The following is a 263,874-nucleotide window of genomic DNA, read 5'->3' as shown; positions in this document are numbered from 1 at the left end:
AAAAAACAACCAAACAAAAATAAACCTGCAGCGCAGCTGGAGCGGCAAAGCAGAGAAAGAAAACAAAACAAAACAAAAAACCTGGGGCATGGCTGGAGCGGCAAAGCAGGAAAGGGAAAGAAACAAAACAAAAGAAAAACTTGTGGCGCGGCCGGAGCAGCAAATCGGGGGGGGGGGGGAAACCGGCGTGGCAGGAGCGGCAAAGCAGGGGGAAAAAAAAACAACCAAAAAAACCCTGCCAGAGCCAGGGTGCAGGGTGCGTCCCTGTGCTGCAGACGTGCAGCGGAGTGCGCACTCAGTCCAGCGGGGAGGGAGTGGGGGAGAGTGAGAAAGCGGGGGGGGGACGGCCCGGGCTTCAGCGGGGCACTTGTCCTGCGGTCCCGACCACTGTGCCGCCTGCCGGGAGGGCGCCGCGCCGCTCCAGTCGGCGGAGAGGGAAGAACAGGGGCTGCCCTGCCCAGTTTGCTGCAGGGCGCTCCCCTCCTCCGCACTGCCGCCCCCTACAGGGCGGCCGGAGCAGCAAACCAAAAAAAACACACGTCCGTGCTGCCCTAGGATTGGGCGGAATGCCACCCCATAGAATATGCCGCCCCAAGCGCCAGCTTGCTCAGCTGGTGCCTGGAGCCGGCTCTGACAGGGACACAGTGGGGATGGGGGTTCAGGGACACATGGGGAGGGGAGGAAGGCTGGCTGAATGGAGACACAGGGACACATGGGGGGGAGGGTAGATATGCCAGACTGAATCGGAGAGGCTAGTGGTCAGCCAGGGTGTGCCTGGGGGAGGCTCCACAACTCCCTAACAATCCCTTCACCCCCAGAAAAACCTATTCCATACTTCTCCCACCCACAGCTAAGAACCCTCCACGTTCAGGCTTCTGCCCAGCAATTACTTCCCTCTCCCTCAGTTCCTCTGTTACCCCTGACTCCCCCCAGCCTTCGCACTGCTTCTGAGGAGGGCAGGAAGTAAGTTTCTGTATTGTAGTTTAAATGAATTATTATTCAAAGTTCTGTATTAATATGCCTAGTATTTATCCAAAAACATTTCTTGGATCTTTTTTTGTGTCAATAGTTACAGACATACGTGCTGACCAGTATTTTGAAATAAGTTACCAAGCTAATTGAAACTGGCATTATTCTGACAAATAAAATATGCAGAATTTTGCAGAATGTTAAAATATCATGTGCAGCATTTTTAATCCTTTGGCACAGAATTCCCCCAGGAGTATACTGATAAAATATCTTCTCCTTCCAAGCCTGTGTATAGAATGAGGCGGAGCAAGATGAGGCAAAGCCAAAGACAAGGAGGTTGCAACAGTGATGGTGAAACCAGTATCAAGCAGTAGAAAAAGCCAAAATTACCTTTGTGCCTACATTTATATTTAGACATCTCAATAATAAGTGTCCTTCAAGTCCAATGAATTTTGAGTGTTCAATAGCTCAGAAAGGCAACTCTATTATTTAGGCAACCAAATACAGGTTTGGGTGCTTATGTATAGGCACTTGAGATTGAGTTTGGCCAAGAGGTTTTGAAGCTGAAACAAAACTGATATAATGTAGAGGTTTTACAAAGGCAATGATGGGCAGGGGGAGATTAGAAACAGCCTGGCTAACAAACCTTGGAGGTTGCAAAAGTGCATGAGAGGGCAGGTTGATGGAATGTGACACACCTGGAGAGAGTTTTGGAGGAAGAAAAGGGAGTGTGTTTTTTCAGGAGATTGGAATTGGCAGTTGGATGTAATGTCAAACCAGTGCAAGATGAAATGCATAACAGCAGTGGGTAGGACCAGGCTGGAGAGAGAGATTTGGCACTCTTTTGCATTAAAAAAAAAAGGGGCGGAACTGAAGCCATTATCATTAGGAAACACATAGGGTTGCCACGCCTCCAGGATTCTCCTGGAGTCTCCAGGAATTAAAGCTTAATCTTTAATTAAACTGATGTCATGTGATGAAACCTCCAGGAATATGTCCAACCAAAATTGGCAAGTCTAGAAACACCTAGGAGTAGTCTGGAACAGGAGACTGAAGAGAGCTGATTTGGGTCAGGGGAGAAGATGTAAAAGAGTAGTGATGGGGAGTGGCTGGAGAAGTCAGAGAGCACTTACACCAGCCTAACGAAGGGGATAATTGACAGTCAAAAGCAGCAGCTGCAGGCAGAAGGCGAAGAATAACGTTGCTATTAGACTCAACCAGGAGGAGCTCATGGAGTAGATTCTGTGTAATGAAGGGAATAGACATGAACCTGTGGGGGCCCTAAGAGTCAGGGGAGAGGACACAAGAAATTAAACTTCTTCAGGTGATTGTTCCTAGGTGTAGTGAACGCCATGCTCCCAGGACCAGAGATTTTTCCCTGTGTCCCTATGGGCCACACATGCCCCCCACGTGCTCCTTGTGCTCTGCACTGGGAATGAAGGGCCACCCCACCATCTTAGTTCCATTGCCCCTCACACAGTCTAGGATGCAGCTACAGCATTTGTGCTGATCTCTTCAGCTTCTCACTGTGAACATTGCTATACACACACCTCCTAGGGTTGTGGAAGCTTAGGCCAAGGGTGTCCACCTTCAAAAATTACAGTGAAAGTCACAATCTTTTCCCAGTTATGGACACCTGCCTGAGGGGAAGCTCAGGTCCCTGCCAGGTGCAGTATCTGCTAATTGTTCCCACATAGGAGGAAACAGGCCAGGGAGTTTTCACTCTGTAAAAGCCTCGGGGCGGGTACAACCTCTCACCAGAAGGCCCCCCACCCCATATGCTGACCTGAAGGAAGGTAGAGGTGGCTCTGCATCTTTGGTCCCAGGCAGTTCTAAAACCTCCACTCGCCCCTTGAGTCCAAAAGACTCTGGTGAACAGAGCCTGGGCAAATGGGGAAGAGAGACATAAGCACTTGTGCTAGAACAAAAGGGACGATTCCCTGTCCGAGGTCTCTAAAAAGAAGCAGCAGTCCTTGTCCCTTTCTGAGTCATGAGCTTTGCACTCCAAGCAGAACCAGACCAGGATTTCTCTGAAGGGCAAAACTTCATCATCCTCCAGTACCAGGACTGCTTCTTTGGCACCAAAACCCTCATTTATATTGCCTGCTCTGGCACTCTCATTTTCAGTGGCCGAAGCTGTGGAGAGAGTCACAGCAGCTCCAGCTTGCTTTCCTGCTGCTCCCAGAACTGGGGTTGCACGCCGCCCCACCTGACAGTGGGCCTCAGTTGGTATCACTGCACACCTCTCTGTCCCTAGAGTGTCAACCCTTCAGGTTTCACCAGGAGTCTCCTAGAATCGGGCTCTATCGCCCGGAGGCTACTGAAGCCAAACCAGGAGATTTTAGGCCACTAAAAGTCCAGTGGTGCAGCAGGGCTAAGACAGGCTCCCTGCCTGCCCTGGCCTCACGCTGCTCCTGGAAGCGGCAGGCACGTCCCTGCAGCCCCTGGGGTTTTGGGGGGAGTGGGGTGTCTCCACGCACTGCCCTTGACCCCACAGCTCTCATTGTCTGGGAACTGTGGCCAATGAGAGCTGTGGCGGTGTGGGGGGGTACCATTCAATTCTCCACGTGTAACACAAATGTGTACTCCCCCCCCAGGTTGGGGGGCACACAAGGAAGAATAGGTTCCCCAGAGAATGTCATCGCCCTCCCCAGAGTCTCTGCTTTACATTGGCAGTCTGATTAGTCTGTAAACAATTATTTTTTGCTGCTGTGGCTAGTCAAGCGAGGTGTTTTCAGACAACTGCCGGCAGTCTATTGTATCAACAAGTAGGGACCAGCACACTCTTCACAGAAGCCATCTCCATTTTGAACCGGTGCATATTACCCTAAACCACCACCACCCATCCACCTGCCAGGGATCCACAACACCCTGGCAGATTTTCTGAGGAGACAGCTCCCACTCATGTTCTGTGGAGAACTATGTGACCTGAGAATCCAGGAGGGATTTCGGGCTTCCCATCCACAGACCTCTTCATGTCCCATATGAACAAATACAAGGAGTTCTGCTTTAGAGGGGGTTGCAACCCAGGCTCTCTGGCTGATGAGTTTTTCATACAATGGTCAGGAGCCTTGCTGTACATGTGCCGTCCCCCAGTTTCCTTCTTACATCAAGTATTCAAAAAAAAATCCTTCTAGCACCAGGTTACACCTGACAATTCTGATCCCCAGTGCTTCTGCACCTATCCACCCATCCGCCTCTCTGCTTTGTTCCGCCACATCAGTTACAAACCCAGGGTACATCAGCCTGGTTTATCCTCCGCTAGATACCGGCTCTGCTTTTCCCCACACAATCACAGCCTGCTCCCTGAAGGGTGTGATTTACGCCTTCTCTTAAGTAGCAAAATCTGTACCAGCCTGGGACTTGAACCTTATTTGAAGCAACTCTTCGTAAGTCTCTGGGCAAGGCCCTGGCTTCTTGCTCTCTATTACATCTTTCTATGAAGGCACTATTTTTCCATCGTTTTCAAGTCAGTCAGAAGAGTTGGGGAGCTGAAGGTGCTTTTGGCTGACTGCCCTCCCCCATCCAGTTTTCTGTAAGTACAGGTATCACTGAGGCTGCAACCTAAGTTGTGCTCCTAAAGTGGTGTCAGACTTTCACATCAAACAGTGTATCCATCTACTTGTGTTTTACTCTAAACCTCATTAGAGCAGGGAAGAGGTGGTGTGGTACTCACTGAACTTGCCTTCTATTTTCAAAGAACAATATATTTCAAAAGTCCCCTATACTTTTTATCTGATTTGTGGAATGTATGAAAGGAGAGGCCCTAAGGCTATGAAAATCGATCTCAGGGTGCATCAAAAGTGGATGTTTTTCTAAAAGATATCCTCTAGGAATTATTTTGGTGAAGTTCTGTGGCCTATCTTAGACATGGAGTCTCACTAGATGATCACAATTGTCCCTTCTGGCTTTAGAATCTAAGAATCCTTCTCTGCTATGAGTTGAACGATAGGTCCCTTGAGGGCATTATAACCTACTCTGTCGCAAGAACTCACTCAATTGCAGCTGACATCTGCAGAGCAGCAACTTGGAGTTCTGTACACACTTTCACTAGACAATATGTACAGCTGCAAGCAACTGCTTCTGATGCCTCTGTAAGGAGGAGCGTTGTACCATAGGACTCCAGATAGCCATCTCCATATGGAAACACTACCTGTGAGTTTCCTGATGTGCATCACAGATGGAGGCAATCACTCAGTGGAGGCATGGTTGCTTGCCTTGTAATAACTTGAATTCTTCAAGATGTGTTGTTCCCAGATATGGTGCTCTGAATCCCCCTTCTTCCCCATTGCATGGCTTCCCGTACAGAGAGACTAGTGGTGGAGACGGAACTCAGATAGAAATAATCTGGCAGCCCTTTTCATTCCCTCAGTGTGGAGCATGAGGAGAGCCGAGGCTCCTGGGAAGACCACACAGACACTGCTAGGGAAACATCTCCAGTCCTGGGTGCATGTACAACCCAAAGTGCACTACACGTAGGGAGCAAACATCTCAAATAGCCCAAGGTGACCAGCAAAGACTTTCCATAACAACCGCCATGAATGCCTGTTCCAGGCACTCAAGCTCATTCAAGACCTTGGGTGCTGCTGCCAAGATGACATTTTTCATAGGTTTGGCTTGAGATCCTTTAGGCCAGTGGGTCTCAAACTTTTTTACTGGTGACCTTTTTCACATCGCAAGCCTCTGAGTGCGACCTCCCCTAATAAATTAAACACACTTTTAAATATATTTAACACCATTATAAATGCTGGAGGCAAGCAGGGTTTGGGGTGGAGGCTGACAGCTTGCGACCCGCCCCCCCCGCCGTGTAATGACCTCATGACCCCCCCCGAGGGGGTCCCGACCCCCAGTTTGAGAACCTCTGCTTTAGGCTTTTCCCAAACACAGGCAGTGGGATTTTTATTATTTCATTGCTGCCACATGACAGGGTGTGTCTGTCAATTTGTGCACAGCTCATCTGTGCTCAGATACCAAGCTGAGCCGTATCTCCACATATATCCACTTTGTGTGTAACGCCGTATGAAGCACAACCTGAATGTGCTTCAATAACAAATCTAGGGCCAAATATATATGGGGACCTTTATCATCAATGGAGATAGTACCCAGGACCTTTTACAGCAAACATATAAGCCAAACCCTCTCAATGAAAGGCATAAATCTGCCAGTAGAGCTGGTCCAAACAAATGGTTTTGATTTTTTTTCTTTTTTGTTGAAAATTGAATTATTTTTTCAAATCAGTTTTAGTGGTGGTGGTGGTGGGGAAAAAAACAGAAAGAAATTGTCTTCCATTGCTAAAAGGTATTATAATTGTTCTAGTTTCGATGCTGAAAGATTATATTCCTTCTCTTCGCTTCATGGAGCCATATAACCAGAGTAGGCTTGAAACTGCTGTTCTACTCTGTAATAAAGCGATTATTTAGAATTGGTCAAAAATATTTGAATTTTAAACTGGTCCAAGGGACAAATTTTTTATGAAACTGTTGGTGAAAATTTTCCCCATTTTCTTCAACCAGCTTTAGTGCCTGTATAGCAAGGATGCCGCCTTACTCAAGAGGTTTTTCTCCCGGCGTATCATTTCTTCTTACTTTACTCACTCAAATCAGCGTATAGCTTTACTGTGCTAGCAAAGTAACAACCTAGGGGAGAAGGAGCTGGACTCTGTTCCAGGTTGTTGCTACATCAGCTGTTCCAAATGCAGTAACTTTGTTAGTGATGAGTCCTGAGCCATCCAGCGATTCCGGTTCTAGCTTGAGTCTGCCAGGCTGGCCATTAGAACAAACATCATTACTAAAACTTAATTGATTTTTAGCTAGAATCATGGAAACAAGGTAAACATGGACCCAGTTGTGCCATTTTTCGAATTCTTGTTCCAGGTACATCTGCACCTCAGAAAGTCAGCCTCCTCTAAAAATTAACTAACCCCATATTTGGCTGTAGTGCTAAATGTGGATTCACTTTACCTCGAGGACAGCATTTTCCTCAGAGATCAGGGCCCTTAAAGAGCCTGTGTGCTATTAGCTGGTGTAGATACTTAGCCCTGGTCTACACTAGGGGGGGCGGGTCGAACTAAGGTACGCAAGTTCAGCTACGGAAATAGCGTAGCTGAACTCGAACTACCTTAGTTCGAACTACTCACCCGTCCAGACGCCGCGGGATCGAAGTCCACAGCTCCAAGGTCGACTCCGCCACTGCCGTTTGCAGTGGTGGAGTTCCGGAGTCGACCGGAGCGCGCGGGGAGTTCGAACTATTGCGTCTAGATTAGACGCGATAGTTCAAACTCCGAGAAGTCGAACTCACCGCGTCGACCCGCGCGGGAAGTGTAGACATACCCTTAGATGGCTCATCACCATAGCATCTGAGTGCCTTGCACTCCTCAGTATAGTTCTCCTCATACTATCCTTGGGAGGTAGAGCAGTACTATTGTCCCCATTGTAAAGGCAGGGAACTGAGGCCCACATCCTCAAAGGTATTTAGACACCTGACATCTATTGCAAAACCATTTGAAATTAATGGGAGTTAGGTACCTAAATACCAGTTAGAATCTGGGCCTAAGGAATTTGCCCAAAGTCAAACAGGAAGTCTGTGGCAGAGCAGGAAATTGAACTGACTAGATCTGCATTCTACGCTAGTGCCCTAACTTCTAGAACAGCCTTCCTCTGTTCATTTAAACGCATACGGACAGTGACTTAGTCTCATGCAACCTTCTCTTTTTCTTTGCTCTTTTTTCCTTGGGGGGGATGGGGAATAGAGGCAGGAGGAGAGAAACGCAAATCAACTTTGGATACTAAGGATTAAGCCCCTGCTAAACATCATTTCAGGACAAAGGTCTCTTAAACAAAGGCCCTTGGGCAATCTTCTTCTGCCCCTCATTCATGGCCTTGCAGAGAATAAATGTTCCTGGTGCTGAACAATGGTGCCGCTGAAGAAAAATCAAATGAGCTGAGCTGTGGCTTAGGGGTTTGCTAAATTCAGAGCAAAAAAAAAAAAAAAAAAAAAAGGTCAGAGCTACAAGAGGGTCACCATGTTACAGTTCCTGGGTCCAAGTCTGCAACTCTTACTCATAGACATAGTCCTTATGTAGACAAGTAGCCCAATTGAAAGCAATGGTGAGTGAGGGTTGCAGAACTGGGTCCAGTAACAGGCTTCAAGTAATAATGAGAACCACCCGGGTGTTTCATGATTACTGTCCCTAAACTGATTCTCAAACTGCGCAGAGACTATCATGGCGGCTTTTTTTTTGCTGTTTGAGGGTCACGCCAATATTGCCCTGGTGGGGCCTTGTCTAAAATAGCTTTGATAAAAGGCTTTGTGGCTCTTCAGGGATAGGCCACACTCACTCCACAATCATTCCTAAGTGCCACACAACTAGCTGCTTTCCAGCGTCTGACTGGAAGCTAGTCAAAACAGCCTCCGTCTCCAAGTACTGAAACACCTGCTTTGAGTTCAGCATTCCCTGCTGCTAGTTAGTCCGACTCCTGTTAGATTCAATGACTTCCACAGTTTGGCTTTTCAATCACTCACTGAGCTGGAGAACAAATTATGCTATTTTGAGTTTGTCTCTGTGTAAGCCCATGGATCTGAGTGTGTCAAATATTGGCCTCAATATCTTTCTTTTTAAAAGGCAACTATTTAAAGGACAAATGTTGGGTGAAAGTATGGACATGGTTTTGCCTCACCCGAATGATACATCTCCTCACCCGAATGATACATCTCCTCCTACTCATGACAGCAGGGACCAGACAATAAAATCAGGTGAGGAAACAGTGGCTTTGAACAAGCTGCTACCAAAGAGGATCATAATAAATGTATTGTCATTCTAAATCTGGTTTCTTAAACTTGGGCTCAGTACCTGGAATTCAGCCTGCAGGAGCCTTCTGCTAAAAAACAAACAAAACAAACAAACAAACCCAAAAGCGTCTTCCCCCTTCAGGTCTATGGCTCTAAGAAAGCTGTAGAAATATGGCTGTAGCACTACGACAGCTCTTCGCAAGCTCTAACTGCTGCTATATACGCACCCAGTGCTTCCAGAGCAATTATGGTTTGACAGTGTTGTAAAAGGAGACTGGGCACAAAGGGAATGAAGAAGCATTTGATCAGATTTCTCCTGCAATTAGTTTTTTTTTTTTTGTGGTGATGCATCACTGATGTCACTCTTCTGTTTGTAACAGTGAGAAGAACACTTGTGATTTCACTTCACAGTTGGGTTCAGTCCGCCCCTTCAGAAAGCAGCAGTTGTTCAGAGAGGGACTACATGCAACCTTAGCTAATTTTAATGAGGAAAATACAAATAGGGTTTGACCATTAATAAATGACAATCATTTGAACAATCCTGTTTCATAGCATCTGCACTCAATAAATTAATAGGAGTAAAATTCAAACTCTGCCTCTTTACCCTTTTCACTATAATACAGTTTTTCCACTGATGAGTTGAGATATATATATCTGGCTTTGTTCCATTCGTGCCTGGAAGGGGCAGCCAGCCTTCTACTACAAGATTATGCTGTGTTTGGGAGGAAGAATGTGATGCCAGCCATGGGCAGTGAGTGAGGGTCATAGGGACTGGGAATGTTGACAGTCTTTGCAGTATGGGTAAGTATTGCTTGTCAGCAAGACACCATCCCATGCAGAGATGCCCCCTTCTCCATCGGGCAGTCAGAGCCATGTGGAGGACACGGCTGGCATGTATACTCTGTGACAAGGAGCACTACGGGTTTTGTGTGGTGTGTTCATTGGTGGGGGTGGGAGTTACAGCGTTTAAGGCCGAGTTCCCCGATAGCTATTTAAAGCACAGAGCATTAAATGTTTGGAAAAGGAGGCTCTTACACAAACACAATCCCAAACTTAAAAGATGCATAGAAAAGGACAAGGAAATAACTACTCATGTGTGCATATATAGTGGCACAAACAATACCTTGGTACATTGTTGAGTGTGCCATAGCATCCCAATTCAGACCCTCTGACCGTGCACTCTCCATGCACAGCTTTTAGTTTACTCAGCGCTGAGCTTTTCCTGTCTGGCCTCCCCTCATAGCTCTCTTCTTATGCAGAACTTTCCCTGTTAGCTCGCTCCTACTGCAGAGCTTTCCCCACACAGGCATGCCTAGTTTTGCCTGACTAGGTACATGAATGTCCTGCACAGCTCTTGCAGTCTAGCTAAGGGTGTTCCCTATTTGCCTGCTATGCTAATGTTCTCTCAGTACAGAACTGTCAATTAGTTTCTCTGCTCAAGTTCCCATGATGTGTTTGTACTGTTTGCAGCCTCCCATGACCTGCCAGGTGCCTTCCATAAGTGAGGTGGCAAACAGCCACCTACGTAATCCCTCTCAGCTACACAGGCCAAGCCTCCTTCGTGACAAATCCCCCTGAAAGTAAAATTCTTTGAGGGGAAAAAATCCCCCAAAATTTTCAAGACTGGAGCAAAATGATGCTGTCAGACTTGGTGCACTCCTATTGTTTGCCATACAGATGGGTCAGGCAACTGCATATATTCAGTTTTGTTATGTCCCAACGAGTGTCAAGGCCCTTCAGCCACTACGTTGCCAAAGGTGTTACCCAGTTAGACTCTGTGGTAGGGGGCAACATCTGTAAAGCCTTGAATGTGCATGTTTCTTATTTAAAAGTGGGGAGTAGGGGTGGACAAATGTATTTCCTATTACTGAATCCTGTGCAGTTGTGTGTGCTTCCCTCTTAAGAACACGGCCCAGCTGTATGAAAAGACTTTAGAGCAAAAGGTTAACACCCTTTCTGAACGGGACCTGTGGGCATTAGTGAGACCAGAGCTGTACCGAGTCTGACGTTTGAGTATAAACGTTGTGGTAGTTCTTTGCCAAGTCACAAGGTGAGTGAAACTGTCATGCCGTTAGGTCAGATTTCCCCCTTGTTTCTTATGTATTGGCATAGAAGGATTTGCTTATTTAGTTCCCTGGCTGGTTGTGGCATTAGAGGTTGCTGGGGGCTAGTGCATAAGCAAGAAATATTTTTGTTGGTATCTTTCCTTGCTCCATAAAATGGTGGTAGTTTAACCTGTACGTAGCTGCACGTGCTCATCTGACTTGTGAAGCAATAGGAAGTGGCACTATCACTGCTGAACAGACTCAGAACTCCCTGCCTGGTTGTGCTATATGTCTCATGCTGCTGCTTATAGCAAAAAAAGATTGTATCCCCATAGCTGCTGCAAAGTCAGTGACTATGGTGTGCAGCACAGTAACAGCTGTGAAATCCTAGGCAGACAAAACTTTGTTATATTGGTACTACGGTGAGCTGTAAATTCTTGGGAACCCAGATGGCCAAGGATGAACTTGGCCTGTTTGAGCGTGTATAATGATCTGGTTACTGTAGATCAGACCTGCACAACATACGGCCTGCGGACCCTCACTGTGTGGCCCACGGGGGGGATTCTGAATCCCGCACACACAGCGCTCTGCGGGCAGCCCAGAGCCCTTTAAATCCCAGCCGCAGCGGGGAATCAAAGGGCTCTGAGCTGCCCGCAGCGGAGGGCAGCCCAGAGCCCTTTGAATCCCGGCCTGTGGCTGCTGATTGCCCCCTCCATGGACCCCTGCCCTAACTGCCTCCTAGGACCCCCACCCCCTATCTAACACAGCTGGTCCTTGTCTCCTGATATCCCTCTCCCAGGACCCCACCCCCTATCTAAATGCCGCTGCTCCTTGTCCCCCGATTGCCCCCTCCCGAGACCCCTGCCCCTAAACTGCCCCTTGGGACCCCAGCCCCTATCTAAGCCTCCCTTCTCCTTGTCCCAGCTGCCCCCTCCTGAGATCCCCCCAAATTCCCCTCAGGACCTCACCCCCACCTGTCCCCTGATGAACCCCTGAGACTCCCATGCCTATCCAACTGCTGCCTGTCCCCTGACTGCCCCCCCTGAACCTCCACCCCATCCAACCCCCCCTGCTCCCTGTCCCTTGACTGCCCCCCGGAGCTCCCTACCCCTTCTCCACCCCCCCAGCCCCCTTACCGTACCACTCAGACCAGTGTGTCTGGCTCCATGCAGCTCCAGACACGTTGCTGCCATGCTCCTCCGCGGAGCCCACAGCCCGCCCCGCCCCACCCAGCACCTGCCTTCCAGATTTGAACACTTTAAAATTCAGGAGTGCTCAAGCTCAGTTTGGGCAGCTGTTACTTCATTTCTCCCAAATCAAATATACTGATCCACTGTAACTTGCTGTAGAAAAAGTAGGATAAAATTGAGCAAGAAATGCTTATTAGGACTGGAATTGCTATTTTCAACAGCCATTGCCTTTTTGTTTGTTTAAAAGGAAGACAGTGATATTGCATTGGCAAATTCCCCATAGAAAGAAAGAGTGGAACAAAAGAATAATAAAGGCACCTCACCTTTTCCTCATTTATGGAGGACAGTCTTATAATATGCACCCAGATATCCTCCAATCACACAAGCTGAAAATTGTTCCACTTTACTGCAGCTCTGTAACCAGTGTAGATGCATACTGCTGCCCTCTGTTGGATGGTATCAGAATGGTTCTATCTGTCATACACCCTATACTGCTATGCTAACAGGTCTTTAGGTCAAGTAGCAGGAGCTTTTGGAGCAGGAGGATCTCAGTTCTATTGCCACTGCTGCTGTAGACTTCTGAGGGTCTGGCTATACTGCATATGGGTGTCAGCTGCTCAGCAGCTGGGAGTTAGCCTCCCTGCTCGGGTAAACAGACACACTGACGGGGCTTGAGCTAACACACTTGGGATTTGCCTACACTGCACACAGCTTACGGCAGCGTGTAGAGTACATACACTGCATGCCTACCTAGCATGGTATAAATAGCAGTGCAGATGGTGAGGCACTGATTAGTGAGGACAGACACGCCTGATCCCAAGGGTCTGTACCCTACACAGGTCTCTACATGCCCAAACAGCACGTCTCCCCATCCTGCTGCCTCTCCACTGCTGGGGTCTTTCTCCACAGCAAGGAATGTCTCCCAGCAGCAGAGAGAGGCTCTGGTAGGGGGCAGACCACAGAGAAAGGCTAGAGCTGCCCACGCCTTTTCCCAATGCCTCCCGCAGCCAGAGCCTATTGCTGACATGCGTGGCTACTGATTTTCACTGTGACGTGTAGCTACACCTACCCTCCATGCCACTGCCTGGTGTGCAGCGTAGATGTAGCTTACAAATAGCTGTGTGCAGATTGTGCCTCCAGCTCTCAACCCCAGGTGGTCTGGTGGGAGCCTGAGCGCCAGCCGAGCCGCAAGGGCCACACTAGCTAAAGCCCTCCTTGTTCAAATCTGTCCACCTGGGCTGAGAGGCTCGCTCCAAGCCGCAGTGTAGACACGTCTGAGAGGCTGTCATGTGCATCAGAGTGACTGCTGTTAAGCCTGATGTGGGTGTGCACTTGATACGGTATTGCTATGCTCAGCGCTTCTTAAATGTTTACTCCTAAGGCCTTACCTACATAAATATGGCAATGTAATGTGCGCCAAGGTAGCTAACCCATTAGACCTTCCTCTGTTTGTGTGTGTTCACACTGTGGAAGCTGCACCACTGTACGGCAGCACATATTTTTGCCTTTTGTCCACACTGTGCTGGGCCGCATCTATTGTGGCACATCACTATACTGGGCAGGCAACCCAGAGTTTCTGGCACTGCTCCCAGCATTCTGGCTGATGATCATGCTGGCTTGTGGGATATCTCCAGGAGGCCTGGGGAATTGTGGACGGAGTGGGTCAAGTTCCTATCAATTCCCAAGGTGTGCCCCACCACTCACCTGATGATAGTGCCCTTTCCACACTGATCTCTGAGCAACGTGGAGACTCATTTGGCAACAGCAAGTGTGGCAATGAGGAGAAGTGTCACATGACTACTAGAGGGAGCCAAAATTCTCAGCTGCATTATTTTTCAGGCTGCTGTAGCACCTGAACTGCAATCCCAGCTGTCAGACTGAGGCTGCACATGGTATAGAAACCCAGTTTGCATTGCCTTTTAATATCTCTTAATTAATAGCTTTACCTTTCTACCTGAAATTTACATGATCAGCTGTTTGTAAATGTTTACTCCTAAAGCCTTTCTACATTAGAAAAGTATGTCAAAAAGCCGAGGCTCTGTGCCATTAGCTTTGTTAATACACATATGCATTGCATTCTGCTGTAACAGACCTCCCCCAGGAACCAATAAAGCGGTTCATAGAAACAGCTTCCCATGGTGTCATCTGTATATGGAACTCTAGCTTATTTTTAGGAACATCTTTGGGGCAAATTCTGTTCTCCCAGCAGCTTTTCACTAATTTGACTTCAACACGGTTACTCCTGATTTGCACAAGTGGAAAGCAGAATCAGGCCCACATTTTTGTAAGTAAACATGCATCTGGACTGATGCCTCATCAAATCCTTGGCTGTAATGGGCAGGAACTGTTTTCAGTTGCTTCTATAGCATTAGTCTTTTTTTTTTAATATGAAAATTATCAGCAAAGCAGACTGTTTTTAATTCACTTTTGTTTGTAATTCCTTAAACATTCTTCACATATTTTGCCAACAACTTAAAGCAACCTTGGGGTTGCTGTAGTCCTGATGCATGCAAAACCTAGCAATAGCAGAAGAGTCCAAGTTAATTTCTTTTTCATCCAGTTTCTGTCTCTAATTTCAAGCACTTCACAGTCTGAGATTGTTAATGGAGAGTTAGAGCCTAAAACCATTCTTGAGCCTATAGTCTTCTGGAAATGGATTTGATTAGTCTAAAATGTAAGTATTTTTCAAGCTTTTAGTGGTTCAAGGTAGTTGGGTTTTTTAACAGCCACTTTAACCTTAACCTTCCTCCATGAAAAAACAGTGGAAACATTACACTCGTCACAGGACTGGTAGAACTTTTCCACTTATTACTGAACTTCCTTAATGGAAAACAACACAGCACGAGTGTTTCTGGGTTTTATACTCACCCCTTTTAATTTGATTTACTAAGGCAGTTGGAAAGCATGTGTATAGCTCACATATGTGCACTCACTCAATGGAGCTAAAATTGGCTGAGTAGCGCATAACTACCAGTAGCAAATCCCAAACATATTTCATATATTCCATCATCTAGGAAAAGCAAACAAGCCAAGAGCTTTGCATCTTACTCCACCTAAAGGAAGCAGGAGGCAAATATCTCAGCTCCTTCTCATTTTAAAGACAGTAATAATAATGAAGGGCTAGATCATGCCAAGGGCCCCTCAGCGTGTGGGGTTCTTTGTCACCATGTGGAAGTTAGGGGAATCAGTGCATGCCAAGAAGTATATTACACCCTTTGTTCATGAAGGCGATTTTTATAAATTTGGGACCTTGCACAGTCTGGGGTGGGAGGATGGGGGTCGTCCTTCTCCCCTACCCCATCCAGAACAAACAGCAGAGGAAAGAGCAGGGGTGGCTCCAGGCCCCAGCACACCAAGCGTGCTTGGGGCGGCAAGCCACGGGGGGTGCTCTGCCAGCGTTGCGAGGGCGGCAGGCAGGCTGCCTCCAAGGTTTACCTGTGGAGGGGCTGCTGGTCCCACAGCTTTGGAGGACTTCCCGCAGGCACGCCTTCGAGAGGTCCGCCGAAGCCGTGGGACCAGCGGCCCCTCCGCAGGCAAGCCGCGGAAGGCAGCCTGCCTGCCGTGCTTGGGGCGGCAAAATTCCTAGAGCTGCCCCTGGGAAAGAGGATGCAGCCAGAGGTGGTCTTCCCCTTCCTGTTATTAGTTGTATTACCATGCTGCCTAGGAGTCCCATGGTGTTAGGTGCTGTACAAGCACAGAACAAAAAGCTGGTCCTTGCCCCTAAGAGCTTACAATCTAAGTATGAGACCCGAGACAGACACAGAGGGGAAAGTAAAAGGAAAAAAAATGAGAATATTGGCTAAATAGCCAAGCCAGGCACAGGCTGGGGAAAAGGTAGAACACACAAGCAGTATGAACAAGGGGTGGGGACAAATGATCATTTTGGGGCAGAATGGGCGGCGGGTTGACTGATTTCGGAGGAGCTCAGCTAAATGGAAAAAGAAGGGGTGTGTGAGGTGGACAGGCCACGGAGGAGGCACAAGCGCAGAGTGAAGCAGAGGCGATGGGACTGTGAGGGAAGGAGAAGTTTAGAGCAAACAGCCAATCAGCCCAGGGCAGAGAACAGCAGGCAATAGTGTCACTGGAACATCCAGCGGTTCCTGGGGTGGCTGCGTCTGCTCTGAAGGCAAAACTCTGGCCGGCTCCTTTCTGCAGTTGGCCCCCCCAAGGCCACATGGCTGGGATGCCGGGGAAAACAGGACACACCACCTAGATCTTAGTGCCCTTCCGTGCTGGGGAAGCTCCTGAGAGTACTCCCGGGGTGAGCGCCCTTCCGTGCTGGGGAAGCTCCTGAGAGTACTCCCGGGGTGAGCTATGGTTTGGGAATCCCTGACAGCACAGCTCCCATGAGGAGACACCAGACAGGACGTAGGCGGCACAAAGCCTCAGTGTGGCTATTTTGTGTCCCTGGCAGGCCTCTGAGAATTCAAAGGCGCCAGCAGGGACTGGGTGTGGGGGCTCAAGCCTCACTTTCCTGACAGGCCCGTCTCTTCAATGGAGGAACGCAAAGTGTGAATGCCAGCAGGGACCCTCACAGCATTTCCTGGTGCAGGGGAAGGGAGGGAAGGAGGGTATTTCACCTTATAGCATGATCAGGTCCAGATCGGAGCATCCATATCAGTAAATCAATCTGCTGGGACAGGCTGCTCCCAGGTGTTAGCACCAATGACAGACTGGAGAGAAAGGAGGTCCTGGCCTGTCAGGAAAGCAGCTGCAGCAGCCCAGGCTTCTCTGTCTCTCCCACAGCAGCTGGGAATCTCCCCTCCTGTCAGCCCAACTAGGCACTGTGGCAGTGGCCAAAGGCGCCCCCACCCCCACCCCTGCCCCCAGTGCTCCTGGAAGTGACAGTTGCTCTCCCCACACCCCAGGAGCCTGTGCAGTTAGGCCTCCATCTCTAACAAGGGGAGTAGCAGGGGCAAAAAATCCCTACCTTGTTTCAGGCCTGAGCTTGTGAAGTTTGTGGAGGGGGTGGTATGAGAAGGTTGCTTATGGTGGTATATGGCCCATCTGTGACTGCTAACAACAAATATCTCCCACAGCTGGAGATGGGACACTAGATGAAGAGGGCACTGAATTATTACAGAGAATTTGTTCCCAGATGGGTCTCACTGATCACCGTATCAAGGATTGGGAAGGAATTTCCCACCATCTCAGGCTTGCAGAGCTTTGGGGTTTCTTTCCTCTTTCCTCTGCAGTCTGAGCATGGGGCACTTGCTGGTTTGAATAAAGTAAATGGTGAATTCTCTGTAACTTGAAGTCTTTAACTCAAATTTGGAGGACTTCTTCAGTAACTCAGCCAGAAGTTTAGGACGTACTTCAGGCAGGGGTGGGTGAGGTTCTGTTGTCCGTGGTGTGTGGCAGGTCAGCCAAGATGCTCATGATCGCCTCCCAAAAACACACGCACCAAAACAATCCAGGGATAGTGTGTAATGTACTGCACTAGGAGGGACCCACCTGTACGCTGGGGTGAGAGCCAACAAGCCAGACCGGGGAGCCCCCCAGGACAGGAGCCGCTGTGGATTGAGCTCACTCTCCAATACCTTCTCCTCATGGCCCCCTATCCCCAGGGCAGGACCCCTTCCCTGCCTGGGGTCTCCCTTATCTTGGGGTAGGGAAGTTGGGGATCCCCAATTGCTATTGTGCACTGGGCCCCACTGAGCTGATATAAAGGATTATGGGACTTTTAGAAACGTGTAAACCATTTTCTTCCTGGGCCAGACTGTTCCAAGTCGTAACTCCTTCATATAGCCTAGGATGCTGTAAAAGTTATATGGGTGGGTGCAAGTTTTGTCTTACTGCATTCAAATGTGTGTGAATCGCTCTTAGAGAGAAGGACACTGTCAGATCTTTATTTCATTTAGTTGCCTATGAGCCACTGTTCTGCAGAACGGTTTAGGAACCATGTACCTCTATTGTGTTAACAAGTAGTGTCTGTGCCTATATGAAATGGGACTACTTTAGCATGCAAACTTGTGTGTTTATTTTCCATGTGCATCAGAAAGTAAAACTTGACCCCCTGACAATGGCAATGACCATATAAGACATGTGAACACAGCCAAGGTGAACTGATTTTAAATTAAATTATCCCACCAATTTTCCCATTGTTCATCGGGCTTTGGTCATGGTCACTGGCAGGAACAAAATACTCACCTGATTCCTCTCAAGAGGTTAGCATGCCCTGATATTTCTTTGTAGTGTGCTCAATTGCCAAACCTCTTGTCTAACGTGCAGATGTTCACAAGCCCCAGATGCTCCTCACAGGAGGTTCATTAGCTCAACAGTTTGCTGCTAGACTTCTGCTAGTGTTAGTGGGTGGGTAACCACACCAACTTTAAGGAACAAATGAACAGATGGCAGCAGAGAGCACACATGTGGATGTGACTCAATGACAGGAAAAACTGAAGAGAAAGTTATAAGCCTGTGATTCCTGCCTACTCATAAGAACATAAGAACGGCCGTACCGGGTCAGACCAAAGGTCCATCTATCTGTCTACCGACATTGGCCAATGCCAGGTGCCCCAGAGAGAGTGAACCTAACAGGCAATGATCAAGTGATCACTCTCCTGCCATCCATCCCCATCCTCAGACAAACAGAGGCTAGGGACACCATTCTTACCCATCCTAATAGCCATTTATGGACTTAACCGCCATGAATTTATCCAGTTCTCTTTTAAACGCTGTTATAGTCCTAGCCTTCACAAACTCCTCAGGTAAGGAGTTCCACAAGTTGTCTGTGCGCTGCGTGAAGAAGAACTTCCTTTTATTTGTTTTAAACCTGCTGCCTATTAATTTCATTTGTTGACCCCTAGTTCTTGTATTATGGGAATAAGTAAAAAACTTTTCCTTATCCACTTTCTCCACACCACTCATGATTTTATATACCTCTATCATATCCCCCCTTAGTCTCCTCTTTTCCAAGCTGAAGAGCCCTAGCCTCTTTAATCTTTCCTCATATGGGATCCTCTCCAAACCCCTAATCGTTTTAGTTGCCCTTTTCTGAACCTTTTCTTTTTCTAAATTAAAAAAAAATTTTTTTACCGATGTCCAGTGTTAAATTATACTAGTAACATCTTTGCTCTAAATCAGTGGTTTTCAACCTGTGATCCGCGGACCCCTGGGGGGGCAGCAGACTATATCTAAGATTTCCAAAGAGGCCTACACCTTCGCTCAAAATTTTTTTAGGGGTCTGCAAATGAAAAAAGGTTGAAAACCACTTCTCTAAATAATTCCTGCTCGGTATTCATATGGCTGTTACTATTGGTCTGTAATCTCCCGGCACTTGCCTGTCATGGCTTGTCCAAGTCGCATGTGAAGATGTGTTTCAAGTTTGTGATTGAACAGTAGAAAAAGTGGTTAAGATATCTGAGAGATTGTTGAGGGGTAAAAAAGCAATACTTTCCCGGGGAAAAACTGTATCTGAGACAATCTTTTGAAATGAGCATGATGTGTATATATCTAGTAATGCCCAGAAAGAAGTGTGAGTTGTTTCTCAACAGTATATTCTGGTTTCTCATATTCATTTAGTTACCAAACAATGAGGTCATAGACTCCTGGACCTCGACAGTCTGGTTACTCTGACATAACACATAGGGTGGCAGGTAGACAAACCCACACTGATGACAGAAATGACTTTGATTCAGATACAGACTCTATCTTGCAACCTTAAACAGTGATTTTTCCACGCCTGGTACAGATACCAGACACTATTTCTATTGAATCTTAGAGTATTTTTTCATCCAAATGGAGGGATTTTCTTTGCTAATAGCACTTCTGAAAAATCACTATCATTATTAATCAGACCCCTGAAACCATGGTCATGGGTAGTTTCCCCATTAAATAAGCACAGCTACAGCTTACGTTACTATTAAACAAAAATAATTCAAAGGAGATTTTTTTTTAGTGGATAGGTGTTCTTAAAGCTATTCCTAAAAGTAAAATACTAGGTTAAAGTGTATATTTTCTGTAAGAGGCCAGAATTAACACGGACACTTTCATAGAGCAGTGAGGTTTTTTTTAAATACATTTATTAACCAATGTTAACACATTAAATGACTCTATATATTGCTAGTCAGAGCAGCTTACAAAATGCCAGAATGCATCATAGAACTGGACAGCCACAATGAATAATTACAATGTGCATAGTGGCTAAGCTCAACACTTTAATATAGCTTTATGATTTGCAGAAAAATTCATTTTTAAATCATGATTCCTAAAACAATCAATTGTAATTTTACCTAAAACTTATACAAAACCAGGCCACAATTTTTTCATTTTTTTTTTTAAACACACAGTTTTCACGCTGTAGTAACTTGGAAATGTGCAACCGTGTCAACAGAGACAAAAAAGCCAAAGTAACACGAATCTTACTTTCATGCAGCTATCAGTTAAATATTACATATTCTGGAATGATTTTACACCAAAAATATATCCACAATAACTTGCTTTCATAGGGGTGGATCGAAGTTTTGGAACTCGTAAAGTAATCGAACAAGATTAATTTTTAGTTGTGATGTGTTTTACCATCACAACACAGAGGCGACCAACATTAATTACACAGTTATCAGGCAATAACAGTTTGTGGTAATTCAAGTTACCAACTAGTTACTATTGTTTCCAATCAACATACCATGTAGTTTTTTTCAACATATTGGGCATTAATTGGCAGTATCAAATCAATTAACTTGTATCACCACTGTAAGTAAAAAAGATCAGGATTTCAATGGCAGTTCACAGAAGACTTAGTTATACTTTAATCTTTACACTGACCCTGACAAATCCTAAAGAAAACTTTTTTGAAAGGCTTTCCTCCTGATTCTTCCGCTTCCATCGTTCCATCATGTAATTGCTTTCAATAAATATCAAAGATCTAAATAAATATTTACAAATTATTCCTCTAACTTCTCAAAAAATAGCTAGGATGATTAATGGGCATTTGACTCAGTCTAAGACCAACCTTTAAAAGAAACTAAAATGGTGAGACATTTTAAAAGAAAAGCTGTTTAAGTAAGCTTTACACCTATTTAAAAAATTGTCTCTGAATATGGATGCAATTCATATAACTATATATAAAACAAAACAAAAAAAATCATTTTTCAACTATCGATCCATTCCTATTGGTAATGCTTCTTAATCCAGACATTCCGCAAAATACAGACTTTTTACAAATCACGGCATCTTTAGTACAAGAAAATTAACATGCATTATTCTTCATTCTGAGTACAGTGATGGAGCTCATTAATAGGCAATGACCCATTACTACAAACATAACGGCTTCTGTGAAACTTAAGTGCTATTTTTCCTTTTATTATTAAGTTGCAATGGACTAGGTGACACCGGATAATAGGCTGTCGAATGACCTTGGGTTGGGGGGCTTGGAGGGAGGGGGGAAGCATTAAAGATATTTTTATGCCTCATCTATAATTCCATGTATGAATAAAGGTAGTTTTTTTTTGGCTTTTCTTTTTCTTGTTACAAGCACTCATGTTAGGACAAGGATGAAATGTGCAAACTTTAAAATTTAAATATTCATTTTTCTCTAAGATCCAGCTCAGCAAAAATTACCCCAATCCCCTGTGATTTGAAACTACAAGATCAAAGCTAATATTTTGTTATAAAAGTTATATATTGAAAAGAAATAATGAAAAAAACACAATAGGGAAACATTTAAGAAAAAATAGGCAGGACTAGCACCTGCTGTGTCAACCCTGTTCCCTAAATTCAATCATATACCCACTGGTATAACCAATAGATAATGCCTTTAAACAGTAAAATTAAGCTGAACAAAACCAGCTCGCCAAGGTTAGGAAATAAATGTTACATCAAGGTAGTATGCTTTTTTTTCTGAAACAGTTCTATTGTTCTTACATTCAGATCTAACTTTTAAGTGTTCCTCTCATTAAGCTCATGTTGTTTTTTTTTTAAATCTGTTGCTTTTAAAGATTAAAATCTCTGTAAAACCTAAAAATGTTTTAAAATGCAACAAATTCTCTATTTAAAATTATTTAAAGTAACCTGCTCCCACTGACGTTAAATTCAGTAGACTGACAAAATTTTGGAGGAGCATTAAACAGAAGGTTGAAACTACTGTGCAAAATTTCTTTACGAAAATTGTTTAAAGGCTGGTGCAAAATGGGAAGCAAATTCTAAACAATTTTGGCTTCTTGGAAACAAAAACCGCTGTGTCTGAGAATAGCAATCATCGGGGTGGTTTTCTAGGGGAGGACTAAATCTTTCATCTTTTTCTGCGACAGGTACGTTTGTGTTCAGCATGCCAGTGTTCCTGCTGACACTTGATGGAACAGTAGGAAGTATTCCAGCAGCAGTGGTACATAGCCTCCTCTTCACAGTTGTAGCACTGCAGAGAGAACAAATGGTATGGGATTATCATCACCCGTAGGATCAACCCTGGCAAATACAAATTGTTTCTCACCTGCTCGTTTGTTTTCTGTCACTTGCTTGCCTCAGTACAGACTGTGGACTATTCCTCTTTTAGTTAGGCAGGTGGCAGCCAAATGCAGGGGGAATTTTTCACCCCTGCTAGGTAAGGACTGCTCTTTCTTTCAGCAGATCCCCTGAGGAAGACTTCCATAGCTGCAAAGTAACAGGGTTAGCCTACACTCACACCTCATCACCTCATTATAGTATCTGAGCACTTCAAAAGCATTAAATTTTATCCTCGCAGTATCCCTGTACAATAGGGAAGTACTATTACTAGGGGAGTTGCAGGTGCTCAGTAACTTTGAAAATCAGACCCTAGACGTCCCAAGTTGGGCACTCCCCCCAAATGCAAGGGAACATTTGAAAATCTAGACGGAGATGTCTATTGTATGACAGGGAGCGGGAGGAGGAATACGGTGCATTCTCTGCACATGCAGCCACCAAGTCAAAGAATCAGGATTTCACTTTTCATGGAACTTCCTATCTTCTTTTATGTCCCATGTAGTTACAATATTTTTTAATAAGATGAAAGATTACTCAGGAAACAAACCCAATTGTCTTGAAGAACTACAGCTTACTAAAAGACAGAAGAAAAAAATGTATATAGGCTAAGCCAAAAGCCAATAACCATCACCAATAAAGGGACTGCCCAAGCTGCAAGTGGAATCCCTTCCCTTTTCTTTTCATAACTCAGCTATAGAGTTTATCTGTAACAGCATTTTCAACTGAATATCCTCTGGAGATCCATATTCCTGGATTTCATAAAACTGGCTGTCCAGGAGTCTCTAGGAGCCATTAAGAACATCAGCTGAAAAGGAACATGGGACAGATGCATGTCTCTACATTACACAGAGCATGGGAGTCAGCCAAAGATCAGGTTCACATTTGCTTGCTAGGAGACATCAATAAAGCTAAAATGGAGGGGGACAACTCAGATCCATATATGGAGAACCTGCTGCTCCTCTTACATACGTCCTCCATAAGTCTCAGACATAAAGCTACTATATCATTCGACGTGCAGATACCCAGAACAGAGGGAGCAAATTGCCAGCTTTAGCTCTGAGTCTGACTCTTCTAGATTATCTCACCGCATAATCTTATGACTGTTAACCATGTCCTCCATCCCCTTGTTTCCTATTGTTACCCATATTTTGCATCTTGTATTAGAGCCAAATTCTCTAGTAGTATAAATGAGTGAAAGTCCACTGAATTGTGCTGATTTACACCACCAGAGAATTCAACCCATTAACCAGACTGTAAGCAACTTGGGGCTGGGACCACGTCTCCCTGTGTGTTTGTAGAGCACTTAGCACAATGAGCCCTGATCTTAATTGTGGTCTCTATGCGTAACTGAAATATAAATGTGTAATTAATAATAAAAGCTTTCCCTGGCTTCAGGCTATACATCACAAAAACATTAATAAGCAAAGCCACTAAAACTCATTTGGTATATGCTGATTATATGAGATTTGAGTAAGAAGGTATCATTACTATAACAGCAGCACGCAGCAGTAGTATTGCACTTAAGCGTCTGTTGTTATTATCACTGGAGAAAAAATCGTTTTGAGGGGTTGCATATTTGGACCATTTCCAACGGTTTGAGGCTGAACATTGGCAGTCAGATTTATCAGGGTATATAAACGTTTTTTCTAAATATGTGAGACAGGACTTGCCTGTAGGAATTATTCACTGAAGGTAGCATTTGACAGACCTACTCCCGGGTCCCTAGATTTGTGTGCGACTGTCAAGAGTACTCTCTGGCACCAGAAAGGATAACATGTAACTGCCTCACTTGGAGGTGGTGTGTGCACATGTCTGTGAGATGTGGAATCAATTAGCACTTCCTTTTGAATAAAGTTATCAAACATGACAAACAAACTAGAATGATTCCAAGTTTTAACAGGGACAGCCGAGTGCAAATGTGCATCTATCACAAATTCTACCTATGGGGGACACTTATACAGCTAAATAATTATTTGGGCTCTCAAGGGTACATCATCATTAGAGACCAAATCACACTCCATCAATAGATAAAAGCACTATACTGCTAGAACGATAGATAATTCTATGGGAGCTGTGTTGTTTGACACATTCGATTCCTCTTTAAAACCACCAACAATCTTTGATACTTAGGAAGGGATCTACTGTCCCTACTTGATGTTTTCCTTCTCTCTCCTAAGGGATATAGCTTTCTTTTTACAGACTATCTTCAAACTACAAGAACAATAGACAGAACTAGTGATTTTGAATATAAACAAACCACCATTGTCAGTGGAAAGAAAAAAATCATTGATACTGGCTTGACATAGAGCTGGACACTGTCAGAGGAGGAGGAAGGAAGTGATGGCTGAGTGCTGGCATCCATTAAGTCTCCAAGATGAGAGTGCCATCTTGTGGTGAGGCAGTGAAATGTCTCAGCTCTATATATTTGGCAAGATCTATGCAGGAGAGGTGTGTAGTAGATCTCAGGCCGAACATCCTTTATTTTATAGATTGCTATCAAAATCCTAATGCCACATTTTAAACATTACATCTAGTCCACCTTTTGTCTGATGTTTAGTTGCATGCTCTCTGTCTCTAAACAGTCCATGTGTTAGAGTAGACCTTCTGTTCCTAATGACAATAAAAAAATTTCCATCTATATCCTATTAGAAATCTGTAGCACTACATGTTATTAATTATTTGTAATGCATTAGTAGCCAAAATTTGCTGAGTGCTGTACTGACATATAGGAAGATGTACTTCCAACCCCAAGAAGTTTACAAACTAGAATGACAAAAGACAAAGCGTGGGGAAATGGGACACGTGGGTGAGCTAGATGCCCAGTTCCAGTTGATTTATTTAAGTGTAAATATATCCACTTTTTGTATATGCTGCTAGAGGTTCAAGTATTTAGGAGTGAAGGCGGGATGGGTGAAAGCTTGAGGAATATATTTTTGACAGTCATTCCATGTATTCAGGGAACCATAGAAGGAGGTGTTGAGACATTTGTGAGAGAAGGAAACAAAAATCTGCATCATTGGCAGATGAATACAAATGGAGACAAGTTAGGTATACTTACTTATACTTATAGCTATCCTATACAAGTGGCTGCTTCATGCAGGGCTTGGAAAGCAAGACAATAAGTCTGAATTTAATGCATACGTAGCATAATGGGGAGGTAGTGAAGTGGCTGAAAGGGACATGATTGTAGCCATAGGAAAAAAAGGATTATTTTGGCAGCAACATTTTGATGGGCTGGAGAGGGTGTGGTTAGTTTCACATAGGCCTAAGAGGAGGAGACGGCAGAACTCAGACAACCAGAGTATGGTGTAGAGGTTTGGCAGTTAGGGTGGCAAGGAAAAGTAGAGGGAGAATGTGAAGGAAGAGGACAGGAGAAGGGGAGACTAGGATGACCCCAATGTTGATAGAGTGGTTAACAGTAATGGAGAAAACACATTCATGCTCCCTGCCGCCTGTACAAAACATTTTCAGTTATTCACTGGTAATAAATCCTGACACTTACCCACTGCTTCTTCTTGGTCTGGGAAATCAGCTGCTTGTGTTGACCTGCTAGTTTCTTAATTTCTTCTACAAACTCTTCTTTGCACTTCTCCTTTACCTGCTTACATTTTCTGTCCATCTCTCCTTGCATGTTGGCTACAGCTTTATTTACAGCCTGCCTTTTGTCCTCCTCCATCTCGGTACGCAGCTGGCATAAGGGAAGCAAGTCAATAAAGAAAGTCAGTGCGTATTCGTATTATTTGGCTACCCCCAAATATCATTCCATAGTAGATGGAGGTCAAACAAAGTAGAATTTTCATTCTTGGAAAATGTAGACGCTTCCACTGCTTAAAAACAAATAAAAAACTGACCCCAGCAATTTAGCATACAATACATAGGTCACAACCAAAACTTTACAGTAGTTCTACACTGCAAGGCAACTCTGTAAAAGCAGCATCACAGAATTCCACGTGTATTGTTTCTAGATCCGATGTGCTCAGTTTACAAGGGAATTTTTTATTATTTTGTACAAATTTACAGTAAGAGCAGATTGGACAAAACCCATGCAGAGAAACGTCACCGAGTATGAACAAACCACAATAGGTGGAAGAGTTCAAAGGGTAACACTTAAAGATTCAATCTGACCCAAACTGTTTAATGCTCAAGATGGAATAACTGACAAGAGAATTATTTACTCTGTTTCACTTAAGGAGTCCCACTGCATGGATTTGCACAGGTGAAGACTGAAGGCATAATTTAGAGTCAAATGAGCTGGAAAAGTGTTACTGGGGTCAATGAATGAAGACAGCTTGATTTTCAGATAGCAGGTTGCATTTGCAGGGATAGAAGCTAGAAAAAAACAACTATACTGAATAAACGAAGGACATTTGATATGGACTCTCTGAAATACAATAACCGATGCTGTTTTTACACAGTGTCTTTTGAAAGTTGCACTTTAAAAAATGATTTTTCCTATTTTCTTAAGAACGGATGACAAAAGACAACAATCTCCTCCCTCCCCAAACCACGTGTGTACAGTTTGGGTTAGTTGTGGTGAGGGCTACCTTTTCCACTGCTTCTCGTACAACTCTCTCGGTCTCTCTCTTGTGATCAGCCTTCATCCTGTCTTTGAAGTCATTAAAGATTTTGGTGTATTTGTCATGGCACATGTTCTGACACACTCCATCATTATTGGTCTGGGTGCTCCGATGCAGCATTTTTGGAGAAGAGGCACTTAACTTCTTGGTCTGTGTTGAGACTGAAACCTTTTCAATGGGCTGAGGCATTGTGGGAATTTCCTGGCTTGAACTTACTGCTTCAGTTTCAGGCTCTGGCTCCTACAGAGAAAGAGCAAAATTTCTAACCCTTATGTCCAGGACAGAACATAACTCTTAGCATTCAGAAGGAAGGATTCAAATACACTGAAGCTGGCAAAGTTAGGCGTACGTTAACATCCCCCTGTACTAGCCAAGACCCTGTTCCTGGAGGGTGCTAGGTGTGATGGAGGGCTGGCAGCGTTAGTCCGAGGCCAAGGCTCCAAAGGACACGACGAATCTCAGTATGTCATCCTTGCCATGCTCCTTTCTCAGCCAGCACTGCCCATTTGGGGGTTACACTGCATCCACACAAGCACCTTAGTGAAAGGGTGGCTGCATCCTCTTTCTTCACTAACACTCTCTTGGAGGGATCCTAGATATGGCCCCTTAAACCTGGGTTTATCCTGGTGGACCTTGGGCTAAATTGGGCCCACCCAATAGGCTACTTTGCTATTTTATAAGATTTTGCTTACCTCACACGGCTGCTGAGAGGATTAACTAATTGTTTCAAAAGCACTTTGAAAATGAAATGCTAATCAGATGCCAAGTATTACTAATAATAACAGAACTAGACACAGATGACCATGAAAGCATTGTGCAGTTACATAATTATCCAGAGAAGAAATTGCCGTTACTGTAGAACTGAATGTAGCTCAGTTTGTAACAGAATAATACTAGTGGTCCATGCTTTTTAAAATAGATATAAGTAATATTATCATATTATCTCCTCACTCCCACCCCCCAACCCAGGAACTTGAAGTGTTTAAAATCACCAAAAAAATCCGTTTGTTTCCTCTAAGAAAAGATTTTTTTTTTAATGTTGATAACCACTTAATGAAGGATGGATAATTAACAAATTCTCTGCAATGTCAAACCATCACTTATCATAATGTCTACTGTTTGGGCTACGTTTTGTGGTTGTCTAAATGACAAGTACAGAAATTATACCCATTAAAAGGTAGATCATGTATTCCCTTTTGCTACCAAGTGCTATTTAATATGTCAGCCTGATTAATTTCTTAGGGCTGTCCTTCTCAGGTTGCCGATCCAGAGGCCTGCATTAGGTCAAAAGTGAATATTTACAGCAATTTACAGCATTCACTTGACAGAAAATACTGTAAAACTGCAGAACAGTCTATATTATAATCTCAGTGAGTAGGCACTGTTCTGATCCCGCTCTCAAAACATGCACTAGAGCCCTAACTCAACCCTTTTCTGGGGTTGCTTTTATTGACCTAAAAGGAACACTAATACAACATGAAGTTTGGCTCAAGTCTTCTCCCTAGACTAAAGGGAAGGATAAACAAAAATAGACCTGCAACTAGGGTTCTTGATTTCAAGAGGGCAAACTTAAAAAAATTAAGCGAATTAGTTAGCGAAGTAGACCAGACTGAAGAACTCAAGGATTCAAATGTGGAAGCGACTTGGAATTACTTTCAGCCAAAGTTGCAGAAATTATCTGAAGCCTGTATTTCAGCCAGGGGAAAAAATTCATAGAGAAGGTTGCAGACCAACCTGGATGAGCAAACATCTCAAACAAGTTATCGAGAGAAAACAGAAAGCCTACAAGGAACGGAAGATGGGATAGATCAGCAAGGAGAGCTACCTGTTGGGGTCCACAAAGTGTAGGGGGAAAGTAAGAACTACCAAAAGCCAAGCAGACTTTGACCTTGAAAAGGAAACTAATACCAATAGTGAAAGGTTCCACATCCACATACATAAAAAGAAAACAAGAAAAGAAGAAGTGGGACCGCTAAGCACTGAGGATGGGGTGGAGATTTAAGGTAATCTAGGCATGGCCCAACACCTAAACATACACTTTGCCTCAGTTTTTAATAAGGAGCTTAGGGACAGGAGCAGGGGTACTACTGGAAACGAAGATATGGTAGTAGAAATTACCACATCAGAGATGGATGGCAAAGTCAAACAGCTTAATGGGACTAAACTGGGGGGGCCCGGATAATCTCCATCCAAGAACATTAAAGGAACTGGCACATGAAATTGCAAGCTCAATAGCAAGGATTTTTAATGAATCTGTAGACTCAGGGGTCATACCCTACGGCTGGAGGAGTAAAAGTTGTTTTATCTGGCACTTCGCCAACTGGAAAGCTCTATATACCGGCATTTCTGATCTTCATTAAAATTCCAGTTTATAGTCAGAGAGTTGGGGCGTGAGAGGGAGTGCAGAGTGCAGGCTCTGGGAGGGAGTTTGGGTGCAGGAGGAGGCTTGGGGTGCAGGAGAGGGTACAGGGTGCTGGATCCAGGGGCCGCTCATGTTGGGAGGCTCCCCGTAAGTGGTGGACTTTCCCAGCTGCTCCGAGGTGGAGACACAGCAGGTGGCTCTGCGCGCTGCCTCCGCCCGCAGGCGCTGCCCCCACAACTCCCATTGGCTTTGGTTCCCAGCCATTGGGAGCTGCAGAGCCAGCACTTGGGGTGGGGCGGGGGCAGCGCACAGAGCTGCCTAGGAGCAGCCGGGACAGGTCACTGCTTGCAGGGAGTTGCCTGAGGTGAGTGGCCCCTGGATCCGGCACCCCACACATCTTCCTGCACCCCCTCCCACACCCACACTCCCTCCCAGAGCCCGCACTCTGCACCCCCTCCCGAGCCAGAACCCCTCCCACACACCTTAGTTAACTGGGATTTTTCACTTACCGGCACCCCCCCATTCCCTTAACATGCTGGATAAAATAGCTTGGCTTGTTTAGCCTAACCAAAATAAGGCTGAGGGGAGATATGATTGGTCTCTATAAATACATCAGAAGATAAATACCAGGGAGGGAGAGGAGTTATTTAAGTTAAGTGCCAATGTTGGCACAAGAACAAATGGATATAAACTGGCCATCAAGAAGTTTAGGCTTGAAATTAGATGAAGGTTTCTAACCATAAGGGGAGTGAAGTTCTGGACCAGCCTTCCAAGGAGAACGGTGGACGGGAAGGGTGGCTGCTCTTTAATCTGTGAATCAGTTTATATTTGGAAAATGCTTTGGGACCCTTTGGAGTGAAAATTTAAGATCTGATGTGAGTAGGGCACACATGGCAGTGGGCTGGGAGTCAGGGCTCCTGAGATCTCTTTCCAGCTCTGTACATTTTTTAACCTTAAAGTGCAAGGGTTTTGGCCTTCAAGGTGTAATTCTAAAAAGTAAATAGTAAAAATGGTACCTCTGTACTCAACAGATCTGCTCCCTTGGTGTATTCAGAGTCACCCCTTAATAGTCCAGTGAGAGAAATAAGATTTTATAAATTTTTACCCATCAGCTTTTGCAGAGCCAGCCTAGGTATGATTTAACTGCCTACCATGGCATGTAGCTGATCTGTGATTTCTAGTAGTAAATATCTCCAACGGCCGGTGATAGGACACTAGATGGGGAGGGCTCTGAGTTACTACAGAGAGTTTTGCAGGTGAGTCTTGCCCAAATGCTCAGGGTCCAACAGTTTGCCATATTTGGGGTCAGGAAGAAATTTCTCTCAGGTCAGACTGGCAGAGAGCCTGGTTTTTTTTTATTTATTTTTTTAACCTTCCTCTGCAGCCTGGGGCATGGGGCACTTGCAGGTTTAAACTAGTATAAACTAGTATAAATGGTGGATTCTCTGTAACTTGAAGTCTTTAAATCACGATTTGAGGACTTCAGTAACTCGGCCAGAGGTTATGGTTTTATTACAGGAGTAGGTGGGTGAGGTTCTGTGGCCTGCAATGCGCAGGAGGTCAGACTTGTTGATCATGATGGTCCCTTCTGGTCTTAAAGCCTATGAGTCTAAACCTGGTTGCTTCTAGCGTCCCTAAATGAGGATTACTCAGTTGCCATGCTGGCCCCTCTCTCTTTAGAGAGCCACTTCCACCTCCCCATATCTGGGTGGGGTAACAAGAATGTGTCTAAGTAAAGTTATTTGAACTTCCTTAAACCTTTACCAGTTGGATCAACACCTGCTAATAGGGTGGGGTGTTTCATGCAAACTATGCCAGGCTGTTAAAAACCTCTCCAAGTACAGCCATAATACTTCCTAGTTTACCCACCCCTGTGTAGGAGATCACTGGCCCCGTTTTGGGTTTGGATATTATTATGGATTATTATTGTATTACTGTAGTTCCTAGGAGAGATCTTTTTATGGAGGTTTCTTCTATTTGACATCTAATGTCCTCACATCAAGTATAGGACATACTTTGCCTCATATTTCAGCAATAATTCTACAAAGAATCGTACACTGTGATACTCATGCATGTTTTAGGACTTTTATAATTTTGCACTATGAATAAAACTTGAGGGCACTGGCCTAAACTTTGCCCTGTATTTTTCATATAGTTCTACAGTAACTCCTCACTCAACGTCGTCCTGGTTCACACTGTTTTGTTGTTACATTGCTGATCAATTAGGGAACATGCTTGTTTAAAGTTGTGCACTGCTCCCTTATAACATTGTTTGGCAGCCGCCAGCTTTGTCCTCTGCTTGCAGGAAGAACAGCCTGTTGGAGCTAGCTGGTGGGGACTTGGAACCAGGGTGGACCGACAGCTTGCCACCCCCCTATCAGCTCCTCGGTCCCCTAAGTTCCCTGTGCGGCAGCCACCCAGCAGGCTATCAACTGCCGGCAGTTCAGCTGTCCCTCCCCGCAGTGCCATGCGCGGCTCCTGCCCTCTGCCTTGGAGCTGCTCCTGGGAGCCTCCTGCTTGCTGGGGGGGGGGGGGGGGGAGAGAAGAGAAGAGGGGTGCTAAAGTCAGAGCAGGTGGGGTACATGACAAGGCTCAGGATGGCGGGAGCTTGCTAGCAGCAGCTGCTGTCTCAACTTGCTGATCTACTTAAAAAGGCAATGTACTTAGAGTGGGGTCAGCGTACTTAGAGGGGAAATGCGCATCTCTCTCACACACACTGTGCGTCTCCGTCTCTCTCTGCCATGCTGTCTCCCCTCCCTCCATTCGTGCTGCCTTGTGGAGTGTGAGGCTACATTAACAACAATGTGTTAACCCTTGAGGGCTCAGCCGAGTGCTAGTTCATCATTTAGCAGTTAGGCATTCCCTGGGAAATATCCTACCCTCTTCCACCCTCTGACTTCACCACCTCAACCAAGCTTCACAATCATAATTGCTGTATACAGTATTAAATTGTTTGTTTAAAACTTATACTGTGTATATGTGTGTGTGTGTATATATATAAATTATAGTCTTTTGTCTGGCGAAAAAAATTTCCGTGGAACCTAACCCCACCCCATTTACATTCATTCTTATGGGGAAATTGGATTCGCTTAACATTGTTTCGCTTAAAGTAGCATTTTTCAGGAACATAACTACAACGTTAAGTCAGGAGTTACTGTACATTATTTCCTTAAAATGTAGGTGGTCATGGTAATATCCTGCCTTGTTCATTCTAACATTACATTTTAAATATTGCATCAATACATATTTATACACAGTTTTTAAATATTATATAAATCACATACAAGAACATCTAACCTTTCTGCCAGTTATGACCAGGTTTTTTTTTAAACAATTCTGCAACACAAAAAGCACAACAAAAATGAGCAAGAACAAGTTTTCCATTTCCAAGTGCTGGGCCTGGGTCTCCTCTCACTTATACTGGTATAAATCAAGAGTAGTTTAATTTATGTGGTGTTACATCCATGTAGCGTCAGCATAAGTGAAAGGACAGCCAGGCCCATGAGTTCAAATGTCATAAGCACAAGATCTGGGCACATTCAAAGAAAGAAGTAAATCAGCATTGCCTAAGCTACAACCTGTGACTGCCCTCCTTTTTCATTTGGAGTTGAGGCCCACTGACACTACATGTCCCAGAATACAATGTTCCAACTGGTGCCACCTAAACCAGAATGAAGCATTGTATTCTGTAACCTGTAGTTTCTGTGATTCTTCTCCCCATATTGAAGCAAAGATGGGTTGCTCTCTGTTCAGTTATGCCCTTTAGATTCAACCTTCAAGCGGACAAAATGTGGTGACCCACACAATTTTAGGGAGAGATGGTAGTGACCTGTATTTTGAGGTTGCCTAACACCTTTCAATATAAAAATATCCTTGGAATCTTCCTTGAGAAACTCTAACACCTTCATTCACCCACGAAAGCTCATGCTCCAATACATCTGTTAGTTTTTAAGGTGCCACAGGGCTCTTTGTTGCTTTTTACAGATCCAGACTAACACGGCTACCCCTCTGATACTTAACATCTTCATTGTTTACAATGGACATTTGAAATTTGATTGGGAGACAGTCTCTAGGCTTGAGAAGTGTCTTCTCTTTGTCCCAAGAAATTCTGTTCAGTTTAGCTGAATTGTAGACTGTTAGAAATCACCATTTTCTTTTTCCCACTTGCATTTCCACAGGATTATTTTGGCAGGCTGCCAAAATAATAAGTGAATGCCCCAATATACTAATGAGCTGGATCCAGACTGCTGCCAAAGCCTTAGCAGCAGGAGCGACAGCACCATACACTGTCCTGGGAACCCTGGGACCTGTAGAAAAACAGAGGATGCCTCCACATACATACCTAGCACATGGCCCTAGTGATCCACCCCTCACCCTGGAGGCACCAAATGGGGCAGGAGCCTCTTCATCTCCCAAGGATGGAGAGATAGCCAGGCCAGGCTCCAGTGGACCATCCTCTGAACCCAGCAGCTCATCCCTATTCTGGGACAACAGCCCTATTCTGCCAACTAATGTAGTTAGTTCTGCAACTCAAGTACTCATAGCAGTCTGTGCTGAAGTGTCAGGGTTTGAACCCTGTTGATGAGGTAAGTTTGGGGTGTTTTTACAGTCATACGTAACAGATTTTTTAAATCTATTTCCTTCTTTCAAAAAAAGAACAACTATGAAGTCACATAAAAAAACTACATTAAAGGAACATTATTAAGAATTCAAATTAGGAAATGCCAAATTTATGGCTGCCAGTGCCACTGCCTTCTTGTGCATGTCTATTAGGATAATCTTTAACTACATGATCACATACTTTATTTTTTCTCTGCCTCCTTCAGTGCATGGTTTGGATGTACAAGCAGGTAGAATTAAGGTTCTAAGGTTAAGGGCAACCATAAAACTGGCATTTCCTAACTTTTGAGTCCTTGATTTGGCAACCAAAATAATGTTCTTCTAACAGTTTTAAAAAAATGTAATATATTAGTAAAATTAAACCTAGTTTGCCGTTCCTAAAGAAAGTGTTGTCAGTGGGATGTTGATTTACTAGTGATGGAGATTTTAAACTGCAATAATATATTCATCTGACTATTACTGTTGGCTAACCTTGTGGTGAGAAAAGATCTTACACAGATACCATGGTGATGAGTGCCAATACAAAACCTTAAGATAAACAGATCTCATTATAGTCTTCAGCAAAGAAGGTCGCGTTGCTGATGCTCAAACTTTTATAAGGGATGTCTAAGGGATGTCTATCATAATTCTGAAAGTGTTTTTCTTTTGGCTGTTTTGCTTAACTGACAGACATACCACGTGAGGCTACTTACTTCCTTTTTGGGTTCCACACTTTGATTACGTCGTCCTTTCTTTGCTCTGGGTTCCTGAGTAACCTTCAGCTGTCAACATTATTAAAAAGAATGTTGAATAATTCCAAATGCTGGGAAACACTAGTTCTCAGCTGCCAACATAAATAGCATTCTTTGTAAAATGCGTGAGACACCTGGAGTGTGAAAGGCAGCATACAAAGCCAAATACAATTCCAGAATGAGGAGTATGTACAGTCAGATCTATTTTCTGAATTAGTGATAATGACCTCATAACTAATGAGCTGTGGAGTGAGTAGAATCCGTGTGTGTGTGTTACTAATTCACTAATAAATAACATTTATTTCATTTACACTATTTATGCAATTTGTCATTGGTATGCTCAGGCAAATGGGTTCTACATTCTGGAACAACACTCTAATCCTGTATCAGGATTCACTGGAGTGATAGAAAGATTTTTGTTTTTCTATTTTTAGGAAAACAAACATTTTTCTGCTTGTTTTTGTACATTAGAAATTCAGGTCCTTTCTAGGCTGGAAAATGCTCTGATTTTGTACCATGTAATTATACTTTGGCATATAGGCCAAGAATTTAGCAAGATTCAAACAGGAACTGTACATTTATACCTATAACAAGACTAATCAGAGTTATAATTATTCTCTAATAATTACAGGCCAGGATGTAGGTAGTTTTTAGTATCACATTCTTTCACCTCCCTCTGGAGCATCTCATACTATCAATGTCAAGGACAGGACAGTGGAGAAGATGGACTTTGGATCTGCTACAGTATGGCAATGTCTATGTTCCTATGTCTGGAGAACTACTGAAAGTCAACAGAATGAAAGCTGAGTAGTTGTGGGGAGAAGAGATTTTCAGTAGGACAATTTAAACTCCTTGTTTTTATTAACACTTATTTAACTTTAAGAATCTTTGCTCCTTCAATCAAGGTGTTAAGAGTTCCCAATAAATATCCCTGAGACTTCCCAGACGTCATCCAGCAAAACCTGGGAAGATAATAACTTTATATTCCTGGTATTTCTAAAGTATTAAAAAAAAAAAAGGTAACCTGCCTTCTAGTCTCATTATAAAGAAGTAAACAGGGCACAACTTAAAACTAACTTTTAAAAATTCCATTTCAGGTCACCTTTCCGTCATTTAATAAATTATAGTAGTTGAGTACTCACCTGCTCATTGCTGGTGGAAGAGATACTGGATTCTGCCTCCTCCTCACCTTTATCTTCATTCTTAGACTTCCAGAATCTCCCATCACGAAGGAAACGCTGGTGCAGTTCCAGTTCATCACATGCTTTTTTCCAGCCCATGCTGCGCTTCACATGCAACCGATGGATATTAACTGTGATATCTTGAATGTTTTCTGAAGGGATCCAGGCCCTTTTAAGGACAATTTAAAGACACAATAAGAAAGCTGAAGGGGAAGAGTGTGTTAATATACATTTAAAAAGAGATTTAGGGTGATATATTCCAATGAATTTAGTGTTGGGCTAACTGTGCTTCTTTGCACAGGTAGCCCAATGCTCAGTTCTTCTGAAACTCCCCACCTTCAATTCCCATGGCGGTGCTGTATTGGCAGCCCTGGGGACAGAGTCTACACTTTAAATCTGTATTTAGACAACTAACTCAAAGTGGCCAGTTTTTCACAGAGGCTGAGCATCATTAGGACATGGAGAGACCACGACTATGTGTGCACTTTCTATTCCAATTCAGTCCTTAGCCTCTTTGTTGAAACGGTCAAGATGAGTGCCAAATTCATGCCTCTTGTGTTGATAGTTTTTGTGATCTATCTATCTATCTATCTGGAATTGAATCAAGAGCACCAGATCGTTTTGTATAAATCACTAAACAGCCATCAGACAGTAATTACTTTTTGTCAAACTGTCCCTCCAGTGACTTAGAGACCTGAAAGGTTCCTTAGTCTCTACAGTTGAGATTTTCAATGGGGACGCAGAGAATTAGATGCCCAGGTCCCAATCGAAGTCAATGGGAACTGGCTGCCTAGCTTCTTTAGGCCCCTTTGAAAGTCCCACCCTAAATCATGCCATCAAGGGTACATGGAAATGTAACAAATTATAACTCTTGACATTCTGAAGGATATAGAAAGGCGCATTAAAGAATATCAGTCATCGCAGTACCAATCTACATACTGACGTGAATATTGTGTAAGTTAAATACCCAGGGTTAGATCCTCAACTGGTGTAAATATGTATAACTCCACTGACGACAATGGTTATATTGATTTACACCAGCTGAGAATCTAGCTCTTCCTTTTTAAAATCCATGACTGTAACAAGAGGATGACATTACAGTAGATGGATTTTCCTCTTTACTTCAGTATATACTTATGTGTAGAGTTTCAGGTGTTTTTCATCGAACTTCTTAGTAAGAGAACACAACACTTGTGTGAAGCTGTGTAAGCCTAGTGCCAAAACTACAAATGAAATGATTCTCTACTTAGTATGAAGCTTCTACTAAGGTACTTATGATTTCAATATAAGTAATTCCATGATTTAAAGGCAAGTAAGAGATCTTACTCATTTATTTTTGCTAGAAAATCTCCTTGTTAAGAAGTCATATAATAAGCACTTGTGGAGAGGCTGGAGACAGTTGTTTTAACACATAGTCTATTCTATTATTTACTAGATAAATCAAGTGAAAATATACATAGTCCTTGTTCAATTAAAAAGCAACTTAAACAACTCAGCTATAAACGTCTCCAGTCTCCCTCATGATGCACTGAAATGCACTACTTTCTCAGAAACAATGAGCCAAAACGTAAATGTTGCCTCACCTCTACAATCATATACACGTTGATGCTGTAAAAGCAGCAAAAACTACATTAATAACCCTTGAAAAAAACTGGGGGTTGTACTATTCTCTTTTGTTATATAATCTTACAAAGTAGCCATAGCCAAATGTTACCTAAATGAACAACCCACCTCCCTGAAGCCCATAAGTGAAGGTTCTATGTGAAAGGGATTATTTCATTGAAGTTACAAACTTCTGAAAATTGGGGTCCACCTGGGACTGTTGGCAGAATGCTAACAATAACACCAAAACACTTCACAATGTGTTACATCCCTAAAATGTAAACTTGTGATGCATCTTGTTGGCTAACGTGTGCAAAGTTAGCAGTTCAGGCACCTAAAATACATCTCAGTTAATGTATGTCTAGTTTGTGTGCAATAACTTTATTACGGGCTGCTGTGGAGGTGAAGAGTCATGTGCATAGGAATTTATTTCCTTTTTTACTTTTAAACAGTAGAGAATATCCCTATGGCAATTCTGAAAATGGAATCTTCTATGAATTACTCGGCAACCTGTGATGTCTTACACTGGACTTTGAACTTTCTGAAATAATGATGGCAAAGTTAGGCTGGTGACTAGTTCAGCAATGATTTACAACATGATTGAATGGGGTAAACTTGTGTGAGGCATGTCTATAACAAGCAGCACACAGGGTTAATACATTACCTTTGGTGGTGATGCCCAAAAAAGCGAACATCGACCTGATTGTCCTCTTTCTGCATGACTTTGGCTGGCCAAAACCCAAACCCTTTCATTTTGGCCCAAACCAATTCATGATTAGGTATCTGGGGAAAAAAAGTGTTTTCTTTATTATTGGGTTTGAAGTATTATATTCAGTCATCCCACAAATATTAAGTTTAGTGTAACACAGTGCTAGTATCTTAAGAACACGTTTGTTTTTTGTGTCTTTTTCATTCTTATCTTCCTATAATACACAGTATTTCTATGCTAGCCACACTGCTTGGATCAAAGACACTAAGAAAGACAAATTCTGAAAAGTGTGTAACTAACTATCTATTGTACACAGAAATCCTAAGCACTTCAAAAGTTATATTAGTCTTCATAGCTTTATCCAGAAACAGAGCTTTAATTCCTGTAAACTCCTTATTTCTAATGCAACTGCCCAATAACCAAGTTTATTACCCATATTGTTATTGCTTTGGATTTCAGTTAATGTTTTTGTTTGTGTAAAATATCAGAGGTGCAGAGACTAAACAGTACATTTGAAAAAAGCTTATTCTGCTTATTTGAAGCAGAATAGTGAAGAAATGAGTAACTCCAGAACTAAAAGTATTTATTTTTTAAAAAGCAAGTAAATAAAAATCTGTGTCAGAAACATACACAAGGGTAGCAGAACCAATTGTCAGGACGTGCATTTGACAAATAGAAACAGTTCTTGCAAAGCTGCAGTTCATCCAGCTGAAAAACAAAAACAAGTAAATCAGCCCATGGGACACTCTCTTTGTGACAGTGCTATTAATTCTTAAGTAGTAAGATTTTTAAGGCCAAATGTTCAGCCCTGCCTGCTAATTTTGTGGAATCAATTCAATTTTGTGCAATTAGTTAGTTATATTCATAAAAATAGAGGCAAGTTGAGAGTGGCAGAAATTTTGGCCTTAACAAAGAAACATTTTTTCTTTTTTACAAAAATAATGCTAATGGAACTTTAATTTATTGTTAAAGATTATACACTGCATAAGGACAATTAGCATATTTAAAGCACACTCTGAAAGCACTGAAATTAGTTGACTATGAAGGCTGAGCAAACCGGCAGCTGACCCAAACACCACTTTCCTGTCCCCTTCAATTTTTCAATTGTCCATCTTGGAAATCAGTCAGAATTTGGCTTTGGGTTTGAATTAAATCAGATAAGACTGACCATTTCTGGTCTAAATATGTGTTTATATATTATCTGGAAACTAAAACTTTACTCCTGATTTCTCCTTTCCATTGACTAATCATGTCCTCCGAATTATGAAGAACTGTAGTTCAGTGAGCAAAGGAATATGATAATAAATTGCAATAAAGCTGTTCTGTGTGTGTGAGAGATATAAAACCCTTGCCATGCAGAACAAAAGGAAAAGGAAATAGGAATTCACTGTGAAAAAGTTTAATTTGGGAAAGTTAATAATAAATGTTCCCCATTATTTCCTTGCTTTTAGGGGCAACTTAGAAGAAGAAAGAAATCATCATTTTAGAAACTGATAGGACACTATTTTTAAACCAAATGGTTTCATCTGTGCCAAATCATCTCTTTCATCTCATTTAATAGATATTACTTACCTCATGGCATGTGTCTTTGTAAAGCATCCTAGCTATATCAGCTTGTTCACTGTCCGCTGTAAATTAAAAATAAATACCATCAATAACCACAATATGAGAACATTGCTCAAAGATTTGCAATCGCCGTCACAATGCCTTTCATGCTATAAATATACGCCTTAAAAAAAACCTCATTCAGTATCTTAGCTAACATTTCTCCTATTACATTTCCAACCATCAACTCTATTTCTCAGCCTCGCCATCCCCATCATGTCCATCTGTGTATATAAATATTACTGGGGACTTTTAAACTAGCTAACATGTTAAGTAAGCATCTTTAGAAGTGGACCGAGGGATGGGCCACCATTAACAATCTAGATGTCCCACTTTCTTTTTTAAACATGAATGCCCCAGCCCACATGCTGCAATTGTTCTAAACACCACTCTTTGCTACGACATCCTTATAGAAACACAACTGTCTCTTAGAGGATTACAGCATGCAGTTTATATGGGTCAATTCTAGAAGCTGCCCCTTGTGGTGCTTTTACTTCCAATTACGTTATCTCACTGCATCAAATATTCTCTCAACACATTTTGATTTTTCCATGACGACAAGCTAGATGCCTGTATTAAACACAATACTTAATTCCCAGAGAAATCTTAGGCCCAGATCCAAAAAGGTATTTAGGCTCCTAACTTCCTTTGAAATCAGTGGGAGTTAGGTGCCTTTGCAAACCTGGGACTTAACTCTTAGAACCCGATGGATCAGCAAATATATCCTCAGTAAATTGTACCAAGGACAAAGTATACTTGCCCTGACACTGCACCTGGCTTGTGACCTGTTCTGGAGCAATTCTTTCTTAACTTCTTCAAAAGAAGTCCGCCCATAGCTATGGCCATTTGAAGACTGTATCATTCTGTAAATGGCCAAAGACTAAACAGGTAGTCAGCACTGCTCTCCCTGGCGATATTTTTAGCAACTGGCCTGCTATTCAGCATGGAGCTGCTCTGGGGTCCCATCCTCAGACTCTACTGTTTCCCCTTACAGCTTCCTAGGTTGAAGCAGGAATAGATTGGTAAGGGAGTGGAGGTGCTCCCTTTGGGAAGGCCAGCTGCAGAGAAGGTGGTACTAGGTATAGGGGAAGTGAGGAAGGGGGGGCACCACTGTAGAAATGAGTACTAACACAGCCCGCGCTGCTAATATCCACAGACTCTCAAGGTGGCCTCACCCTCTCTTAATTAGCTGGTCCCCAAGTCTCATCCAAAGTGGTCAGTTTCCTAAGAGTAAAGACCCTGAGATCTATTTCCTGAATCAAATTAATGGGAAAAATATTAAATGTAATACTCTACCTCCATAGAAAATCACCGTGTTGTGTAGAAGCAGCTGAGCATCTGCTTTGAACTCCTCATAACTCCTATATTTTCCTTCATTTACTTTCTACACAAAGCAAAATATAGAACGATGAAAATTACTGGTGGAGTGACTTGTTCGTATTATGCACAGAAGCTCTTACAATAATATGTATTAGGCAGACAAGGTGAGTTATTGACATTGCTATGGCTCACAGACATACTTATAACACTTTCAGGATTAGTCTGTGGCACCTTACCTGTCCATACCTCAGTAGGTGCAGTACTTGTCCAGTTCTCAGGTACCGAGAGGTGCTTTAAAATTAACTTAATTAGAGAGGGGAATTTTTCTCAGTTATAACAAGTAAATCTCAAATTTGGAGTAATCCCATTCACTCCCATGGTGTCTAACAGAATAGACTATAGCCGACTGCATTTGCTCAGAGATTTGCTCCCTGTGGGACAGTGCTTTGCATCTTAGTTTCAATCCAACATTTCATCTTAGTTTCAATTCTGTGTTGAGCTCCCATATACATTTCTAAGGGCTTCATGTTGCACCATTTTAGCAAAGGATTAACTTTCAAAGCCCATAAAATAACAGAGGTTTGCACTGAGTCACACGGTGCATTTTTCTAGTCCTGCCCAAGCTGAGCATGCTATGGCCTTCTCCACACTAGTAAAACATTCTTCTCTGTGCTACTGTCAGTTGCACTGCCCTGGTAATAGCACCTATGAGAATTCTAGCGTAGACAACGTTCTGTCAATTTCTGGCATTTTTGCCAGCATCAACCAAACCTGCTCTGAGCAACTCTAGATCACATGGTGCTAAAATGCCCAAACTGTCTACTCTGGCAACTTCCACGTCTGGAGGAATGCAAGTGGTGGTAGTTTCACCAAAAAACGTTAGTGCAGACCTGGCTTGTGCATGTGTGACTTCATGTTTCAAGCAACACTAAATTCTATTTTATAATACTGAAAATCAAGAACCCCCAAATCTACAATTAAAAAAAAAATCAATAAATAGCACAAAATATCATATCAATTTAGATGCAATATTCAGTAAGATATTAATCTTTATAAGGGAAGCCCCAACTCCTTTGATTTAATAAGTCACAGACTGAATCACCTTAAGAGAAAGGATTATATATTAACCAGTAGTTTAATTTTTGAAGAAATTAACATAAAAGGTGGTTCAAGTCATTCTTGCTTTTTGTGATCACCCAAAATGTTTGGCATTTTATGAATCATCATGATGTTTGGAAAGCAGATGTCTATAACTGCTTTAACAAGAAAAAAATGGAATATTTGGTGAAACATATTCTTATGGCTTGTTTCATTAGCCATTTTACTTATTGGCCAGATTTTCAAACTTAGATGCCTAACCTTAGGCACCTAAACCCATCTTTAGGCAACTAAATAAATATGCCAAACACCCATATCTCCCATTAAAATCAATGGGAACTGAGGGTGCTCTGTGTCTCTGGAAATCAGGCACATATTTAGTCACCCAAGTTTGAAATGTTTGGCTATTATGCTTATGACAGAAGCCATAGCAAAAACGACCATGGAAAGAATTAAATAACAAGGATTAGTACTTTGGTCCATAAAATTTTGACTTCACTTTTAAAGACAGAACAAAACTTCACGTAGGAAATCAGAAAGTATGTGACTGTACCTCTTGTATAGTAGGAACATCGACAGCTGAGTGCACCAGCCTTCTATACATTGGGTGCTTGTTGTCCTTCCCCTTCTTGTTTAGATCGATAGCCTGAAAGGACCAAGAGACAGTATGTGAAAAAGAATTATTTCACTTGATATGAATGTAAGTACTTCATATAAGGAATAAGGAGCCATACAATTGAATGCCAGAGATGTAGAAATGGAAAGAAGTGTTTCACCTTGATTTTGTGTCTCTGTAAAATCTGAAGAGTCTCCATTCCACTGGAGGTGTGGGCACCTTGCATAGGCTATTCCAGCCAGAAATATGAATAATCTGTATACTGGGCCATGGGCTGTACATGTTGAAACACATAAACCATTCCATAGGAGGATGTGTAAAGAAATGGCTCTTTGTGTCCCCTGCTCCCTGCAAACTTATGCATAGGGTGACTATAATATGCCTCTAATTGAATACAACATATTTAAAAAGTGGACATTAGAAACATTTCCCAACTCTCTACTACCCTCTCTATGCAAACCACCGCCGTTCAGACTCACCCGCTCCTTCATACGTGAGACAATGAATCGCAGGTATGTGCTCATCTCTTGCTTGCTTGTGTTTTTCTTCTTAATACTCTGTTTAAAAAAAAAGAAACAGTCAACTATTTTTAAAAAATCTGACTTAAAAAAACCACACCAGCAACCCTCTGTATTACAAAGATTTTTTGAAGGGTACATTTGCCTCAGATTAAATCATACAATTAGTTAAGGAAAATCTCTTCTTCAAAATTGGCAATGCTAATGCACAAGAGTAACAGTCAAAGCATCATGGTGATAAATGAATTATGTACTTTGCTGAGGACCTCAGTTACAGAAGAATTATGTGCTTTATTTCCATTTAGTGCCTCGTCAAATGCTCTCACACAAAAGAGTGCAGAATTACTTTGTCTTAATAAAATGAAGTAATGAAGAAAGGCTAGGATCATTATAAAATTACAATGTATTATTTAATGGTCAACTTATCAGCAAGGTATTAGTATCTACCGCAGGGGTTCTCAAACTGGGGTTGGGACCCCTCAGGGGGTCATGAGGTTATTACATGGGGGGGAGGGGGAGCTGTCAGCCTCCACCCCAAACCCTGCTTTTCCTCCAGCATTTATAATCGTGTTAAATATATAAAAATGTGTTTGTAATTTATAAGGGTGGGGGGTCGCACTCAGAGGCTTGCTATGTGAAAAGGGTCACCAGTACAAAAGTTTGAGAACCACTGATCTACCGAAAGACAGGAAAAAAGTTAAAAAAAAAAAAAAAAAGCCCATACAAGCTGCAAATGATATGCTTTCTAGGCAAGCAGAAACTGTTTAGCATGAATTAAAGTAGAGTATTGCCACTACAGCTATGAGTAAAGTGATAGCTCGTCTTTGCGCTTTTCCCTGCCTCCTATAGGTCTTCCACATTTAAAGTAGAGTTCTGTGCTGTGGGGTTCCATGTTTATGATCACGATCACTCAGTGATTTCCATATGATCACTTCACAAGCAAAAAGGATTTTTTTGGTTTTGCTTTTCCCTACCTCCCAGCCTTGAATACCCAGCCTGGTGACTGTGTGTTGGGTTGAGTTCTTACCTTCTCATGCATTTCATTGTCACCACTATGAAGATTTTACAGACTAAATTAGGCTCAGAGTTACATCTCTGTAACCTATAGGTCTTCAAATTATGACTTCAGTGACACCTGTGCAAAGCACGGTCTTTAATAAGGTTTGCAAAGGTGCAACTGACTGGAACTTAGCAAATAATACTCTTTGTGATGCACAAAAAGGAACAGAATCCAATTCATGCCATCTTAGCTAGGCTGGCTCTGCAAAAGCTGATGGGTAAAAATGTATAAAATCTTACTGGACTATTAAGGGATGACTCTGAATACACCAAGGGAGCAGATCTGTTGAGCACAGGTACCATTTTTACTATTTACTTTTTAGAATTACACTTTGAAGGCCAAAACCCTTGCCCTTTAAGGTTAAAAAATGGATAGTATTTGATTGAGTCTCATTTTGCCTTTACGCCTTCTGAAATGTATTGTCAGCCAACTATAGGCTTTTCTGTTATGGCAAGTGCATAACCTGCTCTTCTCAGGACTTATACAATGCCCATTAATTCTTTCTTAAAACGAGGGGACCAAAGTTGGCTACAGTACTCCAGCATGCATACCATTGTCTAACCAAATGGATATCCTTGAAGAATTGGGCTCACATCTTTTAATACACCTCTACCCCAATATAACGCGACCCGATATAACACACATTCGGATATAATGCAGTAAAGCAGTGCTCGGGGGGGGAGGTGGGGGAGAAAGCTGGGCTGTGCACTCTGGCGGATCAAAGCAAGTTCGATATAACACCGTTTCACCTATAATGTGGTAAGATTTTTTGGCTCCCAAGGACAGCGTTATATCAGGATAGAAGTGTACATCTCAGCAGCCTAAATACGATAGTTTTAATTGCTACTACATACTAAACATACATCTTTATCGTGCTATCCATATCAACATTTAAGCCTTTTTCCTCACATAACGCTGCAAACATGGGATGAAATTCACCACTGTGCAGAGGGCCAGCCCAAGGCTAGTCTAGCACTCATGTCATACCTAAGCCCTATGTTCAGGGCTTAAGTGGTGAATAGGTCTTTTTCTAGCCTCTGTATGGAGGTGAATTTCATCTTTAGAGCTCAACTGCATTTATTTTGTCAATGTGCATTACCTTACATATCTCCATGTTCAATTTTACCTGCTATGAGACTACCCAATCTGTTTAAATCCATCTCAACTGCTGTCTTACATAAAACATAACAGTTCTACTCCATGGAAACCTAAATGAGCATTAAAAGATAACTGTGAACTAGCTGCTGTCATTTTAAGGTTTTAAATAAGCAATAGAGTGCAATGTGTGTGCTTCTAATGACACAGCATTTGAATAGACAAACTCATTAGGATACAATAAAATTCACTTGCCTAGCCCAGTCTCTCTCTCTATAGCCCTTCCTGACATAGTCTTGAATTCATCATCTGCAGAAAATATCCCCCAATTATTATGAATATTTTTTTGATGCATTGGTCTGCAGGACAGATTTGTAAAGAGAATATATAAGATAAATGGGTTATAGTCTGATACCTAAGGCTTTAATAAAAGACAGATATCTGGCTTTGCTGTTAATCACAAGTGGTGATGAAAACTACAGTACCATAATTAATTACCCAGTTTGGCCAGGATCTGTCCACTTCTCCCCAATTCCCTACACTGGTTTATTTTAGGAAAAATCTTATTTGCAGTTTTGACATCTAAAATTCATTACTTTGGAGATTTTAAGTAATGAAAGCCAAGGAGCCAGCAAAATGGCTTTTTACTGTTTGTTTAGTCTCCTGGCTGTACAATTTTTAATCACCTCTTTAATAAACTAAATTATTATCAAGACTTTTCTTTTACTTTTCTACAAAGATTTGCCTTTCATCAGACATTTCTTGCTCATGCTCAGCTTGGAAGTCATGTTGGGAAACTGTGTCACTGAAAGTCTTCCTATCATTTAAAAAAGCCATTACATATTCTTACGGTAACATGCAAGATTAGTACTTCTAAATACTCAAAATATTTTTAGAGTAGTCCAACTCAAGCTACTTAAAGCAAGAGGCTGGATAATGTTAGATCTGGGGCCTGATTCTCAGTCATACTGAAACTCAATTACATTGCTCTGGCAGTGCAAAGGAAGAGCAGTAAATTATAATCACATCCACTTTAAAGACCCTTTCACATAGACAGCACAGTATAAAGGGGTCTCAGTGTAAATGAGAATCAGACCGGTGTTCTTTTAATCTCTCATTTTTTGGGGTGAGAAAACAATATGAATCTGTGAACTTTTGAAGTTGTAAGGGCCAGGCAGAGTACAGTGAGGCAGTACACGCTATAAGGCTTCCCCCACCTCTGCTAGTGCAACCCTTTCCTGCCTAGCAACAGCCCTTCTGTTTAAGTACCAGGCTTCTCAAGAGCAGATTCTCATGGCTTGATCCAACTCCCCCCTGAAGTCCAGGGGGAATCCCTACACTGCCTTCATTTGGAGTTGGATCAGGCCCTCAGTCGTGCCAATTTATGAAGTTATTTTGCTGCCATACCACCTTGCCTTGAGATCCCATCAGACTGTAAAGAGTTGGCTTTGTTAGTGTGTATGTATATAGTGTATATATATGTAGGTGGGAAGACTCTAGTACAGGAGTTCTCATGCAGAAGATGCACATGCTTTGGGAGCTAAAGGACCAAGGTTCTAGCCTGGCTCCTTGCTTGTGTGTCCATGATTTATAAGTCACTTCTAAACATGGGACCTGAGTGTTTTGAAAATGCTGCTCTTTAATCTGTGAATCAGATTATATTTGGAAAATGCTTTGGGACCCTTTGGAGTAAAAATTTAAGATCTGATGTGAGTAGGCACACATGGCAGTGGGCTGGGAGTCAGGGATCCTGAGATCTCTTTCCAGCTCTGTCACTGATTTGGCAAGTCCCTTAACTCTGTATTATACTTAAGGCTCAGCGTTTGCCATGGAGGTCATGGATTCCGTGACTTTCCAGGACCTCTGTGACTTCTGCAGCAGCTGGCGTGGGCCACTGCCCTCCTCCCTGCCCCCAACAGCAGCAGCAGGAGTTTGGGTGTGTGTGGGAGGGGGCTCAGGGATAGGGCGCAGGAGGAGATAAGGGCTCTTACCTTGTGGGGGGCTCCCCGGAAGCAGCAACATGTCCCTCTTGCTCAGCTCCTAGCTGTGTATGCTGTCTCTGCCCGCAGGCACCGCCCCTGCAGCTCCCATTAGCAGTGGTTCCCAGCCAATGGGAGCTGCGGAGCCAGAGATTGGGGCGGGGGCAGTGCGTGGAACTAGGATCTGAGGGAGGGACATGTCACTGCTTCCAGGGAGCCATGAGGAACTGGATAGGGAGCCTGCCCCTACATAGAGAATGCCTTCCCTACCCTGTGAACCTTTTAAACTCATGAAAACTCTTCTCTTCCACAATGCCCACAATAAATGAAACAATAATATTCTCCATTTTGGCTCTTCATCTCTTTTTATTTTATATTAAACAAAATAATCTTGAGTGACCACCATAATCTGCACAAATCAAACCTGAGAAACTGAATCATTGTACTGCTGTAAACATCATCCTTCTGTGCCTCTAACCTTCTGCACTTTACTCCCTCCACTCAACATACTATGTCTATGGGTAGATTGTTAACAAGGAGGACACTATCTTTCTATATATTCCATGAACTGCTTCACACTACTGAGCACTAGAATATATAGACTATAGATCACCCTAGTATTTAGTATCTTAACCTCTCTGTGCTCATTACCCTGTATAAAGATGCTTACCTACCTCACTGAGCTGCTGCAAGTCATAATTGTTTGAAAGCCCTTGGATGAAAGATACAAATTATAATGATGAGCTGAACAAGAATGCACTAGGATCTAGATTAAGCCAAATCTAGGTGTGTGAGTGTGAAAATGGGACATGTTACTTACTGCCTTGAACCATCCTGTCTTTCCATCTTCTTTTTGTTTCTTAAGAAAATCTTAAAAAGGACATGGTCACAGTTGACCTGTTTTTATTTCTATTTATGAAGTCCATGTAAGTCTTTGCATGCATCAATTTTTCCAAACCAAATGATTCAGTATTTTTTCTGGTATTATTTTTTTTTTAGTTCCCCTAATAGGTGCCAAACTTACAGCAGTGGAAAATGAAATTCTTCCTTTTATCCACCCAACAGGAAGCAACACCACTGCAATCTTCCCATATCCCCCACTGACTCACCATTCTGTCTTTACCATGTCCTGGAGGGACCATTTTGATACAGGTGAAAGGCTATCTGATCTTCACATCCATTTGATAGGTAATAACAGAGAAACCAGCTATCTACCAGAAACTGGCCTGAGAGCACCAACATAAAGCAATGATTAGTCAGCAGTCCGTGACAATTGCCAGTCACTACCAACCTGGACTGTATTTGAACCTGACTCTGTATCCTCTTACCAATGCTGAAAGCTATGCAGTATTACCCCAAATATTCACATTGGTCCTTTAAAAACAAAGGGGCCAGAAGCTCAGCACTCAATGGAAAGAAAACAAATTTCAGAGCCAAGCTTCCAAGGAACTGTAGTAAACACCGTGGAGTGAAAAATATTTTAAAATTATGAAAAATCCTTCACAGTGTCCTTTGTAAAATGTTTCTGGAGCAAGCCGGTGGGCAAAATAAAGCTGCATTGGGCAACTGAAGTATCACACCCAGAAACTGTGTGATGAACAGTCCAAAGACACGGTGACCTGGACAACATTACATGGGAAACCTTTTAATAAGAATGAAGTGTTCTTAGATTATTTATCCAATATATTCTGTTTCAAAACACACTTTCCCTTCTCCTTTCTAAAGAGCTGTGAGAGCCTTGGATGTGAAAGATTCTGTGCAATGGCATTAGAGTGAAATATTATTAGACATGCATATTTTTTGACCCAGCTAATATTTTTCTTGAATTTACTGCTGACAATGCAAAGTAAATCCCTCTGCCCTTTCACAAGATAGTTAAGCTCTCTTATGCCCTTTTGACATCAGCCAGGGCACTTTAAACTATTATGATTTTGAGGATGTTCTCTCTCTGTGTCTCTTTTAAAGTAAAATTAGAATAGAGAGTCACCAGGTGTGAAGGACTGGACAGCAATTCAATCTCCCTCTTACCTTCAGAGTCTGGGGAGGACCCACTAGTCCCCTGCTGCAGAATTGAGGTGGGTGGGAAGCAAGTCTGGTTAAGCAGAAAGCAAGCAAGCAAGTAGTGCTGTTGAGGGGGGGAAGTGGTATTCGTACTACAAAATGGAAGTCTTTTGGGAAAGAGGTTGATAGTCACCTGTGGCCAGTGAATGAGCTGCAAGGTCTCAGGGTCAGAAAATGAATGAATCACAAAGGCCAATAAATGTGGTCTAAAGGAGATAAAAATGGACCAGTAGGCACAAGTGCACATCATTCATGGAAGAGGGGATGAGTTTCAAAATATTTTCTTCAAGATAAATGTTTGTTTAAAATCCTCAGCCTAAACTAATGGAATTCAGGATTCCAGGATGAAAGTAAAATGTATCTCAAAACTGACTGCCCCATCTATTTGTATACATTGGATAGTGAACCAGATCCTCTGATGCAATAGTGGCCATATCACAGCAGATTAGAGGGGGAAGAAAATGGCTGTAAGTCATCTTTGTACTCTCCTGGCAGAGGCGTAGCGAGCGCCCTCCATACCCTCCGACCGGAGGGGGCCCCGCAAGGAAGGGGGCCCCTAAAAGTGGCAAAAAAATGTTTCTGCATTGTAAGGGGCCCCGGACATATGTTCAGAGGGGGGGCCCTGCAAGGAAGGGGGCCCCGAAAAGTGGCAAAAAAAATGTTTCTGCATTGTAAGGGGCCCCAGACATATGTTCGGAGGGGGCCACGTTCTTTGTTGCTACGGCCCTGTCTCCTGGTCCCCAGTCATAACTTAAAACAACCTCAGTCTTGAGCGGAGTTTGGGATTTTGTCTAGTATATCTAAATTTAACTGCATCTGTGAGTCATGTGTGTGTTTGTGATGTGCATCAATAGTGATTTAAAAGATCTATTTGAAAATTCCAAGGATTGTAGAATTGCTCTGGGTAGCATTCCCCTGAGTGGTGAAATTAAATGCCAAGTAATGCAGAATATATTGTCCTCTACAGGCAAATGCCACACAAGTGCCATTTTTGGGATACACTCTGTATGTTCATATGGAAAGTATTAACATGCTTTTATTTTTTATTACTCTTACTCATCTTTCCCTCCTGCTTCCTTTCTTTCCATTTCACTCCCTTATTTGTGCTGACTTGGTTACCTTACACTTCCAGAAGCCCGCAGTTCTCAGTCTGCCCTGACTCAATGAATCAGAAAGTGTTGCTTTTTACAATTAGCATCCAGATGATCGTCGAGTCACAAGTAAGAGAAATGTGCTTGACTTTTAAAAGAAGCAACCCTAGTAACTATCTGGCTTCAACAGCTTCTCTGCAGCATAAAGAGAGTGGGCACCCACATCCCCGGCAGAAGAGACCATCTCAGGGTTGGCTCACTGTACAAGATCTGGTTCCAAACATACATCTAGGGAATCTAATCTTGCTTTCAGAATCCCAGTGCCACCGAGCAAGTAGTATTGTTAAATGCTTTCTGCACCAGTAGTTCCTCTTTTAAGAATTCAGATGTAGTTTTCCCTCCACTTAATTACGGCTCAGAATGTGCCCTTTGCCCCACTCCTTGAGCGTATGCAGGAATACTAACAGTAAAGGGATGCAGCTGGCTAATTCAAGGCCAGGTGCCAATGAACAATAGCATGGCTTGGCTGTTTAGGTTTGCCTAATGGCATGTAGACAACATCCCTGACCATTCCTGTAGTGCACATAAAAACTACTCTCCTCCCACCATGCTCAAAAGGACAAAACCGTGAAAAGAAAAGTAATATGTAGAGGCTATGAGTGAAATCCTGGCCCTACTGAAGCCAACGGGAACACTCTCTCTGACTTCAATAGGGCCAGGATTTCATCCCATATTTTTTAAAGCTGACCTAGTATGCCTCTGATTTTTATAATGTATAATTTTATTCCAATAAAGTAAAAGCCTTAATAACATGATCATTAAACTGCAAACATTCATTAAACTGAAACATTATGGTTCAGAAAAAATGCACTATATTTAAAATGACTATCAATAAAATAAATAGCATCTTGAACAGTATTTAATATGCTCATTTCCATAATAAACTGAATCACACCTTACACTCATACATACACACTTTTCTACATACACTCCAACATAGTATACTGTAGGCATTCGTATAAATAAATAAAGGTTAATGGGGAAAAATAGAATTATGAAATCTACCTAAATACCTACCTGACTATTTCATTTGGTCTTTCCCAAAAGATATAGTTTTCATTTCCATTCCCTCTTCCCACAGATCATTTATCAACAATAGCAGAAGCTACCTCAGGATCTGATAGAAGTGGACAGGGTGCAATTCAAAATATTTAATGGGCACAAAAGGGGTAGTATCGAAGATATAGAAGTTTTGTCTAAATACAGTGAAACCTTCTTATAAGGAGTTCCTAGGAAGTATATGGATTATATACTTCACAGCAAGATGCTTACACAGAATGAATTTACTTCTTAGGGCTGAAAACCACATTAACATTCAGAAATATAAGAAAAGCTTATAGTGAGGAAGCATTATATTTGTCTGTTTAAGCGTTATGCAAACTTCCTTCAAAGGATCTTCAAAAAAGTAGTCATCTATATGCACAGTATTTTGGAATGTTTGTACAGGTACACTATGTATGTTTCGATAGGCAATACTTAATCCATTAACCTGGCCAGACCCATCTGTGCCACCTTAATTAAACTATTAATGAATATCAACCCTCTAATCAGCACATTAAAGCTCATAGGTACTCACCCTGCAAACTGGGCACTGCCAGTGACTACTGCTGTCTCTAAGCCTGAACTCATCAGACAAACACTTGGAATGATACACACGAAAACACAGGTCACATATCAACACCTCTCCAGGCAAATGGCATTCAAAACAATACCAGTCATGATTTTCTGTTTCCCAGTCCTACAAAAAATACAAAATAATTTGGTATGATATTGTCATTATCTGCAGCAACTAAGAACAAAATTGATACTTCTTAAAGTCCAGCAGCAGTTAGACATTATAAACATTTAAAGAAGTGTACTGTACCTCATTTGTGTTTAAAAACCAGGAATAAAAACCTATACACTAAAATAACTTAATTAATGTAACACGCTATTCTTAAACATAATATGAATGCTAGCCTTTATTTCTTTTAATGTCTGGTTAGTAACACAAACCCAAATATGAGCTATGTCCCAAACTATACATTAAAAATCTCCACAATAAAATTTTTTTTGTTCTAGTCTTGTATGATATAACCTATTAACCTTTTATTTAAGATACTTAATTGTTAGACTACCCAAACAAACATTTGTGCTTAGCACTGAACCTTACAAATTGCAGATCAGTGTTCTCTTTTCCCTTTCCAAAGATGTGGTGTATTTTCTAACATAAATTACTGAAGTGTGGTGCCTAAAAGTCTTCTACACTATTAGAAATGACAAGTTTTCAGTTCTAAAGTGTGAATTACAAAGCATAAATAAAATGATGAACCTATTAGTTAAATAAAAATTTCTGACGAGCCATCCCCATACAATTCAGAAAGAAAAAAGTTTTATCTGCAGTGCTGGACATTACTAGGATTATTCCTGGAGTACTGCCTGGAAGACAAAAATGTGATTCTACTGATACACAGATTTGTTTTGATACATTCCTCCTTGAAAATGTAGCCTCAAGTGCCAAATTCTGACCTGTGATACATGTGTGTAATCCTCACTGACGTCAATGAGAGGAGCATACATGTGACACGAGCCAGAATTTATCCCCAGGAGCCTACAATACTAAAACAGACAGAATTTCTAGTGGTCCCCATTAAATGTTTACATTTGCCAATGTTATCCGAAATGCATAGTTTCCCCTATACTTAGAACAGAAAATAACTTCCAAAGCTCAGATATCACTCTGATTCCCTTCAATGGCAAACACTGCACTTTTCAATTGATTTTCATTTCTTTGAAAGAATTACTCTGATTAACTCCGACCAAATGATTTTTACCCTCATCTTGTGGATGTGGTGCTAGTATTGCCCATCAACTGTTGGAAAAGATGTTCTCACCACATCTAGTCCGACCAAGGCTGGTCCAGAGTCCTGAGAATCCTCACATCATTTCTCCATGCCTGGGAACTACTGTCACTTTATTCCTTGCATGTGAGTGACCTCCTCCAACACAGCATCTCCACTGTTGCTGAGTAGGAGATGTTTATACAGCAAGTGGCAGTAATCATTTCCTTGTCCCTGAAGAATTACTGTATTGTCTCCATGACCCACCTGAGTAGAAAACACCCTTGGACGCAATGGTGATCCCAAACTCAGGTCTCCTACACCCCAGAACACATAGTATTAATGCCAAAATAACAGGACAGTAGTTTTTTTAACCTTCATCAAATTCTCTTTGAACTCAGAACCTCGGGGATGAAAATATTGATATATTGTCCATATCTGTAGCTCAGGATGTAATAAGTCTTTTGTCTTTTTTTACTCACTGGATCTGATTTTCAAAATGTGTGGACGTCAGCTCTGATAAATTAGATTTTGTTATGATGTCTACACACAGTATACTCACTATACCAAGCCCCTCCCAGTAAAGCACAATAGCAATATACTTCAGAGTATTTGATTTGCTACTACACTAACAAAGAGATATCAAAATGAAACATCAATTTGGGTACATTTTCCATTCCCTATAATACTATTCCTCTTTATGTAACTTTACAAAACTTCATCCATAGCAAGAAGGCCAGCTAAGGAAGAGAGAGAATTAGCTTTTGATCAAAGATTTTCCTAAATAAAAATCAAGATGACTCAAGTCCATTTGCTGTGGCTACTGATGGGAAAGTACTTTACCACAGGATTAGGTAGTTCACAATATTGAAAGAACTAAATACTTTAGTATATTCCAGATGTGCCATTTATGTGGAAATATACTGCCAGTTGAATGCAAGGTTTTATGACCAGGGTCAAATACACTTGCTGGGAATAAAAAGGATATGGCCAAGCCAAAAATCATGTATGACCTTAAATAAAACAGTGGCAGACGGTAGAATTCCCACTACAGGATTTTAAAAACAAATCTCTCTGTACTTTTCGTCCTTTTTTAGAAGGTATTTTCAGTTAATTGAAGTACATAAGGTGCATGTATATATAAAATAAAACTCATTTTTATGCACAATATTCATTATTTTAAAAACAAATAAATAAAAGGCAAAATGTCCCTTGTGAAAAATACACTATTGGCTTCAACAGTCAAGTTACACAAATAAATTCTCCTCTAACAGCAGTGAAACCTCATTTTCTTCAGTTGGTTTGCATGGCAGTAAATGGAAGCAGATTCTGGCCCCCAACATATTTCCCTTGCAGGAAACTAGAGTTATTTAAATAAAGTCTGACGGCCAATGTTCTTGTCACAACAGGTACAAGTTCTTAAAATAGAGCCAAGAACAAACATAGCTTAGTCTGCATTTACAAAGTTTACCACCAGGTGTCATCACCCGCTATGAAAATGACTGATTAAAGGGCCACCATTGCAAGTATACATCTTGAAGTTTAACACGTGAGTAACCACTTCCAGTGCCACAGAGAAAAATAAATGAAACTATAAGTACACAGTGTTGGCTAAACTCAGATCTGGAAGTGATAAGGATGATGATGGTGTGATAAATAAAATAACTCTAAAAATAAGATGCAGTAATCTAAACTATCCTAATGAAAGAGAAATGTAGCAGAAAATAACAGAAAATAACAGAATTTAAGACCACATAGTGCAAAAGTTGTTCACCTTGTTTTTTGCTGTTGTCCGGGAGAAAGGCTGCATACTGTAGGCCTTTCAAAATAAAAAAACAAAACATCTTGGTATCTATACTGTAATCCATCTTATAATCAGGATATATACAGTCTAGAAGTAATTCAAACATGGTGATGGGGAAATCATATAGTCGCTTCTACCATCTGTTTGCATACATTTCCTCCTATAAATTTTGCATACTACCTTATCTACTAGCATTTTCATCACATTTTAGTGTGCTACCAAAAACTGTCTCATGCACTTACACTACTTTAGGGGGAAAAAACAAAATCAGAAAACAAAACAAAACATAAAACCCCCAAACCCAGCAGCATGTAACCTCTGACATCTCCAAAAATGTTAGAGGAACTAAAATGAGCACTCAGATATGAAAACCAAATGGGCATGGGGAAAAACATGGCTGTCACATCATATAATTTACTGTACTGGTGTAAATTCTTTGGCAAATTAGGGAAATGCCTTATTTACTGTGTATTATCAGCAGTTGTACTGTTGCTTTACAAATAACATTCATAGTCCTTTTGATCTGCTTATGAAATACAAGATGATACAAATTCATGGGGGCCACTTGGAATGAACCAGGACTCCAATTACAATTTGCCAATATATTTTTTTCTTATGAGTAGCAAGGGAAACCTCCTGGGTCATTGCACTAACAGAAAAAAGGAATCCCCATCCAGCAGCTGCCCCACTGCTCAAGTTCACTAGCTTACTGGCACCCAGTGACTGGCCACTGCTCCCAAGAGGGAGCTGATTTGGCAGCAAAGTTACATAGCTTAGATATAACATAACATATGCTCATTTTATTCAGCTGTTCCTAGATGCATGCAGGATAGCAAATGTATACATTGCAGGCTGTATTTAACAGGCACAGATCATATTATGCTATGCAGAACTGGATGGGATGGTGTGGTGTTCTGTTACTCTCTTGCATTGATATTTTATATTAAAATTAACTGACTTCTACATCATAAAGGTGACTTTGCATTGAAGTCAACAGGACTTGAGTGTGCTCAGCACCTTGAAGGGAGGCAATCCCAGCAACATGCAGAATTTGGCACAAGGGACAACCAACGAGTGAATTCACTTTCACGTGTTCTGTCTCACTTAGGCTTTGGTGTCTTTCTTAATGCAAATACCTAAATTTACACCTGAACCCCAGAAAAATAACATGGGACAAAAATGTCAGGCTATCCAGAACATTTGACATTTTAAATATAGATAAACTCAAGGGAACAGAGTGAGTCAGCATGCCTTAGTCTCTTCTATTGACTAAAGTATATATTTGTTGTCATGGTGAGAATAAATTTCAGTGTATGAAGAAAATGTTCATTATAAGGCAAATGTACACGGGCGAGAAATGCCTGTTCATTACTAAAGGAGATTTACTTAGTTATAACTGAAATAGGTAATCTGTAATTTGGATAATGTGTCAGTCTGCAGTATAATTAACATACCATTAAGTAGGAGATGTGTAGTATATATTGACAGTAAAAATAACAGTAACCAGGCATCACCATTGTAACTATTAGACCACTTCCATATATTAGTGAGCAAAGAGACACAGCAGTCATAATTAAAGCAAAAAGTGTATAAAACAAAACAGTGAATTAATACAAAAGGCACAGAACTAATATTTAGTCATAATCACTCTGGTGCTAAGCTTTTATATGAAGCTGTAATAAGAAAATAAATGTGTGGTTACCCCATTCTGTAGAGTTTTTGTCAAAAGGGGTCACCTCTCCTTTACATAACCAGTATATTTTATTAACATTGGTAATTTCTTACCTGTTAATTTGATTTCCCCAAGTCCTTTAATGTTAGCTCAGACAACAGGTACAAGTGATTCAATCAGCAAATGAAAGGGGGGAGGGGGAAAGCAAAGCTCTAATGATGAAACTTCCCTAGAAAGGGACCCTGCTGGTTGATCCTGCTCTGTTACAGACTTCCCAAGACTTACAAATTATTGCTACCCCTTTTGACCCAAGCCGTTAGTAAAACTGAGGGGTCTTGCTGACTGTTTCCATTATGAAGAGAAATTGATGATGGAGTCATGTATTTCTTTGATACACTCCTGTTTATTTAAAAAGGTCTGTTTCCCTAAACACAGTAGGAATCAAACAACAGGAGACAGTTTCTTTGCTTGAAGTTCCAAGCGTCTTTCCAGCCAGCACCCTACCCAAAAGCTCTCTCCCTTGGCTTTTCTTCGAGGTCATGCTACAAGTGCTTCTCCAGCTGTCTCTGGAGATTCCTTGCTGCCTTCTTTGTGTGCTTCAATGGTGTTTCTGCTGCTTTCCTCATACACACAGCTCCCTTGAACAACACCCATTCAGCCCCTACTCCATCCACATAGTTCAGATTCCTGACTGGCCTTGCATGTGACCTGAGTTTTGGGTGGTAGTTCCTATTGTTCAAGCTATCTATTTCATAAAGGAGTTTAATTGCTTTTTATTAGGGCTGCCAAGCAATTAAAAAAATAATCGTGATTAATCGCACTGTTGAACAATAATAGAATACCCATTTATTTAAATATTTTTGGATGTTTTCTACATTTTCAAATATATTGATTTCAGTTTCAACACAGAATACAAAGTGTACAGTGCTCACTTTGTATTTATTTTTTATTATAAATATTTGCACTGTAAAAATAAAAAAAGTATTTTTCAATTCACTTAATGCAAGTACTGTAGTGCAATCTCTTTACCATGAAAGTTTAACTTACAAATGTAGAATTATGCACAAAAAATAACTGCATTCAAGAATAAAACAATGTAAAACTTTAGAACTTACAAGTCCAATCAGTCTTCTTGTTCAGCCAATCGCTCAGACAAACAAGTTTGTTTACATGTGCAGGAGACAATGCTGTCTGCTTCTTGTTTACAATGTCACCTGAAAGTGAGAACAGTGTAGCCAGCGTTGCAAGATATTTATGCGCCAGATGTACTAAAGATTCATATGTCCCTTCATACTTCAACCACCATTCCAGGGGACATGCATCCATGCTGATGATGGATTCTGCTCGATAACGATCCAAAGCAGAGCAGACCGATGAATGTTCATTTTCATCATGTGAGTCAGATGCCACCAGGAGAAGGTTGATTTTCTTTTTTGGTGGTTTGGGTAGTTTCTGCATCGGAGTGTTGCTTTTTTAAGACTTCTGAAAGTATACTCCACACCTCGTCTCTCTCGGACTTTGGAAGGCACTTCAGATTCTTAAATCTTGGGTTGAGTGCTGTAGCTATCTTTAGAAATCTCACATTAGTACCTTCTTTGCATTTTGTCAAATCTGCAGTGAAAGTGTTGTTAAAATGAACAACATGCTGGGTCATCATCCGAGACTGCTATAACATGACATATATGGCAGAAAACGAGTAACACAGAGCAGGAGACATACAATTCTCCCCCAAGGAGTTCAGTCACAAATTTAATTAACACATTTATTTAATGCACGTCATCAGCATGGAAGCATGTCCTCCGGAATATTGGCCAAAGCATGAAGGGGCATACAAATGTTTAGCATATCTGGCATGTAAATACCTTGCAATGCCGGCTACAGAAGTGCCATGCGAATACCAGTTCTCACTTTCAGGTGACACTGTAAATAAGAAGCGGGCAGCATTCTCTCCCGTAAATGTAAACAATCTTATTTATCTTAGCGATTAGCTGAACAAGAAGTAGGACTGAGTGGACTTGTAGGCTCTAACGTTTTACATTGTTTTGTTTTTGAGTGCAGTTATGTAACAAAAAAAATATATACATTTGTAAGTTGCACTTTCACAATAAAGAGATTGTACTACAGTGCTTGTATGAGGTGAACTGAAAAACACTATCTTTTATAATTTTTACAGTGCAAATATTTGTAATAAAAATAATATAAAGTGAGCACTGTACACTTTTATTCTGTGTTGTAAGTGAAATTGATATATTTGAAAATGTAGAAAAACAACCAAAATATTTAATAAATTTCAATTGGTATTCTATTGTTTAACAGTGCGATTAAAGCTGTGATTAATTTTTTGAGTTAATTGCAAATGATCGACAGCCCTACTTTTTATATTTATCCTGAATCAAGGGTAGCTGTTACACCCACCAGCTTCAGTAAGGTTTCACCCAGCCTCTAGCATAATATTATATTAAGATACATCACTCCCAGAAATGTATGGTGTCACAGCTCCACAAACATAGTAAAAACAGAGTAAGGTGTCTGGACTGGCACAGAGGAAAAGGAAGAAACCAAGATGCTCATTTTCAGAACAAGTACATAAATGGCAGAGCCATGTAACAGTCATTAATGTCAACCAAAGTCACCTGGTTACACCCTTATGCACCAGTGTGAAAAATCTATTCTCAAATCAGCACATAACTATCATTTCCCAAAGTCCCTCAAACCAGCACAGACAACCCATGGGATATGAGAACTCCAACACCAGACTCCAACTCCAAGACAGACAGAATTTTCAATTTCCAATTTTCAAGAAGAAATGAGACACAAACAAATTACAACATGCAGGATTGACCTACTAAAAGCAGAGTTTCCAAAGCTAAGAAAAGCAGTAAAGATGCTCGAGGAGATGTCTTACACAGTTTTACAGAGAAAACACCTCCTCTGTTAGCTGAAGGGGTAGAGATGGATGTTCTAGAACGATTCATGATAGAAGGAAGAACTTCCCAGCAGTGTGTGCTTCCTTCACACAGTCTCAAGTCCAACATGGCACTGAAACTTTAGAGGCTGTTGTGATTGTGTGCAGGCACTTTCTTTCCTCTATTGTGGGAATGGACACTATAAGGAAATGAAACACTCTGGAACCAAATGGAAAGGGGAAATAATCTGGAAAGGAAATGGAGAATAGGCTTTCTTTTTACTGTACTATATTGTGATGAGGATCCCTGCACAGGAGGTCTCAATATTCCTCCACTTTACTGGAAGAATGGATGGCCGCTGGAAAGGCAGTTTTAATGTTGAAGGCTTTCCTTGAGACCCCTCTCATGGGTTCAGGAGGAGCACTTGTGTATGTGGTTAGCTCCATGCTAAGGTCCTGCATGCCTAAAAGGGAGTGGGTCTTGGCTTTAGTGTATCAGCAATTCTAAAATATCTCACCCATCAGGTAGGAATTCACAGAGTTCTACCGTGCTTCTTTAGGCCAAAATGACTGATGCTTGGATATTCTGGGAGCTGGTGTTCAAGCCTTTAACCAGCCCATCCTCAAAAGCATGTAGGTCAGGAATGTCACATCTAAAAGGATTTAACTTCCTGTCCTGACACAGGTCCATGAAAATGCTTTGGGTTCAGCATTTGCAACAGCATGGAAATCACCCACTTGGGAAATCTCTTTCTCTTCAGGTACACTAGACTTATGTGGTTGAGATCCCTCTAGTAAATTAATCCGGAAGGTCTTACATGATGGAAAGACAGAGAGTGATCTAGAGGGAGATTCAACAGTTCCAGAAGCCTAGACCTCTCGGCTTGAACTTCACTTGACACTTGGCCTGAACTTCATAGTTTTCCGAAAGGCTTCACCAAGCAGGAAAAGAAGGTGAAAGATACATGCTAAGTTGAGGTTCCAAGAGTGAGTGAGAGCATACACACTTCAAGTTACCAAGTCACCAAATATGAAGAACATCTCTACTTTCCCATTTAACTGGGAGGCCATATGGAAAGTTTCCACCACAAGCTGACTGCTGCAGATACCATTTCCATGACTAGATCTGGCTTCAGATCAGCCATTCCCACCCAAGACTTCAGATTCCAGAGAACAGAGATGGCTTAGAGAAACAGGAAATTCCTTTCAACCCACCAGATAGCAGCCACTTGACACACTGTACCCTAAGTGGGCTCTCCCCAGAAAAGATCCTGTCCTGTGTGGCCACCATCCAGTGAGACCAATGGCTAAGAAGCCAAAACGAGAATAAGAACATGCCTACAGCAATAGTTCTAGACATGTCAGTAAGGTAGTGAGGCACATGCAACTGAAAGCACACCCACGCTACAACCCAGGTTGCCTGAATCAAAGAGTTGGCTTATGCTTTCACTTTCTCTATTTAAGCTCCAAAAGGACCATTGTACTTAGCTGAGAACTAAACTTGGCCCCAAAGTGGAGGGAAGTCTAGTTACAATCTAGCATCAGGAAAGAGAGTCTAAAGAAGACTGCATCCCGCTGAACAACAGGCTCAATCCCATTCTGCCCCTTTCTGTAGAGAGCAGTAACGAGAATTACTTGCACATTAATGGAGCTTCAGGCTGCTACAGCCTGTCCAACAGGAAGGCTTGAACTGCCAGTGCTGGCTCACTGCGAAAACTTGAAGCAGTTCCTATAGGCTTGGCAAGTAGGATGGTCTCTGCTTCATCCAACGCCATTTAAAACAGGTCACAACTAGAGTCCTCTTTTCTCAGAAATTGATCCCTGCAAGTTTGACATAGCAAGAAATCGTACTACCTTAGCCTCATGCATTTGGCCTAATGATCAATCTTTTTGGGGTTACCTCAGACTCTCAGAATTGCCTTGAAAATCTCAGGGCTTTTGACAATGCTACAGCAATTAGTCATAGCAGCTGTGAAAGTGATGGTAAAGAAAGCAGAGGGAGATTAAAGAAATTGATTTCGTCCTGGCTTACTTGAGACTGAAAGTTATCTGAAGTCCCTTTGAATAAGTAACATTATTTTCCAGATACAAATATATGATTTCAATAATTATTTCAAATGTCAGAAAAGCCCAGAAGTGAGTTAGCAAGGCTGAATGCATGAGGAAAATCTCATGGTTTTCAGTTTCCTATTGTATGCTTGAAACACTGTGGCTAGCGAGCTGCCTCCCCTCCAAAAGCACTCTCCACTAAACTAACACACACTGACAAGAAGGAAAAGGTGCGAGAGGAAGTGGTCTGGAGGTGTGGCGGGAGGACTGAAAAGGACAAAATGATTTCTTGCCATGTCACTCTTGCAGGTATCAATTTCTGAGAAAAGAGGACCAGAAAAAACAGGCTTAGCCAGCCAAGAGAGCTGTCTCCATCTGCTGGAGGCAGCAATTAACTGAGCACAGTCAGCCAGCCAGTCCCCTGTATAAAAAAGAGTGACATTTCAAGAACATTGCCTTCTTCCTGCCTCCACTGTCTGCACACCAGAGAAATGGCACAAAGCACTACAATCCGTTGTGGGGCCTCCTCTAGTTACACCACCAGAGAATTTGGCCACTACACAACAACTTCAAACCCCTGCAGTGGTGTGAACTGAGCTGCAGTTGCCAGGCAAGTAAACAAACCAGACCTTTTCTAATAACACATCTCCATTTTAAGGTAAGAATAATATTATTTGGCTTTATCAAGAAATGTAAATTTATTTTTTAATAGAGAATCCCTCTCTATGGGCCAATTTGGTCTTACGGCTCGTTAACCCTGTAGAAAAGAGTTAAAATTTAAAGCATTAAAAATAGCCTCTATGAAAACCATTTGTAGAGAATTTACAAAATGTGTATGACTTTTATTAACTGCTTTAAATCTTCAGTAAAAGGAGTGTGGCACATCATTTTTAAGAACCGTATCTAGAATCACAGAGCAAAATGTATTTCTAGTGTAATTCCATTGACTTCAATGCGATACATCAGGGATGATCCAGACCACTATCTTTTCAGGATACGAACGAAGTATACTGCCTAAGTAAATTAACATTTGATAGTTAATTCTTTTTGGCCAAGAATTGTGTTTCCATATTGTGTTATCCATTGACAATAACCAAATCAGTGGAACTACTATCGTTAAGGATTTAAACTAATGTCAAAATGTTTCCTAAATCAACAAAACCAAGAAAACTCAGTCTTGTTAATAACAAATAAGGTGCTTACTTTGCATTTATATGGCACTTTTCATTTGGGGACTTCAGAGCATTTTAACTAAATAATCCTCAACACCACTGTGATGTAGGAAAGTATTATTATATGTATATTATGTGTTACTGCTACTCTTAACACTGCCTGTTGTGGCTAGCACTCAGAAGAGTACATGATATTACTTACCAGGCACTTGTGTTAAGAAGAGAAATAATGTTTTAGTGGTGAACTGTAAACTACTATTACCTGAGTTCAGAGTTCCACATTTCTTCTGCAAAAGGTGATGATAACACTGGAGCCTAAAACAAGGCAAGGTGCTACACTCAGTTAGGCATTAGTGCCATCAACTGTAGCAGTGGAAATCCAGAATTCTGAACTAAGATCCTGGCAAACAAGTAAATGAGGAAATGACTATCAACTATTTTGTTTACAACTGTATTTATGTGTAATATGAGGAGGCATTTTGAAAAAGCTGCTATGTTAGATCCACACCATTTGCATCGATGCCCAGCAAGCAAGCAAAATGGGTAATTGGACATACCAAAGCATTACAAGTGCAATTACCCCTTTCACATGATTAATTTGTTGTAGGTACCAACTTTTAGAAATGTTGTCCACTGAGTCATGCTTTGTTATTGATGTGGGATCTTAAATAAATTTATATATGTGAGAGAGAACATTTTTCATTGATGTTTAAATCTGAATTTCCTTGTTCTTGTCAGTTTTTCAGAACACTAGTGTCATTTTAATAAAAGTTATTTTTGTTTCTTTTTTTAAACATTACCACAAAAAGGTAACCTGTGAAGCAAGAGCCTCCCCATAACCACAACCCCTCCATGCATCTTGGCAGTTCTATTTCAGGTCTTTGCACAGTGTTTCTAAATGCACTGAAGTTTGCTTAAAGTGTCATATTAACACAGCTTCATAAAACTTCATAGAGTACTCTTGAAGTTGTGAACCACTGATCTATGATAGAACCTTCAAGCACTGTATGATAGAATTTAACTCTTTCACAGAATAACCCAATCACTGGCATAATATTATTAGGAAGAGTTTTACCAGAGTTTATGTCAGTCTACCCGATAAAGCAATTAGGTTGATACAGATAAGCAAACTAATACTATAGGTTATCAAACAAAACCTTTTGTCCATGCATAGTAGCTGTTACATAATCTGTATGATTTGTTTTCTTATTATTACTATTATTTTTAACTTGAAAAGTGATCAGTCCACATTATGCACTAAGGCCAACATGCTCTAACCTGGTTGCCTCAGGTTAGGCACATCTATCCATGGTTAGGCACCTATAGAAGAGGGAGGTGTGGGTGCTTAGCATCTCTGAAGCTCAGAACATTTATTTGTGCTTTCATATAGATTTAGGTGTCTAAATTTAGGCCTAAAGTTTGTAAAATGAAATGGCTAAAAGACATATAAAGCAATTTTTTATATCTGGGAGTGAGTTTTCTTTGTTAACCGCTTGAAACAATTTTTCTTTACTGACTGGGTGTGATGCATACTGACTTCAACAAGTTTTCCATCAGTTTCCAAGGATATGTTTAGACTGCAATAAAAAGCTCGTGGCACCAAGTCTCAGTGCCTGGGATAGCTGACTTATGCGCACAGGGCTTGGCCTGTGAAGCTATAAAATTGCCGTGTAGATGTTTGGACTCTGTCTGGAGTCTGGGATCTGCGAGTCCGCGAGGGGGAAGGGTATCAGAGCCTGGACTCCAGACCAAGCCCAAATGTCTGCCCTGCAATTTTAGCACCCCACAATCCAAGCCCCATGAGCCTGACTCAACTGACTGGGTCAGCTGCAGCTGTGCTGTGAGTCTATCGCAGTGCAGACATACTCTTACAGTCTGATACTGCAAGGACTGATTGCCCTCAGTTTCTAGTGAGGTCAGTGGAGTTTAGCATGTTAAGCCATTTACAGGATCTGCAGCTAAGACATTTCTGTTTGTCTGGAACAGAAATCAATATGGCTCTGTTTGTATATAATTGTTCCAACATATATACAGTAGCTCCATTTCATGCCAACATAGCTTCTACAAGCCCTGTGTAGGGCTTATCTTTACTGCTGAGTTAACTTGCTCGTTGCCCTTAATTCAAGTCCCATCCACACACAAAAGCCTTAACTCACGTTGGCTGACCTGTCAGGAGATATAAGCTACATTAGCACAACCCATCAGCTGTAAACACAAACACTCTGTGCTACTAATCCAATCACTTTGGCCAGTTCCAGTGTTATTTTGCAGGGTGGCCACTCTCATTTGACTAACTCAAGTGTAGATAACTTGCCTTAACTCTTCAGTGAAGATAGAGCATTTGTATGAAACTCCAATGACCTGTTATGAGTTTGCACAAGGGGGCTTGCATGACTGGGTCCAGTTTTTGTTAATTAGTTGTTGCTACTGAAGTAGCAGAAGTACCAGAATTGTTTGAATGAACCATGAAGACAGTGGCCATTGTGAGACTTTTGTTATTTTTTATAGCTACTTCATTTCTAAGAAATAAAAGAAAGGTATTCAGAATAACAGTTAACAACAGCATGTATCTCACATTTTTCACCTACATATTTACCATCCTCTCTTTAAAAACACAGCAATTGTTTAGGCAGGAATTTAGAAATATTATGAACAGCCAAGCTAGTCTTTCAACCTGATTAATTAGAGTTAGTCACTGTATACATTTCCTGAACCAATTTTTGGAGGCTTATAGCTAAAAAAGTATACCACGATAGATTTCCAGACTGTTTCCAGACATCTGGTATAACACAGATTTTGTTATTGTTGCATTATTTTGGGGGTTGGCTTGGGGGTACATAAATAAAATTTCTCCCTGAAAAGAGCTAATTTTTTCCCCTCAGATTCAAACACCCTCAAATCAACACTCTCCTTTTAAAATACAATCTTTTAACAAGATATATTCCTTTAAGGATCACTCTGGATCTCTGAAGATGTCAGAGGAGTCAAAGTGACACCAGTAAGGTTTGTGTTGAAAATCTTCACGTATGACCATAGGAGAGGTGAAGTTATGTCACAGAGGGAGTAAATGAGCAAACCTGTGTAAAGCCACAGACAGTGTTCTATGGCAGCAGATGCAGAGCCCTACAAGGCAGGATTTCTATGGAACAGGGAGGACTTAAAAAAAAAAATCTTTTCAGTGCAAGATTTAAACAGTAAAACTGTGCTTGTGAAACATTATTTCATTGTTCACAAGTGATATCAATAGATCATCTATAAATAACTGTTAATGGAAATTCAAATAGGCTCCATGTCAACATACCAGGAAACATGATTTAATTTCTTCTAGATATTATACTCACAATCTCATCTCCTGGCAACCAGTATCCTTCTTGTTCAATACCAGCTTTTGATCCCTTACATCCCACGGTCAGGGTTTCAACAATAAGACCATCCTTCACTGCTAAGCTCAACTGACGTGTGGTCTCTTTTGGATGCATACCATGGACTCGAGACATATACCTGCACACAAAGCACAAAAGAAGTCCTTAAGTAATAGTCTTTAAATCTAAATGTTACCAATCCCTTTTTTACAGTTGGGAGTAAAGAAATATACATTTTATTAACTGATTTAGAATCATAGCAATTGCCAAGTTTGTTTGCTTGTCTTTTTTAACTTGTGCAACGTTACACTTCCTTCCAAACTCAGGTTGTTTCCCTAGTAGGTTCTCCACTGTGTAAGTGCTTAGAGGAGTCTGAGTGTAGTGGTACTGCAGAGGGATTTTCCAAGAAGATTCTCAAAGCTGACCACTAACCAGCAACTGGTACTTTTGGATACAGGATGAACTCTCTACCTTCAGTCCCAATCTGAGAGAGCATAGTGCTTTACACACTTTGAAACTCAACAATTTTACTCATACAGACCATAGTACAGAGTGAGGCTAGGAATATAACATAGTGCATTAAGTAATCTGAAGGAGACAGGACAATCACGAACAATGAAATTCATGCACCGAATATGAAACCCAAGAGCTTCCCCCATTTATGGTAATAACTTGTCTCTTTCCTGTGCTTGATGTTGCCAACTTGGAACAGTCACTCTCAACTACACTGACAAGAGCAAAGACTGTACAATAGGGTATTAGGCAATTAAGTCATCTGCAGACAAAAGAAATGCTAGTTAGATTTGGTCTGGTATATGAAATGTTTGCCCAAGTGTAATTTGTTATTTCCAGGCAAAAAAATAGTTCACTTGTAATAAAGTAAATGATTCTCCATTCACAACAAATGCAGTGCAAGAACATTATTAGTTTTATGAAAAAAACCCACAAAGGTCCAAAATGATGTTGATGAGCCACTGCTGTTTCTGGTCTGTGTGTAGAATAAGAAGTGAGCAGCTGTTAAGTGAATGATTGAATTGTGCAGGGCCTGAGCTGTAATCAGAGGCAAATATCTGTTTTGTGTCTGTATTTTTCTAGATATGTATCTGTCACAGTTACAAGGTTAGCTAGCCTGTGGTGCAATTCCATAGTTCTCCCACTCTTAGACCAAACTCTGGGCTATAGTATCCAGTGTGTCAGTTGTGGTTACTGAGCGGGTCAGAGTGAGTTCTGGCACCTGCAGTTCTTCCCTTTAGGAATGTGTGACCAGTGCGAATTTGTGACAAAACAGTCCTCAACACAAAATTACTGTTTATTTTAAACTGTGGGAACAAAGCACTTAGAGAAAAAGAATGTTAAAATAGGTGACATGTATGTCTGCCTTACCTAAAGCCTTACCATCCCTGATGGTAATCTAGGCAGGCCTAACTTCTTCAGATATCCCAGTGTCCCTGTGACTCAGTCTCTTGGACCAATAAAAGATATTACTTCACTTACTTTGTCTCTAATATTCTTACAGTGACCATCCCAGTAACTAGGTCAATATACAGTATGCATAAATTATTACAGAGCAGCTCCAATTCTGTCACAGCATCTACAGTATTTGAGTTGACGAAGAACTGTGCACATCCAATTATTTTTGTTTCCCCAGCTGGCTTGTTCTTCTCACCCACCTTTTATGTCTATTTTGTTAGGCTGAAAGCTCTTAGGGGCAGAGATTGTTTGTACAGTGTCTAGCCCAGGGGTTCTCAAACTTCATTGCACTGCAACTCCCTTCTGACAACAAAAGTTACTACACAACCCCAGGATGGGTAACCAAAGCCTGAGCTTTGTGTGTGGGGTGTGTGTATGGGGGGGGGGGGGCAATACCGAAGCGCGAGCCCTGCTACCTCGGGTGGGGGCTTCGGCCTTGGAAAAGGAGGCTCAGGCTTTGGCTTCGACCCCAGGCGGTGGAGCTCAGGCTTTGGCTCCAGACCCCAGCAAGTCTTACACCAGCCCTGGCAACCCCATTAATACAGGGTTATGACCCACTTTATGGGCCTTACCCACAGTTTGAGAACCGCTGGTCTAGCACAATGGGGGTCCAAGCCTGTTTGGCCTTTAGGTGGTACTATTATATTAATATCAATGAATAATAATAAAGTTTTGGTCCATATTGAATCTATGGTCAAAGAGCCAGATCCTGTGCAGTTTTATGACCCCAGCCTGTTCTACCCTACACTACTTGACAACATAGGTCCAAGTTCCAGGGGGCATGGGGCTGGGGGGGGGAGTGAAGGAATGCAGGAGCCAGGCATGGCAGCCTTGCATCTTCAATACGCTAGGTGAATTCCTATATGGCCAAATGGGTCTGCTTTCTGGTTCCTCTGTGCTGTCACAGGGACAGGTACCCACAAGAGAATCTGGTTCAAGTATCTTATTCGTAATAACAAAACCCAGTCTTCTGCAAACTTAAGCTACAGGACCTCAGAACTTGTTCTGTCACTTTATACTGTTTTAATTTTATTTTTATTTGGTTAGAAGACAACAACTGGAAGAGTTATTAGAGCTGCCTGCATAATCCAAAAACTCAGGTGGGTGACCAAGTTACCAAATGCATTTGGACCACTGCTGTTGTGCTTTTTCCTTTTTCTCTGTGTGTCCATTTTTAATCTTCCTAAGTCTCATAGAGTCATAAAGTTTAAGGCAAGAAGATATCACCGACCTCCTGTAAAGTATAGTCTCTTCTCAGTCCGTCTCTTCTTTCTGTGTATTTATCTCTTTATTTCTGCTCTCTTCTTTGCAATTCACTCTGGTTCTTTTCTGTGCGCATCTTACCCTTTTGCTTCTTCAAAATTAAGGTATACAGTTCAAGAATAAGGGCTTGGCTACACTTACAAGTTGCAGCGCTGGGAGTTACAGCGCTGCTCATGCAGCTGTGTAAGGGCCAGCGCTGGAGTGTGGCACTGACCAGCGCAGCGCTGGTGCAGTGGTGCTTACACTGCACGCTGTGCCTGTAGTATTTGTGGGCATTGGGGGCAGCTATCCACAGAGCACATCATTTTTTTTGGCGCTATTGTGGGAAGGGAAGAGTGAGTGAAAGGAAGTGCGGGTTGCTGTTTTCCTTCGCCCGTGGGTGTTCGTGCATCGCATCACATCCCAGCATTTCCGCATTCCATGCAGCGAGTGTGAGTGTCTTTTCTGTGTGAACTGTGAATCGGGAATCGAAAATAGAAAAAATGAGCATGCACATTTGATTTTTTTTCATGATTTATGCAAAAAAAAAAAAAAATGTTAAAATGTTAACTTATCCTTCAACACAAATCCCAACAACAAAATGGGAAGGAGGAGGGATAATAGGAAAACACAGGGCACACAACACAGCAAAACCAAAATTCTAAGAATCTGGGCTGGATGGAGAAGCTGCACTCCAGCTCTGCTGCTTTTTTCTCTTCTGCCTCTTTTTAGCTAGCTTCGTAGCTTCCTCAGCAGCCCATGCACACCACAACCCATAGCATGATATGCTTTGCCCTGTGCAGCACAAGAGAGTCAGCACTACCTACGAGCAAAGTTGTCAATTCTTGCTAGTGGTGGATGCGATTGGATCTGCTGGAGCTCGATCTGTGATGAGACTGCTGCTGATGAGTGTGACAGCACAACACGCTTGCACAGCTCCAAAGTGACAGCTCCAAAGTGACAGTGAGAGTGTATGGATGAGGATGATATCAATATGGATTTGTTGCTTCGGTCTTGCAGCGCTTTTATGCTGCTCTTGCTTGCTGCTCGGCCGCTGCACAGCGCTGAGTGAAGAAATGGAAGGGCTCGTGGGAGATCTGGGATGCCATGGGATCACATCGATGATGAGCAGTGGCTGCATGAGCAGAAAGGCCAAGCCACTTTCATGGGACTGTGTGCTCAGCAGACTCTGTGCAGGCCAGCTGTGCTTTGTGGCGCGCCAGGTGCTGCTTGGAAGCTGAAGGCAAAGGGTAGACAGCTAATCCCGGTCGGGGAACCAGTCTTGGTGTGGGAAAAGAAAGACAGCGGAATGGGAAAGATGCAATGGGGCAGGAAATTAAGGAATCGCTGCAAAAGACCGCAATGCAGGGGACTTAAATGCAGGACGTGTGGTGGGCTTGGTGATGGGGGCAGGTGCAACTGTGGGTGGAGGGGCTAGAGGGGGCGGATATTCCTATTCTGGCCTGAGAAGGGACATCAGTGGTTAATCGTTCTGGGTATTTCTCATCATCAAGGTTTTCATGTCGCCAATGGCGGGCGTGTTGGCGGGCGGCAGGCAGGCTGGCCTGAAAGGTGATTGACGCATCTGATAACAGCATCAGTGGTTCAGGCATGAGGTCAAGACAGTGCAGGACATAGGAGGAAGACAGGCAGGACTTTTTGAATGATCACAGGAATCCATGCCTTGAATGCAGAAATGCCTGAGATACTTGGAAGCCTATGTGACCGAAGACCATACAGCTTAGGAGGAGAGCCTGAACAGGACAGGGCAGGCTGAGAGGAGAGGGGCGTGGCTTGGCTGGCTGGAGATGTTTGTATGCTGGAGAGGTTTGGCTGGAGAGCTAAGCGAAACTTGCGCTTGCTTGGTTTAAAGCTGTAGCCTGTGAAGGAAGGGTGAAACATTGAAGGGAAGGAAGCGCTGTGCAGGTCCATAATATGGAGGTTGAGGTGAAGGAGGGCTAATAAGGATAGGCAGAGAGGCTGAATAGGCACAGCCAGAGAGCAGGGGCTTCAAGGGAGAGGGGATGCAGGGAGGGAAGAGAGGCTGATGGAGGGCCAATGCCAGATGTGGGCCTTGAACTTGGGAGTGAAATTGCACTGCTGTTTGAATTACATTGCCCATACTATTATACTATCTTACACTGCTTCTTTACTTTCACTATTCTTTATATTTTTTATATGCTCTAATTCAAAAATTGTTTCAAAGAAGAAACAACTTATTTTCAAAGAAAAAAATTGTTTCACACAAAGAGAAACACAACATTTCATTAAACTAACACAAGACAGACAGACACACAACATGAAGTGCACACAAGAGTGCAGAACTGTACAGTCATGTGTTTGCATATGCTAGTTCTGGATTGATGGGTCAGGATTGCAGGGCAGGGTGGTGATGGGGCAGAGGGTATCAGTGGTGGGTGGGGTGGGGTGGGGGTGGTGGTGGTAGGGTGGTGGGGTGTTGGAGGGGTGAGGTGGGGGTGTGGTGGTGAGGCTGGGTTTGCTGGTGGGGGGTGGGGGGTGCTGACAAGGGGGAAAGGGGGTGACAAAGGGGGATGGGTGGTACTAGCGGGCACGGACTGCTTTTGCTCACTGGCATGCTCTCCGCTTGCAGCAGCTGCTCTCCCAAGCAGCTTTTTCTCCCAGCTGTCTTCTTCTTTGCTCTCTCTTCTTCTCTCGCTTTTTCTTCTGCTCTTTCTCTCTTTCTCCTTCTTTCTCTCTTCTTTTTCTTTTCTGAAGCTTTTTCTCTCTCTTTTTTCTCAAATTTTGAAGCTTTTTTGATGTCCTCATTTGTTCTTTCGATTTTTTCATTTCTGTGTAGAAGTATCACATTTACATAACAGCAGTCACTTAGTTCTTCCATCCACTATCTCCACATTAGAATTGTTACACTGAGGACTTCAACATTGTATCCACATTCTTACACTGAGTGGAAACAAAACAGAACACACGGAGTGGAAGAGAGAGGAGGTAGTGGTTTATATTGAAGAGGGAAGAGGGCTTTGAGGGGGGAGTGTGGAGCTGGTGAGGGGTATGATGCTTGAGTGAAGAGGCTTGTGTGAGAGAGGGGATCTTAGGAGGAGGGGGTTCACTAAAAGAACAATCTCTTTCTCTTAGAGGGAGAAGAGAATCTGTCTCCCTTCCCTAGGTCTTTTCACTCTCCGGGGATCTTCTGGAGCAGGTGTGGTGGGCCTGTGGACCTATGCGTGGTGGGAGGGTAATTAGACATGGTCCCCACCACTGGCAAGAAGCGCGGACGCCACCGTCACCGTCATGTGGGACAGAGGTCCAGAGGCTGGGCAAGTGACGGCCACGCTCTGCTCCAACGCCGACGCCTGGGATTTGGCCTTGCTAATTGATAACAGGCACGCTGCCACTTTGAGCCTGGCATTAGCTTGATATTCCACATCATTCCCAGATTCATGCCCACATACATCACCACCTACCGGCTTTCCAGCTACCCATCCATCCATCTGCAACCGCTGCAACATCTCCTTCCCCTCCTGCTTCTGACCTGGCTGCCCTGGCGCTTTACCTCCTGCCTCCCTTGCTCCTGCTTCCCCCTGCCTCTGGGCTTCCTCCTGCTGGCTTCGGCTGCCTGCCTGCTCCTCTGCCTCTGCTCCTCTCCCCAGCCCCTCCTCCCCCCCTCCCCCAGCCTGCTCCTCCTCCCCCCCCCCTCCCCTCCTGTCCTCCTCCTGTCCCCAGCCCCAGCCTGCCTCCTCCCTCGCCATCCCGGCCTGGATTCACCCCGGTCAGCTCCTCGCGGAGCCCCTGCTCTGGCAAACGGGGGTCGTGAGCAGCTCCCGACACTCTCCACCCTCTCCCTTTGTTTGCACCCTCACTCTCCCGCGATCCCTGCTCATCCCTGCATATCTGCTCACCCCTCCAGGCGACCCCTGCTGTATCTGCTCTCATGCCTCACCTCAAATACTGATGAGGTCCTGTGCAGCTGCAGCGCTGCATGCCACACCACCTGGTCTCAGACCTGATGACTACTGACAGTCTGCTGTACCTGAGCACTGAGCTGCTGATAGCACCCTAACTGCATGCCAGCACAGAATTTGGCATTGACACAAAGAGGCTGCAGGCAAATCACTGGAGGCAGAGCAGGAGTGCAATTTAGCAGGCAGGCTGGCTGAAGCTGAATTCTGAGAGGAGCTTTCCCTGTGCAGGAGGGCTGAACAGGAAGTGGAGTGGCAGTGTTGCTGCTGGCTGACAGGTAGCGCTGGTGCTGTGCCATTCCCTCTGGCAGCGCTGTGCTGAGCAGCGCTGCGCTGCAACACGCAGCCGCTGGGTGCGCTGGTTGGCTGCAGCGGTGGGTGTTAGGTGTTGCTGCAGCGCCCTGTGGAGCTGCAGCAGCGCTGCAACGTGTGCGCCGGGAGTAGTATTGTGTTTCTGCACCAAAGTCAATACCCACTTAAACACTGAGGGCAAGATCCTCACCTACCGTAAATCAGTGGCGCTCCACTGAGCCAATGGAGACGTCAATTTTCAGCAGCTGAAGATCTGTCCCAGATAGTTTAGGGATGACACTGGACAGTAATGTTAAATACTGCGATTCAGGTCTCCAGAACGCTATCACTAGCCCAGAATTACTTTATACAGAGGCATAAAGAACTAAATACCTTAAAACTGAGTTAAGGATAAATGTGATTCTTTAAATACTCATGTCCACACATGGATGTGCATGAGTGCACACATAGCTTATTTAAAATGTTATTTCAAATTTGTGAAATTTGTTGACACATATTTATATTTTTACCTGATTCTCTCACCTCCCCAATCAGACACCCAGCATGTTCAATTCTGACTTCTGTGACTCTCCGGCATTCTTAATAAAATAATAATATCATCATCTAGCTCTTATATATCACTATCTCAATTTTACAGATGGGGAAACTGAGGCCCAGAAAAGGAAGGTGATTTGTCCAACGTCACGCAGCAGGCCAACAGCAGAGCTGGGAATAGAACCCAAATCTCCTGAGTTGCCATCCTGTGTGCTATCCACTAGGCAATACTGCCTTTTAGATCTATACTTGTTGCTACACATCAAAGTGCTGAACATTACTTAACGAAATCCTCAAAATGTCTGTTTGAATTAGATTGGCCACCAATGTAAAGCAAGCCTTATTTTGGATGGGTGAGAAGATAGCATGGAGACAAAGTTAAATCCCTTAGACCAGCTATAATCAGTTAAGAGGCTCAATCAATGTATTTCAATGAAAGGCAATGTGTGCGGAAGAGAAATAAGCACAGGACTGGGTATCTTCGGCTATCCCTCGATGTGAGAATGATGTCTGCCAAGGGGGTTCATTGGTGGGTTATTAAGTGTCTGATTTGTGCCCTGTAGATTTTCCCACAGAAGTGATAGGTGTAATCTTGGAGGAGACAGTTGTTGGCTGGACTGTTGTGCCCTTTTTTTCCTTCTTTGTCTCTGTCTCATGAGCATGTCTGTTGTCCTCAAAGTGAGCTGTGGCTTGGTGTATTGTGTGGCGCAACTGTGTTCTGTTCTGCGCCGAGTCCTCCCAGTTTGTTGGGTTGATACCTTCCTTTTTAAGGTGTACTTTTGAAGCGCTTCCGCTGCCCTCCGCGAGCCCTTCTTCCCTTAACTGACAGAAGAGTACTTGCTTTGGGAGGCGAGTGTCAGGCATACATACACAGTGGCCAGCCCAGCAGAGTTGGTGTTTCATGACCTGCGCTTCTATACTGCTGATGTTGGCTGCAGAGAGAATGTTGATGTTAGTGTGTCGCTCTTCCCAGCTGATCCTGAGAACTCTCCTGAGGCAGCACTGTTGGAACCACTCCAGCCGCTTGAGATGTCATCTGTAGGTTACCCAGGTCTCACAGAGAAGGATGGGGGACAACTGCCTTGTAAACCAAGATCTTGGTGCCTGTTTGCAGATCCCTATCATTGAAGACTCGTTAAGTAGTCTTCCAAAGGACGTGCTGGCACAGCAGATCCTGTATTCAATTTCTGGGACAGCGTTGGCTGTTCGGGAGAGATGGCTGCCAAGGTATGGAAAATGGTCCACATTTTCCAGAGGTTCTTCAGTGATGATGATTTGTGGAGTACGAAGAGTAGTTTGTGCAGGGGAGGGCTGGTAGACTACCTTGGTTTTCCCGATGTTGAGAGAGAGACCCAAGCATGATAGGCATCTGCAAAAAGGTTTAGGGGGTAGTATGCAGGCTCTGCATGTGTGAGAATGACAGTCATTTGCATACGGAAGGTCACTGATGCTAATTCTTGTGATCTTAGATTTTGTTTGGAGACGTCAGAGATTGAGGAGTTGACCATCCATACGATACTCAATCCCGACTCCATTAGGAAGGTGGTCACGGATGAGAATCATGATCACAGCAAGGTAAATGGAGAAGAGTGTTGGAGCAATGACACAGCCTTGCTTGACACCAGTGTGAATGATGAATGGTTTGGTCTCAGAATGGTGGCAGTCATCCCATCATAGAGTAGTATGATGATGGAAATGAATTTATGTGGACAGCCAAACCTACACAGCACCTTCCATAGAACATCCCGATTGACAGAGTCAAGGGGCTTGGTTAGATTGATGAATGCCATGAATAGTTCCTGGTGTTGCTTTCTGCACTTCTCCTGAATCTGTCGTGCCATGAAGATCATGACAGTTGTGGTCCTCTCTGATGGACCACAACCTTGTTGTGGTGGTGAGCTTGCGTGTACTAAAGACCCTCGGAGCTACATCATCTGGAGCTTTCATATTCCTGATAGGGTCCCTCTTGGTGAGCAGCTCTGAGGTGAGGCTCCTGACTAACCGTGGTCCAAACTTCACAAGATCCCAATGGTGGATCAGGCACATATAGAGGACCTTTTAATACTCTGCAGCTGTGAAGGCGGATGAGGGCTGCAGCAGGAGGGAGACTCCTGGTTGTCCTGAATCTCCTTGCCGCTGGGTAAGGGTTTTCCTCCTGTCGAGTCGCGTGTGGTCACCACCAAAGCACCGGTCTCCCCACGTTAAAAGATTTCACATGCAGGCCTCTGTCAAAGGGCTCACACAAAGACCAATGGTGGGGAAGAAAGGAGTGGCAGTGAAGACAGGAGCAGAGATTTCTGGCAGTCTTTAGTCACAAATCTGCATGCAGGTGGCAGCTGTGTGACGGTCGTCTTGTGCTTCAATGAGAGAGAAGTGCATTTCAGGCAGCAGTGGCTGTGACTGAGCAGGTCTTTTTAGGATTCCCTCTTCTCACCCCAAATGGGAAGGGGGTTAGAAAAAGTGCCCCAAACATAGGCTGTCTCACACTTTTCCGACTGGATGGCCGCATCTAGTGGGATCATTCAACTCTATGGCCGAAACAAGAGTTATAAGACAATGAATTTCACCACCTGGAATGTCCGCACCCTTATGAACTCTCAGCACAGTGAATGCCCAGAAAGAAGAACTGCCATAACTGCCAGTGAACTGGCAAGACTCAACATTGACACTGCAACTCTTAGTGAGATGCCCCGGGCTGATGAAGGCCAATTACAAGAGGATAGAGGTGGCTGTACCTTCTTTTGGAAAGGAAAGCCACCTGAAGAGAGATGCATTCATGGGATTAGCTTTGCCATCAAAAATAAGATTGCCAGTCAGCTTTTGGAGCTTCCTGTGGGGATCAATGAGCATCTCGTGACTCTTTGGCTCAAGCTCAGCAACAACCAATATGTCACAGTCACCAGTGCGTACGTCCGAACACTTGATGATGAGGAAGACAACAAGGAGCAATTTTATAGTGCTCTCGATGGAGTCCTCATGGCTACACCTAAGGCAGACAAACTGAAATCTCCCAAGAGGATCAATGCCAGAGTCAGAGAGGACTCCTAACTCTGGAGTGGCACAATAGGCAAAGAAGGGGTGGGAAATGTAAACCTGCTCATCACAAATACCATCTTTAGGCAGAGTAACAAATTTAAGACCACCTGGAAACATCTTCGGTTCAAACACTGGCACCTCCTTGACTATGTTATAATCAGAGCCCGAGATTACTCCGATGTCCGTATAACACAAACCATGAGAGGTACAGATCACTGTTGGACAGATCATCCATGAGTAAGATCAATCATGTAGCCTCAGCTCGCTTCACCACACCGCAAACACCCAAAAACTAAGCAAAAGCGGTATAACATCAAAGCACTTCAAGATCAAGTCAGCTGCAAGACGTTCCAGCAATATCTGTCTGAGAAACTCTCTGATTTGCCTGATAACATAATTGACATTCAAGAACACTGGGATCACCTTAAAAATACCATTCACAGTGCATGTACTGAAACTATAGGATATTCCACTCATTGGTACTAAGACTGCTTTGATGAAAACAAGGAAATCCTAGCATTAATTCAACAGAAAAGAATTGCATTCTGTAACTGGCAAAATGATTCCACTAACCAACGAAAACATGAGACTTATCACGGCTCAAAGCCAAAGTCCAAAGGAGGCTATGTGACATCAAAAATAAGTTGTAGCAAGAGAAGGCTTCTGAGGTCCAGGGTTTCGTAGACCAGGGTGACATGAGAAGCTTCTTTCAACCATCTCCAAAGGCCCAACCCCTTCATGTTCCCAGGATGGCTCCATCTTCCTCAAGGACTATGCGGTCATTAAACACCGCTGGAAGGAGCACTTTGAGAGCCGACCAAACCGCGAATCCATGGTCTTTGAAGACACCATCGAGTCTATTCCACAATGCTCAGCAATGGAATACCTTGCTGATCCTCCATCTCCTGAGGAAGTTCTGGCGTGCCATTATCCAGACAAAAAAATCACAAGACACCAGGCCCAGATGGCATCATAGAATCACAGAATATCAGCGTTGGAAGGGACCTCAGGAGGTCATCTAGTCCAACCCCCTGCTCAAAGCAGGACCAATCCCCAATTAAATCATCCCAGCCAGGGCTTTGTCAAGTCTGACCTTAAAAACCTCTAAGGAAGGAGATTCCACCACCTCCCTAGGTAACCAGTTCCAGTGCTTCACCACTCTCCTAGTAGAAAAGTTTTTCCTAATATCCAACCTAAACCTCCCTCACTGCAACTTGAGACCATTACTCCTTGTTCTGTCATCCTAGCTGAGGTTTCTAAAGGCGGTAGAACAATGCTTCAGCACAAACTTTGCGAACTCCTCGACAAAAACTAGACCTGCGAAGAAATTCAACCTGACTTTAAGATAGCCAACATTGTTACAATATTCAAGAAAGGGGACAAATCTTTGTGCAGGAACTAGAGGTATTGTCCTCCTCTTCAGTGCAGGGAAGATCCTTGCCTGGATCTTATTAAACTGCCTTCTCCCCCTTGCCGAGGAACTCCTCCCCAAACCACAGTTTGACTTCAGGCCACTCCGAGGCACTGGGTACCACACATTCCTGAATACCAAGCCCTGCTCTATCATGGACTCCCTGCATGGCTAAGGGCAAGCCACTTCTCCCTCATTTTTCCAGCTGTAAAAGGGGGATAACAAATCCTACCTCACAGAGGATTTGATTAATTAACTAATATTCATATGGTGCTTTGAAGTTCTAAAGCGCTAGTAACTTCCAAGTTTTGTTGTTGTTTTTTTAAAGAGAGCACTATCAGCATTCATATAAGAGCATATGTGGCCATGGAAAATATTTTACTCAGAAATGTGGAAATATTAGTAGAAAAGTCTGGACCAAAAAAATCCTTATTTATATCAAGCATGTACAAATGTACATAAATCTAAATTTACAGAGATTATAAAGCAATACTGCAGGTTTGGGGGGAGGGGGAGGGAGAAGTCCAGTCCTCTCCACCTAGGACAGTGGCTAAAATATGCAGCCATCAGGAGTGGGAGCTGAACCAGAAAAGATGATAGCGCTTAAACAGTCAAACATGAGAGGCTGACAGATGATGAGAGGAACATTAGAAATGTGCAGAAGTGAAACACTACCCTTCACAAGCATGATGTTGGGAGTCTTAACTACTTCATCAAATCTATTACTGAGGCAAGGAGAAAAAACTGTTCAAATGCCTAATGCCCAAATGATATTAATAATCCTGGAAGTCAGATTCTTCTGCTGGCAATGGATGCCCAGAAACAGCTGGCACCAAGAAGTTAAGAGATAAAGAAGAGAGATGAAGCAATCCCTGATTGCTGTTTTCAACAAAGAGCTGATTAGCCTTACCTTGAAGACAGAGTTGAGTATACACTGGTTAGATATGTTCCCAGTTCTCCATCCATCAACAGGTTGGGAAGCATAATATATACCCCAAGGCTGTTATGAAGTCAGCCCAGAGAAGTAAAGCAAATACCCTTTCAGATAGGTCAGAATATGGCAGGGAGACAAAGTAAAATCCTCTAAGTCACCAAACCGGCCCTAATAATTTAGGAGGTTGGAGCAATCCTTTTGAAATATAATTTATCTGTGCAAAGGGGAGTTAGTGCTAATCCTCACTAGATAAAATGAGGGTCTGCCTGATGTAAAGAGGAGGTTCATCCAGATAATCTGCCTGCTAAATTCCAAATTTAGCCAGATGAGGTTGCTGCCTTCAGGACAAAGAGAAAATAACTGAGGAATCTTACATAGTCTGCTTCTCAATAGTACAGTATTTATAGCTCAGCTTTTCTTCATCTGTAAACTGCACTGAGAATATAGCAGGATTACAGTATTTGCAATAAACGTTTAAGATTCTGTTACAGGTAATGTTTTTAATAACTGCAATGATCTTACCTTTTGCCTTAGACATAAATTCCAGACACACCTTTGTTTGTTATCAGTATCAAGAAAATTGAGCTTTGAAATTCCACTAAATACAAATCTGCATTAAGAAACCAGTAGAAACCAAATAAATGCATATGTACAAGTAGCTGATCAACATGCATTTGATCACTGAAACAAAGTTTAAGCAGAGAATAACATACAGTCAGATTGAGAAGTGTAATTGATCAACAGGCCAGTAACATAACAAAGCAAACAGGCCTATCATAAAGTCTGTAAATTAGATATTAAAAAGTATGCATAATGAAATTTTAAGTTTTGGACTGTGATTGCAGCTAAACATAGTCAAGCCCTTGGTCTTACCAGCAGTGAAACACAAGCAAAATTGCTGATGGTATTTTCAGTTGCCAGATAGAAAACTTGCGAGGAATAATGTTGTTCTGTTTAAATTTACAAAAAGTATTTAAAAAAATTAAAAAGGAACCTATCTTGAAACCCTAAGAATCTCCAGGACACCATGAAGACAGTGCAAAAGGGCAGCATTCCGGCCAGAGGTGATTAGTGGAGAATTCTCCTGACATACAGCAGTTGTTCTCCTAGCATTAAGCTGCCAGAAGCAGCATGGCTGCCTCCTGTACCAGCCACTCACTCCCACCATCTCCAGCATAGGAGACATTGGGGAAGGAAGGGGGACATTGGGGTGAGGGTGGTGTACCTCCAGTATGTCTGTCTTCCACAGGTATAAATTGCAGCAGCTCCTCCAATTTATGTGATGGCTGGATGGCACAAGATTAGGAAGCCTGGGACTGGAAATTCTTCAACAGCCATGTCTGACCATCCATTGGTCCACACCTACACCATGCGCCTCCTTGTGCAGCACACAAAGGGCAGAAGGGGCAGTGCAGGCTTTTCCAGTTCCTACTTTTACCGCAATTCATGTCAGGATCTGAAGCAGAGAGGAAGGAGGGTAGAGGAAGGGGCCACACATCTCGAAGAACTCCAGTAACTACAGAATCATAGAATCAGAGACTTTAAGATCAGAAGGGACCATTATGATTGTCTAGTCTGACCTCCTGCACAACGCAGGCCACAGAATCTCACTCACCCATTCCTGCATCAACCCCCTAACCTATGTCTGAGCTACTGAAGTCCTCATATCCTGGTTTAAAGACTTTGAGGTGCAGAGAATCCTCCAGCAAGAGACTCTGCTCCACGCTGCAGAGGAAGGCGAAACCCCCTCAGGGCCTCTGCCAATCTGCCCTGGAGAAAAATTCCTTCCCAACCCCAAATATGGTGATCAGCTAAACCCTGAGCATGTGGACAAGACTCACCAGCCAGACACCCTGGAAAGAATTCTCTGTAGTAACTCAGATCCCACCCCATCTAACACCCCATTACAGGCCACTGGGCATATTTACCACAAATAGTTAAAGATCAATTAATTGCCAAAGTTAGACTATCCCATCATACTACCCCCTCCATAAACTTATCAAGTTTAGTCTTGAAGCCAGATATGTCTTTTGCCTCCACTGCTCCGCTTGGAAGGCTGTTCCAGAACTTCACTCCTCTGATGATTAGAAACTTTCGGCTCATTTCAAATCTATATTTCCTGATGGCCAGTTTTATCCATTTGTTCTTGTGCCCACATTGGTACTGAGCTTAAATAATTCCTCTCCCTCCCTGGTATTTATCCCTCTGATATATTTATAGAGAGCAATCATATCTCACCTCAGCCTTCTTTTGGTTAGGCTAAACAAGCCAAGATCTTTGAGCCTCATTTCATAAGACAGGTTTTCCATTCCTCGGATCATCCTAGTAGCCCTTCTCTGTACCTGTTCCAGTTTGAATTCATCCTTCTTAAACATGGGAGACCAGAACTGCACACAATATGCCAGATGAGGTCTCACCAGTGCCTTGTATAACGGTACTAACACCTCCTTATCTCTACTGGAAATATCTCGCCTGATGCATCCCAAGACCACATTAGCTTTTTTCACAACCATATCACACTGGCGGCTCATAGTCATCCTGTGATCAAACAATACTCTGAGGTCCTTCTCTGTTACTTCCAACTCATGCGTCCCCAGCTTATAACAAAAATTCTTGTTATTAATCCCTAAATGCATGACCTTGCACTTTTCACTATTAAATTTAATTCTATTATTATTACTCCAGTTTACAAGGTCATCCAGATCTTCCTTCTCTATATTGGCAATACCTCCCAGCTTTGTGTCATCCGCAAACTTTATTAGCACATTCCCACTTTTTGTGCCAAGGTCAGTAATAAAAAGATTAAATAAGACTGGTCCCAAAACCGATCCCTGAGGAACTCCACTAATAACCTCCTTCCAACCTGACAGTTCACCTTTCAGTATGACCCGTTGTAGTCTCCCCTTTAACCAGCTCCTTGTTCACCTTTCAATTTTCATATTGATCCCCATCTTTTCCAATTTAGCTAATAATTCCCCATGTGGAACCGTATCAAATGCCTTACTGAAATCGAGGTAAATTAGATCCACTGTGTTTCCTTTATCTAAAAAATCTGTTACTTTCTCAAAGAAGGAGATCAGGTTGGTTTGGCATTATCTACCTCCATATCCTCATTCCCATTTGTCATCCTACCATTATCCCTAAGCTCCTCATTAGCCTCATTAAAGACTGAGGCAAACTATTTGTTTAGATATTGGGCCATGCCTAGATTATCCTTAACCTCCACTCCAGCTTTAGTGTTTAGCGGTCCCACTTCTTCTTTCTTTGTTTTCTTCTTATTTATAAGGCTATAGAACCGTTTACTATTGGTTTTAATTCCCTTTGCAAGGTCCAACTCTACATGGCTTTTGGCCTTTCTCACTTTATCCCTACATGTTCTGATCTCAATAAGGTAGCTTTCCTTGCTGATCCCTCCCATCTTCCATTCCTTGTAGGCTTTCTGCTTTTTCTTAATCACCTCTCTGAGATGCTTGCTCATCCAGCTTGGTCTATAACTCCTGCCTATGAATTTTTTCTCCTTTCTTGGGGTGCAGGCTTCTGATAGGTAAGTGTAGCAGGGTGGATCCCTGCTCCGGGTTTTAAGGGGTTTAAAAGCAGCTTGGCAGGGCTTGAGAGCTGCTGCTCTCAAAGCTGGGCTGATTGGGGAAGTAGCCGCAGCTGGGCCACACCCCAATCACGCCACAGCTGGCCCCTATAAAAGGCTGTGAGCCAGGAGCCCAGTCACTCTCTCTCTGTTTCTAGAGGGAGATGGGCCTGGCTGCAGGGAACTGAGACAAGGTACCTAGGGTGAAGCAGGGCTGGGGAAAGGCTGAGGAGCTGGGGAAGCTACAGCCTAGAAAGCCCCAGGCTGCGGCCTAGCATAGGGCAAAAGGTACTGGGGGTTGCAGGGGGCAACCTAGGGGTAGGCCAAGGCAGCAGGTCCAAATCCCCCTTTGCCGATGATGAGTGCTGGCTACTGCAGTCTGCCCCAGCGAACGGGGGCTAGATAGAGACTGGGCAGTAGCCACTACTGAGGCGAAGTGGGGATAGTAGGGTGGGGGTTCCCCTGGGAAGGGGAAACCCAGTTAAAGGTTAAAGGGGCACCAGGGTCCTGGGAGGGACACGGGGCCAGTAGCAAACAGGTGGATCACCGGCCTGCAGAGGGCGCTCCAGGGCTGGAAAGAGCTAATTCCCGAGGACAACCAGCAGGAGGCGCCGCAGGGGTGAGTCCGACCCGTTACAGTAAGTAACCCTTTTTTCTCTAATGCTGGTCCCAATGGGGATTCACTGTGGATGACTCCAGTGTGTAGGTGGGATGCGAGGAAGAGCTCTGTACTCCAGTTTGGAGGACTGCTGAACCGAAGGAAGCATCCTCCACTGAGAGAATCAGGTAATAGTGCCTGGTAAATGTGTGGATGGAGCAATTTGTTCTTGACAAATCCATGATGACTGTTGCTTATCTCCTTATTATCTTCAAGGTGTTTGCAAATTGATTGCTTAATTATTTGTTCCATTATCTTTCCAGGGTACTGAAGTTAAGATGATTGATCTTTCCAGTCCTCTGGAATCTCTCCAGTCTTCCATGACTTCTCAAAGATAATTGCTAATGGCTCAGATATCTCCTCGGTCAGCTCCTTGAGTATTCTAAGATGTATTTCATCAGGCTCTGGTGACTTAAAGACATCTAACTTGTCTAAGTAATTTTTAACTTGTTTCTTTCCTATTTTAGCCTCTGATCATACCTCATTTTCACCAACATTCATTAAGTTAGATGTCCAATTGCTACTAACTAGCTAGTTTAATCTCGCTTTGTTCCTTGGCCTTTCTAATTTTGTCCCTACATACTTCTGTTATTTGTTTATATTCATCCTTTGTAATTTGACCAAATTTCCACTCTCTGTTTAGGACTCTCTGTTTAGTTTCACATCACTGAAGATCTTCTGGTTAAGCCAGGGTGGTGTCTTGCCATACTTCCTGCACAGTGGATAGTTTGCTCTTGTACCCTTAATAGTGTCTCTCTGAAAAACTGCCAACTCTCTTGAACTGCTTTTTCCCTTAGATTTGCTTCCCATGGGATCTTACCAACCAAGTCTCTGAGTTTGCTAAAGTCTGCCTTCTTGAAATCTTTATTATGCTGGAAGTGAGATTCTCTTGTCCAAGGAATCTCTGTTAGGAACACAGAATATCTTCAGCCAGGCCTGAAGGTGGTGCAGGGAAGCCTGGTGAAGGGGGGTCACATACTTACGTGATGCCATGTGGCCTAAAAGAACCAAGCAGGACTGGACTGTTGTTTGAGGGCTGAGTTAAAGCTAGATACTGTGATCTGTGATCACAAAGAATCCCCTAACTGGATCAGATAGTCTACCTCCTGTTTGAGAATCCTCTGATGAGAGGAGACCCTGAAAAGGGACAGAAAAGGAATAGACAGGAATCTACTGTGTAGACACTTGAGATGATATCCAGGACCCAAGTATTCAAAGTTAGGTATCATCACATTGGAAGGAAACGGGCAAGCGAACCACCAAAAGGGATGAGGGTGCCATAAATGGCTGGTAGTCTGCAATATCAAAAAGTAGTCTGGCTGACAAAAAGGTTTTCTGCCAAAGAGATCTAATCTGTTGGCATCCTTAACCAAAAGGAGTAGGTTTTGGCTGCTGTAGTCTGGTCCACTCCATGATTTCTTATACCACCAGAAAGTTCAGGTTTGATAAGAGAATAAATAGTCTGACCCGTTAGAGAGGAATAAAGTATTTCTTTTTTGGCCGCCTTCGGGGTCAGGGTGGCCTGTGTGTGCCAAATGTCTTTAGTAGGCTCCAAAATGGCCTAATTAATAGTGAGTGCTACTTTGGAGGGAGCTGTCGACTGGAGAATGACCAGGAGCTTGTGTGGGGGATCCTGGACCTCCTCCAGCAGGTTCTGGAGGGTGTCTATGATCCTCCTTGGCAGCTCTTGGAACTGCTTTTGAAGAAGAGGTCTTAAGCTGATTCGGCAGTACCAGCTGCTTTGGTTGCTCTGACTCCTCTTATTCTTCTCCCTGCTCCAGGGACAGTTCTTCTACTGGTATTCTTTGATAAGTGCAATAACCACGGTGTTCAAAGTGTAGGACTACAGTAAGGATCCCATGCACTCCAGTAAGGCAGGTGGGTGGGACATTGTGATAAAGAGCAGATCCCATTGGGGGTACCACTGATCCTTTGTCATTACGTAAGATTCCCATGAATGTAGGGATTCCCAAATAGCTCTGGAGGCCCCATCTGGATTGACATGCAAAGTATGGACCATCGGTGGAACCAGAGGTACTGGCTCCTACTCTTCTTCAGAATAAGAGTCATCAAACTCGAAGGGTGAAGCCATCAGTACTGGCTACCTTTTGATGGCTTGGCCAGAGGTGTAATCAGGTGAATAGATCCCTGACAGTGTCAGGGTATCCACACATCCGCTAGTGCTTGGGATCAGTGAGTGATACATGAACAGTGCAGTGATGTCTCTCACTAGCACCAGGTCTGACAGGATTGGTGACTCCAGATCTGTGTGAATTGCCATATCTTTGAGAAGGGCATACCGAGCTCTGACAAGACTCTTTGGTACTGGATCCGTTGGTGCAGGCACAGGCATGGCTGTCTTGGCGCAGTGTGGAACTGCTGGTGAAAAAGGCCATTAGTCCTTAGAGTCCTTACCTGCTTTTGAGGACAGTTTCAGAGCACTAGACACTCCCAGTATAGGCAGTGCTGTCCCATGATCACATGAGCTCCAGACACGCCAATTCTGGGAAGTGGAGTCTCATTTAGCCCTGCAGGGGGTCAGGGAGGAAGCAGCCCTCTTTTTAGCAGATTTATGGGACATTTTGTCTGTCTTCTTGTGAGGGTGCTTCTTCTTACCTTCACTGTGCCTCTTTTTAGAAGGGGAACTACTCGGAGGATCCAGTCAACAAGGTGGGGAGTAGGAAGGACTCGGGCCCAACCAAGGCCTTCTGGAGAGCTCCAATAGTCTGAACTCCATTAGTCTGCCTAGTACAGGGGGAAAGGAGTAGCAGATGTCACATGTTGATGGGATGTGTGACTCCCCCAGGCAGAAAAGGCAGCTCATTCACAGGTTGCTTACCAGGAAGACTTGAAGGCACCTGAGGCAAGGCTTGAAGCCTGGAACTTTGGGGATAAGTGCCCCAAATGTTGGAGGGACCCCACACCCAATGCCTATTAACTAAACTATGACAATTAACACTAATTATAAACACTACAAAGAATTAAAACTAATTAACTATTTACAATTTTTTACAGGAAAAATGGATCTAGGAATCTAGAAGACATGGACAAAGGAGGGTTCAACCCACAGACTGCAAGTGGCAGAAAAGATACTGGAGAAAAAGACAGTTCATGCTGTCCCTTATGCCCTCAGTTTGCAGCACAAGAAGGCACGGGGTACAGGTGTGGACCAACAGACACTGCTATTGAAGCATTTTCAGATACAGGCATTCAAAGCAGATGCACACCCACAGTGAATAACCATAGGGACCAGCATTTGAAGAAGAAAGGGCCAACAGTCACAATACACGCTACTTACTCCATTGTACTGTACAAGACACAAATGTGAAGAAAGGCCCTTCTCCAAAGAGCTTATAATCCATGGCCAAAACGCCGCAACTGGATCTAAATAGACAGATTCTTGTCTCTGTGAGGAGCCCCCTTGAAGACAGTGGGCACAGCATCTGCCTCTGCGACCGCAATCACAGGAGCATGGCCTCCAAGACACATACACAGAAAACATGATGTACAGCAGTACTCAGAAGCGGAAGTTAACATGGACACTGAAATAAATATTAATCTCATTTTTCCTGCTCATCATGTTAGAACTGAGGTTTTTGGAGTGATCTCAATAATCAGAGGGTGGATCATTATATTCTAGCAAGAGGTGCAATATTATAGATATTCTAGCAAGAGGTGCAACAGAAAGACCAAAACTAGACAATCATAAGGATAAGAAATAACTGCCTTATGTGAAATACCATTGTGTGACAACTGGTAGTAAATGATGACTTTCTGGTGGTGAACACTGCATTTTGGTCTGTCTCTACAACACAATTTGTTCTTTAGGGAAACTGAGGCTCTACTCGCTCTGTGCCCTCATGTGTAGGAAGGGAAGTAACAGTCTTCCGGTGATAGTTCTCCACCCACTCAGGGTCTGGCAATGCAGTTAGCAAGGGAGGAGGGGGGCTCCTTACACTTCTCTGCTTCAGCATGCAGTTAGGCTCACATAACTGAGCCCTGAAAAAATAAGGCAGGTCCTATTAAAGTCAGTTGAAAGAGTGTCATTGTATTCAATGGGAGTCGGACTGGGTCTCTAGATACTACAGTGATATGTACCTAAAAATGTTTTAGATTCTAGGGACAGACCTTCATTTACACATCAAATGAAAGCAATGGGAAGTGAAAGGGAAAATGGAAATTCTCCCAGAAATCCATGGAAAAATGATTTTCATACTAAAAGGAACAGTGTAATACAATTGTTATTCAGTTTCTTATTCATATTCTTATATTGTGCCCATCACTGTGTTATCAGGGGTCCTAGAATTGGAACGAGGAAAAGTAGTTTGCTTTAAATCCAACACCTTACAGGCATTTTCACAGAAGGCCTACAAGGATAAATTGAGTGGTTTTGCTAATGGAATAAAAAATGTAAGAGATGGACTGAAATGCTTTTTAAATAAATAAGTTTACATAACACTATTTAAGTGCTTCAATCATTAAGGCCCAAACTTGGGAATCAGTGGACAAGGCAGATAGCGAAGCTATTCCCTAGTGATCTCTGCAGAAGACCAGATGAGGAACAATCTCTCTCCTCCATGATGCTTGCGGTTGTGCTTCAAGACACCCCATTCAAGAGATACCTACCTCCTGTGCAGATCCCCTGCACATATCCCACTCCCTCAGAGAGCAGTACCACATCAGGGATCTGACTTTCACAAAATACATGGGTAGACTTAAAAGTTATAAATAAATACTTTCCAAAATAACATATTTGAAAATCATCTCCTCTTTTCCTTATCTACCAGGACCTGAATGCTGGACTGAGACTTGATGACATTGCATAAATACAAAAAAGTACAGAGCTGCTCTAGGAGTGTGATGGCATGCACTTGTAGGAAACATGCTGAAAAATAGTGCTGGCAGTAAAAACTTCTTTCACTGTGTTCTGAAAGTATTTATTTATATGTTTAGGGTCATGCATGTATTCTGTTTGGATTAAATTCACCAAGGTTCAAATGGCCAAAGCACAACACCCATCCTCACTGTTTAAGCCTCACACTGTTCCCTGACAAAGAGAAACACAGGAAAAACAAGCTGCACAGGATAGTCATCATACTCCATATGTCAGATAGGTGCTCCACATGTCACCTATGCATTGATGAAGCTGTTGTAGGTGGACTGAGGAAAAGGCTACAGTTCTGCACTTTGGTGATCCAAAACCCCACACAAGGGGCACAAAGGAGCTGCATTAGTGATGACCTTTTTTTTGGATCTTTCATACAGATTTCTGCAATAACCATTCTGAAAATATATGCACAGAAATGATCCTGTGTAAATGGAATGTTTTCTAGACTTCATGAGGCCTGAAGTTCTTAGCTCCTTAGCTAAGTCCCAAAATACAGCACGTGAATTAATAGTGAATCTGACTTTTTATTTTTTTTAAATACACTTTTACATACACCCTTGGGCAGTAAAACACTATAATGTAGCAATTCAATGAGACTCATATCTGTCTGACATTGCTGCGGCAGCTGCTGACAGAGTTAAGAGGTAATCCTGTCTGTTCATGCTTTAGATACCTCAGGCACCATACAACCTCTTCTAATACTCATTATCTAGGTCAGTTCTGTCAAAAGTAATAATTTTAATGCAGATAAGGGTTCCTAGTTCCAGCTATTAAATCTACATGCCCACTCAAACAACTTCATTAACTAACAGTTGAGGTTGCTAGACTGCATACCCTGTCAATGCAAACCACGAAAAGCAAGGAATTAAACAGTCAAGCCACTTAACTCCCATCTACACCTCAAATAATCAGTTCCCCTTTTCAAACACAACTAGCTCCCTTCACCACCCACAGCTGAAGGAATAACTTACCTTAAATTAAAACATAAGGCTGCAATCTTACAAACATTTGCCCAACTTTATGGGTATATAGTCTCACTGCATGAGTAATTTATGCACGTCACTCCTGTATAAAGTTATTCACTCAGTGCGGCTCCACGCGTGTGTAAAGTTACTTGTGAGTTTGCAGAATAGGAAATTCACCTCAATGCTTGTGAATTTATTACTGGGACATTAATGAGTCAAAATTTAACATACTGTTAGATGCTTTGCAAAGGCAGTATTTATTTAGGCGGTGATTCAGAAAGCATCCCAAATCAGAACAGCGCATGCTTAAAAAGAAGGATGTAATTAAGTGCTTTCATGAATCAGGATCTTACATACCTCTATATCTAACATACCGTAAGTTTTCATTACAGAAGATGCAAAATAATAAGATTAAAAAACACCTTTCTTATGCAAACACCATGATGTTATTATCTTTAACATCTATTATCTTCAAACTTCATTTTTGAAAGGCACTTTTTTCAGAGGTAAGAAATGATACATTATTAGGATATTTCATATTCAAATACTACAAATGACTATCAATTCAATAAATCAGTATTGCTTTTCAGGTAGAAAGCAAGTCCGTATTATAAACTGGACTGTCTTGCTTTCATTTAAGTCTAAAATTGCAGAACCTGTTAACTGCTTTTTGCAAAAATGAACTTTTTACACTTTAACAAACACAAGCATGGACATTACAGATTACCTTCTTAGAAAAATATCATGGGAACTGTTTCAAACTCTGCACAATATTTACAAACATTACCCTTAAGAGTATTTAAATAGGACCTGGTAATTTGTTTTTAGTGCCTTGAGCAATGAACAAAAAACTTATACTTTGCATAGTAACAAGTACTGTAGAAAGAATTTAAGATGAGTTTGCATTCATTAGCAAGTATCTACTAGGGAGAAGCACTGCTGTTTTCAAAAACTGTTTGTTTGTACTGCTAGTGATAATAATCTTATCCACCAATCATAGTCATACTCAGTTCATGCTCAGCGATTACATCACATGCCATACCAATGAAAAGCAACCAGCTCTCGGATGAAATGTGGCGATCATTCTGCAACACCAATATTGCACAACAGAGTTCTTAGGAGAGGAATTATCCAATGGAAAATGCAGGGGCAATCTAACTGGCAGAATCTATCAAATGGAATTTGGCAAGACACCTAATTCTTGCAAAAAGAATGGTGAGATCTTTAATTGTGTGTTTTACCACTGATTTTTAATCCAAAGCAAACCACAGCAGATTATTGCTCTTTATCTCTAGCGCCTTTGCCCTGCTTCCTAGGTGCAAAAGAACTGGACAACTTCCCTACCAAAGTAATTGTGGATTCCTCCAGAATGGAGGAACCCCCACTAGCACAGCTAGTTACAACATCCATTCTCCCCCTTCCCTCTCCGACGGTGTATTTTGGGACTTGGCGAGGGCATAGCTGGAGTGCTCCATCAATCCTTGCCTGTGTAATGACCCTCCACCCTAGGTCCTGCATCCATCTTAGTTCAATTAGATCTGAGGATCTCACATGTAATTAATTTAATGTCCCATAATACCTGGCTGGGCATTGGTTTCAATACAGACTTAACAAGGTGGCGCTCCTCTCTGTAAGTCACCAATATCACTACATATAGAATCTAGGTTTTCCTGTGATTTTTTTTCATTAAGCAGCTAAGTTAATGTGATTCAACAAGATCACTGTCCAATGTCATTTGGCTGCAAATATGGACTGTATAAAGACAACATGAATGGAAATAGAATCTTAATCTATAGATGTTAAATGCCGGGATAATATTTTAACCAGGGCTATTCACAATTCAAGACTTTTAACTCTTCTAGCACCCACATTAACTGCAGCCAGCTTCTTCACATCACCTTCCAGCAGGGGATCACAACCTCTTTCCTCCTACTGGCGCTCAAATTAATTTCTCCCACGCCTGCTTCCATTTCCCTTAGAATCAAACGTAGATTCATTTTTCTCAGAGGTGTCTGAAAGTGACAGTTGACACAGTTGTGCCTAGGAGGGAGGGATAGTTCAGTGGTTTGAGCATTGGCCTGCTAAATCCAGGGTTGTGAGTTAAATCCTTGAGGGGGCCACTTAGGGATCTGGGGCAAAATCAGTACTTGGTCCTGCTAGTGAAGGTAGGGAGCTGGACTCAATGAGACTCAATGACCTTTCAAGGTCCCTTCCAGTTCTAGGAGATTGGTATATCTCCAATTATTACCTTTTCACCTTAACCAATCCTAGGCATCTTACATTTTATGTTGCTTAGGGTAAAACATAAAGATGAAATCACAAACAAAATTAACGTTAAGCAGAACATAAACACAGCTAGACTAAAGCACTATGAAAAGTGTAGCTGTCTAGACTCTAAACCAAATTGCAGGGAATACTGATTAAACAAGATGAAACACTTCCACCATAGAAAGATCTTTGTGCTGGCCAGCTGATGCCAGCCTGTCAGTGTTCTTCAGAGGTCCAGCAAGATGTGAGAGTTCAGCTTAATTACTCTCTTCTCTCATAGTCCTATGTGTCTCTGTGAGCCCAGGTGTTAAGAATCTTCATTAGCATGTTGAATATTACCTCCCTCTTTAATCCAGACATTATTACACCACCATAATTGTGCAAAGATACAATGCAAAATTGATTAGACTCAATACCACTTTTTTCAGCTACAGTTTTTAAATTTTCCTTCTACTAATTTGCACTGGTTTATTGCTCTGCATTTCAAAGGTCTTTCAAATTTTCAAGCTGAGTGAGTCATTTAACAAAAATAATATAAAAACTATCAACATAAAAACCAATTAATCAGTCCAAGAAGGACTAACACTCTGGTGCCTATAAACAGACTTATTTGCAATGCATTTCTATGCTTTTACATATAAAATGAAGAAATATTATAAATTACTACTTTGAAATTTTACCTTGGTATCAGATTTTTGTACAAATGACAAGTTTCTTATATATTTTATATATTCTTATATAGAGAATATTCTTATATATTTGTTTGCTTTATGAGTGTACTGATCTTTAAACTAATTAACTGAACGCTCACAAAAGCATAAAAGACATTTTTGTTCTTCCTAGGATGGTCTAACACTGAATATTTACAAAACGTAGGGCTTCTAGTTTCAAGAAGTGTATGTACAAAGTTTAGTCTACTATAAAAAACAGTGCTAGGAGAACAGGAAAAACATTTTCTGAGCCAAGGCACCAACTACAATATTATCAATTTCATGCAGCTTACCTTAGGAAAAATAAAGTAATGTAGGAAAGGGGATTGATTTAACAAGATCAGAGAAAAACAGCACCTTATTCTTGTCTCTGTAACAGAAAGAGTTCATGGCTGTTAAAGAGAGTTCAAACACAGGGTTTTCCTTAGGCTTGGTCTACACTACCAACTTACGTTGGTATAATTACGTCGCTCAGGGGTATGGAAAATCCACACCTCTGCAACGTAGTTATACCGTCTTAACCCCCAGCGTAGACAGTGCTATGTCGACGGGAGAAGCATTCCCATTGACATAACTCCCGCCTCTCAAGGAGGTGGAGTACCTACATCAATAAGCGTATCTATCCCGCTGGCACAGGTAGCATCTTCACTAAGCGCTACAGTGGCGCAGCTGCAGTGCTGTTAAGTGTAGACTAGCCCTTAGTGTCATCTCTCTATTAAGTGTTTCTGTGATTGTTCTCTGGAAAGAAGATTGTTCTCTGTGGATAAGCCAACCTAACCCTGTATTCATTTGCTCTGGAAGTGAATGGTCAATAGGTATAATAGGCATTTTGCTGTTGCTATTGGGGCAATAATGTTCTGGTTCTCTCTGTGTAATGCTCACATCACTCGCCTTTGGTGAACTGTACAGAACACAGAAATGCTTTTTACACTATGTGTTATGGAAAATACTTCATGATACTATTTCCCCTTCCCTTTTCACCTGCCAGAATTTCAGGTTTCCTTAACTTGCTTCATCACCTTACCTATTCTGACAGGTTGGAATTCACCATGGTTTGAAATCACATGCTAGATCTTAGAAGAGCTTCCTTTAAGTAACTGATATATGCCTTTCTGCTGCTATGGTTAAAAATATACCAAGAAGAAGAGTAAACAAAGATAAGAAAAATGATCTAATAACAGCCAGAAGTGCACTATGCAATAATTGTACTATAGTCCTCTGGCTAGCAAGATACCTTATCTCAAACAGCCGTTTTCAGATAAACCTACTCATAACCAATAGAACAACAGAAGACATTTTGAGAAGAACTATCTGACAAAGTAAAAGAATTTGAAATAGCAACAAAATGATAATTTCAGTCAAAAAATTTCAGACACTGGAACAATTTGGCGTATATAAAGTTAATATTGTTTATGTAAAAGTAATGAGTTGTGATATGAAGAATGTCAGGGAGATTTAAATTTTCATCAAAGCCAGAGATGCCATCAGCAGTGACAGTCAGATTTTCTAACTGGTTTCTGATCCTGAAGCAAGCACATAGTAAGCAAACCAGATGTTCTGGTTTAAGTGAGACCATCTTAAGTTTTGAAGCACAATCTTGTCATTCCATTATATATGCTCATTCATCCCATTTTGAGACCATTCCCTACCAGTTCGTCTGCTTGTCCCTCAGCTTGCTTAATCAGCATTCCTAGAAATTGCCTTCTGGGGAAACTCAGCCCAGGAACTGGACAGCTTAACAAAAGGAGACCTGTAGCTGTTAATTGCCCTTAGTATGTGGAGGAACTTCCCAGAACAATATTCAGAGAAGAACACCCCCCCACACACACACTTTCAGAACTAATTATCGAATGGGAGGGGCACATACACGCAGCTGACTCAACCTCATTTTGGTAATCAGAAAATCTCAAGTCAATAGAGTAGAATTTCATATCTGGAATTCTTTTCTGTGATATCATCCCATCAGGTACAGTCTGCCTAACTAACAAAAACAGAGCACCCATAGGAGGACAGAGGTTGACACCCTCTATAGGCTTAATGCCTCCCCTCTTCTCAGGCTACATCTACACTACAACCGGGATCGACAGGCGGTCGATTTAGTGGGTCTAGTGAACACCTGCCAAATCAACAGCGGATCGCTCTCCAGTCGACCCCTGTACTCCACCCCGACGAGAAGAGTAAGGTAAGTCGACAGGAGAGTTTCTCCCATTGATTCCCCATGGTGTAGACCGCATGGTAACTTGAACTAAGGTACATTGATTCCAGCTACGTTATTCATGTAGCTGGAGTTGCGTAGTGTAGGTTGACTTACTGTGGTAGTGTAGACATAACCTCAGAGATTCAACTGAGCTGTAACTTAAATAAAAATAGAATTTAACAAAAATGGCTCCACAGAACCAAAACACAGCTGATAAGGGCAAGGGTGGGTATTTGCATCAGTAGAAGTGAACCACATAAAGGAATTACCACACAAGAAATTATCCTTTCCATGACTTAGTTGTGTGATCAGTATAGACTGATATCATCCTTCAGTCAACAGTCAGAAAGGAGTCACCCCACAAGAAATACAGACTGTATTTCTTTGCAAGATGCAGACTGATATAATCTAAGCCACATATCCCCAACCAAAAGGCAGAGAAACACAGAGAGGAAAATCAACACGCTAGGTGCTACACAGAGCCATCGGGGTAGTAGGATTGAGAGAACCCAATTCTGCCTCTCGTCATTAAAAACTCAACAAAAAAAGACAGATTCAACTAACAAAATGGTGGAATTGGAAAGGAACTTTACTGAAACCATAGCTTCCATCGCTCAATGTCTAGGGCAGCATTCTCAGAGACAAGAAGCACTACAAGAAGCAACAAGTGGTCAACTTGCATGTGTCAATAAATTATTGCCTTTTTTTATTTTTTTGACTCAATAGTCCACAACAGCCCTGGCCAAATTAACTTTATGTCAAAATGAGGGGAGGCCTCCTACCTTGTTGTCCTCTTCAACCATTGGGCCACTGAACCCTTTTCAGGATCTTCAACTAGGATGACGGAGTTTTGCGATTTTCCATATTCAGTGGAATGGTGGAGGTAAATATTAATAGCCCTCTACCTACCAAAGAAAAGCACAGATTCTCTATCTGCACTCTAGCACTCTGGGCAATGGAGCAGCTTCACAGATAAAGGAAAGGTACAGAAAAAGGCAACAAAAATAATTAACGGTGGGGAACAGCTTCCATATGAGGAAAGATTAAAAAGACTGGGACTATTCAACTTGGAAAAGAGACGACTAAGGAGGGATATGATAGAGGTCTATAAAATGAATGGTGTGGAGAAAATGAACAGAGAAGTGTTACTTATCCCTTCACATAACATAAGAACCCCATGAAATTAATAGGCAGAAGTTTTAAAACAAACATAAGAATGGCCATACTGGGTCAGACCAATGGTCCATCTAGCTCAGTATCCTGTCTTCCAACAGTGGCCAATGCCAGATGCTTCAGAGGAAATGAACAGAATAAGTAATCATCAAGTGATCCATCTGTCACGCATTCCCAGCTTCTGGCAAACAGAAGCTAGGGGCACTTCAGAGCATGGTTTTGCATTCCTGCTCATCCTGGATAATAGCCATTGATGGACCTATCCTCCATGAACTTATTTTGTTATTTTTGGACCCTGTTATAGTCTTGGCCTTCACAATATCCTCTGGCAAAGAGTTCCGTAGGCTGACTGTGCATTGTATGAAGAAATACTTCCCTTTGTTTGTTTTAAACCTGCTGTCTATTAATTATGTGTTATGAGGAGTAAATAACACTTCTTTATTTACTTTCTTCCCCACCAGTCATGGTTTTATAGACCTCTATCATATCTCCCCTTACTCATCTCTTTTGCAATCTGAAAAGTCCCACTCTTATTAATCTCTCCTCATATGGAAGCTGTTCCATATCCCTAATCATTTTGTTGCCCGTTTCTGTACCATTTCTAATTCCAATATATATATATATATATTTTGAGATAGGGCGACCAGATCTTCACGCAGTATTCAAGATGTGGGCGTACCACGGATTTATATAGAGGCAATATGATATTTTCTGTCTTATTATCTATCCCTTTCCTAATGATTCCCAACATTCTGTTAGCTTTTTTGACTGCTGCTGCACATTGAGCGGGAAGTGCATAAGTACTTCACACAACACACAGTTAACCTGTGGAACTCATTACGAGGGGAAGCTGTGAAGGCAAAAACTACAACTGGATTAAAAAAATTAAATAAGCTTGTGGAGGATAAATCCATCAATGGGTTTAAGCCAAGATGGTCAGGGATGCAACCCCATGCTCTGTGTGTCCCTAAGCCTCTGACTGCCAGATGCTAGGACTCGATGACAGGGACTGGATCACTTGACAATTTCCCTATTCTGTTCATTCCCTCTGAAGCATCTGGTGTTGGACACTGTCAGAAGACAGGATACTGGGCTAGCTGGACCATTGGCCTGACCCAGTATGGCTGTTCTTATGGGAAGGAGATTAGGGTAAGGTCTACAGTTATTGGGCTTGAAGCAGGAATTAATGCAGGGCAGTCCTATGGCCTATGTTATTCATGAAGTCAGACTAGATGATCAGTTATGGCCTTAAAAAATACATGAGTCTATTTTATTAGAGAAATACAGGGAAAGATCAGTGAGAGAGCAGCCAGCTCCACTATTTCACAGGCCAGGGAAATTCCTTCCTAAGGACCACCACCTTCCAGGATGTATGGGGAAGGCAACAAAGTTGAAAAGCTCAAAGGAAGTAAATTGTGTGAGCCCAACACTAATTTTGGCTCCACTGTGGGAAAGTAGAACTGGCTGGAGAGAAACAGAAAGCAGCTTCAAAGAACCAAGACACCAAGGGAGAAGCACAGAGCACATGATGTGAGTACCTGACCCCTGGCAGGCCAGGCCTGTATCACACCATCCCTTGGAAAAACTCAGAATAAAGGGAAAAACATTCCTAGCCTGCTCACTCCATCTGAGCTTGATGTAGAGAAGACTGCCCACAGCCTCTGTATTTCTGGGCAACAGCAAGACGTAGACAACCTGGTGTAAAAGACCAAGCTCCTAGAACATCACTTGCTCAGAAGCCACAATGATAGACTGAGTTGATCTGGGAGAGGTGATGGTCTCTTGTGACATGAGGAAGGAGAAAAAGATTACAAGGACTGGTGATTCTAAAGTCACTAGTGACAAATCCACAAAACTACACCCTTCATGGCCAGTTGAGCAGGTGTGCTCTGTCTTGCAAAGGAACTTCAGATTGGTAGAGAGGGTGATGTAGGGGAACACACATACTAGGATGAAACTCCATTAACTGAAGATGTTGCCCTGTGCTACTGTCACTGGGTCTTGAACTATGCAACATAAGTTTGTGGTTTTCTGAGTTTTCTTGAGACCAAAATACATCTCTGATTGCCAGGACCAAATCTCTAGATCAGAGATGGAAGAGGCAAGCCTTTTCCCTTAGAATCCATTCGCTGGGATGCATGGCTTTTTGGCTGCTGGATTCAGCTATTTCAGTATTTGTGGGGTGCTGAGGGAAAAAGAATTGTTGTAGGGCCTCCTGTACCTATTTTACTCTTTGAGCATTATAACCAGTTGACTTAGGCAACTAATGCTATGTTTTTAATATAAAGGAAAATATGATAATGAACACAAAACTGATGTAAGATTACCAGAGCCATTTTCACTGTTTGAAACTAGGACATTGATGCCTTTCACCATTCCACCTGTTTTGTTGTCCAGTGTTCCTGCTCAGAAAATCAGTGATCAGTTACCTTCCTCCAAGACGTGACGTCCTACTCCTCCAGATATAAGTAGAAGCCCTAGGACTCGCTATGCCTTGCACAATGAAGTAAGTTGTCCTGCCTTTGACTTAGTATCTGATACTGGTTGTGCCTAGGCTTGTGTGACATTTGAGTCAGCTCATCTGTACATTATAGCCCTATGATGCTAAGTCCTTGTCTGGTTAAAAATAGTCTTTGGTTATCCCTGGAATATAACTCCATTGACTCAAAATCCTCCTAGCTGGAGAAAAACAAACTGGCACTAGTCCTGACTCTCTGAACCTTTTCTCGGGAAGGAATGACATTTTGGAAGCTGACGACTTGCCTAATCAGGTAGTTCTCCTGGAGAGACGCTCTGGGGGGAGTCTTGAGGCCCTGGTTCAAGCACTAAAGTCATATCTATGTTTGAACATCCCAGTATTTTGAAACATGGACCCAGGGCCGGCTCCAGGTTTTTTGCTGCCCCAAGCAAAAAAAAAAAAAAAAAAGAAACTCCAAGAGCACAACTGTCAAAGCAAAATAAAATAAATAAATAAAATAAAATAAAATAAAAAAAAGCCTCCCAGAATGCTGCCCCTGGAATTGTGCTGCCCTAGCACATGCTTCGTTTGCTGTTGCCTAGAGCCGGTCCTGCTCCAACCAACAGTCTGGAAGTTCTACGGGCAGGTGCTGCAGGATGCAGGCCCATGTCGACAAGGAAAAGTAATACCCAGATTTTTATTATTATTTTTGAAGGTCAGGGGAGGGGCTGAGTATGACTTAGTCTGGCTTCTGCAGAAATGAAATGTAGGCACACATGAACTGGGCTTATGTCTTCTTCCTATGTGCTTCCCTATGATTTTCATGGGTGAGGGGCTTCATCCTATGCATCCCCCAAGAGTCTTCAGATACCATATGCCCCTCAGTTTCCTTCCCCTGAATATGCCCCTGAGTGGATGAGGAGGTGTGGTTAAACACCATAGAGCTCTATGAGTGATTCAGCTGCAGGCATGGGAGCAATAACTGCCTCTCTGTAGAGGGTCTCAGAATAAATACAGATTGGGAAGAAAGACTCATTGAAAGAGACCTTGAAGGTGCTGCTGCCAGTATAGGGTGCAGGCCTTTCATTGTTGGCTCCATAGCTAGCTTTCTAAGCTAAGGGGAATTAAAAAAAGAAAACAAACAAACAAAAATGAGGTATTGTAAAAATAAATAATTAAATATACGCCCAAGTGCACACACAGCCCAAGTAAAAGTGCAGCCTCAAAGAGGGTTCAGCTAACAAGAATAAGCAGTATGTGATGCTGCCAGTAGAACGAGCAGTCTGCTTTGTTCTGGCTTAATTCTTCAGAAGCAGGAAGTAAAGTGAATCTATGCAGAGACAAGGAGGAAGCAGATGACTCAAGAGTGTGCCAGTGTTCTGTTTTCACACGCCTGACTGATAAGTGCAAGAGCGACTACCCATCAGTTTGAACCACTGGCAACTAAGTTACAGAACTATGCATCTGATGAAGTGGGTTTTAGCCCACAAAAGTTTATGCCCAAATACATTTGTTAGTCTCCAAGGTGCCACAAGGACTTGTTGTTTTTGCTGATACTGTACCACTCTGAGAACTATAAGTGACACACCAGTGTATATTAAACCTATCACTGTTTACATAATTAGAGGTCAGAGTAATGAACAACATAGATTTATAACACAGTCATCAATTGTACTGGTGAAAACGTTTGGAACCAGAACACTAACATTAGAGCTGTTTAATAGTCCAAATAGGCAAGTAATAGTTCAGAGGTCTACAGAGCTTGTATCTATGCTGCATGCAATTTATGAACTCTATATATTTTAATACTGATGAACTTGAGGATTTAATTATATTTAGTTTTGCAGGTCACCATAAATAAAATCATTTGTTAGGGTAAAGCTTCAAAAAGTGTGTGTTCTTGAAAGATCAGTATTTGTAATAGGTCAGATTCAGCCAACCTTACACTGAATAGTACATCTCACTACTCAAGATGCATTTAGTGAACTTTATAATAACTGTATAAATACAAGTTGCCTAAATCTCAAATGTGCTCACCATCTGTAGATTTCAGTGAAGTCAGCTGGAGCTGTGGGTGCTCAGCATTTCTGATAGTCACTTATATTTAAGTATATAAATATGAAAGTAGGTACCTAACTTTAGGCCACCTAAATTTGAAAATTATGTTGCAAAAGGTGAAGTATTTATTTTTAAAGGACTTATTTACAGAAATAAGGTATTTTTCTAAATCCCGAATGTTGTCGAAGTACTTTCTGACCAATGCTACTGAATATGAAAAGTATTTCAGACCACAGGTTATTTGAAAAATATTGTTCATAACAAGAATTTCCTAATATAATGTAATACAGCTTTATTCAATACAGTATCTTTCATACCAACTGCATCCCACAACATTTGCTGACAGAGATAACATAATTACCAAGGTAAATCATAAATAATAGTAGAGGGAAAGAGAAACACAGAGTTATAGGCAAGGGAGAAAAAGATATATTTTCAGTTTAGATTTGATATGGAATTAAGTTCTTCACATAAATCTTGACAATATTAATTTTTAATCTAGAACAAGTATTGGTTACAAAATCAAATCTTGAAACCAGTCAGAGAAATATTAGAACCACCTCTTCTGGTAACATACATTTTACTAAAAATAACTGGATGCAGAATTGTCTCTCTGAACTCTGTAAATGTAGGAATCATAAGAGATTAGTAAATAACCATAAGTTGCTAGTTCAGATTCCCAATAGCTTGACTGAAATAGAGAAAAACACTTGATTAAGTCTTAAGAGTCCAATTAGTTGTGAGGGAAATATAAAGAAGATGCTGCAAAAGACCTTAGAAAATCTAGAAAGAACATGCATCTTCACAGAACTACTTCTCAACCTGCTGTGTGTCTATGAGAGTCAATATTTTAGTCTACTGATTTAAATATGCATGATTTTTTTTCTTTTCTCTCAAATAGACATCTAACAATTCCCATGTACATCACTGTGTGTTGAAACCATCTCAGGATTATTTTGTAAGACTTCTGAAACAATAATTCCTCCACCTCAAAGTTAAGAAATGTACAAATATTATTTGTATCATTTTATGTCAATTTAAATCTAAGTATAAATTCACAAACATCCAATTCCATCAAGGAGAGCTGATATTTTCCCTAAAGTATGAGTGAATTTAGGGCTAATGACAATGAGGGAATAAAAGCTAGCTCGAGACAAATATAATACAAGCAGATCCTATCAGGGCTGCCCAGAGGATTCAGGGGGCCTGGGGCAAAGCAATTTTGGGGGCCGCTTCCATAAAAAAAAGTTGCAATACTATAGAATACTATATTCTCATGGGGGCCCCTGCAGGGCCTGGGGCAGATTGCCCCACTTGCTCCCCCGTCTGGGCAGCCCTGGATCCTATGCAACATCCCTCACGGCTTTGCCAGTGAATCTCAAACCTGATCTGCAACACTTTACTAGTCCAGTCCTAGCTTTCCCTTCAGCAAGGCGTGCCAATGCTGCCAAATTATGTGGTGGTTTTGAGATGTACACATATAGGGCCTAAGATGGGGCCAAACTTGTGATTTTAGTTAGTACCTGAACTGCGATCTCCAGAGGTGAAAGCCTAGTGCATTGTAACCTCCTGTAATTCCTTTTTTCAGGTTACCCCAAATCCAAAACTGATGGAAGCTAAAGGGGTGAGAAAAAACTGAAGAAGGAAAAGCACAAATATCATTCTTGCTGCACTTGCAAATGTGGACAATAAGTCAAGCTCTGCTACCATGACAGAAGCCATTCTCAGCTACTGTTTAGAGCATCATTAATCCCAGTGATACTCGTCCATATAACTGACAGAAAAGTGGACATATTTTTTTTTAACAAAGTGATATTTTTGAAATAATATGCCAGTGTAGGACTTCTAGACCATTCCTATTAACATTTATAATTTTCAAAAGTTAACACTTTTCTATGTGATAATTTAGTCCATAACAGAGGGGTGTAAATTTTAGTCAGCACTAGAGTGTTGTACACTAACTGGCCCATGAGGATTTTGCTGGCATGCACTAAAAGTGCATATTTATGTAGTTCCATTTCAAAAAATACTACGTTAATGCACACTCGGGAACTTCTAATGCATGCCAGCAGGGTCCACACAGGCAAACTACTGTGTGACACACAAATTGCAGACTACAATTTACACCCCTCGGTTATGGACTAAAGCACCATGTGGACAAACCCATAGTTACTAAATATCAAGCACCAAATCCTCAACTTGTGTAAGATGTCGTAGCTCAGCTGAAGTCAATGGGCCTCTGACAATTTAAACCAGCTGAGGATCTGCTCCAAGTGTTATATTTTACATTTAAATAAAAGTTTTATCCTTAAGTAAAACAGTCTAACCAAAACCCCAGTGCACTGAACTGAACTGTATATACAGATGAGATGTGGCATCCATTCTATCATGTTTTAACACTATTTTAAAAAGGTGATTACTGTACAATCCTTATTACTAATTCCCCAGAACTTGATACGTTGCTATTTATCATTACCCTTTGCTCACAGACTTTTAGCTATTTTCAATCCATGGTACAGTGCTTATATCCAATAAATTTGAATTAAATATCCAAATAAGCTACAGTTCCTTGTTAAATCACTATATGCTTTATTAAAATGTAGACAGAACAGCTATTGAATTCCCTTCGTCTTCTGATTTTTTTAAATTTATATATTTTTAAAAAGCCATCAAGTTTGTCTATCATGATATTGTCCCTTGCAGATGCATGCGTTCACACTTTGCTTTTCTGTTATTTAAGTATTTATATTGCATTTTAATTACTAACATATTTTATCCCTTAATTTTCCTCCCATTTGAAGTTGAATTTAGGTTTTTGTTTCCTGATATCTCCTCCAATTGCCAATGACTTTTCATAAAGAATTGCCAGAAGTTCAGTAAGTTAATTAGCTAATTCCCTAAAGGCCCTGATTTGTATATGCATATTTTCCAAGTGATTCTTTTCCTCCATTTTACAGCAATAAATTACAGTTTTCAATTACTTTCTAACTGTACATTTTCTTTTTCTTTATTTTTCCTCATCAATTTTAAAGAGCAGTTCAACAGAATTGTACTTGATTTAGTCCTTTAATTAATGGGCCTCTTTTCTTTATAGAGTATCATGCTTTACTGATGAAGTGGGTATTCACCCACGAAAGCTCATGCTCCAATACATCTGTTAGTCTATAAGGTGCCACAGGACTCTTTGTCACTTTATTCTTTATAGAGTTTCCCAATATATTAAAAAGTCCTTTCCTTCCCTCTCCTCCCCCACCATATTTTCCTTGCAAGCCATGGCTAGTTCTGTAGATTCTCCTTTGGTTCTCTCATGTTCCAATTTCCAATTCTTCCATCTTCAGATTTTTGAACAATTCCTTATAAAACCACACTGACTTTTTCTTGCTTTCTATATTTTATATTTCAGTGGAATTGTAATCTCTTACATCTTAATTATGATGTCTGCTAGTATGCCAGTTTTTTCCACATTCATGGATTTTCATACCTCCATTGTACGTGAGATGGTTTCTTAATTCCCCAAGATGTATTTTCTAAGATCCAGTACCATTTGTATTGTTGTTTTCCATGAATCCACTTTTGAGTTAGTGTAGCTCATTATCATTAACACTAAGTCCCCTTTTCATATTCTCAGTCAGTTCCTCTCTGTTGGTAAAAAGTAGATTTTGTCTGGTGTCTCCACTTTCCAGATCATGAGTGTGATGGGGTGTACCTGACTCTTCATGGCCCCCTGCTGGAATCTCTGCAGTCCTACTATGCCTCGCTGCAGGAAGGAGCAGCGGAGGTGGGTCCTCCAGGCCTGCCTAGAGGGGCCTCATGGAAGCAGCCAATCAGAGGCTCAGTGGGCTCAGATAAAAGAACCTGCAGGGCCTGACCAGGTCAGTTCTAGGGGAGGGGAGCTCTTCCCTTTTGACTGTGTGCCTTGAACCACTGGAGACCTGCTCCGCGAGGATGGCAACCTACAGGGGGTGCCAGGAGTGGGGGAAAGTTTGCAGTACCATACCCAGCTGCTAGGAGGCACTTGAGGTGAGTGCCCCCCTGTTAGAATGAGTATGTCCTCTTTCTAACTTAGGAATTTTTTTAATGGTCCATATTTCTCAACCAGTGCATGACTGAGTGCACTGTTTTGAGAGTATCAGATATTCACAAAAACTTATTCTTTATTTTGTGTCCTTATCTAAGAATATTTCACATCACTGTGACTCTCAGAATTATTGTATTGCCTAGTCTTGTAAATATTTGTAATGTGCAAAGTCACCCCTTTAACAAATCCCATAGTGTTAACATCCTGCTTGTGAGAATCACCGCTCCAAGTTCTAGTTGTGCACACCCAGTCATAATATCCATCACTTAGCATCACTTGTAATTTACTTTGCTTATTAGCCACACGTTTGCATTTGCGCACAGACACCAGTGTACACTTATTAAGCAACAGCTTCACTATTATTTTACTTGCCTAAATGAGCCTTGAACCCAGGAAGCTGTTACCACCTAAGCCATTCAGTTCTCATCTCAGAGAGAGCATTCTAATATTTCATAAGGCTTTGGGATTCATGTCTATAGAACATACTTTGTCACTCATCTCATTAGTCTCCAGCATCACTTTTCTTCTTTCTTCACTAGCGCTTTGCACTGGAAGGATCTTTAAGACATTTATCTGTGTCCCCTGTTTTGAGTTCTCTTCTCAAGACTATAATGTTGATAGAATCGAGGACAAATTTCCCTTCACTCTTGTGTTGCCAATACTAATCTGGACTGATATTTTAACATTCACAAACTTTTTCAGGCAACCCTTTACCTTTGACCCATCTGTTGCCTTGGCACCAAGAGACAACATACCATCCACACTCTTTCCGGATTACAAAAAAACCGAGGCCATGGTCCATTAAGCTATTAAGATTGCTTGCCTCTTCTTCTCCTTTTCTGATGACTCACCTTCAGTGGCTTTCTTGCGCTCACTGAGCGGGTTACCAACTGTACCCTGCTTCTTTTTAGCCTGACCATCCTCCAGTTTGTTAACAGCAGAATCTCTATTGCTGGTTTCTACGCCAAATGGCCCCTGACTAGTTTCCATTCCTTTGACCCAAATTTTTCCATCATCCGCAATAATAGTTTGGCACGGTGTGTCTCTAGATAGCACCCTCATGACTTCTCTAATTCAGTGTCCCATATTTCTGACAGTCATCTTGTGCTGAATGGAAACCTGTTTGCACTTCATAAATTTATAGAATATTTGGTTATATTCACAACCTTGTCACTGAGTTACTATGTGGCCTGGTGTAAGTCGCTTGACATCTCTCTAAATGTGTATAATAATACCTATTTGTGTATTAGTGATGTTCTGAGGCTTGATTAAGTAATGCTTGTAAAACCCTGAGACTCTCCGATTGAAATGAGCTATACAAGTCAAATTCCCCACATATACGGTCTTCTCCATCAGGCTAACCTGGCTCCTTTGGTAGAATTTTCATGTCCCAGTAGATACTTCTTATTTTAATGATGAATTTCTCTGTTAAAACTTATAGGAACTAGGGACAGTGCTATCACTCCCTCAGGATTTCATCTGTTTGCTTTTATCTTATTTGTTGTTTACTACATTCACTGGCTTTATAAGCCTAGAGATGCTTTCCCACCCCTAATACAGAACTTCCAAACCATGTCAATTAAACAGATCACCAACCTGTAGTTTCTTTTACTTATCTTACCTGTACTGTTTAAAACTCTTCCCGCTGGTAGTCACTAATTTCAATGAAGTCACATTCAGGTGGACCCTTAAAACTCCAGATATGCCCTTTTTAGATTTTAGATTTACAGTATATTCAAGTTATGCACCTTTTAAAATTTATTCATATAGATATCTTTTCAGTATATGCTGTGTATGTGTGGGTCTCAAAATCCTGATAATAAAGCAAAACCAGCAAAACCAGGGCACACAAAACTGATTGGCCCAGCTTATTCAAAAGACCTATATTAATGTTGTGGGATTTTGGTTTGTTTTTTTCCCCTCAAAATTATAAGCTCTATAGGGCAGAGATTTAATACATTTTGGGTGCTACCACAAAACAAACAATAGTAACATTAGCAGCAAACAACATTCTAGTTCAGTGGTTCTCAACCCGCGGTCCGCTTGCAGCTCATTCAGCACACAGCTACGGCCTATGTGACATCCTCAAGGCCAAACAGGTATATATTGTGTGGATGTGGCCCACATAATTTGGTTCCTGTATGGTAATATAATCCCACTGAGGTCAGGGGCTTTTTTAAATAAAAAGATTATCCTCCTGGTTCCAAAATAATTCAGCTTTTATAAGACTATTTACAAATATTTTTATTCTCATTTTCTGCTTCACTTTCTATAGCTAGTATTTCCCCTCTGACCACAGGCTAATGAATAAGCAGAGGTCTACCAATGTTGCTTCTATTTTGTCTATGGATTTATGATGAAGTGAACAAATATTGAATTAGACCCTTCATCAGATTTAATACCTCAGTATTGGATTTAAAGACTCTCGGTTTTCAACATTTTTTGTTAATTTAACAATTAATGAAACAGTACTAAATGTAATTGTTTCACAAGCTCTAACATGGTTGACTATTCTGTTTTTTTCAGAGCTTACACAAATAATATTCTCTCTTTGCCCCTCATCGTTTTATTATAAAATGCAACTTACTTTGTAATACGGTCAATATTAGCAATTTGCTTCTGGTTCCGGATTATTTCAATAGCTGCCCAAAGATGCTGGATAGCTTTTGTATCTGCTTGTCGTCTTTTCGTTAAGCGTGCCATGACCTGTTTGCTTGTTTAGCTGCAGCTGATAAAAAAGAAAAAAATTATCATGAATTATGAAATGGATTACATGATTATCTTGCATAAAATTTTATCAGATAAATTTTATTAACCTATAGCAATCCAATTTGTATATTGCAGTATGTTTTTTGTTCAGACAGCTCCATAGACCATAAATTGTGTGTCTAATACAAGGTTCGTTGGCAGGTTCTTTTACATTAAAGATCCCAAAGAAACATGAAATTGAGAAGTGAAATGACTAAACCAACAGGAAATAGATGGAATTAGCAGTATCAAACTGCTTATGAAAAATCAATTGGCTCATAATCAACCTCACTAGTCTCCTATCTACATGAAAAGGGTAAAATTCACTCTGGCCCAGGGCTCTGCATGGGCCCCCTGCATTATTTTAAGCCTTTAACGCAGGGGCTTAAATGGTGCTTGAGTGGAGCACACAGCATTATTGAAAGCCTTCAGCAGTAGGGTGAGTTTTATCCAAAGTTAATATGACAACACAGTTCCTCCTTATCCTATTTCCAATACTAATATGGATTTTAAAATCCCTACTCCTTGTTTAGAAAGTAAAAGCATATTTTGAAAAATAGTAGACTAAAAAAATAATTGGAACAAGATATTTTCCACTATACACTAAAACCAACAGAACCAGAGCACTTAAGATGCCATTTGCTCATCTAACCAACCATGAGTAGTAACATAACAAGCAGCTGGCTTTGTTTACAGTTTTTGCAAAAGCTGCAGGCAACGAGGTACAGATAATCTGTAAATCGCCTACAGCACAGAATCCCCTTCTTAAAAAGATTAATGATGCATATTGACCACTAAATAACTTTCTTCCAGTGCCACCACTTACTGAATGAGAAATAACTGATTGATGGCTGATACTAATAGATACATAATTTATTTTTGAGCTCAGTGTCCCAAAAAATGAACGCAGTGATACATAACTGGAATACTTATAACTGGGCGACAAGAGTAATACCTTCAGCATCTCTAAAAGAATATATAAAATGCAAAAATTACCACATCAGTACAATGTTAAAGATGAATATTCAGGCATAAAAATCACAAAATCCAAAATTAAAGGGACCTGATAATTCAGTAACTTGTGATAGGGTTGCCAACTTTCTCATTGCACAAAACCGAATATTCCTGCCACGCCCCTTCTCAAGACCCCACCCCTGCCCCTTCTCTGAGGACCCACCCCCACTCTCTCCAGACCACTTCCCACCGTCGCTTGCTCTCCCCCACTCTCACTTACTTTCATTGGGCTGGGGCAGGGGGTTGGGATGCGGGAGAGGGTGAGGGCTCCAGCTGGGGGTGTGGGCTCTGGGGTGGGGTCAGAAATGAGGGGTTCAGGATGTTGGAGGGGACTCTGGACTGGGGGTTGTGGTGTCGGGGGGGTGGGCTCTGGGGTGTTGCTAGTGATGAGGGATGCAGGAGGGGGCTCAGTGTTGGGGGAGAAGGTTGGGATGCAGGAGGGGTTAGGGGGTGCGGGTTCCAGCCGGGCAGCGCTTACCTCAAGCAGCTCCCGGTTGGTGGCACAGTGGGGCTAAGGCAGGTTCCTGGAAGCAGCCAGCATGTCCATCCCCTAAGCAAAGATGCGGCCAGGTGGCTCTGCACGGTGCACACTGCCCGCAGGCACTGCCCCCGCAGCTCACACTGACCGCAATTCCCAACCAATGGGAGCTGTGGAACTGGCGCTTGGGGCAGGGCCACAGGGACATGTTGCCACTTCCAGGAGCTGCGCGGAGCCAGGGCAGGAAGGAAGCCTGCCTTGGCCCTGCTGCGCCACCGACCAGACTTTTAACGGTTTTGCTCTGAAGCATTTTTATAATCATAACATTTTTTTTTTAAAGTCTTTGTCACTGAAAATATATGAATGAAAACTACAACTATCCTAAGATGATGAGAGCATTACGGTTCTTGTTATATTTATTTGGAAATACAGAACTCTCTAGGAGCCAAGAGAGGAAGTGGAATGGGTGAACTCATTGTGGGCTGTGTAGGGGGCATTATTAATGGATAGAATCAAACGTAAGTGGAACTGTTGAAGGAGCTTGGTTGACTAGAATCTAAAACTGCTGGAAGGTGGCCAGGGCATTTAATATTTCTAAATAAAGCTAAGTCATCTGTCTTTAGTTTATGACGTTTTAATTTAAAAGAAGACATGGCAAAATGCAAAAGGCTTACAGAAAAGCAGACGGGAGATTTACTTTTGGTCCTGTCTGGTATAAATGCATTTCCTCTTGTGTTTGCAGGGAAGAAAAAAGTGTGTGTGTGTGTAGAGAGAAAATGGCAATTTTAATAAAAACTCCCCTGAGCCATGCAGCTGCACCTGATGCAGCATGCACAGCAAGACTCCTGCCCTTTCTGAGGTGCTGCCCACCAGTGCTGCTAATCAGATGAATGGGGAAAGGCTGTACAAGGCTCCCCCGTTCCCTTGCTACTTCTGGCACTGCTAGCCATGGTATTGGTGTGGATGAGAAGCTTCCTCCTCCCCCCAACCACATCCTCTGCCACTTACTGGGAGGAAGGTTCCTGGCTCCTTCTGGTGCCAACAGTAGTGGAAGAGGCAGAGTCACATCAGTGCTTCCTTTTCCCCAGGCCACTTCCAGCGTCACTGGCCACGGAAAAGTAGCAAATAGGAGATTCCAGGATTCCTCCTTTTCCAGTCCTCCCCTCCCTTTGTCTTTACTCATGGCTCCCAAGTTTCCTCTGTGTTTTGAAAGGTCTCCCTGTGTGGATCCTTCTGCAAGATCGCAACCTCACATGGCAAATTGCACAGGGAAGGGATGTTGTCCCTTGTTTGTCTAGGAAATGGCATGCCAATAAATATAAGAAGCAGAATAAGTAACCTCTACCCTGATATAATGCTATCCTCGGGAGCCAAAAAATCTTACCGCGTTATAGGTGAAACCGCATTATATCGAACTTGCTTTGATCCACCAAAGTGTGCAGCCCCTTCCCCCCCCCCCCCCCGGAGCTCCGCTTTACCATATTATATCTGAATTCGTGTTATATTGTGTCACATTATATCGGGGAAGAGGTGTAGTAACTTACTACAGATAACTATCTCACACTCAATAGGATTTCCTGTTCCAAACAGATTTAATAGCTCTGGCTTTTGTAGCAAACTTTTCATCTTGGAACAAGTGAGATGTTTAGTTTTCATATTTGGTGCTTTTGGCTTGTTTTTGAGACAATATTGGTCTCCCCAGCTGCAACCCCCACCCAAGAGGATGACATTTCTCAGTTGAAAAGCAGATATAACTTAGATAATATTTTTACTTCAAGGTCCCAGAGACACAGATAAGGTTTTCATCTCGAGGCCAAAAGACCAAAAACATCAAGACACTTGATCGTGGCCTTGGATAGACCAAGAGACTACTCACACTTGATCTGAGCTCATAGAGCCGATCACTTATTAAAAGTGCCAGAATAAATTCCTAATTTATTTTAAAAATTGGCTAGGCAAATTTAGCAACATTTTTTTAACATTTAGACCTATTAAAGGGGGAGGAGTGCAGTGCCTTTTGCACTCCAGAAACAAAGATTACTGCACTTCTCCACATAACACATCGTAACAGGCATTCTTCCTCAGCTGCTGATGTAAAACTAACCACAAGAGTCCACTCCCTAAATTACTGCAAAATTCTAAAAAGCTCTACATGCTATTGCACAGTCCTGTTTTCAGCTGAAGGTTCTGGTTGCTTATGGGGAAAAAAATCTACATCCCTGTGTGCTGACCTAAATAAAGGCTTCCTGCAATTAACATTTTTCAAAAATAAGACTATAGAAAGGCTTGTGAGATGTTAAAATATGCATTTAACATTCCAGATTTGTGTGTAAGTTTGTCTATTGGTATAATTTAAGTACTACTGAGGCCAATTTATATCTGCTGGATTTTTAAAAAACACTAAGAAGTTAACACTCCAGGGACCCTTTACAGCCACAATACCGATGTATGCATTTTCATGTAGGTGCCAAAAGGTGCTTCTAGTTCAGCTCTTTGATAATTACGTTGATATTAATGTTCTGGGAACAAAATAAAAGGCTGAGGTGTGTGAAGAAAGAGTTGGCAAGAATTATTGATGGCTTTCCATCACTATGTTTAGCCACCACACTCTATCAATATGGGTTTATCTACATCACGCCATCTTTGCTGTATCACGCTAGTGAGCTTAATGTGTGAAGTAGCTTCTCAGAATAAAAGCTGGTAAACATATAGGCAGGAAACACTAAGGGCTTTTCTACACTGGCACTTTACAGCACTGCAACTTTCTCGCTCAGGGTGTGAAAAAACACCCCCCTGGGCGCTGCAAGTTTCAGCGCTGTATCGTGCCAGTATAGACAGTGCACCCCAGCACTGGTAGCTATGCCCCTAGTGGAGGCGCTTTAATGTTGCCAGTGTAGACAAGCCCTAAGAGATAACAGTCAGTGAGACTTGTTTTCTTCAGCTTTACATCCACTTGGGGGGTCCTGGAGAATCTTGGAAAACTCTCCCTTTATAGAGAAAGCATTGCAGCTTGGCCTGGGGCTAGGAACTCCTGATCTTTAACACATGACTCCAATACTGACTTGCTATGGGGCCTTGGATAAGTCATTTCAGCTTCTCTCTTTTTTTCTGTCTAACATGGGAGGCAATAAAACTTATTTACCTTCCTCGCAGGTGTGTGGTGAGAATTAACTAATGTATGTACAGTGTTTTGAAAATGATACACGAGTTAAGTGTTATCCTTACTACTTATATGGATAGACAGTAAAAAGTCTCACTCTTATATAAAGACTCACTCTTCCCTTTGTGAATGAATGTACCCAAGTTTTCCATCTAGACCGGGGTGGGCAAACTACGGCCCATGGGCCACATCCGGCCCGCGGGACTGTCCTGCCCGGCCCCCGAGCTCCTGACCCAGGAGGCTCACCCTTGGCCCCTCCCTTGCTATCCCCCATCCCCCGCAGCTGCGAGCTCCTGGGGCAGCGAGCTGCAGAGCCCAGCCTGACCCAGTCTCTGTGCTGCACGGTGGCGGTGGCTGCGTGGCTGTAGCGCCGCCAGCCAGCGGTGCTCCAGGCAGTGTGGTAAGGGGGCAGGGGGCAGGGGGGGTTGGATAGAGGGCAGAGGAGTTCGGGGTGGTGGTCAGAGGGCAGGGGTGTGGATAGGGCAGAGGTGGGCAAATTACGGACCGCGAGCCACATCTGGCCTGCGGGGCCATCCTGCCCAGCCCCTGAGCTCCCGGCTGGCCCCGGCCCCTCCCCGGCTGTCCTTCCTCCCCCGCAGCCTCAGCTTGCTGTACTGGCAGCGCGGCATCCTGGCTGGCTCCGGGGCTGGGCGGCGCGGTGCAGGGGCAGATTTACAAGTGAACACAGGGTGCCCTGGCAAAGGCCCCCCAACAACAGGGGGACCCAGGGCCGGGCACTCGGGCAAGTCAACACTGGCTGCACTGAAATCATATGCAGGCGGGCGGTGCAGATGGCGGGAGCGCAGGGAACGCAGGCGGAGGACTCAGGGGGAGCACTGGGAGGCCATGCAGCCGGCCAGAGAGAAGCGGCCCTTTGAAGGGGAAACCGCCGCTTCTCTCTGGCTGTGCGGCTGCCCCTGCTCCTGTTGAGTCCTCCGCCCATGTTTGCGGGGCCACATTCCGAACGGGCTGGGGGGTGGGAAGATGGATAAGGGGTAGGGTCCTGGAAGGGGGGGGTCTGGGGGTCCTGGAAGGGGTGGTCAGGGGGTGAGGGGGGTCAGTTGGGGACAAGGAGCAGAGGGGTTGGATGGGTTTGGAGGTTCTTAGGGGGTCAGTCAGGGGGCAGGAAGTGGGAGGGGGTGGATAAGGGGTGGGGGGCAGGCTGTTTGGGAGGGGGCACAGTCTTCCCTACCTGGCCCTCCATACTGTTTTGCAACCCCAATGTGGCCCTTGGGCCAAAAAGTTTACCCACCCCTGATCTAGACTATACTCAGCTGTAGGTGGAAATTTGGTAATGTTATCAAGCTAAATAGATCACAGTGCAGAGTTTGTAGCTCTCTGCTTCTTCATGGTGGCAATAGATTAATTTTGTGCCCCTTATCAATGCTGTGAGTACAGGCAATAGTTGCCCACCTGGCCTAAACAAACTCTGCTCCAGTTTCCAAAGCTTGCTGGCGTAGTAGTACTGGATTTGTAAATTATAGCAGCAAGTCAACAACTTACCACAGTTGTGTATAAATGATTTTTTAAAGTATGTTGTAATAATATGCGTAAAGCTGGGCAAAGCTTTCCAAATGTGTAGGGATCTATTCTTATATCCTATTTTGACCTGTTCAAAAGGAATGTCTCTTAAAGTCCCTATTTACACAGTTTGGAAGGTAATTTGGAAGGATTATTTCAGGAGTACATTAAAAAAGCTCTTTAAAGAGTTTTAAAGCTCTTCAAGTTATAGTTTACAGCTGAAGCAGCTGCTAGAATTTAGCTTCTGTCACTAGTTATAGAGGATGGTTAAATCCTTTAGACACTTAAAAGTGAAGGGCAAGTTTTCCCTTTCTAAGATAATACGGAGAAAAAGTAGTTTCTTGTTGTGTTCTTTCCCCCCTATTTTATTATATGAAAATCAGATCATTTAATTTTTAGAACAAGGGAGCCTGTTTGCTGAGATTTTTCTACCTTTGTGTATTCACTTTGGAACTGATCCAGAGTCCATTAAAGTCAACGAGTGTTTCTATTGACTTTTGATGGCTTTGTAGCAAGTCCTTTGTCCCTTAAGGTGACATCTGTTGACAGCTCTCCCTGTTGCAATAGAGCAGTCCAGCAATACAGTCTGCAGCTACTGTAAGCGGAAAGTCTTTAATATATTAATTCAAAAAGACTATACAAAGGCTGCAAATTTAAATGAAAGAAAAAAAAAAAGGAAATGCTAAAGTTACACTTCTCATATGCAAGAGACTGCTCAGCCCCTTCCCCAAGGCCCAGCCCCCACTCACTCCATCCTCCCCCCTCCACTGCTCGCTCTCCCCCACCCTTGCTCACTCGCTCATTTTCACTGGGCTGGGGCAGGGCCTGGGTACGGGCTCTGGAAGGGAGTTTGGGTGCGGGAGGGGACTCAGGGCTGGGGCAGGGGGTTGGGGTGCAGGAGGAGGTAGGGCTCTGGACTGGGGGTGCAGGCTCTGGGGTGAGTCCAGAAATTAGGGGTTTGGAGTGCGGGAGGGGGCTCAGGGCTGGGGGTTGGGCTGCAGGAGGGAGTACGGGTTCTGGGTTGGGACTGCAGGGTCTGGGGTGGGGCCTGAAATAAGGGGTTCAGGATGCGGGAGGGGGCCTGTAGTAGGTGACCTGATGAGAATAGGCCACTTCCACCTTGATTGAATTGGCCTCGTTAGCACTCACCCCCCGCCACTTGGTAAGGCAACTCCCATCTTTTCATGTGCTGTAATATATATACTGCTTATGGTATATTTCACTCCATGCATCCAAATAAGTGGGTTTTAGCCCACGAAAGCTTATGCCCAAATAAATTTGTTAGTCTCTAAGGTACCACAAGGACTCCTCGTTGTTTTTTCTCTTTCAGCAGTAACACTCCATATGCTTGGAAAAATAAAGGGTTAAATGCTGATAAAAGATAGCCCTTTCCCCTGCCGTCCTGCTCCCCCCTACCCTCCCAGCTCATTGCTCAAGGCATGACTTCTGGAGGTGGGTACCCTTTGTCTGCCTGACAGATACCCGACTTTCAAATGACTCAATATGCAAACAGTTTTTCCTTAAAAAGGAGTTCAATAGGTTCTGTTTGTATTAATAAATAGAGTGAAAAGTCAAAGAGAACATCTGTGACAAACACAAATATTACAACATGTTCGGGCGGTCTTTGGTTTTATAGAGAGGCCACAGAAACTGATTCAACTGCCTCTCCTCAATAAAATATAAAGCCTGGTAGAGGAATAATAATTCTAACAAACATCTGAGATATAAGTCCCATTGCTAGCAGCAGAATTATAATTTACACTTGAAAGATACAGTCAATTATGTATATTCTAGAGAACAAGAAGAAAAGGAAAAAAATAAACTGAAAGCTAAGTTCAGTCTGCAAAAAGTCATCAACTTCTGGTTCTCTCACACCTTAAATCATCATGCCAAATGACCTACCTTTATTATTACTGGAGAGCACCTCTTTTTTTTGCATACGTTCCTGAAACTTTGAATTAGAAGTGAAATCTTTTTAAATTTGCATTTAATTATATCTACTATCTGGTGTTCCTTTACCAAGTGTAAGTCCCTTTTTTATTTATTATACATTGGGATTCATTTTAAAACGATTTAATATACCCAACTCATTTTTACTTGTTTTCTATTTGTGCTTCCATAGTTGTCACTTCAGTGCTTCAGTTAATATAAGACTTAACTCTTTTTTTCTGATATCTTGAGGATGATCTGAAACAGATAAAATGTGAATGGAAAAGTTTCCTTGTCCTTTAAAAAGAAAGTTATTTCAATGATAGTTAAGGGTCTCACACCTCACCGCATTTGATGCTAACATCCCATCGCATCAACACCTCCATGCCCTATAATATGACCAATCTTGCTCTGAAATTGGGAATCCGAACAGTCTGTGTGAAAATTTGGGAATTTCACCAATTTTGTTTCCTTGGAAGTAGGATTGGGCCCTCAAGTATTAGTGCTGTCATCTGCTGCAGGAAAAAGTGCAGATACTGAACTCAGGATTTGGCAAGGAAAGGAAGGTTGAAGTAATGTTTTAAATTTTTACATGCACAATTCTGTTCATGAGTGGGAGATAATTCAACATTGCTTTTTGTTTGTTGTTTTGACTGTTTTAAACAAACAGTCTGCCATTCTCCTTTAAAAGATGAGATTTCCCATCTAAGTTATTGTGGGTTTAATTCTTCACTAAACTGCAGTAAATCCCCTTTTGGCAAAGCTTCTAGAGCAGTATCTGCACTAGACTGTTGCTTCCACTGGTGCAGCTTATCTAGCGGGTGCTATTGTGGACTTCACTAGGGTTTCCAATCACAGGCATTTTAACTCAGAGCAAGTCTAAATGGCATGGTTGTTAAAACAATGGCAGCAATGAGAGTTCTGTCTTAGTGCTCCCACCATTGCAACCTCCAGTGGAACTGCTCTCATGGGAAACTCGAATGGCTAGAGTAGACAGGCCTAATTGTTCATTTGCTGCTGTGAGCCCAGCTGCAAAATGCATGTTCAGCAATAGATGTGGAAGCAACAGAAGAGCTAAAATCCAGTGAATCTACATTTAGCTTATAGCCAGCGGACCATCTAGCTAGGGACAGAGATAATGCCACAAGAGGACAAAAAATGCTTTGGCGGTTAAAGATGCGTTTTCTTTCCTCTTAGATATTTTTGTCAGTTTTGTGTGTTTCCTGTTTTGTATTCCACTTATACATTTAATATTAGAGGCCTGTACATCACTGCATTCTGAACTTTGTACTTTTCACCTATTTAATACAGTCAAGCCTGATTAACAAATCTCACACACACACACGCCCCACCTCCCTCAGCCTGAATGGTTAACATTTGGCAAATATATAAGTAACTGTAGGCATCCTTTACTAGAGGGGCCTCTGAACTTAATTGGGAGTGCTCCAGTTGGGAAGATCCTGAGTGCTGCAATCCAGCCTTTGAGACTACAATGCCCATGATGCCTTGAGGAACAGAGAGAGGAACTTCCTTTCCTGGGGAGTTCAGGGAGAGGAGCTGAGACTGCTTTTGTGGAGCTCTGCCCATACCAAAAGTGGCTACAAGGAAGCCAGAAGCTGCTACTGAGAGCCTGCTGGGGCTTGGATTAAGCAGGGAGCCTCAGAGGCTGTTGATGGGCTTCACTGGAGTCAGGGAAATTACTCTGTTCAGAACTGACTGAGGAAGGCCTGCAGCGCAAGCAGCATGAGTAACCACTGCTTTTGCTATTTGGGAAAGTGCTTGCAAAAAGAAAGAGGACAGCAAAGAGACTTCAAAGGGTTTTCTGAGTCTGCAAAGCGGTAGAGTAGTCTTGTCATCTAACCAAACCCAGAGTTGCTGACATCTGGTTAAAACAACTCTAATCTTCAGAGCAGGTGTGCAGCTTGGAATGATCCCAAATTAGAAATGTTCTGCCTTTTGTTACCTGGGCTGGACTGATTCACTGGACCAACAGAGTGCTGTCCCCGGCTTCAAGATCTTCAAGCACGCCCATGCAAGCGTTTAGAACTCTGAAATCCAGAGGAGTGTACACTCAGGGGTGGGATAAATGGTGACAGTGTAAATGCAAGTTATATAAGTTTCATTTACTACTGTAAATTGCATTTTTTAATTGATTTGGGCCTCAGTTGGAGTATTGTATCCAGTTCTGGCTGCCATATTTCAGGAAAAATGTGGACAAATTGGAGAAAGTCCAGGAAAGAGCAACAAAAATAATTAAAGGTCTAGAAAACATGACCTATGAGGGAAGATTGAAAAAAAGTTTATTTAGTCTGGAGAAGAGAAGACTGAGAGGGGACATAACAGTTTCAAGTACATAAAAGGTTGTTACAAGGAGGAGGGAGAAAAAATGTTCTCAACCTGTGAGGACAAGAAGCAATGGACTTAAACTGTAACAAGGGCAGTTTAGGTTGGACATTAGGAAAAATTTCCTGTCAGAGTGGTTAAGCACTGGATTAAATTGCCTAGGGAGGTTGTGGAATCTACATTATTGGAGATTTTTAAGAGCAGCTTTGACAAATATCTGCCAGGGATGGTCTGGATAATACTTAGTCCTGCCATGTGTGCAGGGAACTAGAGAAGATGACCTCTCGAGGTCCCATCCAAGTTCTAATAATATGTGGTGCTACCAGTTCCACCTATAATCAAATAATAATAATTAATAACAGAAAGTGGAATTAGACCCTAAAAGTAAAAGATGCCAGGAAAAAAATGTGGCTGACAGAAGTTAGCCAGCCAGTTTGGAGTAGGAAGCCGTGATTTGCCCCAGAGGATGCTGGGAAGGCTGAAAATCTGGTTTTCAAAGGAAGGAGCATAGTAGGAGGCACACACCATAAGTGTGATTTTCAAATCTTTCCATTTAATTGTTTGTGTAGCAACATTTCCTTATAGCTAGAGACAGGAAATTGTGCAATATACAAATTTCCTTTAAAAAGACAGCTTTGCTTTCTCTTCCTGTTCACCTCTAAAATGTTCTGATTAGTGTCTCTCATAAGGTGCATGTTTGTTGGATTTTTTTAATTGGGGCAGGATTGCTTGTTTTTAAACAAAGGCATGGTGTAACTACTGGAATAAGCATATTTTCTTCTAAAGTGATGTATTACAAAAACAGCATGTTAAGTTACTAAAGAACAAGAAATAATACTGAGAGATAAGCTGATATTATTTCCTGAAAACATGACAGTGGAGGGCTTCATAAACATCATCCCCCAAAAACTCAATATACCTCTTTCTAACTGTACAATGTTGCTAAAATTAATATTATATTTTGTTCTAATGCAGTAGCAATGATGTATTTGAGGCTGAGATGGACATTGCATTTGAAATCCTGAAGGTTGAGATTGTAGCAGAAACCCTATTGAGGTTAGGAGCGCAACAGTTTTGTAAAAGAAGCCAGAGCCAAGGTTTTAAGAGCTCCATGGGAACTCTGAGCTGTGGGGATCTAAAAAGGAAGAAGAATGAGTAAGGGCCAGGATCCATGCAGACTTTACCACCATGTAAGTTATAAAATACACACACACACACACACACACACACACACTACTACTGCCACTACTGACTGTAAGGGCATGCTTTTTCTTTCTTATAAGCTCACTAAATAGCCATCCTGCTGTAGAGAATCCTGGTTTCTGTGGGAACAGATTTCTTACAAATTAAAAACTCCATTGCAGGTGGAGCCCTGCACCTAGAGCAGAGTTTATGCATACTGCAGGATCAAGGTAAAAGTTAATCCCATTCTTTATCTTTGTGCACTTGAACAGTTTTACATATTCAAGTTTTTCTAATTTTTATTTAAATTTACTAGAACTTACATATTCAGTTAGACCCTCATTCTGCTGCCATTGAAATAATAAACAGCAGAACTATATTTTACTTCAGTCGCGCAGGATCAGGGCCATAGTTATGGCTCACATAGTCCTACTTTCAGTGACTTGTAACTTTCCAAACCCGTAAATACTTCAATACTTTAGGGCTGGAAGTTCTCGTGCATGTTCTCAGCCAAAACCTGAACACCTCTGGAAAAACTGAAGAAACCTAACTTGTTCCACTTGTTTTAAGTAATTGGAAGTCAAGAAAATGCAGAAGCATTATTGCTGAATGATGTTGAAATAATTTTAAAATTATTTTAAACAGAAGCAATATCGTGTATATTTTTCAATTAAAAGCACACAGGGAAATTTAAACACAAAAATCTTGTAATGCATAATTGCAGTCAAGAATTTACCCACACATGAGTCAGAAAATTCCAAGTTAGGTTGCACATAGGAAGGTTAATTCACTCTGCAGTATAAAGGATTATATCAAATAGCTCTAACTATTCAAAGGATATGTAAAATGGCTGAATTAGGGATAACCTGTGAATGGTCTGATGTTCAAATTCTCAACTTGAATGCTGCATATTTTTTCAACTATATTTTCTGAATTGTTTGTGTTTGAAATTCGTTGTAATTAAATCTAAGGAAAAACACCAATCCCCTTTCTTGGCCAACAGCAAAAATGAAACTGCACAAATTTAAATTTTGAAGCATTTTCACTGGTACTTTATTGGTGGTAGCTTCCATTTGGTCAAGAGGTAAGGGGTAAAATTTTCAAAGCCCCCTAACTGAGTTAGGAGCCTAGGTCTCATTGAAAGTCAATGGAACTTAGTCTCCTAAGTCATTTCTAGGCATGTCTGAAAATTCTACCTGAGGCTAATAGTGGCTATGTTTATAATTAATGGATAATTCTTTTACCCATTAATTTGTGCACTTTGTAGGCTTCATACTAGTTATTTGCATCACTACTAGAACTGTAATTTCACCTTCTCGACTTCCTCTGGAGACAGCTCATGAAATCAGTTTGGTGACTCCAGTCTGACTTATATAAAGCACCCCCTGAGACTAACTCCAAGACAGTTTAAGAACGGCAATACAAGAAAACCCTTAAAACTGATGCCATACATTTAACAATTTAAAAGAAACGCCCTCTTTTATTCATAAGAGTTCCATCAATTTGGCCTTGTATTTTATGGAACACATACAAACCGTGCAAAATGGAAGGAAAAGTAAACAAGAAAAAAGTGCTGAGATCACAGCTTGTACAACCTTCCTGCCAAAAGAAACTAGATCTGTAACTATATTACATGACTGAGTGAGCAGTCCACAAGGAGCTGTTCTGTTTATATACAATGCTCCAGTCTATGCCATTCAAGGACTCCTCACTGGAGAGGGTGAGGGGAATGTACTTTAAAACCTCTAGAATTAATCTGATATCATAAATCAAACCCAGAGCCTTGGAAGCCTTCTTTGTCCTGTCCTGTAATTTATTTAGCAAAAATAAGTTACTCTACCCGCCAAAACCTGTGATTCTTCCCTAATAAATCCAGACTTTTTTGATCTTTAGGCTGAAATAGAAATTACTTCACACTGTAATTTCTTTGAGATGTGCCCCCATGGGTGCTCCGCTTCAGGTGTGTGAGCGTGCCCCCTGCACCTTCGATCAGAGATTTTCATTAGCTGTGCTTGTTCAGCCTGTGCCCTGCACCAAGGCTGTATCAGTTTGCACAGGCAAACTGCCCTCAGTTCCTTCTGCACCGCCAAATCTCAGAAGGAAACTCCGAAACAGAAGGGACGGAGGGTCGATAGTGGAGCACATCTCTAAGAACTACAGTTAATGCACAAGGTGAGTAAACTCTCTTTCTTCTTCGAGTAGTGTACTTATGGGTGCTCCAGTTGAGGTGACTCCTGAGCAGTATCCCCATAGGGAGAAGGGAGCTTCAGAATCGAGTCCAGAACTGAGAACTGAAGAATTGCATTGCCAACTACCATATAGGAGCTAGAGGCCTCAACTAGTGCGTAGTGTCAGGAGAAGATATGTATTGAGAACCATGTAGCAGCTCTGTAGATTTCAGATATGGGACATTCTTAATTAGAGCTATAAATGTAGACTGTGACCTTTTGGAGTGAGCTGACCCTCCAGAAGTGGGTGGAATGTGGGCAGCGCTGTCAAGCAATAACACATCCAGGAATCCATTTTGATAGTCTTTGGGTAGAAACAGCAGAACCTTTAGATCAATCTGTAAATGAAATGAATAGTCTAGGACAGGGTTTCTCAACCTGTCAGTCAGGACCCAAAATTGGGTCACTAGAATGTTTCAAGGGGTTGAATAGCAGCTCCTGTGGCTCCGATCCCACAGGCCTGATTGGGTTTGCCTCCCTGCTCTAGGCACTGTAACCTCTGGGATCCCAGCACCACTCAGGTTTGGCCCAGACGTCATGATGACGGGAGTCTGGGTAGGCCAAATCTGAGTGAGTGGCACTGCAGCCAGGTAACAACTCCACTCACACAGATTTGGTCCAGTCGGGAGGCAAGGCCAAACTTGAGCGGTGCTGCAACCCCGGATGTTGCAACAGTGAAAGCCTAGCCAAGCACAGGAGTTGCAGCAGCTGCCACTGTGGGGTAAGTTCCGAGAAGGACCTGACCAAAACCACCTCTGGGCTTTCAGGCACAGACTATTTACTGGGTCACAACAGGCCATAAACATTTACAAATGGATCCTGAGCCCCAAAAAGTTGAGAACTGCTGGTCTAGGAGATTTCTAAAATTAGTCTATCTAGGTGGAAGGCCAACTCCCTCCTAACATCTAGAGTAGGGAAAGCAGTCGCCAGACTACAATTATGTTTGGGAAAGAAAAATGGTAAGTAAATATCTGAGTCAAATGAAACTCAGAGGAAGTTTAGGAAGGAACTTTGGGGCTGGCTGTAAGGAAACCATGTCCTTGTAGAAACAAGATTCTGCCACTAAGGCCCCAATTTCTGTGATTCTGTTGGATGATGTAATAGTCACTAAGAAGACTGTTTTCCAAATTCAGTAAGGAGCAGGTCACCATCGGTTCTAAAGGAGGTTTTATGAGACTTTTAAGAACTAAATTAAGGTTCCCAACCAATATGGGGACTTTAATTGTGGGAAAAGATTTCTCAGAACTTTCATGAGAACACTCACAACTCATAGCTGTAAGGAGAGAAAACAGCAAGAATCCCTCAATTGTAGTATGGAAAGCTATTATGGCAGCCAAATGCACCTTAAAAGAACTGACAGTCCTGTTTTCTTTAGTTGTAGCATGTAATCCAGAACAAGCTGCAGCAAGGCAGATTCAGGAACAACTTTCTGGAGTTTGCACCAGTGACTAAATCTTCTCCACTTTTGAGGTAGAAGTTTGCCTACTATTTAGTAACATCTGTTATGCCTCTGCAGAACAAGGAGACTCTAATCCCGTGAAACATGGAGGAGTCCCACCTTGAGGCAGAGAATTCTCAGATTGGGATGCAGCAGTTGATCACTGGACAAAGAGCTACCGTATTTATCGGCGTATAACACGCACTTTTTTCCCCTGAAAATAGGGGGCAAATGATGTGTGCGTGTTATACGCCGATATAACCTTAACAGGGCCGGCTCTAGGATTTCTGCCGCCCCAGGCAGAAAAGAAAAGCGCCGCCCCCCCCCCCCCAGCGGCGCGGAGCGGCGCCCTAGCCCCTGCCCCACTCCCGAGCAGCGCAGCACTGCCCTAGCCCCCCCCCGGGAGGCGGCCCGCAGCTGGCTACCGGTTGGTCTGGACGGTGGGGGGTGGCCGCTGCCCCCAGGAGAGCAGCGGAACAAGCTGAGGAGCGGCCCCTCCTCTGCAGCCCGAGCAGGGCTGCGCTACCAGCTCCGCCTTTCGCGTAAGCAACCCCCAGGCGGAGCTGGTAGCGCGGCCCTGCCCGGGCTGCAGAGGAGGGGCCGCTTCTCCCCGCCGGTGCACTCCGAGAAGCGGCCCCTCCTCTGCAGCCGGGCAGGGCCGCGCTACCAGCTCCGCCTGGGGTTGCCAGCGCGAAAGGCGGAGCTGGTAGCGCAGCCCTGCCCGGGCTGCAGAGAAGGGGCCGCTTCTTGGTGTGCACCCGCGGGGACAAGCCGAGGAGCGGCCTGTCCTCTGCAGCCGGGGAAGAGCTCCCGCCACTCTTCCTGTAAGCGAGCCCCCACCTCCCGAGCGGCGCGGCCCGGCCCTAGCCCCCTCCCGAGCGGCCCGGCCCGAGCTGCCTTAGCCCCCGCGCCCCTCCAGAGCGGCCCGAGACCCCGTCCTCCCTCCCTCCCCCGAGCGGCCCTGGCCCTAGCCCCCGCCCCCCTCCCGAGCGGCGCGGCCCGGCCCGAGCCCCCGAGCGGCCTTAGTCCCCTCCCCCCTCCCGAGCAGCCCGAGATCCCGTCCTCCTCCCTCCCGAGCGGCCCCGGCCCTAGCCCCTGCCCCCTCCCGAGCGGGGTGGCCCGACCCTGCCCGAGCCCCCGTCCCCCGCCCGAGCGGCCCCGCCCCAGCCCTCCCCGCGACGCGCGCGCCCACCCGCCGCCTCCCAAGGCGCCGCCCCAAGCACCTGCTTGGTAGGCTGGTGCCTGGAGCCGGCCCTGAACCTTAAGAAGTTTCAAAGTCCTTTATTTGAAATTTAAGTTTTTTTCCTGAAATTTCCCCCTTAAAATGAAGGTGCGTGTTATACGCCTGTGCGTGTTATACGCCGATAAATACGGTAAGTGAAACAAGTAAGGAAACCATGCCTGCTTTGACCATGATGGTGCTATTAGGATAACTCTGGCCTTACCATGTCTGATTTTGTTCACTGCTGTGATGATCAGAGGCATCAGGGGAAATGTGTAAAACAGCTTCTTCAGCCAAGGGAGAAGGGCATCCCATAAGGAATTATGACCTAAACCCCTTCTTGAATAGACCAGATGGCATTTTTTGTTTGTAGCTGTGGCAGAGAGGTCCATTTATGGAAATCCCCTAGTTTGAAATATGCCAACAAGAATTTGGAAGTCCAAATCCCTTTAGTACTCCAGGGAAAGACATCTCCTGAGAGCATCAGCTGTGACATTTTGCCTTCCCGGAAGATACATGAGAACTTCAGCAGTGTAATTTTTTATGCACCAGTTCCAGAACATTATTGCTTCAGCACAGAGGGAAGGGGAGTTCACTCCTCCTTGCCAATAGATATAAAACAACCAGACCACAATACGGCAGGGATTGGCAACCTTCGGCACACGGCCCGCCAGGGCTGGTTTGTTTACCTGCTGCATCCGCAGGTTCGGCCGATTGCAGCTCCCACTGGCCACGGTTCACCACTCCAAGCCAATGGGGGCGGCGGGAAGTGGCGGCCAGCACATCCCTCGGCCTGCGCCGCTTCCCGCTGCCCCGTGACTTCCGCAACCTCCATGACCAAATCATAGCCTTAGTTATGTGTAATGCAATTGTTTGTGTAGCTGTTTCACCTATCATACCTGAAATGAAAGATCTAACTGAAATAAAAAGCTTTTAAAGCCAAGATATAGAAATAAAATACACTTCCTTACATATTTCAGAAGAAACTGTCTGTCAAGGCAAGTCCAGTTGAACTAAGGCACCATCTAGAACTCATGTACACAAGGGAAACCTGAGTTCTCCTCTTCCTGACCAATGCCAGTATCACCACCAAAAGACTTGAAAAGCTGAAGGTCAACATAATGCAAAAGCAGTAGATTTGACATAATGGAACACGAAATCCAGCATCCCTAACCCTGGCAGTAGCAGGTATCTGATGCTGCAGAAGAACACATCACACCAACACCTACCCAATAACGAACATCACTAATTGCACAAAGCTTGCAGGAGATGTGGGTGTGCTCAGGATTCCTTCCAGATGTGATATAAACTGGCTTATTTTCTAAATAATGAGATTTGATTACCCTTCTCTTAGCATGCCTACGTGCAAATTCTAGGTCATTAAATTACTGAGCCCTTTAAAAATATCCAGCCACTGTATTTGACTGAATAACCTCCACTAGCAGAGAATTCCACCAGCTGAGTGCATGCTGGTTGAAGAAATATTTGTATCTGTTCTAAAGTTACAGGTCATTCATTCTATCTAGTGACTCCTTGTTCTTGTTTAATGAGGTGGGGGTGGAGGCAGACTCAATCATTCTCATCATTCCTTTGTATTTTTGAATATCTCAATGCAGACATCTCCTGCCCTTTTCCTTTCCAGGCTGAATAATCCTATTTTTTCAGTTATATCATAAACAAGTCAGATCATATCTCTAATCCTCTGTTTCCCTTCTGTGCATCATTTCATAGTCCCTGTGGCCAACACCACTGCTAACTCTCATCTTTTCTTTGGTTTTTCATTTTCTCCCACTAAAGTAATATGAGCTACTGAGACACACCTTTGTCCATGCCCTTTAACTAAGATTGAATAGGAAGGTGTAGGGTCCAGAAACTCTTTACCCTTCAGCTCCTCTCTTTAGAAGTTATGGACAGGGGGTGACTGAATATTGCAGCACCTAACTTTTAGGTCCAGAGCATTGCACAACCTCTTATTAGGCACCAGGCTCCCCATACAATGCATAAGGAGAATTAGGAGACTAAAAAGGAATTCACAAGAAACAGCATACTGAGCCAGGAGCCACCTAAACTCTCCTCAGGAAATGCTTAGGATGGAGGTGTGTCTTGTTAGGCAAAAGTTAAAAATTAGCTAACAGCTAAAACAAAAACCGCAGAACAAGCAGGAATGCTTCAGTAGCATTAAGTAGCAAGGACACTAACAACTGTAATCAATTAATAAGCTTATATGGTCAATGCCTGCCCAGTAACTCAGGGACTTAGAACAGAACAAACCCTCCCTTCACAGCCCACTGAATATCTGTACGCACTCATCCCTAACCCACTACCCCACCCCACCCCGCCTCCTTCCCCCGCAAGGTTGTCATAAACATTTAATGCAATTAAAATTATCTTTATAATGTCTGTCTCTGTATGTACAAATAAATGCAAATAAATTAATAAAAAATGTATATAACTGGTCACTATGGCACCATATTTTTAAAGCTGCTTGTCAGTCTTCCCGGTACTGTAAATAAATCCCCTTCAGTATTGTCTGTGCTTGCCTAATTCTTAGGGAAAAAAACATTTTTGCCTAACAGTCTTAAGCCCCACCCCTCAAAGGAAGTCAGGTACCTAAGTACGTGCAAGAGAGCGAGAATGATTTTATATCCCAGTGGTTAGGGCACTCAAGTGGGAAGTGGCAGACCTGGATTCAAGTTCCTGTTCTGCTAGCTATGGATCAGGGATTTGAACCCAGGTCTCCCACATCCTGAGGGAGTGCTCTAACCTGTGTATTACCGGTAAAAGAAATGCATGTCCTCTACCAGCATCTTTTGTGTGGGTTTAGGCATCTGTTGAGCAATGTCTAACAAATTGGGCCCTCAAGGCAAGCTAAGTGGGGGAAGGCCTAGTCTGAGAGTCTCACTGGTGCTCAGGTGCAAATTAGGCATAGAGCAGCAAGCATACAGCGTCAGTGCTTAGGCAGCTGTGTACATGCCCAGCCAAAATTTAGGAGCCTCAGGGACTTTAACAATAGAAAATTAAGGATTTTAGACACCTTCAAGACTATAGGAAGATCAGTGGTGGTTCTGCAAATGCCAGAGCCAACAAAATGTTAGGCTTAGGGCTTGTCTACGCTACGCAGCTTTTAGTGACAAGGCTGTGTCGACGCGGCCTTGTCGCTAAAAATTAGCGTGTGTAAATGCTCTCTGTCGGTATTTCGTCAGCACTTTTGCTGACAAAATACATCCTGCCAACAAAGCCGCATTCACATTGCTTTAAGTACCCGTGAAAGACAAAAGTTTTGTTGACAATGTCGCAGTGTAGACAAGCCCTTAGATACCTAAATATGGGTTTCTCTCTCCTCTTTGAGGACATCTATGTGAAATTACCCACACAACAGTAATCTTAATAAAAACAAGATTTATTAAAACAGAAAGAAAACTGGAAGAAAAAAACTTTTGCTTAACATACTAGATTTACGCTTCTCATCCACTAAACTAGATAAGACATTTTCAGCTTAGCTACTGATAAAAAAGGAAAGTGAATAAGCTTGTATCCCTTAAAACCAATATCCCCTCTGACAAGTCTGGTCAGCCTGTCAGTATTGCTTGCTGCCCTGAGACCAATAACCCCTCCTTTGTTCCCCACAGACACCCTTAAATCCCATCCCCAGTTTTCCCAAACACTGTTCTAAAGACAAAAAGACAGAGTAGGCTTTGGTAGATAGTTTAGTCTCCACCTCCCAGGAGATTTGTCCTCTGAAGAAGAAAAAACACTTAATGAAGATTAATGGCTGCCCTTCTACAGCTTAATGAACTAGCTCAGACACTGCCTTTCATTGACCACCCTGGCTGGCTGCACCCAATTTCGGCCAGGTCTCTTGATAAACCCCTCAAGCATTTTTTTCCCCTCTTGTCATGAGCTAGGTGTTATAGACCCTCTGTCATAAAGCTATCTCTTATGATGATGAGTGAAAAACAGCTAAAAAATGGTTCTCAAATTGACAGGTCACTCTTTCTTTTTGCCTTTTGTGGTTTTAGGTCTAGTCCACACAGTTTTTACCTGTATAACTATGTTGGTCAGAGGCAATGTTGTACTGACATAGTTATACCAGTACAGTAACTCCTCACTTAAAGTCGTCCCGGTTAACATTGTTTTGTTGTTACGTTGCTGATCAATTAGAGAACATGCTCGTTTAAAGTTGTGCAATGCTCCCTTATAACGTTGTTTGGCAGCTTTGTCCACTGCTTTCAGAAAGAGCAGCCCATTCGAGCTAGTTGGTGGGGGTTTGGAACCAGGGTGGACCGGCAGCCCCGCATCAGCTCCCTGCTTCTCTAAGTTCCCTGTGTGGTAGCCACCCAGCATGCTGTCAATTTCCGGACAGTTCAGCTGTCCCTACTCCCAGTACTGCTCCTGCCCTCTGCCTTGGAGCTGGTCCCAGGAGCCTCCTGCTTGCGGTGTGGGGGCAAAGGGGGGCTAATGTCAGGGTGTCCCCCTCCCCCCTGCTCCTGCCCTCTGCTTACCCCATCTCCATAGAGCGGGGGGGCGGGGACACGACAGGACTCAGGACAGAGGGAGCTTGCTGGCAGAGGCTGCTGAACTTGCTGATCTACTTTAAAAGGCAATGTACTTAGAGTGGGGTCAGCATACTTAAAGGGGCAATGTGCATCTCTCTCTCTCTCTCACACACACACACGGTGTGTAAAAGCAGCAAAGAGTCCTGTGGCACCTTATAGACTAACAGACATATTGGAGCATGAGCTTTCGTGGATGAATACCCACTTAGTCGGATGCAATGGGTGTGTGTGTGTGTCTGCCATGCTGTCTCCCCTCCCTCCATTTGTGCTGCCTTGTAGAGTGTGAGGCTATATTAACAACGTGTTAACCCTTGAGGGTTCAGCCGAGTGCTAGTTCATCATTTAGCAGTAAGGCATTCCCTGGGAAATATCCCTCCCTCTTCCACCCTCTGACTTCACCACCTCAACCAAGGGTATGGCTACACTTACAGCTGTACAACACTGGGAGTTACAGCTGTCTTCGTACAGCTGTGTAGGGAAAGCGCTGGTGTGTGGCCACACTCACAGCTACCAGCGCTGCAGTGTGGCCACATTTGCAGCATTTGCAGCGCTGTTGGGAGTGGTGCATTATGGGCAGCTATCCCAGCGTTCAAGTGGCAGCAACATGCTTTTCAAAAGAGGGGGGTGGGGTGGAGTGTGACAGGGAGCGGGGGAGAGAGAGAGTGGATTTTTGGAGCCAACACTGTGTGTCAGCTCCCTGCCTTGCAAAGCCTGCACATTTCTTCGACCCCTCATTCACTCTTAACTGCAAATAGCCTGCAGACCAGATAAGCAGCTGCTCCAACGGACTCCCTTTCTCCCCCTCCCACCGCTGTTTCTCTCCTCAAGCAAACACTAGCTGTAGACATTCATCTCCCTGCCTGCCTCATTCACAGCAAACAAGAGCTGTGTTTGTTTTTTAGATAAGCAGCTCCCGGAGCCCTGAGTTCACAACAAAACAAAGAGAGGCATCATAACAAAACAAAGAGAGTAATTTAGTTAAAAGCATTCTGGGATATCTCCTAATATCCTGGAGGCCAATAACAGTGCTGGTGTGTGGCCACACTTGACGAGCAGCGCTGCATCACCAGCGCTGCACTCGTTATACCCCAAGCAGACCAGGTGTACAGCCAGTGCTGCAGCCAGGGAGTTGCAGCGCTGGATGTGCCTTGCAGGTGTGGACAGTTACTAAGTTGCAGCGCTGTAAAGCCTCCACCAGCGCTGCAACTCTCCAGTGTAGCCAAGCCCCAAGCTTCACAATCATCATTGCTGTGTACAGTATTAAATTGTTTGTTTAAAACTTATACTCTGTGTGTGTGTGTGTGTATTATATATATATATTCTTTTCTCTGGTGAAAAAAATTTCCCTGGAACCTAACCCCCCCTCCCCATTTACATTAATTCTTATGGGGAAACTGGATTCGCTTAACATCATTTCGCTTAAAGTCGCATTTTTCAGGAAAATAACTACAACATTAAGCGAGGAGTTACTGTACAACCCTAACGTGAACACAGTTATGCTGGTGTAGCTTATTCCCATTCCCATTTCGGAATAAGCTATTTTCGTATAAGCATATTTATACTGATGTAACTGCAACCCCTCTAGGAGGACTGTACCGCTTTAACAGTATTGCCAACCACAAGTGTTCAAAAATCATAAGCCAGACACCCCAAAATCATGAGATTTTTTTTAAATAACTTTTGGATTTTTTTATTTGATTTCTGAGCCATTAGGGTACACTTAGTTGGTATTTTCAAGCTCTTCTCCACAAATATGAGAGCTAGAAACTTACTTTTTAAAAAATGAAAACCGAGATTCTCATGCAATCTCTTGATTCCAGGAGCGGAGGCTTTAAGAAAAATACCCGATATCGTGAAATGAGCAATAAAATCACAAATGTTGGCAACACTGATTTAATTATACCAGTAGAGATAAAGTAGTACAACTTTTCTGCGTAGACAAGCCATTGGGAGGATGATTGTCTTTAGAGGTTTTTACCAGCAATTAACTCAAGGTAGTAAGCAACTTTGCAAAGGCTCGTCTAAACACTGTCCAAACTTTGTTCCAGGCTATGGTTTACCTTATGTCAGCAAGGACTATTCAGGTGAGTACGGTCATGTCTACACTATAAAGTTTTGCTACTTTAACTATACCAGTACAGTTAAATCCCACCTCCTCATGCACGGATATACCAGTATAAAAGTGCTGATATCAGTATAGGTTTATTCTGGTTCAGAAAGCAAAAGGCACCTTTTTCATAGATTCATAGATTCTAGGACTGGAAGGGACCTTGAGAAGTCATCAAGTCCAGTCTCCTGCCCTCATGGCAGGACCAAATACTATCTAGACCATCCCGGATAGACATTTATCTAACCTATCTAACACTTTACTACAGTATAACTGCCTTCACACCAGGGGTTATATTGGTATAACTATATCAGTAAAAAAAAAAATCACACCTCCAATCAGACTAGATATACTGGTATAACTTTTCTAGCCAGGCTAACAGTTTACAGGATCAGTCCTTTATTCTGCAGTGTCCCCACAGAATTAGAACTACATACAAGCACACACAAAAAATAAAAAAAGTCTGAAGAAACAGACTGTTGTGCAGCAGCTCAAAAAAAAATGTAGGCTGACCCCCAAATAATGCAAGCCACTGCTACAGCCAAAAGCATGAAGACTATTGTAGAACAGCTATAGTACTGGTACTTTTAAGAGTCTGACCTTCTGGTTGGCATTGCCATGGAAGACAATGCATTCTTATAACACAACATTAAACTAAGACTCTCAGAATTGTAACCATGTCATGTGTATTTTTTTTTTTTTTGATGTCTGGAAAGAACAGCATGTAGGAATTCAGGGTGGGGTTGTACACTAGGTTCCATATCACCAACAGGAAATGGACTCTGATCTGGGGCTTCAATAAGTGCATTACACTTCTCATACACTAAACTAGATAAGACAACTAAAGGCCGCCGGGGGGATAGTACTATAGATATTAAAATAATTTTTTTTCTAACTAAGTTGAATTAAAAAATGATACAAAGGGGTCCTTTTAAGTAGTCATAAATAACTGATTATCTAAAGAAAGGTATCTTTGTATACAAATATTTTATAGAATGAGCACTGTGCCAGAAAGAACACAGGGATAAATTTCCTTCCCAGATGGCAGATATGAATAATCACCACTGTCAGTATATTAATATGTGACAGACTGCCAATAAGTTAGGATTTCATAACCAAGACCTTGAGTTCACTAGAAAAGTGTGTTCACTAGAAAGGTTTTTTATAACATGTTAAACGCCTAGTGTTGTTAAGGTTTTAACATATATCAGCTGGCCAGGGTAAGCCCAAGAGGGCAACCATTTCAGGGCAGATTTTTAAATGTGCCTGCATCTTTAAGGGCCTAAAGAGGGAGGAGGGATAGCTCAGTGGTTTAAGCATTAGCCTGCTAAATGTGGGGTTGTGAGCTCAATCCTTGAGGGGGCTATTTAGGGAACTGGGGTAAAAAACTGTCTGACGATTAGTCCTGCTTTGAGCAGACGGTTGGACTAAATGACCTCCTGAGGTCCCTTCCAATCCTAGTCTACACACTTCATAAACATTCGTGGCTCAGCCTAGAGTAAAAAACAGACCTTTGTTTCCCAGTACAAAAGTTTGCGGACAATCAAATAAGTTAAAACACAACCACAAACTCAAGTCTAAACATAGCTGATAAGGTTAGGAAAGGGGCATCACACCTTTTAAAGACTGTCAGGAGTAAATGAGGATGATGACGGTCAAGGACTCAGATGGACTTCTGAGATACTGTGATGGAATGGCAAACTTGAGGTCTAGGATCAAAGTAAATAATTATTTAACTTGCTGTAACCACAAGATTCAGAACTAGTGTACCTAGGCAAGACAAGCTGCAGATGCAAACCAAGCTATGTTTTATATGTATAAATATCTCCTGTCTGTGTGTTCCATTCCATGCATCCGAAGAAGTGAGCTATAGCTCACGAAAGCTCATGCTGAAATAAATTTGTTAGTCTCTAAGGTGCCATAAGTACTCCTGTTTTATATGGTGTAGCTTTCATTTATTTTGATTTACTCTTCTCTAAAAAGAACACCAAACACTGTTTTATTTATGACCCTACCAAATTCACAGTGCATTTTGGTAAATTTCATGGTCACAGGATTTTAAAAATCTTAAATTTCACGGCTTCAGATATTTAAATTTGAGATTTCACTGTGTTGTAATCATGGGGGTCCTGACTCAAAAGGAGGCTGTGGGGAGGGGGCCACAGTTGGCCACCCTTACTTCTGCACTGCTGTTGGCAGGGTGCTGCCTTCAGAGTGGGGCTCCCAGCCAGCAGCTGCAGAGATTCCTGCAGACATGGTTCTGACCTGACCCCAGGAGAGGCTCATGCAGGGGAAGAGAAAGTCCCATCCCTCCCCAGCCCGGCTGGGACTAGCAGCTGGAGCCAAGCACGTGGTAGTAGCCTTCGGCCAGCCCTGCCCCTCCCTGGCTCTGGGTCCAGCGCTTAGGGGTTAAAGGAGCCTTGGGCTGGCTGTGTGTGACTGGGGGGGGGGGGGGGGGTGACCACAGTGCCCCCTGACCATGCCACCCTGGACATTCATACACACTGCCCGCCTGTAAATACCTTTTAAAATCTGGCTCTTAGTGAAAGTTTGGTGACTAGGTACAGTGGCAGGATTAAGAGAATGAAGTCTCAGATTGTGACAAACATGTCTATTGAATCCAGAGTGCCAACACCTCCAGCAAGATGTGGAGAGCCATTCACTGCTATTAACTTCAGTGGGAGTTGAGACTGCTGCTGCCCTTCAGAGAGCAGGCCCTAAAACTATATAGGTATTGCAGTTCATACTTAACAAGTATTGTCAATATTATTCAGCTGCCTAGATACTGGAAGTCTGACGCTGAGTTGCTATAAATGTTGGGGTTGTAAATCATTCCAATGCAGATTTTTAACTACAGTAATATCGCAAGAGCTTGTTTGGGAGGGGGAAGAGCAGGATGGAGGAAATTATTATATAAAATATCAGGAGTTAGTTTTAATTTTTAACTATAGATATCCCATTTGGACTCCATTCCCATCCCCCGCACACAACAGCAGGATCTTCTGTCCTCTGAATATTGAGTTTGAGAACACAGCAGGAAGTGAAACTACTTTAACAATATGTTTATAGGAATGTCCTTGGAAATATAGCACATCTTCAGAATACTGTCCAGTGTTTTACAATCCAGCATATCATTTTTGCTTATATCAGAGCAACAGAGAATTAAAAATGCAGTGTCTTCCTTTTGTTTTACTGAATGACGACCAAATAATTTTATGACAACAAAAAGATTCCAGATTTTTTTTAAAAATAGACCCTTTTATATGTCAACTTTCATAACAGAATTTGGAGACAAAAAATTAGATATTAAGTCTTTTTAAAAAGTAAAACTTAATTATCCCACCAATGACCTTCAACTGTAGGGGAAACTGCCACCACTCTTTTTTAATCAGTTACTCAAAGCTCTTTGGATTAGTTAAAAGAGCTTATCAACTGGTGCTGGGATGACTATTTAAATGTGTTGTCTAAAAAAGGAAATGTAAATGCTCTTTAGCCAATATATAACTGCCCTAGCATGAAAATGAATGGTATTGTAAGAGTGAAGGGGTCCGAAGCCTTTTCTTATTAGTGCACTATTAGAAGAGTTCAGAAATAGTGGTGTTCTATAATTTTCAAGTTACAGTTTGACTGAATTCTGACCTCAGTTACATGCACGCAACTACACTGAAATAAATATATAAGCAGAACAAGTGGAACCCAATAATGTTTGTGAGGTACTTAAATACTACACCATGGTAAAGCACAAAAATAAATGTGGCAGATTATAAATGGTGTGCAGGGGAAAAGAGAAGTTTGCATGCCCGACCCACAGAAGGGCACTCATTTTGCCCAGGACACTGTGTTTCAGTGATGTGTTCCTGGGGACACTGAGTGCTCCCAAGCAGAGTAACTACACTAGGGTAAGCAGAGGGGCGTTACACGGAAAAATATATTAAACACTGTGAGGCACCCAGAAACTACAGTAACAGAGGTCATATAACTAAGTACCACAGATATAGACAGACAGGTAGGAGCAGGCTGAAATATCCTAAAGGATAGTGAGGTCTGAACACCATCCCTGTGTACCAGCTCACTCAGAGGGATTATTGCCGTCCATCCACCATCACATAGTTCTCCTCCATACCACCTCATTCTCAGGCCAGTGGTGAAATGCCACAGTTCACCTAATACATGGATACATTCATCCAATACATTCAATAGGAGTAAGGTAGAGCTGGGATCAAAGTTAGAGAACATTATTTAGAAATCAGGAGACTATTTCAGAAGTCCCTGGATATTGCTTATAGAAAAAATGCCATGTAAGAATTAATTACCAAACAAATCAGGAACTGATCTGGAGCCACCATTTCTGTACTTTAATAAAATAATAATCAATTTCTGAGAGTTTTTTATTAGATCTCAAAAGCACTTGATGTTGGACAATCAGTGGTTTGCGCATTGGCCTGCTAAACCCAGGGTTGTGAGTTCAATCCTTGAGGGAGCCATTTAGGGTTCTGGGGCAAAAATCTGGGGATTGGTCCTGCTTTGAGCAGGGGGTTGGACTAGATGACCTCTTAAGGTCCCTTCCAACCCTGATATTCTATGATCTAAGCATTATCATACCCATTTTAAATTAGGGAAAAGGTCACACAGCAAGTAACCAACAGAGCCAGGTATAGAACCTGAGTCTCCTGCTCTGTCCATTGCTGGACTACATTGCCTTCTTTCTCCCTTCATGGAACTGTAAAGAAAGGGTGGCTTATCAGAGCAATATCATAGTTATGTTTGTAGACATTATTAAAATACATACATGAAAAAATGCCTCAAACAGACATACCAGTATAACATCTAAAATAATTTCCTGTTAAGAATTCCAGTTTACAATTTTATTTCTAGGATGGTCTCCTGTCTTTTCCCCCACTTGTAAAAATGTAAAAATTTCATTTCAAAATGATAGCGGATGAAGAAACACTATTTTATGCACAGTGGCTAACCAGCTGGAGGGACAGCTTACAGATATCTGTGTATTCAGTGAAACTCACATGTTGCCATTGCCTAGATCAGCGTTTCTCAAATGAGGCCACTGTGGCCACAAGCGTCCACCAGGGGTTTTCGTGCAGCCACAGCCTCCTGGGTGATGATGGGGAGGGAGGAGCAAAGCAGTGGCCTCTCCCCCAGGCCTGCCATTAGGGGCTGTTCCCTACTCCCTTCTGGAGCCACAAACACTGTAGGAGCAGGTGATCAGTGGGAGTTCTCCACCTTCCCAGGGCCAGTGGGACTCCGGCTTCATCTCTGGAATGGTGGACGGCTGTCTCTAGCCATGTGGTGGTGGGCTCCTTCCCCAGCCACAGGGCTTCATGCTCTGGCCTCAGGCTCCCACACCCCCCACGTCACCCCTGGCTCCCACTGCCTCCTCCAGCCATGCAGCAGGACCCCAGGGTCTGGCCCCAGGCTCACCCCCCACCATCGCCCTGACCCCTGCTGCCGCCTCCAGTCTTCCATTCAGACGATCAATCACCACTGCGCGCGCGCGCACACACACACACACACACACACACACCACCTTCCTACTCGCCTCCCCATTCAGGGCTTAATTTGTCGCCCACCTTGCCAGGGCTGAGTAAGTCTGCTGTGAAAAGTAATATTAACAAATATACAAATATCTCTTTTCACAGTAGCAGACTTACGAGCTAGCAAGTCTAAAAAAAAAATTCAACCAAAAAAGCAAGACATGCAAAACACCTTGTTTGTGTTTCTATTCTGTTTAGGTCCTGTACAAAATAGAGACAACTGTAGATTATTTTGTCTGCAAAAAAAACCAAAAACCCCTCTATATAAATAAATTACAAGTATTTTGACATATATATGTGCATATTTATTTGTTTTTCCTAAAGTTTCCTAAAGTTAATTATGTATTTTAGAAAAAATTGTCAGAGTTGCTACCAGCAGGAGTTGGTTGCTGCACTTTGAGGCCACCAAAATTTTTCTTGTGAGAGAACCCCAGATGCTCCAAGACTCAGACATAATAATAATTAAACAGTTTTTATAAATCAGCATATTAGGTAAAGGAGACATGGGACAATGTGGCTGAAGGAAGAGGTGGGCAGAGCTGAAGGGATGCACACATTGGAAAAAAATTGCACTCACCAGAGATATCAGCCTCTAGGAGTTTGCTGTAATGTTTAACCAAACAGAGGAAAAGAAATCCAAAAGAAAGCTATGTGCGTAGCAATATTTTTTTTGTCAAATAAGTACAGAAATAATAGAAATATGCATATATGCAAATATATGCTATGCATATTGCCAGGAAAAATTATAGTCACCCAATATAATTTGATATCTATTAATATATTCCAGTAAACCAAACTAAGGAATAAGTCTGGTCATAAATTGGCCAGGAATCTATATAAACCATTAGCCTTATGGTTCAGCATATTAGATTCAAGGTGAAGCAGACAAAGATTTTTAAAGCAGATCACAAATCCACAATCTTTATGATTTAAGGATCCAAACACATGACATAAACTGCATCAACCATGCAGACAGGTTTTTAAGTTTTTCATGTCTCACATTAATAAAATTCAAATATATCTTTGCAAAGACAAAGTTAATACCAAAGGCGATACTCTGTGAAATAATAGATAAAACAAAGTACTGACATGAAAGATTATCTATCTACTTTAGTATTTTATACTGCCACCCATTCCTGTAGTATCCTAGCAGCTTACACATAAAATCAAGAGCATTAGCAAGGTTGCTGGTGGATTTAATGGAGTCTCTGATACTACTTTTTGGGGATGAAAACTCTACTTGGAGTAGGGTGGGGTCTGGGGTCTCGAAGGGGCACAGTTAGAGTAACAGAAAGGGAAATTAAGCAATCCGTAAAAACATAACTCTTCCCTTCGTACTCTCTTGTTTCTGTTTTGGAACCCTATAAGATGTTGTGAGCCCTCAATTTTAATGGAGCTGAGAATATTCAGCACCTTGTATGGTCAGGCCCAATAAAACCAAAATTTTTTACTAGCGCTGCCAATTAATCGCAGTTAACTCCCACGATTAACTCAAAAAAAAATGAATCGTGATGAATCACACTGTTAAACAATAGAATACCAGCTGAAATTTATTAAATATTTTTGATGTTTTTCTACATTTTCAAATATATCGATTTCAATTACAACACAGAATACAAAGTGTACAGTACTCACTTTATATTATTTTGCTTACAAATATTTGCACTTTAAAATTATAAACAATCCCTGGGCTAAGGGAACTCCTTTCTTCATTAGATCAATAATTGAAAAAGAACCCAGAGTTTTTACAAAAAAGTAAGACCAGCTGATACTTTTAATCCATCAAACTTTCTTTAAAAAAATGTGTTTGCCACTCAAACCTTGCCGCATGACCTTGGTGCATAAAATGATCCAGAAAGTGATTCTGACTAGAAACTAAAATAAAACTAGTGTATTTTAACAGGCCTCACTGAGAAATACAAATAGAAAAACAAAGAGAACGTCACAGCACAGAGTAAAAAGTAACATGATATCTGAAATATTTGTGTTTACAATCTAAACAAGTGTTGTTCTAGCTTTCGTTCGGTAGTGACCACAACAGGGAAGGTGCCTGAACCCATAGTTTCAGTTACCGTATAATGCCTTGCTTTCATTCATTCATACATTTTCAAACACATCTTTATGTCTGTTGAAATTAGTCATGTTTGGTCTCAACCAAAATGTTCTCTTTCTTTTTTATTTTTTAAGACGAAGAGCATGGGGAAAATGTATGCATGTGTGTCGGAGTTACACAAAGGTGGAGGATGAAAAAAAAAAGAATGCCTGATCTGAAAAACAAATTGGGATCCTTTTGTAAGTCGCAGAAATAGAGAAATCAGGAATGAAGGAGGTGGGAAGCAGGCAGGATCCTACTGACTTTTCTGTTACTACCTGACTGGCCTATCTTCAGATACTGAGAGTTCCTAGTTCTTCATTCTCCTCTAGCCAGGGTCTTCTGTGTCTGAACTAGTGCTGCTCTTTGTCCTCATGCCAGGTAGCTTGCTGGCTCTCCTGGGATCTCTGGTCATTGTGCTACCAGAGATTACAATGCATGGTTAGTAGCTGACAGTAGGCTTCAATAAAGTAACAAATTAATCTGTTTAGGAAGGATTGTCCTGTGGTTTATATAAGGAACAGAGAAAGCTTCTATTCCTGGCTCCACCACATATTTTCTGTGTGATACTGGACAATCTGTGTGATATTGGGCAAGTCACTTACCATATGTAAAACAGGAATAGTGCTTATCTACCTCTCTGGGATATATTCATTAATATCTGTAAAATGTTTCAATATTCTAGAATGGAAGGGGCTATTTATATGTAAATTATCACCATTATTATTCTCACAGGCCATGTCGGAGAGACAGGTATTTATTGCAAGTGAAAATTCAAGGGGATATTTTTATGTAGCTACATGTGACAGAGAGATACAATATAATACCGGAGGACAGTAATTGTCAAAGTATAAGGGCTTGTCTACACTTACAGCACCTACCCTCTAGTGAGATCTGAAACTCTTTGCACCTTTCAATCTACAGCCATTTACAATCAATATTCTAAGAAGTCGTCAATCCAGTTCCAAAACTCATTGCCATGTAGGCCACAGATAGCTAATGTCAGCACCGCATCTAAGTTATGGCAAAGGGTAAACAATGGAATAAAACCAAATATAGAGTAATATATGAATAAGTTTACTCAGAGGAGAAATAGTCTGTTCAGGCTGGCTGAAATAATAGTTTTAAAATAATGGTAAGTTTCAGCTGAGAGTTGTTCTCTCTTGAGGAAAGTTTTAATGATGCTGTTTGTTGTGACTCACTCTTACAAGTTATTAGGCAGCTTTTCTTTTGTGGACTAACATTTAATCTTTTTACTATGTACAAACTTTACTATCTGCAATATTGTGGCTTCTTAAAAAGGTACCCCAAAAGTAGTAATGAGCCTCTTGTTTGAGGCTGCTATAGTCCAAACACATTTTTATCCTCCCTACTATTAAAGCACATCAACTACCGGAAGTCTAGCCATTAAAAAAACAAACAAACAAACAAACAGTAAGCTTTGGGTAATACATCCGCCTCTGAGTCCTCTCTCCTTATATTTGTGCCTTTACAGCTACATTCTTATTTTTATCAAATACTTCTATTTCCCCATCCCTCACCCCACCTCCACCCCCACCCTGTCCCAAAACACATCACTCCGATATACAAAATTTCCTTTCTTCAAGCAGGAAGGTTCACAGATCCTAAGCAATGTATTTTCAGCCAGTTCTGAATAGACTAGAGCTCTTAATCACTGGTAAAATGGAAGTATCTGCCATATCTAAGGTATGTATATGGCCCCAATTAAATAGTATCCAAGATACTCAGCCTTTAATGTTTTATTCTGTTTTTATGTCTTTATCCTGTCAACACACTGTGAGGCAGGAAAGTGCTATCATTCCCACTCTGCAGATGCAGAACAGAGGCACAGAAGCCTAAGTAACTTGACCAAGCTCACACAGGAACTTCGTGGTAAAGCAGGAAATTGAACGTGAGTATCCTGAGTAGCATCCTAGCCACTGGATCATCCTTGCTCCTGAAGATCCCACCAGTTTGATGACTTCCACAGTTACTACTATAGATAATCCTAAATCATAACCATTTAATTTCAAAGTGAATAGGAACACTGCCCTAATATGCAGTTCACTGCAGTGCAAATTATTTCTTCCAATCACAGAACAGAATTGAATCATAGAAATGTAGGATTGGAAGGGATCTTGATAGCTCATCTAGTCCAGTCTCCTGCACTGAGGCAGAGCTATGTATTATCTAGACCATCCCTGGCAGGTTTCTTAAAAACCTCCAATGACAGAAATTCCACAACTTCCCTAGCTAATTTGTTCCTGTTCCTGACAATTAGGAAGTTTTTCCTACTGTCTAACCTAAATCTCCCTTTCTGCAATTTAAGCCCATTACTTCTTAGAATCATAGAATATTGGGATTGGAAGGGACCTCAGGAGGTCATCTAATCCAACCCCCTGCTCAAAGCAGGGCCAATCCCCAGACAGATTTTTACCCCCTCAAGGATTGAACTGACAACCCTGGGTTTAGCAGGCCAATGCTCAAACCACTGAGCTATTCCTCCCCTTGTAGTTAAGGAAAACAATTTATCACCCTCCTCTTTATAAGAACCTTTTAAGTACTTGAAGAATATTATCATGTCCTCCCATCAGTCTTCGCTTCTCCAGACTAAACACAATTTTTCCATCTTTCCTCCTACATCATGTTTTCTAGACTTTTATCATTTTTGTTGCTCTCCTCTGAACTTTCTCCAAAATGTGGTATCCAGAACTAGACACAATCCTCCAACTGAGTGTGACAGTCTGTACCCCATGTTCACCCATTTTACAGGACTACATGACATTTTGTACAAAGCATACTACATAAGGTATCATTTGAAAACTCATGATTTGCTGATCATTACTGTCCTGGTAAAATATGTGTGGCAACACTGTATGTAAAGATATAAGATGCCACTGTATGATATTACCAAGACATGTTTCAACATGTTCTGGAGGACAGTCACAATCAAGTTTCCCAAAGACAAAAGGTTAGCCAACACCTCAGCCAGATGTCAATAAATTAAAATGGGCCATCGCCTAAGTAAGTGGCCACCCTTCAGCAGGATAGAAAGTGTGAGCAAAAAAGTCTACATTTGGACAAAGAAGCAGCTTAAAGTTCTTGACCACACAGACTTTCTGTCTCCTGAATATCAGCTGGAGGTGATTCTTGCGCAACAGAAAGGGCTATAAGAGGAGATGACAGATGCCTCAAATCATCCCTCCCTTGCTCTCCACCCATGACATCATCAACACCTGAAGAACAAAGGAAGCAGCATTGGACTGGGGGAGAGACCCTGACTGAAAGAGGTTCAGCCAGTAAGATTGCTGGAACATGTGGTGAAACACATCTTTGCTTTGTATTCATGTGGTTTAAGTTAGTTGCATTTTACCTTTTATTTTCTTGTAATCAATTCTGACATATGCTTCATTACTTGTAGTCACTTAAAATCTATCTTTCTGTAGTTAATACATTTATTTTGTTGTTTGGGTTTAAGTGTTTGGGAAACTCCATTTGGGATAACAAGATTTGTTCATATCATTTTCTATTAATAAATGATGGACTTTATACACGCTTGTATTCTCCAGGAGGGTGCTGGGCAGTACAAGATGCACATTTCTGGGGGAAAGTCTGGGACTGGGAGTTTACTGGTGTTGCCCTGCACTGTAATTCATGAGTGGCTGGCTATAGCACTCATATAGCATAGCTGGGAGAGATTTTCATGCTAGAGGCTGTGGGTGAGCAGACCAGGAGGGGTTGCTCTCACAGCGAAGCAATGTAAAAGGCAACCCAGGTTAGAGAATCGAAGGGATACAGCTGTCCATCAATCCAGATTTTACCCTGGGTAATGTCACATTGAGTCTGTATCAGTGCTGAGTAGAGTGGAAGAATTACTTCCCATGTCTTGCTTACAACACTCCTGCTAATACAGCCCAGAATGATGTTTGCTTTTTTTGCAACAGTGTTACACTGTTGACTTGTACTTTGTTTGTGATCCACTCTAACCCCCATATCCATTTCTGCTAGACTCCTTCCTAGGCAGTCCTTTCCCATTATCTATGTTTGCAACTGATTATTCCTTCCTAAATGTAGTACTTTGCATTTGTCCTTATGGAATTTCATCCTATTTATTTCAGATCATTTCTCCAGTCTATCAAGATAATTTTGAATTCTAATCCTGTCCTCCAAAACGCTTGTAACTCCTCTCAGTTTGGTATCATCTGCAAACTTTATAAGCATACTCTCTGTGCCACTGAATAGGATCAGACGAGAACAGATCCCTCTGGGACCCCACTCGATATGCCCTTCCAGCTTGACTGTGAACTATTGATAACTACTGTCTGAGTACGGTTTTCCAACCAGCTGTGCACACACCTTCTGTAGGTTTGTCTAGGTTGTATTTCCATAGTTTGTTTATGAAATGGTAATGTGAGACAGTATCAAAAGCTTTACTAAAGTAGAGAGATATCACATCTATTGCTTCCCCCAATTCACAAGGCTTGTGACCCTGTCAAAGAAGGATATGACGTTGGTGTGACATGATTTGTTTTTGACAAATTCATGTGGACTGTTACTTATCACCTTATTATCTTCTAGGGTCTGCAAATTGATTGCTGGACTATTTGCTCCATTATCTTTCCAGGTACCAAAGTTAAACTGACTGATCTGTAATTCCCTGGGTTTCCTTATTTCTCTTTTTACAGATAAGTATTATATTTGCCCTTTTTCCTATTTCTCTGGGATCTCTCCCATCCTCTACAAGTAGAACCCTGCGTGGATACAAAAATGTGGATCTGCATCAGATCCACATCTGCCAAGACCAACCTGTAATCCAACCCACGATCTGCTAGCCATCTTGTACCTCACGATCTGCATCCCATCTCACAAGGGCTAGCGACTGCAGGGGGGTGGGAGGGGGGAGAAGGAAGCAAGTGGGGGGGGTCTTGCAGGGAAGAGGCAGCATGAGGGTGGGGACTGGGGGTAAGGGGCAGTGTGGGGGAAGGGTCTTGAGGAGAAGGGGCAGCGCAGAGGTGGGGCTGTGGGGAAGGGGCGTTGCATCCCGTGCTTCTCCTGGGGGCTCATGAGCGACGGCACATGTCAGTAGCAGTGCATGTTGCATCACAGTGGGGCAGAGGGGTGGGGCACCAGGGCTCTGCTCGCTCCAATCCCCATAGCCAGGAGGGGGCCCTGCTGCCCAGGACCCAGTGGGCTGGACCCAGGACTGGGAGTGTGGCCAGTGCTGCCAGGCCGGGCTATGGTGCGGATGCTGGTGCTGCCCGAGGGGCCCAAGCTCCTGGACAGGAAGCAGCATGGTGAGCAGGTACTGGACAGCCCTGACTCCAACCTGCCCCCCAGCCCCTGGCTGCTGGCCCCTGCCCCCTGGCCTGCCCGAGCTGGATGCCACAGGCCAGGCGCCACCAGGGAGAAGAGCTCTACACGGCTGTATCTGCATCTGATCCACTATCTGTAAAAATGGTCCATGGATATCCACATATGCGGATATCCGCAGATTTGCAGGGCTCTATCTACAAGTTCTCAAAGATAATCACTAATGGCTCAGAGAGCTCTTCAGGCAGTTCCTTAAGTATTCTAGGACTTATTTCATCAGGCCCTGATGACTTGAAGACATCTCACCTACGATTCTTAACTTGTTCTTTTCTTGGGTTAGCCTCTGATCCTACCCCATTTATACTGAAGTTCACTATGTTAGTTGTCCAATTACTGCTAACCTTTTTGGTGAAAACTGAAACAAAAAGGGCATTTAACACTTTGGCCATTGATGCATTTTGTTATTGTCTTCAACTCCCCATTGAGTAATGGGCCCACCCGGGTGGGGCAGATCTGTGGATGAAAGAAAATTTCCAGGTAAGCAATGATATATTGTCTCCTTTTCTGCCTGGGAAGTCCACAGATTCTAAACAATGGAATTCTGTTAACTTTGTGTTGTCAAAAAGGAAAAACTAAAAGTAAATAGATGCAGGAATACCCTCCATTTACTGAGGTACCTTCTTTCCTAGCTGTCTCCTTTCAAAGTCCATGAAGCTAAGATAGATCTATGTGGGTTTTTCATGTAGAATAGGACCCTGTGAGAAAAGGTCCCTTCTGTAAGGATAGGAGAAGAGAGGTGGTATGGTTCTCTCACTGATCAGGGTGGGGCACCATGATCTTTGTGGCCAGAGATGGGCAAAAAGAACATGATCTTTCCTCATGCCTGTGTGGCAGATCTCATTCAGATTGGCATTGGTTGCTATAATGGATCTGTTTGATTCTGAGATTCAGTATCTGGTGCTATACCAGCTGACCTTCGGCCAGCAATAAAAAGACCTGGCTACCTTCTGAGGAAGAGAAGCAGAGGTCCCCACTCTTATTTGGTACTTTAGACCAGCACTTTGCCTAGGGTCTGCAGGAGACCACAGTCTTTGCCATTTTGTCTGACATTGGTTCTTCCTCCAAAAAACCTGACTGGAAGGATTGAGAGTCAGAAAGAGATTTGACAGTGTTGAGTTCCCTTATTTTTGAGAGAATTTTAGATACCTTTTGTCTTCCCTGAGAGATTCCCTCTGTGACTTAAGGTTTCTTTCTCTTGCCCAAGACAGCAAATCCTCTGAAAAGATGTGTCTTAAACCTGGGGGTTTGAAGCTGAGGGTTGGCTAATTAGTTCCTTGGAGGGACTAATCTCCAGCCACTGAGATCAGGAGCAATTCCCCACTGAGCTAGTTGCAGCAAGTAGTTTAAGAGAGATGAACTCCCTGCATAAAGGGTTTATTCCAACTGTTGGTAGAAGTGGAAACGTTGGGGGAGAGCAGATGACAATTTGCGTCAAGACATCTCTTACTACTCTCTATACTATCCACACAGAAGCTGCTGTTGTCTCCTTAACTCTCCTAGTTATGGGAAGGCAGGGATGGCAATGATAGGGGCAGTGTGGTCAACAACATTGGTCAGTGATGCATAATCAGATGTGTTTTTTCTACATGCTGTTTCATCTGAGCCTCTCCCGCACTGAATCAGGGATGTTAACTTATAGCATCTTCCTCAAACAAGGCTGAGGATGGTCTTGTGGAACCCTGGCCAGCATTCAGTTCAATGGACCAACCCAGCCACTTTATGAAAAAAAGAGAACTGATCTTCATGTGTACAGTCCAATACAGAGAAAAACAGTGTGAGCAAATTTTCACTCTTTGGCTTGTCACTCTTGATGAGCCAGTAGTAAGCCTCAGAAATCAAAAGCAAAGGAGCAGAGAATGTCACCAAGAAACCCTGCCAATCTGCCAAAATCTGGCGCACACAGCTCAAGGATCCTGTTACCAATTTCTGGTTTTTTTGTTTTCTTTTTCTTCTGTTGGTTAAGAGCTCTTAAACAGGAAGGACTGTAAAAACCTGCCTAAAGTTAAGGACATAGATCAGAACAGTGGCTACAGTACTGGATTGGGACCCAGAAGATCTGGATTCTATTCCCTGCTCTGCCATTGACCCACTGGATGACCTTAGACAAGTCACCTTACCACTCCATGCTTCAGTTTCCACAGCTGTAAAATGGAGATAACAATACCGACCTCCTTTGTAAAGTACTTGGAGGTCTATAGATAAGAGCTGTTATATTTATTATTATTGGGAGTACCCTATTTATTATTATTAAAAGGTTGTAGCCTCACTCACTCTGCTAGTGACTGACAGGTATGGCTCCTAAACCCAGAACTGGCTGCAGAAATGCAAAGTTGACTCATTATTTAGAATCTGTGGACCAATTTCCCTGAAGAAAAGGGGAAATTGCTGACAGCATAGGAGAAAACAGTGAAACTAATTATATAAAGAAAATGCAGCAAGGGGCAGATTTTGAAATGTTTTAGGTGCCTAAAGATGCAGACAGGCACCTCATTGGATTTTCAAAAGCACCTAAGCAATGTAGGTGCCTAACTCTCATTGACATAAATGGAAGTTAGGTACCTAACTTGTTGAGGCAATTTCTGCATCTTTAGGAGCTTAAATACCTTTGAAAATCTGCCCCCAATTAAACAAACTGAAAAGACAAATAGCTTTGTTCTCTAATCTCTTTTAGTTTTAGTAATCTTAGGTTACTTGTAATCATATTAGGTGAAGTATTTTTAGACAGAAATGTGATTTCTAAGTTGACAGGGTCTGTTCTAAATTGACAGGGTCTGTTCTAAATTCTAATGAAATCCATTGCTGGTATTTTTTTTTATTAAAAATGTTTTACTTAATCAGCACGTCACTATTCTGAACACGTTTTCTGTTCAAGCCGTTTAAATTTACAGTTCCATGTAAAATATACAAATGTTTCGTGAGATCATCCAGTTCAGATTGATAAATCCAGGATCTAGTAATTAGTCCTGTAACTAATGTGGCAGCACTCTGTTTCACAGTACTGACAGTTCAGGATCCAAAATCCTGCCAATGATGCGTGATGGAAGGTGAGGGCGGGGGGGGAGGAGGGATTGTTACAATTTTACATAATAGAATACAGACACTCCCAGGGTTATGCAAGATCTGACTTACGCAAATTCGCACTTAGGGAAAAAGTTCCATAAGCCAGAAATAGGATTTTTGAGTTGCGGAAATTTTTGCGTAACGTATGGGTATACGTTTCCAATTTACACAAAATTCGAGTTACCAAGGCTTTCTGTAACAGAACGATTGCGTAAGTTGGGGGGCGTCTGTATGTTTTATGGATTTAATGCAGGAACAGCTGAGTAAAATTCTATGGCCTGTGTTATGGAGCAGGATTTCTGACTACATCATGAACAATGAAAAGAAGACATCAGCTTTCAAAACTTGTGTTTTTCCTAAATTTATCTTTGGGGTTTGCATTGACACCCATCACCACAGAATCTGGACAGCTTGTAGATCCATGGATTTAAATGGGAACAATCATCTACTCTGACCTCCTGCATAATACAAGCCATAGAATTTCACCCAAGAATTCCTGCAGTAGAGTGATTTATTCTCTACTATGTAAATCCCATAATTTATAGTTGAGCTAGAGTATATGTTCTAGACATCCAATCTACATTTAAAGACTACAAGTGCTGGAAAATTTACAGCTAATACATTGGTGCAACAACATCCTTAGTGGACTTCATGAAGTCAATGGCTCTTCTGCCATTCCTGGTTTTGGGAAGCTCTGCCTCAGGTAGGTCAGGGGTACCAAACTCATTCAGTCCCAAGGACCAAATTCCATGTTAAATTATGGCCAATGGGTCAGGGTATACGTTAAGACTGTAGACTCTTCTCAATGTACACTGATGTCACTGGGAAATTCAGAGAGAGATCAAAGGAAACCTGGTCTTTATATAGTAAATAAATTCTTAGGAATTTGTGACTTCAGCCTCTTACCGTTGCATTCAGCATCACTCAGGAAAAAATAGGCTCCCCTTTATGGCTACTGAAATATGTGCCCTTTGTTTCTATTCCTTCCCCCATTTTCAGTTCCTCTCCCTCTTCCAGTCTGTCTCCCCTTTGCATTTCCCTCCCTAAAGCAACTCTCAATTCCAATCTCCTCTTGTGGGCTTCATTCCCATCCTCTTCCCTATTCCAACGGAAAAATTATCAGCACTAAATCAGTCAATATTGACACTGAAATGGCAGCATTGGATTTTGGAACTGATGCCCCAATGAAATTATTAGTACACAAATGATTTCACACTTCTAAGTCATTGTTTCAGGCTGTTTGACACTCCAGCATACGTCACTCCAGCAGTTACTCTGGGTTCACAGAAGAAAGTTTTTCTTCACAACTATTAAGGCCAGTTACTTCCCTTAACAAAAGGAAGGAAGGAAGGAGATTTTGGGCAACCTGAACATGTCATGGAAGCCACGTAGATACCAGAGCAGGTCAAAACTCAGAACTTCCATTTTACAGGGAATTTTGACATTTTGAACTATGTTTTTGTTCCAGATCATTAAGAGTGGTTGCTATTTAGTGCTGATTTAAACCTCTTATCTTCTTTTCTAGATCAAAGTGTCAAACTGTTCAATTGCAACAGTCAGCAGCCACTAATCTAGAAAACATGGTAAGAGGTTTCAATCAGCACTAAATAGCAACCACCCTTAATGATTTTTAAACTAAAATACTATAAAAATAAAACAATATAACAAATTAACAATATTTTGAGTATTATATTAGGTCATTTTGCAGAACAGGACATGTCAGTAGCAATGTGTAACACAGTATGTCATGTTACATGACTTAACATGATATGATGTAATACACTATTGACATCTCATGAAATAATGAAAAAATAATAAGTGATATGAAAACAGAAAATAAAATAATCCTTGAAAGGAAAATTTCACTTTGGAAATTTCAAAATTTTCCGTAAACAATTTTTGTTTTTGAAAAATTAACACTATGCTGTAAAAACCTGTTTTGGCAAAAAATTCACTGAAATCTATACAATTTTGGAGAATTTTTTGGTTTAGTTGAAATAGCACTTTTCGGTGGAAACGTGTTTCAACAAACAATTTCCAACCAACTTTAATAAATACATCAAATGGGCCAGATGCAGCTTGTGAACTGTATATCTGACATCCATGGAGCAGTATGTTAAGTTTTTCTGGAAGGGTACAGGGACAGTTGTCACAAATGTCATTCTGATTATGGGGAGAAACCTTTATAAAAGAGGAAGGTGGTGCAGTATGGTCTAATGGTGGATTAGCCTATATTCCTCTGTAAATTAATTCCACAAATTACAAATGATTATGGCTATAAGAAAATTGTGGGCTACAATTTTGTTGTGGAAACCACAACTGTAACACACACTGCAACTTTTTACAGTTGCTGCAAATTTGAGTGGCATTGTGACCTTGTGTGCCAGGTTGCAATGTCACTTATTCAAATTTGGCAACCAGTTTCTATTTTGTGTGTATATGTGTTTGGTTTTTTAATGGAAATTGAACTGACCACACCAAAACCACAACTTTAACAAAACTATGGTTGCAACTTTTGAACCAAAAAAAAAAAATCACAACTTTCTTACAGACTTACAAATAATTTATTAGTATTAATTAGTGTTGTGAGTGTTAACTCGCAGCTTTAATTGCTCTCAGTTTTTCTAGTTCAGAGGCCAGAAATAACCATAATTTCCTCAGTTCAGCCCCCTTCCCTTCTCTCTGCATGTGTCAGGATTTTTTTTCCCACCCAGTTGTTGCTGTAGGAACACATACAGCAAGTTGTTCCTGCTACTATTTAAACAAGAGTCTCTATAAAACAAATTGAATAGCAGATCATACAATCAATCTTTGCATGTAGAACAGGGGCGTTCTGTGCCAGAAATTGATTGCCATGTGCAGATCTGAGATAGCCTAAATCCACGTACCTGCAACACCCATATAATTTGACTTTTTTTCTTGTTGATGCATGTGTAAAATCATATCCAGCTCATGCACAAAGCTATGATCAACCCACTGTTATTAAATTAATGTGCATCCTGTGCAAAAAACCAGCATACACATTTTCAAATCTTAGTTTCATAGAAATAATATTTGTAAGGAAAAGAATCAAATAGTTTTAAATATAATACAGGAATCATTTCACCCACCAATTGAAATATAGCCACCATCCGCGATACAACATATCATCTGCTTTACAGTGCACACTACACAACAGTTTAGGTCAGTAAGTGAAGAATTTTGTTAAGCTTCTTCTACACATTTTCAAAGTACTCGGTAACTACACCACTGCATTTATACCTACATTTCTGCCTTCAGCTCCTCCAGCTCTATGTAAGTATCTCTCCTGACTGCTGCGTCTCTCTCTTTTTACCTCTATGCCTTATTTCATACCTGTTCCTTTTACACTTCGAAAAGTTCCCCATGTATGTTATGTGCCCTCCTTCTTTTACTTCAAAAGCTCTGAAAACACACCTGTTCTGATGCCTATTCAAATATGTGCCACTTTGCATTCTTTCTACTGAATCCATTCATAGACACAGACTGTAAATTATTCGGGATTGGGATTTGGGTTTTTGTTTAGCATGCACTATTATTTTATAAACTGCCGTGTACATACGCATTGCTGTGTAAATAAATAACAGTAATAATATCCAGTTGAAATTGCAGAGAGAACTGAGGTAGGCAGAATGTAATTATACAAATTGGAACTTGGCCAGGACACCAGGGCTAACATCCCAAGTCTTGCAGAGAGTGTCAGGGGATCTTTAAAACAGCTGTGATTAGTCAAAATGCTTTACATAACTAAATAAATATATACCCTAAAACAGAGTTTAGAAGTATCTATCACTGTTTCACTATATAACATGACTGGGAAGGGTGCTGGGGTCTCAGCAGCAGCTGCCATTTTAGTGATACACCTCTACCCTGATATAACGTGACTCGATATAACATGAATTCAGATATAACGTGGTAAAGCAGCACTCCGGGGGGGGCGGGCTGCGCACTCTGGCGGATCAAAGCAAGTTCGATATAATGCGGTTTCACCTATAACACGGTAAGATTTTTTGGCTCCTGAGGATAGTGTTATATCAGGGTAGAGATGTATATCCCATCACACTTAGGTTGTAGTCTGAAACACAGAAAGTGAAGGTCAACATTTAAATTCAGGTGAAAAAGCTACCATAAAGCTTGACATTCTTCCAAAATTGGGGGTTCCTTTAACAATAGCTAATAGGCAGTTCTGCAGGAATGTTTGGCAGTCCAGATAATTTCATTAATTCAGTGGAATTTAGAAGAAATGGTCAAAACGACAAGGCTGTAATTTCAAACAGTGAAGAGCACTTTTGTTTCCTAAATTTAGCAACAGAAATGTGAATGTATTTCGCATTCTTTGTAATCTTGTACATAATTTAATGCATTTGTTTGGTAATATTCTGGGCATCACGACCACAAGGGTGTCACATTGGACAACTGACACTTGTTACTCTTCCAAATGTGAAAGTCTCCGTTGTTCAAGCCACGCCTTAATCAGTAAAACATACTTTCAGCTGAAAATACATATAAGCTCTCATTCCTGATGTCATTCAACAACCAAAATCTCCCAAGCCTATTTAAAGAAAGATTTTTCCCACTAGGCAAGATGTCCAAATATATCAGTCATACTAAAATTTACTTTTACTACCACCTATTTCTTAATTTCTCTAGCTACTGGCTAGTTAGCAGGGATGAACCTGTGTTTAGCAAATGTTTTCTTCCTCAACCCTTATCTTCTGGAGTTGAAATCCCCAGTTCAAGTCCCTGTTTTCTAATAGAAGCATGCAAAAACTGTCTTGACAGATCTTCGTATCACATATCATAAATGAAAGTCAAAACAAAACTACATACTGGATTTGCAGTCGATTAATACAATGAGGCAGCAGAGCTGTTGATATAATACTCATTGAATAATATGATGAATTTAGCAAAATATTTCAAATGAGATGAACAAGACTATGTGACCACAGATATATAAGCAAACTATTTTGTGTGAGTGTGACCTAGACAACACTGAATGTAAAGTTGGCTCTAAATACCCAATAAATCTGTCATTAAAAATTTTTTTCAGACCTTTTAAAATATAAAAACCAAACAAGGCCATGCAAAGAGATACTTCAACTGAAAAAATCAAATCTCTCTCCCTAACAGTCAGATAAAACCAGAGAATTGTTTTAATCTGGGGTCCATATAGGTAATTAGAATATAATGCTTCCGTGGAAATGAAGAATTCCCTCCTTCTGCTCTCTTTAAAGTGCTTCCATACCGTACCTGAAACAAGTGAAACCCCAATAACTTAAACTGGCATACCTCCTGTTTATAAAGGTTATTATGCAATCAAGAGAAGAAATAATACTAGGCCTTTGCAAGATGGTTATTAATCATCATTAAAGGATCTGTGTGTCCTCTTAAGAGAATACAGAGTCCCCAGACCTATAGTCCGTGTAGGTAAATGTAGAAAACTAGTTTGGAAAGGATGGGGAGGATGAATCAGGATGGAGGCTGATAACAGAGAGGGAAAAATCTCTCTTTAGAAAGCTGTGTGATGCTGATAGGCAGATCTAAGTGATCTGAGGGAGGATATTGCTTTCCAGGGATGCAAACATTCACTTTTCCTTTTCTCCCTCTGCACTATGCTGAAAATGACTTATCTAGATTAGCTTCTGAGTAGTGTAAATCTGATATATTAAGCCAACAGTTTCTTTTGTTTTGATTCCATTTTCTCTGTTTGTAGTAAATCTGTTTTTTTGTTACAATTACTGTTGTTTCGGTAATTTCATGCAGTCTGCCCCAATGGGAAAAGAAGCCTGGAAATAATAAGAACACAGGTCGAAAGGGGGAAAAAATCTGGAATGTAACCCCACTGGTGACTTCTAGCCTGCTAAGTAGATGGTAAGATAGATGACACAGTAGGGTAGGGGTTCTCAAACTGGGGGTCGGGACCCTTCAGGGGGTTGTGAGGTTATTACATGGGGGGGGGGGGGTGTCGCAAGCTGTCAGCCTCCACCGCAAACCCCGCTTTTCATTCAGCATTTATAATTGTGTTAAATATATTAAAACGTGTTTTTAACGTATGGGGGTCACACTCAGAGGCTTGCTGTGTGAAAGAGGTCACCAGTACAAAAATCTGAGAACCCCTGCAGTAGGGCTTTCTGGGGGATTATGGGAAGACTCTGGAGGACTAGCAGCCACCACTTGTTGTCACTGCATCCATAACAGGGATAGAAACAATTAAGACAAGCTCGTTTGAAGCAAGCTAATTCAAAGTCTCCCTATAAGACCAGCTCCCTATAAGATAGGTACCCTGATTGCAGGCACAAGCTACATACTGAAGAGGTTTTCTTATAGGGTGTGTATGTGAATTAATGGGAACAGTTGATCCAACTCTTAAATTAAATCTCTAGTAAAAGCTATGTCTACACTGCAATCAACTTAGGTGGTTGGTACTGGGTTGGCCTAGTCCTGCTGTGAACAGCCACAAAGCAAAGTCCTACCCATGTTACTGTGTCCCCTCTGTTTCTGCCAGGGTGGATAAAAATCAATGATTTAAAAAAAAAAATCAGATTTTTTTGATAAAATGCTTTTTGAGGAAAAATCCTATCTAAAGATATGTTTAATTAAGATACATTATAGCTCAACAATATCTCATCATTGAATAGGGATTATAAATTCTAATTCTATAGTATGAGACAATATATTCATGTAACGATTAAGAAAAATTTTGTAAATGAGTTCCAATAGTTCATGGATTAGGGACCCAATCTTATGGGTTCCAGGGGCTTCTGTAGAGATTATTTAGGTTAAGCTTTCTATCTACCCAATAGAACTCAGTGCTCAGTCTAGAAGATACCATCAGAGATGCTTAGTTTTGCAGTTCTCAAACTGTGGATTTGTGTCTCCAGAGATAACATGCTTGTTAACAGCAAAAATGTTTTTAAATAAATAAATAAATAATATGTAGAGGTGAGAAATAAGACCTTCACCCTATTGTCCCTCTGCAAATTTGAGTACATGGAGTCAATCCCTTACCGCTCTCTAACAGTACAAAGTTTCAAAAAGTTCAATGAATAGGAGATCGTTGGGGGCAAATATTTGTAAGCAAAATAATATAAAGTAAGCACTGTACACTTTGTATTCTATGTTGTAATTGAAATCAATATATTTGGAAATGTAGAAAACAAAAAAATATTTAATATATTTCAATTGGTAGTCTATTGTTTAACAGTTCAATTAATCACAATTAATTTTTTAATCATGATTAATTTCCAGTTAATTGCGCGAGTTAACTGAGATTAATCGACAGCCCTATTAAAAAAATCAAGCTATATGTTTGATATAGCCTGTTTTTCTTTCCTATTTGCTTTCTTTTCTGCATTTCTGTACAACAGAAAGCAGTGAACAAATGTAAAATATTATATGACTATAGCTTTATATTGTACTTAGCTTTGTGTTTTTATTTCACTGTAATTGATATAGTTTTGTTTTCTTTACTTAATAAAAAGAGTTAATACTTACAAAAACAGATATTTATAAACTAGTAAGCCAGATTTTATAACTAAACTACCCAGCGATGTCCTTTAGGTGGCTTACCTAGCTGCAGTAACTTTAAACAACCTAATTGCTGGATCATTACAACTTGCATTAAAATGGCTGAAAGCTTCTGCAAGCCTAAGATTTTACAAAACCTAATATATTAAAATAAATAGTTTTCATAATATTTTTTTATATTTCACTGAAAAGAGATGTATTTGATTTAAACATTCTCCTTACAACTGTTTGCAACACAATACTACAGCATTGTTCTAGGGTAGGGGGACTAACGAGTTAATTTTCATTGTCCAAACACAGGACTAGATTCTGCACCTCACACACTGAATAATTACAATGAAGAAAACAACATAGTGAAGTACTGGTCAATGTGAGTAAGGGTGGTAGATACTGGTCCCTAGTGAACTTCGTAAAGCAGAAGAGATTAACATTCAGTTTTAAGCTCGTGTGTGAACATTAACACTGATGAATAATATTTAAAATATATGATCTTTTAACTCCTTTACCTTCATGTGATCATTCTCTCTCTCACACAGACACACACACACTCTCTCTCTCTTCCCCCACACCCCCATTTCACACCCCTGCAGGTACCCATGACATACCAAATTGTCTGCTAGTGTAAACTGATGTTGCTACATTGAAGCCAACAGAGCTGCACCAATTTACCTCAACAGAGAATCTGGCCCTCTTTCTCTTTCATACGCACTCTTCTTTGATACATGCACCTGTACTGTCTTACACAGGTACACTTCACACCAGAATCTTCCCTTCTTCCTGTCACACACACTTCCAAACTTTTATTTACATATGCCAGACAACCACTATACTCCGCCATTAACTCACTACTCAAATCCTCCCAACTCAGTCACACACTGAATGAAAGCCAGGTGTCTTCTGTTCTTTCTGGGCCTCGGGAGAGAACTGTGGAACTGGACTGGAAGGTACTGGGCCTGCAATAGGAGGCTGCAAGGCAGTGGAGCAGGGGTGTTCTGGAACGGTATTCAGGGATGAGAAGGGAAGCGGCTTGGCCCAAGAAAGGATTAAATATTTTAAAAAATACACAAGCTTTGGAAAGGAGAGAAATCCTCCTGCTTCAGGGCAAAAGCCAACTATTAGGGATCAGAATGAAATTTTCCCTGGAGGCAAAATTTTATTCCATACCTGCCTACTGCAAAGTTTTGGGGTTTTGGGGGGATTTTTTTGGTGTCTTCCACTGAGTTTCTTGCTATTGGCCACTGTCTGAGAAAATACAGGACTACCTGGCATGCTGGTCTAATTCATTATGGCAATTCCTATGTTCTAATGAAAGAGGATCAGGAAGAATCGCTAGAGTTCACTCCTCCCCCGGGGCTCAGGAGCCACTGCATTCACTCTCTCTGCATTTGAACTGGGCAGGGTAAATACATATTGCTCCATAGTGCAACAACAACAACTGCTCTCCCACCAGCTGCTAACTTCAGCTGATTACACTTGGTTCACAATTTTCAAGGTTTTCTTTACAACCATAAAGGCTAGAAGCCTTTAAAAAAAAAAAAAAAGTAACTTATGCCAGGCTGACCTAGCTACATTGCTCAGAGTTGTGAAAATGTTCATATCCTGTGCAACATGATTAAGTAGAACTCACCCTAGGTCAACACAAGAATTCTTCTGTCAACCTAGCTGCTACCTCTTGGAGTGATGGATTTACTACAGCAACGGAAAAAACTCTTCCGTCACTGTAGTGTCTACACCAGTGGTTCTCAACCTGTGGCCCACGGACCACCTGCAGCCCAACCAGCACACGGCTGCGGCCCATGTGACATCCTCAGGCTGCGGCCCATGTGACATCCTCAGGTCCCTACAGGTAGTACATATATATATATATATAGTATGCATGCAGGCCACATAACACACATAGAGAGGTGAATATGCAGCCCACAATGGGAAATAGGTTGAGAACCACTAGTCTACACTGTAGCATTACCTTTAGAGTCTGCAGAAGTTGATGCCACTTGTCCCCAGAGAGCTAGCGAATGGGGTTTTGCAAGACTGCTCTATTATAAACAATGTTGTTGTAGTCATGTTCATTCCAGGCTATTAGAGAGACAAGGTGGGTGAAGTAGTATCTTTTATTGGACCAAGCTTGTCTCTCTCACCAACAGAAGTTGGTCCAATAAGAGATATTAGCTCACCCATCTTGACTCTTTATTATAAACAACTCAGATAAAGAAAACTAATATGGGGTGGAAGACCTATTGCTTTCAGTATTTGTGGAGTTCATTTACCACTAATTCATCCTGGTTCCCCAAGTGGGAAGGTGTGAACAGCAATACTAGATCTCATGCCTGGACTCAGGTAGGAGCTAAGAGCTTGACCCCAATCAGGAAACACTATAAAGAAGCTCCATAGTAGTCAGAGAAGTGGAAAGGGGGCTGACAGGAATGTGACCTGTGGAACTGAGGGGAAAGGTAAAGCCTCTTCCTAAAACTATTTTCTTTAAACTCATTAACTTTGGGGCACTCTAAGAATAAAAAGATGTGAGAGCTGTACAACTGGAAGATGCAGTTATTGGATTGTTGGTGGTGGCGCCTATCACTCAGCAGGAACGAACTGATCCACTCATAGGTCTGTAATAGTATAGAGCATAATGGCTAGAAGTGATTTGAACTATTGCCTTTCCTTCAAATTAATTGTCCATAAAAATACAGCAATCTTCCCCCTACCTCACTTTTTTTCCATTGTATTTAAGTAAATGTACAAAACACAAGGTTTTTATACTTGCACCAGTTTTCAAGAAACCCATCACCCTGATCAATGAGACAAAGTCCTCTCAGGGCAAAGGTACCTCTCTTCTTCCCTCCACCCTCCTTGTTTTGTTTGGGTGGGAAGAGAAGTTTTTAGAAAGCTTTTGTGGGTGGAATAAATACTTTATATTTCTCTCTTATTCAGAAATGATGCTATTCAAGGATTGATTTTTCACTGAGCCATGTTATCTTCAAACATCTGCTGGCACAGACAATAATTCATGATGAAATATCTAGCTTCCCAAAAGCTGCTTCAAGCATTTAGCTCCTAGGAGTGACCTAAAGCCTAGACAGCATTCAGATCAATTTAAAGGGACAGTACTAACCTGGGTTTTATGACACTCACTAACCAAGAAATAAAGATGAAGAGAGCAGATATAGTGAGATTTCAAGGGACTGTGAATAAGGTAAAGTGCACTTTGTCTCAGAATAAAATTGCAAGGTGGAAGGAACGGTGTTGTTTCTGAACTCTTTATGGGAAATAAGACCCAATTCTGCACTGAGATCCACACACAAGTGGTAGGTGAGCCACTTGTAGCCCATATTCAGCATGTATTTTGTAGGGTGGTTGGATGCAAGCGTCTATCTATTTTGAAGTAGTGAGGATAAAGTGCCAGAATTCAGGTTATTGTTGGAATGTGTAATATCCTATATCCATACTGGGTGTTATTCATACAGTATGAACTGTGAAGATATTTGAGTATTAGTTTTACTATGACTTAGCTGTTCATTTCCATTTTTAAAATTCTTAAAGTTTATCAGTAACATTTCTTGCAATACATATGTTTCAAATTTATTTTTAGCTAGTAGCCTTAAAAGGTAATAATCTTTGATCTGTCAATAGGGGCAGCCATCATAATAAAAGGCATATCAGTCATCCAGGGACTTTGAAATCAACAGGACCACTCCTAGGGCTTGGCTACACTTGAGAGTTGCAGCACTGGTGGAGGCTTTACAGCGCTGCAACTTAGTAACTGTCCACACCTGCAAGGCACATCCAGCGCTGCAACTCCCTGGCTGCAGCGCTGGCTGTACACCTGGTCTGCTTGGGGTATAACTAGTGCAGCGCTGGTGATGCAGCGCTACTCGTCAAGTGTGGCCACACACCAGCGCTGTTATTGGCCTCCAGGGTATTAGGAGATATCCCAGAATTCCTGTTCAGCCACTCTGCTCATCAGTTTGCACTCTACTGCCCTGGCCTCAGGTGACCCGCCCTTTAAATGCCCCGGGAATTTTAAAAATCCCCTTCCTGTTTGCTCAGCCAGGTGTGGAGTGCAATCAGTGAATCTTTCCAGGTGATCATGCCTCCACGCGCCAAACGAGCCCCAGCATGGAGCAATGGCGAGTTGCTGGACCTCATCAGTGTTTGGGGGGAAGAAGCTGTGCAGTCCCAGCTGCGCTCCAGCCGTAGGAATTATGATACCTTTGGCCAGGTATCAAAGGCCATGCTGGAAAGGGGCCATGACTGGGACGCGCTGCAGTGCAGGGTTAAAGTAAAGGACCTGCGGAGTGCCTATTACAAAGCCCGCGAGGGAAACCGCCGCACCAGGCGCTGCCCCCACGACCTGCCGTTTTTACAGGGAGATGGACGCGATACTTGGGGGTGACCCCACTGCCAATCAAAATGCATAAGGCTTTTAGAATCTTGCCCCTAGTTAAGAAACACTTAAGGCTGAAAAAAGAACAGGAGTATGTGTGGCACCTTAGAGACTAACAAATTTATTTGAGCATAAGCTTTCGTGGGCTACAGCCCACTTCATTGGATGATTGTAATGGAAAATACAGTAGGAATATATATATATAATATATATATATATATATATATAATAGATAATAGCTCACCTTAACTGATCACTCTCCTTATAGTGTGTATGGTAACACCCATTGTTTCATGTTCTCTGTGTGTGTGTGTGTGTGTATATATATACACACACACACACACACACAGAGAACATGAAACAATGGGTGTATATATATATACACACACACACACACACACACACACAGAGAACATGAAACAATGGGTGTTACCATACACACTATAAGGAGAGTGATCAGTTAAGGTGAGCTATTATCAGGAGAGAAAAAGAACGGTTTGTAGTGGTAATGAAAATGGCCCATTTCCAGCAATTGACAAGGAGAGGTAAGGAACTGGGGGGGGGGGGGGATAAGCAGGGGAAATAGTTTTACTTTGTGTAATGGCCCATCCACTCCCAGTCTTTATTCAAGACTAGTTTGATGGTGTCCAATTTGCAAATTAATTCCAATTCAGCAGTCCCTCATTAGAGTCTGTTTCTGAAGTTTTTTTGTTGTAATATTGCAACTTTTAGGTCTGTAATCGAGTGGCCAGGGAGACTGAAGTGTTCTCCAACTGGTTTTTGAATGTTATAATTCTTGACATCTGATTTGTGTCCATTTATTCTTTTACCTAGAGACTGTCCGGTTTGGCCAATGTACATGGCAGAGGGGCATTGCTGGCACATGATGGCATATATCACATTGGTAGAAGTGCAGGTGAACAAGCCCGATGGTGTGGCTGATGTGATAATTACACAAAGTAATATGGTCTTAACTTTACATGAACTGATACAAATTATAAGGAGACAAAAGGTGTGGTTAGTGATTGGTATGTGTAACTTTTACGGCATGACAGTAAGTGAAATAGGAATAGAAGGCATGAATAAAATGTCCGCATTTCAGTGTTTTGGTTTTTGGAGGAAGACAGTATATGGAAATTTTAAAAATCCAACTGTTAGGCAGCCTCCATTGATACACATTTGCAATCTTAACTAATTTCCAATTAAGTTTTTCTTTACTAATTTTCTATATTTGCAAATAATGTAACTCTAGGTATGTATAATGTGTACAGGTTATAAAACATTTAGAAAGGCAGATACTAATAAAGAAATATAAAGTAATGAGCCAGAGAAAGCATACAATTAACTGAAAATATAAAAATATAGGCAGACCCTGCAGAAACTTATGTACATGATACACTTTAATAATGTAAGTTGTCCCCTTGAGTTCAACTGGACTCTGACAAGTTTTTTCAGAATCATGGCGACAATTTGTACTACTACAGGTAGACTTCCAGGAAACACATACATAAAGTATGTTAAAGATGAAGATAATGTCACCTTCAGAGAAGTAAAAAAAAATAAAAAATACACAGAAAAAATGACAACAACTAATGTCATTTTCTTATAGTACTTTAGTTGTATATAAAGCTTTTAAAATATTACTTTAGTTATAGAAACACAGATTTTTGTATTAAGTATGGCCCCAATCCTGCAAACATTTATACATGTTTAACTTTAAGAGTGTGACTAGGCTCACTGATAACTCCACCAGAGAGGTCCTTTGGGGCCATCTGCCTGTCCCAAGTCAGGGTAAAGGAGGAGGGTTGGGCGTGGGGCTAGCAACTCCACCCTGTAAAAATCAGCTTGCTACAGAAACGCCAACAATAGAGTTAACAGAGACTTTTAGCCTGGAAAAAGAAGGGTCTTCAACTCGAAGATGCATGACGCTGGGTGGTGAAAGCCGCGAGGAAGCCACTAAGCCAATCACCCTTCTTGCAGCCAGGAGGATTACCATCGGCACATGGAACGTGAGGACCATGTACGAGTCAGGAAAGACGGCGCAGGTTGCAGCAGAGATGAGGAGCAACAACCTGACCCTACTAGGCATTAGCGAGACAAGATGGACGCAAGCTGGACAGAGACGACTGTTGACAGGAGAGCCATCAGTAACATCCACCTCTTGGAGAGGACCCGTCAACTCCCAGCAGAGGAAGAAATTAGAAGGAGAAGGTGGGGCTGGATAGGACATACACTACGCAAGCAGCCAACCAACATCACCAGACAGGCACTGCAGTGGAACCCCCAAGGCAAGCGGAAAAGAGGCCGCCCAAGAAATACCTGGCGACGCGACCTTCAGGTTGATAGCAAAAAAATGGGCTATACCTGGAACCAGCTAGAGCGAATGGCCCAGGATAGAAGACTATGGAGATCTGTGGTTGGCGGCCCATACCCCGGTTGGGGTGACGGGCATGAATGATGAATGAATAGGCTCACTGATTACATGTATAAGTCTCTGAAGCATCAGGGGCTCTGTAATTACACTTGTATCATCCATTAGTTGTTTTCAGATATGAAAACTATTATTATAATACAGTGCCCTGTGATTATATTTTATGGTACGCAGTTCCTTTGGTTGTGAATATGTCCTCTTTGTTGTGAATGCAAACTCTCTGAGATTTACAATTAGTTATTGGGACATGAATCTTTTGTATTGATACTGAAAAGACAATTAAACAAAAACACGTTAGATTAAATCCTGGCTCTATTGAAGTCAAAGAAAGTTTTGGCACTGACTTTATTAAAGCTAGAATTTCACTCACCGTTCACAGTGAAAAAAAAAAAGGGCTCAATTCTCCAATAGTAACTCAACACCTTTCAGATGAGTACCTCAATATACTGCAGGATTGATCCCATACTGTGAATCATAGGAGAATTACAGTTACCACAAATATCACTTAAGAGAGCAGAACTTAGCAGAATTTGAAAACGAACCGTTCAGGGTTAAAATGTTCTTCTAAAGTATTAATAAGTGTGAACATCTGCTGTTCCCTAAAATCTCTCTCACGCTGTGGAGTCAAACTCACCCTCTTCCTGTGGTTTTCCTTTATTAACAAAGAAAGGAACAACAAGGTAACAAAATTCAACTTAAGCTTCTGTGCAGACTTGGCTACTACTCCTTGGGTTTCTGATAACACACCTTCTATAGCAGTACACAAATAACTACAATATAACAACATGTATGTCCAAAAATAAACATTCCGCTACAAAATATGCATGAGGATTGTTCATAGAAAATTAGAAGGATTAGACAACTAGCCAGCAAATAATAAAACTATCTTGTCCAAAAATTCAGATTCTTCAAAACAGAGTTAAAGCTATATTTTTAATCTTTTTCATTTGATTTACTTTTCTTTCAGCTTACTATTATGGCATATTACTTCGTTACTTTTAAGCTTTTAGTCAGTCTCTCAACTCCATTTTGTTTCGCTTTATTGCTACTCCAACAAGATCCAGTAGAACTTATTGCTGGAAGATAAGAGTTATTTTGCTAAGATTTGTGAACTAAGTACAGCCTACCATTAATTGTTCCACCCTGCTCTCATCAACCTCTCTTAAAAAGAACAGATAATGGTGTCACACTGTAAGTCCAGGAGACCAAAGTACAAAATCTAATTTCCAGCATGCCACTTTTGAATACTACACCTACCAGTAGACTCCAGAATTTGTAACTAAAAATGTACTATGACAAATTAGCTAATTTTAAGGTAAAAAAAACAAACAAACATATACTTTAGTATGATTCCCTGTTTGTGTAAGTACCTAACTATTTTCTGTGAACATGCAGAAAGTCTTTTTAAATTATTCATCTGGTTCTGTGCAACAAGTTCAGAGTATATGCAAAATAAAAAGTTTAAAATATTCTGTTGCTTATATAAAATAATTACTTCTTTGTATTTTGGAATCATTTGTATTATTCTCCTGCAATTGCGTCCAACAGTTTGGGTTTCTTTTAAAATTCCACTATACTACTGTAGATAAAGATATAGGTATCTACAAAAAAGATACAAGAACTGCAATTCTGAAAAATGGTAAAGGAAGGAGAAACTGAAAAAATAATCAACTTGTTTCCTTTGCCAGATCTTGCGATCATTCTGTATACAAACTCTCAGCAACTTCACTGGGATTTACCTGCACAGAATAACTGCAAGATTGGACTCTAAAGGGATGTTACCAAGGCTGCTAGGCCTAAAATTAGACCTTTGATTTGGGTTCATGGGTGTGTCACAGCATCTCTCCACTATTCCTGCTGTGCTCTTGTGGGCAGCCTAAAGAATGCTGCTCTCAAAGGAGAAAAACAAAAATCAGATGTTACTAAAATAGAATCAAGTTTCAGCACTGCACAACTTTATTATTTTAAATTAGTTCAAACTCTAATTGTTTGCAATTTAAGGAAAGTGTTTACTAATGGGGGGGAGCGGGGCAGTCTTGCAATGACACAAAATCAAACACGGTAACTACATGTTAGGATAGTTTTAGATATCCATTTAAACATCTTGATTAAATAACCTGAAGTTTATTCACTTCTTTTGTAACTAGGGCATTACTAAGAATCTGTAATATAGTCAAGAGTTTGCTTGGCTTCATATTAAAAATAACTTGTCAATAGCTCTGCATGAAAAAACTGATTCTGGTTTAAAACTCAACATTCAAAGTAATAGCTAACAAATAACTTAGGATGTAGTACTGGTCATACTGAAATCAATGAAAGCCACTGCTTCCAATAGAAGATTTATACCTAGTTTAAAGCCCAATCTCACAAACATCAGCAGATATAACCCCTGATTCTGCTATGAGATGCACTTAGCAGACCCCTGAAATCCAAAGGACTCAGTATAGATGTAAGGTCCACCTGTGCAGAGTAGGGGTCATAGTGCTTACTATATGCTGTGAGACGTCTCACTATCATCAAACTACTCCCAGTTACATATACTATACCAGTAGGAAGTGTTTCCAGGGCTGGACTTTTTAATTTGTAACATTTTAAAACAATTTAAAATTTGATTTAAAATAAAATAGAATTTACACTCCTATTTTGCAACCAACACAGACTGCAAAAGTGCATTTTTCACCAGCTTTTTAAAAATTGATTTAATATTTTAAAAAATAAATTTCATTGGATTACAAGCCTCTTGCACAAAGACCTGCTTCCCCAAGACTTATCTCACTAGAAAATTCCCCCCAAAATGGCATATTGCTTCACAAACTCATGACTTTGGAAAATATGGCCTACAAAGTTTATAAGACAAACTGACAGATCTAACTATAGAACAATAAGTAACTCATTTAGGAATCAAGTGTAGATCCAAATTAACAAAAGTCTTCCAGAACCTGACAAAAACAAACAATCTTGCCATTACTGTTCACAATTGTTAGCACAAGCAACCCTGACAAACTAAGATGTATGGACTACATAAAAGATGACACGTAGCATTGCCAAAGTGCCAAGGGCACCACGCTCCAAGTATCATTGAGTGTTCAATTCTGACTACCTTCTGGGACTCTTGAAAAATCCACTGCTTTGAAATGCTTGTAAAAGAAATAACTTCAGATTGCACTCTTGGCTTAGGACAACAGAGGAAGCCAGACAAAAGGGGACACAGAAACCATAATTCTTATAAAGTCAGCTTGTGGAATAAAAAATATTAATTAGTATTGGAAAGCTCCTAAACCTTCATTGCAAGGAAAATGACTAAAAGAAATCTCACATTACATACCAGAAAAAAAAAATTACAACCAGGAGAAATTACTGAACAGAAACTCTACTCTACACAAACTACTATTCATTTACTGAGTACATGGAGGGAAAGGAATTAGCCCCAATATATGTGAATATAAACACAATCCTTGCTGAAGAACAATCATCTATCTAGACTGGTTCAGGAACTTAAACTCTAAAAATGAAACACACATCTGTGGAGTAATTTTTCACAAATCTGAAATTTCATGGGTAAAATTCACTGCTAGTGTCAACAGTTATAGCTTAATATCAATTAATTAAATTTCATAAAATTTTATATCAAGTGATATACATATATTTGACAGCGAATTTTGTCCACAGATTGACCACCAATAAATACCACAATCAACAAAGCAGCCATCAGATAACTCGTTCAGTCACTCTGAACATAGATTAAAATTTATGACCAAAAAAATTAAATGCTCTCATAACATTAACAGCCCTGTGTGTTATTGAGACCTCCATCAAAAAAATCTAGTCAAAACAACAATAATTTATTTAGCTATAGAAATTTTGGGATTAAACGTGAACCCATGCAGGGAATTATATTCTGAGTATACTTTCACTTCTTATATAAAACAGCAGTCAGCAAATGCTTTACTTCCCTAAAGACTTTCTGTAACATGCTCAGAATGGCTGATAACAAAATTGTGTTTAAAATGTGTGAAGAGAGATCTGGTCCTTTGTGCTGAATGATGAGGGACAAGAAAAACCTCAAGAGATTGCAACCTGAACCACAAATTGCTTTTTCTGGCCCCCAACCCTAGTTGTGTAGGAGATTCCCCTCAAGGAATTTCCTACAAAGGAACACCATAAAGTTTAAAAAAAAAAAAACAGGCTTCACAAAGTGGGGAGAAATTTTCTACCTTCCTCTTGCCCTCTCCATTCCAGTAGGATATTTTAAAAAATATTTTATTATATTTTTCAAGTAATACAATCAGTAAAGTGTGAGAGGAAGAGACTAGTCTGAGTTGTTAAAATGTCAAACTATCACTGAACTATACAATACCCAGCACTGTATTCAATATTTGATTTTTCAGTATGTTTCTAGGTTTCTCAAGCCTGGTTCTTTACCACTAGTGTCTTTTAAGTGCTGTTCACTACTTTGCATTTGAACAAGACCAAACACACTTAATGAGAGATTCTGAGTGATTTTCAGGGACAAAAACTGTGAGCTCAGAAACGTCACACAAAGTTTCCCAAGTCCCTAATGTCACTATTCGACATACTGACTTGTGTCTCAAACTAAGAGAGTCCCAGGAAAACGTAATGAAATACCCCACTATATTTCTGCTTTCCGTACTCTACATAAAGATTTGCTTCTCCTTGCACACTTTCACCTCTTAAACTTAAAATAAAAAAGAGAAGGAAACCTGGAGAGTCCTCTGGCAAATCTTTGAGACAGAAGTAGAGTCACCACTTAAGTCAATGCTGTGGGAGGCTGAAGATAATTTGGAAATTATGTTTTTTTTTAAATTATTTCAAAAAATTCCCTAGAACCAGGGCTGTCAAGTTTCAAGCAACACTTCTCAGGTGAGAAGAGTGAGTAAATTATTTCTGAAGAGGGAGGAAGGGAGCCCCACAAAGCTTCAAGCCTGCGGGTGGCTGGGTAAGCTTCTCCTCACATATGGGAAACCAGAGCCAATTCCCCCAGGCCCTACTACCCCAAAAGAGCTAGAGCAGACCCTGTGGGAGGAAGAAACCCATCCAGCAGGTGGGGAAGGAAAGTGAAGACGGGGGAGAAGCTGCCTGGGGCTGATGAGCATCTGGCCAGCAGGGGGCTTGGAGACCACGGGGCCTGTCTCCTGTTAGAGGGAGCAGGGGATGTAACCCCACCCCTACCCCAGTCCCTCCTTTAGGAGACAGTTTGAGGGTGTAACATGCACCTTCCCTGACCATGTCTGCCCGAAGGGGGGAGCTAAACTATCGCCGCCCCTCCCTCAGGGTCTGCCCTACCAGGGAACTGGGGGGAGCGGGGATATTCCCCTCCCCCAGCGTCTGCACTACAGGGGGAGAGGGAATATCGACCTTCCCCTCTCCACCTCCCCGTTTGCCTTATGGGGGAAACTCGGGGGGCGGGGGTACTGCCCCCCCCCGCGTCTGCCCTTCGGGGGGAGGTGGGGATACAGTCCTCGCCCCCCCCCCCCAGGAGTTTATGCCCCCCCCCAGGAGTTTATCCCCCCCCGTCGCTCCTTCGGAGACGAGCCTGCAGAGCAGCTGCCATTATCCGGCCCAAGCCCCGTCTCTTAGCAGGCACCACCCCAGCGACGGACACAGGCGGGGCCGGGGGCAAACCAGGCGCCTTGCGTGTGAGCCGGGGCGGGGGGTAGGGGCTGTGCCTGGCCTGCGCCACACCCCGCTCGGCCTCTCCTCTCACTCGAGGCCCCGGCTTCCCCGCAGGCCCTCGTGGAAGATTCGGGAGAAGATTTCTCGTGCCCCCCCCCCCCGTTTCCTTCCCTCCCCCAGTTGCACCCCCCCCCGGTTATTTATTGTAACTTCAGAGGGGGGGGAGGACGCAATCCCAGCTCTTTTGCAGCCCTGAAGCCCATGGGCGGGGGGCGCTTTGTAAACGAGAATAAATAATAGTTAATATCCCCCCCTCCGCGCTCGCAGTTTCCCTGCACGATTTCCAAGCTGGCTGGGAAATTATCCTCCCCCCACCCCAACAACAAACAAAATCCTACCTTGTCCCCCTCTCCCCGCAGCTCCCCCCATTTTATTATTATTATTGCCCCCTCCCCATTTGCTACCCCCCCCCAGGCAGGATCCCCCTCCCCTACAGAGCAGCCCTTTCCCTGCCCCCATCGCCTTGGATCACTGTACAGATTTTGTAGGGTTTTTTTTTTTAAGGCGCCATGTTTATAATCCTCCATCATATTTAAAAAAAAAAATCTACCCAGCACGAGACACGGTGTCTCCTCACCCCAAAGGCAGGGGGAGAGAGACAGAAACATCATCCACAGGGCTGTAAATTCAAGCCGCCCCCCCTCCCGCACACGAACCCCTCCTCCCCAGACTCGAAAGTCTCTCTCACCTTGTGCTGTTGCTGCTGCTTCTGCTGCTGGAAGGGGGGGAGGGGAGGGAGAAGTTAAGCCGGGGAAACTTTTCAATCGCTTCCCCAGGCCTCTGCTGCCTCCTCCTTCCACATATTTTTTCCCCCTCAGAGTTTTATTGTGTCTGAATATTCTCTCCCTCTCCTCTTCTGTCTGTCCACAGTTAAGGTTTCTGGGGTAAACAGGGTTTAGGATGGTGCGAGGGATATTTGGGAGAGGGAGTACTCTAGTGGTGTCTGCTGGAGTTGCTGTTTGTTTCTTTTTCCATTTATTATAATAAATTTAAAGCACATTCTTGTTTATTAATTATATATTAGTTTTTAGATCACAATGTTAGGCCACGACTCTGCAGTGAGCTTATTGCAGGATCAGGAAGTTAGAGGGAAGGTACATTAACCAAGGGAAGATAGTGTGCACAGGGTCAAAATACAATCTAGAAATTCTGGACAAATTTTTCAGAAGGAACCACTGATTTGGGACACCCAAAAACTGAAGCATGCAAAATCCATGGCTACTCTTGAAAATTTGGCTGCACGCACCTAGCTATGGTGTGATTACAGAATCTAGCTTTTTAATAAATATTATCATTGGGTGCATTTTGTATGTACTTTATAATATTTAGGGATATTTTGTGGTTTGTTTAGATATAATATAGTACATCTTATGGAGTGTCACAATATTAAAAGAATATTTAATGCTTGTGTAGGCAAATACATTCTAATTTTCATATACATTAAAAATTACATAACAAGACAGAAAGAAGCATTGTAATTACAGGTTTCAGAGTAGCAGCCGTGTTAGTCTGTATCCGCAAAAAAACAGGAGTACTTGTGGCACCTTAAAGACTAACAAATTTATTTTAGCATGAGCTTTCGTGAGCTAAAGCTCACTTCTTCGGATGCATCCGAAGAAGTGAGCTTTAGCTCACGAAAGCTCATGCTAAAATAAATTTGTTAGTCTTTAAGGTGCCACAAGTACTCCTGTTTTTTTGTAATTACAGGCTTGACCAGCATTTCCTTTTGCAGTGCAATATCATATTCTGTCACAGCATACTATCGCTAAATCCTGCAAACATTTATGCATGTGAATAACTTTATGCATATGACTATTCCATTCATATAACAGAGGACTACTCAAATGAATAAAGTTAATCACATCCTTAATGCCTGATACAAAGACTTACACATGTGCTTAATTTTATGTGCTGTGAATTGTCTCAATCAACTGTGTTGAAGTTAATGGGACTAACTGATAGTGCTTAAAATTAAGCACTTACATAAGTCTTTGCTGAATCAGGGCCTTAAGCCCTTTTAAACATTTTGTTAAGCATCAGTAAAGCAGCTTTGGTTCTATTTTTTTTAAGCAGTGAGAGAGCATTTTAGACTATCTAAAAGAAATTATATAAATAGAAAAAATGTAAGTAGATAATCTACTTACGTTTACTTGATGGGTTTGGTTGATAGCAGACTACTTTTAGTTATTAACAGCAATGCATTATATGACTGTATATTACCATAAAAATATGGGTTTTGATAAGCATACATCACTGGAGCTTTGCTGTCAATAAGTTACAAACCAGCTGCAACCTTATATTGAACAATTGGGTATAATTTCTGTTCTAGGGCTAGGATTTTTAAAGGAACTTAAGATAGTTAAAGTTCTTTAGTGAATTAGACATTGTGATATGGGGCCTTTATTGGTTGGCACCTCTGGCAGCAGGATGTGGAACTATACTAACCTGACTCCTATCCCCCTAATAGCACCAAAATCAATTTTGTGTTTATCAAGTCCTTGTTATAACCCAGCCATCTAGCTGAGTTCTAGTAATATCTACCCCCTTCAAGATAATGGAGAGTCAGAAGTCCCATAACTCTAGTGGGGGCTAGATAGCCTTAGGTCTCCTGGGTTTAGCTCCTTCTCGGGAGTCCTTGGCTGGAGTAGATAGGAGAACCCAGTTCTCCTATCTGGGCACTGACTTTTGTCTTTTGCTGGTGGGTGCTTTTTGTGTTTGGGAAGAGGCTATTTTCAGCATATTTATTCATTTCTTTCATATTCTAGTTACTGAATATGTGTCTGTCATTGGTATCTTAGCAGGTAGAGAAGAGCAGAGGGGGGCTGCCTTGGGGCAGGGGCCTCAGAGGAAGAGGTGAAGTGTGGTGGCAGGGCTTCGAGGAAGCGGCAGAGCGGAAGCAGTGCATCTGGGTGAATTGCAGGTAGGGCCTCAGTGGGAGCAGGCTGAACAGGCATGGGCCATGATCTAGGCATGGGTGGCCCACCCCCCACACTTCTAGGAGCTTCCAGCACTCCCACCCACCTCCCCAAACACAAGAATCATGCATTGCCTATGACTGTGGCTCATAGGTGCTGAGCACCCCTAATTTTTTCATTGGGTGCTTGAGCCCTAGAGCACCCACAGAGTTGGTGCCTATGGAACCCAGGCCCACCCACTCCACTGGTTTCCACCTCAGGGAACATGCTTGGAATAGCTAGCATCAATCTTCTCAATCTCTTGTTACTCTATGAGCTACCGCTCCTCCTCTGCAGGATTTCCAGGCCTCTTGCCCTAATTTGCCATCTTTGGAGTGTTGGGTTCTCTAGTAGCTTTTTCCACAGCCTGTTGGAAGAATCCTCATTTTACAATCCCTCTCTGAAGGCTTCCTATTTCTTCAGGAGGTTTCCCCTCTAATTGAGGCCCTTAACCTTTTATCATGTCCAGGGGCGGCTCTAGCGATTTTGCACGGCAGGTAGAGAAGAGCAGGGACAAGGTGGTAAGGTAATATCTTTTATTGGACCAAGTTCTGTTTGTGAGAGAGATACACTTTAAAAAAAAGCTCTTCTTTAGGTATGGGAAACATACTCAGAGTGTCACAGCTAAATACAAGTTAGGACAGATTAAGCATTTGCTGACTAACTCAAACCAGGTAATCAGTTAACTCAGGGTAAATAACCCTAGTGTAGACCTCTCCCGAGAAATGGGACAGTTTAGGGCTTAAATCTTGCAAGATGCTGATCTCCCTCAATTTGCATGAGCATCAGCACCTTGTAGGATCTAGCTTCAAGCAGGTAAACTTTTGCATAAAGTAGTCCTTAGGCTGGGTCTTGATGAACAAAAAGGGGGTGTTTTTTCAGGGCTTCTCTACAGAGAGACATCCATGGAAATTATTCCAAATTAACTCAGTTAATTTGAAGTGGATTAGTTAAACTTCATTAAACCCATGTGATCCTAATCAGAAGTAAAGTAGCCTTAATTTAGTTTAGTTTAATTCACTTCCAGAGTGATTTAAGCTACATGGAATCAGGGCCACTTTAATTTTGAATATTGTACACACAGGGATTTAATAGGGTTTCACTAATCCACTTCAAATTCACACCTTTAGTTAATTCAAATTAATTTTCCTGGATGGCCCTATGTAGACAAACCCTCAGTCATAGCAGTTTATTTGATTGAGCTTAAACATGATTAAAAAGACTTCTTAATATTGATTAAGATGCAAGATTGAAGCCAGGTTAGCTGGCCCTGTTATAGCCTTGGCACCCTTACAGTCATTTATCTGCATTTATTTCAATATCTGTATTTAAGGTTTCCCCTTTGGTAGGTAAGGTTTCAATTAGGGAACAGCACTAAAATAACTAATTTTAAAGTTCCATGGTGAGAAGCAGTAAAAGATTAGGCAGACAATGGGAAGAAAATCCCACCTTCCATGAGTGCTGGGCAGTTTGTTCCTTCATAGGCAGTGCCAACTGTTTGTTAACGCAACAGCTCAATTAACAGTCCTAACACTTCCCCCAAAGTAATATGATTGGCTGCTGAGATTAATAGGCAGCTAGAGTTACATGGCGTGTCAGCATAAAATTCAGGGTGTTTCCTTTCTCCTCCTCTTGGACTGGAAGGTCTCTGTAAAGGCAAAACTAAAAAGACAAACATTGCTTTCTAGTTCAGAAAATAAGCAAACTTTTGCTACTAAAGTAACTCAGTTTAGGAAGTCACAAGTGTTTGAATAGCTATAATCAGGAGATTGCATTATAATAGAAAAGCAAATATTAAAAAGAGCCAGTTTGTTACTTGGTTCAGGGAAAAGAAAATATAGTAACAGTTAAACAATACAAAGAAAATATGAAACATTTACTTCCCTTCCTAAAGTATTTCCCTTCAGAAAACAAAAAATATTGAAGGTAGAAATAGTTAAAGCCAGGTCTAAACTACAAATTTTTGCCAGCATAAGTTATATTGGTGAGGTGTGATTTGTGACCGACATAGCTGTGCCAGCAAAAGCCCCTAAGATAGACACAGTTATACTGGCAAAACTGCACTTTTGCCAGCATAGCTTATTTTCCTTGTGGGGGAGGGACTGGAATAAGTGCAGCTTTGCTGATATAAACTGCTTCCCTACGTGTTGTGTTTTGCTGGTACAGTATATCAGTCTGGCTATACCAGGAAAATCTTTCAAGTATAAGCCTGGCCTAAGAGACAGAACTATTTTTTAAAGCTAAATTCTGTCTTTACACACACTCACTCACTCACTCACACTCTCTCTCTCTCTCTATTGGAGTGTGAACGCATGTACATTTAATTTAAGTTTCAGAGGTTTGCCCAATCTGGGGTTCAGATAAGGAGATGATGATCTCTTTTTATGAAGTAATTTACACTTTAAAGTTTAAATAAAAACAAACAGAAAAACAGAACTTTATATATTGAGCCAAGCAATTAAAGCACCGGATCTGTTGATAACCTGTCAGGAGCCAATGAAAAGGCATATGTAATTTTCCTAAAAACAGCTACCATCATCAGCAAATAAGTGACACCTTGTGCAACTATTAAAATATTTACAAAATAAGGTCCTGATATTGAAACTGGTTCCACATGGGGAGAAGCCTGAGTCATTTCCCTGAGCAGTATTGCCAATGCTAAGCATTCACAAATCACAAGTAAGGCTCCAAAGTGTCATAAGATTGGCTTTAAAATCATAGAATAGAATCCTAGAATATCAGGGTTGGAAGGGACCTAGGAGGTCATCTAGTCCAACCCTCTGCTCAAAGCAAGACCAATCCCCAACTAAATCATCCCAGCCAGGGCTTTGTCAAGCCTGACCTTAAAACCCTCTAAGGAAGGAGATTCTTCCACCTCTCTAGGTAACCCATTCCAGTGCTTCACCACCCTCCTAGTGAAAAAGCTTTTTCCTAATATCCAGCCTAAACCTCCCCCACTGCAACTTGAGACCATTACTCCTTGTTCTGTCATCTGCTACCAGTTCCTCTTTGGAACCCACTTTCAGATAGTTGAAAGCAGCTATCAAATCCCCGCCCATTCTTCTCTTCTACAGATTAAACAATCCCAATTCCCTCAGCCTCTCCTCATAAATCATGTGCTCCAGCCCCCTAATCATTTTTGTTGCCCTCCGCTGGACTCTTTCCAATTTTTCCACATCCTTCTTGTAGTGTGGGGCCCAAAACTGGACACAGTATTCCAGATGAGGCCTCACCAATGTCAAATAGAGGGGAATGATCATGTCCCTCGATCTGCTGGCAATGCCCCTACTTATACAGCCCAAAATGCCGTTAGCCTTCTTGGCAGCAAGGGCACACTGTCGACTCATATCCAGCTTCTCATTCACTGTAACTCCTAGGTCCTTTTCTGCAGAACTGCTGCCCAGCCATTCGGTCCTAGTCTGTAGCAGTGCATGGGATTCTTCTGTTCTAAGTGCAGGACTCTGCACTTGTCCTTGTTGAACCTCATCAGATTTCTTTTGGCCCAATCCTCTAATTTTTCTAGGTCCCTCTATATCCTATCCTTACCCTCCAGCATATGTATCACTCCTCCCAGTTTAGTGTCATCTGCAAACTTGCTGAGAGTGCAATCCACGCCATCCTCCAGATCATTAATGAAGATATTGAACAAAAACCAGCCCCAGGACCTACCCTTGGGGCACTCCGCTTGAAACTGGCTGCCAACTAGGCATGGAGCCATTGATCACTACCCATTGAGCCCGACAATCTAGCCAGCTTTCTACCCACCTTATAGTCCATTCATCCAGCTCATACTTTTAAAATAATATTAATTTTGTATTCATTCTAATTGCCTTCTGGTTTCTTAACTTTTACGGTACATTCAGGTCACATTTTCAGACTTTTCTCCACAACCTGAGGGCTAGAAATAATACATTTTTACTGAAAGCTAAGATTTTCATGTCATCACTTGACTCCAGGAGCTAAGGTTTTAAGCAAAACAATAAATATAATTAGATTTTCAATAAGATTACAAGAGTTGGCAGTATTGGGCTTGTCTATTCAGAGGTTGTACTGCTTTAGCTGTACCACCACAGTAAAAGCAGTACAACCTCCTTAGTGTGGAAGTAGTTATACCACTTAGAGCCCTGCAACCCAGCTAGAACCTGGCAGGACCCAACTAAAAGTGTCGGGTTCAAGTCGGGTGGGAAAACAACCAGACCCTCTCAGGCTCAGCTGCCTCCTCTCAGGCTCAGCGTGGCTGCTGCCATCTCACTGCACTGTGTGTACTGAGGAGTTGCAGCACCTCTCACTCTGCAGCACACACAAAACACAGCAGGAGTTGGCAGAGTAGAGGAGTGGGCACACAGCTACTGCCATGCCAACCCCATGGAGAGGAGGCAGCAGTTGCACTGGATCAGGTGCAGGAGAAGAGTTAGGGTTGGGTTGGGTCAGAAAATAACTTGACCCTCTAGGGCTTGGGTCTGGGTTGAGCCTAAAAATTAGTCATGAGCAGACCTCTAATACCACTATAAAAGTGCTCTAGACTGGGCCAAATTTTTGTCCGTTATGGTGGATTTGAGACTGCGATAGCTATTCCTGTATGGTAAGGAGAAGAAGCTATACTAGTACAAGGCACCTTTATACCACTATAACTATGTCCATGCTTGGTGGGAATGGGTATAACTATTTGGTAACTGAATAGATATATTAGTACAAAAATTGTGTGTATACCGGGATGAACTCATTGCTCCAGGAAGTTGTTGAGGCAAAAAATATTGGACATTTGTATGCATAACCAAGAATAGCCTGCATTATAATTAAGGCTGCGAGTTTGTCACAGAAGTCACGGATTCCTTGACTTTCTGTGACCTCCGTGACTTCTGCAGCAGCTGGTGTGGCTGGCTCTCGGGCCACCGCACCCCCCACCAGTAGCAGGAGAAGTTTGGATGTGGGAGGGGGCTCAGGGCTGGAGGTTGGGGCACAGGAGGGGGCAAGGGCTCTGGGCAGTGCTTATCTTGGAGGGGCTCCCCAGATACGGCAACAAGTCCCTCCCTCCCTCCCGGCCACTGGGAGCTGCAGAGCTGGCAGCATGCGAAGCTAGGAGCTTAGGGAGGGACACGTTGCCACTTCCAAGAAGCCAGGCAGGGAGTTTGCCAGCCCTGCCAACTCCCCCCACACCCCAGCATCAGCAGGGGTCCTGGGCTGCTCCCGCGGTGACCCCCAGACCACACCCACGGCACCCCCCCAGCACCCTCCAGCACCCATGCCCCTAGGCCACTCCACCCCCAGAACCCACAGCCCCCACGCCACTCCCAAGATTTAGTCAAGGGTATAGTACAAGTCATGGACAGGTCATGGGCCGTGAATTTTTGTTTACTACCCATGACCTTTACTAAAAATACCCATGACTAAAATGTAGCCTTAGTTATAATTCATAACATTTTTGAAGTGATATTAAACCCAGTGTCAATTTCTAACTATTAGAAATCAGGATGAAACCTAATGTGGGTGACAGATTAACCCACATCTGCCACTGTGGGGTTGTTACATCTTCCTCTGAAGCACTTGGTACTGGCCACTGTCAGAGACAGGATATTGGACTAGATGGACATTAGGTCTGACCCCATATGGCAATGTCTATGTTCAGGGAGGTTCTGTTAGATCTCAGAGGACCACCTCCACAGAGCCAACTGTAGGATCAAAATCTCACTGTCCTGTCTATAAATTCCATCAGTATTAGAGACGGTCAAAGATGATACAAGGACATGACATCCAAATAGGAACTTTTTATAATGGGAGACTGTTTGAAGAGTGGAGGATAGTCAGGCATTTATAATGTTAGCTCTTCTATCTCATGTGGGGTTTGTGTTTCTAAAGCATATAGATTCTTTATTTAGCTAATAATTGCATTGCAGTCAGCAGATGGCAATTTAATCTTTTAAAAGATTTCTCATTAAAATGAGAATTTGTTAACAAACTTTTAAACTTAATAGCAACAATGTGTGTGTGCGCACATACACTTTCTCATTTTGTGAGAAAGCTCCTAAATTAGCCAGGCACACTGTTGAAAAGGGATGTAACAATATTTGCTAAGGTTCAGTTGCCATGGAAATCATAACTTTGGCTGTCTGGATTTTTCTGTGTTTAAAGTCTTGAACATAATATGGAATTTTACAAAGTTTCATTGAATTCTTTAATTTTAAAATATAAAAGTGAAAAATACTCATTGCACATTGAAACAAACATTTGTGATTTAAAAATGTACATTTATGGCCCTCAAGATAAACTCAGTGTACGTATAAGCTTTGAGTTCTGCCCCGCATTTATTGATATTATTGCACACACAAGTGAATGCAACTTAAAATGTAAAAAATCAATTTTGATTTCAGTGTCTAGAGTTCTCTATGGTCTATGTATAAAACTGAAGTTGTGCAACTTCCATGCATTTATTTCAGTGTGGAATGTATATATTTTAGAGGAAAAATACAGGCTTATCTATTGAATTAAATGCTCACCTGTAAGTGATAATACTTGATTTGTTAATGAGAACACTGTTTCCAAGAGAGGTACAGTGGATGCACCTTTGTGAATTATATTGCCTTTACTGAAGGTGGAATGTAGGACAAGTACAGTATAGAGGCAATGGGACACCAGGAGAAAAACCCATTGGGTTTTTCTTTTGTATTCCTGCAGATCTACAGGACAGTTCCACAAACTATGGCCTTTACTCATTGCATGGACATGTGCAAGCAGGGGCGGCTCCAGCCATGGGGTTTTGGGCTCCATTCCCCCCAAGCTATCCACCCCTTCCCCACACTGCCTTCCCTGGTGCCCCATTGCCCCTGGCTCCTGCTGCCTTTGTGCCTACCTCCCCATCCAGGGCTCAATTTGTCCCCGGGATTGCCAGGGCTGAGTAAGTCTGCTGTGAAAAGTGGTATTTGTGGGTTTGTTAATATCACTTTTCACAGCAGACTTAGTAGCTAGCAAGTCTTTAAAAAAACAAAACAAAAAAAACTGAAAGAAACAAGAAAAAGACAAGAATGTGCAAAGCACCTTATTTGTGTTTCTAGTCTGTTTAGGCCTAGTAAAGAATAGAGACACCTGTACATTATTTTTTATTATTGAGCTTGAAAAAAAAAATCCTACACAAATAAATTACAATGATTTGGGAATGTGCATATTTGTTTGTTTTTCCTAAAGTTAATTAAGTATTTTAGGGAAAATGGTCAGAGCAGCCACCAGCACGAGTTGGTGGCCACACGCTGAGGCCACTAAAAAATTTGTTGTGAGAACCCCTGCCCTAGATGACCTTCTATACCATGGCCCAAACTAGATTTCATCATGCAACTCCATGCACATTTTGTCCTCCTACCTCCATTCCAGAAGATGTGGTTGAATGAACTTGAATGCTGGACATTTTCCACCCCTAACCAAACATACAGAAATAAGACAGCAATCAGAGGAAGACTGTCTTCTAGATGACAAGACACATGTATGTCTCTCTTACATAAAGGAAAAGATAAACTAGAAGTATTAATACCACCTTAGACTCTAGGTGAATTAAATTTGACTTCTAAAACAATAATAGAGAATCTTAGGTTTCCAAATTAACACATTATTTTGATCTGTTTTGGGAAGATGAGGAAAATAAAAAGAGTGTAATTGTCACAGGGTGCTCTACTCACTGCTAGGATGGTACCTTCTCCTGGTCACTCTGCAGAATAGCTCACCAGATTAACACCCCTTCCTGTTGTTGCTCACCGTCTCTCTGCCTCTCTTTGTCTGCAGCCTCTCTTGCTCCAGGAGCTGCTGCAGCCTCTCCATGACTTGTTAGTCCTAAGCATTCCCCACTTCTGCGGTATAGTCCTTCAAAGTCTCAGTCACTCCCACAGTGACCCAGACAGTCTTCCAGTTCACTGCCCTGCCAGTATCACTTCCCCAGTGGCAGGTAGCCTAGGCCCACCCTCTACTCCAGGTTGCACTCTACAACACACAGCCATGGTCTGTTCAGTCCCCAGTCTAACGCTCTAGGCTACTTCCTACCCCAGCACATCCCCTTCTCTGGGCCTTGGCAGCCTCTTTACTTCCAACCATGAGCTATTTGTTGCTTTAGCCCCCAAACACACCTCCCATCTACCAGGAAGTGTCTAGAGACTATTGCCCCCTTCCAGCTATCAGTTCCCTGGCTTTATAGAAGCCCTGCCTGTTCCCACACAGGTGAGCTTCCCCCTAATTAGGGCAAGTGTGGGGTAGACAAAAATAGAAGGGATGCCAAAAATAGAAGGAATATTTGATAACAGAATTCCGAGAAATTGTGATATGATCCTTTATTTCATACCCTCCAGTAAGCCTAATGAGATACTCTTCTAGTAGTATTCAGAAAAGTTTGAAAACAGCAGTAGTACACCTGATCTGGAATAAAATAGCCAAATAGCATTGTGCATTTTACTGATGATGAAATCTCAGCTGATGGACGTTTAAAAAAAATAAGAAGAAAGTAAAATTAAAATAGATTTTCAGCGGGGAAGCATTTTAATGATTAAACTTGCATTCTCCATAGGAAATTGAATAGACTGATATGCCTGATGGACTCTTAAGTTGATAGTACGGTAGGGGAGTTTTACCCAGAACCCTTTTATTTTTTTTTAAATGGTGCATTTTAGAACTAAATTCTGCACAGTTGGATACGATAAAAGCAGGGCAATACCATTTGCCAAAAAAACCTGAGATTGAATTCTCTTGCTGGATTTATTAATGCTTTGTTCCTTAAATCAATAGGAAAAAAATCTATTTAGGGTTTTGCTAATGCAACATATTAAGGGGGTTTCCTGAGGAGGGAGTAAAATCAATACACTGAAGAAGATTGTTATTCTTAATACCAGGGCAGGCTGTAAACCTGTGAGCCCATAAACTTGGGGTCCACTCCAAGCATATGAAGAAAGGAAAAGAAAATGTAATACTTTGTGGAGGGTAAATGTCAGGAATTAGGGCTTGCAGCTGAGCCTGGGACCATTAGATCTACCTCCATTGTGAGCAAAAGAGGATTCTCAGTTGAATCAGTGCTGGCTTGCAGTGGAATCACCTGATTGGCCAGACTGTCTGATTGGCTGGGGGAACCAACAGACATGCTCTTAAGCCTAGCAGCAGTAAAAGACCAGCAGCTGTTTAAATAATTTGTTTATGGTGGTGGTAACTCCTTTGTCTGCTTGTTCCTATTCCTGCCTTGCTTTGCTCCAGATAACTAGGCTACTGATACCTGCTCTAACCATTAGGCACAACCACCTGCATCCAACTCACTGACAGTAAGGGATGTGAGATGTCCACAGGAAGCATATCAAAATTTCTCACAGGAAGAAAAAGAGAGCTAAAAAGTAACTAACAAAACAAAAATAATGCTTTGCAGATGGAGAGCAGATTTAAACCAAGCATCTCAAAGGGCTTTTAAAAAACGTACGGCAAATCATCTTCCTGTGCCAAGCTCAAGTAGCTGGTGCATGAATCTGTATGAGAGTGCTCAGAGAGGAGCACGTTCAAGCAGGGTAGTGGGAATGGAATCTCCCCTCACCTGCTCCTTCTCCCCATGATAGGATGCTGTTAGTAGCTATCAATTGAGCCCCTTTTGGGAGCCACCACTCTCATCACTTAGAAAATGCAGGGCACTGGGTAGCTACAGTAGGAGGTGGGTGTTTGGAAGGTTAGTGGGGATCACTTACATCTATAGGGAGTCAGATGAGGTAATTAGCTCACTAGCTGTTTAGCTTGGAGAAGAAAGCAAGCAGTATAAAAGGCTGAGTGAGGAAGTAGGAAGGAGGCCCCTTCTATCTGCTGCTACATTATGTTGCACCGGGAACATAGGGCAAAAAGTAATAATAATAAAAACACTTGGTGAAGATACCCTAGTGGAGTATGTGTGCTGTTTAATCCCCAGGAAGGCTTACCAGCTAGGGTTTCCAAGGCTGGAGGAGGTTGTACTCACCCTGAATAGGGAAGAGGATCTATTATTACATGAATCCACCAGTCCTGACCCTGGTACAATCTTAAAGCCTCCACCCTGTCAGTCTCTATTTCATGGCATGAAGGAGGTCTGCATGTGAGCTCAAAAATCTGTCCCTCTAATATAACAGTAATGAGGAGGGATTTCATCTACCCTCATATAGGATAATCAAATGTTATCATCGGATAAGGTGAGAGAAGTAATCTCTCAACACTCTAAATGGTTGCTTCTGGAAACAGCTAGTTCATAAGCACACAAGAGGAGAAGCTATTCTCAATTTAGTCCAGTAAAGCTGGTTGTGAATGTTTTCAACTAATAATTTATTTGCTGAAAAATGCCAGTGCATCAAACCCCAAACTGTTTGTGAAACAGGCTTGGGTTTGACGAATCTACCAGCTCAAAAAAATGTCAAGAGATAAAGTATCAAAATTGTTGAAACATTTAGTTTTGACATTTAAAAAATACTTTTACAATTCAAAATGACTTTTTGTTTTGAAAGTTAAGCTAATTAGACAGAAAAAGGGTTTATAAAAGTCAAAACTGAAACAAACTTTTGAAATTTTCAAAACAAAATGTTTTTATTGACCCAAAACAAACAAAAAGTCTGTTTTTTAGTTCACAGGTATTTTTGAGATTTCAGCTTTTTATTCAAGACAGAAAAAAATTTCAAACCCTTGAAAATATTTGCAGGACTGGAAAACCATTTCCCACACAGCTGTACTCCTAAAGGAGTTAGCTCAAGAAATAATTAAGTTGAACCACTAGTAAAAGTGACCACACTATAATTAAATTCAATATCCTCAGGGGGAGTACCTGACCTAGTATGAAACTATGCATTAGAAAGATGGATTTTAAACAATTGGAAAGCTAGTCAAAAAGATCCTAAAGAAGCATTTTCAACATTTTTGACAGCTGTACCCTTCTCCAAGAAAATAAAATCAATCACAGCCCTCTTCAGTTCTCCCATGTGACGTAAGTTAGGTCCATTTGAATAACATACTTTTTATACAGCCAAATGCAAGGTCATATATCTAAGAACAAAATATGCGAGTGACATTTACAAAATGAGGAACTGTATCATGGAATGCATCAATGCAGTGACTCTGAAAACGACTTAAGCGTTACGGTGGATAATCAACTGAACATGAACTCCCAGTGCAATTCCATAGTTAAGAGGACTAATACAATTTCATGGATGTATAAGCAGGGAAATATCAAGTAGGAGTAGGAAGGTGGCATTATCCATGTATATATCGCGTTAGTAAGGCCATTACTGGAATACTCCAGTCTGTTGCCAAATATTAAAAAGTATGTAGAAAAATTGGAAATGGTTCAGACAATAACTATGAGAGATGAGTGTAACTTCCAATGGAAGCTGTGCTGGCATAGTTGAGGGAAGAATTTGGCCCTTTTTAAAAAAATTGTGTTTAAGCAACATTATATAAAAGTAGCTACAATTTTGAGCCCACATTATCATTTTGTAAAATTTCATTACAGTTCTGTTAAAAAACTGCACTGTTTCAAGGGTTAAGATTTGACCACAGTTGTGTAAATATAGTTTAGCTCAAACTGGTTTAGAAGTACCTGGCATGGACAAGGTTTTGTAGGATGAACTGGTGAACTGGGTAAGTCTGTCCTCTCTGATTCTGCTTGCATGAAAAATTTCAAATCCCTGAAAATATTTGCAGGACTGGAAAACCATTTCCCACCCAGCTCTACTCCTAAAGGAGTTGGCTCAAGAAATAATTAAGTTGAACTACTAGCAGAGCAGAGCACATCACTACTGAACAAACTATTTGCAGAGTGACTACTTCCAGACCAAAAAGCAACGAGAGGTTTGTCTTGATCATACAGTCAAATAAATACAGCCCGTTTTTATTAGAATTAAATATGCCTGTAGTCGATTCAGTTAAAAGTAGGTAAGCATATCTGAGGCCAGATCTACACTATAAACTAACATCGGTATAACTACACCCCTGAGTGACACAGTTAAACAGACCTAACCCCCAGTGTCAACATAGCTACTGCCTCTTGTGGAGGTGGATTAACTACGCCAATGGGAGAAGCCCTCCCATCAGCGTAGTAGCTTCTTCACTGAATCACTGCAACATTTTACATGTAGACTTGTTCTAAGTGTGTGGTAATCCAACAGTACCGATTGCATGGTCAGATACTCTCCCTCCCACACACACACACACACTCCTATTTAAATGAATGCATTGGTACATGTTGAATATCTGGCACTTATCTTATCACATGTATAAGACTGGAGTGGAAAAACACATATTCTGCATGCAGTGTCCATGATTTTCAATGTTTAGAACTGTTATTTCTACACTAAACTCTTTCAAAAGGTCTAACTTCTGGTAAATATAAGGTTTTAATATCTGCTGTATGAGTGCTATAGCCAGCCACCTATGAACAGGGCCGGCTTTAGGGTGATTCCCCTGATTCCCGGGACTCGAGCCCTGTGCCTAAGAGGGCTCCACAGCGTCCAGAAGAGGGGCCCCGCACCCCCCGCCGAAGTACCGCCAGAAACAGCGGCAACCATTTGAGCTGCTGCCGAATTGCCACCACTATCTTCGGCGGCAGCTCAATCGCTGCCGCTGTCTTCAGCAGCATTTTGGCGACAGCTCTTTTGAATCAGGCCCCGCATGTCCTAAAGCCAGCCCTGCCTATGAATTACACTGCAGGGCAACACCAGCAAATGCCCAGTGCCAGACTTTCCCCCAGAAATGTGCATCTTGTACTGCCCAGCACCCTCCTGGACAATACAAGTGTAGGAACTTTACACTTCTTAAGCACTAAGGGGGTTGGAAAACCGCCCCCGAATTTAGAGTGGCGGAAGTGGTTTCCCCCCTCAACATCCGATCAGGAGACACACAGATTAAGCGCCGACCAGGTGTTTACCACTGGAACACGCAATGCATAGAGCATCAATCAGGGAAGGGGGCGAGGAGTTGGATTGAGGTTGCACATGCGCATAATAGGATGATTTATGTAACCCATTATAATAAAAGGACGTGGAAAACCCCCGCTCGGGGCGCTCCACTGGAACAGACTGACGGACTTGGCTTTATTTATTGAAACATACAAGCATGTATAAAGTCTATTAGTTCATTAATAGAAAATGATCCACACAAATCTTGTTATCCCAAATGAAGTTTCCCAAACACTTCACTCCAAACACACTGATTTAGTTAAAACAATAAAACAAGTTTATTAACTATGGAAATATAGATTTTAAGTGATTACAAGTAATGAAGAATAAAAGTCATAATTGATTACAAGTAAATAAAAGGTAAAAAATCTAATACCTAACTTAACAAACGAAGTGAAATCAAAGCAAAGAGTCTTTCTCACCACATGCTGTAGCAGTCTTGCTGTCTGAACTCCTTTCAGACAGGCTCTTTCCCCAGTCTAATGATGCTTCCTTTGTCCTTAAAGTGTTGTTGATGCCATTAGTAGAGATGAAGGGAGAGATCATTTGGGGAGTCTCTTCCCCATTTTTATATCTTTTCTTTCTCTTTGAGAATCATCTCCAGCTAGGGTTCAGGAGACAGAAAGTCTGTGGAATGGGAACTTCCAGCTGTTTCTTTGCCAAGATGTAAAATTCTGACTTACACCCTTTTTCCTGCCAAAGAATGGCTACTTAACCAGGTGCTAGTCCATTTGATTTTGTTCAGTTGGTGTCAGCTTTGTGCTGAAGAAAGCAATTGGGTACTTCTTGTTATTCTCCCCTGTTTGCATTAGTACAGCACCCAGACCAATATCTGGTGCATCTGCACACAGTTCAAACATTTTGTCAAAATCAGGGCTAGCTGGAACAGGCTTTTCAGACAAGATTTTCTTTATCTTATCAAATTCTTTCTGGCATGCTTTTCTCCAAATGACTCTGTTTGGCTGGGTCTTTTAACATAAATCTGTGACTGGAGATACGTCACTGAACCCACGCACAAACTTTCTGTAATAGTTTACCAGATCTATGAAATATAGGACCTGTTTTTTGGCTGGGGCACAGACTGTCACAGTGTGCATCTCCCTTCCCTCCATTTTCACATCCACCTCCATGGCAGGGCCTGTGTGTTCCCCCTTCCCCCACAGTTAGGGGCTGTATGTGCCTTTCCTTTGGCACCCCACCAAAGTACTTTTCTTTCCTTGAGATTGGAAGGGACTGATGGAGGCTGGTGTCCTCTCTCTTTTCCTCACTATGGGAGACTTTGAGAGACAGGATGCTAGGAGGGAGGAGGGAAGGTATGAAACCTCCTCTCCTGGTCTGAGGATTCACAGCTGCTAGGTGGCTCCTAGGGTGGGATATTGTTAAACTTGAAGGCACTAATGGGTACCATCAACAAAGTTTGATAAGTTTATGGAGGGGATGGTATGATGGGATAGCCTAATTTTGGCAATTAATTGATCTTTGACTATTAGCGGTAAATATGCCCAGTGGCCTGTGATGGGACACTAGATAAGGTGGAATCTGAGTTACTACAGAGAATTCTTTCCTGGGTGTCTGGCTGGTGAGTCTTGCCCACATTCTCAGGGCTAACTGATTGTCATATTTGGGGTTGGGAAGGAATCTTCCTCCAGGGCAGATTGGCAGTGGCCCTGGGGGTTTTTAGCCTTCCTCTGCAGCGTGGGGCACAGGTCACTTGCTGGAGGATTCTCTGCACCTTGAGGTCTTTAAACCATGATTTGAGGACTTCAGTAACTCAGACATAGGTTCGGAGTTTGTTCCAGGAGTGGGTGGGTGAGATTCTGTGGCCTGCGTTGTGCAGGGGGTCAGACTAGAAGATCATAATGGTTCCTTCTGACCTTAAAGTCTGAGTCTATAGACAATTGCAGAGGGGCTTGAACCTGTGGCTGTGTTAATCAGATGGCACGGGCTTAATATGTCTCCCTTTCAGTTCTCCAAATTTTCCCCAAAATCAGTAGAATTCTGGCTACTGATGGATAGAACATTCTTTGAAATTTTGGAATTGATCCAATGCAGCATTCTAAAGTTATCACATTTCATACGTATGTACAAACAAACAGAGAAATATTGTCGAGTTGTGTGCAAGGCCTTGCAAACTCGGCCAATTATTCATAGGCATATCTAAACAACCAGTGGGGCCACTGGACAATCGAGGTGCTAAAGGAGCACTCAAGAACGATAAGACCATTCTGGAGAAACTAAATGAATTCTTTGCATCGGTCTTCATGGCTGAGGATATGAGGGAGATTTCCAAACCTGAGCCATTCTTTTTAGGTGACAGATCTGAAGAACTGTCCTAGATTGAGGTATCATTAGAGGAGATTTTGGAACAAATTGGTAAATTAAACAGCAACAAGTCAGCAGGTCCAGATGGTATTACCCCAAGAGTTCTGAAGGAACTCAAATATGAAATTGGAGAACTATTAATTGTAGTCTGTATCCTATCATTTAAATCAGCTTCTGTACCAGATGACTGGAGGATAGCTAATGTGATGCCAATTTTTAAAAAAGGGCTCCAGAGGTGATCCCAGCAATTACAGGCCTGTAAGCCTGACTTCAATACCAGGCAAACTGGTTGAAACTATAGTAAAGAACAATATTGTCAGACATATAGATGAACATAATTTGTTGAGGAAGAGTCAACATGGTTTTAGTAAAGGGAAATCACCAATCTACTAGAATTCTTTGAGGGGGTCAACAAGCATGTGGACCAAGGGGATCCAGTGGACCATTCTGGAGAAACTAAATGAATTTTAGTTCTATTCATTTAGAATAGCATTCATTCATTCACTATTACTTAGAATTACACTAAGTAATACTGTACTTAGATTTTCAGAAAGCCTTTGACAAGGTCCCTCACCAAAGGCTCTTACGCAAAGTAAGTGGCCACGGGATAAGAGGGAAGATGGTCTCATGGATTGGTAACTGGTTAAAAGATAGGAAACAAAGGGTAGGTATAAATGGGCAGTTTTCAGAAGGGAGAGAGGTAAATAGTGGTGTCCTCCAGGGGTCTGTTCTGGGACTAGTCCTATTCAACATATTCATAAATGATCTGGAAAAAGGAGTAAACAATCTGGTGGCAAAATTTGCACATGATACAAAATTACTAAAGAATCTCTCAAAACTGGGTGACTGGGCAACAAAATGGCAGATGAAATTTAATGTTGATAAATGCAAAGTAATGCACATTGGAAAACATAATCCCAACTATACATATAAAATGATGGGGTGTAAATTAACTGTTACCACTCAAGAAAAAGCTCTTGGAGTCATTGTGGATAGTTCTCTGAAAACATCCACTCAATGTGCAGCAGCAGTCAAAAAAGCAAACAGAATGCTGGGAATAATTAAGAAAGGGATAGATAATATGACAGAAAATATCATGTTGCCTCTATAAATCCGTGGTACGCCCACATCTTGAATAGTGTGTGCTGATGTGGTCGCCCAATCTCAAAAAAGATATATTGGAATCGGAAAAGGTTCAGAAAACGGCAACAAAAATTATTAGGGGTATGGAATGGCTTCCGTCTGAGGAGAGATTAATAAGACTGGGACTCTTCAGCTTGGAAAAGAGACAACTAAGAGGAGATATGGTTGAAGTCTATACAATCATGACTGGTGTAGAGAAAGTAGATAGGGAAGTGTTGTTTACTACTTCTCATAACACAAGAACTAGGGGTCACCAAATTAAATTAATAAGTAGCAGGTTTAAAACAAATAAAAGGAAGTATTTCTTCACACAATGCACAGTCAACCTGTGGAACTCCTTGCCAGAGGATGTTGTGAAGGCCAAGACCATAACAGGGTTCAAAAAAGAACTAGATAAGTTCATGGAGGCTAGGTCCATCAATGGCTATTAGCCAGGATGGGCAGGGATGGTGTCCCTAACTTCTGTTTGCCAGAAGCTGGGAATGAGTGACAGGGGGTGGATCACTTGATGATTTCCTGTTCTGTTCATTCCCTGTGGGGCACCTGGCACTGGCCACTGTTGGTAGACAGGATACTGCGCTAGATGGAACCTTGGTCTGACCCATTAGGGCCATTCTTATGTTCTTATAGGGGCCGATTTTCTGATGTGCTAGGTACTCCTTATGGCCCCACTCCAGGCCCTCCCACTCCAACCCTTCCCTCAAGGTCCCACCCCCACCCTGCCTCTTCCCACCCTGTTCTGGCCCCTCCCTCGAGTGTGCCCGCCCTCACTCCTCCCCTCGTCTCCGCAGTGCCTGCTGCACGCTGCAGAACAGCTGATCTGTGGCAGGCAGGGGGTGCTGATCAACACGGCCATCAGCGAGTGGGAGGCGCTGGGGGAAGGTGCTGATAGGGGGACTGCTGGTGGGTGCTAAGAACCCACCATTTTTTCCTTGTGGGTACTCCAGCCCTGGAGCACCCATGGAGTCGGCACCTATGCAATGATTAGAGTTCTAGAAAGCATGAGTGTAGAAAGCATGAGTGAAGACAGATGCTCCAAGGATTCCCAGCCTCATTCTCGCTGAATATATATAATAAAGTATCAAGTAACCCTTTTTCATTTTTTAAGTCAGTGGGAATTTAGTTGCCCAGCACTTCTGAAAATAGGTCACTTTTACTTAGGTGTCTAAATATAGACATAGCTGCCTAACTTTAAGCACCCACATTTAAAAAATGTTGGCCCTGACATTTTAGATCCCAAATCATTACACCAGATATAGACTGGCTTAAAATCACAAGTTCTTGAGATCACACATCCCTGTACTTTTTAAGGTATGAGTGATATGACCAACCCTTGCAGTGAAAACATGGAATTTTTAACTTGTAGCTTAAGCTCCAGTCTTGCATTTGGATTTGTGTAGATGGATCCTCACACCTGCACAGTGTACATACTCTTGACTATTGAGCTCCAAGCAGAATGGTATTCTTAATTTGGCAAAATTCCCACTGGAGTCAAGGAAATTTAGCCTGACTAAGGGCTGCAGGATCGTGCCCTTTATTTGTGTGTTTACAAGAGACTATAGCAAAATATTTCTTTAAAATTAAAATAGTATAGGCTATTTAGGGTGTGCACACAAATAGATTCTGCAGGACAGAGCAGTAAACTCCATTCATTCTCCTCAGTGAACTCTGTAGACCATGCTATTGAGGTTCAAACGCAGTATGACTTGGGGCCTCAACAATGTCAGGTACCACTTACCAGGAGGTTGTGTTGACTTGCATGTGGTGTCTTGTGGGTGTGGATTCAGTGACTTTTCACTGGTTCATTTTCCCTTCTCTAAGAAATGAGGGTAGTAAGTACTTATACTTCTGAAAGCTTCCATTTTACCACTCCTTGTATTGCAAAGTTACTAGTAGCAATAGTGAGATGATCTGGCCTACGCTGTCATCAATATGTAGATACATTTAGATCTATGCTTCCTTTCTCTTTAATCCAGGTACTGAAAATGGCTCAGTCTCTGACAAAGATACAGATAGACATGTAGATGGGAGCAAACAAACTTCAGCTCAGCCCAGATAAAACTGAAGTGATACTGAGTACAAAAAAGCAGATGGAGGGCTGGATGAAACTGAAGGGGCTGCCAATTGGAGGAGTATGTCTGACCTTTGATAATACGGTTTATAGATTTGGAACCATCTTAGATCCAGTTATGTGAAAAATCACTTCTCTGTGGTGTCCCATCATGCCAGGACTGCTCATGCTGTCTGTTCCTGGCATTAAACACTCCAGGACAGGTGGCAGGGCTCTATCAGAGTAAGAGTCATGCTTCTGAACCTGCTCCTGACAGGGTCCACCAGAGGTTAAGTTTTGAAAGTGTCAGGTTGCAATGTAAGGACGATATCTGTGGACAGTTATTTTTCTGAACACTTGACAGTAAGAACATAAGAACATATGTACATCATTGTAATAAGAGGGTGAATGGGGAGTCTGTTAGTAAGTCTTATATTTTGATGAATTTGTTAATAGCTATATTTTAGTTATGTAAAGTGCCCAGGTGCCACAACTAATGGACATCCGTATACATTTCTAACTAAATGTTTTTAAAACTACATAGTGGTCTGGGTCATTTTCAAAAAAATAAGAGGATAGAAGAGTACAAGAATATGTCTGCTGGAGGATAAATGACTTAAACCACTTTCTAACATGCGATGAACATCAAATGACACGCTAAGGCCCAAGGAGGGATGTGTTGGCAATTCATATTAAACTCAGCTAGGCATTTATAAATGTGATTGATTTAAATTAGGTGCTATTCCATGAACACCTGAATCTTTATTTATACTTCTTAATTTGTCCAGCATTATTCCTTAGAAAACCAGAGGAGGAGGATGTATGTGGAGAGCCACTTCTACCATCTGCAGTGGGACACACTTCACACTCGCACAGTTTGTGAAAAAATGATTCTTTTATTTTGAAAAATCATAGCAAAACATTGCTCAGGGTATGGTCAAGAGGCTTGCAAAGGGGAAATAAAACATCTTTTCAAGTACGTTTTACAGGCATGTGGCTAAAATATTTGATTTAATATCCTGATGCAGAAATAGAGGAGTTTTAAAAATAACTGTATTAATCTTAAACTTGATTTCCTTAGAAAGGTATCACAAGATTGATTTAGAAGGAAGACTTCCAGATCCAAACTTCACATGTTTACAGAAGCATTTCCCCTTCACACAGCACAGATAGTAGAAGATAGTCTGTGGTGGTAAGAGATATGCAGTTTCAGAACTCCATGAAAAGAATCTTAATGAAGTAATTTTGTGTGACAGAAATTATAAGCAAGAAGCAACATGAAAATATTGGCAGATGGGTTGTACCTCACAATTTGAGGTCTGCGAAACTTGGCAGGTTAAGTTCACATTAATTTTATTTATGAATTAATATTTTAAAAATGCATTTGTTTTATTGCCTTTGCATCTTTCCTTATTGCCCCTTTGCATATCTTTCCAATTGTATTCTTATTTATTTTTACAGAACCTATTTCCTAACCATTACTTATTCACCATTGATATATACCTTGTATAACAGGTTTTTCACTTGCTTCCCTGATACATTGTGTGCTAAATTTCGGTTTGTATTTTTTGTAATTATGTGCACAAGTGATCATTTTGACATCTAACTGGCTATCTACAGATGCAGTTTCCTAGTTTGCATGAAGAAGCATGGTATCTATCTATCTATCTATCTATCTATCTATCTATCTATCTATCTATCTATCTATCTATCTATCTATCGATAAGCCAGTTGGGTACTTCTTAGAAACCAAGCCTCACATGGGCTAAAACACATATGCCATATTTTACTTAACAAATATAACTCCTTAGTATGGCATGGAAGAAGGGAGAGAACACAAATGAAGAATGCACAAGTATATTAGTTAATAATATTTCCTCCTGAATATTATCCAGATAAGCAGCCAAATTTTCTTCTCAACCTTATCTGAGCAACCCAACTGATTTCAGTGGGCTTATTGCTATGACTTTATTATGATTACTTAATTGTTATTGCACATATGTAAATGAGAGGACAAGCTGACCCATCTATTCAGTCCTGTGTCATCTTTCAAATTGTCCATCCACAATACTAACTCTAGTGATTCTTTAGTATGTAAGCCTAGAAAATAATCTTTGTAGGCATCTTCAAGAAAACTAGGAAGTTAAAATAGCTTCCAAATAGAATGATACACTGTTATTTATAATACTGACTCTTTTCTCCCATAATAATAATGATTAGATAATTATCACACAAACCCTGGAAAGTTTTGACAAAGTGGAAGGAGCTGGGATTTCCATTTGTAGACACCTCTGAACTGACCTCAGAAACGCTGATGACATGATGCTTTTTGCCATCACCACCAATGCAATGAATATTGGAGTCTGTAAAAAGAGTTAGTGAGGAATAGGGACTCTATCCCTGAATGTGCCTATTCCTCACTGAATGGTGGCACGATTAACAAAAAACAGAACACAACCAGAGACCAGCAATTAATGGTCAAGCTGTAGAGACAGTAGGTACATTCAATTATCTAGAACCATATATATCCAACCAAAGAGGCTGTTCCAAAGAAATCAGAAGAAGACTAGGAATATCTGGTTGAGCCAAGGCCTCCCTTACAAAAGTCTGGAAAAAATATATGGCGGTTGGGCTGGTGAAAAGCTTAATTTTTTCTATTGCAATCTAGGGATGTGAATTGTGAGAAATGAATGCTGCTGACAAGAAGTAAAAAGATATGTAGTGCTGGCAAAGAATATTGTATATCTCTTGGATGGAAAAGATGATGAATGCTTGTTAGAAATATTATGGAAAGAAGTAGACTGTGATATGAGAAATCGACAGGCATGGTGATGGTTCATCATAGTAGACCAGCAAGGAGGTGAATAGATGATGTGCAGCAGATCACTGGGAAGTCTGCTGCTGAAAGCTTGAAGCTAGCAATGAATCAAAAAGGTTTCCAAAAATACTGATGTCACCAGTATTCAGACATGAGTAACTGGATTTTACTTACTTGCTCTTTTGTCCATCTGTGGACAACTGTCCATCAGTCTATCCAGACTGAAAATAAAATTGAAAGATAATATAATTAATAATAATATAGTAGCCACCTTTCTTTGCTTTAGAGGAATTATGACCAGTTATCTAGTGATTGACATGTCAGCATTATAGTTTAAAAACACTTATATATGTATTAATCAATAAATCCTTATGCTTACCCCAGATGATCTTTTGTGCAACTCTGCTGAGTTCGGCATATAATGCTTTTTGCATCTTATTCTTCTTTCAGTATTAAAACAAAATGTTTGCAGAACTGACAGCACAATTACAGAGCAGTAAAAGTTATGATAGAAATGCAGCTCCTCTCTAACATTTGACAACTCCTGGCTTGGGAAGGTACAGTAGATGGGTAGTAGTGCTCCTAGTATGATCAGCATATTTATTCCTTTCATTCCAAGAAAAAAATACAATATTAAAAAATCTCAGTTGCTATGACCACTGAATCTTATAGAATCATAATTATTCATAGGGGAAAATACTGAATTTATATTGTCATATATGTAGGATTAATGGCCTATGTTTTCAAAAGTGACTGGAGATTTTGGGTGCCTCAATTTTTACTTTCCCAGTTTGCCAAACCTCTGAATATCAGGCCCCTTTAAGTTGTCTCAAGTTGGACATGTGAAAATTGAACACCCAGAATCACTAGGCCCTTTTTAAAAATTTGTGTCCCTAAATAATATGAAGTAATTCTAAAAATACTGCTGTTTAAAGCAGTTAGAGAAAGAGAGAGATTCTAAATAAGAATGAAGACGGAGTTCCATTTGAAACTTGATCCTGCTCCCATTTAAATAAATAACAAAACTCATATTGACTTTAATGGGAACGTGAACAGGCTCTTGATATATGTCTGATTTGGGATTTCCCAGCTGTTACTTTTGCAGCCTTCTTGACTGTGTTCAATAGCACCAAGATCTTAGGATTCTGAAATCTCTCAGACATAAGAAAATATAAAATCAAAAAGGCCTTTTTCTGCCTTTGACTGCTGATATTCCTGAGAATTGTACTATCTCTTTCTAAATCAGTAATTTAAAATAAATTAGTAAAGAACTTAACATAAAAAAGCAAGCAGACATTTATGTACAATGCAATCTGAGAGAGACACTCCTATATATATACTGAAACTGGAGTCATACCTCTTTGGTGCTATGCAATTTAGCTACTATATGGCCTGTTCAATAGTAGGGTCAATAGTTTCTTACAAAGCCCACTACTAACTTGTAGAAAGGCTTAGCCTGCACTGCATCTATATGGCTATGAGGGTTAACAATAAAGTTCAAATAAGATCTGACTTATCCTACCCATCCCCCAAGGATTTTTGCTGATGAAATACTGCTATGAAGATCACACTTGCTATATTTTTCAGTATTTGTCTTTCCTGATGCCTGCCAGAGAACTAACACATAATTCCTTTGACAAATTCAGGATAAAACTTCCCTGTTTCAGAACGCTATTCATTTACTGATTAACTTACTTCACAGCTGAGTAGTTCTGTTAGGTCGTGCTGTACTAATGACCAGAGCAGAGGAATTGAGTGCAAACCAGTCAGAAGCAGGTAGGCTAGGCCTGGAAGTATTCCAGATTTTGTTCAATTAATTACCGAAATTTCAGGAGCTTTGGGGACAGAGTTGAAATCAAGTACATAAAAGACTAGATTCACATCCTGGAAGGGCAGAAAGAAAGAGCAGAAGAGAACTTTGCTGTAAGAGAGTATTGTAGCCATCGCTGTCATGAGTCAGACAAGGTTGTGAAGTAGGGGACACAAGGTTATGCAGATATTTTTGGTAACAATGATTTTGCAAAGGACTATAACTGTTTATAGTTAATTTATTGTTGTTTATTTTGCTCTCTCTCCTGTATAACAATGGGCTGAACCTGCAAACCCTTACCCCCTGACTTCATTGGGACTACTTGAGAGAATGAAGACTATTTATGTGCATATGGATTTGTTAAGATCTGGCTCAAAATTAGTATTGCAATCTCTTTAAAAGATTTACCACTTCTCTATGGCATTTTTACCTATAGCAGCCCAGATTCCCTATCACAACAGCAAAATACCATAAATGAACTCAGAAGTGTTTCAAACATAATGCCTGATGTTGCGTGGTACTATCTCCACCTCCTACCGAGGTCAGTGGGAGCTGCTGCTGCTGAATACCTCATAGGATCAGGCCAATAAAAAGGTACAGTAGAATCTCAGAGTTATAAACACCAGAGTTATGAACTGGTCAGTCAACCACACACCTCATTTGGACCCGGAAGTACATAATCAGGCAGCAGCAGAGACAAAAAAACAAAAACAAACAAAAAAACCCAACCAAATACAGTACAGTACTGTGTGAAATATAAACTACTAAAAAAAATAAAGGGAAAGCCGCATTCTTCTTCTGCATAGCAAAGTTTCAAAGCTATTTTAAGTCAATGTTCAGCTGTAAACTTTTGAAAGAACAACCACAATGTTTTGTTCAGAGTTACAAACAACCTCCATTCTGTAGGTGTTCGTAACTCTGAGGTTCTACTGTATATTCTTCTCTCTGTGCATGGATTTAAATCTTATTAGTACTATGGGGACAATGACACATGCAGAGGCAGGAAAATAGGCTGCCCCAAGATTATAGTTACCATATATTTTTCATAGTCAATGGTTCAATTCTTGATTTGTTTTCAAAAATAACATTCAGTTGAATATGTTCAGAAGGTGTCACAAAGAAGAGAAGGTTACTCGCCTTATTCAGTAACTGAGGTTTTTTGAGAAGTGTATCTTTTGAATCCAGGCGAGCCTGCATTATTGTATTAATTTTTTCTATCTAACTAAATCTAAAGAACAACTTGGAGATGAACTCTCTGTGTTTATTTTTTTTTTGTAGTTTAAAACTAAAACTTAAGACTAAACTTAATACTAATACTACAATATGTACTATTGAAATCTATCTAATAACTAACTCTATTATCTAAATTAATATTTCAGACACCGCTTGTGGAGCTCCATCTGCAGCCGAGGACAGCTGAGAAGGAACTAGGGGTAGGGGTGGCCAGGACGTGTGAGTGCTAGCAGCACACAAGGCGCCTACGGTGCATGCGTGTCCCAACCAGGCACTGCTAACAAATGTCTTCGATCAGTGGCGCTGGGATGCACCAACTCCTAAAGTGGAGCACCCATAGGGACACCACTCAGTGAAGTAGTACTAGCTATGCAAAAAAGAGAGGAGAGGATGGTTTTGGAAATTATCCAGTTCCCCCCAATCTGAGTGCATTAACCTCTAAGTTTTTCTTCCACTTCAGGTGTGGTAATTTCCATTTCTGTACACATCAGCCATCCTGTCTTCATGCCCATGTTTTAAATTACTGTAAATCGAGGCAAAGTATTCATTTAGTTTTGGGATCAAACCTAGATTATCTTTAATTTCCTCCCCACCCACACTGCTTAGCATTCCAACCTCATCCTTCCTTATTCTTTTTATTTATATAACTAAAAATCCTCTTATTTTAATCTCACTTTATTCCTACATTTTCTGACCTCCAAGATGTAGTTTTCTTTGCCGATGAATCCCTTTCTCCATTCTCTATAGCTTCTCTGCTTACTCCTAACAACCTTTTGGAGGTGGTTACTCATTCAGCTGGGTTTGGAGCCTTTCCCTACAAGTGTTTTTCCTCTTTCTTGCGTTGCAAATTGCAGATAGTTTTTGTACATTTGATTTAAAGAAATTCCAAGCCTCCTCCACATTTAAATCTTTGAGCTCTTCAGTTCAGTTGACTCCTCTGACTAATTCTCTTAATTTCCAACAGTCTGCCCTTTTGAAATAAAACAAAACATAACTGAAGACCTGGTTTTGGTTGCACTTCCATTTAATTTAAACTGGATCAATTCATGATCACTCAAATTAAGATTATTTTCTGTGATGTCTTCACTGCTTACCAAAACCAAATCTAAAATTGTACCATCTCTTGTTGGTTCAGTGACTATGAACACTGAAATAACCTGCACATGAGATTGATAATCCTGTAGCAACAATTTTAAATAAATCTGTATATTCAGATGTGGTACCATATGATTGGAGAACAGCTAAATGTTTTACCTATGTTTAAGAAAGGTAAAGAAGGTGATCCAGGCAATTAAAGATTTGTTAATCTGACCTCAGTAGTATGCAAGACTTTAGAACAAATTTTGCAGAAAGAATAATTACAATCATGGAAGTAAATGGAAAAGGAGATGTAATGCAACATAGGTTTACTAAATGTAGATCATGCCAGACTAAGCTGGTATCCTTCTTTGAGAAGATATCTTAAAAAATCAATTAAGGGAAATGCAGTAGATTTAATATACTTGGACTTTAGTAAAGTATTTGACACAGTGCCACATGGGAAATTATTAGTTACATTAAAGAAGATGGGGATTAATACAAGACTTGTAAGGTGGGTATGACAGAGCCTCAAGGGTAAAAGGCAATGCTAAAGGCTGTTAAGCCTAACTTCAGTACCAAGCAAATTGGTTGAAACTGTAGTAAAGAATAATTATCAGACACATATATGAACACGATTTGTTGCTGAAGAATCAACAAAGCTTTTGTAAAGGGAAATCATATCTCACCAATCTATTAGAATTCTTTGAGAAGGTCAACAAGTGAACAAGTATTATCCAGTGGATATAGTGAAGTTGGACTTTCAGATGCATTTGACAAGGTCCCTCACCAAAGGCTCTGAAGCACAGTAAGCAGTCATGAGATAAGAGGGAAGAGCGTCTTATGGATCAGTAACTGGTTAAAAAACAGGAAACAAAGGGTAAGAATAAATTATCAGTTTTCACAATCAAGAGAGGTAAGTAGTGGTGTCCCCCCGGAAACTGTACTGGGACCAGTGCTTTTCAACATGTTCATAAATGATCTGGAAAAAGGGGTAAACAGTGAGGCAGCAAAGTTTGCAGATGATAAAAAAAATTACTTAAGCTAGTTATGTCCCAGGCAGACTGTGAAAAATTACACAGGGATCTCACAAATCTGGATGACTGGACAACAAAATGGCAAATAAATTCAATATGATAAATGCAAAGTAATGCACACTGGAAAACATAATCCCAACTATACATATAAAATGATGGAGTGTAAATTAACTGTTACCACTCAAGAAAAAGATCTTGGAGTCATTGTGGATAGTTCTCTGAAAACATCCACTCAATGTGCAGCGGCAGTCAAAAAAGCGAACAGAATGCTGGGAATAATTAAAAAAGGGATAGCTAAGAAGACAGTAAATATCATGCCATCTTATAAATCCATGGTATACGCACACCTTGAATATTGAGTGCAATTCTGGTTGCCCCATCTCAAAAAGATATATTAGAAATGGATAAGAAATGGAAAAAAGCACCAAAAATGATTAAGGGTATGGAATAGCTTTCATATGAGACAGATTAAAAAGACTGGGACTGTTCAACTTGGAAAAGAAATGACTAAGGGGGGGATATGATAGGGATCTATAAGATCATTAATGGTGTGGAGAAAATTAATAAGGCAGTGTTATTTAACCCTTCACATAACAGAAGAACCAAGGATCACCTGATAAAATTAATGGGCAGCAGGTTTAAAACAAAGAAAAGGAAGTACTTCTTCACACAATGCATAGTCAAACTGTAGAACTTGATGCCAGGCAGGGGCGGCTCTAGAAATCGGGCTGCCCCAAGCAGCGCGGAGCGCTGCGCCGCCCTTCCCTGGTCCCGCGGCGGGTCCCCTCTTCCCGCGGCTCCGGTTGAGCTCCTGCCGGCATGCCTGCGGCAAGTCCACCGGAGCCCGGGACGAGCGGACCTGCCGCAGTCATGCCTGCGGGAGCTCAACCGGAGCCGCGGGAAGACGGGACCCGCCGCAGTCATGCCTGCGGGAGCTCCACCGGAGCCAAATGCCGCCCCCCCGGGAAACAGCCGCCCCAAGCGCCTGCTTGGCGCGCTGGTGTCTAGAGCCGCCCCTGATGCCAGGGGATGCTTTGAAGGCCAAAACTATAACTGAGTTAAAAAAAGAATTAGATAAATTCATGGTGGATTGGTCCATTAATGGCTATTATCCAAGGGATGCAACCCCATGCTCTGGGTGTCCTGAGCCTCTGACTGCCAGATGCTGGGACTAGATCACTTGATGATTGCCTCTTTTGTTAATTCCATTTGAAGCATCTGACATTGGCCGCTGTCAGAAGACAGGATACTGGGCTAGATGGACCATTGGTCAGACTCAGCATGGCCGTAGTTATGTTCTTACATTGTGCTGAAAGGAGAGCTGCTCAGCTGGAGGGAGGTTACTAGTTGAGATCCTCAAGATCAGTCTTGGAACCAATCTTATTCAATACTTTTATTAATGATCTTGGCAAAAAAAATAGGATGTGCCAATAGTACAAAGTTAGGAGGTGTCAGGAATAAAGGCCGGCAGCAGAGCCAGTCTCAGGGCAACTTAACAAGTGCAGCTGGCCTGTAGTAGGCTGGCTGATTGGCTGCACCACCTGATTGGTGGGAAGAGTCCTCAGACCAGCTCTGAAGCCCAGCAGCAGTAGTAGTTCCGCAGCTGCTCAAAGCATTCACTTCTGTGATAGTTCCTACACCTGCTTCTTCCCTGTTCCCCTCCTCCCTTTGACCCTTGCCCACGCCCTGCCCCACTCCGGGTAACTTGGCTCTGACCCTCAGATCCAATTCCTGACTTCTGACTCCGGGCTCTGGCATCTGACTTCTGACTCCAGTTCTAACCCTTGGCTCTGATTCCTGGTGACCAATGCCTGCTCTAACCACTAGGCATACTCCTCTAATCACTAGGCATGACTGCCCATGTCCCAGTCTGCCAGGAGGCATCATCAACACAAAAGAGGATCTAGTTGACCTAGAAGACTGGAATAACAGAAATGGGATGAAATTTAATAGTACAAAGTGCAAGGTCAGACATGTTCTTAGGGTCTAATAATAACAATGTCTGCTACAAGCAGTGAGCTCATCATTTGGAAGTGACAGAGGAGGAGAGACACCTGTGTATGCTGGTTGATCACAGGATGACTATGAGTCACCAATGTGATGTGGCAAATGCGGAAATGTGGAAAAAGGCAAATGTGATCCTAGGATGTAATTAGGTGAGGCATTTCCAGTAGAGATAGAGAATTATTAATGCCATAGTACAAGGAACTGGCAAGACTTCATTTGAACACGGTGAACAATTCTCATAACTCATGTTCAAGAAAGATTAATTGAAACTGGAACATGTGCAGACAAGACCTACTGGCATGATCAGGGGAATGAGAAGAGACAAAAAAGCTTGTTTACCCTAGCAAAATGTAGGCTGAGAGGGAAGATGATTACCCTATATAAATACATCAGGGGAGTAAATGCCAGAGAGGGTGAGGAGCTATTTAAGCTGAAGGACAATGCTGGCACAGGAACAAAGGGATAGAGACTGGCCATGAACAAATTCAGGCTGGAAGTTAGAAGAAGGAGGAGTGAGGTTCTGGACCAGCCTCCCAAGAGGAGTTGTGGGAGCAAACAACTTAATTAGTTTTGAGAGAGAGCCGGACAAATCTCTGAATGAGACTGTACGATAGGGTTGTTTGTGACGCTCGGGGACAGGACTTGGCAGCCCTGAGCATCAGTCCCTGTTGTTGGAGGTTTCCAAAACCTCATGCTTCAAGCATTCTTTCTCTCAGGTGTTTGGTTGGCTGGTTCTGACTCACATGCTTATTGTCTAACTGTCATATGTCAAGTGGGAAGGAATATTAACAGTGACCATGGGGGGGTGGGAGGGTTGCCTTTCTCTGCAGCATGGCATTCAGGTCACTTGCTAGGATCATCTGGGCATATCTCATGTAATCAATTCCCTGCCATCGTGGGGGCCTTGGGCACAGGTGCACTGCGGTCCTTTAGATTCTCTGTCTATGGCACATAACAGTTTAGTCTCATGGGGGCTTGGTCTCGTTTCAGTTGTTGGGTTTAGTGTGCGGCTGCTGGGTGGTGATGGTGGCTGTGATACGAAGGAGGTCAGACTAGACGACATGGTGATCCCTTCTGGCCTTAAGTTCTATGACTCTATGCAGGGGCTTTGAGTTGTTTCTCCCCCCATTTTCCTGCCGATTTCTTTTTGCTCCCCAAACCAGGGTTAGATTGAGGTGTCTTGTCTCCAGGGTATTATAGTTCCTATCTCTAAAGTCCTTAATTTACACATGAAAGGACTTGGTGGATTTTTAACCCACTTTATCTGTTTCATAGGGGCTTCCCCTCAGGACAGAGCGAAGCATGCCAGAGGTCTGTGATTGGTAAAGTGCAGTAACATGCTGTGCTCTAATTGCCCCATGTAGACCCTGCTAGTGCACGCTAAGAAGGTACCTAATTTGAATTAACATAATCCTGTAACAGTTATCTTTTAGTGAGCACCAGCAAGGTCTATATGGGGCAGTTAGAGCGCAGCATATTAGTGTTTTTTACAAATCACACCCTTCTGTCAGGCTTTGCTGTGCCATGTAGAGTAGCCCTGAGGTAAAGTAACCCTCACTACTTTGATTTGAACCTTCTTGTTAGTTTTTTTTCTATTGCACCCCCCCATATAAACTGCATTTCTATAGCACCCCACATTTGAATTAATGGTGTAGTGTATAGGAATATGATAGTATCCCTTTAAGTAATTTGTAAATCTTCTAACAGTGCTTACAGTGTTCTATATCAAGCCACCAGAACCCAACCAGAGCAGCAGTGCGTATGTGTAGCTAGGTTTTGCATGTTGTGTGTATTCAGGAAACACAGTTATTTGAACTGCATATGGCCCTTGTGGTTTCTTCACATTATGTTTGTGGTGAAAAGACAAAAAATGCAAACTGGTGTATATTATACTACCTCACTACTTCTGTCTGTTTTCTGACCCAGTAACTACCTTCATATAATCTAAATAAATAGTTACATCACTGCTACAATTTCATGGATACTTCTTTCATAGAGTTTAAGTGCAGAAGGGACCATTAGATCATCTAGTCTGACCTCCAGTATATTATAGGGCACCCAGACATAGGCGGCAGGCAGGGCCGGCTCTAGACCCCAGCGCGGCAAGCACGCGCGTGGGGCGGCCCTTTCCCGGGGGGGAGGGGGGCGGCAGGTTGGGCCGGCGGACCTGCCGCAGTCATGCCTGCGGGAGGTCCACCGGAGCCCCGGGACGACTGGACCTGCGGAGGGGGCGCTCGTCCCGCGGCTCCAGTGGACCTCCCGCAGGCATGACTGCGGACGGTTCGCTGGTCCCACGGCTCGGCTGGACCTCCCGCAGGCATGACTGCGGCAGCTCCAGCGGAGCCACTGGACCTGCGAACCGTCCGCAGCTGCGGGAGGTCCAGCTGAGCCGCGCGACCAGCGGACCCTCCGCAGTCATGCCCGCGGGAAGGCCTCCCGGGCATGACTGCTTGGGGCGGCCAAAAACGTAGAGCCGCCAGGGCAGGTTATATCTGTGTGCGGTGCCCGGGCTCCAGGAATATTCAGGGCCGGGTGCCCTGCTCCAGCAATATTTGGAGCTGGGTCTCTCCCGCGGCCCTGCCTGGATCGGGCCCTGGCCCCAGCAGGTCTCCCCCCGCCGCTGCGACCCTGCCTGGAGCAGGTCTCAGCCCCCGCCTGCCACCCCACCCGCATGTCCCCCTCCTCCGCCGCGCCACATTGCGTCCCTGCCTGACAGAAAGCAGCGTCGCCTCCCCCCTGCCTGCTCTGTGCTGCGGCAGGGCTCCCAGCAGAACTGCTGTCTGCTGCCGCAGGGTCCTAGTGCCTGCCATTCACTATTGGCAAGGCAGGCTGCACTTACCCTGAGCCTCTCCAACACCCCAAACCCTCATCCCCAGCCAGAGCCCTCATCCCCCCCGCACCCTAATCCTCAGCCCCAGCCCTGAGCCCCCCCCCGCATCATGAACCCTTCATCCCCCAGCCCCAGCCAGAACCCTCATCCCCTCGCACCTTAATCCTCTGCCCCAGCCCTGAGGCCCCCCCAGCATGAACCCCTCATCCCCCCGCACCCTAATCCTCAGACCCAGACAGAGCCCTCATCCCCCCGCACCCTAATCCTCAGTCCCAGCCCTGAGCTCCCCGCAGCATGAACCCATCATCCTCAGCCCCAACCCTCATCCCCCCGCACCCTAATCCTCTGCTCCAGCCCTGAGCCCCCACATCATGAACCCCTCATCCTCAGTCTCACAGCCCTCACCCCACACCCCAAACCTCTGCCCTAGCCCTGAGCCCCCTCCTGCATCATGAACCCCTCATCCCCAGCCAGAGCCCTCATTCCCCCACACCCTAATCCTCTGCCCCAGCCCTGAGCCCCCGCCGCAGCATGCACCCCTCATCCCCACCCCCACAACCTCACCTCACATCCCAACCTCTGCCCTAGCCCTGAGCCCCCGCATCATGAACCCCTCATCCACAGCCCTCACCCCACAGCCCAACCCACTTCCCTAGCCCTGAGCCCCCCCGCATCATGAACCCCTCATCCACAGCCCTCACCCCACAGCCCAACCCTCTTCCCTAGCCCTGAGCCCCATCTTGCATCATGAACCCCTCATCCTCAGCCCCACAGCCCTCACCCTGCACTCCCTCCTATCCCCAAACTCCCTCCCCAGAAGGTGCACCCTCTCCCCCTTCCCACACACCCCTTCCCAACCCCAAATTCCGTCCCAAAGCCTGCACCCTTCACCCCCTCCTGCACACCCACCCCCTGCCCCAGCCCAGAGCCTGCACCCAGCACCCAAACTCCATCCCAAAGCCTGCACCCTGCACCTCTCCTGCACCCTAATCCCCAGCCCAGGATCTGCACCCCAGACCTCCCCCGCCAAGCCCCCTTCCAGAGCCTTAGGCAAGTGGGGGTGGAGTTTGGGGGGGCGGAGTTGGGGGGCGGGTTCTGGGCACCACCAAAATTTTTACAAACTTGCCACCCATGCACCCAGATACACATATATTAAGCTCAAAGACTTCAGTCAACCTAAAGCATTTCAGTCCTCACTAGGAGACTAAACTGTGTGCCACAGGTATAGATCGGGAACGACAAGGTCCGACCAATGTCCGAGGCCTCTGTAATTGCAGGGAGTTGATTAGGTGAGCTATGCTCAGATTATCTCAGCAGGAACTGTGCCCAGTTCTGCAGTGGAAGGTGAAAAAACCCATGGTCCCAGGCAATCTAAGTTTGGGGAAAATTCCTTCTTGAGTCCAAATCTGTTGATCCGCACGATCTTGGGCATGTAAGCAAGACAGACCAGCCAGGCATCTAGAAAAAGGGTTCTTTGTACCATTTCAGAGCACTGATCCACCCCTTCTGGTGTCTTGTCTCCAACTGCGGCCAATCTTTCATGCTTTAGAGCCGTGGTTCTTAACCTTTACTGCATCCTGTTGGTTCTCAAAATATGTTCTCGCACCCCTTATCAAAAATCATTGAAGTAGGTCAGTTCTTTAAACTTACATATATCATAACTATAGAATGAAAGATAGAATTATTTATTTATTTTAATTTTTCAGTAAAATTAAGAATATATGAAAAATTACACACTTCTTTAAAGTTTACTGGCTCAGTGACTCTTCTGCTGTTGCTTTTGTTCAATGATGTTTGAGAAACGAGGAACTTTTTTTGAAATAGCCACACACATGTCATCACTCGCATTTAGGTAGTTTCTGGCCTTTGTTTTGATGTGTAAGAGTGATGAAAATCCTATCTCACACAAGTATGTAGTTGGAAATGGCACAAGGATCTCCGGCACTGTCTTTGCCAGTTGTGGAAACAGTGCTAGGTGAGCACACCAAAAATTCTCAAGCTTCATTGTCTCAAACTCCATTCAAATTCGGTCATTGGCTTGAAATTCAATGAGATCATCTTTCATCAAATCACTATTGTTTATGGAATCCAGGTTGAGAAGAAATTGATCCAGTATCCATTTCTTTGCCACATCAAGATCTCCAGTGGAAAAAGATCCTTGGAAAGAGTCACTCAACGGTTGCAAATGCTTTGTCACTGCAGTTGTGGGGGTCATTCCTTCATTTTCCAAAACAACTGTTTCTTCAAGAAAAGGAAAGTTAGTGAAACTGTAACCGATGCGCTAACAGTGGCTAACTGAATTCGAACAAAGCCGTGGCTCTGCCACATTATCATCTGCGCATGCCTCAAGAAATACCCCACCATGTGGCGGCTCACTGTATTTTGTAGCGAGACAATTTCACAATTAGCTTAAAAACTTGAAATACATTTTTTGTTTATATATTACAGTAATCGTTAAAAAATGTACAACAGTAATAAATACATAGGTTTGATGAAACAAAATAGTTGTACTTACGTGCCTGTGCTTAATTTGTGTTTTCAATGATTTACCTTCTAAAAAAATCTGGCACGTCTTGCACCCCCAGAAAGGGCATCTCGCACCCGCAGGGGGTGCATGCACCCCTGGTTAAGAACCACTGCTTTAGAGGAAAGTGGGGAAAAAAAGAAAAATACATCTAGTCAATTTAGCACTGGGGAAAATAATTCCTTCCTGACTCCTATAAGCAACCAGCTGATGCCCTGAAGCATGAGATTTGATTAAAGTCACTGTCTTCATACAGAGTTGCAAGTGTTATGAGCATGTTGAGTCAAAGAATTTCTCCCAGAAACTGGATTAAAGCATAGCTTTTAAGAAGATCTCTTATCTTGTTTTTAAAACTCTAACTGATGATAATTACCCTTGCTGCTAGGAAATTGTCTTTGTAGAACTTCAACTTCCAGCCATCAGATCTTGTTATGCCTCTGTCAGCAAGGTTGAAAAGCCCCCCCATTATCAGACATCTTCATGCGTAAGTACCTAGACACAAGTGGTCAAGTTACCTGTTAACCTTTTTGATAATCTGAATAAATTGAGCTCTTTAAGGCTTGTTTTCCAGCTCCTGGATAATTTTTTTGGCCCTCCTTTGACCTCTCTCTCCAGTATTTCCATGTCCTGTTGATGTCTGTTGGGTTTTTGTTTGTTTGTTTGTTTTTGTTTTTTGGTCCATTAGGTCTGATTTTGAAATCATACCAGTTTCACACAGTGGAGTTACTCCTGATTTACATTGGCATAAATAAGATCAGAATTGGGTCTATTATATTTCTGTGCTATGCTATTTATTCTTTTAATAGCACAGTTAATGACAGAATGGACATAAAAGAATAGATTAGCTGGGGAGCTCCCTAATCTGTATTGGCTGATGGTAAATTTCTGGTTAAATTCCAAATTGTTAGTTTTAACCTATAAAGCCCTAAATAGTTTGGAAACTGGGTCTCTGAGAAACATCCTCTCTCTTTGGGTAACCCAGCTACAGAAATGCTCAAGCTTATAGCCCCGGGTTGAAAAGGGAGTCAGTTGGTGGCAGAAAGGCTTCTGTGAAAGATGCGAGACTTTGGAATTCACTCCATGTGTTGGCCTAACAGATTCTGGCTTGGCTTAACTTTTAGGTCATATTACGGCCTGGTCTACACTAGGCGTTTAAACCGGTTTTAGGAGCGTAAAACCGATTTAACGCCACACCCGTCCACACTGAGAGGCCCTTTATATCGGTATAAAGGGCTCTTTAAACCGGTTTCTGTACTCCTCCCTAACGAGAGGAGTAGCGCTAATATCGATATTACCATATCGGATTAGGGTTAGTGTGGCCGCAGATCGATGGTATTGGCCTCCGGGCGGTATCCCACAGTGCACCACTGACCGCTCTGGACAGCAATCTGAACTCGGATGCAGTGGCCAGGTAGACAGGAAAAGCCCCGCGAACTTTTGAATATTTCCTGTTTGCCCAGCGTGGAGCTCCGATCAGCATGTGTGGCAATGCAGTTAAAAAATCAAAATAAAGAAAGAGCTCCCGCATGGACCATGCGGATGTGATCGCTGTAAGGGCAGGCAAATCTGTTCTATCAGCGCTCCTTTACAGAAGACGAAATTCAAAATCATTTTTAAAAAATCTCCAGACAGACGCCATAGCAGGGGCTCAGCGCACTGCTGCATGACAAGCGTAACGGAAAGCCAAAGAATCAAATGGACGCTCATGGACTGGAGGACTCAAGCTATCCCACAGTTCCTGCAGTCTCCGAAAAGTATTTGCATTCTTGGCTGAGCTCCAAATGCTTCTAGGGTCAAACACAGTGTCCGCGGTGGGTCAGGGCATAGCTCGGCAATTTACGCACCCCCCCACCCACCCCCAGAAGTGAAAGGGAAAAAAATCCTCTCTTGACTCTTTAACATGTCACCCTATCTTTACTGAATGCTGCAGATAGATGCGATGCTGCAGCACTCAACACCAACATCCTTGCTCCCCCCGCCATGGGTGGCTGATGGTGCAATATGACTGGTACCCGTCCTCATCATCAGCCTATTGGCACATGGGGCAGTGCAAAAGGACTGGTAACCATGCCGACTAGCATCAGTTAGGTCAATCAAGGGCGCCTGGCCCTAATTTTTCCTGGCAGATGGTGCAGTATGGCTGATAACCATCATCATCATAGCAACAGGGGGCTGAGCTCCATCAGCCCCCACCCTTCATGTGTAAAGAAAAGATTCAATTGCCCCTGGACTAGCATCAGGATGCTGGGCTCCTCTCCTCCACACTCCTTACTGTCCTGTCTGGACTATCATAGCAGCTGGAGGCTGTCTTCCACTCATTTCTCACTAACAAGTCACTGTGTCTTATTCCTGCATTCTTTATTACTTCATCACACAAGTGGGGGGACAATGCTACAGTAGCCCAGGAAGGCTGGGGGAAGAACGGAATCAACAGGTGGGGTTGTTGCAGGAGCACCCCCTGTGAATAGCATACAGCTCATAATTTCTGCTGGATCTGACACAGAGCAGCTGTGCTCTCTGGTTCTATGATACAGTGGTTCTCTAGTACACTTGCCCAAATTCTAGACAGGACTGATTCTATTTTTAGATACCAAAAAGGAGGGATTGACTCAGGGAGTCATTCCCAATTTTGGCTTTTGCGCCCCTGGCTAAGAGCAGCCAGGGGCACTTATGACAGCAGCAGATAGTGCAGTGCAAAAGGACTGGTAACCATGATCATCTTTTTACCAATTTATGGATTGGTAGATGGTGCAGTATGGCTGATAACCATCTCTGCTGTCATGCAAAAGCAAAAGCATGCTGCTGTGTAGCGCTGCTGAATCGCCTCTGTCAGCGGCATCTAGTACACATACGGTGACAGTCACAAAAGGCAAAACAAGCTCCATGATTGCCATGCTATGGCATCTGCCAGGGCAATCCAGGGAAAAAAGCCGCGAAATGCTTGTCTGCCGTTGCTTTCCCAGAGGAAGGAGTGACTGACGACATTTACCCAGAACCACCCGCGACAATGATTTTTGCCCCATCAGGCACTGGGATCTCAACCCGGAAATTCCAAGGGGCGGCGGAGGCTGCGGGAACTATGGGATAGCTACGGAATAGCTACCCACAGTGCAACACTCCAGAAATCGACGCTAGCCTCGGACCATGGTCGCACACCACCGATTTAATGTTTTTAGTGTGGCCGCGCGCACTTGATTTTATACAATCTGTTTTGCTAAACCAGTTTATGCAAATTCGGAATAGTCCCGTAGTGTAGACGTACCCTACATCTCTGTTTTGTCGGCCCTCTTGGGAAAGAGTGAATAGAGGGTTGCAGGATGGTTTGTCACAGTTGTTAGTTTTGTTATGATTATTTTGGATACGGATAGTCCATTATGTCCCATGCACTGTTCATTTTGCAGATATTATTCATACCTAGAGCCATGGATATTCCCGGTAAGTGAATTGAAAAATGAGTATTTTTTAAAAATTGCAGGAAAATGACACATTTTACAGGTATCAGAGGGGTAGCCGTGTTAGTCTGGATCTGTAAAAGCAACAAAGAATCCTGTGGCACCTTATAGACTAACAGACGTTCTGCAGCATGAGCTTTCGTGGGTGAATGTCTTGCATCTGAAGAAGTGGGTATTCACCCACGAAAGCTCATGCTGCAGAACGTCTGTTACATTTTACAGGAATACATATACCTTATTCAAATTAATATTTTACCCTGCAAACTGTGTATGCAAGTGTTGTCAATCTTACTGCAAAAAGGAATTAAAGGAGAACTGGACTCCATTTGATGACACTTTAGTGGTGGGCAAAAGTCCTAAAATTAGTTTATTTAAAACTCATATGACAAAGCAATTTGGAGGTCTCTCTCTGTCAGGCTGGTAATTTATAGAACTGAGCAGCAGTGTTTAGAAACATTTGGGAGTGGGAAAACAGTGAATATAAATTAATATGCCAACCTGGAATGATATTTAGTTGGAAGATTATTGATTGGCTAACTTGGTATGCAGAATAGGGATGTAATGATCTAGTTTTGGATAATGAGCACAAAAGTAGATTAAGGCCTGGTCTACACTAAGGGGGAGGGGGTCAGACTAAGGTATGCAAGCAGGGGCGGCTCTAGAGCCCAGCGGGGCAAGCACCCGCCTGGGGCGGCCCTTTCCCAGGGGGGCGGCACGCTGGGCCGGTGGACCTGCCGCAGCCATGCCTGCGGGAGGTCCACCGGAGCCCCGGGACGACCGGACCTGCCGCAGGCATGACTGCGGACGGTTCGCTGGTCCCGCGGCTCGGCTGGACCTCCCGCAGGCATGACTGCGGCAGCTCAACCGGAGCCGCCGGACCAGCGAACCATCCGCAGCTGCGGGAGGTCCAGCTGAGCCGCGCGACCAGCGGACCCTCCGCAGTCATGCCCGCGGCAGGTCCGCCTCTCCCGCGGCTCGGGGGCGCCTCCCGGGCATGATTGCTTGGGGCAGCCAAATTTGTAGAGCCGCCCCTGTATGCAAGTTCAGCTACGTGAATAGTGTAGCTGAACTCGAACTACCTTAGTTCGAACTACTCACCCGTCCAGACGCCGCGGGATCGAAGTCCGCAGCTCCCCCGTCGACTCTGACACCGCCGTTCGCGGTGGTGGAGTTCCAGAGTCGATGGGAGCGCGTTCGGAGTTCGAAGACGCGATAGTTCGAACTCTGAGAAGTCGAACGCTACCCACCGACCTGGCAGGTAAGTATAGACCTACCCTAAGATTATCAAATGGGGTCCTCGACAGTATAAATTCTCCTTTTTATTGTTCAACATTGGGTTTTTACAATTTCCCTTCCAGGTGATTTGGCCAAAAGCAGGGCTAGCCTTATCATGAGATGAACTGAGGCAGCCATCTCAGGTGCCAGATTGTGTGTGTGTGTATGCGGGGGGGGGCACCACTAGGACCCAGAGTGTAGAAAATTGTGTCTGCTGCTGGTGCATATGTATTCTCTCTGCTCTAGATGCACAGAGATGGTGGAGTGCTGTGCTGGAGGAAGGAAGGCACAAGAGACATAACAGGCAGGCTGGAGAAAAGGTGAGGGGGAATAAGAGAAAGCAGCAGGAGCTGCAAAGAGAGAGAGGAGGAGCCTCTTATGTACCTCTCTAGCACCCCCAGGAGCCTGGAATGATTAACACCAACTTCTCCAGGAGCTTTCTGTTTTCTGCTGCTTCCCTGAACCCACTTGAGGAGAACAGGCAGCCAACTGAAGTAGTAGGAGCCAGTTAAGATGCTGATATCTTCCCTCACTCAGGCCCTGCTACCAGCTTACTTATTTGTCCCCTTCAGTTAAGTGTTGAGAGCCACTATAGCCGTCATGAGTGAAAGAAGAAAATGCCCCGCTGGGGCAGCATTCAGAAAAAGAAAGAAAGCAAAGGAAGTTTTTCTACCTAAGCAGGAAGGAGCTCTCCTGAGATACATAGACACAAATGTTCACAGTGAGCCTTCTGGCCCCAGTGAGGATGTGAGTGGTGAGGAGATGCCTGATCTTCCAGTTAGTCAGAGTGCAGGTGACTTGGCAGCTACTGCAGCATCCATATCTCCATCTCAAATGGATGTAACCATGCACATTCCTGAAGAAAAGTGTGGATCAGAGAAGAATGGGGTGCAGGCACAAGAAACAGCTGCTGCTGAATTTAGTTCCTTAAGTCTAGGTGATCCAGGACTGTGGACCCACTTGAGCAGTAGCCTGAGGGACTTCCTTGTACTGCCTGGGCCACAGCAAGTGAAAAACTTCATGTTCTCCAAAGACAATGAAAACAGAAGTTTCCATCTGTAGTGGGGCGGCTGCCCCACTCCAGTAAAGAGGGGTTAAAAGCAACCCTGGAGAGGGCTAGGCTGTTTGGGGAAGCAGACACAGCTGGGGCCACGCGTGGCACTTCAGATCAGCTGTATGTGCCAAACAATGGAAACTTCCTTAGAACTGTGGAGCTGATGGCTGAGTTTGATGCTTTACTCCAGGAGCATCTAAGAAGAGTCACCACCCAAGAAATGTACACACACCACTACCTTGGAAAAACAATTCAAAATGAGATCATATAGTTACTGGCAACAAACAGGGCCGGCTCTACAGTTTTCGCCGCCCCAAGCAGCGTGCTGAATTGTCACCGCGGGTGGCGGGGGCAGTACGAGTGCCCTTAGGGCGGCAGGCGTGTTTCCGTGGCGGCGGCAATTCCGCGGCAGCTTCTATGTTTAGCTGTCCGCGGCAGCTTCAGCTAAACATAGAAGCTGCCGCCTAATTGCCGCCACAGCGGAAACGTGCCTGCTGCCCTAAGGGCACAGGGACTGCCCCCGTCGTCTGTGGCTGCAAGTTGGCATGCTGCTTGGGGGCAAAACAACAGGGACTGCCGCCCCTTGCAGATTGCCACCCCAAGCAGCAGCTTGGAATGCTGGTGCCTGGAGCTGGCCCTGGCAACAAAAGTCAAACAGAAGATTGTGGCAGATCTGAAGTCAGCAAGATATTACTCTGTTATTCTGGACTGCACACCTGACATCAGCCATATGGAACAAATGACTTTAATGGTGCATTTTGTAACAACAGAATCTAGTGAAAATGTCCCTGCAGTGGTGACTGTCAGAGAGCATTTTCTAGAATTTATTGACATTGATGATACTACAGGATCTGGTATGACAAATGTGCTTCTTAAAAATCTGGAAGATATGGGAATTACGATAGCTGACGTGAGAGGTCAGGGCTATGATAATGGTGCTAACATGAGAGGAAAGAACAGAGGAGTGCAGACACGGATCCGAGAGTTAAACCCTCGAGCTTTGAACTTGGTGGTCAGTGATGCAGCATCAGCTTCTAGTGAGGCTCCTGAATTTTTTAATGTAATTCAAAGCATCTATGTATTTTTTCTCTGCATCAACTCATCAATGGCAAATTTTGAAGGAACATCTGGGAACATGCTCTCTGACACTGAAACCACTGAGTGCCACACGATGGGAAAGTCAAGTGAAGGCGATAAAGCCTATCAAACACCAAATTGAGAAGATAGATGATGTCATAGTTGCCATTATGGAGGATAATGCTATGACAGGAACTGTTTGTGGAAGAACAGTGTCAGAGGGAAATGGAATCACCAGAAACATACATAACTTCAAATTTCTGTGTGGCTTAGTGTTGTGGCATGACATACTGTTTGAAATAAATGTTGTAAGCAAGAGATTCCAAGGTGTGGACCTTGATATATCTGGAGCAGTGGAACAACTGGACAAAGCAAAGTCATACCTACAGTGTTACTGGTCAGATGAGGGATTTCAAAACGTTCTGAAGAGTGCACAGAACTTGGCAGAGGAACTTCACACTGAAGCTATTTTTCCACCCATTCAAGAATACAAGAGTCACCGAAGAAGATGTTTTATTACGAGGCATGGGATAATCCCATAAGAGACCCCAAACAACAATTCAAAGTTGAATTCTTTAACCAGGTGCTAGATTGTGCAATACAGTCAGTTGAAGAACATTTCATGCAGCTCAAGGAATACAGTAGTATATTTGGGATGTTGTATGATATTCCAAAACTCCTCATTATACCTGAAGAAGACCTACACCAGCAATGCAGGGCACTAGAGACAGTGTTGACACATGATGACATGCGTGATATTGATGCGAGTGATTTAGGTGATGAACTGAAAGCCTTTTCAAGATACATTTCAGCAGGATCAGCTCCAAAGGCTGTTCTGGAACATATGTGCACAAATAAGATGACCACCCTCTTTCCAAATGCTTTTGTTGCTCTGCACATACTTCTAACACTTCCTGTAACAGTTGCCAGTGGAGAACACAGCTTCTCCAAGCTGAAGTTAATAAAAACACATCTACACTCCACAATGACACAGGAGAGGCTGGTCAGCCTTGCAACCATGTCAATGGAGCTTGAGTTGTCCCAGACTGCGGATCTTCAGGAAGTAGTTCAAATCTTTACAAACAAGAAGGCATGGAAAGCACCGCTTTGATTACTCATACAGATAAAAATACCAGTGTTTACTATGCAGACAAGAAAAGTTACATTTGCTGTTCAGGTATTTGAAAGTTAAGTGTTACTTAAAATTTTTGAACAAGGCATTTTAAGTTGTTAGTTCTCCTTTACTGGAGTAGGTAGCAGAGTAGTACCATGAGAGAAGTAGAACAGGAAGAAGGCAGAATTGAGACCTTTCAAAGTTTTGGCCCAAGCAAGGGGGTATGGGGGCGTCATTTGAGCGCCCCACCTCAGGTGCCAAAATGTTGTGGGCCAGCCTTGGCCAAAAGGGTGAGTATTCTGAAATGGGAAGATAATGGACTGTTGCAAACAAGAAGCATAAGAGTTGATGTTTAGTTTGCAATTTATTCAAAGAAAAGTTTTATGGGCATAACTCACATCAAGAGAAGAATTAGTACTCTTTTAATACCCTTCTTCATAAATACATCCTTGCATTTTCAGTGGAGAGTATTTGTTTTCAAAAGGATGGTTACAATTGACTCAGCATCCCATTTGGGGATATTTGCCTCTTCATGTTTAGAACTTGGACATGTCATCTCTATGTGCAGTAAGTTATACAATATATTCCTAACTGCAAACTGGAATAGCACTATGACATCAACAGATCTGCCAAAACTTCATTTCATTTATATCTGATTTATTAATAAGTCAGGAGAATGATAAGAAGCAGACACTGAACTGTACAATAGCATGGAGCAGAATGCTGATTTTCCTGCTTGGTAGAGCTGTGTAGAGATTCCAAGACCTGTACATATGAAGCTTCAATTTGCAATGGGGAAAGAAAGATGACTTCACTAGTTATCTAATAGGATAGGATGGAAATTTAGTTTCATGTTCACAGCATACGTTTAAGATTGCTTTGTTTTTTGTAAAAAAAAAAAAAAAAAGAACGGAAGTGTGAGGAAAAATATGGAAACATTAGCCAGTAGCTGCTTATCTAGGTAGCCATCAGAAACTGAACTGTTTCTCTAGTCTTGGATATTGAAATGTTTAGCACAAGAATAATGCTCATATTTAGTGTTCAGTAGACAGTGTCTTCTTTTTAAGGAGATTTATATATTAGAAATGTGGTTTATAAAAGTGAATGCAGTAATTTATACTTTTATATGTTAGAATAAACTATAATAAAAATGAACAATCATAAAAAATAAAGAAAATATTTTTCTATTTGGAAAGTGCGTAAGGGAGTGAGAACTCATGGACTAATATATCCAGGCCGGGCTTCCCATTGGGCACAGGGAATAGGCTCTGCAGTGGGGCAGAGCCCCAAAGATCAGTCGAAGACTGGAGAATCAACAAGGATCTCTGCTGCTTAGCCCTGCTCTATCCACCAATTCACCCATCCAGGTTCTTGTACTGGCATCCATCACAGCAGTACCTACACATACCTCTGCTCTCCAGTCTTGCTTCCAAAGTCTGCTTCCCTGTCCAATACATACCCCTCTCTGGCAACAAATGCTCCTCCATCCCAGTTGTTAAGCATGTGGAAGCGAATCTCATTGTGATGGATTGCTTGATGGGCACACCCCAGGGCCCACCATCTAATGAACTAAAGGAGGTTCATCGAGGGAGCAGCTGCTTTTGTAGCAGAGCTGCAAGCTCTAGGTCTCTGATAACTTGGACTTTATGTCTACTGATAATGTGGCCCATTCTGAGTAATGATATCCGAATATGGCCGTGTAACGGAGCCCTCCTGGCTCCTCCACAAAACTTAGCCGGAGACCACTCAAAGTGTATGCACCAGTGCTCTTTTATTCTTGTGCCAGTTCCCATCACCTGCTATATACACTTTATACACTGTCTTCAGGCCAACACCCTGGGGGACCGCTAGCTTCCCCAGCTAGCAGGGCTCTAGAGCCACACACTCCTCCCCTTCCTGTGTACCCAGCCTCCCTTGGCTTCCTCCCTGCCCGCTTTATACAGCCGGCTGGCTAATCAGGCGCACAGGTGCCTATGCTCAAGTTACCAGGGTGCGGTCTCCCCTGGCAGCCCCAGCTAATTCCCCTTAATTGGAGCAGGCTAACAGGGACCTGGCCAGGATCTCCTGGCCAGCACCCAGTTACAGGCCCTAAATGACTAGACAACTTGGAAGTCAACATCACCTAATGCCAACACCAAGATGAATGTTCCTGATTTCAGTAATTTCAGATTTTTTAAGCATATTGTTACTACTCTGCTACCATAAAACGCTTGCTTTTGAAGTGTCTTAGATTCCATAGTTACCAGTGTCTTACTCTTCACATAGAAATAATCGCTCCAAACCCCTGTCTCCAAAATTAAAAATAATTTGTTCTACAACACGGTAATGATCAAAAAATAAAAAAGAAAGTGTGTTCTTTCACTTCCAGCTTGCCAAGAAATGTCATCCCTTCTGCCTGGACAAGAACCTCACCACAGCGATCCGTGCATTTGTCACATTCAGGCTGGATTACCGTAATTCACTGTATGCCAGGCTGATTGTGAAGACAATGTACCTGCTACTGCCTGTACCAAATGCAGTTGCCTGCCTTGTCAATGGCTTAGGCCACTATGAGCACATCAGGCTCATGCTGACGTATCTCCACAGGCTCCCAGTCAGCTCCTGGTGCCAGCGTAAGGTTTTAGTCCTAATTTTCATTTAATGGATCAAGACACAGCTATGCTAAAGAATTTTGATAGACAAACTACCACAATAGCCACATTCTACTAGGACAATGCCGATTGCAAAGTCCAGGACTATGTGTGAGAGCTGGGGATAAAGCATCTTAATTCGAGGGCATCCAACTTTGGAACCAACTTCCACATGAGATCAGGCAAATCCAGAGTATGACCATCTTTACCAAATGCTGCAAAATCTTCCTCTTCAAAATAGCCCTTCCAAGCATAAAAAGGATATTCACAAACCTGACAACCCCCACCAAACAAAAAGAAGAGATTAATACAATCTAAAAAATAATACCCCCCCCCCCCAAACCCTCATTCCCTTTTTGGGATTAAAACTCCCTTCGGTAACTCCATGAAGTCCAATAGGGTCTTGGTAATTGCTATTGATTTTACTTCAAAGGTGCTCAGATTCTATGGAGATGGGTGTCTGTATAAAACTCTAAATCAGTATAAATAGTAATAATTAATAATATGCTTCTGCAACCTATATGCTTGCATTGCAGTATTTAGGAGCGTAAATAAAGGAAAAAACAGTGAGGAGGATATATATTTTTGTTTTGGGGGACCGAGCCTGTAGACTTGCTCCAGCCAAATAGGATGGTATCGAATCATCCAGAAATTGGGTGTGGCAGGCAGTACGCCTTATTAGCTGTTTGAAGCATCTCAGGTGACTTCCATTGTTGGCTAGGACCCTGGCAAGACACACACAGAGTCATGCGCTGGGAATGGAACTAATGTAAACTCCTCCCCTTCCCCTTAAGTTCCCAAATAGAAGTAGAAGCTAAACAGGAGAGAGGGCTCAGTTTGGGAGCAGTGCAAAGACCGGAGGGTTCCGTTGTAAGGATTGTGATCTGGGGACTTTGCTAGTTGGATCAGACTGCAGGATCCATTGCCCCACTGGAGAAGAAGAGGTAGAATTGCTGCAGGCTGTGCAAATTGCAGGCTGCCATTGCAAAGATACAAGGGGAATCTGAAAGAAACTGGGGGACTATCGTTTGTTTCCCACTCTTAGGGTGCTGGTGTGCTCTATAGAGTTTTGGACCATTCCACAGAGACTAAGGAGTGCAAATCCTCCCAGAAAAGAGCCATAGGAGAGCATATGTCTGTGTATGTGTGCATAATTATCATCACTGAACCTGTAAGAGTAACAAGTACTAAAGTGTTGTCTGTCAACAAGAGTTTTTATTGACACTATTCACACTTTCAAAGATTAGAAGTAAATTGTGTGGGGTGGTATAAATGTAGTGAATTTTTTCCTTTGGAGATTTTGTGTCACTCTCCTTCTATCAGAAATTTAACTCTCTATCTCAAAGTCCTGAAAAGACTAGACATGGGGTAATCCATTATTTTTGTCAAGGTCTAAATTTCTTGGTCAAGGTCCAGACTCCATTATAACAATAATGATGATGTTGATAATAAGTAAATAAAAAGATTTTGCAATCTGTTCAAAAGTGTCTGGCAGTCTGGATTTGGCTCCCAGCCTATTGACTATCCCTGAACTAGACTTTGGTCTGTGCTACAGTAGAGAGGTAAGCAGAGGTACAGGAAAGGGAAAGAGACATTATACTTAACATTAGCACAGTGCTTTCCCTAAGCCTGTTGTAAGGTTATTTAGCAAATATTTAATAGACTAGCCTTCTTGCTTTAGTTTTGGTAGCATTATATATGAAATTGCACACAGATACTATTTTAAAGCATTAGAGACAGGGAGAGTGAGGTAGTATTGGACCAGTTCCTGTAGGTGAAAGAGACAAACTTTCAAGCATAGGCAGATCTCTTCTTTGTTAAACATTAACACTGTGCTGTTATATTAGACAATTTGAAGACTGTACCTCTGTTTTACCTTCTTGTATCTCAAGATGGCACTATACGCACAGATATGGTGCTAGCATGCAGAGTTCTCATTATCACAGCACGTTGTCAGATGCATGTATCCTGCAAGTATTGAGAAAAAACATTTTTTTTTACAGAATGGAGTTATATTGTTTAAGGCCAAAAGTGACCACCAGATAATCTAGTCCAGTGGTTCCCAAACTGGGGTCCATGAACCTCTGGGGGTTTGCGAAATGTTACAGGGTGTTCTCAGGAAAAAATTCCCTGATGGCGGACAGAGCTGTCCTAAGGATCCCAGGGCCAGCAGCCCGGAGCCCCTGGACTTCCAAGAGCTAAGCAGATCAAAGCAAGCATATCTATCACACTGATGAGATTTTAATTTTAAGACTCCTTATATGAAATGGAAAGGGAGGTGGATATTTTTTGCTGTTTTTAAAATTAAATAGGAAGCTAGTATTGTTTTTAAAATTACTATGAAGAACAAGTTTAAGCTTTGTTGTAACGTGTGTTGTTTGCCTGGACTGCTCAAGACCTGAATGCTTGTGTAGGAGGAACTCTGAATTGGCTTCTTAAATACTGTCATGTTGTTTCACATCTGATACTCCTTGATGCAACGTAGGAGCCTTGTCTTATAACAGGCTTATTCAAAACGATACAAGCTACAAAAGTGAGATCTTGGAAGAGTGTTGCCGTTTTCATAATGTAATAAAAATACTGTAATGATAAATAATAATTAATTATAAATAGTGTGTAATAAGCATGTCATAAAAACAAATTTTATATTTCCAAGGTCACTGTTTTATAATTTATACTCAGGTAAAAGAGAAAATCCCTGGAAATATTCATTTTTAGGAGGGCAAGACTTGACATTTTAGTGAAAGGGGTTCACAGGTTGTTAAAGTTTGGGAATCACTTTGACCTCACAGGCTACCAACGCCAACCAGCACCTGCACACTAACCCAACTGCTGAAATTAGATCCAACTATTACTGCCCACAGGACACTAGACAATTATGTGCCAAGGTAAAGAATAGGCAGGACTGAGGTGCACCAGTGCCCAAGGTCCCTGCAATGGTGGGGAAATGATTAAGTGAGATATACCCAGATAATCCTGGCAAGTGACCCACACCAGCATACTTCAAAGGAAAGCAAAAAATCTCCAAGGTCAGTGCCAGTCTGACCTGGGGGGAAATTTTCCCAATCCCACTTATAGTGACCAGTTAGGCCTGTGAGCAAGAACCAGCCAGTCAAGCACCTGAGAGAGAGAGAGAATATTAGTGACATATCAGAGCCCTGCAGCAGCTCCCCATCAAATGTCCCATTTCCAGCCGTGGTCATCCCTGATGCTTCCGAAGAAGGAGATTAAAAAACCCAAACAAACTCAGAATACACTGGGGGAAAAAACCTTCCTGACCCCTGCAGGTTTCTGGCTGAAACCTTGAAATTCAGCTTTTAGGAACATAAGACATAAATCAGAAGTAAGCCTCAGGGCCTCCAAATCCTACCTCTCACAATCCCAGGCAACACTGGCATACAATCTGTCACCTCACCTCTCTGATGGTGTGGGGACAGGGTGGGGTTTTGAGCACCCTTGGGGCCCAGAGGAAGCCAGCGCCTGTATCCTCAGAGACAATCTGGGTATCCTGAAAAGACTTTTGGGAAACTGACAGTTTATTACATCATTGCCACCATTTGGAATTACAAACTGTGACACACCTGTGCGTATAGTTTACCTGCTTTAACCTCTCAGTAACACTCACTTCCTTCTCTTAGCTAATAAACCTTTAGTTGGATTACTATAGAATTGGCTGCCAGCATTGTCTTCAGTGTAAGATCCAGAGTACCAGTTGATCTGGAGTAAGTGGATGGTCTCTTGGGCCTGGGAGCAACCTGATGTGTGATTTTTGGTTTTAGTGACTGTTTATTACAAAGTCCAGTTCGCCTGGGTGGCAAGATAGACTGGAGAGCCTAAGGGGACTGTCTGTGACTCCATGGTAAAATTGATATAGTGATCCAGGAGTTCACATTTGTCACTGGCTTGGTGAAATCTAATTATAGAACATGCCAACCAGTTTGGGGTATCTGTCCTGTATTCTGACAGTCTGCCTTAAGGCAGGCACTCATGATCGTGAGCCACTCCAGGCAGCATGTTGCCTTTGGCTCAAGTGTCAGAGACTCCTGCTTTCCAATTTCAAGGTTCTAATCCCATCTCCCCATGTGCATATTTGTTTACGTAGAAACTATGTCTATTGTCTGCAGCGCACTGGTATGCTTGTGATATTTTAGTTTAATAATTGTATATGTTATTATTACCATAGTGCCTGGGAGCCCTAGTCATGGACCAAGAGAACATTGTGCCAGGCATTGTACAAACACAGAACAACAAGATGGTCCCTGTCCCAAGGAGCTTACAATTAAGCTTCCCATGAAATTCTCTAGCTTGGATACATTATTTGTATGCAGATTTAGTCCAACTTTCTTTGTGCATGTGTAGCACTTATTTTCTTTCTTCTGTATATGTTCTACCAAGACTAGCCCTACCTATTAAGGGGCCATAGGTAGATTAGAACCGATGGAGCATGATCTACCTGCTTGCTTACATATTCCCCCCTACTTGTTTATGATGCTCCATGGCCTCTGTTGACCTGGCCACACAACCTGCAAACCCAGAAGCTGAGCTTGCCAAGTCATGAGTGGGACAGGGCAGTTAGAGAAATTATTCATTGTTTTCTATGTGGAGTCTGAAACTCCACCTGGATTTCGTTATGTGTTCAATATTTGTAAGTAGGTATGTGTTCCAGTCTAAAAATCCTAACAGAGAACAGAGTAATATGTAGAACGTATGATTACTCTGATTTTAGGAACTGCAATTACTTTTCAGGAGGTCTCAGATTATATGTTTTTATTTAGTAAACACATCAGAAGATTGCCCTCCCTTTCTACACATTTCTTAGTGGAAAGGAAGCCATTTTAGAGGACATAACTCTCCTACATTCAGTACTGGACCAAAGCAGTTCTATGCTCTATCTTGGTGATCTCCAGATTTATCACACAAGCAGTTTCACCAGCGCCCCTCAGATAACTAAGCTTACTGTCAGCACTCAGAGCGATTAAAAAAAATTAAGTGATGGCAAAAGTGTGAAAAGGAATCATGAACAAAGGCAGGATGGGCTACTAGATGGATATTTAGAGATCTATTCCCAGTTCTACCAAAGACTTCCTGTGTGATTATGGGTAAGTCATATAGCCTGTGCAAATGGGGACTCTAATACTTCCTTGCCAACCAGAGATATTGTGAGGCTTAATTAATGTCTGGTAGGAACTCAGATGCAGAACCTCAGAGTTACAAACACCAGAGTTACAAACTGAGCAGTCAATCAGTCGCCCCATTTGGAACCAAAGTATGCAATCAGACAGCAGCAGAAACAAAAACAAAACAAAACAAAACAAAAAAAGCAAATACAGTACAGTCCTGTGTTAAACATCAACTACCAAAAAAAAAAAAAAAAAAGAAATAAGGGAGAGCAGCATTTTTCTTCTGCATAGTAAAGTTTCAAAGCTGTATTAGGTCAATAAAAAAGAACAACCACAACCATTTTTTGTTTGTTCTTATGAATGAATCTTCTCATTCCTAGTGCTAGTAACTCTGAGGTTTTGTTGTAACTGAATGCATGGAAAACAAGTACAAAACAACAATTCAAAAAAATCATCCTCATCCCCTTTTATCCTTTTGGAGAATTAATGAATCAGAATCAGTGTCATTGTCTTAAATCCCATCCTTTCCCTACTATAATCTGCTGAGCCAGCTGAACCACAGTTTTTTAAAGTTTTCTTTATTTTTTATGCTGATTTAATGCTGATATACTGTGTTAGTTTTTTGGATTTTTTTTTACAAAAAAATGCAAAGTGAGAGTGTAGAAAATGCCATATGCTCACTTAGGTGAACAGTTTTGTTTTTTTTTTTAAATTTTTTTTGTTTGTTTGTGTATAATGTAAAAAAGAACTAAAAATAACTGTGTTTTATACTTGTTCATTTGGTAAGAGTTTTTGGTAAGCAAAGAATCAGCTTATAAGGGGCTTATAAATAAAAAAATTTTAAATTTCTATGAATTTTAATTTGATAATTTAATTTGAATTGAATTTGTTTATTTGTGTTGTTTTTTTTACCTGGAGCATCAATGAGGCATGCAGCCCCCTCCCTCCCTGTGAGCTTGGGAAGTGTTGCCGCCAATGGGGCCTGACCCAAGCGGATCCAAATGGCTTAACCTGGCCAGAATTTTCCATTTTCCAAATTTTTCATATATATCAATTTTAGTCAGCTTATGAAACAGTTTTTTTATTTTACATTTTATCCATTTTGGGGGTGGCGAAATATTAATATAACAGGCTAATAATAGCGTTATATACGGATTTGTTTTTGATATGTGTGTGAAATGTAGTTGAAATAACTTTGAAATCCTTTTATTCCAATTTTATTCTCTTCTCTTTGTTGTGTAGCCTCAAAATGCATGCAATTGTCTGTCTTTGTACTTGTATCATTAAGCTCTGCAACCTTTTGACTTTGTTTTTTCAGTTATTTTTAGTTTAGCCTTTTTTGTTTTTTTTTCTTTTGCAGCTCTGCTGCACTTTTTTTTTTCACCACTTCCATGAACTTAGAGAAGTGTAATATCCCATCCCCAGAGAGAGAGTGTGAGGGGAGGGAGGTAGGAGGAGGGCGGAGAGGAGGAGAGGAGAGGAGGGGAGAGACAAGGAGCCAGGAGAGAGTGTGGAAGATATAGTGTCTGTAATGAAAAGAAAAGAGAAGGCAAAGAAGAAAAGCTGAAAAGAAAAGAAGAACCTGTATGCATGAAAGGAACTGGCTGAAGAAAGCTTTCAGAAAGGAAAAAAAAAGGAAAATCAAAAATAAATTCCAAAAGGCATGCACACAAGCCCTGCCACAAGACCCTCTCAGACCTCTCCTCTGGAGGACTGTCCATGCAGCACCAGATCTAGACACATGCATAGCGTGTGGGTGCATGAGGGTATGAATGCAATGAATGTGTGCGTGTATGAATAAGCTCCATCTCTTTTCTATCTGACCTAACAGCGGCATTGTAATAAAACGAATACAAGTGTGACCCTGGGTTGGTTTTTAGGGGAACCTAGGTAACACTCTTTATCTTCTTGGAATGCTCCTGTATTTTAGGCCTAATTTATTCTGCCTTTGGGGATACATTTCATTTAGTAGTTTGGCTGAATTTTTCATTTAAACCTTTGCAGCAGATACTGAGGTACTGCAAAAAGCTATCTATGGCACTTAAATAATGTAACACTTCTCAGTTATAGAAGTACCAGGTAAAACTGTACTGTTGACAGGGAGTAGCCATATCTGTTATAATCCTCTTCATTCCTCTGAACTGCATGGAGGTGGGGCATTTAGGGAACAGCACAACAATCATCTCCCAGTGCTCTCCATAGACCCCTCCACCAGCCTCAGGAGAGATACTTAGAGCTGGGTGAAATTTTTGTGCAAATATCTTTTCCCCCCCAAAATGCAGTTGACTGAAATAACTTCCAAATTTTGGACAGTTTTGGTGAATTTTTTTTGTTTGGAAATAAAATTCAGAAGTATCATAACATTCATCAAAATGTTTCAACTTTGTTTTGGGACAGAGATTTCATTTCAGAATTTCCCTTAATTTTATTTTAAAAGTTATGTAAACCATATAAAAACACTTGAAATCTAAATGAAATTATTTGTTTTCCAACTGTAATCAAAAAATTCAGAAATTCTTTGTTGGGGATCAGCCCCAAATGATTTTTCCCCTAATTTTTTTTTTTTTTAGTGCCTGACCCAAAACAGTTATAACAATGTCAGTTTTTTGAGATAGCTGCATTTTGGGCATTTGTCACAATGTTGAGTTTTGAAATGGGGAAGCAATAGGGGAAAACTGAGGTTACATCAAGGGTCTGAGAAGGATTTGAGCCCCCCTCAAAAAAAAAGAAAACAACAGATTTCACCGCCCCCCCAACAGACAGAAACTTAGTCCACAATTCCCAGCCAAAATGAGAAAATACTCCATCCAAAAATAGGATAAAAGGACCACAGAAAAGACCCATCATCTTACTGAGTCTTCCCCCCCTGAAAGAAGCAAGATATGGTCTCCTATTAGGAGATTGTATCAGATACTGAACTGACACTACATTTTCTCACAAGAGCATATGGAGATATTGTGTTGTGATAGGGTGTTGGTTTCAGAAGAAGTTTTAGAAAATGACATACAGTAATTTCTGGGGCAGGGGTGTTGTTTTTGGGTTGGGTTTTTTTGGTTTAGTATTCTGCTTGTTAGAGATAGGCCTAAGCCAAAACTTTATATCTAACAAACCCCACATGTTGTGTGAGTCTGGATCTGGAATGTGTGGTTCATTTATACAATTTAAATCTTACAAATATCCACACTAGTTAGTAAACAATTCTTTTTATAAATAACCTTTGAAACTGAAATATTTCCTAACAATGTCTTGATGTTCAATGGCATGCACACCACCTTCAGCGTGCACAGAGGGCTGCCTTTTGTGTGTTTACTAACAGTGTCCTTCTGATCAGAAAAGTAAAATGATTTAGAACAGGGCTAGGCAACCTATGGCACGTGTGCTGAAGGCGGCACACGAGCTGATTTTCAGTGGCACTCACACTGCCCAGGTCCTGGCCACTGGTCTGGAGGGCTCTGCATTTTAATTTAATTTTAAATGAAGCTTCTTAAACATTTTGAAACCTTATTTACTTTACATACAACAATAGTTTAGATATACATTATAGACTTATAGAAAGAGACCTTCTAAAAACCCTAAAATGTATTACTGGCACGCGAAACCTTAAATTAGAGTGAATAAATAAAGACTTGGCACACCACTTCTGAAAGGTTGCCGACCCCTGATTTATAACATTATTTATTCCAGTGCTTCCCTTTACCTTCACTGCAATACTGACCTGGATTTTCCAGAACACTATTAATAAAAGTCACAGAATGACCACAAGAAGACGCAGAAACTATCTTTTGTCATGAGTTACAGTAAAGTATATTGCATCTCCATTTTACACAGAAAGCTGATTAAGCATTCCCATCACTATCTACCAGTACGCTGTTATTTTCATATTTGCATACCACACGATTGCATTTATGCACTTGTAATCATTCTGGTGCACAGACAAGCTCTATTGGAATGACATAGATTTAACAAGGGGGGAATATGACTCACTGTAATCATAGTGCCAAAGGTTTCAGATGCAGTGATGGGGGGGGGAGGGGCAGACTGATTTTGTTGGGGACTGTGTCTCTTTTCTGCTGCAAAAGTGCTGTAGTCATGTAGGGAAAAAAACCCATTACAATATCAATAGACATAACTTAAGTGACATGGGCCAAATGTAAAGTTCTTACTCATTACTCAGGTCTTACTTTGACAAAACTCACTGAAGTCAATGGGTTCTGCTATTATTTACACTGCTCTACATACAGAGTACCTCTATCGGAGTCAAAATACTTAAAAAGGAACATTTCAAACTAATGGCGTTACTCCAGAATTAGTTTTCAGCTGTGATAACTCATCCAAGGGTAGCTTTCCTTAAATAAGGATTTCAATAATTGGCACAACTTCTACCAGTTCTACAGGAATTCTCAATTATAGTATAAGGGGTGACATTGTGGCCTTCTTAAAATTTCATGGCAAGACTACCATTGACTTCACTGGGGCCAGAATTTCTCCCAAGACATCTCTTTAAAACCAGTAGAATCGTTAAAAATGGAAGAAGCTTTTGAATTGTGACCATAGTATGTGGCAAATACATGAGACATTTTCATAGACAGATAAAGGAGGATATAAAAGAAAAGATTACTGCAAGATATGCTTTGCCAAAACAACAGAAGTGCTAGGGCTTTGACAGTTGAATTTGTATCTGAAATGACCACAGACTCTTGATGTCATGTTCTTGTGGTGTATTAGTAAGAGCTCTAGACGCAAACAAAAAATTTGACTCATAGATATGCATGGAAAACACCAGTTGACTTCTTAAGGAGTTTCATTTATTCTGCATGATCGCATGCAAATTGTACAAACCTTCAGCAGAGTTTTCTGGAATTTTCTAAAAATCTCTGTATGCCCATCTTCCACTAACATGGCTCCAACATGTTTGGCTCCCTCCATGTGGTAGAATAAATCCATAAGCGCCATCTCTGTGGGTGCTATATATCAATGAAAGATTGGGGCTCGGTATATAAGGACTTGTGTTTTATATTTTAAGGAAGTACTATAGACTATTTGAATATGGATAGAGACCTCTTTAATGTTTGTAATGAAGTAAATACTAATGGGAATTGTGTGATCATGGGAGACTTTAACTTCCCAGATATAGACTGGAGGACAAATGCTAGTAGTAATAATAGAGCTCAGATTTTCCTGGATGTGATAGCTGATGGATTCCTTCACCAAGTAGTTGCTGAACCAACAAGAGGGGATGCCATTTTAGATTTGGTTTTGGTGAGTAGTGAGGACCTCATAGAAGAAATGGTTGTAGGGGACAACCTTGGTTTGAGTGATCATCAGCTAATTCAGTTCAAACTAAATAGAAGGATAGACAAAAATAGATCTGTGACTAGGGTTTTTTATTTCAAAAGAGCTAACTTTAAAAAATTAAGGAAATTAGTTAGGGAAGTGGATTGGACTGAAGAATTTGTGGATCTAAGCACGGAGGAGGCCTGGATTTACTTGAAGTCAAGGTTGCAGAAACTGTCAGAAGCCTGCATCCCAAGAAAGGGGAAAAAACTCATAGGTAGGAGTTGTAGACCAAGCTGGATGAGCAAGCATCTCACAGAGGTGATTAAGAAAAACCAGAAAGCCTACAAGGAGTGGAAGATGGGAGGGATCAGCAAGGAAAGCTACCTTATTGAGGTCAGAACATGTAGGGATAAAGTGAGAAAAGCCAAAAGCCATGTAGAGTTGGACCAATAGTAAAAGGTTCTATAGCCATATAAATAAAAAGAAAACAAAGAAAGAAGAAGTGGGACCGCTAAACACTGAGGATGGAGTGGAGGTTAAGGATAATTTAGACAGGGCCCAATATCTAAACAAATACTTTGCCTCAGTCTTTAATGACGCTAATGAGGAGCTCAGGGATAATGGTAGGATGACAAATGGGAATGAGGATATGGAGGTAGATATCACCATATCACCATATCCAAGGTAGAAGCCAAACTCAAACAGCTTAATGAGACTAAATCGGGAGGCCCAGATAATCTTCATCTAAGAATATTAAAGGAACTGGCACATGAAATTGCAAGCCCATTAGCAAGAATTTTTAATGAATCTGTAAACTCAGGGGTCCTACCATATGACTGGAAAATTGCTAACATAATTCCTATTTTTAAGAAAGGAAAAAAAAGTGATCTGGGTAATTACAGGCCTGCTAGTTTGACATCTGTAGTATGAAAGGTCTTGGAAAAATTTTTGAAGGAGAAAGTAGTTAAGGACATTGACGTCAGTGGTAATTTGGACAAAATACAACATGGTTTTACAAAAGGCAGATTGTTCAAAACCAACCTGATCTCCTTCTTTGAGAAGATTTTTTAGATAAAGGAAACACAGTGGATCTAATTTCCCCCGATTTCAGTAAGGCATTTGATACGGTTCCACATGGGGAATTATTAGCTAAATTGGAAAAGATCGGGCTCAATATGAAAATTGAAAGGTGGACAAGGAACTGGTTAAAGGGGAGACTACAACGGGTCATACTGAAAGGTGAACTGTCAGGCTGGCAGGCGGTTACTAGTGAAGTTCCTCAAGGATCGGTTTTGGGACCAATTTTATTTAATCTTTTTATTACTAACCTTGGCACAAAAAGTGGGAATGTGCTAATAAAGTTTGCGGATGACATGAAGCTGGGAAGTATTGCCAATACAGAGCGGGACCAGGATATCCTACAAGATCTCAATGACCTTGTAAACTGGATTAATAGTAATAGGATGAAATTTAATAGTGAAAAGTGCAAGGTCATGCATTTAGGGATTAATAACAAGAATATTTGTTATAAACTGGGGACGCATGAATTGGAAGTAACAGAGGAGAAGAAGGACCTCGGAGTATTGTTTGATCACAGGATGTCTATGAGCCGCCAATGTGATATGGCTGTGAAAAAATCTAATGAGGTCTTAGGATGCATCAGGCGAGGAATTTCTAGTAGAGATAAAGAGGTGTTAGTACCGTTATACAAGGAACTGGTGAAACCTCATCTGACACATTGTGTGCAGTTCTGGTCTCCCATGTTTAAGAAGGATGAATTCAAACTGGAACAGGTACAGAGAAGGGCTACTAGGATGATCCGAGGAATGGAAAACCTGTCTTATGAAAGGAGACTCAAAGAGCTTGGCTTGTTTAGCCTAACCAAAAGAAGGCTGAGGAGAGATATGATTGCCCTCTATAAATATATCAGAGGGATAAATACCAGGGAGGGAGAGGAATTATTTAAGCTCAGTACCAAGGTGGACACAAGAACAAATTGGATATAAACTGGCCATTAGGAAGTTTAGACTTGAAATTAGACGAAGGTTTCTAACCATCAGAGGAGTGAAGTTCTGGAACAGCCTTCCAAGGGGAGTAGTGGAGGCAAAAGACATATCTGGCTTCAAGACTAAGCTTGATAAGTTTATGGAAGGGATGGTATGATGGGATAGCCTAATTTTGGCAATTAATTGATCTTTGACTATTAGCAGTAAATATGCCCAATGGCCTGTGATGGGACACTAGATAGGGTCGGATCTGAGTTACTACAGAGAATTCTTTTCTGGGTGTCTGGCTGGTGAGTCTTGACCACATGCTCAGAGTTTAGCTGATCTCCATATTTGGGGTCAGGAAGGAATTTTCCTCCAGGGCAGATTGACAGAGGCCACTTGCTGGAGGATTCTCTGCACCTTGAAGTCTTTAAACCACAAGTTGAGGACTTCAATAACTCAGACATAGGTCAGGGGTTTGTTACAGTAGTGGGTGGGTGAGATTCTGCGGCCTGCGTTGTGCAGGAGGTCAGACTAGAAGATCATAATGGTCCTTTCTGACCTTGAAGTCTATGACTCTATGAAGTAACTAAAATATTCTTAGAGGAAAAAAGATGGTAAGAACTGGATATAACAGTTGAGCTAAAGGTTTCCACTGAGAGTCATGTTACTTCATGGGACTAAATGCCAGGAGCTCCTGAGCAACAATCCTGGCTCTGTTCTGACTTACTGTGTGGCCTTGAGCAAATCACTTTGTCTCTCTGAGCAAAGTTCTGCCCTCAGTTACACCTGTATGAGTCTGGTCTGTGAAATGGCAACAAAACCCCCTGTCTCATAGAGGATTAATGGAGTTAATGAATGTATTTTAGGCTTTGAAAATGTAAAGTAATAAGTATTATTACATTGGATATGTGTGCTATACAGTACATTTCTTTGTAATGTATATCTAGTTTGGTGGATTGTAAATTTATGGCACTCAAACATTTTTTCTTAGTGAATACAAAAAGCTTGCTTAATCCACTCTTAAAAGGGAATTTTAGCTAATCTCTCTCATTTACTATGTATACAGAAACGAGACAAGTTTTTACCTATAAACCTCCTTGCCATAGAAATGAACAACAACTACTTGGTCAGTAATCCTTTTTATAAACGTCCTGCTAAAACATCTCAAACACATTCTTTTTCTGCAACTTTTATATTCTGGAGGGAATAATCTTGCTTCCTGGATGGAGATGGACAGTTTATAAATAATGTGACCACATGACAATATCTTAGGCGCCTAACTCCAGGAGAGGGTGCATAGCTGCGAATCCTGAATTGAGGTAGGCACCTAACTCCTTTTGAAGGGTGGAGCTTAGGCCATACCCCTCTCCTCAGCATTTCCTATTGGCTACCTTACGCTGCTCTCCAGTCAGCATGCTGGATTTTGGGAATCTCTTTCTTAGGTGCTTAACTCTCTCATGCATTGTATAGATAACCTGAGCGCCTAACTTGGGTCTGTGAATTCCACAAGGTGGCAGGCATCTAAGTCAGCCATTGCAAAGCTGAGTGTTGCAGTGCGTAAAATCCCCTTGTGATTCCCACCCTCAGTCCCCCCCATGTGCTCGCGTGTGTCCAACCCTTTTTCAATAGAGCTGTGCCCACTCACACCTGCAGTTAATTTGGCTCAGTGACTTATTTATATTTTAAGCCTCCCCCCTCATCTTTTCTGAACAGGGGTTTATAAAAAGATTGTGGCAGTTCTAGAAGCAAAGTTTTAGTATGGTTCCAGAACCCATTTCTCTACACATTCATCCATTAATAATGGTACTTGGAAAAACACCTCTCAGTTCTCGCTGGTAGCTGCCAGGCTGCTCAAATGAGAGGAGACCAACTCTCTGAAATGCTGCTGTTGCTTTGGAATCCCCTGTTAGAAATTCTATTGGTAATTTTGGAGCAAGGTGCTGCACCTGGGATAAAAAATAAAAACGTTTTGTTCTTTAATTCTCCCCACCCAATGTTCGGAGTGGGCCAGTGTCTCAGATGCCCCAGTGGTAGAACTGGCACTGATTAAGAACAGAAAAGAGTACTCATTGTCACACAATATACAAACAGCTGTTCCCCAGGCACTAAAGTGTATTTGATCTTTCAGTGAGTAGGCACATATATTTTGAATAACTGTTCTGGAACACACAGTGCATGCAAAAGGTGCTTGAATTTATCTCCGACCCTGGGATCTAGTGGGACCTCTTGGGATGAAGAGTCTAAATTTGTAATCAAAACATTCAGTTTTCCCAGCAGAGCTGTAAACTGAGTTTACAAGTTTATAGCCAAGCTGTTGTACAACATCCCCAGGGTAGGGACAGAGAGTCTTTAAACATTTTTAACATTCAGAGTGAATCACCCTGTGTACATTTGAACACCTGCTCTCCAGTTCAATTTAATTATACTTGATAGAAATAAGTGCTTTATTCTTCCTTAATGAATCTAAATGAGAGAATGGCCTGAATCCCAACACTTACTTTACCTTCTTTAAAATCCAACATATTAAATCATACAATGCAAATAATAATTTAAAAAAGCAGCATGACTTTGACATAGGTCAGAACCAGTCACTGCATCTGAACACTCCTGAGATTTGGGGAAGTTCAGATCTGGACACAGATGTTAGGAATTAGGCCCATCTTTTGGATAAATAGGTCATATTGAATTTGTATTAGAGATTGCATAATTGATTTGTTCACAAATATTAGTTTTCAATGCACTGAATTCAATAATTACTGCTCAGCAGATAAACATGAATAAGAGAGTTATGTTATCAAGAATATTAGTTATTTAAAATATAAAATATGTACAAAAATCCAGGTAAACTATTTACAAATTCAAAATTACCATATTATATCTGCTACTGTAAAATGTGTACAAACGCAGCCCTGGGAGATATACCCAAACATACAGTGTCACAAAGTCAATCCCTATTTCCTATAACATACTGAAAAGATGAATATGACTCTTCTGGATACAAGCACCTCTACACTTCCAAGAGTATCTCTGCTACATTTGATTTAAGCCATAATGTCTATTTGCTCCACAGCAGAGAATGTAGATGAAGACAAAGAAACACAAATAAATTCTTAAGAAACAAAACATTCCTCAAAATTACAAATCCCAGACTCATTGTCCTTCCAATAGTTAATGGACATGTGGGAGTAGAGAAAGGAGGGGAGCTTCAGTACCCCAACAAGAGGACCTGATACTTGAATCACATCTGAGGATTGTCCCTTTGGATGGCTCATCTTTCTGGATACCCAGAACCCATGAGGCCTGACTAGCAGATCTGTTGGAGAATGCTTAGAGGTCAGAGGAGCCAATCCTTACTCCCGTTTTAGTCTCCTAAACTGACAATTTTGACTATATAAGCTTCTGAAAATGCTGCCCTCAGTCCTTTAATAACTTTCCCATTGCAGCTAAAGAAAGAGCCATGGATACCGAGAAAAACCCTCTTTGGCTTAAAGTAATATATTACACTCTGGTTAGCCAACTCATATAGGATCAGATTCTAGTCTCCTAAGTCATGGTGAGTTGTACCTTACACTGAGGAGCTTCGCTAAAATTAATGGGACTATTTATAAAGTAAGGCACTGTTGTTCAATGTGAATAAAGGTGTCAAAATCTGGTCCATAGTGTAAGAGAGATTTCTTCCTTATTTCTGCAGATAATTAAATTGCAGCCCCTTTGTGCTAGGTGCATAATAAGAGACAGTATCTGCCCCAAAGACCTTACCGTCTAATGATACTTAATCCTTTGGTTGAGCTCATGACCAGACTTTCAAATACTTTATGAAGTGGTACTTAAATGCATCCAAATTTATGTCTCTAATTTTGGTCACCTCTCCTTGAATTCTGGTGATCATGTCCCTTGTTTTCTGTTTTGCAAAGTTGGGATTTATACTAGCTGAAAAAAATTAAGTACTGATGATTTTTGGAAGATGTGATAATTAGGTCATTTTGATGTAACTGAGCTCATTATTAATTTATTCTGACCCCTGTGATGCTTATCAAATTTCAAAAAAGCAATTAGTAAATCAAAGATTAAAACAGCAAATTGGAACATTACTACTACAAACTGACTGATCTAGGTGGCATGCATGCATGCAATACAGAAGTAGCTTTATGAATGTTGAGATCGATTTACCATGACTTGTTATGCAAGTTGGCTTAGTGGATAATATGCTGGACTAGAACACAAAAGGCCTAGGTTCTAGTCCTTGCCTTGCCTTACCAATGGCCTACTGGGTGATCTTGAGTAACCCACTTTACCTCTGTCTCTCATTTTCTTATTTGTAAAATGGGGCTAATGATACTGATGGCCTTTGTAAAGCACTTTGAGATCTACTGATGAAAAGCACTGTCAAAGGGCTAGGAATTAAATGGAACTATGCTGAGAAAAGATAATTTCGGTGAGTCAGGAGGACAGGAAGATCAAGCCTTTAGTTACACTGACATCCATTAGCTTGAATTGCCCTACAAACACCCTTTCCTCCTGTAGGAAAAGGAAACAATGGATTATTTTCCACTTTTCATTTTTATTAAAAAAAAGTTATTTGCATTTATCAATTATTTGTTAAGAACAACAAGAATCATAACACTAGTATCGTTCCATTGCTAGATGGAAATGGTAGAATAATTAATAATGCAGAAGAGGCAGAAGTGTTCAATAAATATTTCTATTCTGCATTTGAAAAAAACACATCATATGATGACACTCTTTCCATTCCAATAGTAACTAATGAGAGTGCAAAACAGCAGCTTTTAAAGTCAGACATTTTTAAAACCAGCAAGTCTGGATAACTTGCATCCAAGAGTTTTAAACAAGCTGGCTGAGAAGCTCACTGGACAGTTAATGTTGATTTTCAGTAAATCTTGGAACAGCAGGGACGTTTAAGAAGACTGGAAGAAAGTTAATGTTATGCCAATATTTAAAAAGGGTAAACAGGAGGTCTCAGTTCATCGTACACCTGTTAGTCTGACATCAACCCCAGGCAAGATAATGGAGAAGCTGATATGAGATTCATTTAATAAAGAATAATAAGAAGGTAATATAATTAATACCAATCAACATGAATTTATAGAATATAGATCCTGTTAGACTAACCTGATATCTTTTTTGATGAGATGATAAGTTTGGTTGATGTAACAGGCTTCTGTAAAGCATTTGACTAGGTACTGCACAACATTTTGATTAAAAAAACTAGAATGATGGAAATTTAACATGCCATACATTAAATGGATTAAAATCTGGCTAATTAATAAGTTTAAAAATGTAATTGTAAACAGTGACTCATCAAGTGGATGTTTCTAGTAGGCCCCTGCAGGGATCTATTCTTGCCATACCTTATTTAATATTTTTACCTATCACTTGGAAGATAAAGTTTGCAAATGACCCCAAAATTGGGGGAGGGGCCAATAATGAAGAGGACAAGTCACTGATACGGACCAATCTGGACTGTGTTTCAATACACCTACATGTAAATGTATGCCTCTAGGAACAAAAAATGTAGGCCATATTTACATGACGGGGGACTATCCTGGGAAATAGTGACTCTAAAAAAGCTTTGGGGGTCATGGTGGATAAACAGCTGAACATGAGTTCCAAGTGCTGTGGGCTTTCTGCCCCAAAGGGCTAATGCAATCCTTGGATGCATAAACCAGGGATTGAGTTGGAGTAGTGAGGTGAAGCTAGTCAAATGCAGACTGGAAATAAGGTGTATATTTTAAAATGAAAGTAGCTAATCATTAGAACAGCTTATAAGAATCATGGTGGTTTCTCTATCACTGAGAATTTTTTAATCAGGACTGGATGTTTTTCTAAGAAAATATGCTCTTGAAATTATTTTGGGGAAGTTCCATGCCTATGCTATACAGGAGGTCAGACTAGATCAGTGGTTCTTAACTTTACTGAAGCCTGCACCCCTTTGGTTCTCAAAATATGCTATCGTTGACGTAGGTTAGTTCTTTAAATCTAGATATATCATAACTAGAGAATGAAAGAGATAAAATTATATATTTATTTTAATTTCGCAGTAAAATTAAGAATACATGAAAAATTACACACTTTTTTTAAGTTTACCGGCTCAGTGACTCTTCTGCTGTTGCTTTTGTTCAATGATGTTCGAGAAACGAGGAACGTTTTTTTAAATAGCCACACGCATATCATCACTCACATTTAGGTGGTTTCTGGCCTTTGTTTTGATGTGTAAGAGTGATGAAAATAAGAACATAAGAACATAAGAAAGGCCGTACCGGGTCAGACCAAAGGTCCATCTAGCCCAGTATCTGTCTACCGACAGTGGCCAATGCCAGGTGCCCCAGAGGGAGTGAATCTAACAGGCAATGATCAAGTGATCTCTCTCCTGCCATCCATCTCCATCCTCTGACGAACAGAGGCTAGGGACACCATTCTTACCCATCCTGGCTAATAGCCACTTATGGACTTAGCCACCATGAATTTATCCAGTCCCCTTTTAAACATTGTTATAGTCCTAGCCTTCACAACCTCCTCAGGTAAGGAGTTCCACAAGTTGACTGTGCGCTGCGTGAAGAAGAACTTCCTTTTATTTGTTTTAAGCCTGCTGCCTATTAATTTCATTTGGTGACCCCTAGTTCTTGTATTATGGGAATAAGTAAATAACTTTTCCTTATCCACTTTCTCAACATCACTCATGATTTTATATACCTCTATCATGTCCCCCCTTAGTCTTCTCTTTTCCAAGCTGAAGAGTCCTAGCCTCTTTAATCTTTCCTCGTATGGGACCCTCTCTAAACCCCTAATCATTTTAGTTGCCCTTTTCTGAACCTTTTCTAGTGCTAGAATATCTTTTTTGAGGTGAGGAGACCACATCTGTACACAGTATTCAAGATGTGGGCGTACCATGGATTTATATAAGGGCAATAATATATTCTCAGTCTTATTCTCTATCCCCTTTTTAATGATTCCTAACATCCTGTTTGCTTTTTTGACCGCCTCTGCACACTGCGTGGACATCTTCAGAGAACTATCCATGATGACGCCAAGATCTTTTTCCTGACTCGTTGTAGCTAAATTAGCCCCCATCATGTTGTATGTATAGTTGGGGTTATTTTTTCCAATGTGCATTACTTTACATTTATCCACATTAAATTTCATTTGCCATTTTGTTGCCCAATCACTTAGTTTTGTGAGATCTTTTTGAAGTTCTTCACAATCTGCCTTTGTAGTTAATAAATTTTTTTTGTTTATTGTTAAACCAAGTTTGTGTCATTTCTAACTGGGGTGGGGGATGTGAGAAGTTGTACATACCTTCCTCCACATTGCGGGAGGAGGCAGATTTCATAATATATCTTTGGGTCTGCACTCCAAGGGAGGTGGACACCTGAGTGCTGAAGCAAGTCCCTTAAAATGAGTCTTCCCAGAGCTGCTCTGAAGCTGGGTGTGGCCCTGCCTGTGTGTGTGTTAGAGGAGGCTTTAATAGCCTGGCTCAGCAAGACAGGTTAAAAGGGGCCCAGGCTGGCAGAACAGGTAGACGCTGGTATCTCAGCACGTCAGGTGGCCTCCTAAGGGGAATAACCCATCACAATGCATTAGTCCTTTCTGCTGGTAATTAAAAAGGGATACGTGCTGCTGAATGGCAAGTGTATGAAATGAATAGGTTAAAGTACAAATAATAAGTGGAATGATGTCTGCGTGCTGACTGCAGGCTGCACTTCTTTCAATTAAATAGTTCCTGAAATAAAATTCACATAAACACGGCCATGGAAAACAACATCACTGGTATTTATTTATCTGCTAATTGGGGAAATACTTTCCCCACATCCATCCTGTTTGCATGTGTCATCATGCCTTTTCTTTTTAAATTGTTTTCATTAGATGAAATTGAGTGTGTCATATCTTAAAGCTTTTGGATAATGGGACATGGCAGTTTGTCATTTGGGTCAAAAATAACTACTGTCTCACAGTCAAAGATTTTTATTGTCAATTAAAGGAAGTCCCCAGCTGCAACTTGCACCACATCTTACTACATGTTACACATTTGTGTTTCTAAATGACAAAAAGAAACATACTTTACCTCCTGGCTAATAGCCATTGATGGACCTATCCTCCATGAATTTATCTAGTTCTTTTTTGAACCTTGTTATAGTCTTGACCTTCACAACATCATCTGGCATAGAGTTCCACAGGTTGACTGCGTTGTGTGAAGAAATGCTTCCTTTTGTTTGTTTTAAACCTGGTGCCTATTAATTTCATTTGGTGACCCCTAGTTCTTGTGTTAGGAGAAGGAGTAAATTACACTTCCTTATTTACTTTCTCCACGCCAGTCATGATTGAATAAACCTCTACCATATCCCCCCTTAGTAGTCTCTTTTCCAAGCTGAAAAATACCAGTTTTATTAATCTCTCCTCATACGGAAGCTGTTCCATACCCCTAATCATTTTTGTTGCCCTATTCTGAACCTTTTCCAATTCCAGTATATCTTTTTTGAGACGGGGCGACCACATCTGCACACAGTATTCAAGATGTGGGTGTACCAGGGCTTTATATATAGGTAATATGACATTTTCTGTCTTATTATCTATCCCTTTCTTAATGATTCCCAACATTCTGTTTGCTTTTTTGACTGCTGCTGCACATTGAGTGGATGTTTTCAGAGAACTATCCATAATGACTCCAAGATCTCTTTCTTGAATGGTAACAGTTTATATAGACCCCATCATTTTATATGTATAGTTGGGATTATGTTTTCCAATGTGCATTACTTTGCATTTATCAACACTGAATTTCATCTGCCATTTTGTTGCCCAGTCACCCAGTTTTGAGAGATCCTTTTGGAGCTCTTTGCAGTCTGCCTGGGACGTAACTATCTTGAGTAGTTTTGTATCATCTGCAAATTTTGCCACCTCGCTGTTTAGCTCTTTTTCCATATCATTTATGAATATGTTGAATAGGACTGGTCCCACTACAGACCCCTGGGGGACACCACTATTTACCTCTCTCCATTCTGAAAACTGATCATTTTAATATTCCTACCCTTTGTTTCCTATCTTTTAAGCAGTTACCAATCCATGAGAGGACCTTCCCTCTTATCCCATGACAGTTTACTTTGCTTAAGAGCCTTTGGTGAGGGGCCTTGTCAAAGGCTTTCGGAAAATATAAGTACACTATATCCACTGGATCACCCTTGTCCACATGCTTTTGACCCCCTCAGAGAATTCTAGTAGATTGGTGAGGCATGATTTCCCTTTACAAAAACCATGTTTTTGTAATGATTGTCAACCATGTTGACAATCATTGCTTGCACTTTCCGGGTACAATTACTGGCATAATTAAGCTGATGATGAGAACCAACATGAAAAGTCACCCAGCCATTTTAAGGCTTCCTCCAAATGGCTGGAAGTCCAGTCCAGGCTCAAGCTGAATAAATGAAGAAAACCAGGGCATTATTACTGTAGAAACCCAGCATTGGAGGAATGTGCTGGAGCATCTCAACTACCCTCTTCCTTGCAAAGAATAATTTGGCTTTCTGGGGCTCGTTGGATAAGTTGTTCACTGAACATAGTGGTAATTTCCTTGGTTTGGTAGAGCTCCTTGGGAAATATGATGATGTCATGCATGAGCACCTATGTCAAGTAGTTTGTAAAGAAGACATGGACCATGACTGCAGCAAAACAATTGAAAATGAATTGATTAACCTTAGGGCATAGAAGGTGCGGCTCAGCAAAGTGAATACTATACCGTAATAATGGACTGCACTCCCAACATTAGTCACAGTGAAAAGATGTCATTTACAGTAAGATTTATTGATTAGGAGGATGGCTGCATTCAAGTAAAGGAATACTTTATGTGTTCCAGTCTGTGGATGACTCTGCTAGAAAAGCCTAACAGAACTGTTTATGAATGTTTTGAATGAGAATAAAATAAAGCGTCAGGACCTCCATCGCCAAGGCTACAACAATGGCACGAACATGAATGGAAGAAACAGTGGCATCCAGGCCAGGATCCTTGCTTTGAATCCAAGAGCTTTCGTCGTGCCTTGTGACTGCCATTCCCTCAACCCAGTTGTGTCAAATGCAATGTCATCTTCTGTAGATTCAGTTTCTCCCTCTGGAGTACTGCAAAGGACATACATCCTGTTTTCAGTATCAACTATTGGGGTGGAAAATCCTCATGGACAATGTTACAAATCTGACCTTCACAAATCTTTGAAGCCACTAAGTTACACTCTCTGGGAGAGCTGCATTGACACTGTAAGGCCAGTTAGGTACCAAGTGACAGGTTTACAACACCTTGATGGAATTGGCACGCTCAAGTAGAGCTGAGTGCGGAATCCGACATGAGGCGCAAAGCCGGGCAAACCAGATCACTGACTTCAAATTTCTGGTCTCAGTTGTGGTTTGGCACGATATCCTGTTCCAAGTAAACATAAGCAAGGTATTACAAACTCAGTTGATTGACATTGCAACCACTACTATTTTGATGAGATGCTGCTTTGATTTCATTGTGGCCTACAGAGACAACTGATTTGAAGATGCCATCACTGCTGCCAAAGAAATGGTGAAAAACTTAGGAGTTGAGCCTGCCTTCAAATAAACTTGTATTTATAGGAAGAAGAGACAGTTGAGCTAAGAGGGCAGAGATGAGGTGATGGGAAGCTTGGAAGAAAAATTCAAGAGAGAGTTTTTTTGTTCACTCGTTGACACTGCTTGAGTGTCTATTCAAGAAAGGTTTGGACAAATGAAGCACCACAAAATGACCTGGGGTTTTTTTGTATGACCTTAGTAAGCTGCCGGCAGACAGGAAAACTCTCTTGAGCAATTGTACAGACCTTCACCGGACACTGACACATGGGGATGTTCAGACGTCAATGATAAAGACCTCTATTGAATTGGACAACATCTGTTACATTTTGCAACACAAGACGAACTCTCCACTCCAAGTTCTCCAGTTCATTCATGATGCAGAACTGATGGACACTTTTACTAATGTGCAGATAGATTTGAGGATTCTGCTCATGCTGCTGCTCACAGTTGTGGGTGGTGAGTGCAGCTTTTCGAAGCTCAAGCTCATTAAAACATATCTTCAATTGACGATGGCCATAAAGAGACTGAAATTGCTTGCTAGCTATTGTTTGAAAATGCCATTGGCCAGTCTTTGGATCTCTCTGATGCTGTGCTTCAGTTCATGAGGGCAAAGACAAGAAAAGCGACATTTTGAACCAAAGAACTAGGGTTAACATTCTAAAGCTGTCACCTACTGTAACATTGTTTAATATTGGTCCACCCAATGTTGGTGCACAGTTCAATTTCTTGATGTTTCACTTATTCTTAAAATTAAAAAGTTTCTATAAACTCAGAGGAAATGAATATTTAAAATGTGCTTATATATGGCATGGGATAAATGATACATGCAAATCTTCATCAGTCATGAAATGGGCTACAAATGTAATAAAAATAAGGTATTCAAAAGTTTAACAACTGGGGGTGGGGGGTGCCAAAGACACTCCTTGCCTGGGGCATCATTTGGTCTAGGGCCGGCCCTGGTTGTAGACATATAAACATACATGAATGAAGTTGTGGAATCAACAATACTAAGATCTCAGCAGATGAGTGTCTGTTCAAATTCACTAGTTACAAATTCATTACTATAATGTACAAGTGTAATGTACTCAAGAAAAACCAAACCCCAGATCAGCAGTCTGCAAAAATGTCAACATTACATTATAAAGAAAGAGTTGAGATCTCCTGAGAAATTCTCTCATTAGTATATGGTTTAATTGTACTGAATGATGGCTATTTGTAGCCCTGTGCTCTGTCACTAAGTACAATTGGCTATGGTGACTGAAGAAAGAACAACAGTGCAATGTTAGGAAGTTTCACTTCTTTATCTGTTCCTGGAATTAGGAGCTCAACAGAGCAGTTTTCCTGCAATCTATTGACTTAATTGAAAACTCAACCAGAAAAGTTAAAACAAGAAAAAATGTTAACAAGCAGGAAGGGAACCTGGTCAAACAAACAGAGTAGGATACTGAGACTCAGAAAACTTCAATGCCAATGCCAACATTGACTCTTCCAATGGCTTTGGGCAAATCCCTTAATCTCTATTTGTAAAAAGGAGGGTTGTGAGTATTAATATTTGTAAAGTGCTTTCAGATACAGATACATGTGCTATGTATTATTATATTGGGATAGGGCTGTAGCAGTTTATTTATCATGAAAAGGAAAGTTGTCTCCTTAGGGCTAGATTGTGCAACACTTACTGACGATGGAGAGCTCTTATAAAAATACAAGCCGTCTCATTGGATTCCAAAGGACTATACATGTGAGTAAGTGCTTGTCACACTGAGGAAGGGTTGCACAATCTTTAGCATTTACTTCACAGAGATTCAACAGAGGGAGGGTGAAAAAAGATGTGAAGATGGAGGTTGTTCACTAACAAACTGAAACTCTGACAAGAAAGTTGCTTTTACAAGCGAACTTAATTTATTCTCTTATAGTTTACACTTGGCTGAAGTAAGTAAGCAGAAGCTGTTTGGGCCTGGGCAGTGTATATATATATATATATGCCGGTAATGTTGGTGCCATTTTTTTATGCAGAAGTTTTAGTTATGTGGGAAGTTCTGAGATAAAACATCTGTCTGGCACATTTTATGGGTTATCTTACAGTGGGTGAATCAAAGTAAAACTAGCAGTGTTTGACATGTAGATGTATTAAGACTGTTCCTATCCAGAGTTAAAAAATATATTTATAGCTTAAATATAACAGTATTACGGTAATGTTAACTATTTGCAAACATATGTTACGTTCGGAAAAAGCTTCAGTGCTTATTTCTGAGACATTGTTTATATTTTGGTTAATGGAGACACAAAATTTTACTTTCTTCCTATTTTTCTCTTTCCAATATGTAGGTTAAATGTGTGCAGAAACAGGATAATAAGAAAACACCAGTGTGCAGTGCTCAGTCCTGGGTTCTTCAAATTTACAAAAGGTTAAAAGTAATTTACAGTGCTGGTCATTAAAATGTCACCATATACCAACAGTTCCCATTATGTAGTATCTGAGATACGTCCGTTTTCTTTTATAATTACAAGGAAAGCTGTATCTTTGTCACAGGGCATACTACTTGCTGCTGAGGTATGTCCTTATGGATCATATGGGGATTAGCTCTTGACTGGTCTGATGTCCCATGGTCTCTTTCTTAACTCAGGTTACTTCCTCTTCATGACTCAGCTCTCTGGCCAGATCAGTATAGCCCTGACCTTCCTGGTAGCAAACAATCTATCTGCAGTCTCAGACAATCTTCCGGCCCACCCACTGCTCCAGGTTCCAGCCTAGGGACCCTATGCCCAGCAACCCCAGTTTCCTGAAGGTGTGACCCTGTTGTTATTTCCCTGGGATCTTTCTTACTTACCCCCATTATTTTCTGGTCCACCCTGGGTTACCACTGGAGCTTCTTCTGCTTCCTGTGGCTACTTCACTCCCTCTGAGGTTTTTGCCGGAATCTATAGTCCAAGACAGAATCACAGGGCTTACTCTCTCCCTAGAGCATCTCCTTCTACTTAGCCAACTCCCTCCTCTCTAGGGAGTGATTGAAGAATTCCTCTCTGTAGGCCCCTTTTACCACCAAGTTCCTTGCTTTATACTTATCCCAGCTCCTCCCCCAGCTGGACTTCATTAATCATTAGGCCTCATCAGTCCCTGGCTTCTTCCAGGTGCAGCCTATAAAGTTAATTTGCCTATTTTACCTCTTCAGGACTTGTGTGGGGTGACACCCCATCAGAATCTTTAATACCATATGTGGGAATTGTAGGAAAATTGTGTCTTTTTAATGGATTTCACCTTCCAGTTCAGGTGTCCTTTCCTAGTCTGGGGTGAGAAGTGGAATTTACTTTGAGTGTTCACATGTAAAACACATGTAATATATGAGCTAGATAATTCCTTAGTTGCTGTATGAACTTTCATTAAGACTAGAAAAGAATCCTCATGTATTTTTTTAGGAATTTATAAATTGCATTCATTGCTTTGTTACCTGAGAACTCTATGTGAATTAAAATAAATACTGAATTGACAAACTATAGTTAACGCTAACATAAAAACTCCATAAAGAACCTCCATGGCCTGCTCTTAGTATGGTCACATAATGACTTGATGACATTTACTAAACAAATGGTTTTTAAAGCATGCCCATGAAAACACCAAACTTATGATCTGGAGCACAGCCAGAGGGAACAGGTTTGAGAGGCCTGGGACCTCCATTGGGATTGGCCACCCACTGGTCCTTGGCAGTTAAACTCCAGGGCATGTCCAGAAAAGACACAGACTATCATAACCAACATGGTGGGAAACAGAGGGAGGTGATCTCTCAGGCACCTGGGTTGTAGGCCAAATAACAGCATTGCATAGTATACAGATAGTACATGTCAGCAGAAAGGTGTTGCTTTTTTTGTTTTTAGTTTTCATGTTTTGAAATATTGACATTTTCATAAGAAAATATCTACATAAATACTTTCCACTGAACTTTTAAGCAAAACAGAGACTCTAGAGATGTTACAGAATGCACAAAACTCTGCACTGAACACTTCTTTCATCCTATCAAGCATTCCTACTTAGAAACTGGATACTAATTGATGTGAACCCCAATTTTGCTTAATATAGTCTTGAGAACCAGGAATTCACTGCTGTTACTGCTGTTGTGCTTGTCTCACTAATAGCCATAAGGTGGCAGAAGAGAACAAATATTAGCAGGGAAGCAAACTAACGGTCCTATTTAATAGAGACTACAAGGTAACTTTCAGTATTTTTTGTCAAGCATTTAATGTACTTATCGACTTTAAAAAATAAATTTCTCATTTCTTATGAGGAAGACAAGTTACTCTTAGTGTTATGTCAGCTGTGCCTGCTCGGAGTCAAATATAATGGCAATGAATCAAAAAGGCCTGCTTTTCCTCTCACTTACGCTGGTGTAAATTGGGAGTAGCTCAGTTAAAATCAGTGATACTCTGATATAAAATTGATGTAAGTGAGAAAAGGATCAGACCCCCAAAGAGAAAACTCTATAATTTTAAGACTTCACAAAATCTATATAAATCCACTTTTTAAAAAATTTCTAAACAACTGTATTGACTGACTTGAAAAAAGCAAAGGATACAATGACATCAAGAAGGGAGAGATTCAAGGATTTGTTTACAAAACTACAATGTTTTATTAAATGCCAGATATGCAAACACTGAATGGAGAGATTGCGTTATGCAGACCACAGTTTAAAAACTGTCAGCATCAGTAGTCAAAAATGATCTTGTAACTAATATATTTCCCTGTTTCATAGAGCTCTACCATATATACATATGTAACAAGAGTAATCCCTAAATTTTTTTTAGCACAAATGAATTCTATTTAGAGGAGTAAATGGTCTACTGGGTTGAGCAGTAGGCTAGGAACTATGCTTTTCTGGGTTGTAATCCCATTTCTGCCAACTAACTCATTGGGCAGCCTTCTCTAAATCTTAATCTTTATATTTCTCAGTTGTGTGAGGATTAATTTGTGAGCAGGTACACAGTGCCTTGAAACAAAAGTTAAGGGCTAAGAATGATTACAATGACTTTGAAGCTCAGTGTGTGGATGTAGTAACTGTGATGGAATCCCATTTAGCAAAATTAGATGACTTTTCTCATGCAGGCTAGGTAAGAATGGTGTTTTCATAGTGGTTGACTTCCAATTGCAATCACACACCTACAACTTTTACTGTAGTTAGGTACTGCAGTGAATATGTATCGGTGTAAACATTTTTTTCCCTTCATTTTAATAAATCTATAATGAGCATTAATTTCTGAATCTTAATTTGTCTCAGCAGACTGAACTGATTATCTACAACCTAGCTTCATTAAAGCTTAGCTTTGTGGTTGCAAATTCATGCACTTTACCAACCTTTTCATGATTAAGCTGAGTTTGCGTCACTGGTCTTAGGAACAAGGTAAAAGCAGCATTCTTATTCTAACACCAGCTGAAAAACCATATATATATATTTTTTTAAAGTATTCATTTTGGGCAACACTCTCCCTTCTACAGAACTAATTATTTGAGTTTAGTGCAAGAAAAAATCATGACAGTTGGTTGGAATCTACTGCTTCAACTGGTGAGAACCAATGACCGTTGCCAATGATGATAAATCATTGCCATATACTCTGCCTTTAACAAATGGATCCATTTAGCCTGGAAGCCAGACAGCAATTGATTGAATTTCATTACTTTCTGCATCAGGAAGTGTCTGTTCCAAAGCAAATCCAGCATTGCTTGAGAATGTAATGAGAATGGTGACAAAAATGGTTAATTTCATCATCACAAGAGATCTTCGTAACTTAGAGAATAAAATGACTTTAAAGGAAGGTGAGTCCCAAAATTTGGAATTGCTAATGAACAACAGTCTTGGATGGCTAAATAAAGGATGTTGGTCATTTTGTAGAATGTTTGGAAGAAATGTCATTGTTCTTATTTCAGAAGGAACAACATTACCTATAGGTAGCAAATTTACAATGGTTTGAATGACTTGACATTTTTTGCTTACTTTGCTGAATATTTCAACAGAATAGATGTATAATTTCAAGGTGGATACCGGTAAAATGCTGTGTACACGTGTATAGCCATGTCATCACTGCTGCTGTTATGTGACATTAGAGCTACAATTTCAGGGTCTGTATCCCAGGATTCTATGCATCTCAGGAGACACTCTAGAAACCAGTTTACTGTGTTTTGTTGGTCCCCCACCTTCACACATTGATCAATGGCAGTTCCTGATCACATTGCTCCTTACAGTTATTCTTTTCAGAACTGGATGAAAGATGTGGAGCAATCGGATGAAAATCTGGTTCTGCTCCTACACCTTATGCCAGGACACATGGCTATGCAATGGAGTAGGTGCTTAGTGAGATCCTTGATGGTATTTGTGCAGCATTTTATGACATACTGAAGATGGCTGACCTTGAGGTCAGTGACAATTCATTTGACTCACACTGTACAGATATGGTGAATGCTGGTATTGTCACTGTATGCCCTCGGATTGACCATTGCTTCTGGTGCAGGAGAACCAGCATGGTGTGGTGGGATCACATCATTTTGGAAACCTGGAATGACTGACAGTGGCTTCAGAAATTCTGAATGAAAAAACAGACCTTCATGAAGCTGTGTGAGGAGCTTGCATCAGAACACTCGAGTCAGGGAAGCTATACCTGTTCAGAAGTGGGTAGCTATTGTCCTCTGGAAGCTGGCTATAGCAGACAACTATAGGTCTATTGTAAACCACTTTGGTGATGGAAAATTCACTATCAGGGTCAGCGTTGTGCTGGTTTGTGAGGAAACACTGATTTACTCATGGGTGGTTGCCATGAGCAAAGTTCCAGAAATAATATCTGGATTTCAGAGGATGTGGGTTCCAAACTGTGCAAGGGCCATCAAGGACACCCATATCCCAATACTTAGTTGCCCCTTATGTTGGCAGAGTATATGACCCAAAAATGTTACTATTCAATCATTCTGCAAGGCTTAGTGGCCCACAGAGGCAGATTTCTGAATATAAACATGAGAAACGGGCAATGTTCATGATGACAGGGTGCTGAGGAAATAAGGATGGAACATGAAGGGGAAAGAAGGGCTTTATTCACCAGAAATGATATGGTTCTGTGTAGTGTATCTGTGCCAACTGTTATTTGAGGGGACTTGCTCCTTCCTTGGCTCATGAAACTGTATCTTGACATCAATGACCCTGGAAAAAAGGAATTCAATTACAGGCTAAGTAGCTGCAGAATGGTCATGTAGTGCGCATTTGGCAGGCTGAAAGCCCATTGGCACTGCCTATTTGCCTGTCTGGGTGCCAGTGTGGCAACTGCTGTTTGTATGATCATCATCTACTGCACACAAAACATTGGTGAGGGTAATGAAGAATGCTTCTGTCCTGAGTGTGTGCAGGACAAGTCTGGTTTACAAATGCTGTACAAGCAGATGATCCCACCCATGTTCACACGGGTCCTGGCAGATGCTGGTATTGCTGGTATGACCCCTCTTTCTTTGTTACTGTTCTCAGGGTTTGATTTTCAAAATGTGCAATAAAGTCTTTAACATGCTGTAGCCCGAACTCTGGGACCCTCCCATCTCACAGATGGCATGGGCCAGTCAAGTAGTTTTTAATTGCAGTGTAGACATATTCTTTAAGGCCAGAATGGATCATGATAATCTATCCTGACCTCCTGCACATCACGGGCCACAGAACCTCACCCACCCACTACAGCCCATTTAAGAATGTAAAACCTCCTTTGGTTTATCATTAGGAAGGAGGACCCACACATATTTAAACAAAGCATAACATTTATTAAAAGAAAGAGTTAGAACTTTAATGGAAAGAGTTTTGAAATCGGAACTACACTATATTGTTACCAAAGCAACTGTTCACAGCCAAGAACACTGCCCATAGTTTAATGTCATTGCACCTATCTCCTTCCTCTACTCATCAGAACGTGTGAATGGTGAAGAAGAATGACCTTTGATGAGACCTGGGAACATGTACTGCCAGGGGCTTAAGGGGCCCACACATGGTGGTATTTTGGGACTTCTGTAGTCTTAGCATTCTCTTCCTGATTGGTTGGGGGAGGAAGGTCACTGCAACAGGATCCTGCAGCACTCTGGGTGGCAGCCAGAGGAGGAGGAGGCAGCAGTTGATGGGCTGGTTCTGGGGCCTTGGCAGCAGTGGACACAACATTCTTTCAGCCACCAGTTCAATGAGCTTCTCCATAGGGAATGCTCCCATTTGCTATGGCATATCTCCAGCTCCATGATCTAGTTCATAAGTATCTCCTTCTGCTGAAGAGACTGCTCTTTCCATGCCCTGTGGAATTCAGATTGCTCCTAGTTTCTTCTGCTCAAATCTAATGAGCAGCTCTGTTATGGTGAGTGTGTGTGTGTGTGTCCAGTGAGTCTCACTCACCTTAGGTACAAACTACACTCATCACCACCACTGTGATTTATTATAGTGTTCTAGCAGGCCATCACCTAAAGTAGTATCTACATATTTACAAGTCCCAGTCAGCTCCCACTCTTGCTTCTGGGGAGAAAGGGAGGAGTATCAGCAGCAGCCAACTCTGCCTTTCTTCAGGGTTTTCCTTCCTTTCATCCTCCCCTCCCTGTCCATCCATCCATCCATCCATCCACCCGGGCTTCCTTCCTCCCTATGTATCTCCTCCCAGCTGCTGGGGTTGCTTCTCCCTCTAATTATCCCTTCAGCTGTGGTGCTACTTGTTAATTGATCCTCTATTAAGGTCCCAATTAGCTTATGTTAGTGGGGATTTGAGTGACAGGGTACTGAGTCAACTCTTGATTCAGAATCCCTGTCACACACTTCCCCACCCCCCTTCCAAATTCTCCATTTTCTTTTGGGCCAGGCTCTGCCTTTCAACTTCCCCTGCTTTTTTTGTGAGACCCTGTCTATGGGTTCCCTCCCAGCACCTCTATGAGTGTCTTCTGCTTTTTACCCACAGAAAGAACAATCTGTGGCAGTTGCCCCCACAACTCAGTCTCTGTCCATCCTCCTTCACAACAAGGGCCTTCTGTCGGGCGGCGGGCCTTCTGCTGTCTGGTCTTCCTTTCTAATTTGTTGCTGTTCTACCTCTAGTTCTAGCCCTTTCCCTCTCCCTGATATTTTGTTCTATCCCTTATAGGCCTGATATTTGATTCTTGTGCCTGCGGGAGGTCCACCGGAGCCGCCTGCCGCCCTCCCACTGGCAGAGCGCCCCCCGCGGCATGCCGCCCCAAGCACGCGCTTGGCTTGCTGGGGCCTGGAGCCGCCCCGTCAGTGGAAATGAGGTAGGATCAGAGGCTAAAATAGGGAAAGAACAAGTTAAAAATTACTTAGACAAGTTAGATATCTTCAAGTCACCAAGGCCTGATGAAATATATCCTAGAATACTCAAGGAGATGAATGAGGAGATATCTGAGCCATTAGTGATTATCTTTGAAAAGTCATGGAAGACCAGAGAGATTCCAGAGGACTGGAAAAGGGAAAATAGAGGAAATAAGGACAATCCAGGGAATTACAGACCAGTCATCTTAACTTCAATACCTGGAAAGATAATGGAGCAAATAATTAAGCAATCAGTTTGCAAACACCTAGATAATAAGATGATAAGTAACACCACGGTTACCAAGACACAAGAGGTAATTCTTCCCCTCTACTCCGTGCTGATTAGGCCTCAACTGCAGTATTGTGTCCATTTCTGGGTACCACATTTCAAGAAAGATGTGGACAAATTGGAGAGAGTCCAGGGAAGAGCAACAAAAATTATTAAAGGTCTAGAAAACATGACCAATGAGGGAAGATTGAAAAAATTGGGTTTGTTTAGTCTGGAAGAGAGAAGAGAGGGGGGGGACATGATAACAGTTTTCAAGTATGTTAAAGGTTGTTGCAAGAAGCAGGGAGGAGAATTGTTCTTTTTAACCTCTGAGGATAAGACAAGAACCAATAGGCTTAAATTGCAGCAAGAGAGGTTTAGGTTGCACCTTAGGAAAAACTTCTTGTCAGAGTGGTCAAGCACTGGAATAAATTGCCTAGGGAGGTTGTGGAATCTCCATCACTATAGATTTTTAAGAGCAGTTAGACAAACACCTGTCAGGGATGGTCTAGATAATACTTAGTCCTGCCATGAAGCAGGGGACTGGACTAGATGACCTCTCAAGGTCCCTTCCAGTCCTGTGATTATATGATTGTGAATTGAATAAGCTCACTGAAGCCAGTGCATCTGCTCCAGTTCACGTCAGTGTGAAAGCAAGGTTTGGTCCCCTCACTTTAAAAAGTGAGTAGCTTTTCCCATTTAAACTTGATGCTAATTTGGTCTACAAGGGAAATCTGAATGGGAATAACAGGGTTGTCTTGAAAAGTGTGATGAAAAGAATGGCTGACTGACACACAAGTTCACTGTTAGGCTATAAGTCCTTTGAAATATTTTTAGCATTATGTGTGTTAGGTCTTGCTTGAATAAGCAGTTGTGCATGATGGGCTTTGACAGAATCATGGAGAATATTCTGAAAGGCAAAAATTATTTACATTTCACAGCAGACTGATTAATTGTCTATCTCTGTATGCTGAATCTAAGGTTATGAATTCTGTCCCTGGTGCTTCTGTTTTAGTTGAATCAAAACAGAGCAATGTGGGTGTTTTCAGGCCAGACTCCTGCAGGCAGTGAGTTCTTTGCAGTGCTTTTTCCATGGGAAATCCAGGCCATCATAGCAAGCCATTTTCCAGAAGTGAAACTGGCATCTTGTTCTGCTGGGCCACTGCATGCTGGCTGGAGAATAGTGCTGTGACAGTTATGTGTCAAAAGTGTCACATTTGAAGACAACAAAGCTGCAATCTTAAGATTGTAAAGAACGTGGGATGAAATTTTGGTTGCAGTTGTTATATGTCACTAGTGTTCAGATATCAAAATTATCCTTGAGGCAACCTGGAGCCTTCAACTTCCAGATCAGAGGAAGTCAGGCAAGCTAAATGACCTATGTCTTAAACAGGTAGTTAAGGGTTAATGTCTCTTTTACCTGTAAAGGGTTAAGAAGCTCAGTAAACCTGGCTGACACCTGACCAGAGGACCAATAAGGGAACAAGATACTTTCAAATCTTGGTGGAGGGAAGTCTTTGTTTTGTGTTCTTTGTTTTGGGGGTTGTTTGTTCTCGGGAATGAGAGGGACCAGACGTCAATCCAGGCTCTCCAAATCTTTCTGAATCAGTCTCGTGTTTTAAATTTGTAAGTACCCAGTCAGGAAGGCGTGTTAGTCTCATGTTTGTTTTCTCAACCTGTAAATGTTTCTTTTGCTGGAAGGATTTTTAGCATGGGAAAACAGTTTTACTTTGTATAATGACCCATCCACTCCCAGTCTTTATTCAAGCCTAATTTAATGGTGTCTAGTTTGCAAATTAATTCCAATTCTGCAGTTTCTTGTTGGAGTCTGGTTTTGAATTTATTTTGTTGGAGTATTGTGACTTTGAGATCTGTAATTGAGTTACTAGCGAGGTTGAAGTGTTCTCCGACTGGTTTTTGAATGTTATAATTCTTGACGTCTGATTTGTGTTCATTTATTCTTTTGCGTAGAGACTGTCCGGTTTGGCCAATGTACATGGCAAAGGGGCATTGCTGGCACATGATGGCATATACCACATTGGTAGATGTGCAGGTGAATGAGCCTCTGATAGTGTGGCTGATGTGATTAGGTCCTGTGATGGTGTCCCCTGAATAGATATGTGGACAGAGTTGGCAACGGGCTTTGTTGCAAGGATAGGTTCCTAGGTTAGTGTTTTTGTTGTGTGGTGTGTGGTTGCTGGTGAGTATTTCAGGTTGGGGGGCTGTCTGGAAGCGAGGACTGGCCTGTCTCCCAAGATCTGTGAGAGTGAGGGATCATCCTTCAGGATAGGTTGTAGATCCTTCATGATGTGCTGGAGAGGTTTTAGTTGGGGGCTGAAGGTGATGGCTAGTGGCGTGCTGTTACTTTCTTTGTTGGATCTGTCCAGTAGTAGGTGACTTCTGGGTACTCTTCTGGCTCTGTCAATCTGTTTCTTCACTTCAGCAGGTGGGTATTGTAGTTGTAAGAATGCTTGATAGAGATCTTGTAGGTGTTTGTCGCTGTCTGAGGGTTGGAGTAAATGCAGTTGTATCTTAGAGCTTGGCTGTAGACAATGGATTGTGTAGTGTGGTCTGGATGAAAGCTGGAGGTATGTAGGTAAGTATAGCGGTCAGTAGGTTTCCGGGTGGTATTTATGTGACATTGCTTATTAGCACTGTAGTGTCCAGGAAGTGGATTTCTTGTATGGACTGGTCCAGGCTGAGGTTGATGGTGGGATGGAAATTGTTGAAATCATGGTGGAATTCATCAAGGGCTTCTTTTCCATGGGTCCAGATGATGAAGATGTCATCAATGTAGCATAAGTAGAGTTGGGGCGTTAGGGGACGAGAGCTAAGGAAGCGTTGTTCTAAGTCAGCCATAAAAATGTTGGCATACTGTGGGGCCATGTGATACCCATAGCAGTGCCACTGACTTGAAGGTATACATTGCCCCCAAATATGAAATAGTTGTGGGTGAGGACAAAGTCACAAAGTTCAGCCACCAGGTCTCCCGTGACGTTATCAAGGATACTGTTCCTGACGGCTTGTAGTCCATCTTTGTGTGGAATGTTGGTGTAAAGCGCTTCTACATCCATAGTGGCCAGGATGGTGTTTCCGGAAGATCACCAATGGATTGTAGTTTCCTCAGGAAGTCAGTGGTGTCTCGAAGATAGCTAGGAGGACTGGTAGCATAGGGCCTGAGGAAAGAGTCTACATAGTCAGACAATCCTGCTGTCAGGATTTTTCATTTTTTAATGTTCTCTGTGTATATATATTTTTCCTACTGTATCTTCCACTGCATGCATCTGATGAAGTGGGTTTTAGCCCACAAAAGCTTATGCTCAAATAAATTTGTTAGTCTCTAAGGTGCCACAAGTACTCTTCGTTCTTTTTGCTGATACAGACTAACATGGCTACCACTCTGAAATCTAAATCAGCATTTCTCAAACTGGGGTCTGCAGACCTCTGGGGGTCCACAAGGGTACTCCAGGGGGTCTGCAGGCCCTGCTGATTAACTCCTCCTTCTCCCTCCCAGTGCCTCCTGCATGCCAGGGAACAGCTGTTCAGTGGCATGCTGGAGGTGCTGGGAGGAAGGGGAAGGCACTGGGATGGGGTGGAAAGAGGCAGGAAGAGGAGGGGCAGGGGTGAAGCGGGGATGGGAAGAGGCGAGGCAGGGCCTGAGGCTGAGCATGGGGTTTGGGAGTCCCTGAAAAATTTTAAATCAAAATGGGTGTCCTCGGATAGCTAAAATTTGAGAACCACTGCTCTAAATGATCTCCTATCAACTATGTTTCAGTTACAAGTCTAAGATGACTTTTACTAAGGGTATGTCTACACTGCAATGAGTGGTGTGATTGCATTATGTGTAGACATACCTGAGCTAGCTTTGATCTAGCTAGCTTGAACAACAATAGCAGTGAAACAGCAGCTGCAAAGGCTAGCTGCTCAAGTACATACCCAGGGTCTAGGCAGAGTTGTACAGCCTGTGCTACCACAACTTCACTGCTATTGTTACCAAAGTTAGTTAGATCAAAGATATCTTGGGTATTGTAGTGGCCTGTGATCATCCCTCCCCCAATAGCTTGGAGGGAGGTCACTCTGCCTCACTACATCACACATCAGATAGTCAATTATTAGGCTAGGGCTCTGGCAGGGCAGAGCAATGAGCAGTCTTTAGCCCAGCCTTCTGGCTAGGGCAGACAGCCAGCACACAAGGCACAGGCCTTCAGGGCAAGAGTGGGGTCAGTGGCAGGGCAAAGGAGGCACAAGCCCCTCCCCCCCACTCCATCAGGTCCCAGCCCTAACAGGTCCCCAGTCTCCTCCGTGTAAACAGCAGACAGCAGTCCCAGCAGCTCCTTTCCACAGTCGGTCTCCTCTGGGGTCAGGGTACTACATGGCTCAGTAGCAGGGCTAGAGTCCTGTGGCAGGCTAGAGGCATCTGCGTCCTTCACCAGTTCCCTCCCAGCTGAGCTGAAGGGCCTGCCTCTTATAATTCCTGTCCCACCTATCTGCCTCCAATGTGGCAGGGCGGGGCTGGCTTGGATCCTCCCACCGGGGAAGTGTAGTGGTCACTCCCTGTCAAGATCAGAGGGAGGCTACTGTGCCTCACTATGGGTCTGTCTATACAAGCTGCAGTCACACCTCTGATTGCAGTGTAGACACACCCTTAGAAGTCATCTTAGACTTGTAACCTAAAATGTCTCAAGTATGAGTATCCACAATCACTAGTAACTTTTGAAAATATTGGTCCTGGTAAAAATTTTCAAAACTGCCTATGTGAATTAGGAGCCTAAATCCAATATCAAAAGTGAGTAATTTAGAAGCCTAGGTCCTAATGACTTTCAAAAAGACTTAGTCTCCTAAGTACCTAACTCATGTTTAAGAATGTGATTTAGGGTCATAAACCATGTAGCCACTTTTGAAAGATTTTCCTCCAGCATTCCTGTCACACCTTATTACACCCTTGTGTTCCTCATCCCGCTCACTTGTTTCCTTCAGTTACCTCCTTGTCTTGGGTTGGTAGGAAGAAATAAAGAAAGACTTTGGAAATGGTGAATGCATTATGGCCCTTCTGAAAAGCAAGAGTCTGTGATCTTCCTGATAAACCACAATCAGTTAGCAATGAAGACTTAGAATTCAGGGAAAGTAGCCTGAAATATCTGTGTCCTCTGACTCTAGGCTGTTTTGTAGCTAGAGCAGGTGGCTAGAAGTCCTGTGGAAAATAGTCTTTAAAACGTAGCTGTAAAAGCAAGCTATGGAACTAGGAACCATGGAAACGAAGATGAGATGTGTATTCCTGGTAGTAAAAGGTTTTCCTGTGAGAGTGAGTGTAGTACTGCAGCATTGGATGGTTATGCTCCTCCCTGTGCTGCAGATTTCTTGATGCCAGAGCTCTGTTCTTGTGTTTAATCCAGGGGACCTTTCAGATTTGTTTTAGTCTGAGGATTTTCTTAGCAGCTCAGGCTTGCTTCTTGGAATACACCCACAGGTTTCCGATCCCTATTTGATACCTTTTCCATGCTATGCACAGAAAACCAAATTGGAAACAGTGAAGTCGATATTTGTTGTATTTTTCTTAAGACAAAAAGAATTATTCTGCTTTTTGTTTACATTAAATGAGTTACACAGGGTCTCCTGGCATCCCATTGTGTGGCTTCACTTTACATTTGCTCATATTGCTTTTTTCTCCCCCACTCCCACTGGATCATCCTGTTGGCCTTCCATTCTGTTCTGATAAGAGTCTTAAAAATCAGGGGCTATTCTTTCTTTCTGAAAAGTGTGTCGCTTTATTATTACAAAATATGTGTGCATACTAATGGGAGACCCTAGGTTTTTTGAGCATCCTCATCTGATTTTCCCACACTGCTCAGCAGGACTTTAGACACTTCTGCCTTTCACTGACATCAATCCTGATATTGGTTATGGTGTCCTTAAAGAGGAATAAACACTTTACCTGTATCATGAAGGAGGTGGAGTAGAGAGTTTTTAAACTTAGTCCACATTTTATATAGCCCTGAAATGATCATAAAGTGTTCCTCCATAGATAGGGACACTCTGGAGGTGTCTAATTGTTTGGTTAAGGGAGTCACAGTATTCAGATACTAACTGTATCTGTTACAGTTAGTATTCTCATAAAGATAGAAAATTTACGAATGTATTTAACTGTGTTTGGAAAGTCAGTCAAAAATTGGAGTTAACCATTCTGAGAGGTCTCACTTCTATTGTTTAAACTTTTTGGTACTTCCTCCACTCATCTCACAATGCAGAGAGACAGGAATACACAATTCATCTCTGAAACTGTAAGTAATAACTCCAGCACTGCACCTATAAGAGCGAGATCCACAGCTAGTGGAAACAGGTGTAGCTCCATTGAAGTTACATTTATACCAGTTAGGAGCCTGTCTCTAATCTTCTTTGTATGATCCCAGAACTACCTAATAAAAATAAAAACAAGATCTATCATTTCTGATGGCCATGAATATGTCATTAATTATTGCAAATGTCCACAGTGTACTTTTATTGAGTTTAGAACATTTTTGTTTTTATTTAATAATCAAGCATTTTCAGGGAGGAACAAAGAAAAATTCATAGCTTGAATCTCTGCATTTTCTGTACAGTTGGACAGAGTACAACACCATGCCTCTATTTGTTTTGCATAAATTAAATATACCACATTAACATTAATAACACCGTATATAAACAATTGGGACATTTGGGCAAGCCTGCTCTAACTCACTCAATAGGAATGTTAATGGTAAATTTTTGGCAACTTGCTGGTTGGAAGTAATGATAAATCTATTACTTCAAGCTAAAAAAAAAAAGCATAAACAATACAAACCCACTATGAATGACGAAGAATGAGTAATATTTTAAAAGGGTTCTAACGTTATAGTACATGTGATGTGAATTTAAACACAATTTTGGAGATCTGTTCATTCTGTAATTTTAAAATAGCATATTAAAGTTCCTCTTTGCCTGTTTAATGTCTTGTCTGTCATGTTCTTCTAAATACAAAAGCTAAAAGCTGGCAACATAATTGCTGACACACTAATAGTCTGTAGACAGAAAGTACTTTAAGACTAAGTAGAACAAATTTATGGAGATTTTTTTAAGCTTTAAGAAGTAAAGTACATTAGATGTGGCATTGATAACGCATAGACTTGCACAGCCAGGAAAGGAGATTTCATAAACTGAAAAAGGGAAAAATACAAATGAACATTTAGACTTCTAATTGCTTCTCTATGCCTCATTTACTGTTTTCTACTGATCCCAAACCCTCTCTTTTGTTTTCTATGCTGTTTCTTCATGCCAAGCTCCTGTGAAATTTCAGTTTATTTGTTTGAAAATGGGAACTTTTTGACTGAAAATTGGTATATTTTCATTTAAAAAAATACAGTATCTTGTTTTATTTTGTACAGAAATCCTCAATCATAAAAATCAAGTGTTATTTTGTGGAAGTTTTAAAATGGTGCATGTTTTGATGCAAAATCTGACCTTGATTGGAACAAAATTTGAAATGTTGAATTAAATGTGAATGTTTCACATACCTTTTATGCTAAATGACATTGTGGGGCCCTGAATAAAAGTGCAGATAATTATGCAGCACACTAGCAAACTTCACAGAAGAAAAATGGATATTTTCACGTAGCTCTGATAGAGATAGATTTCCATATGCCTATACATCCCAGGAGGACCATAGAGGTTGCTTATGTGGGTAGGACAGATTCTTACCTACCTCCTCAATTTTAATCTTTACTAGATCTTTTTATGAATTTTAATGTTTTACTTTGCTAATATTAGCACTGTTGTTATGGCTTCTCTTTTAGAGAAATCTTATAGAATTAGTAAGTATGAACCCTATAGAGGTAATACAAATAAATAATAACTCTAAAAATCTCGGGCTCAGATAATGGCTGGACCTTACACAGATGCATAGTGGTGATTCCTTACGCAGCCACATAAGAACTAGGCATGACTGCAATCTCTGCTCTTATGTAGTGCAAGAACCCTGGGGCTGGGGAACACATCACTAAAAGGGGCAGTGGAGCACAGGGCTATGCACCACGCTTCATCTATACTGGCTTATAGAATGGGTCTGGCACCCAGGGGATGAGCACGCTGCACACCATAAAAAGGGTGCAGAAATAGGTGTACATTCCCTGTGTGTCTTCATGATTCAGAATGTCTCTGGGTTCTTCCTTCAGGAGTGTTATGGCTTGGCACGCCTATCCCCCCAATGCAGATGAACACCCGAACTGAGCAAGAGCAGAATTTGGCCTACTCCCATGACATGCCAGAAGAATATTCTGGGTATATTGCTATTTGTCTATAATATCATCAACCCTTTGTCTGGATGTAGTAGAAAAAACTGTGGCTTTAAGCAGCAAGTGCTTGAGTCAAAACCCATTTATCACTAGGAAGGCTACAATTGACTTCAGAAAGCTGTGGATCAGGCCCCCAGAGGAGTGATGTGTAGTAACCGGAATGAAAAATGGAATCATGCTTGCAGGAAAGAAGTTCCAGAAAACTCAAGAGTTAATGGGACTAAAATTACTGCTCAGGTCTGATGAGCAGAATGAATATAAATCTAATCTCATTTATTGCTTTATAATTCTCACTGTAAGAAGCTCTCTAGTCCCATTTTCCACAAAGTACTTGACTCGAATCTAAAGAGAGAACAGAAGCTGGACACAAAAAATAATCTTGTTTGAAAAGTTAGCAGAGCATGTGTACTGCTGAATGACTAGAAAAAGCAGGCAATGCTCATCTGTTACAGTAAGAGAAATGTTACTTTTCATCAAACTGGCTGTCAGTGGACTACAGAATAATATAAGAATTTCAGCTCTATTTGTTTGCTTACTTTTTAACATTATATAGTATTTTGGCAGCAAATTTTCTATAAAACAATTAATATGAACTTTCTTTACTATGTTTCCCTGGGTGGTCTTTCTTTTCTTTCTTCTTCATTTACTTGGCTTTTATTTTTCCTTCAAAATCTGGATGAATCTTTTTCTGAGCTTTTTTGTAATGTGGGAGTCTTTCTTCAGGTTAATTTTTACTAAAAAGTGTGATTCTTTTTACGTTTGCCAGTTTCTTGACAAACCAAAACTGGATCCTTCAACCCCTTGACTTCTGTGGGGGAGAATTTGTATTAAAATCCCTTTCCTCTACTTTAAGCTTTTGGTTTTGATTTAGATCCAACATTACAAAGGATCTACTTTTGTTTCCCATTTGATGTAAGATTTTAGCACCTTCAGATCCAACCTCAAACCAGATCTGATACACCTAATTCAGTTTTGAACCTGAACCCTAGTCTAGCCAAATTTGGATCCTTCTTTTTTTCCTTTTTGATTCAGTTTCCTATGTGCCTCATACCTGACCTCCAGCATCTCTGCTATTCTAGTCTTGTGCCATTTCTAAACAGAGAATACATCTCATTCTGAACATTGACATATTGGAAATGTTACATGTGTAGATCAATATGTCCTAAAGAGAGACCCCCCCTGAAAAATTAAAATATTCTCTTATAACTTCATTTTGAGGATTTGAACTCTGTTCAGGGAGATCTAAAAGTACTACACAAGCCTATTGCAATGTAGTTTCACTACTGTACCCTGAGATTTAACTTGCTAATTCTTCCTACATAGTGTAGTCTGTGTTTTCATACATGGCTCTCCTTTGAAATAGGGTTTGAAGTATCTTTTATTTTTGGCAGTTTCTGGCTGTTGCTATCATTGGATGCAGAGTTGAGTTATTGGTCCTTTTACTTTGGTTCTGGAATTGCTTTCCTGACTCAAATGTTCTTGAGAAACTCCTGGAGAAAGTGTCAGAAACAATTTAGAACCAATAGCAACAGACAGCAGAAACAGCTGCTTAATCTCCTATTTGTTTCTAAATGAATTTTCCTCTGCTGAGCCAAGAACAAAATGACACATAGCACAAAAACTGGCAAGGCGAAGTGTATTAGACGAATAGGATAAGAAAACAACTGCAGTTGCACAAGCAAACGAAACTCTTTTAACACTGCAAGATTTTCAACTTACCTATATCATCTAGTCAAAGCCTCGTGCGATCTGCAGTGTAGCACCTAAAAGAATGACCTATTGTAGCCAGACTTTTCTTATAGCAGATAATTCTATCTATATCAGTATTGTGACATGGAGTTGAGAATCAGGTTCACAATCATAATTCATACATATAAGGAGACAGAGCTCACATTGGCATTTCCTGACATTTGAGTGCTCAGTTGTACACACAATTATCTATTAACAGATATGTATGTGTGTATATATATAATAGAAATCTAAGGTGAAAGGTTTGGGGGTATTTTTATAAAGGAATAAACAGAAAAAAGGTTACATTGGAGTACCCTTTGCCACTGTTGATGTTAACTCATGTAGGAATTTCTAATGACTTGCTGGAGGAGGATCTTGAATGTATTAGCTTCCCTCAGCTTCCCACTCTTCCCCTTGGCCTGCTTACTACACTAAACCATGCTTTGTTCATGCATGGAAGAATCTGCGTTACAGAGTAAGTCCTCCAGAAATGTAGAGATGCCACATTTCCTGTACATTCTTCATGCACTCTTTCATTTCCTGTGACACACTTCCTGCTGGGAAGCAAAAATAAAGGAGACCAGGACAGGGCAGTAACAGGCTGCAGCAATACAAAATAGCAGGAAGTTGTGTTTTCTGCACATTGTTTCTGTTTATAATAGTGGATTTATCTTGACACTGGTTTTTTTGTCAGTAAGATAGTACAGTATCTGCTGGCTTAGAGGGAATGGGGGATGATGCCACTTCAGTTCTCCTTCTGCCTTCCAAAAGCACACTTCTTATTTGGCTGGTATTAGTGCTACCTTATTCTCCTCTGTGCTTCAGTGTAGGGGACGACATAAATGGGAGATACCATCTCAACTGCCTGGAAAAGATTGTTACCCTAAAATTTAGACACTAATTAAATTTGTCTAATTGAACAAAAGGGTAAACAAGACTGTGCTCCGCCCGAAAGAAATTGCCAGATTATTACCAGGGGGTTTGTTTCTGACCTGCAAAGGGCTCCCAGAGCAGCTAGTTTTGCTAACCCCTGAAAGGACACGGATACAGCCTTCCGCTCAAGAATGGACAGTAATTCTTTGAAAACAAAAGAATTATTTTTTTAAAGAAATAAGGGGTTATAATGTTATTTAATAAAGCAGAAAAGAATAGAGTTAAATGCAATAGAATTTACTATTGAAAGAATTAAAGCGGTGCAGCAAAATCAAAGACCCAGGCTACATAGGATATCTAACACAAGCAGGAAATACAGTGGTGTCAATGTAACAAGCCTATAGAGGTCAGGTACACCCAGAGGCTTTTTAGTCTTAATGTTATAATTTAACCCTGCATTTAATACAATGTGATATATGTAGGCCACGTCTATACTTACCGTCCGGGTCGACGCGGCGAGTTCGACTTCTCGGAGTTCGAACTATCGCGTCTGATCTAGACGCGATAGTTCGAACCCCGGAAGCGCTAGTTCGAACTCCGGTACTCCACCGCGGCAGGAGGAGTTGCCGGAGTCGACCTTGGAGCCGCGGAGTTCGCTTCCGCGGCGTCTGGACGGGTAAGTTATTTGAACTAGGGTAGTTCGAATTCAGCTACGTTATTCATGTAGCTGAATTCGCGTACCCTAGTTCGAATTAGGGGCTGTGTGTAGACCAGGGCGTAGCCTCTGATAGACACATACCAGAAAACTATCACTATATTCACAGATTAAAACACTTGCTTAACATTAACATCAATATTTAACATTTAATATCCTGTAAGCATTGGCCAGGCGGTTACAAGATGGGTAGGGGAGATCTCATTCAAGACGCAGGCATCCGGCTTTATTTACAGGCAAAACCCATACACTCTTAAATAACAGATAAAAAGGAGATCAGATTTACACTCTTCCTTCAAATTTCCCTCTGATTTGTCAAGGGGTCTTTTGCTCTGTCTGAAATCTTTAGGAAGTGCGGTTTCTTCAGCTGTGCTGCTGCTCCATGGTCGTGGCAGTGGTGGTTGCTATTGCTGCGGTGGTTGCTGGCAGGCAGTTGCCTGTTGCCAAGAAAACCTCATGGTTGTTTTGCTGTTGCTGCCTGCTGGTTGTTGGCCTTATATGCTGGTTGCCTTCTCAAGGTCAGCTCATTAACATAGTTTATTAGCCTGGCTCAGCCAATCAGCTTCCAGATATTAGCATATTTTCTATTCCTGTCTAGCTCCGCCCCTTTTATTAGCATGTCACATGTACTCACATGTGCTTGCCTGTAATTAGCATGCTGTCAGGCTAGGAGTGCTCCTCTCCTGGTGCCATCTTGAATTCTAGGACTTTGCTGAGTCATTCCCCATTACTACATCCGCCCTATATCTGCCATCTTGGTCAGCCATGTTGGATTTTCTAAATTTAAACTAACATTAATTTCTACTTAATTAGAACCTTCAGACTAATTACTGTTTTATGCAAACTAATGTGTCCTGATACTGTTATCACACTTTTTATGTCCAGTTAAGAGAACTGTAATTTTATAAATTTTAAACCCCTTCTGAGGTTTTTCTGCAAGCTTCTGTCAGGGTACTGCTAAATATCCTAGAACGTTCAGCATAAAAATCTCTCTCTACACGATCGCAAAGTTGAGAAACCCTCTGTGGATTTAATGTACAACTTGAGCTACCAAATTCCACAGAAGTTCTAACATTCAGGCATGTCAGACAAGAAAGTCATTAGAGAAAGAGTGGGGGAATTGTTTTCTGATAAAACGGAACCATCTGTGTGAGACTTCAGTTGCCCAAGGATGCTTTGGCCATGAGATTGTGAATCCCACCCATCCTATTCAAGCAAAGACCAATTTCTGCGCATGAAGTAACATTTCAGGCTCATTTCAGCCTGATGGGTTCAGTCCTGAGTGCAAAACAGTGCCATTATCTTGCCCAAGGTACTATGCCTTCTGAGGCTCTCTGGCACCCAAGGGTGGCATAATTGCTGCCAAACCCCTTAAGGGAATGCAGAAGCTATGACCAACCTCTGATAGCCTATACAAAGGGGGCAAGGTGCTACTGTTCCACCTCCTCTCTGTCTCTGTTTGCCCCATTTGGGGTGACTAGTGCCCCAGGGAGCATTAGGACGGAGGAGCTGGTGCACTCAGAGGAGCATAAGGTCTGCAATTTTACCTGCCCTCTAAGTGGGAGATGGAAAGATGGGAGAATTGCACCTTCTCCTTCCCTCACACATATGCAGAGGTACCCAATCTGCTATATTTAGACAAGGGTAGTCAGAGAAAATGCAACACCCTAATAATAAACTCCCACCTCTCCTGTGCTCTGATGTGAATGACAGTTCACTCAGCTGTTCATATTGAACATATTCTCTCTCATAAAAAGTAGTAAGGAAACCTGAATTACCTTTTGCTTAAGCCTAGAAACAGCCTCTTGTTGCTGCTAAAGGACTTCAAATGCTCTTCTTGACTATGCATATTTTACACACAATGTGATCCTTTTTCAAAGAGCATGTCAATATGGCATTCTGACTGTGATGGATTCAGTCACAGAGGCCCCCTTGGGACTGTCACCTGATGTGCTGGAATGACCTCTGAGCCTGTTTTTCCTGCCAGCTTGGGACTCCAGAACCCTGCCTTGTTGAGCCAGACATGCTAGCCTGCTGCAACACAGACCAACGGTCTGGGTCATGCCCCCAAAGCTGCAAACTTTAACTAAAAACAGCTCAACAGGTTACCTGTCTCCAGCACCCAGACACCCAGCTCCCAGTGGGATCCAAACTCCAAATAAATCTGTTTTACTCTGTATAAAGCTTATACAGGGTAAATTCATAAATTCTCCACCCTCTATTACACTGACAGAGTGATATGCACAGCTGTTTGCTCCCCCAGGTATTAATCACTTACTCTGGGTTTATTAATAAACAAAAGTGATTTTATAAGTATAAAAAGTAGGATCTGAGTGGTTTCAAGTAATAACAGCCAGAACAAAGTAAGTCACAAAGCAAAATAAAACAAAACACGCAAGTCTAAGCCTAATACATTAAGAAACTGATTACGGGTAATAACTCACCCTCAAAGATGTTCCAGTAAGTTTGTTTTACAGACTAGACTCCTTCCTAGGCTGAGCCCAATCCTTTCCCTTGGTACAGTCTTTGTTAGATCCTGCACACATCTCAAGATTATATCTTATTCTCCTAAATCGAGATATAGTAATAATACATGCAAACAAATAGGATGAATACCCTTAGTAGATTACAAGCTTTCTAATGACACCATACAAGGGGTATTTAGTGTAAAGCATATTCCAGTTATGTCATATTCATAAGCATGTTTCCATAAAGCACATGGAGTGCAACATCACAATGACATTTGAAAACACTGGTATTTTTTCTAAAAAATGCCAGTTTCATGAGTGGTTTGTGTAATAATTGCATTTCCTTTTATGAACTCTATAGCCTGGAACATGAAACAAATAGCAAGTATTTGTTTAGCAGGTGGCCAAAATTTCATTTGGAGTCCAATATACACATTAACTAGCTTAGTTATTTTGTAGACCACACATATTTAAAGCTAGATACATAATTATCTATCAAAACTTAATATCTCAGTTTATTTTACAGGGTTTAGTGTTCTCACAGAAATGGTCTTAAAGCTCTAGATCATCAATTCATTCCGTGTTTATTTACTGGGAAATATGGCATGCAATTTTTAGAGATTAAGAGTTTGGTAACACTTTGTCTTTACTGTCTTATCGTTTTAATTTATGTGGTCTTAGTAATAACAGTGATCATAATACATTCCTTTGGTATTAAAGTGGATGGCACATTGTGCCTTGATGGAAAGTTAGCTATGGATATTTATGCTACTTTCTTTTTTATTCTGTTACAAAGATTTTGAAATTTTGGATAAAAAATCAATCTGAATGTGTTTATTTCATGACAATCAATCAAATCAGTGCATTTTAAAACCACAGTGTTATAAAGATTATTGTATAAAGACTAAAATGAAGGTAATTCTAAACTGTAAGGTTACATATAATACTGGCAGGGTACTGAAGCCATCATGATAAATACTAGTAATGGGCAAACCTTAAATGAATGTTACAATTTTGGCTGGATATTTGTCTGGCAATCCTTGTGCACCAAAAGATACACTGAATTCAGTAAGAGGTTGAAATGCACAAGAATTATAGACTGGGATTTTCAAGGGAGCCTATGGGAGTTAGACACTCAATGCCACCTGAATTTCAATTTTCACCTGAGCAACTTATTCCCTTCGGGTATGTCTTCACTACCGGCAGGATCGGTGGGCAGTGATCAATCCAGCGGGGATTGATTTATCATATCCCTGAGCACTCTCCCGTCGACTCATGTACTCCAGCTCGGCGAGATGCTCAGGCAGAGTCGACCGGGGAGCGGCAATAGTTGACTCACTGTAGTGAAGACACTGTGGTGAGTAGGTCTAAAGTACGTCAACTTCAGTTACGTTATTCACATAGCTGAAATTGCATAACTTAGATCGATTTCCCCGCCCCCCTCAACACACACAGAGTGTAGACCAGGCCTTAGTCTTCTTTGAAAACAATACCCATATTATCAGGTCCTTTGGAGGTTTACAATACATGAACATAAGAACAGCCATACTGGATTGGACCAAAGGTCCTCCTAGTCCTAGTCCTTCCGACAGAGGCCAATGTCAGGTGCCCCAGAGGGAATGGACAGAACAGGTAATCATCAGGTGATCCATCCCATCACCCATTCCCAGCTTCTGGCAGACAGAGGCTAGGGACACTTCAGAACATGCTATTCTCATCCATGAGGAAAATGCCATGAGTACAACATTTATTTGGGTACTATGGCACTTACACTTCCAGACACAGTAGAAGACAGATAGGCAGAGAGAAGGAGAGAGAAAAAGATTATATTGTCAACCAAATTAGAGCAATGGGTGTAAATCAATCCTCAGATTAAGTGCTTTGAGATCTTTAGATGAAAGGCACTATATATAAGTGCAACATGTGATAATCACTCATCCTTCAAATGGGATGGTCTCCTGTCCATATAAAATGACATGTCTTTGTCATCTTTTGAGTGCATCACTGTACAGCATACTTAAAAGAGCTGGGGCAAAATTTTCAGATGTGCCCATTTGGTTTTCAGATGTGCCCATTTGATGTGCCCATCCGTGTTCTTTTCAAAAGGGACCTAGGCACTTTAAAGCCTAAATCCCATTTACTTTCAATGGGACTTAGGCTCCCAGGGCCCAGATCTTGAAACATATTGAGGTACCTAGGCCCAGATCCTCAAGGTCCAGATTTTAGTGGGAGTTAGGAGCCTAAATACCTTTGAAGATCTGATCCTCAAGTGTCTAAACCACTCTTGAAAATGGGATTTAAATCCCTAAATCACTTAGGCACTTTTGAAAAACTTACCTTAAGTCTCAGTGATAGTCAATGGGTCTTAGGCTCCTAAGGGCCAGATTTTTAAAGGTATTTAGGTGCCTAGTGGAATTTTCAAAAGCACTGAAATCAATGGTAGTTAGACATCTAGATGGTTTGAAAATCCCACTAGATGCTCAAATACTTTTGAATCTCTGATCGATGTGTCAGGGCTAGATTCACAAAGATATATTTAGGTACCTAACTGCCTCTTAAGGCATCTAGTCCAACTTTTAGGTGCCACTGACAGTCTCAAAACCACTGCTCAGCTGCCACCTAAACCACAGGAGCCTAAATTTCTGCTGATGAGCATGCACAAAGCCGCCTAAGTCCTGATGCTGCCCCACAGCTAAGGAACTGCTAGGGACCCTAGCTCACACCTAAGCCCTGGTGGGATTCTCACACGAGGTATTCACCTTCCTATCTTTCCTCTGGGCCCTGATCTGATAGGTGTGCCTAGTGCATGCCTAACCTGCACAAAAGGCAGCCAAGGATGAGAGGGCATCTATAGTGTTATGTTTCACAGCATACAAACAGAAAAAATAGAATAAAACATAAAATACTCTTTCTGGAAGGTAGCAATGTAGCACTACTTTATTTCTTAGAATTCTGAACACAAATGCACAAGAATCCAAAAGCTAGAGAGAAACAAAACAGGCTGCTCCCTAAAACAAAGAGGCACACAAGTCACCCCATCTTGCTCTAGCTGACTGTCTGCAAACTGACTCTGCTATGCCCAAGTGCCTCACTTCCCAATAAAGCCTTTTATCCTAAAAGCAGGACCAGGATTTAAAGTGATAGGCTGTAATCTTCATAGTGTTCAACACACCACAGATAGAGATGTGGGATACCCAGATTTCAATCCCTACTGTTCCTCATTTGGTGCAGGGATTTTATCTTGGTCTCTCACTTCCCAGGTGAGTGCCCTGGCCATCAGGGTATTTTGGGGTGGGTTTCTCTTAATCTCTCCTTTGTTCCACTTTGTATAAATAATTAAATATTCACTGGAGCAGACACATGAACAGACACATGTCCCATATCCAAGATAAGAACCCTAACCACTGGCCTATTGGCTATAATGGGGTGGGGAGTCTCTCCCTGCCCTTGGGTT

General features: G+C 41.9%; 1 protein-coding gene and 1 long non-coding RNA gene across 15 annotated transcripts; one reads left to right on the top strand and one right to left on the bottom strand.

Moving 5' to 3' along the window:
* Positions 1-20,300: 20,300 nt before the first annotated feature.
* ZMYND11 (zinc finger MYND-type containing 11) lies at positions 20,301-167,362 on the bottom strand. 14 transcript variants are annotated; one of them, XM_039524253.1, is made up of 19 exons: positions 167,153-167,362; positions 115,422-115,521; positions 113,767-113,929; positions 107,001-107,141; positions 66,480-66,639; positions 55,311-55,355; positions 52,294-52,455; positions 43,333-43,410; positions 42,791-42,883; positions 41,116-41,203; positions 39,787-39,842; positions 38,845-38,922; positions 38,170-38,288; positions 35,865-36,072; positions 34,684-34,752; positions 32,669-32,707; positions 26,977-27,249; positions 25,935-26,120; positions 20,301-22,346 (listed from the first exon to the last, which is right to left on the bottom strand). In XM_039524253.1, exons 4-19 carry the CDS (start codon positions 107,114-107,116, stop codon positions 22,224-22,226), a joined length of 1,893 nt encoding a protein of 630 aa, XP_039380187.1. In that variant the 5' UTR covers positions 107,117-107,141; positions 113,767-113,929; positions 115,422-115,521; positions 167,153-167,362; the 3' UTR covers positions 20,301-22,223. The 14 variants fall into 14 exon arrangements, with proteins under 14 accessions (XP_039380187.1, XP_039380188.1, XP_039380185.1 ...); XM_039524254.1 differs by having other exon boundaries at positions 115,432-115,521; XM_039524251.1 differs by lacking the exon at positions 113,767-113,929.
* A 21,365-nt stretch (positions 167,363-188,727) lies between these two features.
* On the top strand, positions 188,728-194,653 carry LOC120399531. Its single transcript, XR_005595210.1, has 3 exons — positions 188,728-188,823; positions 188,929-189,039; positions 193,855-194,653. It is a non-coding gene; the product is annotated as an uncharacterized LOC120399531 (long non-coding RNA).
* Positions 194,654-263,874: the final 69,221 nt, after the last annotated feature.

The sequence above is a fragment of the Mauremys reevesii genome, linkage group 2 (genome assembly GCF_016161935.1).
Source record: "Mauremys reevesii isolate NIE-2019 linkage group 2, ASM1616193v1, whole genome shotgun sequence".
Classification (NCBI taxonomy): Eukaryota; Metazoa; Chordata; order Testudines; family Geoemydidae; genus Mauremys; species Mauremys reevesii.
The sequence above is the reverse complement of the archived record's forward strand: the minus strand, read 5'-3'. Positions and strand labels throughout refer to the sequence as shown.

Bases quoted from the DNA above. Each gene is read 5' to 3' on its own strand.
- ZMYND11 (XM_039524253.1), bottom strand. From the start codon at position 107,116: ATGGCACGCTTAACGAAAAGACGACAAGCAGATACAAAAGCTATCCAG. The intron at 41,204-42,790 runs GTACAGTCACAT...TGCTTTGTGTAG, and splicing joins ATGTTCCTACTATACAAGAG to AAAGTAAATGAAGGAAAATA. The intron at 36,073-38,169 runs GTAATGTATTAA...TGTCCTTAAAAG, and splicing joins TTTGGGCATCACCACCAAAG to GGCCTGGATCCCTTCAGAAA.